The sequence below is a fragment of the Cervus canadensis genome, chromosome 27 (assembly GCF_019320065.1).
Source record: "Cervus canadensis isolate Bull #8, Minnesota chromosome 27, ASM1932006v1, whole genome shotgun sequence".
NCBI classification, from domain to species: domain Eukaryota; kingdom Metazoa; phylum Chordata; class Mammalia; order Artiodactyla; family Cervidae; genus Cervus; species Cervus canadensis.
The window spans coordinates 35,960,143-36,248,500 of record NC_057412.1 but is presented as its reverse complement, the minus strand read 5'-3'; the positions used below and the strand labels follow the sequence as shown (position 1 = coordinate 36,248,500).

The window sequence follows — 288,358 nt, the reverse complement described above, 5'->3', positions numbered from 1 at the left end:
CAACTTTTTTTTCCCAAGGAAATTAATAAAATAATTTCATGACAGACTTAAAATTACTTTCATACAAACACTCAGAAAAGTTTTAGAGTTGTAAATATGTATGTCAATAATTTATGATTTATTGAAAACTAGAGTAAGGGAAAAATAATATCCTTGACTAATATGTGGTTCTTCTATGGGTGGGAAGTTTTTGTATTTCTTTGAATTTTAAGTTTTTCTAATACTTATTAATACTATTGCTTAATAACTTTATGTAAACATACCTAAAATATATATATATATTTGTAATGTTAACAAAATATCGACATAAATTATTATTTCTAAAAACTAAAGATAAAACTTCAAAATTTAGAGAATACTCTAGCAGATACCATCATTGCTCTCCCATATCCTCTTCAGTCACCAACCCTTGTGTTTAGACTGGCACACTTTCCTCAGGGTACTGGGGCCTATTTTTCCTATGGACAGCAAAAGTGGAAATTCCTGGACAGTAACACCCTTTGCATCTTTACTTTAGCTCTTAAATAATGACTGGAGGGTGAGGAAGAATTCATGTATTGTTGCTTTTACCCCCTGCTGGAGACCACCCTAAGTATGATCTCTATGGTCCCCAGAGTCCCTAGCGTCTTGCTTCCCTGAAATACTGAGCACAAGTTAACTTCATGGTACTATGGCTTCCTTCCATTTCTGAGGCCTCACTTTCTACCATTTACAAACGTAATTCTTAAATAAATCATTTTCACATGAATCATATCAGTGTCGACTTCTGGAGACTCAATGTGATAGTGTGGCCATTTTTACTTTTTAGCCAATAAGCAGACCATGGACAGAGGAGCCTGTGGGCTAATGTCCACAGAGTGTTGGACATGATTTAGTGCTTGAACAAGACAAAGCAAAGACATATGTACCAACAATAGACTGATGTTTTCCATCAGGGAATATTTTGCTAAGCTCATTGCTGGAATGCTCCATTTTGTGAGTTTGTTAAAAATATTAACTGAAGGTAGTGCTAGAAAAAAAATGATGATCTATTAACATGTATTGATTAGCTAGCCAACTGATGCTCCAATTGTTAATATTATCACAAAAATATTATGTTATTTACAATTCTCAGAATGAACATAGAGGTAAAGATCTCTGTGTTTCCAAATTGCTCTTCAGTAATTTTAAGTTGTTGGTTTATAAAATTGTTTCTTTATATTTCACTATTAAATACTAGGAAACAGGCATAATGTTTCATTTATTTAGAACTCAGTACATATTTTTAAAAAAATTATTATCAAATTTTTTAATCAATGAAGATGTGAAGGATCAGCCAAGTCAGGATTTGTGACTTATGTAGCCTTGAGAGCCAACAGACAAAATTGAGTCTCAAAGTCATAAATCTAGAATCAAAACAATTCACAGCACTGGAGTGCTTGGTCAGCTCTATGCTTCTACTTCAAGTAGATACTACCAAAAACTACAATAAAACCAGAATAAATGAAACCTTTTTTTCTCTTATTTTAATAATAAGAGTAAACCTCATCTGGATGTATTTTGGCATTAGTGATTTATTTTCATACTTTGAGAGCTTAAAATTGAGATGTTGATTGATGACAAGAGGTTGACATTCCTTAGTTTTGACTAATGTCTATCTAGGAGGTAATAACAGTCAGTGTTCCCCTGGTGCATTTCTGGCTCCAGTGATATCTTCAAAGAATCCTGCTAACAGACTGACAGTAAGCTAATTTTAAGCCTTAAGATAATGTCATTTGAAAGCCAACAGAATGTCAAGCGTGTAGTATATCATGAAACTGAAGTGAGTCATGGGAAAAATTCTTTAAGTGAAAGAAATAGAAATAACTCTGAGAAGAGTATTTTAATTTGTACAAAATATTGGGATGTCTCAATAGTGGAATCAAATATTTCTGACTTTATCTTATAAAGGTTCATATATGTTCACATTATAAATTATATTTAAAGGTCAGTAAACCTCTTCTTTTACGCTGCAGTTACATAATATATTTTTCATACAGCACACCAAAATGCCCCATTATCCACCTCCCTATTTATATTGAAGTGTCACTTTTGTAATATGATTTTTTTCTTAATATGCTTCTTTACTACAGTATGAAATTTCCATAATTGTGTTACCAATTTAACTGTAATCTTTTTTTAATTGAAAGTATATGAACTATAAATAGCAAAATAGAATGTATCTTCAAGAAATTCTCTTTTATCTTTCTGCACATAAAAGAGCCCTCCAACAGTCTAATTAGTAATTGTGTTAACAGCTTTGGAAATGTATTAAAGCACTACAGTTTTTGGTAGGACTTACAAATAGTAGTAGTTATTTTATGAATATGTAGATTTACTGCTTGTTATTAGATTCTAGTGGGTAATTCTAGGTGAAGGAGTAGATAAATAGTACGTGTATATTAAAGAAGTTAAAATTACAGAATTATGCATACTCTCTAATATGTCCTTTAAACTGTTCTAGCTTTATACTTTTATATAAATAGAATACATATAGAAAAGAATAGTTCGCAAAATGTGGTCAACTCTGCAAGTTTTTACCTTCAAAATTTAAAACAATACGCTGCATGTAAGTTCAAATAGTTCAAAAAGCAATCAAATTTAGATATACATACAACCTTGTCCAAAGCAGTACTCAAAAGACCCAATCTTTAATGTACATAGCATGATCTAATTTTTCTCTCTGACTGCATGCCTCCCTTCTCTAGTTCTCTTGCTGGCTTCTGGCCTGCTTAACTGCCTTCCTTTTCTTTTCTAGAAGTTGTGGAACACTAATTTTACCTTAAGGACATTTTCACTAAACTTTCCCCCTGACTGGCAATCTATTTACTAAGTCAAAGCTACATCTCTGTCCTATCTAAATGAAAACTTTCTCAACCTTTATATTTAAAATTACAACCTGCTATTCCTCCTGACATTTCTAAATTATTTTGCCATTCTATTTTTCCATAGCATTTATCTTCCCTTTACATGATGAAAAATTTATGTACAAATTTTGTTCATTGCTTAGTCTGCCTCACTCACTAGAATATAGCTCCTTGAAATTAGGGTTCATTTTAAACAAATATTTCATGAAATGTGAATAAAGTACATAGAACATAGTAGACGCGCAAATAAATGTCAAATGAATAACTGGATTGAACAAATAACCAAATAAAAAGAGCAAAGCTTAAATCAAATAATATAAACATGATTATATCTTAGGTTTTCTTATGCTAGGGACTTGATATTATATGAACTGCCTACTTCCATCAGGCTATTCATAAACTAAAGGTAAATAAATTTTCAGACTGAGATTATTCACTTATTTTCCTGCACATTCATTTCCAGTAGCTTCATGATTAATCAAACACGTACTCTTAGAGAATACTTTGAGGAACAAGGCTCCCATTTCATTGTGGTTTGACCTTTAAGTTGAAGAGCTGGAGAAACTATACGAGAGGGTCTCAAATACTTTAATCATGGACTTGCAAGCATTAAATTCTTTCCTGTGAATGTGTTGGTGCTTTCACCTTTTTCTAACTGAAAATATTCCACAGTACATTAGAGATCCCCAATCCTGGTTCAGTTTTGTTTCTAGTTAATGAGTGTGTATGATTCACAAAGAGTGAGTTGCAAGGTGACACATAAGTAATTTTTGATATGGATGTGGAAAATAACTTTGAGATATGAGAAAATAGGTAGGCCAGTTGAAAGAAAGTTTTTGAAAAGGTCTGAAGAATTAAAAGAGCATGATGTGTTTAGGAAATGGTGAATACTCCAGAAGAATTCATTCTCAGGGTGTTTGCTAAGAGCAGTGGAAGATTAATCAGGAAGAGTAAAGTAAAAGGAGAATTTTATGCCAAGTTATACTTGTACTGGATTGATTTAAGTGCTCTTAAGCCCAAGAAGGTAAGGACTAATTGGGTAGAACTTGAAACAACTTATTTAATTTTTGACAAGCATGTTTTTATCACATCACATTTATTTTGTATGAGAGTTTTACTTGTACATCCTTGTTTCATGTTTATGTTGGATATAAAAGTATAAATTAGAAAAAAATTGTAAGGCACATTTAAAGACAAAGTTTGAAAATCCAAAAAATTTGAGATTCATAAATGCAGAAATAAATTAGTAAACTTATTGTTAAAACAGAGACAGATAGTGAGACCTGTCTTCTTTGAATAGTATCACTCTCAAGATACTTGAAAAATGCCATGAAAGAGGTCTTTAATAATTATTTATTCATTATAGTAACATTCATCAGGGAACACAGATTTGTTAATATTTTGCAGGTGCTTATAAAAATACTCAGTTAATTAAGAATAGAGAATATAATCAAATGTGGTACATGAATAGAGAGATGAAACATCTCTAAATGAAATATAGATAGATGCATAGATATATAACCAGGTAGGTAGGTAGATAGGAGATAGTAAAGAATAGGAGTTTGGAGTCAAACATCAAGTTCAGTACTTGGTTAAATCCTTCAAGAGCTATACATCCTTCTGTATTTCACAGTTTAAATCACTTAGTATCTGATGTGAGAATTCTTCACAGTTTCATTAAATCAGAGAATGTTGTAATAGTATAAATCACTACTATTTGATGACCAAATACTTAATTAAGTAGTCCTGCCAGGGAATTTTTAATAATTTTTACATAAGATGCATTATGTGATTTCAGCATTACTTCATATAAAGAAGGGATTTTTCTTCCTAGTGGGATCAGAATAAAATTATACCATCTAACCAAAATTACCAAAAAAGAACTAAACCAGAAAAGAGAATCAGAACTTTTTCAGTTTTGCTTGTGTTAGAGTGTCAAGGTATGTAAATAAACAAATAAATAAATAAACAAAACCACAGTAATCACAGAAAAAGATATTAATTTTGCAGAAAATATTACACATGTAAAATCATGCATAAGCATCAGCTAGTATAAATAGTATAAAAGAGATTACATTATTGATGAAAAAGACCAGGAAAATATAATATATATTAAATATCTTTAAAGAGAAGTCCTTACAGAGTTCAACATATAAGAGGAAAATATATAGCATCAAATATGATTTATTAAGCAAAATATAAAGCAAACAATATCTTGGGGGAAGTGATTTTAACATGGTCTGTTAGTCCTTCAATCATGTCCAACTCTTTGGGACCCCATGGACTGTAGCCCACCAGGCTCCTCTGTCCATGGAATTCTCCAGGCAAGAATACTGGAGTGGGTGGTCATCTCCTTTTCCAGGGGATCTTCCAAACCCAGGGATTGAACCTATATCTCTTATGTTTCCTGCACTGGCAGGAGGGTTATGTTTTTTCACTGCTAGAACCACCTGGGAGCCCATAGGTGTGATCGAATAATGTTACACACATGCACACAGATTTTCCAGTGTGCTGAAAGGTACAGAAACTTATACTCTTCTGTTTTTCACTAGGGTGGAGTAACACATTTATTTCTATAATAAACAACTAAAAAGTTAACCGACTATACAAATAATTGTTCTCAGACATTGGAAACAGTGATCATTGACAATGATCCCTAATAGAAAAAATTATATATACAAATTATAAGTGAGTCATACTATTTCCCCAGCTTACTGCCAAAAGTTGTCAGGTCAGAGTAAGTACATAGATACTCAAAGAGCCAAGCATTTTCTCTGAATTGAGGAGACAGAGTTGAGTACTCAGGAAGTCATAAATAGCTTGACTTTTTAGTCCAGGGTAGAGAGAATCCATCTGCCAATGCAGGAAACACAGGAGACACGGGTTCGATCCCTGAGTTGGGAAGGTCCCCTGGGGAGTAGGAAATAGCAACCCACTCCAGTATTCTTGCCTGAAAAATTCCATGGACAGAGGAGGAAAAGTCTGGAAGTCTAGAGTCCACCGTGTTGCAACGAATCAGACATGACGGAGCTACTGAGCATGTGAACACAGAGGTGTCTGCAATGCAGTAAGAAGGTTGCGAGAGGCAGAGCCCCAGATCTCTACAGTTTCTCTTCAAGTCTGTAACTGAATACTATAAATAAATGAAAAAAGCATAATCAATCTATGGGAAAAGTTCTGTGAATATAAAGGTAAATAGAGTTTATTTAGGAGGAGAGAGTGGAGATGATAGAAAATATTTCAAAAATAAAGACCGATTTTTTTTTAAATTTGATCAACCCACAGACTTAAGATTAACAAACATTAAACGCAATAAACATGAGGAAAGCTCCATGTCAGTATGTCATACACACGATGCATAGTGTGAGAAATAAAGAGATGCTCTCAACTGGAGAAAAGCAACTGGAGAAAAGCCACATTATATACAGAAGAAGAAAGACAACAAAGTCAGCAAATTTTTTATGAGAATTATTGCAAATAAGAAGACACTGGAGCAACAGCTTCAAATGTAAAAAGAAAAAGAAAACGTTAAATATAAAGGCATTTTTAAAAATATACATGAAAATAGCCCTTTCATACATAAAAAGAAGCTGAAGAAATTAAGCACCAAGGGATCTGTACTTTAAAAAATTAATAAATAAATGAAGATCTTTAGGTATAAAAAATGTACTAGATGCAATGCTACATCTACAAAAAGAAATCAAAAGCAAAAGAAATGTATGTGTTTATACAAGTGAATGATGATTTGGGAGCTATAGCTCAGAGGGCAAAGAGTCTTCCTGTAATACAGGAGGCCCAGGTTCAATCCTTGGGTGAGGAAGATCCCCTGGAGAAGGAAATGGCAACCCATTCCAGTATTCTTGCTTGGAAAATCCCATGGATTGAGGAGCCTGGTGGGTTACGGTCCATAGGGTGTCAAAGAGTCAGACATGACTGAGCGACTTCACATACAAGTATACAAAATGCCCTATTTTTCCTTAATTTTAAATCACTTCAAAGATGAGTAAAAGCAAATAAAAATGTATTTTGGAATTTATATTACATGTAAATATGTGTAAAATGGAAGTAGAATACAGACTTGGAAAGATGAGATAGAAGGAAGACTTAAATAGTAATTTTGATGAAATAATAGAGGTAATGTATGTATTAAGGTAGGAGTGAAAAACCTCTAGGGACTCCAATTTTAGAGGAGCTCCCCCACCCCAGTTATATCCAGGAATCCCACTAGGTCCTCACATTGAAGAGTCAGAGAAAATTCTTTAGTTTAGAGAGAAAACAACTACTTGGAATAAACCCAGAGTTCAGTTCAGTTCAGTCACCCATTCATGTCCGACTGTTTGTGACCCCATGGAATACAGCATGCCTGGCATCCCTGTCCATCACCAACTCCCAGAGTTTACTCAAAATCATGTCCACTGAGTCAGTGATGCCATCCAACCATCTCATCCTCTGTCATCCCCTTCTCCTCCTGCCTTCATTTTTCACAGCATCAGGGTCTCTTCAAATGAGTCAGCTCTACACGTCAGGTGGCCAAAGTATTGGAGTTTCAGCTTCAACATCAGTCCATCAAGTGAATATTCAGGACTGATTTCCCATAGGATGCACTGGTTGGACCTCCTGTAGTCCAAGGGACTCTCAAGAGTCTTCTCCAACACCACAGTGCAAAAGCACCAATTCTTTGGCGCTCAGCTTTCTTTATACTCCAACTCTCACATCCATACATGACTACTAGAAAACCATAGCCTTGACTAGATGGACCTTTGTTGGCAAAGTAATGTCTCTGCTTTTTAATATGTTATACGAATGCAAGGTAGGAAGTCAAGAAACACCTGAAGAAACAGGCAAATTTGGCCTTGAAATAGAATGAAGTAGGGCAAAGGCTAACAGAGTTCTGCCAAGAGAACGCACTGGTCATCATAAACGTCCTCTTCCAACAACATAAGAGAAGACTCTACACATGGACATCACCAGATGGTTGACAGCAAAATCAGATTTATTATATTCTTTGCAGCCAAAGATGGAGAAGCTCTATACAGTCAGCAAAAACAAGACCGGGAGCTGACTGTGGCTCAGATAATGAAATCCTTATTGCCAAATTCAGACTGAAATCGAAGAAAGTGGAGAAAACCACTAGATCATTCAGGTATGACCGAAATCAACTTCCTTATAACTATACAGTGGAAGTGAGAAATAGATTTAAGAGACTAGATCTGATAGACAGAGTGCCTGAAGAACTATGGATGGAGGATCACAACATTATACAGGAGACAGAAATCAAGACAGTCCTCAAGAAAAATAAATGCAAAAAAGCAAAATGGCTGTCTGAGGAGGCAGCTGAGAAAAGAAGGTAAGCAAAAAGCAAAGGACGAAAGGAAAGAATGCAGAGGTCCCAAGAATAGCAAGAGAGATAAGAAAGCCTTTCTCAGCAATCAAGGCAAAGAAAGAGAGGAACACAATAGAATGGGAAAGACTAGAGAGCTCTTCAAGAAAATTAGAGATACCAAGGGAACATTTCATGTAAAGATGGGCTCAATAAAGGACAGACATGGTAGGGACCTAAAAGAAGCAGAAGATATTAAGAAGAGGTAGCAAGAATACACAGAAGAACTGTTCAAAAAAGATCTTGACAACCCAGATAATCACGATGGTCTGATCTCTCACCTAGAGCCAGACATCCTGGGATGTGAAGTCAAGTGGGCCTTAAGCAGCATCCCTACGAACAAAGCTAGTGGAGGTGATAGAATTCCAGTTGAGCTATTTCAAATCCTGAAAGATGATGCTGTGAAAGTGCTGCACTCAATATGCCAGCAAATTTGGAAAACTCAGCAGTGGCCACAGGACTGGAAAAGGTCAGCTTTCATGCCAATCCCAAAGAAAGGCAATGCCAAAGAAGGCTCAAAGTACCACACAATTGCAGTCATCTAACACACGCTAGTAAAGTAATGCTTAAAATTCTCCAAGTCAGGCTTTGCAATATGTGAACCACGAACTTCCAGATGTTCAAGCTGGTTTTAGAAAAGGCAGAGGAACCAGATATCCAATTGCCAACATCCGCTGGATCATCCAAAAAGCATGAGAGTTCCAGAGAAACATCTATTTCTGCTTTATTGACTATGCCAAAGCCTTTGACTGTGTGGATCACAATAAACTGTGGGAAATTCTGGAAGAGATGGGGATACCAGACCACCTGACCTGCCTCTTGGGAAACCTGTATGATGGTCAGGAAGCAACAGTTAGAACTGGACATGGAACAACAGACTGGTTCCAAATAGGAAAAGGAGTATGTCAAGGCTGTATATTGTCACCCAGCTTATTTAACTTATATGCAGAGTACATGGTGAGAAACACTGGGCTGGAAGAAGCACAAGCTGGAATCAAGATTGCCAGGAGAAATATCAATAACTCAGATATGCAGATGACACCACCCTTCTGGCAGAAAGTGAAGAAGAACTAAAGAGACTTTTGATGAAAGTGAAAGAGGAGAGTGAAAAAGTTGGCTTAATGTTCAACATTCAGGATAAGAACGTGGTGGTACATATACACAATGGAATATTACTCAGCCTTAAAAAAATACATTTGAATCAGTTCTAATGAGATGGATAAAACTGGAGCCCATTATACAGAGTAAAGTAAGCCATAAAGATCAACAACAATACAGTATAGTAACACATATATATGGAATTTAGAAAGATGGTAATGATAACCCTATATGCAAGACAGAAAAAGAGACACAGATGTATAGAACAGACTTTTGGACTCTATGGGAGAATGCGAGGGTGGGATGATTTGAGAGAACAGCATTGAAGCATGTATACTATCAAGTGTGAAACAGATCGCCAGTCCAGGTTGGATGCATGAGACAAGAGCTCGGGGCTGGTGCGCTGGGATGACCCAGAGGGATGGGATGGGGAGGGAGGTGGGAGGGGGGGTTCAGGATGGGAAACACATGTAAATCCATGGCAGATTCATGTCAATGTATGGCAAAAACCACTACAATATTGTAAAGTAATTAGCCTCCAACAAATAAAAATAATTGGGAAAATAAAATAAAAATAAAGTTCAATATTCAGAAAACTAAGATCATGGCATCCACCCCATCACTTCATGGCAAATAGATGAGGAAACAGTGGAAACAGTGGCTGACTTTATTTTTCTGGGCTCCAAAGTCACTGCAGATGGTGATTGCAGCCATGAAATTAAAAGACGCTTACTCCTTGGAAGAAAAGTTATGACCAACCTAGACAGCATATTAAAAAGCAGAGACATTACTTTGCCAACAAAGGTGGGTCTAGTCAAAGCTATGGTTTTTCCAGTAGTCATGTATGGATGTGAGTTGGACTATAAAGAAAGTTGAGCTAGGAATAATTGATGCTTTTGAACTGTGGTGTTGGAGAAGACTCTTGAGAGTCCCTTGGACTGCAAGGAGAGCCAACCAGTCCATCCTAAAGGAGATCAGTTCTGGGTGTTCATTGGAAGGTCTGATGTTGAAGCTGAAACTCCAGTACTTTGGCTTCCTGATGAGAAGAGCTGACTCATTGGAAAAGACCCTGATGCTGGGAGGGATTGGGGGCAGGTTGAGAAGGGGATGACAGAGGATAAGATGGTTGGATGACATCATCGACTCAATGGACATGGTTTTGAGTGGACTCCGGGACTTGGTGATGGACAGGGAGGCCTGGCGTGCTGCAGTTCATGGGGTCGCAAAGAGTCGGACATGACTTAACGAATGAACTGAGTTGAACTAGGTTGGTCATAACTTTTCTTCCAAGGAGTAAGCATCTTTTACTTTTGTGGCTGCAATCACCATCTGCAGTGATTTTGGAGCCCAGAAAAATAAAGTCAGCCACTGTTTCCACTGTTTCCCCATCTATTTGCCATAACGTGATGGGACCAGATGCCATGATCTTAGTTTTCTGTATGTTGAGCTTTAAGCCAAGTTTTTCACTCTCCTCTTTCACTTTCATCAAAAGGCTCTTTAGTTCTTCTTTGTTTTCTGCCATAAGGGTGGTGTCATCTGCATATCTGAAGTTATTGATATTTCTCCCATCAATCTTGATTCCAGCTTGTGCTTCTTCCAGCCCAGTGTTTCTCACAATGTACTCTGCATATAAGTTAAATAAGCAGGGTGACAATAAAAAGCCTTGACATACTCCTTTTCCTATTTAGAAACAGTCTGTTGTTCCATGTCTAGTTCTAACTGTTGCTTCCTGACCATCGTACAGGTTTCCCAAGAGGCAGGTCAGGTTGTCCTGTATTCCCATCTCTTTCAGAGTTTTCTACAGTTTATTGTGATCCACACAGTCAAAGGCTTTGGCATAGTCAATAAAGCAGATAGATGTTTTTCTGGAACTCTCTTGCTTTTTGGATGATCCAGTGGATGTTGGCAATTTGTTCTCAGGTTCCTCTGCTTTTTCTAAAACCAGCTTGAACGTCTGGAAGTTCATGGTTCACGTATTGCTGAAGCCTGGCTTGGAGAATTTTAAGCATTACTTTACCAGCGTGTGAGATGAGCATCTGCAATTGTGCAGTAGCTTAAGCATTCTTTGGCCTTGTCTTTCTTTGAGAATGGAATGAAAACTGACCTTTTCCAGTGCTGTGGCCACTGTTGAGTTCCACAAATTTGCTGACATGTTGAGTGACATATTGACTTTCACAGCATCATCTTTTACTATTTGAAACAACTCAACTGGAATTCCATCACCTGTACTACCTTTGTTCGTAGGGATGCTGTCTAAGGCCCACTTGACTTCACATTCCAGGATGTCTGGCTCTAGATGAGTGATCACACCATCGTGATTATCTGGGTCATGAAGATCTTTTTTGTACAGTTCTTTTCTGTATTCTTGCCACTTCTTAATATCTTCTGCTTCTATTAGGTCCATACCGTTTCAGTCCTTTATTGAGCCCACCTTTGCATGAAATGTTCCCTTGGTATCTCTAATTTTTTGGAAGAGATCTCTAGTCTTTCCCACTCTATTGTTTTCCTCTATTTCTTTGCACTGATCACTGAGGAAGGCTTTCTTATCTCTTCTTTCTATTCTTTGGAACTCTGAATTCAAATGGGTATATCTTTCATTTTCTCCTTTTCTTTTCACTTCTCTTCATTTCTCAGCTATTTGTAAGGGCTCCTCAGACAGCCATTTTGCTTTTTTGCATCATTTTCTTGGGGATTGTCTTGATCCCTGTCTTGTGTAGAAAGTCAGGAACCTCCATCCATAGTTCATCAGGCACTCTGTCTATCAGATCTAGTCCCTTAAATTGAAGGCATAAGGAGCAGAAGATGTGCTTTGCTGGTGCAACCGTGAAGAGATACCCCACGTCCAATGTAAGAGAAACCCAAGGAAGATGGTAGACACTGAGAGAAGGCATCAGAGGACAGGCAGACTGAAACCATAATCACAGAAAACTAGCCAATCTGATCCCAGGACCACAGTCTTGTCTAACTCAATGAATCTAAGCCATGCCTTGTGGGGCCACCCAAGACAGATGGGTCATCATGGAGAGGTCTGACAGAATGTGGTCCACTGGAAAAGGGAATGTCAAACCACTTCAGTATTCTTGCCTTGAGAACCCCAGAAAAGGCAAAAATATAGGACACTGAAAGATGAACTACCAGGTCAGTAGATGCCCAATATGCTACTGGAGATCAGTGGAGAAATAACTCCAGAAAGAATGAAGGGATGAAGCCAAAGCAAAAACAACACTCAGTTGTGGGTGAGACTGGTGATAGAAGCAAGACCCAATGCTGTAAAGAGCAATATTGCATAGGAACCTGGAATGTTACGTCCATGAATCAAGGCAAATTGGAAGTGGTCAAACAGGAAATGGCAAGAGTGAATGTCAACATTCTAGGAATCAGCAAACTAAGATGGACTGGAATGGGTGAATTTAACTCAGATGACCATTATACCTACTACTGTGGGCAGGAATCCCTTAGAAGAAATGGAGTAGCCATCATAGTCGACAAAAGAGTCTGAAATGCAGTACTTGGATGCAATCTCAAAAACGACAGAATGATCTCTATTTGTTTCCAAGGCAAATCATTCAATATTATGGTAATCCAAGCCTATGCCCTGACCCGTAATGCTGAAGAAGCTGAAGTTGAATGGTTCTATGAAGACCGACAAGACCTTCTAAAACTAACATCCCAAAAAGATGTCCTTTTCATTATAGGGGACTGGAATGCAAAAGTAGGAAGTCAAGAAACACCTGTAGTAACAGGCAAATTTGGCCTTGGATTACAGAATGAAGTATAAAATGAAGCAGGGCAAAGGCTAATAGAGTTTTGCTAAGAGAACACACTGGTCATAGCAAATGCCCTTTTCCAAGACACAAGAGAAAACTATACACATGGACATCACCAGATGGTCAACACTTAAATCAGATTGATTATATTCTTTGCAGCCAAAGATGGAGAAGCTCTATACAGTCAGCAAATACAAGACTGATAGCTGACTGCGGCTCAAATCATGAGCTACTTATTGCCAAATTCAGACTTAAATTGAAGAAAGTGGGGAAAACCACTAGACCATTCAGGTATGACCTAATTCAAATCCCTTATGACCTGACTTATAAGAAATGTTAAAATAAGCTTTTCAAAAAGAAAATGATATGTCAGAAACTCAGACTGTATCTAAAAAAGCAAGACTATTGGAATAGGGATAAAGATATAATAAGATTTTTTTTCTTATTCTTTACTGATATAATAGATTTCGGTTCAAAATAGTAATGGCAACAATGTATTTTGTGATTACATAATATGTTAAGTGAAATGAGTATAATGTTAAAACATTATTTTATAACGTACATGGATTATGCATGACGTAGCATAGGACTATTTGAAAGAGAATTCCATTACTACTAAATGTATTGTGAATACTCTAGGGCAACCACTAAACAAACTTTTTAATAAACAATTATAATTGATACTCTAAGAGAAGAGATAAAACGGAATTATATAAAATGTTCAATTAAAATCTGAAAAGGCAGAAAGTAATGGGAGGATAAAATGGGAACAATGAACAAGCTCAGTTCAGTTCAGTCGTTCAGTCGTGTCTGACTCTTTGCGACCCCAAGGACTGCAGGGGTCCTTGCACGGGACAGCATGCCAGGCTTCCCTGTCCATCACCAACTCCCAGAGCTTACTCAAACTCATGTCCACTGAGTCAGTGATGCCTTCTAACCATCTCATCTTGTTTCATCCCCTTCTCCTCCCACTTTCAATCTTTCCCAATATCATGGTCTTTTCTGGTGAGTCAGGTCTTTACATCAGGTGGCCAAAGCATTAGAGTTTCAGCTTCAGCATCAGCCCTTCCAAAGAATATTCAGGTTTCATTTCTTTAGGATAGACTGGTTTGATCTCCTTGCAGCCCAAGGGACTCTCAAGAGTCTTCTTCAACACCACAGTTCAAAAGCATCAATGCTTCCGTGCTCAGCTATCATTACAGTCCAACTCTCACATCCATACATGACTACTGGAAAACCTATAGCTTTGATTAGGCCGATCTGTGTTGGCTAAGTAATGTCTCTGACTTTTATTATGCTCTCTCGGTTGGTCATAGCTTTTCTTCCAAGGAGCAAGTATGTTTGTTTGTTTGTTTGTTTTTAATTTCATGGCTACAGCCACATTCTGCAGTGATTTAGGAGCCCACAAAATTAAAGTCTGTCACTGTTTCCATCGTTTCCCCATCTATTTGCCATGAATGATTGGACCAGATGCCATGATCTTAGTTTTCTGAATGTTGAGTTTTAAGTCAACTTTTTCACTCTCCTATTTCACTTTTAAGAGGCTCTTTAGTTTTTAACTTTCTACCATAAGGGTGGTTGTATCTGCATATCTGAGGTTATTGATATTTCTCCCAGCAATCTTGATTCCAGCTTGTGCTTCATCCAGTCCAGCATTTCTCATGATGTACTCTGCATATAAGTTAAATAAGCACAGTGACAATTGTAGCCTTGACACACTCCTTTCCCGATTTGGAACCAGTCTGTTGTTCCATGTCCAGTTCTAACTGTTACTTCTTGACCTGCATACAGACTTCTTAGGAGGCAGGTCAGGTGGCCTGGTATTCTCATCTCTTTCAGAATTTTTCACAGTTTGTTGTGATCCCCACAGTCAAAGGCTTTGGCATAGTCAAAAAAGCAGAAGTAGATATATTTCTGAAACTTTCTTGTTTTTTTGATGATCCAATGGATGTTGGCCATTTGATCTCTGATTCCTCTGCCTTTCTAAATCCAGGTTGAATATCTGGAGTTCTTAGTTCATGTACTGTTGAAGCCTGGCTTGTAGAATTTGACCATTACTTTGTTAGCCCTTCAGATAAGTGCAGTTGTGTGGCAGTTTGAACATGGTTTGGCATTGCCTGTGTTTGGGATTGGAATGAAAACCGACCCTTTCCAGTCCTGTAGCCACTGCTGAGTTTTCCAAATTTGCTGGCATATTCAGTGCAGCACTTTAACAGCATCATGTTTTAGGATTTGAAATAGCTCAACTGGAATTTCATCACCTCCACTAGCTTTGTTCAGAATGATGCTTCCTATGACCCACTTGACTTCATCTTCCAGGATGGCTGGCTCTAGGTGAGTGATCATACCATTGTGGTTATCTGGGTCGTGAAGATCTTTTTTGTATAGTTCTTCTGTGTATTTTTGCCACCTCTTCTAATATTGTCTTCTTCCCTTAAGTCCATACCATTTCTGTCCTTTATTGTGCCCATCTTTGCTTGAAATATTCCCTTGGTATCTCTAGTTTTCTTGAAGAGATCTCTAGTCTTTCCCATTCTATTCTTTTCTTCTATTTCTTTGTACTGACCACTGAGGAAGGCTTTCTTATCTCTACTTGGTATTCTTTGGAACTCTGCATTCAAATGGATATGTCTTTCCCATGCTCCTTTGCCTTTTGCATCTCCTCTTTTCTCAGCTGTTTGTAGGGCCTCCTCAGACAACCATTTTGCCTTTTGCCCTTTTGTTTTTTGGGGGGGTAGGGGGGGGATAGTCTTGACCAGTTGTGAATAAGTAAAACATACTGAAAATAGAAGGTAGATATTAACCCAATTCTGTTAGTAATTACTATAAATGTGAATGTTTTAAACATACCTATTATAAACAGAGCCTTTCAGAGTGGAAAGAAATATATAATCCAGAAGTATCTTAGTTTATATATAAACTATTTAGTTTATATATAAAACACTCATAGATTAAATTTAAGAAAATAGGGAAAGACATTTTATGTAAACACTAAACAAAATAAATCTAGACTAGCTATATTAATTTCAACCAGCAGATCAGAACAAGGGGAACTTTCAGGAAAAAAAGAGCATATTATGTAATGATAGAAGTGTCAATTCTGTAGTAAGACATAACAATCACTAGGATATATACCCCAAAGACCAGCATACTAAAATATATGAGACAAAGAGATTCACAAGGAGAAATAAACAAATCCAATATTAGAGTTGCAAGCTTCAACACTTCTCATAATATAACAGATAGATCCTGCACACAGAAAACCAGTGAGACTATATTTGAACTGAACAACACCATTAATCACCTGGACCTAATTGACATTTATAGACTGCTTTATCCAACAACAGGAGGATGCACAATCTTTTCAAGCTCACATGGAACATTTACCAAGATAGACCACAATCTGGGCCATAAAACACACCTAAATCAATTTAAAAGGATAGAAATCTTACAAAGTATGTTCTCAGAGCACAGTAGAATTAAACTAGAAATCAATAACAGAGAAATAGATGAAAAAATCACAAAATACTTGGAGTTAAACAGGATACTTTTAAATAAGCCATGGGCCAAACAAGTCTTAAGAGAAATTAATAACAGACCAAAATGAGTATAGAGCATATGAAAATTGTAATTATTCAGTAAATATGTAACTTAAAAAAATAAGGATATTCTATTAATTAAAATGACTCTAAATAGGGGAAAACAAATAGATTAGACAAATGTAAACCAAATAGATACTAGATTTAAACACAACCATATGAATAATCATATTAAATGTAAATGTTCTAAAGACAAAAGTTTAAAGGCAAAAATTATCAAGTTAGATTATAAAAGAGCGAGATTCAAGTATTTGCTACCTATAGTATCTGAAAGTGGTCCACTGGAGAAGGGAAAGGCAAACCACTTCATTATTCTTGCCTTGAGAACCCCATGAACAGTATGAAAAAGCAAAAATATAGCACACTGAAAGATGAACTACCAGGTCAGTAGATGCCCAATATGCTACTGGAGATCAGTGGAGAAATAACTCCAGAAAGAATGAAGGGATGGAGCCAAAGCAAAAACAACACTCAGTTGTGGATGAGACTGGTGATAGAAGCAATATCCGATGCTGTAAAGAGCAATATTGCATAGGAACCTGGAATGTTACGTCCATGAATCAAGGCAAATTGGAAGTGGTCAAACAGGAAATGGCAAGAGTGAATGTCAACATTCTAGGAATCAGCAAACTAAGATGGACTGGAATGGGTGAATTTAACTCAGATGACCATTATACCTACTACTGTGGGCAGGAATCCCTTAGAAGAAATGGAGTAGCCATCATAGTCAACAAAAGAGTCTGAAATGCAGTACTTGGATGCAATCTCAAAAACGACAGAATGATCTCTGTTCATTTCCAAGGCAAATCATTCAATATTATGGTAATCCAAGTCTATGCCCTGACCAGTGATGCTGAAGAAGCTGAAATAGAACAGTTCTATGAAAACCTACACGACCTTCTAGAACTAACACCCCAAAAAGTTGTCCTTTTCATTATAGGGGACTGGAATGCAAAAGTAGGAAGTCAAGAAACACCTGTAGTAACAGGCAAATTTGGCCTTGGAGTACAGAATGAAGCAGGGCAATGGCTAATAGAGTTCTGCCAAGAGAAAGTACTGATCATAGCAATCACCCTCTTCCAGGAACACAAGAGAAGACTCTACACATGGACATCACCAGATGGTCAACGCTGAAATCAGATTAATATTATTTTTTGCAGCTAAAGATGGAGGAGTTCTATATAGTCAGCGAAAATAAGACTGTGGCTCAGATCATGAACTCCTTATTGCTGAATTTAGACGTAAATTGAAGAAAGTGGGGAAAACTACTAGACCAATTCATGTATCAGCTAAATCAAATCCCTTGTAGATTTAAGGTACTAGATCTGATAGACAGAGTGCCTGATGAACTATGGACAGAGGTTTGTCACATTGTACAGGAGACAGGAATCAAGACCATCACCAAGAAAAAGAAATGCAAAAAAGCAAAATGGCTGACTGAGGAGGCCTTACAAATAGCTGTGAAAAGAAGAGAAGTGAAAAGCAAAGGACGAAAGGAAAGATACACCCATTTGAATGCTGAGTTCCAAAGAATAGCGAGGAGAGATAAAGTCTTCCTCAGCGATCAGTGCAAAGAAATAGAGGAAAACAATAGAATGGGAAAGACTAGAGATCTCTTCAAGAAAATTAGAGATACCAAGGGAATATTTCATGCAAAGATGGGCTCAATAAAAGACCAAAATGGTATGGACCTAACAGAAGCAGAGGATATTAAGAAGAGATGGCAAGAATACACAGAAGAACTGTACAATAAAGATCTTGACAACCCAGATAATCATGATGGTCTGATCACTAATACTCACCTAGAACCAGACATCCTGGGATATGAAGTCAAGTGGGTCTTAGGAAGCATCCCTACGAACAAAGCTAGTGGAGGTGATGGAATTCCAGTTGAGCTATTTCAAATCCTGAGAGATGATGCTGTGAATGTGCTTCACTCAATGCCAGAAAACTTGGAAAACTCAGCAGTGGCCACAGGACTTGAAAAGGTCAATTTTCATTCCAGTCCCAAAGAAAGGCAATCCCAAAGAATGCTCAAACTACTGCACAATTGTACTTATCTCACACGCTAGTAAAGTGATCCTCAATGTTTTCCAAGCCAGGCTTCAACAACACATGAACCGTGAACTTCCTGATGTTCAAGCTAGTTTTAGAAAACATAGAGGAACCAAAGAACAAATTGCCAACATCCGCTGGATCATCAAAAAAGCAAGAGAGTTCCAGAAAAAAATTGACTTCTCCTTTATTGACAATGCCAAAGCCTTGGACTGTGGGGATCACAATAAACTGTGGAAAATTCTGAAGGAGACGGGAATATCAGACCACATGACCTGCCTCTTGAGAACCTGTAGACAGGTCAGGAAGTAACAATTAGAACTGAACATGAAACAACAGACTGGTTCCAAATAGGAAAAGGAGTATGTCAAGGCTGTATATTGTCACCCTGCTTATTTAACTTATATGCAGCGTACATCATAAGAAACGCTGGGCTGGAGGAAGCACAAGCTGGAATCAAGATTGCTGGGAGAAATATCAGTAACCTCAGATATGCAGATGACACCACCCTTATGGCAGAAAGTGAAGAAGAACTAAAAAGCCTCTTGATGAAAGTGAAAGATGAGAGTGAAAAAGTTGTCTTAAAGCTCAACATTCAGAAAACTAAGATCATGGCATCCGGTCCCATCACTTCATGGCTAATAGATGGGGAAACAGTGGAAATAGTGACAGACTCTATTTTGGGGAGCTCCAAAATCACTGCAGATAGTGACTGCAGCCATGAAATTAAAAGACACTTGCTCCTTGGAAGGAAAATTATGACCCACCTATACGGCATATTAAAAAGCAGAGACATTACTTTGTCAACAAAGGTCTGTCTAGTCAAGGCTATGGTTTTTCCAGTAGTCATGTAGGGATATGAGAGTTGGACTCTAAAGAAAACGGAGTGCCAAAGGATTGATGCTTTTGAACTGTGGTTTTGCAGAAGACTCTTGAGAGTCCCTTGGACTGCATGGAGATCCAGCCAGTCCATCTTAAAGCAGCTCAGCCCTGGGTGTTCATTGGAAGGACTGATGTTGAAGCTGAATCTGCAATACTTTGACCACCTGAAGAGTGAAGAGCTGACTCATTTGAAGAGACCCTGATGCTGGGAAAGATTGAAGGCAGAAGAAGAAGGGGACGACAGAGGATAAGATCATTGGATGGCGTCACTGACTCAATGGACCTGAGTTTGTGTAGACTCCTGGAGTTGGTGATGGACAGTTAGACCTCATGTGCTGTGGTTCATGGGGTATCAAAGAGTCAGACATGATGGAGTGACTGAACTGAACTGATAGTATCAGAAGGAAATTAAAGAAAGTGAAATTATTAAAGAAATTAAATTGAAACACAAGTACATCTGAGTGAGTGGGAAATTGGAATGGAAAAAGATATACAATGGGAGTGGGGAAAGATATACAATGTAAAAACTAATCAAAATAAATCAGTTGAAAATGAAATCATTGATGTTAAAAATTAATGGAGAAATATACCATGTTTGCAATGTGTGTCTTTTTCTTGTCATCTGTATTTACTCTTTTGATGCTTTGTCCATAATAGGCAATTCATCAAAAATGGACCTTCCCATTTTTCTCATAATCTATGCTCTGTCTTTTCTAGCCCATCCCCAATTTGAGAAATGAAACATTCTTGAAAAGAAGTATAGCAGTTGGTGGTGTTTTGAGAGATGAACTTGGCAAAATTGTTTCCATACCTTTATGTCATAAAATCTAAGAGAACCATACTTTTGCCACACTTCAGTTCAGTTCAGTTCAGTCACTCAGTCGTGTCTGACTCTTTGCAACCCCATGAATTGCAGCACGCCAGGCCTCACTGTCCATCACCAACTCCTGGAGTTTACTCAACTACTGAAGTTTTATGAATCTGTTTAAAATTGTACATGGTTGAAATTGATTCATCATATGCCAAAGTAGCATAGTGAAAACATCATGTCAGGATAAGGGTGTTCTCTACACTACACTGCATGTAGGACTAGATTCAAGTAGCATAGAGTCCAAATAAAGGAAGATGAACAAATATAGATATATCTGAAGTTTTTCGTGACCCATTTCCCAGTTTAGAGGACAAGTTTTCTATAGGAATGTTTTGATTCTTTTTATCTTTTTAACATCCCAAGCCCTCTGAGCTCTCAGTGACTAGTTTCTTTGTGGACTGACAGTGTGTTTGTGATCTCATCTTATGAAATATACAATTAGACTATGCTTAGTCATTTCAGTTGTATCTGACTCTTTGTGAGTCAGAGAGTATGGACTGTAGCCTGTCAGGCTCCTCTGTCCATGAGATTCTCCAGGCAAGAATACTGGAGTGGGTTGCCATGCCCTCCTCCAGGGGATCTTCTGGCCCTGGGATCAAACCCAGGCATCTTATGTCTCCTACATTGGCACGCAGGTTCTTTACCACTAGTGCCACCTGGGAAGTCCCTGGATTTATTCTGTTTCCTTTAGTTACACTTATTTTCCTGATGTAACCATAGGAAAATTTGTCTAACCATCTAGTTTCTCATTTTTAAAATTGAAACAATAAAAATAACTTATTCATTGTGTTATAGACTTGATTCTATAAGTAAAAACAAAACAGCATGATGCCTGGCATAGTAAATATGCAATAAATAATAACCATCTCCCTAGTAGATTCCCTCATATTGGGAACATCATAGCCAATAAAAAGTCATTTCTGGTAGTACATGCCTATATTCATGATTGGTCTATCTTTGGTAGTACTAAAGTTCTGCAGTAGTAACCTACCAGTGTTGTTTTACCATGAAAAGCCATACCATCTTCAGATAATAAGTGCCTAAAAGTTGTACTTACATCCTGAGACCAAAGAAGTATAAAATTTAGATCTCACTGCATCCTTGCATTAGAAAGGACTGGTTGAAGATAAATTGGCATATTAGCATATTGTGTGACTTGGAAAATTTAATTGTCAAACACAGTTTCTGTGATTATTATTTAGAAATTGAAGTAGCAGAGCAAAATTTGCCACCCCATAATGTTTCTCTTTGATGTGTGGAAAGGAAACCAAAATATAATTTGTATTGCTAAGAGAGCTCTCTAAAATAAATCCAGGATATCACTGAGGAATTGTGACTTGTGCGTGTCGCAGCCTGGATGGAATCTGACCTCTTAATCACTTAATGTTCTCACAAAGGCATCCAGAAACTCAAGGTAGTTATTGGACATGTACCCTAAGAAAACTCATGATTCCTTAGGGTCAAATGTTTCCTGACTTGCATCCTAGCCAATCACAGTCAGGCAACTTTAAGAACCCTTGTGACTTTTGTCTCAATACTCCTCTGACTCTTTTCTCTTCCCTGGAACACTCTTTCAGTTATACTAGAATCTGTGTCTTCCAAATTTTAATTCTTAAGATCCCAATAAACTATTTTCTTATAAATATACTTCTGCATTTTGTGGGGAGATCAAGAGGTATGAGTACTAATTTAGTTTGATTGTTTTTAAGAAACAGATGACTTGATAAGCCCTTTTTTTCACCTCCCTTGAGTTTCCTAAAGAATTGAGATAAAGGGCCTGTTCCCAGAATAGAGCTATCCCAGAGATATCTCCAAAGAATATGCTAGATGTGGTGAGGGAAACCCACCAGGGCTTGGAGATCAGAGTCCACTCTGTCTTGTTGCCTCTGGACAGCCCACCCTACATGTGTTTACCAAACATTTGCTTTTTCATCTCTATATGAATTGTCTTCCCCTCCTTTGACATTCCAAACCCCTGTCCCAGCATCCTCTCTTATCCTCCACTGAAGAATGTATGTAATGTGAGCATTTCTGCCATTTTGGCAAGTGACTCAAAATTCCTCAGTCTCTTCCATGTATACACACTGTGAAACTTTTGTATAATTTTTGCCTGTCAGTCTGTCTCATGTGTGCATGTGCGGTCAGTTATTTTTCATGTCTGACTTTGCAAACCCATTGACTGTAGCCCACCAGGCTCCTCTGTCCATGGGATTCTCCAGGCAATAATACTGGAGTGGGTTGCTGTGCCCTCCTCCAGGGCATCTTTCTGACCCAGGGATGGAACCTGAATCTCCTGGGCCTCCTGTATTGCAATTTACCCTTCAGCCACTAGGGAAGCTGCAACTTGTCTCATGTCAATTTAATTCTTAGATCAGTCAGAAGAATCTTGAAAAGTAGAGGGAAATCTCTTCCTCCCTGACATTGGGATATTATCAGGATGCAAGGGGCAATTATTTATAGTCAGGAGCACTGGTTATTGTTTCAAACTATTTGGCTTCAAACTTGTGATGAGATAGATTTTTTCCCCAATAATTTCTTTGTCTGCTGTTTTTATCCCTGGCTTAGAAACAATGCTTCTTTTTCTCAACTTGTTTTTTGTTGTTGTTGTTTTTTTTTTTAACCACAGTGGTATTGCCTACAGAAAGAAAAAAGCTTCTTTTCAGATACATTTTCTTCACTTGAGATCTTTAGTTATAGAATTTATAGAGTTATAGTTATAGAAAGGAATTTTGTTACCTTTTCATGCTCTCTGTCATATATAGATAGAGCAGTAAATATTTAACAACAAATTCCAGAAAGAAAGCCTTGATTTGTGGTGTTTGCTGATGTGTGTGGAGGAAATACTCCCACGAGACCAATTTCAAGTTACCGATGTAATGCTGTAGAGCTCAGAGTTAGGAAGAGATGTCTGCCAAATTGAATCTTGTGAACCACTGAAACTCAACTCTAACACAACACTGTGTGTGTATGTTAAGCTTTGATATGCCAGGATTTGTTTCAAATACTGGGGAGAGGGCAGAATATGACCAAAAAAAAAACCTCCTGTAATATGTTCAATCTATGCAGAGATACAGACATTAAACTCATACATGAATCAGTGCATCATATACTTTTCAAAGCACTAATAAAATAAAGGTAAATATAAACAATTTCAGTTCGTTCAGTTGATCAGTCTTGTCCAACTTTTTGCCACCCGAAGAACTGCAGCATGACAGGCCTCCCTGTCCATCACCAATTCCCAGAGTTTACTCAAACTCATGTCCATTGAGTCGGTGACGCCATTCAATCATCTCATCCTCTGTCGTCCCCTTCTCCTCATGCCTTCAGTCTTTCCCAGCATCAGGGTCTTTTCAAAGGAGTCAGTTCTTCAGATCAGGTAGCTAAAGTATTGGAGTTTCAGCTTCAGCATCAGTCCTTCCAAAGAATATTCAGGACTGATTTTCTTAGGATGAACTGGTTGGATCTCCTTGAAGTCCAAGGGACTCTCAAGAGTCTTCTCCAACACCACAGTTCAAAAGCATCAATTCTTCGGTACTCAGCTTTCTTTACAGTCCAACTCTCACATCCACACATGACTCCTGGAAAAACCACAGCTTTGACTAGATGGACCTTTGTTGACAAAGTAATGTCTCTGCTTTTTATTTTTTTAAATTTTTTATTTTTTTCATTTATTTTTATTAGTTGGAGGCTAATTACTTTACAATATTGTAGTGGTTTTTGCCATACATTGACATGAATCAGCCATGGATTTACATGTGTTCCCTATCCTGATCCCCCATCCCACCTCCTTCTCCATCCCATCCCTCTGGGTCTTCCCAGTATATGATGTCTAGGTGGGTCATAACTTTCCTTCCAAGGAGCAAGTGTCTTTTAATTTCATGGCTGCAGTCACTATCTGCAGTGATTTTGGAGCTCCCCAAAATAGAGTCTGTCACTATTTCCGCTGTTTCCCCATCTATTTGCCATGAAGTGATGGGACCAGATGCCGTGGTCTTAGTTTTCTGAATGTTGAGCTTTAAGACAACTTTTTCACTCTCCTCTTTCACTTTCATCAAGAGGCTCTTTAGTTCTTCTTTGCTTTCTTCCATAAGGGTGGTGTCATCTGCATATCTGAGGTTATTGATATTTCTCCCAGCAATCTTGATTCCAGCTTGTGCTGCCTCCAGCCCAGAGTTTCTCATGATGTACTCTGCGTATAAGTTAAATCACCAGGGTGACTTTATACAGCCTTGACGTACTCCTTTTCCTATTTGGAACCAGTCTGTTGTTTCATGTTCAGTTCTAACTATAGCTTCTTGACCTGCATACAGATTTCTCAGGAGGCAGGTAAGGTGGTATGATATTTCTATCTTTTGAATTTTTCACAGTTTTTTGTGATCTACACAGTCAAAGGTTTTGGCATAGTCAATAAAGGAGAAGTAGACTTTTTTCTGGAACTTTCTTGCTTTATTGATGATCCAGTGGATCATATCAAATGTTGGCAATTTGATATCTGGTTCCTCTGCCTTTTCTAAATCCAAATTTAAAATCTGAAAGTTCATGGTTCACATACTAGTGAAGCCTGGACTGGAGGATTTTGAGCATTAATTTTCTAGCATGTGAGATTTGAGCATTCTTTGGCATTGCCTTTGTTTAGGACTGGCCTTTTCCAGTCCTGTGGCCACTGCTGAGTTTTCCAAATTTGTTGGCATAATGAGTGCAGCACGTTAACAGCATCATCTTTTAGGATTTGAAATAGCTCAGCTGCAATTCCATCACCTCCACTAGCTTTGTTTGTACTGATGCTCCCTAAGGCCCACTTGACTTCACATTCCAGGATGTCTGGCTCTAGGTGAGAGATCACACCATCGTGATTATCTGGGTCATGAAGATCTTTTTTGTATAGTTCTTCTGTGTATTCTTGCCACCTATTCTTAATATCTTCTTCTGTCAGGTCCATACCATTTCTGTCCCTTATGACGCTCATCTTTGCATGAAAAATTCCCTTGGTATCTCTAATTTTCTTGAAGTGATCTCTAGTCTTTCCCATTCTATTGTTTTCCTCTATTTCTTTGCATTGATCAGTGAGGAAGGCTTTGTTATCTCTTGTTGCTGTTCTTTGGAACTCTGCATTCAAATGGATATATCTTTGCTTTTCTCCTTTGCCTTGTGCTTCTTTTCTTTTCTCAGCTATTTGGAAGGCCTCCTCAAACAACCATTTTGCCTTTTTCCATTTCTTTTTCTTGGGGATGGTCTTGATCCCTGCTTCCTGTACAATGTCACAAACCTACATCCATAGTTCTTCAGGCACTCTATCAGATATAATCCCTTGAATCTATTGGTCACTTTCACTGTATACATAAATGTAAATATAAATAGAGGAAAAAATAATATAAAAATGTGATAGACAGTGACTTGGGGGTTTTGATGGTCAAGAATTGTCTTCAGATAGTTACAGCAGTAAAGCCCTTTTTGTGAAAGTGACATGCAAACTCAAACTTACCTGAAATCAAGGAACAAACCACAAAGTGTTGAGAGCAGTATGCTCAAACTAGCCCTGAGGTGAGAACGTGACTCAAACATCAGTGTGTCTGAGGAGCGGAAATAAGCCTGGGGTGACAGTTGAGAAATGAGTGAGGAGAGATGTAAAAGATAAAGTCGAAGATATAGGGCAGAATACATAAGGCCCAGTTGAGTGTGATATGCAATGTGAATTTTAGTGCTGGAAGGCCACAGTATAATAGAGTGGAACATTTACCCCTAGAAGAACAGTTATAAGGACAGACATCAGAAATGTGTAAGGATATCTATATTTGGCATTGAAGGAGACATCAAGTTGACACAGAATTCCTGACTTTCATTAATAATTTCTTACACTATCTAACATTAAGGTAATGAGTTTGAAACACTGCTATGAATGTCTCCAGATTTTGATGAACAAGCCAAAGTTTTATTTCATACACAAGATAAAAAGTTAGGGCTCTTCCAACTGCTAAAGGCAAATTATGTTCCCATAGTCCTACATGAAAATGGAGCTCTGTATCTACACATGAACACAGAGACTTGTGTTTGGTCACATGTTGCATTCCCAATATTTTTTATCAAAATTTGTTTTCATTTATTAACATAAATGTCTCATGAGATAGTCAGAATAGCTTATTATTTTAACTTAATCTTTCAAAATCATAATGAAAAAAGTGAGGGTCAAGGAATTATATATAATACCTGGAACTTATAGGATATAATTTCAAATCTTATCTTTTCTACTTCTTACCCATGTTAATTATATAAAACACATGTTTTTATTTTGGACATCTTAATATTTTTTTCAGTGATATTGATCTCAGATATAAAATAATGGAACTTATGGATAAGAAAGATCTGTAACATATATACGATAGAGTATTACTCAGTTATTAAAAAGGAATAAAACTGTGCCATTTTTAGAGACATGGATACACCTAGAGACTTTCATGAGCTTCCCAGGTGGTGCTAGTGGTAAAGAACCCACCTGCCAATGCAGGAAACTTAAAGAGATGTGGGTTTGGTCCCTGGGTTGGGAAGATACCCTGGAGGAGGGCATGGTAACCCACTTTAGTATTCCTACCTGTATAATTCCATGGACAGAGGAGCCTAATGGGCTAGTCTATAGGGTAGCAGAGAATCAGACACAACTGAAGTGACTTAGCATGCGTGCACAGAGACTGTCATAAAAAGTAAAGTAAGTCAGAAAGAAAAAAAAAAAAACAAATATAAATTAAGGCATATATGTAGAATCTAGAAAGATGGTACAGATGATATTTGCAAAGCAGAAATTAAGAAACAGAAATAGAGAGCAAATGTATGGATACCAAGAAGGGAAGAGGGGATTGGAATTGACATGTGTACACTACTGTGTATAAAATGGATAACTAATAAGAACCTACTGAATAGCACAGGGAACTCTACTGAATGCTGTGTGGTGATCTAAGTGGGAAGGAAATCTAAAAAAGAGGGGATGACGGTATATGTATAGCTGATTCACTTAACTATACAGTGGGAATTAACACAACACTGCAAAGCAACTATACTCCAATAAGAATCAATTTAAAAAAATAAAATAGTGGAATTTAACAAACCAGTTAAAAATGTATTAATTGTTAGGTTTATAACCTGCTAAACCATGGTTGAGAAGTTCTCTTCACAGCACTCTTTATCTATACACTTCTTTTTGTGAATCTTGGCTTTGTGAATATTCATGAATTATTTGAATTAATAAGAACGTTTCAAATATTTAAATTACTCTATAGAGTATTGAGTCATACCCACAGAAGGAGGAATGATTTTCTACCTCAGTGCTCAGCTGTATGTAAAATATGCTAGAAACGTTTTATTTCGGTGCAGAAATAGCCTCACTTAGAAACTTATCAGTGCCATTTGACAGCTGTGCTCCATGCTGCAGTATTTCAATACCATATACTTAAATTGTCTTGATTGTCCTTCAAAAATATGAAGTGCTCAAAAGTTTTACTCATTAATGAGAATAATTGAAAGACATGACTAAGCAACTAAGACTTTCACAGGGGAAAAAAATAGATGTTGTGAATTATTTTGTTTCTTAATCTGTGATATTAGATGTTGTTGTTTAGACACTATCATGTTCGACTCTTTTGCAACTTATGGACTGTATCCTGCCAGGCTCCTCTCTCCATGTGACTTCCCAGGCAAGAATACAGGAGGGGGTTGCCATTTCCTCCTCCACAGGATCTTCCTGACCCAGGCATCAAATCTGCACCTCCTGCATTGTGGGCAGATTGTTTACCACTCAGCCAACAGGAAAGCCATGATATTAGGTAGCAATTGTAAAATAAGTGTTATCTATTTATAAATTACCTATCTCTAGTCTGCACTAAATATAGACACAATGCTTGATTCAATACCATACAAGCATTTTTGATACTAGGAGGAGAACTTTGCACTCTTCATGACTGCCTAGCCAGCTTAAATCCACTACTTCTTACTTCCTCTTAACTTTGAGAAAAAAGAATTTGTAATCTGAATGCTTAGAGTCTAGGTTATCTACCAATCAGGCTATATTTCACAAGCAGAAAAATGTCACTGTTAATTTTCAATGCTAGAAATTAAATGGTACTTTGATTTCCATTCAGAAATTTTCATTTATCTGTGGATTTTCCTTGAGGCCCTCTTGAAAGCTGCAGTATAACTGGCAGACTGCATTCAGGAATTCTGTGACTGACCCCTGACCCAAATGCTATTATAATAGCGTAAAAAGTACCTTAGAACTCTATTTGTGGATTTGTGATATCCTCAGGGGAACAGTTGTCAAAATGGAGGATATTTGGCATGCCCTCAAGATGTTCTTGTTTAATTTGGAAGGCATAGAGTTTCTCTGGTGACTCAGATGGTAAAGAATCTGCCTGCAATGTAGGAGACCCACATTCAATCCCTTGGTCAGGAAGATTCCCTGGAGAAGGGAATAGCTACCCACTCTAGTATTCTTGCATGGAGAATTCCATGAACAGAGGAGCCTGGTGGGCTACAGTCCATGGGGTCACAACGAGTTGGACATGACTCAGCGAATAACACACACATACCTAATATAATATTTCTCTATAGGTAACAAATTATAGAGAAGCATATTTCCTTCTGCTCAGGTATACAGAACAAGAGAAATATTTCAACTGTATATGAAATTTAACTTTGACCCTAAATGGAGAATGAAGTTTTTATGGATGTAGAATAAGAAAAAAAAGAAGAAGAAATAAAAATAGGATAAAGGAAGCAATTTTGAGCAAATGTTTGAATGTACACAGCTATTTAAAAAATCAGGGGAAGATGAAATAAGGATTGGGACATGAAGTAATGACTCAAGAAATATGCTGGCTATGTAAGAAACAAGTTTAGGTTAATAATAATGTACAGAAATTGAGAGAAAGGAGTAAAGAAAACTCAAGTTTTTCTCTGTGATAGAGATCATGTTGAATGCCAAATTGGAAATTAAAGAAGACAAGCATGTTCAGAAGATGATTTATAAAAAATTTATTTTTGAGTGTTGAAAGAACTTTTTATTCAAGTAGAGTCAATTTACAATATGATAATAGTTTCAGGAATTCAACATAAAGGTTAAATATGTTTATATGTTATACTTCATATAAATTATTACAAAATGATGGCTATATTTCCTTGTACTGTACAGTATATTATTGGTGCTTTTTTATTTTATGCATAAATTATTTCATATCTCTTGATCCAACCCCTCTCTTGCTCCTTCCCCTTTTCTCTCTACCCACTGGCAACCACTAGTTTGTTCTCTATATTTGTGATTCTGTATCTGTTTTGTTTAATAAAATAAAACATATTCATTTGTTTTATTATTTAGATGCCACATTTAAGAAATAGCATAAAGGATTTGCATTTCTCCATCTGACGTCGCATTAAGCATGATACTCCCTAGGTCCACCCATACTGTTACAAAAGGCAGAATTTCATTTGTTTTTATAGCTGAGTAATATTACATTGTACAAATACACCACATCTTGTTTATCCATTCATCTGTTGATGGACACCTAAGTTGCTTCCATATCTTGGCTATTATAAATAAAGCTGCTATGGACATTTATTTTCAGATTAGTTTTTGTTTTCTTGGGATATAAACCCAGGAATGGAATTACTAGATCATATAGTAGTTATATTTGAAGTTTTTTAAGGAACTTTCACTCTGTTTTCCACAGTGATTGTACCAATTTGCATGTCCACTAACAGCGTACAACAATTCCCTTTGTGCACAGCCTCAACAGCATTTGTTATTTGCGGACTTTTTTTGATGATGGCTCTTCTGACAGGTGTGAGGTGATATTTCATTGTGGTTTTGATTTGAATTTCTCTGATGATAGCAGTATTGAACACTTTTTCATGTGCCTGTGGGCTATCTGCTTATCTTCTTTGAAAAAATGTTTATTCAGATCTTCTCATTTTTATCCAGATAGATTTTTTTTTTTTTGGATATAGACTTGCATGAGTTATTTATATACTTTATATACTAATCTCTTATTCATCATATCCATTTGCAGGTATTTTCTCCAATTCAAAGGTTATCTTTTTATTTTGCTGACGGTTTCCTTTGCTGTGCAAAAGCTTTTAAGTTTAATTTGGTCTCATTTGTTTTTGTTTCTTTTTCCTTAGAAGACAGGTCCAAAAAAATACTATTATGATTTATATCAAAGAGTGTTCTGCCTATGTTTTCTTTTAGGAGTTCATGGTTTTTGGTCAGACATTTAGATGTTTAAACAATTTTAAGTTTTTGTTTTTTTTTTTTTTTTTGGTACATGGTATGAGAAATTGCTCTAATATCATTCTTTTAATGTAGCTGTCCAGTTTTCCTAGCACCATTTACTGAAGAGACTATCTTTTTTCCACTGTATATTCTTTGCTCCTTTGTTTTAGATTAATTGATCATAAGCATGTGGGCTTATTTCTGGGTTATCTATTCTGTTCCATTGATCTATGAGTCAGTTTTTATGCCAGTACTATACTGTTTCAATTATTGTAGCTTTGCAGTATAGTCTGAAGTCAAGGAGAATGATACTTACAGCTTTGTTCTTTTCAAGATTGCTTTGGTAATTTGAGGTCATTTGTGGTTCAATATAAATTTTAGGATTATTTGTTCTAGTATGGTAAAAAAAAAATGTCATGGGTCTTTTGATAGGGATTACATTAAATTTGTATTATCTTTGTGTACTATGGACATATTAATGATATTAATTCTCCTAATCCAAGATTAAGGGATATTTTCCATTTATTTATATCATCTTCAATTCCTCCATCAATGTTTATATTTTTCGGAATATAAGAATTTCACCTCCTTGGTTAAGTATATTCTTCAGTATTTTATTCATTTTGATGTGATTCTAAATACATTGGTTTACTTTGCTTTCTCTTTCTAATAGTTCATTTTAGTATATAGGAAATCAACAGACTTTAGTAGTTTAATCTTGTATTTTATGAGCTTACTAGATTCATTTATTAGTTCTAATAGGTTTTTTTGGTGGAGACTTTAGAGTTTACTATATGTGTTATCATGTCATCTGAAAATAGGGACAATTTTACTTATGCTGTCTCCAGTTAGTTTTTAGTGTGGATTGTTACACATGAATATGTATTTTGGATTTGGTCACAGCAGAAGGTGAGTATTGTATCCTCCAATGACACTACATTGATATCTTCTGGTTTATGAAAAACTTTAAAGATTTGTTTGAGGAATTGGTATGAAACTAAGTGAAGAAAGGTAGTAGACAGTTGAAAATGAGTACCTGTTCAATTGAAGATAGGTTTTAAGATATGAATTTAAAAGTCATCATGTTATAGCAAATATATAGTAAGCTGGGAAAGTATATTCTGAAAATGCAACATAAAGCAGATGTTTGGTGAATTATGGCTCAAAGTATTTGCTTTGTTTCTGCAAAACATACTATGAATATTTTGAATTGAAGAGGGAAAAGATGTAAATAAAGCTGTTGTAGACTTACTGGTTCTCCTTTCTAACATTCAAATAACCAGAGCAAGCCACATACACAGGGGTCGGAAATGAACATCAAACAAAATCATCATCTGATAAAAATAAACTGGAGCAGTTGATCTACCCCTCTAATTGATGGGACAATAACAAGATATTTCTGAATCCTTGAGGTGGCAAAATCAGAATCTCCCCATGTAAAATTGTCTCCCCATGTAAATACATCTGAGGAGCTTGAATGTTTTTTAGGAGTACAGACTAGCGTGAATATGGAATCATATCCTGAGCATAAGATTGGGTCATTTGTTACTGCAGAGACATTCTTTGGCCTAAGCATTTGCACATGGGAAAAGTGCAGAAATTTCTTTCCAATGCCCATTTCACACCTGTATCAGCATGGCTGCACATTTTAACCAATAAATAAGTGTACTGTATTGCTCCTAAACTCCAGGAGAGAGTATCTGAACACCATGTCAGAACATCATGCCATCCACTAGTAAACACCTGGATATATAATAGAGATGCTAAAAGAGAAACTAAATTACCCACTAATCAGAGCAGGTGGTATTTTTCTCATTGCACTGTGCAATATTATTGATTGTAGTAGAGTGTTTATTCCTTAAACTCTAAAGTTGGGTTACTCCCTTATTGCATATTGTTAACAGCTGCCAGTATAGGGAGTATTTCTTTGTCATGAAATTAATAGTCTATATGGAAGTTTTCCTAGAGTACTATGCATAAAATAAAAGTGGAATCCTGTTGACATAACTAACTATGGATGCCATAATGAAAAAGATAACAGGAAATAATAACATTAAATATATCCTTTCTTACAATTATTCATTTTACAACTTACAGTTTTTAACAGCAATGAATGAATATAGACTATATGTCATGATATTGCAGAAAACCTTATTGGTTGATTTCCCTCAAACACCAAATGTCATTTTTCAAAAATCTGGCTGGCCCTCAAAGCAGCATAAAGCATTCTCAAGTAGTTAAGCATGTGCTTTGCTAGTTCAGAACCAGAAGATGATAATGTCACAGAAGATCCCAGAATATACTTACTAAGCGATGAGTGATATATTTGTACCTTTATAAGAATTAACAGGATAAAAATGTCTTTGGAGAAATTAGATTATGGATAAAATAGTAAATTAAATATACCCATCCCTTGTTATTGTTGTTTAGTCACTAAGATATGTCCAACCCTTGCAACTCCATAGACTGTAGCCTGTCATGCTCCTCTGTCCATGGAATTTCCCAGGCAAGAATACTGGAGTGTGTTACCATTTCCTTCTTCAGGAGATCTTCCTAAACCAGGGATCTAACCCACATCTCCTGTGTCTCCTGCATTACAGGTGGAATTTTTACCACTGAGCCACCAGGGAAGCCTATCCATTGTTATAAATTAATTTTATTCCCTGGACACTGATATAAAAGTATCTATACCCCTGAAATAAAGGCCTTTCTAGACCAAATATGTTAGAAACAATCTCAATGAAAATACTGGGTATAATTTCTTGAGGAAAACAAAACCTAAATATTCTCAAGAACTATAGCCATTGAGCTATTACATATTGTCACAGGCCATCTGTAGCAAAATATACTGAGGTTTCTGATAAAATGTATGTTCCTTATCTCTAGCCTCGTCTATTCTCTCAGAATATTTATGCATACTCTCTCAGAATAAAATATGCATATTTTAACACATTGGTAATATGATTCTTATACATACTAACGCTTGAGAACTTCTGATATGAAAACAGATTGTTGCTATTTCTGGTTGGTCTTCCTTGCTGACTGATTTTTATGACTCAGTAAGCATTGAATATAATAATGTCTGTAAAATGAGAAACGCTATACAAGATCCCCAAGTAAGAGGCAAAGGTCATCATCAAAACAAGCAAGAGAAGTAGCTTAAAAAGAAGTCTAAGTAGAAGGATAGTTGAGGTAACTTTGAACCATGAGAAAGAGTAAGTAAGGCACAGTGAAAATCGGTTTGATTGTGGCTTGCAGGTAGGTTGGATTGGAGTGTTGACAGTAGGGAAAAAGAAATATAGGAGGGCTGATCAGCTATAAGACTTCTCAAGGAAAATGGGAAAAACAGAATATTTTATCAGTAAAGTTCAATGATATGGGAAAGAAATGTTGAAAAAAATAACTTCAAATGAGAAAATTAAGAATAAAATACCTAGAAAGTAGAAAAGAGTTGCTGAGAAATCTTCCTATAATATATAAGAAAGAACAAATAGGCAATGAAACCCATGCATCATTAAATTGTCATTTATTTGGGGAGCAAGTTCAGAAACCTGAAAAATAGCTCACTATAATGTTGGATGTGAAATGTTGTAAAAGTTATATCACTACAAGAAATATAGCAAGTTAGGCTGTTGAAATGCAGCCTCAATGTGTGAAATATAATAAATGAAATAAAGTTGTGTACCAGCAGTCAACAAATGCACATTACACAGAATAGTCTCCTTCTTATAGAATAGGTGAATACTATTCTGAGGGCTTGCTACCCACAGGAATGACTTATAGGAAACTGACTGATTTGCAATAAATTACTTTGATAGGGAAATGCCCTGGCATTTAGGGGCCAAGCAATTAATCCTCTACAACTGAGAAGGCTATATTTTAGAGAACAGTGAGTAGGAAAATGATAAAGGTTTTTGAACTAATTCCATAATTCCAGAGCCTATCTATTACTACTTAGATCTTGCTTAGGTCCACCCATAAATATTAAAAAATACTTTTCTTTTTCATTAAAATCCAGATCATGAAACTCTATTTAAGTTGAGCAACTAAATAAAGGAAAGTATGGCTGTAGTTCTTAGAGAAGAATTAGAGCTTCAGAGATATGGGCATTGGCTGCCTAGCTATTTGCCTGCTTTCAGTCATTATGCGGCTCCTGTTGTGTGTACCTGATACATAATATGATACATTAGTTCATGTCATTGTACTTATGAGAAGTGAACCTAATTTACAAAAATTGACATCACATATATGAAATTAGAAGTTGACTTTATTTTGAAAGGATAATGAAGAAATTGTCAAATCTGTCTATTCTGCCTTACTGTCCATGAAGGGGTTTGAACTGATGGGTATATGTAACTGACCATGGTAGGGAATCATTTATGTCATAAGAAGTTTTGAAGTTGTTGCATTATGGTCGCATCCTGTGCATCATCAAAAATCACCCTATTTAACCCATAGCTGTTAAATAATATAAAGAAGTAGAATTTTGAGTATTTTACTTGTTGGGGCTCAGTTGGACTCTCTTGAAAAAGTCATTTTAAAATCATAATGATTTAACTTAATCTTTCAGTTCTCCCCAACACAAACATCCTGGTCTTTACAGGAATAGGAAATTAACCTAATATATATCTTTCCTTATAATCAAGTTAAAACATTTTTTAAAAGGTATGTTCAGATGCAGTCAATAGGAATTTGCAATTAGGGTTATCTGATATTTGCTGTTATGTTTGATTTTTTCAAGGAAATTCCTATGTATCTTAAAATAATTCTCTAGAATTGGAGGCTGAAGAAAATATGTACATCTCTGAAATAAAATTATAAATTTGGGAGAAAAATAAGCCAGCATACCCATTCTTATTTACATAAAATTTTTGCATTTTAAAATCTAAGCATAACATAGGCAGCTTTTCAAATGTAAAATAAACTTTATTATTTAACTTCTATTAACATATAAACCCTTTTAATCATGAAACAAAATCATTTGTATTGTGCTATTATCAGAAAAAAAATTCTGCATGATATTCTTTGAAATTTGTTGAGATTCATCTTATGGATAAGATCATAATTTTCTTTTGTAAATAATCTATATATTCTATAGTTTTGGCTTATTGTATAATCAAAATTACATTTTTAAACTAGGAAGTCTATTGCTTAAGAAAGAAACTTTTCTTCTTAAAGTAAATCTCTTAGTACTTCATCATACCTATTATGGAGATATTTGAAAAATACCTATAAAAAAACACACTGTGTAATATTTACATTTATAATATTACTAAATTATGTATTTCAGTAAACCTATGTTACAAGATATTTTTCATTGTACTTTAGAAAAGAAATAGAAAATATTATTTTTGTTTATAACTATTTCAACAGGGATTATATGCATGCTCATTGCTGCTTATAGAACAATAATTCTTAGAGATACTACATGGAAAAAAAAAAAACAAACACACAACCAAAAATAAAAACTTTAAAGCACACTTTCTATAGAATATTATTTATCAAAAGAAGGCAAAATATTTTTCTCTTTTATTCCACAAGGCATAAACTCCCTAACCTAGATGGTAAAAATTAGATACTTTGTGTTTCTCCAAGGAAAGAGTGATTACAATAAAATCAGCCTAAATCAATCCAATGTCCTTTTAAGAATAATATATAAACAGTATATTCTGCAAATAATTAACCACTTAAAGGGTATTAAAATAAATATTGAAAGTATAAAAATAGAAAGGTGAAAGGGTTACAAGCTTGTTTTTACAACATCAGTTTAATATATTTGCTGTGAATGAGATATATTATGTCAAGAAGCTTAATCTTTGAAAAGATAAGTTGATATTTCTCTGTGCAAGACAAAGCAAAAATATCATCGCAAGTATAAATGATTATCATTATGTTTATTTTTGCATTTACATTATATTCAGCAGCACTAAGATTAAGAGATGCTAAATTTATGTAAGCATGCTAGCTCTATCAAGAAATATTTTGTCAAGATGCATTTGCAGGACAATAATTTATATGGAACACAAACTGAAACACATAGTATTTCACACACATTTATCTGGCTTATCTCTTTCCTTATATTTTCTGATATATATGAAAATTGTATATAGTACTGTTTAGTAGTATGAAAAATTGAATTAATTTCTTTCACTCCAATATCCCCTGTCTAGTTCAGTGTTCTTCCTAGTATACAAATATGATAAATCATCTCTCCCTAAAAGCCATTAGAGATGCTCCACTGATGCTTAAGATAAAAACTAGTATTTAGCCAGTCATAGAAGGTCTTTTATTTCTGACCCTTGCCTAAAACTGCTGAGCTAATTTATTGCCACACACATTTAAGTATGCATATATGAAAACATATACATGCTGATATTTACAGTCCACAAAGTACATTGTCCCACTTACTAATCTTTGCATAACCTTCTCTTGATTGTCCATCTAATGTAAGCTTAAAGAATCATCTCAAAGGGCAATTTGTTGGGGGGAAAGTTTAGCCATTCATGACAGTGTAACTGCACTATTTGTTCAGCTAATTCCCTATTCATAGCTTTGTTTAAATACTATCATACTGTCTTGTGATTATTTTGTTTTTCTCCTCATCCTGTGAAAAATAAGAGTGGAGTGTTATATGTCTTACTTAACATTCCAGTGGCAGAAACAGCAGAGATACTCTAAAACATGTGAACATTGTGAATACATATTTATTAAGCACCTCATTTACTCCTCCCAATACCTATATGTGTGGTTATTATCACTGTAATATTACAAATAAAAGAAATACTTAAAGTTACATTAATAATGGGAGGTGTGGCCCCAGTTTTGGATCATTTTGAAGTTCTTTTGATCTTATATCACATTGCTAAATTAAAGTAACTGAATAAAATTTAGCAGTTTATTTCACTCATTATACTGTTTCACTGGATGCTGTGGTAAGTAACTCTCCCATATTACTCTAAAATATATACTGTTTGCAAAATCATGGTACTTCTTAGGTAAGGCAAAACTGTAGTCCTGGTGAGAGGCAGTAAATCAAGGCTGATCCACTTATCTGTCTGTGATTTATGATGGATGAACTCTTTTTCCATGGATGTTTGAGCAAAGTTGTTTCACTCACCCACAGATGATTTATTTTGGGTGATCCACTTGTCCAATGAAGATTTATTACATAGGATCCACTATCCAGTGTGATTAAGTATGTGCAGTTGGCTTGTCCAGAGGTAAGCAAGGAAAACCTAGACACACATGCACATCCTATCTCAACTTGAAATCGCTGAATCTAAGTAAAACCAGCAAAGTAAGGCCTCAACTTGTGAGATTATAGGTGGCCCCTTTGCAATATGTATATTTTCCTTATATTACACCTTTAAAATGGAAATATTCAATTATTAAAAGAATTTTTCAGTATTAATGGGATAAATTACTATTTTAAGTAAAATATTGAATAAGTGATGTTCTGATATTAGTTCAGAAATTCATAAGTGGATTTTATAATGTCTGATTAAGCATTATGTGCATTATGTCTATTCAATATGTGAACAAATGGTTTCAATAAAGCATGAATTTTACCTTAGGAAAGCATTACATTTTAATTGTATCTATTTTTTAAGAGAATCAAGTGACCAATTCTTGTTACTTGTCAGCCTTTTTAAAAAAAATACTATTTTCCCCCCAAAATTCACAGCTGTATCTACGTTTCTATATATTTTTTCTGTGATATACATATCGTCCACATCTCTCTGTAGAGTTTTATCCAGTTGTTGAAGAGATTCTATCACCAAAATTTTAAGCTCATTTAGAATTTGTTTTTGTTCTTTTTAAAGATAATCCCATTCTGAATATTTCTGTCAGATATTTAGGCCCTTAGAGCTGAGGCTGATCCATTGATAGCTACTAGATGAGTTAAGGTAAAAGTCGATTATTATTTGGTCATTCACTATAATGGTGAATGCAATTGGACTTAGCTTGTCAACGATGATTTCATAAGGTGTAGGGTCAAAAATGTAAAGAAATCAATACAAATCATCCCTATCCTTTCCCTTGGCCTACTTGACCTCATTATCTATCAGAAGAGGATACTGACTGAGGTTAGTACCACTTTACTTGGGAACACCGCTGAGACTGATTGCTCCAGTTACTTATGTTTGCCTGTATGATGGCAATTTGATTCACATTGTATTCCAATTTCTTCTCAAGATTCCATGTGATAATAATCTATCTTCAATTTCTATGTCTATGTAAGTATCTATATCTTTATCCACATTTCTTTCTATTTATCTATCTATCTGTCTTTAAATTTTTCTTCTAAAACACAGTATAAATGCTTTCTTTTAGGTTTCAGGAGCTAATTGACTTTCATAGTTTCTCAAAATTGTTGATGATTACAATGATAAGTTGCTGACTCCTTAAAAATCTTAGTATTTGTTCAATTTGTTCTAGTTTTTCTAGAATTTCAATATTATAGTCTTTTAATCTGTGCTTCCTTTCAATATTTCTGTTACAGTTCACTGGAGGTCAGGCAATGTTATTTCCTAATCTTCATAACAACAGAGCCATAATAAGAAGGAAAAACATTAACCTCTGCCTTTACACTTTTCTGCATGGTGTATTTCCTGTTAATTATAGGAATTTGAAAGAACGGCTGCTAGAAAAAAAGAAAGCTTTGCTTCTCTTTGCATATACTAGTTTCAGTTCTTTTCAATTATGCCATTATTCCACTGAATCCATGCCCTCAAGAAATGAATATTCTACAAGCATTTTGTTTTGATCACAGCTTTCAGAAATGCTTTTTATTTACTTATGAGGGTTTCTTTTCTTCTTTTTTTAAAAAAATAACATTTTAATTTTTAGAATGGTTTAAGGTTTGCAGAAAAATCAGTGGCAACCACAGATAGTTCCCTTATACTTCCTGTCTCCACCCACTTACCACCTCCCCAGTATCAGTAGCCTGCATTAGGCTGGTACAGCTGATGAAACTGCTCTGAGACATTATTACCACCCAAAGTTTATAGTTTGCTGCGGCTTTGCTCTTTGTGCTATACATTCTATGAGTTTTGACAAATATGTAAGGACATGTATCCACCATTACAACCTCGCACAAAATAGTTTCCTTGCCTTAAAGATATCATCACTTTACCTATTATCTCCATCCTTGCCTCAAACCCTTGATAACCACCATCTTCTCACTGCCTCCATAGATTGCCTTTTCTAGAATGCCATATGTTGGAATCACACAACATGCAGACTTTTCAAATTAACTTTTTCCAGCTATCAATATTCATTTAATGTTTCTCCATAGCTTCCTAAGTGGTGCTAGTGGTAAAGAACCCGCCTGCTAGGGCAGGAGATATAAGAGACACGGATGGGTTTGATCCCTGGATCAGGAAGATCCCCTGGAGGAGGGCATGGCAACTCACTACAGTATTCTTGCCTGGAGAATCCCATGGACAGAGGAACCTGGGGGGTTACAGTCCATAGGGTCACAAAGAGTCTAATACAACTGAAGTGACTCAACACACATGTACTCATAGCTTTCCATGACTTGATAACTAATTTCTCTCTCTCTTTATCACCTGTGTGCTTTTTAAACACATTTTAGAGCAGTTTTATACACCAAAAAATTGAGGAGAATGTACAGAGACTTCTAGATACCCCTATCCTGATATTTTGTTACAACTGATGAACCAAATTTGACATATTATAATTATTCTAACTCAAATTCTATTCTCTTCTAGAGACACAGACACACCCCCAAAATAATGTTTTGCTAGCTCTCTGGACATCCCTTGGTTCAGTCAAGTTGACACATAAAATTAACCATTAAAATGTTCCAGAAAAATGGTACTTGATATGAACTTTGGTCCTATGTAAATAACTTCCTATTCTCTATGAGTGTGGCTATGTGAGGAAGTGTTGGCAGGCATAATTGCAATATTTTATGATCATGAGGGGAATTTCAAAATGATGAAGATGCCTAAGCATAGATATGGAAAGTAATCTGGGAATTTGATAAAGTAACAGTGTTTCTGATGAACCCATCTTTAAAAACACACAATCTCCATATGTCTTGTCATGAGAGATGATAATCCTGTTACTGTTTGTTTAAGCAGCATCTAAGAGAATCCAACTGATCTAAATATCCATCTATTAGGTAATGGGGAAAGAAAACATAGTTTATCTTCATGAAAGTTTTTGCTTTGCTAAAAGGATTGAATATAATGCCTGTGTACTAATAAAGATATGTCATTTAGTTGTATGAAGGAAAAATACAAAGTTTATGATATATTTACATAAACATACATACCATACACATCAATAAACACATATCCTAATGAGTACATGTATATAAATACATTTTATATGTATGCAGCCATATAATGTGCATTAGATGGCATAGGATATTATTTGGAGAAATGGAAACTAAATAGACAACAGTGATTGTCAGTAGAACGAGTGGTGGGGGTTGGGATGGGAGTTGTTCAAAGTTGTCACAACATTAACCTATCACTTAGAAAATAAAGTACAGAACATATTAAAGTAAAAGGAATAATTAAAATAATTATAGAAGAATAGACAATTTTGAAATATACTTAATATAAAATATTCAAAAGATGAAACCGCTACAACTATGTAGAAATTAGAAGATTTCACACCATAGAATGCTTAGGGCTAAGATTAAAGTAGGAAGAGGATCTTCTTTACGTGTCTGTGAAGCAAATGTTTCTAATCAGCTCCACAGAGATTTGACAATACATCTTGTCTGAGTTATTAGGAAATGCGAAGCCTGCCTAACTCTCAGGGACCCATCAACCTCTGCCCACCATTAACTTTTTATTTGATATTTCAACTTAAAATACCCTAGGCTATATTTGTCTTTAACAGTTGAAAAGTTCAGGGTTAAGATAAGAGACAAGATAGTACTGTAATTATTTAGGTGCCATTTAATATGGTAAAACATCAATTTACCAAATGGTATCCTAGAGGCCTAAAAAAATTAATACATTTTCTAGAAGTGTCTAAATTAATCCCAGGGTATACTTAATAAAGTCTAAGTCACTATTTCAATGATTCTATAAATTGTGGAAGGAATTAATTTTTGTTAACATATTTAGTGGAAAGAAGCTTTGTTATGGCTTTGTTAACTGTTAAATCTTTTAAAGCATTAATTGTTAACTTTGTATCAGGACTTTATTTGTTAGCACATTTTTTTTTTCAAGTTAATAGCTAATACTATTTAAGTTGTGGGCAAAAAATGAACTATTACTGGCCTCATGGTCATCACATTATTTTACAGGCTAGATTGAATCCCTGCAGCTCAATTTTGCTATTTGTTGTTGCTGCTCAGTTGCTCACTCATGTCCAACTCTGTGACCCCAGCTCAATTAACAAACCTGTTTTAAAATTTTCTAATGACATATGAATTCTGCTACAACTATCTGGAAACTGCAAGTATATTGATTGCATGTTGCAACTGGTTGGATCTGTGTTATACAAAGAAGCCAAGTAGTGTTGGAATGAAATAAATATAATTTTTAAAACACATGAAAGAGGTGGGTAAATTACTTTTATAAAATATTGACACAGTCCTAATATTTAATAACCTTTATATGTGTGTGTACTCAGTCATGTCTGACTCATTGTGACCCCATGAACTGTAGGCTTCTAGGCACCTCTCTCCATGGAATTTTCCAGGCAAAAATACTGGAGTGATCTTCCTACTCCAGGAGATCTTCCCGACCCAGGGATCAAACCCACATCTCCTGTGTCTCCTGCATTAGCAGGTGGGTTCTTTACTGTGCCACCTGGCAAGCCCAACCTTTTACATACTTGGTAGTATATAGATACTACTTTGATTATTTTGATTTTATAATTTTCTGTGCATCAAAATTATCCAAATTGAAATTTTTAAAAATGAATTATAGAGGCTCTGTAAAATATAAGTAGCTTGCAATGTAAATTTATATAGTAGCTTCTATTTATATGTTTGGTATTAGTAAACCAGTTACTGAGGTGGATTCAGTTCTCTTTCCACCACACATTCTCTACATCTCTATCATCTCTCCAGTGTAGCAGCCTACCTTGAAGATCTTGAACTTGCCAGGCTTCAGAATTGCATGTCAGCTCCCTGAAATAGAACTTTCCATTTTCCTCTCCCTTTCCCTTTCTCTTTTCCTTTCTTGGTTCCTCTCTCTCTAGATCTCTCTCAATATATATATATATATATATGCATATGAAAGATAGATTTTATACACACAGACACATATAAGTGTGTGTGTTTGTGTATATATATATATATATATGTATATATGTGTGTGTGTGTATACATATATATGTAAATACATACAACCTCTTATTTGTTCTGTCTCTTCCAAGATACAAAATCTCCTGTTGCAGATTCTTCCCAAGTTTGAGGATACGATTTTTCAAACTCCTTAGCATGAATATTTAACCTCTTATTTTCTTTCTGCTGTATCTACCTTTTGTGCTTATTCTCTCATCATACATGTTTAATAGTACCACGCCAATTAATTCACCATTTCTGGACATCCTATGATCTTGTGTTGCATTGTCAATTCGCTTTATTCACTTGTTACTTTTGTCATTCATTTTTACATACACAACATAGCTTTAAGGAATTGGAATTTGCTAAAAACTGAACTCATTTCAGCACTCAAGGAAGTTAAGCCTCACTTTTGCATGTGAGACAGAAGGAATAAATTCTATCTCCTTCTGGGCAAACCTGTGCGATAAAATGACCGTTAGCCTCGTGTGTCTAAGGAGCATTTGGGATGTGTCTAGTCTGGATTGAAATGTGCTGCAATTGTAAAATACATACTGGACTTCAAAACTTAGTAACAAATAGTAGCTAAATTCTATTAATTATTTCTCTAAATTCTTTTACTCTTTTTACTGTGGCCACTAGAAAATACAAAGTTACATATGTGACTTGTATCTTTGACTTTTACTGAGCAGTGCTGTCCTAGACCTTCCTTTCTTCCTCATCCACATTTCCTTTCCTTTCCATTCCCCATCCACATTATGTGAGACTTATTTCATCTATAAACCAATAGTTATTATGTTATATTATAAATTTGGGAAATATATTCTAAATTTCTCTTTGGGAAAAATTATCACTTATATATGCTTAGCAAGTACTATACACCCAGGAAATTTTTGCCAAATTAATCTTGTGAATGAATAAAACCATGCATAATTCACACGGAGTGATAAAGGGATTTTATAGAAATGTTGCAAATTACTTTACTTTTCCTGGTTAAAGAGGTATTTTCTGTATCTGAGTTCTCTTCTTTTGTAATTATCTGACAAGTCCTCATTCCATGTATTCCTCAAATAATAGTATGGGTGTTTGCTTTAATTCCTGGAGAACAACTCATATGAAATTATATTCAATTTCATTGAGTCTGCAATCATGAATTAGGCACCTACTATATGTACGGCTCTATTTTAAGCAGTGGAAGTAAGACAGAGAGAAAATATCCCTGCTCTCCTTGATGTAAATTCTAGATATAGTACACAGGTAAGAATAAGAAAACAAATAACACAAAGTGTTTCAAAGACAAAATAAGGAAGTAGTATTGGATTTTTTGATTAGGAAAAGCATTTCTGATGAATTGAGATTTGGGCTGTGGACCCTTGTGATAGAAAGAAATAGTCATATGATGATGAGGGTAAAGAGTATTATAGATGGATGAGAGATCAATTTATCGGGGCCCTGAATCATGAATAGGGTTGGGAGTGTGAGGAATAGCAAGGAAACCAATATGGCTGAATTAAAGTGGACGAGAGTGAGTACTCAGGGTGAAAAATGAGGTCAGAGAAGTGGGCAGTTCTAGTTCAAGTGCAGCCTTGTACACAAGGCAAGCAGTTCAGATTATTTTATAAGGACAATGGAAAGGTATTGGAGTGTATGGCGCATGCAGGCAACATGACTGATGTGACATTTAAATATATCATTCTATTGCACAAAACATGGATTTCATGCAGTGGGCATAGCTTGTCAGAATTGGGGAGACACTTTAGCAAGATGGTTTCAGCAAAAACAAGTGAAAAATCATCTGATGTCCTGGAAAATGAAGTTTGCAGAGGAGATGGAAAGCAGAGATTATGGTTTTATACATCATTTTATTGTTTGCTCAAAACATAGTATCTGGGACAAAGTAACCAAAGGTAGCTTCCTTTTGTTTAGTGTATACACAATGTTCCAAGTCCCATTTAAAGCACTTTAAATATATATAATTTATATTCATATTTAATAATTAATAGACAAAGTATTATATATATATATTTTTTTTAATTTCACAAAAGGAAACACTAAATCTAAGAAAGCTTACTGAGTTATTTTCTGACCATCAAGTTGTCAGGTTGTTCAGATGGAATTCCTCAGGAAATTTGAAACTATGTCCCACAACTGTCACCTGCCTTTTGCCAAATACCTTATTGGATGAACACATGTAAGTCTGAGGAGCAGATTTTAAATTTTTATGCTGTGATTCACACCTGCAGAAAGGTGCAACTTTACGTGTTTTGGAGGACAGGAGGTGCTACCCAGGCTTTCTCTCACCTGTACCGTGATGTGCGCTATTTCTGCTCTTTTTCCCTCCCTTGTGCTGCTGCAGGGTTCTTGGCGAGTCACTCAGTCCTTCTAGTTAAAGTGAGCCACTAGGCGCAGGCCCCCTCACCTTTCAGATTATTCCTCAAAACGTCTCAAGTTTCTATGTTTTCACAACAGATTTTTTTCTTTTCTTGAGCAAGATTCTACAGGGTGGGGTTCCTTGTTCCCTTCTCTGAATTTAACAATTTTTCATCGTATTCTAAAACTTCTAATTTTTTTCAGAATCGCTCATCCCTACACCAAGCAAAAAAATACCTTTCTCCAGACAACAGGAATTTCCTGTGTCACACCCCATGTGACTTCTCAATAAGAAAAGAAGCTTTCTGAATCTTCCATCATTTGGCATGCTGATATATATTACTCTTTTCCTTCACTACTTAAAGCAGTCCCTCCTAAAGGAAATCAGTCCTGAATATTCATTGGAAGGACTGATGCTGAAACTACAATACTTTGGCCACCTGATGCAAGGAACTGACTCATTTGGAAAGACCCTAATGCTGGGAAAGACTGAAGGCAGGAGAAGGCGATGACGGAGGATGAGATGGTTGGATGGCATCACTGACTCAATAGACATGAGTTTGAGTAAACTCCAGGAGTTGGCAATGGACAGGGAGGCCTGGTGTGCTGCAGTCCATGGGGTCACAAAGAGTCGGACAAGACTGAGCAACTGAACTGAACTAAAATCTAAGACAATTTAAAAATTTACTTGCTTTTAAAAAAAATTAATAATTAATTAATCTATTAATTTAAAAATTAAAAACTTCACAGTAACATTTTTTCTCAGCTGAAGTAATATATTTGTTATCTTAATGGCTTAATAGTTTGAGATGTGCAAGGCAAAATAATAACAATAATCAACCAGGTATAATAATAATAATAAATTTTTTATTTTAAAAATCAGTGGATAATTTTTTTAATACCCTCTACACTGTGGATGAGCATTATGCCTCTGTTTCACTGTTTTGCTTTTTCTTTAAATACTAGGGGATCAATGATTAGCTGTGTTCATTTGAATTTAAATTTTTCTCTCAGCTTTTATTTGTTGTAATTACCATTTGCTTGGGGCTTCCTGGTGACTCAGCTGGTAAAGAATCTACCTGCAATGCTGGAGATGCAGGTTAGATTCCTGGGTCAGGGATATCCCCTGGAGAAGGGCATGGCAACCCACTCCAGTATTCTTGCCTGGAGAATCCCATGGACAGAGAAACCTCATAGGCTACAGTCCACAGGGTCGCAAAGAGTTGGACATGACTGAAACGATTGAGCAGGCATGCAAACACCATTTGTTTAAAACAGTCTGCCCCACTACTTTGGAAAAAGTGGTGTGTCGAATGTTTGAAAACACTATTCATTCCCTGAGTCAGTACTTGAGTAGTGGAAATAGTCTGCCTGTCCATGATTTATACCCAATTCACAGCTGTAGGGTCTGAAAGAAGGTACTAATATTTATTGTCTGTTACTTTCAGCAACCAAGGAGTGAGGAGAGAACATTAAGTGGCGTTGATGCTCTTCCTAATGAATAATCCTTAAATGTGATCAAGGACTCTCTCCAGCTTGCCCTGTAGGTTGACCTAAGGTTGGAACATTCTCATCTAATGGTTACTTACAGTCACTTTGTTCTGTAGCTATTTCTAATTATACTTCCATATAAAACTATTCCCGTCAGCACTTTATCTTTCAGGACTATAGTTTCCTGGTGACATACTGTCATTTCCCTAGTGGCATAATAGACTCATTCATTTTGAAATACTTTTTTAATCCAACGAAGTTAGGGATTGAGCATGTGCATGTGTGACTGCTCAGTCATGTCCAATTCTTTGTGACCCATGGACTGTAACCTGCCAAGCTCCTCTGTCCATGGCATTTTCCAGGTAAGAATACCAAAGTAGGTTGCTATTACCTACTCCAGGGGATCTTCCTGACCCAGGGATCAAACCTGCATCTCTTGTGTTTCCTTTATTGGAGGCAGATACCTGACAACTGTGCCAGAATTTAGAAATAGGACAGAAAAAAAAAGCTATTTGTACCTATTTTTCAACCTTGATCTATTCTCCAGATGATTTTGTTTTTCTTTCCCATATCAAAAATGTGAACTTTTCTCTTAACTGTTTAAAATCTTTTATTATTCCATGGAAATAACCAAAGGCAGAAAACCAGAGATCAAATTGCCAACATTGTATCATAGAAAAAGCAAGAGAATTCCAGAAAAACATCTATTTCTGCTTTATTGACTACACCAAAGTCTTTGACTGTGTAGATCACAACAAACTGTGGAAAATACTTCAAGAAATGGGAATACCAGACCACCTCACCTGCCTCCTGAGAAATCTGTATGTGGATCAAGAAGCAAGAGTTAGAACCAGACATGGAACAACAGACTGGTTCCAAATAGGGAAAAGAGTACATCAAGGCTGTTTATTGTCACCCTGATTATTTAACTTATATGCAGAGTACATCATGAGAAATGCCAGGCTGGATTAAGCACAAGCTGGAATCAAGATTCCTGGGAGAAATATCAACAACCTCAGATATGGAGATAATGCTACTGTTACGGCAGAAGGTTAGGAGGAACTAAAGAGCCTTTTGATGAAAGTGAAACAAGAGTGAAAAAGGTGGCTTAAAACTCAACATTCAAAAAATGAAGATCATCCAGTCCCATCACTTTATGGCAAATAGATGGGGAAACAGTGGAAACAGTGACAGACTTTATTTTTTTTAGGGGGGGGCTCCAAAATCAGTGCAGATGATGACTGCAGCCATGAAATTAAAAGAAGCTTGCTCCTTGGAAGAAAAGCTATGACCAACCTAGATAGCATATTAAAAGGCAGAGACATTACTTTGTCAACAAAGGCCCATCTAGTCAAGGCTATGGTTTTTCCAGTGGTCATGTATGGATGTGAGAGTTGGACTATAAAGAAAGCTGAACGCCAAACAATTGATGCTATTGGACTGTCGTGTTTATAAGGCTCTTGAGAGTCCCTTGGACTGCAAGGAGATCAAACCAGTGAATCCCAAAGGAAATCAGTCCTGAATATTCATTGGAAGGACTGACACTGAAGCTGAAACTCCAATACTTTGGCCACCTGATGCCTGACTCCTTAGAAAAGATCCTGATGCTGGCAAAGATTGAAGGCAGGAGGAGAAAGGGACGACAGAGGATGAGATGGTTGGATGGCATCACAGACTTGATGGACATGAGTTTGAGCAAGCTCCAGGAGTTGTTAATGGACAGGGAAGCCTGGCATGCTGCAGCGCATGAGGTCACAAAAAGTCGGATGTTCCTGAGCAACTGAACTGAACTGAATAACCAAATTTATTAGTACATCATACAAAAGCTCTTCGTGATTTTTCCTACTGCTTTAGCTTAAACTCCTATCAGACTCAACTCTCCCTCTTATGTTAGTTGCAGTGGACTACAAAGTTTATAATATTTTAAATAAATTTTCTGTTTCTCATCTTTCACAGCAGTATTTTTTGCCTGCTATTTGCCTGGCTTAAATTTCCTCAAGTTTTATGACACAACTATAATGTCAATCTGACATTATAGGATGAATTCTTTGACTTTTCTCTCAACCTAATGAGATGCCTTCTCTGTGCAATTTTAACATCTTAGACATATATCTATTTCAAAGCTTGTTATTATATTATGTTGCAATTTTTCACATAAATGTCTCCTTGTTAGATTGTTAGCTCCTTAAACAAAGGCTGTACCTTAGATATCTTCAGAGTTTCAGTGCCTAGAGTCTTAAAATATGTTGGGTAAAACATTATTGAATAATTTAATGAGTCATGACATAGTCATGAAATATTGCATATATTTTAAGAGTATCAGCACAGGAGGATATAAAAACAATATCTCAGTAACAACTGATTTCAGAAATACTAATCATACCAAAATTAGTCATAGGAGCTTCACTTTAGGTCAGGCTCCACTTTGGGTTTTCTTTGTGGAGGCAAAGAATGATTTTTAATGAAAACTAAAAAGGCTAATTAAATAATTCTGAGGAGTTACCATCACTGATTAGACTAGCCTAGACATCCCTCATCTTTGTAAGGAAATTTTCCTAAAATTTAGTCATCTTACACCTTTTTTCTGGAATTTCTTTGAATTTTCTTCCTCTAGACCAATGCTTTATGTATGTCTTGTTAAAATAAAGGAGAGGGAGCGGGGATTGGGATGGGGAATACATGTAAATCCATGGCTGATTCATGTCAATGTATGACAAAAACCACTACAGTATTGTAAAGTAATTAGCCTAGTGGTGCTGGGAAAGCTGGTCAACCACTTGTAAAAGAATGAAACTAGAACACTTTCTAACACCATACACAAGAATAAACTCAAAATGGATTAAAGATCTAAATGTAAGACCAGAAACTATAAAACTCCTAGAGGAGAACATAGGCAAAACACTCTCCGACATGAATCACAGCAAGATCCTCTATGACCCACCTCCCAGAATATTGGAAATAAAAGCAAAAATAAACAAATGGGACCTAATGAAACTTAAAAGCTTTTGCACAACAAAGGAAACTATAAGTAAGGTGAAAAGACAGCCCTCAGATTGGGAGAAAATAATAGCAAATGAAGCAACAGACAAAGGATTAATCTCAAAAATATACAAGCAACTCCTGAAGCTCAATTCCAGAAAAATAAATGACCCAATCAAAAAATGGGCCAAAGAACTAAACAGACATTTCTCCAAAGAAGACATACAGATGGCTAACAAACACATGAAAAGATGCTCAACATCACTCATTATCAGAGAAATGCAAATCAAAACCACAATGAGGTACCATTACACGCCAGTCAGGATGGCTGCTATCCAAAAGTCTACAAGCAATAAATGCTGGAGAGGGTGTGGAGAAAAGGGAACCCTCTTATACTGTTGGTGGGAATGCAAACTAGTACAGCCGCTATGAGAACAGTGTGGAGATTTCTTAAAAAACTGGAAATAGAGCTGCCATATGACCCAGTAATCCCACTTCTGGGCATACACACTGAGGAAACCAGATCTGAAAGAGACACGTGCACCCCAATGTTCATCGCAGCACTGTTTATAATAGCCAGGACATGGAAGCAACCTAGATGCCCATCAGCAGATGAATGGATAAGGAAGCTGTGGTACATATACACCATGGAATATTACTCAGCCATTAAAAAGAATTCATTTGAACCAGTTCTAATGAGATGGATGAAACTGGAGCCCATTATACAGAGTGAAGTAAGCCAGAAAGATAAAGAACATTACAGCATACTAACACATATATATGGAATTTAGAAAGATGGTAACGATAACCCTATATGCAAAACAGAAAAAGAGACACAGAAATACAGAACAGACTTTTGAACTCTGTGGGAGAAGGTGAGGGTGGGATGTTTCAAAAGAACAGCATGTATATTATCTATGGTGAAACAGATCACCAGCCCAGGTTGGATGCATGAGACAAGTGCTCGGGCCTGGTGCACTGGGAAGACCCAGAGGAATCGGGTGGAGAGGGAGGTGGGAGGGGGGATCGGGATTGGGAATACGTGTAAATGTATGGCTGATTCATATCAATGTATGACAAAACCCACTGAAAAAATAAATAAATAAATAAAGGGGAAAAAAATGAAAAAAAATAAATAAAATAAAAGATATTTTCAGCTCAAAAAAACAAAAAGGAGAAACAACTGCATTTTATATGGTTTAAAATAGTGCCCAATAACATAAATCATTTTTCATTGATAAAGATCATATTTCTCATTCTCTAAATGGCTAAATTTGATTTCTCATAGTCAACTCCATTTATAACTAAGTTTATCAAAATGTGTCTTTCTACACTTACTAAAGTTATGAATTTCTCATTTGCCAGTAAACTTCTTATCTAAGAAAAAATATCTATATACTTATCTATTAATATAATATCAGTCTCTTATGAAAAGAAGAATTTTTATCAGTGATCACAAATGCTTCAAATGTTAAGAAGTTAAAAGATAAAGTATGCTTTGATATACAGTTTTTATAATACAGATTATTCAGGGATCATGTATTAACGATATATGGGCATTCTACTCCAGATCCATGAATAAAGTTTCAATCTTCAGTATACTAAAATTAATTAAGCAATTCGCATCCTCATGGTCAAAGTGAAACCTGTACATAGGTTTCACAGCATATGTATTTTAGAGTCCACTGTTATTTATCAACATGAATAAACATCTCAATTGTTTCTGTTAATCACTTCCATTACAAATTTGTGGTAGAAGATCAGCTTGTTCCTCTATCAAATTTAAAAAGTCACCTCAAAGAAGTTTCATAACTGGCAACTAGGAACATGATTATATCATCTATCAATGATAAATGATAACTGAGATTATTGGAAATTAGTTTGAGTAGAGAAACTTGTCAAGGTGTAAAAACATATCTAATACTGTATGGTTTTGTGCTGACATTTATTGTCAAGAGATATTTTTTTTTCTTTATATAGTTTTCCAATATTATAGCCTTTCAGCAATTATTATATGCCCATTCTTATCCACGGTTTGATATTGAGTTCACTACGTTGTAACAGAAATCCTGGAGAATAACAAGGAAAGGAAGATATAACACTGACAGTGGAGAAATTCAATGACATTTTGAAGGTCTACTTCACTCTGTTAATGCTGAACCTCTGGATTTGGCAAGTAGAATTTTATTCAGAGTGCATATGGCAAGATCTAACAGTTCCTCAATGCTCTTCTTGCCCCCAGTTATGGTCTAAGTGCTTTCAGATGCCAATTCATCATTAAAACTATATTTGCCTTTTAAATAGAAGTAACAATTTTTTCAGAGAAGTCAATTAATTCACACAAGGTTAGACGCATAGAGTGAATGGTTCAGTTCAGTTCAGTCACTCAGTCATGTCCAACTCTTTGCAACCCCATGGGTTGCAGCACGCCAGGTTTCCATGTCCATCATCAACTCCCAGAGCTTGCTCAAACTCATGTCCATCGAGTCGGTGATGCCCTCCAACCATCTCATCCTCTGTCATTAACTTATCCTGCCTTCAATCTTTCCCAGCACTGTTAGCTTTCAGTGAATGATGCTGGATTCATGATCTCCAAAGAAGAAGATTTAGCTTTGGGACCAGAGAGTAGACTTGATCACTCAAGAGGTTGTGTGTAGCAGAGTTATATTAAAGTAAGAAAAGGGACAGAGAAAGCTTCTGACATAGACATCAGAAGTGGGATGCAGAGTGCTCCCCTTTCTAGTGTTAGCAATGGAGGTATATACTTTTTAAATTAGTTATTACAATAAATCAAAAGAATATCTCAAGGTTGTAAAAATTTTACCAGACCCACTCCCACAATTTACATTTTAGGATAGCAGGATTAGAGTTTAACAATAGAAAGATCCTACCAGACTCACTCCCACAATGTACATTCTAAAATATCAGGACTAGTCAGAAGGTTTTCAGGAAGGAGAAACTGTCCTCAAGCAGGATACATTGTTGTCATATAATCCTTAGTACAGAGTTTAAACAGTTGTTTCTTGTGTAATCATCAGTTCTGTGCTTAAAGAAAAAAATGTTTTATGTGACTAAACCTAAGAAATGTAGAGGGAAAAAAAAAAAGTTGGTCCTTTCCTCCTCCTCAAGAACCCCAGATCCCTCTCTTCTCGGGGACCACCAGACTTCTTATCAACCTGCCTAGGAATTGACTCTTTGAGCATCAGGGCCTTTTCCAATGAGTCAGTTATTCACATCAGGTAGGCAACATATTGGAACTTCATCTTCAGCATGAGTCCTTCCAATGAGTATTCAGGACTGATTTCCTTCAGGATTGACTGGTTTGAATTAAGAATTTCATAGGGTGAATGGTAGAATTAAGGATTTGAAGAAGGTAGGGCATCCAGCTCCAGAAACTGTGATCCTATATCTGAAGCCACACTCTCCCTCCAATCTACAGATGATACAGCTTATGTCAGTAAAAGGAGAATAATATCTTCACACTATTGATAATTCCATTCAATAGTGTAATTTTTAATGCAAATTTTGAGTAATAAATAAAGGAAAATCAATTTATAACTAATGAAACAACAATAATGAATTATAGTTAACCTCCCTTTCTGAAGGAAATCACTGCTTTGAACTTTGTTAGCAAATTGCAACACATATTCTAAATAGTTCTTGAATATTACATTTAAATATCATTCTAGAGAGCATATTTTATAGATTACTAACATTCAGATAAGTTTCAAATGGAGAAAAATTGACATTGTTTTTAATTTCCTTTTAACTCATAATCTTTTGATTAAAACTCTGCTCTGACTATTAGCCCATTATAGTGCACAGCTGTTCAGTCCAATTCTTGGCAATGCCAAGGACTGTAGCCCACCAGACTACCCTGTCCACGGGATTTTCCAGGGAATAATACTGGAGTGGGTAGCCATTCCCTACTCCAGGGGATCTTCCTGCCCCAGGAATCGAACCAGTGACACTTGAATTTCCTTCTCTGGCAGGCAGATTAGCTCATTATACTTAAAAAATAAATGGAAATAAACAGTGTTTTGATGAGCACTCCTGTTTTGATAATGATGAGATTGCATCATTGATCATATTATTTTGATAATGTTTAATAAAGAATTCAAATCTACAGACAGGCTTACATATAAGGGACTTTCTCTCTTCTTTTACATCCCTCTGTCATTGCAGTTCAAATTCATACACACACACACACACACACACACACACAGTTTTTCCATAAATTTACCTAGTTTTCCATAGTATCTTATTTTCAAATTGTTAATGTATGTTTGAATAGTTTATTCACAATAATTTGAGAAATTATGTGGAGAATGCATAACGTTTTCCTGTCCTTTTTAAGAAATCTATTGTTATTAACTGAGTAGCATGTAACAATGACTACATATTAATCACTCTGCAAGAAAAACACTATAGGTTTAATAAAGTGCAGGGTAATGTTGTCTCTCTCATTGATCCGTCATCAGTACATTAACTAACACTGACATGTGAAAGTGACAACATTTTTATTCCCACTGAGTCATTGGTCCCAAGATTAACACTGACAATTTTATTGCTTTCATTATTGACCTAAGCCACTGATATTCTGAAAATTCAAGCTAATCAAAGCGTAATTAAAATCAGCAGATATTTGATTTATGTCAATTGATAATGTTAATATTCACATTTTTAATGCTTCATAAAATTTCTATTAACTTTATATGTTTCATAGATATATAGAATTATTTTCTAGTATATATAAAATCTATTGAAACGAAAAGTAAACAAACATAGAACAAAACTAGAAAAGACAAAGTAGAAAAAATAAAAGTCTATTTTTTATTTTGACTGGAAAAGACAGAAAATTAGATTTATATAAACATGCAGCAATTTTATAAACTTATCTGATTGTGTTGCATTGTGCTTTTAAGGAAGATCATGTCTTGTTTGACCTCTAGCAAATCTCAAAGCATCCAGTTTTTTCCAATGCCATTATGTTTTCTCTTCCTATGACTTCATGTCTTTTTTCATGTTCTCCATTGTTTATAAGATTTCTAAAATTATCATATAATTGTAAGATATCATTAAGATGATGAAGAATTGGAGTACATTCTCTCACTTCCCCTTAACAACCACAGACTTAAACTGCATTGTTATTTGGTTTATGTCTTCTCAATCTGTAGTTACTCTCACAGTGTAGATAGATAAATTTTCTCCCCTGAAAATGAGTGAAATTCCTTATGCAGGAAACAGGAATCAAAATGAATTGTTCATATCAAAACAGTGTAAGGAACTCTAAAATATGCTCTGCTATGAAAATACACATGGAAAATTTAATCACTTTGTTCCACATGACATCAGCATGAGGAGGAGGGGGGCAGAGGTGAGCACAGTTTATGTGACCTGTGGAACCAGAAGAGAGAGAAGATTGCATTGGTGAATCAAGAAAGAAATACTCTCTGATGAGTCCTCTGGTCTCTGAAGATATCTTGCCTACCTGATTACCAAGGATGTTTCTGACATATGGTGCTATGGTCTGTATGTCAGGACTCATGGTGGTGCTGCTGGTAAAGAATCCACCTGCCAATGCAGGAAACGCAAGAGATGTAGATTCGATCCCTGGTTAGAAATTGGCAACTACTCCAGCATTCTTGCCTAGACAATCCTATGGACAGAAGAGCCTGGTGGGCAATAGTCCATGGGGTCTCAAAGAGTCTGAAATGACTGAAGTGAGTAAGCACATTAACATATATATATATATGTATATATATATATACACACACACATATATATATATATGATAGAAACTTGATCACTAAACTCAATTTTCATCTTAATCCTTAGTGGCATAGTGTAATCTTTTGAGAAAAGAATTTCATATCATTTACTTTCTTCTTGTTTGCAAGGCTTTTTCATAAAAAGTAATCTTTATATTTACTGAGAAGCATGTTTTGGTAATCATATTTTTATTTTAAAAGGATCAATTGCATCTGAAACATGCCATGTGTATAAAATCTACAAACTATTTCAAATCATTGTCAATGGAGTTTACTGATATTTTGGAAGGTCAAAAATCACAAAACGAATTAACTGATATATTTAGTAGATTATGTTGTTTCTTAAACATATACCAGTGTTATTAACTAATGGAAGAGAGGGTCACAGTGGTTGAATTGTACAATAAAACCCTCTCAGCATAAAATACACACATGCGTACTACTGACATACATATGTATATATACATACGTATGTTTTAGAATATGGTATTTATTATAATTTGCTATTATTCAGGTATGGTGAGGCCAACATAAGATTATTGCTACTGAAAAGAGAGCTTGCTCCTCTGTTTCTTGGAGAAGGGGGTACACCACAGCGTGCAGGACCACATGAGGAAGCACCAGGATAGAAGAAGAGGCAGAAGGTGCAAGCAGGAAGCAGGGCAAGAGTCTTTGTCATGGCTTCCACAGGAAAAGCAAGGGAAGAGAGGGTAAGCAGATTTATGATAGGCTTCTTCTGAATAAATTTCAGTGTGTTCAGGGATGTAGAGACTGTTTTGAGTTGTCTGGTGTCTGGCCAGTGGGTGATATAAGGGCAAAAGATAAGTGGTTCAACCAGTGAGAGTTCCAGAAAGATGGTAACTGGCTAGTGTGTACCCTGAAGTGGTTGATTGGCAAAAGTCCTTGGCTTCTGTAAATATCTCTCTTAATCAAAATAAGCTTATTAGAATATACATTTTTTAAAATTTATTTCATCATCAATTGCCACAGGGAGGCATTCAAAATAATCAATATTGATTAATCAATAGCATCAGTAACGTAAGCATTTAATTACTGTAACGTGAGCAAAAATGTTGGTAGCCACCTATCTAATTATATCTTTCTCCTAAAGAATTATTACATGACCTCTGAGTATATTAAGGAAAAATGGACACTCATTTGGAAATGAGATTAAAGAAATAATGTGTTTGAAGAAGGAAAATATAAATGTAGGATGAAAATAATTTGTATGTATGTACAAGATTTAAACATATTTGTGTTTTAAAAGCAGGGGTTTATTTTTTAAATTTCTCTAGAAGAGTCATTTAAGAGTTTTAAAAGGTTTCTGAAACTTAAGAGAATTAGCACAAAAACTTCTTAAATCTCAGGAAGTCTGAAGGTCTTTTGATTTTAAACCATTAATAGAGTTTTGGTTGTAAGACTCAATCTTTGTTACCCTTTGGATGCTTCTTGGTTTCCATTCATTAAATTGGCAGAGAAGAGGAGCTTCTTCACTAACCAAAATTGAAACAGCTTTATAGTTCTATTTGAATGCTCAAATACATATCCAAATAAAACACTAAAGTGTCCTTTTGTTTTCTTAATATAGTAAAATATGCTTAAGTTCTAATCAAGAAAACAGTGCTTGAATTAGTGATTCAAAAACCTGATTGTGCTTTCTTTTCTATTTTTAAAAACTGTATTTTAAATTACCTTGAGTGTTTACAAGCTCCAATTTTAATAATATTTATTATGATGTAAATGCAGGGCAAGAAGTGAAAAGTATCATTAGAATAGCTATCACAAACTCATTATTTAAAAATAACAGTTTTCATTTCTCTACTGTAATTTAGACTTTCAAACATTTTTGCCACAAAAAATGACTTAAGTATCACAATAATGGATATTAAAATTTAAAGTGAAATTTGAACTAAAAATAAGCACAAAATTTAATTGAAAATAAGAAAGATAACTTGAATTTATATATTTTGAAATATGCTAAAATTGACTGAAATTATAAGAAACTTTTCAAATTAATTTTGCAAAGTCCAGGAAGTTTAAGTGAGATAGATAAGAGCAGTGCTGTCCTCAAATCTCAAGCCCATTACCTCTTCCCTAGACCAGAGATAACAAATAGATTTCAAATAGTACCAAGTCTAATTCACTGGTAGTTTCTTCCAAGTACACTGAATTTAAAGTATTTCCAGACCTCTGTGATTTGAGGGAAAGCATGCTGTGATAGACAAATGCTTTGCCATGGGTGTGGGCCAAGAATGGCTCTATACCCATCACACAGTCGTCACTCCCGCATTAACGAAAGCGTAATAGAAGAGCCAAGAGAGAAGAGAGACACAACAGCTATAATGCAGAAGCTGCTGAGAAGTGACATTTTTAGAGATTTCTCTTTCATGGGATGGTGATCATTGAAAAGTTAAAGATGAGTAAAATGTTTTCTAACAATCAGGAGTTTACAAGAGGTAGAGACTATCAGTCACTAAACAAATAATCAAAATGACACCAGTGGCTTAGAACAGTATCTGTGCATTTCTTACTCACATTGTTGCTTGAAATCTCCAGGATCTGCAGGGTTTTTTCACAGATCTGCTATGTAATGTCTATATCCTGGAATGAAATCAAAACGATCAACCCCAGGGAGCTGCTGAAACTGCCAAATGACTGTTAAAGTTTTTGCTCAGAATTGGCAGACTGTCATTTCTGCTTTCATTTCCTTGGCCAAAACAACAAATCACAGACCCATTCTGATGTTAAGGTAGCAAAGCAACAGACTCCTCCCAAAGAAGGAAATGAAGTCACAGCAAGGATCAGCAATAGATACATATAATGGCAGTACATCATTAGTGAGGCCAATCAGTTCAGTTCAGTCGCTCAGTCATCTCAGACTCTTTGCAACCCCATGGACTGCAGCAAGCCAGTCTTCCTTGTCCATCACCAACTCCCGGAGCTTACTCAAACTCATGTCCATCGAGTCGGTGATGCCATCCAGCCATCTCATCCTGTGCCATCCCCTTCTCCTGCCTTCAATCTTTCCCAGCATTAGGGTCTTTTCCAGTGAGTCAGTTCTTTGCATCAGGTAGCCAAAGTATCAGAGTTTTAGCTTCAGCATCAGTCCTTCCAATGAATATTCAGCACTGAGTTCCTTTAGGATTGATTGGTTGGATCTCGTTGCAGTCCAAGGGACTCTCAAAAGTCTTCTCTAACACCACAGTTCAAAAGCATCAATTCTTCAGTGTTCAGCTATCTTTATGATCCAACTCTCACATCCATACATGCCTACTGGAAAAACCATAGCTTTGACTAGACGGACCTGTTGGCAAAGTAATGTCTCTCCTTTTTAATATGCTGTCTATGTTGGTCATAGCTTTTCTTCCAAGGAGCAAGCCTCTTTTAATTTCATGGCTGCAGTCACCATCTGCAGCAATTTTGAAGCCCAAGAAAATAAAGTCTGTCCCTGTTGTCATTGTTTCCCCATCCATCTGCCATGAAGTGATGGAGCCGGATGCTATGATCTTCCTTTTTTGAATGTTGAGTTTTAAGCCAACTTTTTCACTCTCCTCTTTCACCAAGAAGCTCTTTAGTTCTTCTTCGCTTTCTGCCAGATGGGAAGGGTTGTAGGCCAGACTCGGCGGACCCTGACTGCCTGCAGCCCTCCCCCAGATCGGCACTTTCTAGGCGGCCACCTTCCTGGACTTCTGTGGCACAACATGAAGCTGCCCACCCTCCCTGCGGCCCCCAGGGCCCCCATGGCCCCCTGGAACACACGGAAACACGGACTCTGCCATCTCGGCTCCCTCTGTCTGTCTTGACTTCGTCTCACCTCCTGGTCCTGGGCCACAGCTGGCCAGCCTGAGGGTGGGCCCATCACCCAGCCCCATCCCCCTGCGCAGGATCCCCCAGAAGCTGCCCCTCAGCACAGACACTGGGCTTAGTCAGTCAGGAGACCTTTACCCAGAGCACATGGGAGGCCCCGCCGCCCAGGGAGTCCCACCTCAACTGCTCCTCCCATGGCCCTGAGGCTGAGGTGACTGCCAGCCATTGTCCCCGGGGTCTGGAGCCTCTGGCCTACCGCTCCCGCCGCGAGGTGCGCAGCGCAGGCCTCCACGATGGGGCCACACACTCTCAAGGGGCTCCCCACCGCCCGGGTCCTGGCGCAGTGCCTTATGGGTGATGGGCCAGCAGCTGCTCCGAATGGCTCTCAGAGGCAGAGACAATAGCAGAGTATACATATAATAGTGTAATTAATCTATCAGTGTAAGTGTTGATGCTTAATTTTCCCCTCCAAAAGCTAATGTTATAAAGAACATAGCCATATATGTCCTTCATGAGCCTGATTCCAAATTTTATTGGGCTCTATATCTGTAGACAGTCTGATTTTTATCGTCATCTTATTCCAAAATTTGAAAGATGGGGCAAAATATTCTGGTGCCCGACATCTCTTTTGTTTTGTTTTTTTTTCCCCAACTTTCCTGAATTTGATATTTTAATAATGTGAAGTGATGTGTCGCATATTTAAACTGCCTGTTCCTAACTTTGTTAGTGTTGCTATTGGTTTTCTTGTCATTTTTCAGTTAATTAGCAGAAGTTTCTGTATATTGTGGATGTTCAGTGCTGCCACTTTCAGACACTCTATCTTTTCCAAATGTCCCTTGTTACCTCTGTCATCCATAATCTCTTTTACCTCACCCTTACATCCAGTCAGCCACTGAGAATTGTTTATTCTATATGCCAAGCCTCTGAAATGTATCTTCTTCCATACATTCCCCTGTCCCTATGTTCTAATTTAGTGGACATGAATTTGAGCAAACTTTAGCAGATAGCAGAAGACTGGGGAGCCTGGCATGCTGCATTTGGTGGGATCACAAAGAGTCAGACATGATTTAGTGACTAAATAACAACAAATCATTTATTGCTGGACTGCTATAATAACTTCTTACATTTTTTTCCTGTCCATTCATACCATACATCTTTGATATATCTCCTACAGTGCAACCAAAGTAATGGTCTTGTACTAAATAATAATAATAATGGTAACAAAATAATCATTTATTTAGTGTTTACTATTTTCAAAACATATTTTAAGTTTTCTATATGTATTTACTAATGGAATCTTCAAAACAGTCCTATGAGGTATGTTACATTAAGACTTTCATTAAGATTTCAGCCAAGTAAACTGAAATTTTGCACTGTAGTGAGCATTAAGACTGTGGACTCCCGCACCATATTGCTAGATACTAGTTTTTGTTTGTACATTGCCTCTCAAACTAAAATTCTAATCATATCATCCTGCAAGTTAAAAATAACTCATATTGTGGCATTGCTTTGGCATTACAGGAGTTTCAAATCTCTCCTCTGCTTATATTCTAGCCTCAACTGTTGTGTTTCTTCTGTTTCTGAAGATCAATATTGAGGGTATTTTCTCTTGATACACGTTTTATGCTTGTTCTTTCTACCTGGAATTCTCCCTTCTCTTCCAACTCCATCTGGTTAAGGTTTCTTTAACATTCAGACAAAACAGAAATCACTTTCTCTGGGGAATCTCCCTTTGTACGCAGTGGGTGCTTGCCTTATGTGTCTTCATAGCACTTTGAATACTGCCTTACAAAGAAGATATTTCAGTATATTTTAATTATCTGACTGCCTTTTGTTCTGATTACTAGACTTTAAACTTTACAAAGATAAAGATCTTATTTTACTTTTCACCTGTGATCCCCAAACTAACACTATGCCCATTACGTAACAGGCACTCTAGAAAATGTCATCATGGAAAAAAACAAAAGAAAAGGAAGATTATATTTAAATATAAGCAGAGCCAACATCTAAAGTTATATAAGTGATTTGAAGAGTTACATGAAAGTGCTCCATCATGTGAAAGAGGGACTGTAAAACAGTAACATAATCAATAACAAATGCACAAATGAGGAAAATGGGTGGATATCAGGGTAAGGGTAAGAAGGAAGATGGTCTGCTGCTGAAACATGCTTTTTGCTTGAGAGCTCAGGCCAGGGTCTAGTAGAAGCATGGATTGTGTCTTTTATGTTTGTCTTTTATGTGTCTTTTCTGTTTGTCTGACCTGGTGAAAAGACATCTGTCATGTATGAGTTGGCCAAAGGACATCAGCATATGCCTTTTTCAAATTAGGGCGAACTGCCAGGATCAGTCCCATTTGCTTGTCCTTGCAAACATGACGCGAAACACATACATATTCCTCTTTAGACTCACGAGTCTTCAGCCCGCTCTGAGCCAGAGACTGAGCAGAGCCCACCTGGACCTCTGCACTGCCTTGCCGTCCATCATATGTCAGGTCTCCTTATTTTCTTTTAACATCTCTACCAACTGCAGCATGAAAACACAAATAACCCTGGGTATGCTGGTTGTCCTTTAATAATCTGCTTGCTACTTTAAAATAATTATATTCAAAACAGAAAGATTTATCTCCAAGTATGACATAAATCTGGTAATAATTTTAAAAAAGTATTTTTTGTTAACTAGTTAAATAAAGTCAAATTTTGTCTTCTGAGCTGTGGATCTCTCTTGAAAAAAATTTAATGAAAAATAAATCTGCTATAGTAAAGAAAAGAGAGTTGGCAGCTTCACTATTTCCTCCTGGATGACCAGTCCCATATCCAGCTATTACCCTAAATATGCTGCAAATGCCAATGAGAAAGAGAAAGGAAAGAAGTTAAGTCCACCTGGCCATGTGTTCAACAGTCATTGACACCCTAACTAGCCAAGAATCTCCTACTTGGTCAGTAGGAAGGTCAGATGGAAGATAAAATTAGCTGTTCACAAAAGGAAATTTTCATTCACTAAAACCTGTGATTCATACAATTTGACATAATATTACAGGCTATTTTTTTTGTTTTTTTTTTCAGTTTTATTTTATTATATAACTGACATAGAACATAGAATAAGTTTAAGAAATATAATATTATGATTTGGTATATGTATATGTTGCTAAATGATTACCACAATATGGTTAGTTGACACAGCCATCAACTTACATAGCTACAGTTTTGTGTGTGTTGTGTGTCTGTGTGTGTGTGTGAGATAAGAACCTTTAACATCTTTCCTCTTAGTAACTTTCAAATATACAATACAGTGTTACTGGCTCTTGTCACCATTCATTCCCGTGTACATTGCATTCCTAATATTTATTCATCTTATAATGGAGGTTTGTACCCTTAAAATATTTTTCTTTGCCATACTCATCTTTCTTTTGGGGGGATGGCAGTGATAATTTTTGGAGCATCATTAGCAGTCTTGCAAGTTTTGTATAGATATTATAGTCACTATAAAAATTAATTTCTAATCAATTTTGAGAAAGTTATGCTTATTCTTATTTTCATGACATATATCAAAACTATCTTCCACTAGAATGAAACCACCCTAAAGCAAATACATTCCAAATAAATAGTTCAATTTAAAGATGAAAAGAACAAGATCTTCTTGATAGATCATTAAAAAAAGATGCTGCCATGGCTGTTTTGGACAACAGCCATGTGGAGACCAGGTGACACATCATTTCAGCCCACATTCTTTTACTTTGAATGCAGTGACCCTCAGACTCATCTTGAGGTTTTTTTCCCTGAATACTTACCTCTCAATTCATTACTGTCTTTACTGTCTTTCAAGAGAATCAAGTCAATCAAGAGAATCAACATGCTGGAAAGTTGATTATATTTTACTCTTTCTTTCTTAATGGTGGGCTGAGTGAGAAAGAAGTGTGTTTATGAGTTAGTCACACATTCTGGTAATTGGTTTGCCTTGGTTGTTCACAATGCTTTTGCCAACCACTCTCTGAGGACATAAGATCTTAGGATCATGCATAACACAGCCTCAGACCAATGGAATCACTTTAAACTATGAATGTGTATTATCATGGGGTCAGTTGTTTCTGCCCTTAAAATGCTAACAGGTGAAAGCTAGACTCAACCTCTAATAAAATAAGAAAGATGATGAACAAAAGCTATTCTTATAGCTGTAGCTATTCCCAAGATCATATTTTATAGTCCTCATTTTCCTTCAATACTATCTATTTTAAAATCCTCTTTCTCCTGGCCAGCATTCCAATGACTTAGCTACCTTGATCTGTGAGGCGATTTATGCTTTAATGCCTGAGATATCTCATTTCCTGATTATCTTGTTTTTATTACTCTATGGTTACTTCAATTGTCCATCACCAGTCAGCTGCTGATCTGATGAATTTGAGTTGGTCTTTTAAAGGCTCAGCAAAAGCATTATCTAGATAAGTAAACAATGTGGAGATGGGATACCTCAGAATGTATGCTAAACCAACAACTATTCATATCATTGTTGTTTGTTTCCAGTAACTAGAATACATGAGCCTGGCAACCAAGAAGTAGAAAGAGAAATACCCCTTCCCTCATCATTTCCATTGATCCATTTGGGGAGTGTGGGGTTTTCATCTGGGCAACTTTAGAGTTTATAGGATTAGAGAATCTGGTTCCCAGAGGTAGAACACTTTCACCACAGAATAAAACAAGAACTCAGTACAAGCAACACTGTAACCCCTGCTTTTTTGCTGTGGATTCCTCATACTGATGGGTCAGAATCCAAAAAATAGAAGGATTTCCTATCCTAGAAGAGTTAATAGCACATTCTTAATTTGACATGCTCAGGTTACTGCCATGTAATCAGGATAGTGAAACTATTGTCTGGAATTCAAGATTATTGGGGGCATTTACTTGTGATTCCATTTCTTGTGATAACAGTGAATGAACAATTGAAGTAACCATAGAGTAATAAAAACAAGATAAACAGGAAATGAGATACGGATTAAAGCATAAATTGCGCTAAGTCATTGGAATGCTGGCCTGGAGAAAGAGGATTTTTAAATAGTATTGAAGGAAAATGAAGAATATAAAATATGATCTTGGGACTAGCTACTAGCTACAGCTATAAGAATAGCTTTTGTTCATCATCTTTCTTATTTTATTAGAGGTTGATTCTAGCTTTCACCTGTTAGCATGAGTATTAAGTATCTATATCAAGGACTCAATGTAGAATATATGTAGAACAGGAAAAAGAAAAAAAAAATGGATCCCAAGACATATACAAATAAATGATGCTCCACAGTCCACCCTAGTTTATGGGAAACTGTAATAGATTTTGGAGAACGAAATGGCAACTCACTCCAGTATTCTTGCCTGGAGAATCCCAGGGACGGAGGAGCCTGGTGAGCTGCAATCTGTGGGGTCACACAAAGTCGGACAGGACTGATGTGACTTAGCAGCAGCAGTAATAGATTTTCCCCAACACCTAAACAGATTGCCACCTTAAAAGCACATTTATTCTCCTGTTCTTGAGAGCTTTGTTAAACCGAGAGGTTGTTCAACAGCAACTGGGTAGAGGGCAAGGGAGAGTCAGCTTCTCAGGAGGCTTAGGGAATCCTCAGCCCATTTTCCCTCAATACCTGGGCCTTCTACCTCTTTCTTTCCTCACACTCTTCATTGGCTCATAAGTGTTTTCCGGGGTCACCTCTCAAATAAATTTTCTGCACCTCCCTCTATATCTCAGGTCTTTCTTTGGGAGAACTCAAAGAGGTGGATAACAATAATCAGCTCTGCTGTCGTGGATGCCTAGGGCCCCTTTAAGAGGCAGAGCGTCCGCTCTCCCACTGCCCTGCAGGTTCATTGCTAAGTATTCACGGCTGCGCTGTCTGGGGAGCCTGACCACTCTTCAACAGACGGAGCGGGAGCTGCCTTGTCCCACCCTGCGCCTCAGCAAATGGACTGGTGTTGAGGTAGGATAAATTCTGTTGTGTGCTTTTCTTCTAGAGCCTCTTTGTGGTGTCAGCCTGAAATCAGTCTCCAGAGGAGACACATGCTTAGGAGAGGCAAGTTTGCTTGTGTGTTAGCGCCATCCCCCCTTCTCCCACCCCATCGGTTTTATCCCTTACACTCTTTTCAGGGCACTCCCAAAAAAAGTCTCTTGAGTAGGTTAAGAAGAAGAAGGAAAAAAAAAAGAAAGAAACACTATCACAGACTTTGTGTCTAGAGAAGGTGACCTAAAACACAGGATATTTCAGCTGAGCCAGGATTTGACGTGTTTGGGCACCCCAGGCCCTAGACAGAGATTTTCTGTGTACAAAGAAGGAGAAGAGCTCAGAAAGAGGCAAGGGCAGGTAGAAAACCTTTGTTCTGTGAGGAGGCTTATGTTTGCTATGCCAGGGTGTTAAACGCTAAGGGGAAGCAGTGGTCTAACCTCCAAGAGCTTTGGAGAATTCAGAAGCAGGGAACTTGTGTGTGTGTTCAGAAAGGTGCAAGGTTCCAGTAAGAAATGGCTTGGGTGTGCTAATACAGGACCTTGGGTAGCCTGGTGGAGTTTCTGAAGTACATTTCCTTTAAAAGTAGAATTCTTTTGCATCCATGGGCAACAAGTAACTGGTGTTGGTTTTAATTAGCCTTGTAGAGTTCTGTGAATCACAGCCTGAATAGGAACTGCAGAACACTCCCTGTGTTTATAAGAGTAAACCAAATATAATATAGAAAGCCACTAGACAGAAAGAGACATGAAGAAAGAGAACAAAGAACATAAACATAGTAAAGTAACCTACATGAAATCAAAACTAAGGGCCAGAAATAGTAATCAAGGTCAGGTCAATAGATGACAGCTGGGAATCTTGCCCTGCTCGCCCCCTGCAAACATAGATTGGAGTATTGAAATACCCACCTCAATTCTGATGAAAACTGGAGAAAAATGGAAATTCCTTAATTTTAACCAAGCTATAAACAGACCTTTATTTTATTCAAACGTTTGTGATCATGAGATATATTCTTCTAATATCATAATTAGTTCATAATGTAAATAGACACCAAATCGAGATTTAAATGCAAATAAAATCAAACCAAGCTAAAGAAGGCAACATCTATTATTATTAGACTGGTGATGGCAAGGTATAGCAAACACAGAAAGTGAGAGCAAATGATAGTAAACTTTGGACAGTATAATAAATGTTTTCAGATATGTACGCTTTAATGATCAAATAGTTATATGTCTAAAAAGCAAACATTAGAATCTGAATGAACAACATTCAAGGAGAAAAATTTAATATTTTACATTTATGTTGTGATTTGCTATTTACAATTTATTTTTTCAGTATTAGTTGATTGAATCCTCACTATATTAATAGATGAAATTAGGGCAGTCATTTACTTTTTCAAGCTGAGAAACTGGGTCTTAGTTGAGAATAGGAGAATTATAATTTTTATTTGTCAAATTCATCTTTTTATAGTCAAACTCCATTGGTATTTCCAAAATATTATATCTCTTGCTTTTTTGCCATATTGCTTTGTGTTGATAGTAAATTGTTTGGACAAACTGTACAGTATAGAATGATTGTTCCTCAAATAAATTGTCAGAGTATACTAAAGGAGACTATAATATCTAACACAAATATAGTACATTTTGTTTTCCTTTGTGTTTTAAACTTTTGCTGTTTTGGACATAACTGTGGGAAACTTGGTTTTCAAAATAAAGGCTATTATTAAGTTCTTATAATTAGCTAAAATTATATAAAGACATACAAATCAGAAGCATTTTAAAAAACTTTTTATTGGAAAAAAGATTAAAAAATAAAACTTTTTATTGGAGTATAGTTGATTTACAATATTGTCTTAAGTTTCAGGTGTATAACAAAGTGAATCAGTTGTACATATACATGAATGCACTCTTTTTTATTTTCCCATAAAGGCCTTACAGAGTATTGAGCAGAGTTCCTTGTGCTTTACAGTAGGTCCTTATTAATTTTGTATTTTATGTATAGTAGCATGTATGTCAACCCCATATCTCCCAATTTATTTCTCCCCACCTTGTCACCTGGTAACCATGTTTGTTTTCTACATCTGTATCTTTGTTTCCGCTTTGTAGGTAACTTTATCTGTAACCGTCTCTTAGATACCATGCATGTGTAAGTGATATCCGCTGATATTTGTCTTTGTCTGAGCTACTTCACTCAGTATGACAATCTCTACCTCGATCCATTTTGCTGCCAATGGCATTACATTTTTTTTTATAACTGAGTAATATTTCATCATATATATGTAACCCATCTTCTTTATTCATTCCTCTGTTGATGGACATTTAGGTTGTGTCCCTGTCCTGGCTATTGTAAATAGTTCTACAATGAACACTGGAATTCCTGTATTTTTTTTTTTTAATTATGATTTTCTCCTGATATATGCCCAGGAGTGAGATTGCTGAATCATATGGTAGATTTATTTTTATATTTTTAAGGAATCTCCATAGTGTTCTCCAAAATGGCTATACCAGTATACATTCCCACCAACAGTGTAGGAGGGGTCCCTTTTAGCCACACTCTCTCCATCATTTACTTTTTGTAGATTTTTTTGATAATGACCATTCTAACTAGTGTGAAGTGGTATCTTCATTGTAGTTTTGATTTACATTTCTCTAATAATTATTGACATTGAGCATCTTTTCCTGTGCATTTAACCATCTGTATTTCCTTTTTGGAAAAATGTCTATTTAGGTCTTCTGTACATTTTTTTTTGATTGGGTTGTTTGTTTGTTTTTTATGTTGAACTACATAAGCAGTTTGTATATTTTAGAAATTAATCCCTTCTTGGTTGCTTCATTTGCAGATATTTTCTTTCATTCCAAAGGTTGTCCTTCCATTTTGTTTATGGTTTCCTTTGCAGTGCAAGAGCTTTTAAGTTTATTTAGGTCCCATTTGTTTACTTTAGTTTTTGTTTTCATTACTCTAGGAGGTGGATTGAAAACGGTCTTGCTGCAGTTGATATCAGAGAGTGTTCTGCCTACCTTTTCCTCTAAGAATTTTATAGTGTCTGGCCTTACCTTTAGGTCTTTAATCTATTTTGAGTTTATTTTTGTACATGGTATTAGGTGTTCTATTGTCATTCTTTTACATGTAGCTGTCCAGTTTTCCAGCACCACTTATTGAAGCAACTGTCTTTTTCCCATTGTATATTCTTGCCTCCTTTATTATACATTAGGTGACCATAGGCAGCAGGTTTTATCTCTGGGCTTTCTATCCTGTTCCACTGATCTATATTTCTGTTTTTGTGCCAATACCATATTGTTTTGAAGACTGTACCTTTGGAATACAATCTGAAGCCAGGGAGCCTGATTCCTCCAGCACTGTTTTTCTTTCTCAAAATTGCTTTGGCTGTTCATATTCTTTTATGTATCCATAAAAATTGCAAAATATTTTGTTCCAATTCTGTGAAAAATATCACTGGTAATTTGATAGGGATTACATTGACTCTGTAGATTGCTTTGGGTAGTACAGTCATTTTCACAATATTGTTCCTTCTAGTCTAAGAACATGGTGTATCTCCATCTGTTTGTGTCATCTTTGATTTCATTTATCAACATCTTGCCGTTTTCAGAGTACAGATTTTTGTCTCCTTAGGTAGGCTTATTGGTATGTATTTTATTCTTTTTGATGCTATGGTAAAAGGGATTATTTCCTAAGTTCATTATTGGCTGAGGGATTTTTGCAGAAAGATGATGTTCGTAGGATGCTTTTTGAATTACAGCTCATGTATATTTTACTTATCTAACAGTGTTTAAGGCAGTAATATCTTAATCTTCAAAAATTACCTTATTTATTGTATTTTACCTAATGCTAACATTTAGTTCAATAATAATAACAGAAATAATAGCATATATTATAATCATAGCTAAGTGGAACAAAAAAATAATTACATTTCTATGCTTCACCAAACCTTAGGAAAAGGAGTGTTAAAAGATCAAGGTGATTTTCTACATTGATTGGGAAGTTTTAATGGCTTGTAAATATTAAAGCTTCAGAACTGCAGTTCACGAATTTGCTGTGTAGCAGTTTCCTGTGTGACAGAAACGCAGTGTTTGATGGACTGCTTAAATCACTTCACTCACCACTGAACCGAAACTAAGAAGAAACATCTGTATGGTACAAAGTGACACCACTCAAACACTGCAGGAATAGAAATGAAGATGATTCATCATATCCTAACCAAAAAGTGAGTTTGTACAATGTAATTATCTTAATTGGTGTTAGTTAAAAATGAGGCCTAAATTTCCCAATTGTATTAAATTGCTACTAGCTAATTATGGAAAAGTGCAGAGAAATTTTAACCCCAACAAACATGACTGCACCTGCCACTCTTCTTCTATAAATTCACACATTTTAAATATCGACTTGATATTTAAAGGTCTATCCTATAGGACATGAGTTTGGGTAAACTCTGGGAGTTGGTGATGGACAGTGAGGCCTGGCGTGCTGCAGTTCCTGGGGTCGCAGAGTCGGACACGACTGAACTAAACTGAACTGGTAGGAAAGAAATGATATAGTAACATTATTATTTGACATGTGAATATGTTAGTGTTTTGAAGCAGATTTTCTTTCTGTATACCACAACTTATTTCTTATATGCTTGTTACATGCACTGGTATCAAAGTGCTTTATATACTTAAAAGTTCCCAAAAGCTATTAGGTTAAGACTATTATACAACTATAGTATTTTAGCCCCAAATCAATAAAACATCTATGTTTAAAGCAAGTTAAATTTGCCCTACTATGATTTCTTCTTTTTCTCATTTCTGTTGCCACTTTAAAACCCTTTGTTTTGAGATAGTTTCAGATTTAAAGGAGAATTTGCAAGAAATATATGAAGAATTTTTATAAAATCTTCATTAAGATTTCTTTAGCATTTTATAGTATTTGCTTTATCATCTTCTCTCAATACATTCATGAATATTATTGTTTGATCAGTTGTTTGAGAATAGGTTGATACCACCTTTTCCAAAATAAATGTTTGCATTTATTTACCAAAAACTAGGACACTTTCTTATATAACCATGATACAATTATCAAAGCCATAAAATTAGTATTGATAAAATACTATTATCTGGTTATTGAGACATTATTCAGATGTCACAAACTGTTCCAATAGTATTCTCCTTTGCAAAATTTTTTTTTTTTTTTTTCTCCCACTCCAGGATTGAATCCAGTGTAACACACTGCATTTAATTGTTATATTTCTTTAGTTTGCTCTAATCTGGCATGTTTTCTCAGATTTTGTCTTTTAAAAACTTGACACCTTTGAAAATTATAGACCCAATTATTTTAAAGAATTGTGGTGATGGTGGTAGTTTGGTCACCTCAAATTAAAGGATTATAGGCCAATTATTTTGTAAAATATCCCTCAATTTGGCCTTGTCTGATGTACACTTATGATTAGGTTCAGGTTATTCAGTTTGGCAGAACTATCACAAAAGTGATGATGCTCTCCTGTTCTTAGTGCAACTTAGCAGGTAATGATAATTTGGCATTTTTAAATAGACTGGCTTAAAGATGATTTTATTTTTGCTATAATTCCCATACCAGTATTATTCTTCACAGGATATAGAGGAGAATCCCATGACAGAGGAGCTTGGCAGGCTACAGTCCATGGGGTCGCAAGAGTCAGACATGACTTAGCGACTAAATCACCACCACTGTGTGATTACATTTGTTACTTATTGGGAATCCAGGACTTTTATGATAGACTTTTACTTCTTTGACAGAGTGGATGCTATATTTACATTTTTTCTTGTAGACACTTTTATCTTTTTTATTATTCCAGATGCTTATTTGAAATAATTATTTATTAGTTGTTATTGTCTCTCTCTCAGACTTTTTGATTTATGATTGAACTTGGCCTTACCAAGTGCTTCTGTTTTGTCTTCCATCACTAATATGTAGAACTACACTGAAAATAATAAAAAAAAGAAACAAACCTCCTACACAGCTTCACTTACTCTTGACTCCTCCCCCATATGTTTTCTAGATATGATTTCCCTTCTTAAAGATAACAAGACCTAAATCCCTTATTCAGTAGACCAGTTGCTGAGAAACACATAGTATTTATTTATAAAACTTGTGAAATATCAGAATAAATTTCAGATAATCTAAAATCTCAGAAAATGTTTCCCAAGAATCTTTATTTCTTTGGAATGTAGTTGCTTTACATTGCTATGTCAGTTTCTACTGTATAGCAAAGTGAATCAGCCATCTGTATACATATGTCCCCTCTTTTTTTTCTTTCTTTCCTATTTAGGTTGCTACAGAGCACTGAGTAAAGTTCCCTCTGTTATATAATAGTTCTCATTAGTTATCTATTTTATACATAGTAGGGTATATATGTCAATCCTAATCTCCCAGTTCATTCCACACCCTGCTTCCTCCATGGTATCTATACATTTGTTCTTTATGTCTATGTCTCTATTTCTGCTTACAAATAAGATCATCTTTACCATTTTTTTTTCTAGATTCCACATATATGTGTTAATAATATACAATATTTGTTTTTCACTTTCTGACTTACTTTACTCTCTCTGACAGACTCTAGGTCCATCCAGGTCTCTGCAAAAGACACAAATTCAGTGATTTTTTATGGCAGAGTAATGTTTCATTGTATATATGTACCACATCTTCTTTATTCACTCCTCTGTTGATGGACATTTAAGTTGCTTCCATATCCTAGTTACTGTAAATAGTGCTCCAGTGAACACTGGGGTGCATGTATCTTTCTGAATTATGGTTTTCTCTGGGTATATACCCAGAAGTGAAATTGCTGGGTAAATTGGTAGTTCTATAGTTGGTGTCTTAAGGAACTACCATACTGTTTTTCATAGTAGCTGTACCTAAAAATCTATCTTGAGTGTGTTTTCCCTGAAATCTATGTATGGTAAAATATTGCATCTAATTGAATGATTTATAGGTTGGTAGTAGATTGTGGCATTGAGTCATATACAGATTACTCATTTGATGCCTTAGGAAGCATCACTATGAACAAAGCTAGTAGAGGTGATGAAATTCCAGATGAGCTATTTCAAATCCTAAAAGATGATGATATGAAAGTGCTGCACTAAATACGCCAGCAAATTTGGAAAACTCAGCAGTGGCCACAGGACAGGAAAAGGTCAGTTTTCATTCCAATCCCAAAGAGAGGCAATGCAAAAGAATGCTCAAACTTTACTGCACAATTGCACTCACCTCACATACTAGTAAAGTCATGGTCAAAACTCTTGAAGTCAGGCTTCAATAGTAGGTGAACTAAGAACTTCCAAATATTCAAGCTAGATTTAGAAAAGGCAGAGGAACAACAGATCAAATTGCCAACATCCATTGGATCATCAAAACATCATGAGAGTTTCAGAAAAACATCTGCTTTATAGACTACATCAAAGCCTTTGATTGTGTGGATCACAACAAACTGGAAAATTCTTAAAGAAATGGCAATACCAGACTGTCTGACATGCCTTCTGAGAAATCTGTATGCAGGTCAGGAAGCAACAGTTAGAACAGGACATGGAACAACAGATTGGTTCCAAATTGGGAAAGGAGTATGTCAAGGCTGTATATTGTCACCCTGCTTATTTAACTTATATGCAGAGTACATCATGTGAAATGCTGGGCCAGATGAAGCACAAGCTGGAATCAAGATTGCTGTGAGAAATATCAATAAGTTCAGATATGCAGATGACATCACCCTTATGGCAGAAAGTGAAGAGGAACTAAAGGGCCTTTTGATGAAAGTGAAAGATGAGAGTGAAAAATTTGGCTTAAAACTCAACATTCAGAAAACTAAGGTCATGGCATCTGGTCCCATCACTTCATGGCAAATAGATGGAGAAATAATGGAAACTGTGACAGACTTAATTTATTGGGCTCCAAAATCACTGCAGATGGTAAATGCAGCCATGAAATTAAAAGATGCTTGCTCCTTGGAAGAAAAGCTGTGACCAACCTAGACAGCATATCAAAAACCAGAGACATTACTTTGACAACAAAGGTCTATCTAGTCAAAGCAATGGTTTTTCCAGTAGTCATGTATGGATGTGAGAGTTGGACTCTAAAGAAAGCTGAGCACTGAAGAATCGATGCTTTTGAACTGTGGTGTTGGAGAAGACTCTTGATAGTCCCTTTGACTGCAAGGAGATCCAACCAGTCCATACTGAGGAGATCAATCCTGAATATTCATTGGAAGGACTGATGCTGAAGCTGAAGCTCTAATACTTTGGCCACCTGATGCAAAGAAGCGACTCATTGAAAAAGACCCTGATGTTGGGAAAGATTGACGGCCAGAGAAGAAGGGGATGACAGAGAATGAGATGGTTGAATGTCATCACCGACTCGGTGGACATGAGTTTGAGTAAGCTCTGGGAGTTGGTGATGGACAGGGAAGCCTGGTGTGCTGCAGTCTATGGAGTTGCAAAGAATCGGACATGACTGAGTGACTGAATTGAACTGAAATGAGTTGATTAAAGTGAATTAAGTTCAAGAATGTCATTTCTCTTTCATCTACAACAAATCAAGTCACAGTCCTGCTGCAGTATAGTTGATGTTTGAGACTTCCACCCCCAGTGTTCTTTTAATTACTTCCTTCCTATTGGGTAGCTGCAGGCCATGTTCATTTAAGATGATGACAAATAGGTGACTTGTTCAACTTTAGACCTAAGTAACTGACCCAAGACGATCTCTGTGTTTAAGATAGTTCCTTCTGCTCTTTAATCTCATCATTTAAATTCCCTAAGGCAAATGGATATTAACAAATATTTTTCATTTTAATTGTTCTCCTTAAGAGTCATTTCAGTAACTACCCAATATAAAATAAGTAGTGTCAACTTAAGAGTAAGTATCTCATGACATACACTAATTTTCAGGGGGAACTTGGTAACTCACCAAACGGTCTTGAGAATAAAAATGTAGCTCCTATTATGTATAATTTCTAAAAGCCATCATACTCTTCTACTTTGTTAAAAATCAATTCAGCTTTATTGTACACTCCATGGTTTAGGAAATTCCCTTCTTTATTTTTCTTTCTCCTTGGAAATAATTGACCTGTTGTGTATAAGACACACTCTTGTTAATTGTATCAAGGGCTTGAAATAATTGAAAGAGTATCTTTCCTGTAAAAAATGAACTTACATTCTAGTGACTCAGTTGCTTACACTTGGTATTTGATGCCTAATGTGTCCCCCTCAGATCCTGTTAGCCAGCTAGAACACCTGTCTCCCAGATCTTGTGAGGCTTGTGCTTAGCAGACCTGCCCTCTTCTCCAGAAATTTGCTTTCAGACAAATAGCACCCACTTCAATAGGAGTTCTATGTCACCCTACCCTACCCTCATTTTGAGGGCACACGTTGGTCAGTGACTTATTGGAGTAAGGGTTCAATGCAACTGGTTGCAAGGTGACCATTGACTTTTTGATACAGTTTGTGTTCTATAACTTCCATATGGGATCAAACTAAAGGTAATCCATAGCTGAGATGACATTATTACTTAAACATTGTCTCCAGACCTTTTATTGTATAAATCCCCTGCCCCTCATCCTAATAAGCCACATGAAAAAAAAAAATCTCTATCTTAGACTTTTCTTCTAGGAAACTTGACCTAAGACAGTGCATACCAGGAGACATCCTAGGAAATAACCCCTGAGAATGTGACTCTGGATGGCAATGAGAATTTCATCACTGCTTGTACGTGAAGCATTCACAATCCTTGGATACTCTAGAAGTATAATTGCTAAAATCTCATCTGTGATGGACTAGAATAGGATAAAGTGAAAAGAGGATGCACTGACAATTCAGGGTCTCAGGTTTTGAGAGATATAACAATTATAAGAATAGTAGAACTGTATGACAATTGCTAAGTACCAATGATTAATCTGAGAGAGTGATGATGTCTCAGCTCCATTAATCAACAATTTAAAGTAATTAATGAATGTCAGAATTCCCCCTTGGCAGTTTTTAAAGAGACACTTATCTCCTGCAGCTAGAGGGTGAACATAGCTTGGTATCAGGAATATTGCATAAAATTATTAAAGTGGTAGAAATTCGGAGATGTCTGTATTCTCAGCCTGTATGCACCCCGTATGCCAGAGACAGCACCGTGAGAGGAAAGGAGGATGGTATGAGATTTGGGATGGAAATCCTTAAATGCTTAGGTGCCCATTGGAAGATAATTACAATGTTTTGCTTAAAGATTAGGAAGATGTCTTAACTGGTGTAATTTATTGGCAAAACAATTGTTCCTTTCTTCAGGATCTTCCCCACCTTATCTCCTTGGTAGAAGACCAATAACTATGGTAAATCTTAACATGACCAAAGTGGGGGTCAATATTTTAAGGGTGCTGAATTAGATCTGTGTGCATGTACTTTAAAACTGGATAATTTTTTTTAAATATCTGAGTACTTTCCTGAACTTGAGATGTAATGCTCTAGAAAGAATCTTTAGAGTCAGTTCTGATACACTGCTAGGATGGCCTCTGGAAGTTAAAAAAATAAAAATGGCCCACGTTAAACAAAAAGAGGCTTGCAGAAGAAGGTGCAGGCAGAAAATGGAGGAAGGGAAACAAAGACTTAGAGAAATAAATATACTAAAATGTGAGACACAAGAAACCATCTGCTACGGCTGTTCCTATGCACAACTGGTTAAAACTGCATTTGCAATGACTCAGCGAAGACCCAGTTAAGAGGACACCAATATCACAGAGAAGATTAGTAATGGATATTTCCTGTAAAATGATGCTGAAAGTAGGAGATACTGTTGTAGAATTGGGCTCCTATTTATAATTAGGCAGAGTATGGTCTCTGAATAGAAGACTGTTGGAAATACTTCACTTGTAAAGGAAAGTTGGGCATGATTTCTTTTATGAGTGACAAAGCTATAAGGACATGTCTCACCTATAGGACCCTGCATAATGTCACCTTAATCCCTTGGAGCTACTTAATCGCAGAAGTGAGGTGGAGAGCACAAGACGGTGGGATCCTCTAATTCTATCATAGACTATATTCTGCAGATGCTGCTTTCCTGGTAATAGCATAGTTAGTGGTGCGACTGGGACTCCAGCATGGAGATGATCCTTTGCAAAGATGGTGAACTGTCAGGGAATATATGTGGAAAAGGATGCACTGAACGCTTCAGTATTTTGGCATTTGAGGTATACAGAGGAAATTATAAAGACTGCAATTGGATGTTCATAGTTCAGTGCTTTTGATATATTGAAAGGAGAAAATAACCAGCTCAGGTCAGTCAATTACTGATCCCTTCTTATCATTTTAGACCCTGATTTCATGTCATTTCTCTAAAGAGAACTTCTTTGACCTACAAAATAGCCACGGAGATTCATCTCTCAGATCTGACCTCAAGAGCTCATAGGGAACACAGCTAAATGACATTCTCTAGCTATGGTATATTGTATTTATTGTGTGTTCCTGAGTACATTCTCCTTGTAGGTTACTTCCAACCAATGACTGAGTACAGTAAATGAATTATAGCTCAACTATTCTTGCTTGGGGTAAGAGTCTCTTAATGGCACACATTAAGCTACTTGACTCAAAACTACAAAAACAAGAATATTTATGCAAGGAATATTTTCTATGTATTTGTAACTTTAATTTCTCCATCAGAGAAAAGGAAAAAGATGTATTTTTTATATAAAATGTATTTTTTTTTGGAAATTCACTATTTCTCTTTAACATTATCTGATTCACACTGTATAGCCTATCAAGTAAATTTGTTTAGACAAGCCATTTGATCTCATGACATGTTCAACAATGACATGAGGATAGAAGAGGGGATGAGTTCTACATTTCATCAGTGTGATGTCCTGATGCAAATAGATGAGTGCTCTGTATAAATTGAAAATGACATGGCCAAATGGTTTGAGAGATTGAGAAAAAGAAGTATACTTGGCTATGTTAGATTCAAACTGAACAGGGAAAGACATCCTGATGATCATATTTGTCCAATCTATTTGGGACGTTAATCAAATTAGTGGAATGGAAAAGATTTGAAATAGACTTTCTAGCATATTGTGAGACGATCCCCTGGAGAAGTGAATGGCTACCCACTCCAGTATTCTTACCTGGAGAATTACCTGGACACCCTTGTGTCCAACTCTTTATGAGTCCATGGACTGTAGCCTGCCAGGTAACCATCTTGGAATTCTCCAGGTGAGAATACTGGAGTGGGTAGCCATTCACTTCTCCAGGGGATTGTCTCAACCCACGGATCAAACCCAGGTGTCCTGCATTGCAGGAAGATTCTTTACCATCTGAGCCACTGAAAGTTATAATAGTATTTATATATCTGCCCAAAAAGATACCAGAAGCATTAAGATTTTTTCACAAATGGCCAAAGTCATAATTTTGACAAAAATGTTTTTCTGAAATGTACTAAATGTATAAGGATAACCATATCTTGTATAATAAAAAAATCCTATGTCTGATTCATGTTGACGTTTGACAGAAAACAACAAAATTCTGTAAAGCAGTTATCCTTTAATTAAAAAGTAAATTATGAAATAAAAATTGTAAAATTTTTTAAAAGGGATTGCATATCAGAGTGTACTAGGATAAAAGGAGAAATAATAACTGAAAAGCAGATCCAAAGGACTTATCCAGAAGGTGCCTCAAGAAGTCAGAGAGACAAAATAGGAGGTAGGAGTTATGGCAGGTAGAATAGGTCTACAGCATGTTTAATCAAAATTTTACAAGGCAATAATGTAACAATTTAAATGTGAAAAAAAAATTCTACTCAATGAGGCTCAAAATTTATAGAACTGTTGAATTCCACATACCAACACCCAAGGACCCCTCACTTACAAGTAAAAAGAAAGTCATATTAGGAAGTATTACAGACAAAGTAAAGGGTAGTGTAAAGAGACAGCAGGGAAGACAAAGAACAGCTGTTGGAATAAAAGCTGATATATGAACCCAAACAAGGTATCTAGAAGACAGTGGAATATTATCTACAAATGTGCTATAAAAAAATTAACAATCCACCTGAGATTCTATATCTGGAATACCTAACCTTCAAGAATAAGAGGAAATTTCTATATCTGGAGTCTCCAATCATCAGGAATATTTGGAAAATAAAGCTATTCCCAGACAAATAAAAACTGAGTTTATCACCCATTTATCTTACCATAGAAAATTCCAGAGTTTATAATTCAGACATGAGGAAATACCATGATTCCAGGTAGAAGGTCTGAAGGCAAAATTTCAAGAGCAAAAAATACTGGGAAATAAGTGTTAGGGAAGATGAAACAGGATATATGGTCAAAGAATATTTATTTTTTGTGGATTATTTTTGTTTTTATTTAAGATAAGAGATACCAAATCATATATGAGTACTAATAAAAAAGATTGAGTGCTGAGGAAGACAACAAAACTGATGAAATATGAACTAAGAGTGTTAAGTGATTATGATCCAAAGACAAAGGAAGTATGTATGTTTTGGAAGTAGAAAGTGTGTCGTCTGATTTAAAAGTGGGAAGATGATCAGCTTTTATAAACTGATGAATTCTCTTTTCTTTTTCCGCCTTTCTTCTTCCTTTCTACCTTTTCTCCTTTCTTTCTTTTCCAGTGTGTGAGGTAAGGTCAGGAGTTCAAAATAAGAGAAAGGGAATCTGTGGTTTGAGTGGAGTGAAGAAAGTGGTATAAGAGGAGAAGTGAGGATTTTCTTGAGAAAAAAGTAAGGCTAGCAAACTGCTGATAATCCTCTTTCTTTCCTGTCCTCTCTGTCCATTACTCTCACAGATTTCTTGCAAACGCTCTTCCTTTAATTTACAGATGTTATATCTTCTTGGGGCTTCCCTCATAGCTCAGCTGGTAAAGAATCTGCCTGCAACGCAGGAGACCCCGGTTACATTCCTGGCTCGGGAAGATCCTCTGGAGCAGGGATAGGCTACCCACTCCAGTATTCTTGGGCTTCCCTTGTGGCTCAGCTGGTAAACAATCCGCCTGAAATGTGGAAGACCTGGGTTGGGAAGATCCCCTGGAGAAGGTAAAGGCTACCCACTCCAGTATTCTGGCCTGGAGAATTCCAAGGATGTGTATAGTCCTTGGGATCACAAAGAGAAATATCTTCTTGCACTGGTAGTCTTTCCATGTTTATCTCCAGGTCAGGGCTCTGTTGTTGTGACTTTTAGACTAACCTTCAAATTAATACCTTATTGCCTTCCTTGAAACCATTCTGCAGTAATACCACATTATCTAAGCCAAGCTCCTTCCCATAGTATGTCCCCAAATGCATCAGATGCTACTTTTCTTCTACTTCCCTTTGCTCAAGTTGTTACTTTTGCCTGGGATCTCTAATTCCTCACAACTCCCACTTTCCATTTCTCAGCAGTAACTACCTGGTCAAAGGCCTTAAGCTTTATAGATACATCTCCTGTGCTGTGCTGTTCTCAGTCATGTCTGACTCCTTGCGACCCCATGGACTGTAGCCCACCAGGCTCCTCTGTCCATGGAATTCTCCAGGCAAGAACACTGGAGTGGATTGCCACGCCCTTCTCCAGGGGATCTTCCCAACCCAGGGATTGAACCCAGGTCTCTGGCATTGCAGGCAGATTCTTTAATGTCTGAGCCACCAGGGAAGCCCCAGATACATATCTAGACTCAGAATTTTCCAACTGAAGCAAGTTATATGGCTATCAAGAGTAATGGCTCTGTATTGCTTAATATTGGATATAGGAGTATGCTTGGTCACTTAATAATTTGGCCTTGGGAAAAATTTTGAATTTCTTTACTAAATTTGTCACTAATGAAATGTTACTAGCAAGAGTGTTTGCTATGAATATAGTAAAGTTTGTAAAATATAAATTATGTGTCTGGCAGATGGTTCAAGAAATATTGGTTATTTTTATAAAAGTTTTAAATGCATTTATTACAGTTTATATTCTTCAGTATGAACACATTTACAAACATTCCTTCTTCCCTGTTTCTTCACATCCTACTGAATTACCTATTGAAATATACCCCATTAGTTCTGGGATGCAGCACCATAATCAATATTTTTAAAGTGTGAGCTGGCCCCTTTTCTACTCATTGTTGCCTAAAAAAAATTTTACAATGAATTAAATTTGGGAAACTTATTTGAATATTTAAATGATGAATGAGTTGTTGGAATTATTCTCAGACATATTAACCAAGAATGAGAATTGATGTCCTTCTTCTCTCTACTTTGTCTATAGAAATGGGATATAATATTTATTTATATAATATATAGACAATAAGTACAAATGATTTATAGTTTTAGTTTGTATTCATTTCTTGAAAAACATGAAGAATATGGTAGTATATTTGTACCTTTTGCTTAAATGATAATTTGTCTTTTTCAGTAGTAAATTATATCATCAATAAATTCCTCCTTCACATTTGATGTATAAAAATTGCTTTGTACTGCTTTATAGTTAAAATGTTTAAGTGTTCACTAAAACTTCTTACCATATATTATTGCTAAATTATGATTATGTTAAAAATCCTACTGAAGCTATTGTTTCTTTATGACTCCTATTGAAATGTTCCCCATTATAATGTACATTATATACTAAAATCAAAGACATTTTCTGGGAAAAATATTTTTCCCTCTAATAACTCCTGCTTATTATGCTACATATTCAGTGATTCCCTTTTCAAAAATACTAAAATTCTAATTTTCATTAAAATCACTAGAATATATTTTCCCAAATATTAAAATCATATTAAAGGATGCACTTAAAAATAAGCACCCAGTTCATTTCTGAAATTAGGTAATGTTATTTCTGTTATAATGTTTTTATATGCTTTTAATAAAAATGTATATATTTAAGATGTACAACATGATTTGATATATATATATATACCTAGTACAGTTATTATTCCAGTCAAGCTAATTTACATATCATCCCTTCACATAGGTTTCATTTATGTTTATGATGAATGCAATTAATCTACTCTTAGCATGTTTCCAGTGTTCAGTATTAATGTTTTTAATCTCTTTTTGTCTTATTTTTACTCAATGCTAACATTTAGTTTTCCATTTTTTTTCAAATTTTTATTTATAGTTGATTTACAACATTCTGTTAGTTTCAGATGTACAGCAAAGTGAATCATTCATACATATACGTGCATCCACCCTTTTCTTTTTATATTATTTTCCCATATAGGCTGTTACAGAGTATTGAGTAGAATTCCCTGTACTGTACAGTAGGTTCTTATTTGTTCTCATTTTTATATATATTAGTTTATATATGTCAATCCCAACTTATCAATTTATCCCTCCCCCTTATCCCATGGTAACCATAGTTATTTTTCTGTTTTGTAACTAAGTACATTTGTACCTCTATTTTAGGTTCCACATATAGGTGATATGATATGATATTTGGCTTTCTGTGCCTGACTTACTTCACTCAGTGTGACACTCTCTAGGTCTATCCATATTGCTGTAAATGGCATTATTTTGTGCTTTTTTATGGCTGAGTAATATTCTATTGTATACACATACTACATCTTCTTTATCCATTCCTCTGCTGGTGGCATCTAGGTTGCGTCCATGTCCTGCCTACCATAAAGATAGAAAGTCCAGAGATAAACCCATGCATCCGTGGTTACCTAATTTATGACAAAGAATATTTTCCTCTATACAAATAATAATTTTGAGCATATATTTTTAATATGACAAGCTAAGGGTATCTTTGGTACATGGACTACCACTCTAATAGGCAGCACCATTATCTGCACTACCTTCTGTTGCCTATAACACATCTCAGACGGTAAAGCGTCTGCCTGCAATGCGGGAGACCTGGGTTCGATCCCTGGGTTGGGAAGATCCCCTGGAGGAGGAAATGGCACCCCACTCCAGTGTTCTTGCCTGGAAAATCCCATGGACGGAGGAGCCTGGCAGGGTGCAGTCCATGGGGTCGCAAAGAGCTGGACACGACTGAGTGACTTCACTTTCAGCCTATAGCTCATTTAACCTTTATCTACTGTTTTAATTAAATGGACATTTGTATCTTGCAACCTCAAGTAAGGTCCATGGGTAACACAGAATCCTATCAACACAATTAAACTTTAAAATCCAAACAAGCTTATTAGACCTTATATTAGGCATACATTCCAGCCAATTAAACTCTATGGTAAGAGGAATGAGATAAATTAATATGCCCATGCTTATAATGAAAACATCATGTATTGTTAAATGTATGTGTGAATAAAATCAGTAGTAAGTAATATTAATTTAGTTCTAACAATTTCTAGTTATTTTGTTTTTTTGCTAAAGATCTCGTGGTAAATATTAATCATGTCACTGAGAACTTTTTGTTGAAAACTAGGATAATCATTATGTTGAACAAGTTCTCATCCTCATTGATTTCCTTAGTGATTTAGCTTGTTGTCAAATATCTCTTCTTTGCTCATATACCTATTCAAAATCTTTAAGTAACCCTGTTTAAAGCTCAATTTATGGGAAAGTTTCTATTTTCAACATGCTCTATGATTTCTGTCTGTTGTAGAGTTTTGTATGCCTTCCATAAACTCACTTTATATGGATTTATCTTTTTGTTTGTTTGTGTATTGTGTTGCCACTGTAAGATCTGGATACATCAGAAACCTTTAGGACAGAATATTCATTTAGAATTTTTAAGAAAGAAAAGTTAGTATCTGCTTTGAGTGGGGCTAGAAACTGTTCTCTCATTTTCTCCTCACTGGGGAGCTTCTCATAAAACAATATTCAATAGCCATTTTGCATAGTAGTCATGATTTTGATGTCTAATTACTTTCAAGTCTAATTTCATGTAATATTGTATATCACTGTTTATTCAGTTTCCATGCTGTTCAGAACACTTGGACAGCACTTTATACTGGAATTGTCCTTAAAATTAATGAAATGTTCTATTTTAGTTTAATAATTCAACATTGTCATTACAGACAAAAAGGCAAATTCAGAAGCTATTTTCTACTGTTACCTATTTTCACACCTGTTGTCTAAGTATTTTCTTTTTTTTCTAATCTCTGAATTTATGCATCAAGGCAAAAATTTCTATCAACACAACAGTTAATGCATAGTGTGGTGTCTGAGTAAAAAAGAATAATAAATAAATCTGTGTTGTAAAACGTTACTCTGACTTTACGCTTTGAAGCATACATTTTCAGTAATGACTACACTCTAAAAGAAAGACTGCACTGTGAAGAAGGAAGACAATCATAATTTCTCAAATGTCAGTTTTATTCTTGTTTAACGATTACTTTCACTGACAGAAAAACTACTTTATAGAACTCTGAAATATAGTCAAACTTTTTCTTTAGCTCTTGGTAGGAAAGGTCTAACAGATATACAGAGCACTTCACTTACAAACAGTACTATTTTAACCACTTTAAGTGCACATTTCAACAGTGTTATGTATATTCATATTCTGGTGTAACAAATATCACCATCCAAAATTCTCATCTTGCAAAGGTGAAATTATGTATCCACTAAACAGCAACTCCCCATCACCCAGCTTCCCTCCCCTCACCTACTGGTAACCACTATTTTTTATTTTTCTATAATTCTATCCTCCCTCCCCCCCACATCCTAGTCTCTGGATAATCATCATCTGGTTCTCTGTTACTATGAATGTGGTTCTATTCTTTTTTTCTGATTCCCCATATAAATGAGATCATACAATATTTGCCTATTCTTATCTGGCTTACTTCACTTAGCATAAAGTCTTGCAACTTTACCCATGTTGTCATTCTTGTTGTATTTCTTTGAGAAAGTGATTCCGTTTCCTTTAGATAAATAGGGAGATTGGTTACTCTTGGTTGAAAGATTTCACAAAGAGATAGTTTATTTAGTACTTGTTCTGAGTACTGATAATATTTTTGTATATATTCACATACATGCACACACATCAGTTTGTATATACATGTATACAAATATTTTGAAAGCATTTCGTTTATTGAAGTATGTAAGAATGCAGTGTGCTAATGTCTATGCAGTTAAATATTTAGATCTATTTTAATATAAAATGCAAAATGTTTCAATATATTGGAATCTTTCCCAAATTACTCATTTTACATTTTGTGGTTTTATATTGAAATCATCAAAATAGCATTTTAAACAATGATAGAATATTCTCATTTATTTAAAAGCAATAGCTATGGTTTAAAGTCTTTGCGATTTTTTCTTTTCGATATTTTTAAATATTTTGATCTTTGATACATATGATATATACAACCAAGGCAAAATTTTAATCAAACAGTAGCTAAAAAATGAAACAGTAGTAAAAAATGAAATATTTTATTTTATCTTTCATTTAAGACATTCTAGTCATGACCGACTAATAGGTTGCTACCTGTAGTTTCTTTTTTTTTTTTTTTAAGAAAACATAATTAACATTTGTTGGAAATCTAGATTTTCATGAGGCATTTTAAATATTTTTTAAATTCTAAAGAAAAAAAATGTTTTAGATAAATGTTGATATTTTTTAATTATTCAGTTCAGTCGTTCAGTCATGTCCGAGTCTTTGCGATCCCATGAACTGCAGCATGCCAGGCCTCCCTGTCCATCACCGGCTCCCAGAGTCCAGCCAAACCCATGTTCATTGAGTAGGTGATGTCATCCAACCATCTCATCCTCTGTCGTCCCCTTCTCCTGCCCTCAATCTTTCCCAGCATCAGGGTCTTTTCAACTGAGTCAGCTCTTTGCATCAGGTGGCCAAAGTATTGACGTTTCAGCTTCAACATCACAGTTCAAAAGCATCAATTCTTCAGTGCTCAGCTTTCTTTATAGTCCAACTCTCACATCCATACATGACCACTGGAAAAACCATAGCTTTGACTAGACGGACCCTTCTTGACAATGTAATGTCTCTGCTTTTTAGTATGCTGTCTAAGTTGGTCATAACTTCCCTTCCAAGGAGTAAGTGTCTTTTAATTTCATGGCTGCAATCACCATCTGCAGTGATTTTGGAGCCCAGAAAAATTTTATTTAAATTACAGGTGACTGTTAAACAATGTAGAGGTTTATTTAAACTCCCCCCAACAAAAAGTCCAAGTAAAGTATAACTCTCCCTCAGTATCCATAGGGTGATTGATTTCAGAACCTACTGTGGATATTAAAATCTATGAATGCTCAAGTCTTATAGTTGGCCCTGCGTTTCTGAGTTTCCACATCCCAGGCATTCAACCATCCATATATAATTTAGTACCGTGTTTATTTTTTAAAAATTCCTAAGCAGACCTGGGAAGTTTAAACCCTTTATACTCAAGGGTCAACTGCAGCTGAAAATAGTATTTTCTTTTTTATTATGTATTTTATTTTAATTATGTATTTTATTTTTAAGTAATTTGATAATTAATAATTAATGAATTTATTATAAATCAAGTAATTTATTAAGTAATATTATGTGGATCAAGTAATGTTATGATAAGTTAAAACACTAATCAAATGTTAACAATATCACTTGGATGTGCTATACTACCACAAGCCTATAGATTTGAATTTGATCCCAACACACTAACTTCAGTGTTTATCTTTAAACCATTTTGCTATATGGTTTGTTTTAATGTATATCATCAACTTATGCTCTCAACTGCAAAGAACTATTCATAATTAAGGCAATATTAGTTTGAGACTATTTGAAATAATATGATTTGATTGGATGAATTATCTATCAAACGAATTCTGAACAATCATGCCCTACATTCTTTTGGCAACTGCACCAATCAAGAATAGAAGTTGGGATAATGGTGAAAACAAAGCTGCCTTTTTTTCCCCTACATCTCTGGAAATGTAAGAGCCTAAAGTCTATGAGTGAAAGTAAGACATGTTGCAGAACATCAAAAAACAGTTTATAATTTGATCTAAAAATTTCTTAGACCAAACAAAGAGAGAAAATACTAAAAATGTTGATATTCTATGATGTTATAAAAATTGACCTCAAGGGAAATAAAGCATATTAATTTATGCAGAAAATTATGTGGTAAAATGGAAATAAAGATAAAAATTGTAACATGCTTTTAAAATACATCTATATTTCTCTATTATGATTGACTTGAAATGTGGTCAAAGGAGTTGATCCATTGATTTTGGCAATGTGAAGGGAAAACATCATTTGTGTGGTTCTTGTATTTTAAAGCACTTTTAGAAAATTTTTGTATTGGAGTATAGCTGATGATTAACAATGTTGTGATAATTTCAGGTGAACAGCCAAGGGACTCCACCACACAAATACATGTATCTGAAAGTGAAAATGTTAGTCATTCAGGCTGTCCAGCGCTTTGCTACCTCATGGACTGTAGCCTGCCAGGCTCCTCTGTCCATGGGATTCTCCAGGCAAGAATACTGGAGATGGTTGCCATTCCCTTCTCCAGGGGATCTTCCCCATCCAGAGATCAAACCTGGGTCTCCTGCAGACGAATTCCTTACCAATCTGAGCCATCAGGCCCAGATTCTTGTATCTATTCTCCCCCAAACTCCCCTCCCAACCAGGCTGCCACATAACATTGAGCAGAGCTCCATGTACTGTACAGTTATTGGGCATCCATTTTAATATAGCAGTGTGTAAAAAAGCAATTTTTATTTAATCAGATGTGCTAACTAATATTCAGAGAAATAATGAGAGTCAGGCCCATGACAAACATTTATTTGTTTGATTTTATTTTATGCTTACCTGGAACCCCATCCTTTCCTTTGGTGAGAATCTCTGCCAACCTTTGAATGACATGTACTCAAATTACTCTTTCTTTTGATCACAGTGACTGGTTCAGTGTGATTTAAGCTAATCAACTGGAGCTGTCTCTGGGGAGTGGACACATTTCAGAGAGGAGGGGCCTTATATTATGGAGCTATTTCAAGAAAATGTGAACTTTGGACTGCTGGTGGCTTTGATGCTTACTACACAGAGTAAGTTAATATGAGAGATGGAGAGAGGGACCCCAGGTAATATTGTTTCAATCCCTAAATCCAACTGTATTTAAAATTATTTTTGCACTTTTATGTTTAAATTATGTGAGAGAACAAATTTCAACTCTTGCTTAAGATATGTTAAAGTTCTCTCATTGCAACTGAAAGAAGTATCAATTCACGATTTATAGAATAAGCCTGACCTGAAACTTTATTTTGTGTCAAGGAGCATAATACCTCACAGAATAGGGCTTGTAATTTTGGGGTCTCCATATTCTCAGCAAGAATTATAAAGGTCTAAACAAAGTTAGGGTCTAACTAACTTACATTGGTTTTTCTTCTTTTCTTGACAAGATCCTGGCTAATTTTGCCATATTATTTAGTGCTAAAACGATGCTTTCCAAGTATTAGAATCACGGTGAGAATCTGATTTCTCATAGTAATTTCTCAGAATCAATTTCTTGGCAAAACTTTCTTACATGTTTGTATTTTTAATGTCTAATCCTCATAATACATGTTATTTTCATACATGCCCCCTACTGAATTCCTGCTTCCTGTTATTGGTTATACGAGGGATTGCATTTTTGTGGAATTGTTGCTTTCTCACTCACAAAGATTTTTTAATCTTCTTTCTCTATGTTTGGTTACAAATATTGTTTTGATGTGAGTAGTAACTTCAAGTTTTACAACAAAAGATATCCCCCATCAAACATAAAACTGTACCATATGCTGCTATTTTATACAAGATAATAAAACTTTGCTATGATTTTATAAGAATTTGATGTCATTAGAAAATTTTTCCATGATGTCATGGGGCTATAATGTTACAAAATTACCACAGTAAATTGACATTGTACATCATGTCCAAGAACAATTAGAGTATGCTTGTATACAGGTCTTAGGAGTTCCAATTTGGCTATAAATGGATAATGCTAAAAAGATTCTAGGAAGTAGCTGAATAGGAAAGTAGAGGATTATAAAGTCATCTATTATAAATACTTTCAAAAGAAGCAAAGAAAGTAAATAATAAAAAACAGAGAAAGAAGGCTGCAATAAAAATAAAAAAAGAACTGAAATCATTGAAGTTATGGAGACTGAAATATATGTGGAATTATTCAAGCCCACAGTGACTGTAAACAGGGTAAATTTGGGAGATTATGCAAAAGGAGTCATTTGAGGAACTTTAACTGGCTTATTAAAAAAATCCCCTTTGAACTTCAATGCTACAGAAAGGAGAGTGTGCCAATATGATTCTAGTCAATGAAAAAAATTTAAGCTAGTCATGAAAAATAGCTCAAAATAAGCACTGAATATTTTTGAGAAAGTTTGAATGAACAATACAATTGATATAAGGATATAGACATTTTCAAAATGAGATACTAAATACTGGGCTAGAAGAAAGAGAAGAAAGAATTGAAACTGACATGGAGAGAAAGATAGGTTATTGTTCAGTTGCTCAGTCAGGTCCGACTCTTTGTGAACCCATGGACTGCAGCACACCAGGCTTCCCTGTCCTTCACAGTCTTGCTGAGCTTGCTCAAAATTATATCCATTGAGTCAACGATGCCATCTAGACATCTCATCCTCTGTCTCCCCCTTCTCCTCCTGCCCTCAATTTTTCACAGCATCAGGATCTTTTCCATTGAATCGACTCTTCACATCAGATGGTCAAATTATTGGAGTTTCAGCTTCAGCATGAGTCCTTCCAATGAATATTCAGGATTGATTTCCTTTAGGATTGACTGGTTTGATCTTTTTGCTGTCCAAGGGACTCTCAATATCTTCTCCAGCTCCACATTTTGAAAGCATCAAATCTTTAGTGCTCAGCCTTCTTTATAGTTCAACTCTCACATCCATACATGACTACTGGAAAAATCATAGCTTTGACTATGTATACGGACCTTTGTCAGCAAAGTGATGTCTCTGCTTTTTAATATGCTGTCTAGGTTTTTCATACATCTTCTTTCAAGTAGCAAGTGTCTTTTAATTTTGTGGCTACAGTCACCAGCCATAGTAATTTTGGAACCCAAGGAAATAAAGTCTATCACTGTTTCCATTTTTTCCCATCTATTTTCCATGAGGTGATGGGACCAGATGTCATGATCTTAGTTTTTTGAATGTTGAGTTTTAAGCCAGTTTTTTCACTCTCATCTTTAACCTTCATCAACTGACTCTTTGTCATTCTGTTGTTTTCCTCTATTTCTTAGCATTGTTCACTCAAGAAAGCTTTCTTAGCTTTCCTTGCTATTCTCTGGAACTCTGCATTCAGATGGGTATATCTTTCCTTTTCTTCTTTGCCTTTTACTTATCATTTTGGGCTTCCCGAGTGACTCAGCTCGGAGAAGGCAGTGGCTCCCCACTCCAGTACTCTTTCCTGGAAAACCCCATGGATGGAGGAGCCTGGTGGGCTGCAGTCCATGGGGTCGCGAAGAGTCAAACACGACTGAGCGACTTCACTTTCACTTTTCCCTTTCCTGCATTGGAGAAGGAAATGGCAATCCACTCCGGTGTTCTTACCTGGAGAATCCCAGGGACGGGAGCCTGGTGGGCTGCCGTCTATGGGGTCGCACAGAGTTGGACATGACTGAAGCAACTTAGCAGCAGCAGCAGCAGCAGTGACTCAGCTGGTAAAGAATCCACCTGCAACATGGGAAACCTGGGCTTGATCACTGGGTTGGGAAGATCCCCTGGAGATGAGACCGGCTACCCGTTCCAGTATCCTGACCTGGAGAATTGCATGGACTATTCCGTGGGGTCACAAAGAGTCAGACATGCCTGAGTGTCTTTCACTTTTCACTTTCTTTCTCTTCTTCCCTCAGCTATTTGTAAGGCCTCCTTAGACAACCATTTTGCCTTTTTGTGTTTCTTTTTCCTGGGGATGGTTTTGGTTACTGCCTCCTGTACAATGTTATGAACTTCTGTCCATAGTTCTTCATGCACTGTATCAGATATAATTCCTTGAATCTATTTCTCACTTCCACTGTATAATCATACGGGGTTTGAGTTAGGTCATACCTGAATGGTCTAGTGGTTTTCTCTTCTTTCTTCAATTTAAGTCTGAATTTTGCAGTAAGGAGTTCATGATCTGAGCCACAGTCAGCTCCCGGCCTTGTTTTTGCTGACTGTATAGAGCTTATCCATCTTTAGCTGCAAAGAAAGAATATAATCAATCTAACATTGGTGTTGACCATCTGGTGATGTCCATGTGTAGCCATCTCTTGTGTTGTTAGAAGAGGGTGTTTGCTATGACTTGTGTGTTCTCTTGGCAAAACTCTGTTAGCCTTTGCCCTGCTTCATTTTTACTCCAAGGCCAAACTTGCCTGTTACTCCAAGTATCTCTTGACTTCCTAATTTTGCATTCCATTCCCCTATGATGAAAATGACATTTTTTTTTTCTTGGTCTGGAAGGTCTAGGTCTTGTAGATCTTCACAAAATTGTTCAACTTCATCTTCTTTGGCATTAGTGGTTGGGGCATAGGTTTGGATTACTGTGATATTGAATGGTTTGTCTTGGAAACAAACTGAGATCATTCTGTCATTTTTGAGATTGCATGCAAGTACTGCATTTCAAACTCTTTTGTTGACTATGAAGACTATTCATTTATCTGAAGGGATTCTTCCCCATAGTAGTAGACATAGTGGTCATCTGAATTAAATTCACCCATTCCAGTCCACTGATTCCTAAAATTTCAATGTTCACTCTTGCCACATCTATTTGACCACATCCAGTTTACCTTGATTCACGGACCTTGATTCATGGACCAAGTTTCTATGCAATACTGTTCTTTACAGAATTGAACTTTACTTTCACCACCAGATACATCAATAGCTGGGCATGTTTCTGCTTTGGCTTAGCCTTTTCATTCCTTCTGGAGCTATTTCTCTGCTTTTATCTAGTAGCATATTGGACACCTGTTGACCTGGGGGTTTCATCTTTCAGTGTCATATATCTTTGCCTTTTCATCCTGTTTATGGGATTCTCAAGCCAAGAATGCTGATATGGTTTGATATTCCCTTCTCCAGTGGATCACATTTTATCAGAACTCTCCACCGTGACCCGTCCATCTTGGGTGGCCCTGCATGGCATAGTTCATAGTTTCATTGAGTTACACAAGGCGGTGATCCACGTGATCATTTTGGTTAGTTTTCTGTGATTGTGGTTTTCATCCTGTCAGCCCTCTGGTGGATGAGAATGAGGAGTTTGTGCAAGCTTCCTGATGGGAAAGACTGGCTGTGGGGAAGCTGGGTCTTGCTCCAGTGGGCAGGGCCAGGCCAGTAAATCTTTAATCCAAATTTCTGCTGACGGGCCAGGCTGTGCTCCCTCCCTGTAGTTTGGCCTGAGGTCAAAGACCTCCAAGAGGTCTATGCCAGCCTGATATGCCTCCCAGGACACCTGCCCCTGCCCCTGCAGCAGGTCACTGTTGTCTTGTGACCCGTGCCTCCACCGGAGACTCCCAAACACTCAGGCAGGTCTGTTTCCACGTCTTATCTATGGTTAGTAGTGCTGCAATCAATATTGGGGTATGTCTAGTAGTGGGATTGCTGGGTCATATGGTAGTTCTATGTTTAGTTTTTTAAGGAATTTCCATACTATTCTCCACAGTGGCAGTACCAATTTACATTCCCATCAACATAAGAGTTTGTTTTTCTCCATACCCTCTCCAGTATTTCTTGTTTGTAGATTTTTTGTTGATGGCCATTCTGGCTGGTGTGAAGTGGTATCTCTTGCATTTCTGTAATAATTACTGATGTTGAGCCTTTTTATGTGTATATTGGCCGTCAGTATTTCGTCTTTGGAGAAATATCTATTATTTAGTGTTTATTCATTTTCATTCATGTGTATTCATTTATTTCACATTTTTAGATTATACATATAAGTGAGATCATACCCTGGCTGCAGGGTTCTAGGGATCCTGAATGGTGGAAGCCTACTGGTAGGCAGAACTATGGTCCAGGGGGCTCCAGGGCTAATGCCAGTCCACTGTAAATGAGGCTGGTTTCCAGGCCTCTGTCTGTAGGTGTCCTGGTTGTCTCAGAGTTGGTGTTGGCCAGTTGTTGGCATGGCCAGATCCCAGGGAGTCCTAGGATTGGTGCCCAGACACTGATGGGTGAGGCCAGGTCTCAGGACTAGTGCTGGCCCACTGGTGTGTAAAACTTGGTCCTGGGATCTCTGGCTATGAGTCCCAGGAATCCCAGAGCTGCTACCAGCCCACAAGCATATGGTGCTGGGTCCTAGATCCTTTAGTGGCTGGAGCTTCTTCCCAGGTAAGCTAGAGGCTCAGGGATCTTATGGCAGCTTCATGCTGGTGGGGACAAGCTCCCAGTGCTGACACACTAGAGGGAAAATTCCACAATGATCCCTGCCAGTTCCATTGTCCTTATGCTAAAATAAGTTATCCAAAATTGCTACTGTAGGTGACTGTGCCTCCATATTGAATTCCAGTTATCTCCTGCCTCTCCAAGATGTCATCTAGGATCAGCAAGTGATGCTGACCCAGGATCCTTTTAAACTACTGCTTCTGCCCTGGCTCTCAGAGTATGTAAGGTTTTTGTTGAGCCCTAAGAGTGGAGTCTCTCTTTCCTACAGTCCCCTGGCTCTCTTAAATGTAAGCCCCACAGGCCTTCAAAGCCAAAAGTTATGGAGGTTTGTTTTCCAGATATAGGACCCCAGGGTTGCAAAGCCTGAGAGGGAGCTTAGACCCCTTGCCCTTTGTGGAGAAACTCGGTAATTGTAGTTATCCTACTATTTGTGGGTTGCCTATCCCAGGGTTTGTGTCTTGACCCCTCTTGTCCCCATCTCGTTGTGGTTTCATCTTTATATCTTTAGTTATAGAAGATATATCTTACTAATCTTCAGGTCACTCTCATTGGCAGTTGTAATTTTGGTGTGTCTATTGAAAGAGATGAGCTCAGAGTCTTTCTACTCTGCCATCTTGGCCACTCTCCCAAAAGATATTTTCTTAATGAGTTCCAGATATGGGATGTGACTGGAGTAAATTATATGTGCCCTGTTATAATATTCACAATATTACAATCACTTCAACCATCAGCACTTCGTTTTTCTGAGCATTGGATGGAGAGGAGATCCTTTTCAGAACTGGTACCCTTGTAAGGACTTGCAGGCAAATATTAAATATTTTCAACTCTACTAATAATTATATTCTTTTCCATTTCCACTTTATTTGCTGCTTAAACATGTAAATATAAATAAATTGTCTATATTGGTTTTGTACTGCAGACTTGCTAAGCTTATGTTTTAGTTCTAGTAGCTTTTCTGTAGATTCTGTCAGATTTTCTATATGGATAATAGTGTCCCATGTGGATAATGATAATTTTACCTATTTCTCTTCAAAAGTGGAAAGTTTTTCTCCTTATTGTACCAGGTGGAACCTTTAGTACAGTGGAGATAGAGGAGGCAAAATCCTGATGTATTTTTTATCTCATGAAAAAAAAATCATTTAACATTTCATCAGTAAGAATGGTAGAGCTTATTTTTTTCACAGGTGATTTTTACTTGGCACAGCTATTCCTGTTTGTTGATTTAAAAAAAAACATCAGAATATCTTATTTTCAATTTTTTCTGCATGCATTTAGATAGTCATAATTGTGTTGTAGCTATTGTTAAGGTGGAATATATAGTTTCATTTTAGAATGTTTCCTGTGTCCTCTTTTTGTTTCACCATTTCTACTGAGAATTTTCTATGATTTAATTGAATTAATTTTCTTCACATATTAGGTATAATTCTTTGCTAGTTTAGGTAGTTATTCTATGAATTATAGCATGCATCTTTTTTTTTTTTATTTTTATTAGTTGGAGCCTAATTACTTCACAACATTGCAGTGGGTTTTGTCATACATTGACATGAATCAGCCATGGATTTACATGTATTCCCCATCCCAATCCCCCCTCCCACCTCCCTCTCCACCCGATTCCTCTGGGTCTTCCCAGTGCACCAGGCCGAGCACTTGTCTCATGCATCCCACCTGGGCTGGTGATCTGTTTCCCTATAGATAATATACATGCTGTTCTCTCGAAACATCCCACCCTCACCTTCTCCCACAGAGTCCAAAAGTCTGTTCTGTACTTCTGTGTCTCTTTTTCTGTTTTGCGTACAGGGTTATCATTACCATCTTTCTAAATTCCATATATATGTGTTAGTATGCTGTAATGTTTTTTATCTTTATGGCTTACTTCACTCTGTATAATGGGCTCCAGTTTCATCCATCTCATTAGAACTGATTCAAATGAATTCTTTTTAATGGCTGAGTAATATTCCATGGTCTATATGTACCACAGCTTTAATTTATCATGATCTACCTTTAAGTAATATTATAGAAACTTACACACAGATTGAATTTACAATAGATTAATTCCTTTTCTACCTTCCTTATCTTTTGTGCTATTGCCATACATTTTAACTTTACATTTTGGGAACTGCACACCACAGTATTTGTTTGTTTATTTGTTCAAAATTACCTTAATATATTTAACAAAATGCCTTATATATTTCCTGACCTAGTTTCCATTTCTAGTTGTCTTTATTCCTTTGTGAAGCTGCATATTTCCATCTGCTATTTGTTTTTCATTTGTCTGAAAGACATCCCATAAGTTTTCTTGTAGTGTGGTCAGCTGGTGACTAATCCTGAAAAATTATCCATTTTTCCTTTGTATTTGACAGATATTTTTGCTGGCATAGGATAGATAGGCAACAAATTCTTTTTTTCGGTTTCCTTTTGTTTTCTTTCATTCTTTTAAGGATTTTGCAACATTGTCTTCTCACTCGTATGCTTTCAATAAAAACTCACTGTCATCAGTATTTCTGTTCCTCTGTACATATTTTTTTTTTCTTCTGGCTGCATTAAAATATTTTATTTGCCAATATTTTGCTAAGTTTTATTAGGATTTATCTTGGTGTCGTTTTCTCCATGTATTTGTCTTTGACCTGATAACTCAATGGTAAAAAAAAAAAAAATCTGCCTGCAATGCAGGAGATCCAGGTTTGATCCCTGGGTCAGGAAGATCCCTTGGAGAAGGAAATGGCAACCCACTCCAATATTCTTACCTGGAAGATCCCACGGACAGAGGAGCCCAGTGGGCTGCAGTCCATGGGATTGCATAGAGTCAGACATGACTGAGCAACTGACACTTTTTCACCTGACCTTCTTAGAATGAGTTGTAATTTTCACCAAATTTGTAAAATGTCCATATTTCTCCAAATATATTTTTTTCTGTTTTGCTGTTCATTCATTATATAATTCACTGATTACACTTGTATTAAGGCACTTGATGTGATCCCACAATTCACTGATGCTATGTTAATGTTTTCAAATTTTCTCTTCTGTGTTGATTTTGGAAAATTTCTGCTGCTGAAACTTAAGTTCACTAATCTTATTTTTCTGAAAAGTCTAAACTATCCTTGGTCCTATCCGGTGTATTTTTCCACTCACACATTATATTTTCATACCCTGAAGTAAAGTTTGGTTAATAATATACTTTTGATGCTTTTTCTTATTAGACACATGGAAATAAGTTTTAATAATATTTTAATAACTTTGGTAATTCTAACAGCAATGCAAAGTCTAGTTGAGTTTCCATCAATTGGTTTATCTTCATATTATGAGTTGAATTGGCATTTCTTAGATAATTTTGGTGGATGGTAGATATCTTGTGTTTGTGTTTGTTGAGTGCTTTGTTTACTTCCATATATTCTTGAGCTTATTGTCTGTAATGCAGTAAAGTTGTATACAACACGTTTGGCATTTTGGGTCTTGCTTTTAAGATTTGATAGGTACTGATAGAGCAGTGCTCAGCCTAGGGTTTACTATTCCCCACTGCTGAGTCAATGCCCCCATGAATGTTGAGGTTTTCCAGTATCTTGTGGTAAAGAGTGCTAGTCCCAACCCTACTTTAGTAATAAAAAACAGTCACCATTAATTCTTTAGGGTAGTTCTATCTTCAGCCTAAGGTGTTGCCCTAAACACTGATCGGTAGTCAGCTGAATGCTTCGGGGGAACATCTGTAGATCTTCTTAGGACTCATTGTGTGTTGATGCCTCTGTACCTTTCAGATGTATTTCCTCAATTCAGGGAGCCTCTCAGCCTCTGCCTGCGCTTTGCTTTATAATGTTGTATCATGAAAACACTCTCAAAGGTAATAAAAAGATGTAATTGGGTCTTCCCAGTGCACCAGGCCCGAGCACTTGTCTCATGCATCCAACCTGGGCTGGTGATCTGTTTCACTATAAGTAATTAGCCTCCAACTAATAAAAATAAATAAATTAATTAAATAAATAAATAAACAGATGTAATTGTTGGGCTCAATTCATTTGTTTCTATATCTCTGGAATCACTTTTTCCTTATCTGGTGAGTATTTTAAAAGCTTTTTTTATGTTTATCCTTTTTGTTTTTGTTTTCTCAATCGTCATTTTAACTACATTAGTTGTCTTCACACACAGGTAGAGCACTAGAGCAAAATGAATCAACTAAAATTTATTAAATATAAATTATAAATGTAAATTCATAAGAAACCTATAAAGTATTCCTAAATTCTCAATATTTGCATATAATATGTATGTATATATTTGCATGGTTGTTGAAACTTCTAATCATAAAGTTATGATCACTTTTGTAGAATTAAAATATTTTATATTATTAATTAGTTGAGTTATACTTTTTTCCTATTTAGTCAAAGTGGTTGTAAGGGGATCTCTAAGCAAATGTTCAATATGAGGTTTATTTACATTTTAATAATGCAGACAGTCAAAGTCAGGAGTTCTTGAAAACTGTACAGTTTAATTTGTTTTTGCTCTTTGTGGATATTGCTTTTCATTTTATAAACATAATTTTAAGAACATTATAAATTTAAATTTATAAATTATAAATTTAAGAATATTTCTTTATATTCTTAACCATGTAACAATTCAAATATGTTTACCTTAGACAGAATTTTCTGATTGTGTATCTAAATCCGAACAAAAGAGGGACGGAAATCAATACAGAGGGACTCTGTATTGAGGTTTTTGATACCAGCATTAGAACAGTAGGTGGGCCGTTAGGGATTCTATAGCATATTCCAGTTAGCAAAATCATCCCATGGAGTCGATAAATGACTTTCAAGGAAAGCAGATCCACAAGTCTGATCACACAGCAGCAGCTGTTGAAGCACTTTGCATGTGTCTGGACAGCGGGTGTTCCTTCTCCCCACACTCGGGCGTTAATGCTATGAGGGAGGTGCTGGCAGTAGGACTGAGAGCTCTGTTCCATTTTCCTGCTTTACTTCCGACACGTCTCTGAGAACCATGATTTATTATGTGAGCTAGACAGAATTCTAAATACCTTGATGACTTTATCTTCCTTCCATCCCACAGATTTAGTAATATATTTATCACTCTGGCTTCTCACAAGGAATCTGACACTGTTCCTTTCTGATGTTGTTTCCTGTTAAGGTGCAGTGAGTCTTTGGTGTCAGCAAAATGTTTGAGGGGAGTTTTAGGCATATATCAGAGGCTTCCCTGACTGCCTAACTTTCTCCTTCCTGGGCTTTCCCCCCCTCAGTTTCTGGCTATGTTAAGATCCCTAACTACGTCCCTAGTCAGTAAAACTGTGAGTTTCTATGTGAGTTTAATGGCATTAAAAGGAAAAGGTGTAAATGTAAATCTCACTCAATGTGGTTCCCTTTTTCAGGGGTTAAATGACCTCCAAGTTTTGCTTGTTTTGACCCTCTACAATGACCTTAAATCATTTTTGTTTTAATATATCTATTTTTGAATTTGTAATTGCTGCTGGAGTTTTAGTCAATTAAGCTTCTCCACCATTATCTGAACTAGATTTCCAGGGATTATTCTTTATTTTATTCTTTTATATGTGATATTATATTCCTTTGGGTCTGAAATAACATATTGTCTGGAATTTTTGTGAGGTAATTTGTTTTGGAACCTAAAGGTAGGTTGCTAAGTGTTGCTTTGGACATCTATATGATTTGGAGCTGCTCTATGGGCTATTTTTTCATATCCAAAAAAATAGGCAAGCATATAGTGATTAGTTTCAGTCATTATTAAAATTATCTATTTCTTAATAAAAATCATTTAGTGCATTGTGATGAAAAAAGGGTGAATTTTAGGGTAAAATGTAAGGAGGTGTGGTATGTGAAAACTGCTTGAACCCCAAAATTAATACCCTTCTGAATAGCAAGACATATGTGCTCCAGCTTCCATTATTTATTAGATGTATGCATTCAATTAGTTCAATATCACATCTGAGTGAAGGTTCTCAATTATTTACTCCATAATGAATAGTCTTCATGCCCATGGTGGACAGCTGGGCAAAACAGACCTCAGATGTGTTAGTCAGGCAAAATAAAAGGTACATCCTAAAGAGTTGTTGTGAACCAGAAATGAGCTTACTACTAACTGCCATCCTTGGCTGCAGGAAAAGTCTTGCTTTAGAGACCAAAAAACTGAAAGTTGGGAAAGAAAACATTTCCTGAAGGTTTGTACCACAAGCTTGCTGTAAAATACTGCAGATATATTTTCATAAATAATATGATCCACAAGTCCAAAATGATATAATTTCAAGTGATCCCCAAATGATGCTCCTTGTGTCTAGAAAAGCATGAAAAGTCAGGGTTCCAGTAAAGTAAGGTAACTGGTGAGATACCAGGCAAAGGGAACAGCAGTTATATTCTCCACAATCAACTTCCAGAATGCAGAATGCAAGTATGTCACAGCTGGAGCTGAGCCATCACCTATTAAAAATACCAGTTGCCTCTATCCTCAGTCTTATAGCCTGAATTCCCAGATTGGCTTGGCAAGCAGTTTCCAGAATTACATACTAAGTCTGTACTACCAAGGGAAATATAATTAATTGTAATTAAGAATCATTGATACATTTCTACAATTCACATCTTTGTATTTCTTACAAAAACCAATTCAAGAAGCAGTTTTACACAAATGAAACTGAATTTAAGTACAGGTTAATATTGATAGTTCACCCCTGATGTAACTTAGCAAAAGTAAAGGCTATACGGTTTTATTGGGGGAGTATATAATTTCCTCGGTTCTGTCTCATCACGACAAAAATTTGAAGCGACAGACCAGGGTTATAGCCCTTGGACAGACCAGTGTTACAATTCTGTGTGACAGCTCAGTTTTATTCAGAAAGTAAAGGAAAATACATCCTCAAGGTGTGAGGGCATGCCAACCCAAAAGATGCTAGAAGAATAGAGGCCCCCAGCCCAATTTTGACTTCTCTTGTTATATGCCTTTCTCCTCCCTTTGGGCCAGCCCTATATAAATTGGGCTAGCCAGGAGAGCCGTTTGTTCTACTTGAGGTCCTCATTCCAGTCCTTGGACCTTCCTATGTTCTATTTTCGCAGGCTTTTCTCTTCCTTTTCTTTTAGCCACTGCCATTCTAGACTCCTTTTTCCTATTCTAACAAGCTAACAGTTTCTGTTTAGACTTTATGGATGTTAGAGATTCATAAATACTGTCCAGTTCAATTCAGTCACTCTGTCAGGTCTGACTCTTTTTGACCAATTGGACTGCAGCACACCAGGTCTCCCTGTCCATCACCAACTCCCAGAGTTTAGTCAAACTTATGTCCATCGAGTCGGTGATGCCATCTAACCATCTCATTCTCTGTTGGCCCCTTCTCCTCCTGCCCTCAATCTTTCCCAGCATCAGGGTCTTTTCAAATGAGTCAGCTCTTCGCATCAGGTGGCCAAAATATTGGAGTTTCAGCTTCAACATCAGTCCTTCCAATGAACACCCAGGACTCATCTCCTTTAGGAAGGACTGGTTGGATCTCCTTGCAGTCCAAGGGACTCTCAAGAGTCTTCTCCAACACCACAGTTCAAAAGCATCAATTCTTCAGCACTCAGCTTTCTTTATAGTCCAACTCTCACATTCATACATGACTACTGGGAAAACCATAGCTTTGACTAGATGGACCTTTGTTGGCAAAGTATTGTCTCCGCTTTTTAATATATTATTTAACATATATTATTTAATATATACTCTTTAATATATAATATTTAATAAAAATACTGTCCAGTGTGTCACAATACCACAGTAGTTAATTAAGGTGGGTTTCTAATTCTCCAGAAAATATACATTCTTAACTTATGAAGAATAACTGTCCACTTTTAAGCTTACCTTTTGTGTTTATACTGTAAATAAGTGTTATTTAGATAACTCATTATGGCTGGAGAAATAAAGCAATTTTATGGAAGGATTCCACCTTGCTGTTTACAGTGATACCACCTTGTGTACAGATATTAGAGTAGGATCTCCAAAATCTACTAGAACTGATAAGTGAGTTTAGCAGTTTGCAGGATACAAGGTAAATGTGCAGAATCAACTTTATAAATTCACAAAAAAGTGGTGAATGACTTTAGTAAACCACTCCCAAATACAATAGCATAAATACATTCTGTAATAAATCTAATAAAAGCTGTGCAAGTCTTTAAGACAGAACATTAGAGCGTGGCTGGGAGAAATTAAAGATGACTCAAGTAAATGTAGGATATTCTACAGTCATTAGTTATGTAGCATGGAGAAAGCCAATTCTGACTCCATGTTGGAACTGTTTCTTTGACTTGCTTTTCATTGCTTTTGTTATTATAATCATACTGAATGTTTTGCCTCAGAGAATCCTGCCGCTCTGCCTGTTAAGCTAAAGTGTCCGTCTAGTCAAAGCTATTGTTTTTCCAGTAGTCATGTATGGATGTGAGATTTGGACACAAAGACAAAGCTGAGTGCCAAAGAATTGATTCTTTTGAGCTATGGTTTTGGAGAAGACTCTTGAGAATCCCTTGGATGGCAAGGAGATCCAACCAGTCCATCCTAAAGGAAATCAGTCCTGAATATTCATTGGAAGGATTGATGCTGAAGATGAAGCTTCTATACTTTGGCCACAGGATGTGAAGAACTGACTCATTGGAAAAGACCCTGATGCTGGGAAAGATTGAAGGCAGGAGGAGAAGGGGACAACAGAGGATGAGATAGTTGGATGGCATCACAGACTCTGTAGACATGAATTTGAGCAAGTTCCGGGAGTTTTGATGGAGTAGAAAGTCTGGCATGTTGCATGCAGTCTGTGGGGTTGCAAAGAGTTGGACACCACTGAGTGAGTGAACTGAACTGATCAATGCATAAAATATATGTATGAGAATCTATACATATCTGCAAAATCAACATCATAGTTATACCCAGAAATAAATATACACAAATGCAGAAAGCAAGTCACGTTATCATGGGTTATTTTGCACAATAAATAGACTTGACCGTCTTGTAGTTTTTCCCTGTTGCTGAACTTCAGCTCAATTTTTTGTCTGATTTTCATGAAGAAGGCAATTTATTTGGTCCTTCTAATATTGCATGTAGCTCAAGCCCATCACTATATTTTGAATACATAATGAGACATTTGATTATACAATGTTTGACATGTTCTCTGATCCCTCTGGACTCTTCCCTATAGTGGAAAAGGTACTCACCCACTAACTGGACCACCTGCCATGAAGCAGGAAACTTGTTAGGCTCTAGGGGTGTAGTCATAAACAATAAATGTTTCCTTGTTTTTATATATTAAAAAAGAGCAACCAATGCAATATTTAGTATAAAATGAAAGTATTGAAGGTTATAAAAAAATAACATTGGAAGATTTAGAAAAGGCCATATTAAGGAAAATGTATAAGTGAATAGTGGTTATCTTAAAATACAAAAAAAAGTGAGGGATGCAGATAGAAACAAAAGCACACAGAAAGAGAGAAGAAACAATTTGGAATATTATAAAAATTAGAATTAATTCCATAGAGTTTTAGAGCATTACTCCTTCTGATTGACTGCTAATTTTGACACCAGCCATCCTCTGGGGTTTTGCTTTCAAGATTATTTTCTGGTGCCTGGGATGGGTTATACAGACACCAGGGTCAGCTGAGATTGAGCCCTGCTTTCTCTTGGTCCTCCTCATTCTCTGACAATTAACTTGTTCATGCTCAGATTCTCATATGATAATATAAAAGGGTTATTGTTAATTATTAAGCATTATGTAAGGGTAAGTATGGCACTTATGCATTTAATCCATTTATATAATTTGCATTGTTGAAAGATAATGTTAACCAAAAAATATTTCAGGAAATATAAACTTGTACTTTAGAGTTTCAGTATGCAAGCCAAAAAATTACAATAGTAGATAAGTAACATAACATGAAAATTTTAAAGGAGAACCTTGAATGCATTTTGCATTCAAAAATTAGACTATTTAGAAGACATTCTTACATATTTAATTTCTAACATTTCCCTTTCATGAATAGTTTTTCATATTATTAAAAGTTGGTGAGTATAATATGTTCTTTTTTAAGGTTATTTTATTGACTATTTCCATTACTGTGAAATAGAATGTGAGCCAAAGCTGGAAACAGCCTTTACATGATTTACTGTAAAACAGATATCCCACTATTGCTGACACTGTAATGCAAGCTTCTTTGCTCACACATTGACTGGGTAAGCTGAAAACTCACATAAAATAGAGATTTTAGGAGTTTCATGGGGATCAAAGCAAGTGTAAAACTCTTCTTTTAAATGAATGAATGAATACATTTGAAATGTGTTTCAATCTTCTTAAATATAATTTTTCTTGGTGGGTGAAGTCATAACAGCAAGAAAGGTTCATTGCTATTATTCATTAACATGCACTTATTGGGTACTTACCCTGCCAGAATATAAAGATATGACATAGGCTACAGAAAGAAACTGACTTCAAAATAGACAGTTCACTGTACAACATGTAACTGCAGTGATAGAAGTGCTGTGGAATAAGGAATGGGAGTGCTTAACTTAGATCTTCATGACCAGAAAAAGCATCACAGAAGGATAAGCAGATGGGCATACTCAACAAAAAAATATTTTCAAGATGTGAAAACACCTGTATAAAAATGAAAAGGAAAAAAAAAAACCTGCTATGTTTTGTTTACAGAGCAAGTACAATCTACATAAAACTGATAATTTAATTTTTGAAAAGTATTAATATCTACTATTGGCTCTTTAATTTTTTCTATTTCTTATTCTCCTTTAAAATCTGATAAAAAAAATATAAACCCTGATGAACTGAACCTGACTTTCTTTAACCAAAGCAACTCCACATGTTACCACACCTAGGAGACTCTACCTATGGCACAAGAGGATAATCAACAGTTCACAAACTGTTCCTACTGAGCAGAGAAACCTCAGGCACCCCACAATCTGACTTGTTAAGACTCTTTGTTAGTGGCTTCTATCTATTTTAATTTGTGTAAATATTACTTTTTCATCCTCAATATTTTACTTTGCTAATTTATATTTTTCCTTTAATATGTTATGCAATTTGTCCTTTAATTAACTTGTCTGTAATAGCAATATGCAATATATTATTGTATAATTATTACACACATGTTTGTGTACCTACATGTCAGGAACTCAGCTGAGCTGGGGAGAGTCACAGGGTCAGAAGAGTTTATTAAAGCAAACCAGAAGCCAAAATGAAATGAATGAGCCTGCAGTTACTTACTCTGATAGTAAAAGCAAGAGGTTAAAACTGCAGAAAGGACTATCCCCTTCCTCCCTTTCCCTTTGTGGAATAGGAGACATTGAGGCCAGGGGAAGGGTGAGGAGAGAGAGCTAGGGATGTAAACACACTGAAGAGAAGAGTTTTCAAGATCCTTCCTCCTCCTCCTTCGTAGAGAGGCCTTAGTAGAGAAGCCTGGACAGGGCATGGCCAGTGGCGTCAGAGGAGGAGACCCGGAAGTAAAGGAGCCTAGGCTCGGAATGCAAATATGTATAGGAGCATGACTGACTGAGTCTTTGATGGCGGCATCTCTATTCAAGACTGTAGTGCCCTGGCTGTTCACCACGTCTGCCTGAGAGGCGGCTCCCGCCTCCCCACTCCCTCACCTCCCCTGAAGGCCTGCCTGGAAAAGGCTCTGTTAGCGCCAGTGAGCGCGCCTGAAAAATGAGTGCCTAGACGTCCACCTGGAGGAGGACCCAACTCTATTCTTTGGGGTTTTAAGGCCTGGGCAAGAAATAGGCTGCCTCAGCATGGGCCCAAATGAGTTGGACTTTGAAGATCTTTCACAAAAACTCAGTAATTTGTCTGAGGTAACAGGGGATCATAATCAAATTATTGTGAGCAGAATAATTGGGCCTGCCTGAAGGACTGAATGTAACCCTGAATCCCCAACCTCTTCCAAGCAAGGAAACAAAAGTCACATATCCCCTCTGGATTAATTTTAGAGTGCAAACATCAAACAAGTGTTTAATTAAGTTCCTATATGAATCGTTTTATATCTGGCCCAGTGCATCAAGTTAGGCAGAGCACCACTCTGGCCAGTAAGTTGAAGCTGACCTGACCTGGATGTCTCTCAGGGATAAGACTGTCAGGACCATTAGGGGATGTACACAAGAAGCATAATCCCAGAGGAAACACTCGGTGCCCCTGGAAAGAGAGAGTTGCCAGTCCTAGGGCCCTTGAAATAGGACATTCATGAATCAGATAGTTAGGGTAGCAGGCCTTCAATGTGACCTCCTGTCATGGAGCCTCATGCTCTGGGTTCCCAGTCCATTTCCCATAATTCAATTCAGCTTGGCCCTTGATTTCTGAGGCCATTAGTTTTAAATAGTGTTGTTTGCCCATGATGTCAATGAAGATGCCTCACTAGTACGAATGGTATCTGCAGGTATTTTGTATGGAAAGTGCAGAATTATCTCATAATTAGTTAGCACTGTGAGGTGAGATCAGTAGGCTCAGCATTTAACTTGAATACAAAGTACTCACAGCAGCTTGGGTAGACAGCACTGGGAGGTCTTTTTCAAATGGAGGGAATTTTCAAGAACAAGCCTGAAAAACAAAGATAGTTATTATCCTCCCCTTTCCCCCACTCCTCCTGTTATAGGACTTCAGTTTATTCTGAGTTATTATAGGTGTATCTCATCGAAGAGTCTTTTGCCCTACTCACTTAGCTAGCTGTATGGTGCTGTGTCTTTCCTTTATTAAGCAACATTTTACAACAGAAAATGATCTGGCTTTTTTTCCAGACCTTTTGTCTGGAAGGGTTTTATGCAAGAAAAGGTTGTATGCAGTCACAACATATGACTGAGTTCTTGCCAGTGAAGCGTGGTTTGAAGCACTATGCATGCCTACCAGACCTTGTTCATTGAAAGAAAGGAAGGGAAGAAAGGAAGAGAGGAAGGAGAAAGAAGGGAGAGAAGAAGGAAGGAAGGACAGAGGAAAAGAAAGGAAAAAAAAAAAACCCTTGCAATATGCCTTCCTCATTTACTGCTAGAATGGCAAGGACTCTGAAGACCTAGAGGAAACAAAAAGGAAAGAACTGAGTTATGTTGATCTCTGCTATTAAGAGTTCCTCCTTAGTATCTAACTACAAACCTCCATATTAGATAGCCATTGAAATTTGGATGTCATTAATACAACTGTTAGCCTATCTTGAATAATTCCTCCATCCCACAAAATCTATAAATTAGGTAAGAGTATGAACAATTTAACAAAAAATTTGTATAAAACATGAAAAAAACCTTTACGTTAAAAATTTGCAATGTCATTTAGAAGTGCAATGGAGATGTCCCTAAAATGTTGAGAAATAACCACACACAGACAAAAAGTCCGGTGAGGTCACAATTGAGATGAATTTGGGAAACCTAGTAATAATAATACGTTGATATGAGTTAACTAATGTTGAGATCAGACACTTCTTAGGTGCCAGATATCGCTTTAAGGGCTTAACATCATTGACTCTTACTGTACTGTTTTGCTGAGGAGGAGAGTTGTAAATGGAGGGTTACATACATGGGTAGTAAACTGAGGTTATGAGGCAGATAATCTGACTCAACACTGGGCTTGTACTCACTATGTTGTAATCAGCTTGAGCAGTTAAAAAAGAAAAGGAAGAATATTACTTGTTAGAGGAAACCATATATGCAAATAGATTGTGCTCAATGGGTTAAAATATTCCAGGACAAGAAGCTGCAGTATATTTTAAACATTTTATTTTATATTGGAGTATAGCTGATTACCAATGTTGTGATAGTTTCAGGTGGACAGCCAAGGGACTTAGCCATACATACACATATATCCATTCTCCCCCAAATTCCTCTCCCTTCCGGGGTGCCTCATAACATTCAGCAGAGTTCCCTGTGCTATATAGTAGGACCTTACAGGTTATCCTTTTTAAATATAGCAATGTGTACATGTGAGTTCCAAACTAGCTAACTATCCTTTTCGCCACTCTGCCTCCTTGGCAACCATAAATCTGTTCTCTAAGTCTGTGAGTCTGTTTCTGTTTTAAATAAGTTCATTTGTATCATTTCTTTCTAGGTTCTGCATATAAAGGATGTTATATGATATTTCTCCTTCTCTGTCTTACTTTTACTTCACTCACTATGATGATATCTAGGTTCATCCATTGTTGCTGTAAATGTCATTACTTTATTCTTTTTAATGACTGAGTAATATCCCATTGTATATATGTACCATATCTTCTTTACCCATTCCTCTATCAATGAATATTTAGGTTGCTTCCATGTTTTGGCTATTGTAGACAGTGTTGCAATGAACACTGGGGTGCGTGTAAGGAAGCTTCAGTATTGCTGGAAAAAATAACATAGCAGGATTATCACTGATGTTTGGAGATAGACAAGTAATAAAAGTCTGAATAAAGAAATTGGAACTTTATTAAGAAGCTATACTTAGCAACCAAAATATTTTAACTGGTTGAGTAATTTAGAAATTCTTCTGATAAGCAACTCAGAGGGTGAATTGAAAGTTACCCAATTAAATGAATAAGGAGGAGTTAGGCAGAACACTCTGGCATAAATTACAGCAAGATCCTCTCTGACCTACCTCCTAGGGTAATGGAAAGAAAAATGAAAATAAACAAATGGGACCTAATTAAACTTTGCACAGCAAAGGAAACTATAAACAAGGTTAAAAGACAACCCTTAGAATGGGAAAAAATAACAGCAAATGAAACAACTGACAAGGATTAACCTCCAAAATATACAAGCAGCTCCTGCAACTCAATACTAGGAAAACAACCCAATCAAAACATGGGCAGAAGCCTTAAACAAATGTTTCTCTAAAGAAGGCATATAGGTGGCTAATAAACACATGAAAAGATGCTCAACATCACTCATTGTTACAGAAATGCAAATCAAAACTACACTGAGGTATCATTTCACACAGATTAGAACGGCCATCATCAAAATGTCTACAAATAATAAACACTAGAGAGGGCGTGGAGAAATGGGAACACTCTTGCGCTGATGGTGGGAATGCAAACTGATACAACCACTGTGGAGAACAGTAAAGAGATTGCTTAGAAAACCAGAAATAAAACTATCATGTGACCCAGCAATCCCATTACTGGGCATATACCCCGAGGAAATCATAATTGAAAAAATACCCCAGTGCTCATTGTAGCACTATTTACAATAGCAAGGACATGGAAGCAACCTAGATGTCCATCAACAGATGAATGGATTAAAAAAAAAATGTGGTAGGTATACACAATGGAGTACTACTTAGCTCTGAAAAGTAATGCATTTGAGTTGGTTCTAATGATGTAGATAAACCGAGAGCCCGTTACACAAAATGAAGTAAGTCAGAAAGAAAAAAGCAAACGCCATATTAATATACAATTAATATGCTATTAATATAGCATATATGTGGAATTTAGAAAGATAGTACTGATGAACCTATTGCAGAGCAACCGTGGATGTAGGGAACAGATTTGTGGACGTGAGGGAGAAGGGGAGGGTGGAACGAATGGAGAGAGTACCAAGAATGCGTATGCATTACCATATGTAAAACAGATAGCAAGTGGGAATTTGCTGTATTACTCAGGGAACTCAAACTGCTGCTCTGTTGACAACCTAGAGGGTGGGATGAGGTGGGAGGTTCAAGAGGAAGGAGACATATGTATACTTACGGCTGCTTCATGTTCAGTTCAGTTCAGTTCAGTCGCTCAGTCATGTCCGACTCTTTGCGACCCCATGAATCGCAGCACGCCAGGCCTCCCTGTCCATCACCAACTCCCAGAGTTTACTCAAACTCATGCCCATCGAGTCAGTGATGCCATCCAGCCATTTCATCCTCTGTCGTCCCCTTTTCCTCCTGCCCCCAACCCCTCCCAGCATCAGGGTCTTTTCCAATGAGTCAACTCTTCGCATGAGGTGGCCAGAGTATTGGAGTTTCAGCTTCAGTTTGATGTATGGCAAAAACCAACATGGTATTGTAAAGAAATAATCCTTCAATTAAAAATAAATAAGCTAAAAAATTAACTAAAAATTATTTACCAATTGTGATAGTGCTATGACAAAAGCAAGCAAGGGGTTAAGACAGCAGTAGAAAGTGGAAACCCTGAGACTGTGAAATTTCATCTCAAATAGATTGTTTAAAAATTTGCTGTATTCTGCAGGTCAAAACCTGTCACCACTAGCAACACAATAAAAAAGAATGCATTAATTCTAAATCTTAACGGGTACATGAGTGTCCAGATTGTTGTAAGAAGCTATTTTAGATCACAGCTTTCATTACTTTGTAGTTGTTTCCTGAAACGGGTGAGGATAATGGGACAAACCCAAATGACTTTATTTTTTAAAAGGTTTCTAAAAGTTTAACTTTTTTATAGAAGACCAGAGTTTTAGAAGAGAAATTCATACCTTGCACGACTTTAAGCCATTTTTCTCATCCGGTAATCTGGCAAAATGATTTAGGCAGCTGTAGGCTAGTCACATTCACATGATCTGAATATCATGGTACTTTAATAAGAGTTTTTTCTTTTTTTCAACCTAATTCACTGTCCTGAAATGAATGAATGAGATTGTGTTAATATATAACCCTCCTGCTAATGAACATTCAAATCCCTCAAGGCCTAGAACCATTTGACAATCATCTGAATGTTATATACTCTAAGACTTCATTAGCTGATATCATAACTTCTATAAATGTAAATGCTGTTACTAGCAATTTTTCTGCCAAAGTATCACTCATTGGTATTTTGAATTGGGAAGATTGCTTCCCTGGGGAAAATTTCTCAATAGATAGTTGGCCATATTATATGAAAATAATGACTCAAGGTCATTTTTAAATCATAATATAATACTGCTTAAGTCAGCTTTTCCAATGACAAGAGAAAATTCAGATGACTTTTAAATCTGGTAGATTGTGTTTTTCTCAATTACCATTTCTTTGTTCATCTCTAGCCTTAGGAATTTCTTTTATTAAATGTAAAATCCAAACTATTTACTATGTACAACTATCAGTTCAGTTCAGTTGCTCAGTTGTGTTCAACTCTTTGCAACCCCATGGACTCAGCATGCCAGGCCTCCCTGTCCATCACCAACTCTTGGAGTTTACTTAAACTCATGTCCATTGAGTTGGTGATGCCATCCAACCATCTCATCCTCTGTAGTCCCCTTCTCTTCCCACATTCAATTTTTCCCCAGCATCAGGGTCTTTTCAAATGAGTCAGTTCTTTGCATCATGTGGCCAAAGTATTGTAGTTTCAGCTTCAGCATCAGTCCTTCACACAGTCCTCTGAATATATAATAAGTAAAGATGTTGCACTATATTGTAGAAAGAATGAGAGATAAAATTCCCCCTATTGATAGATACAATTTAATTGTCCTTTTAAATCAATTCTTAATTTGACTCTTTTAGAATTTCTTAATGTTTTAGCGATCTTAATCATTCATTAATAACACTATATAATCCTTTAGTTCATTTCATCTGCATCATTTAATTCACTTGACATGACAATAAAATGAAACAAAGTTTAATATTCCTATATATTTCATGTTTATTAAGTATGACAAAAGATTCTTTGCTTGCCTAAACTTTAGTCAGGCTCTTGAATCTTCCCCTAGGCAGAACTCTTCACTTTCATGTAAAATCTAGTTTCAGCACAAACCCTGCTAAGTCAGTTTAATCAGAACCCTTACCCTCCATATCTGATTTTGATATCTGATCATATTACTCATCTATCAGGCAATGTCTAATCACATTAGTCTGTCCCAGACATGAATCCTGGTATTTCAGTTTAGCCAGAATCCCCCTTAGCTCTGCAATTTCTTCTTAATAGTTTTGTTATTTGCTGACCTCCACCTGCAACCTGTTCCTTGGCTGTAAGTTCCCACTAGCTTATGCTGTATTTGGAGTTGAGCCCAATCTCCCTCCCCCACTGTACAATCCCATTGCAATGCCCCTGTACGGTTGCAGTGGTACTGAAGCAACTCTGCCTTACCACGTTTAACAGGTGTCATTGAATATGTTTTCTTTAACAATTCTATGACATATATATACATATATACATAATTAATAGTTGATATAATATCTACGTAATAGATTTAACATCTATTATACATTATTTCAGCATCAGAGTCTTGTCTAGTGAGTCAGTTCTTCGCATCAGGTGGCCAAAGTATTGGAGTTTCAGCTTCAGCATCAGTCCTTCCAATGAACACCCAGGACTGATCTCCTTTAGGATAGACTGGTTGGATCTCCTTGCAGTCTAAGGGACTCTCAAGAGTCTTCTCCAACACCACAGTGCAAAACCATCAACTCTTCGGCACTCAGCTTTCTTCATAGTCCAACTATCGCATCCATACATGACTACTGGAAAAACCATAGCCTTGACTAGACTGACATATGTTGGCAAAGTAATGTCTCTGCTTTTTAATATGCAGTCTAGGTTGGTCATAACTTTTCTTCCAAGGAGTAAGTGTCTTTTAATTTCATGGTTGCATGTTCTGTGTACAACTATAGAAACTAACAAAACAAAAATTTTATATACTTACAGCTGAAGTTTAACAAAAGCATTCTACGAAAGCATTTTAAATTGCTCTATTTAAAATATATAGAGAAAAATAAAACAAAATATATTAATATAAATTTAGAATATGTTAGATATGTGTCTATGTGTGTCTATATATACATATTATATATGTGTGCATGTATATGTGTGTGCATATATTTATATATACATATATATATAATAGCTACAGTTTTGTCCAAAAACATATTACCCCTCCTTCATGAAATACACTGTCCTGAGCTTAGAAATCTTACCACCATGTGTGTTTTTATTTTCATTATATGTATAAATACATAGGTGTGTTTATGCACACATTTGCATTTTCATTTTTATGAAGCTTTCATGCATAATAAACACAAAAATAGAATATGTGCATCATGGGTGTGCCTGTGTGTGTGTGTTTAAAATGACGTAGATACTAGGTGTGACAAAATGATTTTGTGTAAAACTCCTCTACCAAAAGTTCATACAAGTCTTTATTGTTTTATATCCTAACCCTTATTTCACACTATATGATGAGTATTTCTGTTTTACTCGCAGTTTCTTTCAGTGATATTGAGATTGAGCATCTATTTTTCTCCAATGATATTCTTTCTGTGTTTTGCATGTTAGGATATCATGCTGAGTTTCCTTTGGAACTTTTACATTTTTACTTATCAGTATTTGTACCAATCAAATTGCTTAGCGTGCTTACATAGCTTGAATTTCACAACTCCGGTGACTCTTTTCTCTCTTGACCTTTCACACATGCTATTGCTATTCCTGCCGTCAGTTCTGTTACATAAAGTAAATAGAAAAGCAGAGGGATGAGAACTGGTGCATTCCTAACTTAGTACTATCACTGTTGGGAGGTTTCCTGTGAACTACACCCATTTTATTAGCCACTTTTCCTCACAGTTGTGCCAAAGAAAGTTCAGAGCAGAAGAGGTATAAGCATTGTGGGTCATGTAACACAGAAGGAACAGGTCTCTGTCATAACAGCATCATCATTGTCAACAATGAATATCTACATGTGCAGAGACATAATACACATACCCAAATAAGCAGTTAAATTATAATTCTCTCCAGTTCTTCTCCAGTATTGTTACAGTTTTGATTATAATAGATAATAGTAATCACGCCTAAGACATTATTTTGCTTACTGTTTGGAGTGGCTATGTGCTTTATGTAGCTAAACACGCAAATAATCGTATGTATGTAAACATAAATTTGGATGTTTACACAACAGTCTAAAATTTAAATAAACTTGGATGTTTAAATATAAAATATCATGCTCAAGTTTGCATTCTGCATCCCAATTTTATTTTGCTAAATAGCAGTTTGTCACAGACCATATTGGAGAAGTAGAAGAAAGAATATATACACATCAGTACAACTGACCATTTCTTTAAGTTCGCTACATGTTCCAGAACCGAGATCTCAAACTCCTCCACGTTCGTTGCAGGCATGATTTCTAAGTAAAAATACATAGGATTGCAATTTTCTGACTCTCTCCCCTTACTACTATTCTTACCCCACTAAATTCACCTTCTCAATGTGTATGCGCATGCACACACACACACACACACACACAGAGCCCACCCCACTGGAGGAATATGTTTGCAGAAACATGCCTCTTCAATATATTAGGGCTCTCAGTCAGCACAGTCACTCAGTCCTGTCTGACTCTTTGCGAGCCCTTGAACTGCAGCACACCAGGCCTCCCTGTCCATCACCAACACCCAGAGCTTGCTCAAACTCAAGTTCATCGAGTTGGTGATGCCATCCAACCATCTCATCCTCTAATGTCCCCTTCTCCTCCTGCCTTCAATCTTTCCCAGCAACAGAGTCTTTTCCAATGAGTCAGTTCTTTGCATCAGGTGGCCAAAGTATTGGAGTTTCAGCTTCAGCATCAGTCCTTCCAATGAATATTCAGGACTGATTTCCTTTAGGATGGACTGATTGGATCTCCTTGCAGTCCAAGAGACTCTCAAGAGTCTTCTCCAACACCACAGTTCAAAAGCATCAATTCTTTGGCACTCAGCCTTCTTTGTGGTCCAAATCTCACATCCATACATGACTACTGGAAAAAACATAGCTTTGATTAGACAGACCTTTGTTGGCAAAGTAATATCTGCTTTTTAATATGTTATCTAGGTTGGTCCTTTTCTTCCAAGTAGCAAGCATCTTTTAATTTCATGGCTACAGTCACCATCTGCAGTGATTTTGGAACCCAAGAAAATAAAGTCTGTCACTGTTTCCATTGTTTCCCCATCTATTTGTCATGAAGTGATGGGACCAGATGCCATGATCCTAGTTTTCTGAATGTTGAGTCTTAAGCCAGCTTTTTCACTCTCCTCTTTCACTTTCATCAAGAGGCTCTTTACTTCTTCTTCACTTTCTGCCATAAGGGTGGTGTCACCTGCATATCTGAGGTTATTTGTTATTGATTCTTTCTCCCGGCAATCTTGATTCCAGCTTGTGCTTCATCCAGCCTGGCATTTCTCATGATATACTCTGCATATAAGTTAAATAATCAGGGTGACAATATGCAGTCTTGATGTACTCCTTTCTCAATTTGGAACCACTCTGTTATTCCATATCTGGTTCTAACTGTTGCTTCTTGACCTGCACACAGATTTCTCTCTACTCAGCCTAAAGTTCATGTCAGGCCATTTTCCTTGGTATGTTGGGTTGGATAATCTTAGAGTGATTCATTGGTGAGGCTCAAAAAATCACAATAGAGAAGATTCTTGCCTCTATTCCTGGAGCACATATGAGTTTGATTTTCAGATTTAAAGTATAAAAGAATCTCTTGTGAAGAGGAGGAATCTAGATGACAGAGTAGGAGGATGTGCAGCTCACCTCCCTGCACAGACACATCAAAAATACATCTGCAAGCAGAACAGTTCTCACAGAATACTAACTAGAAATTGGCAGAAGAACTCCTCTACAGCCAAAGCTGCAAGTAGGATCACCACACAATCAGGTAGGACAGAAAATAAAAAGGCAGAGGTTCTTGCCCCTGAGAGGGATCTGAAAAGATGAGAAGGTCTACGTGAATGGACCTTTGCCTTGGGGAGTGAACCTGTTGAGCCACAGTCTGGGCGTCCCAGTCCTGGTGTCCTGTGCAGAGGAGAAAAGCTTCCTTGGGTACTGGGGGGAAGCATTGTGAAAGACAGAAAGACTGGAGAAGCCTAAACTGTACCCACAGGTAGAGTGCATGTGCTGACTTACCAGTTCACAGAGCAGAGAGAGTCTGGAACTGACAACTGTTGCCTTGACACATTCCTAGTCCCCAATTCAAACAGAGTGAATACTCAGGCTCCACGTGCTTCATGCAGCAGCTTGGCATGAAATCTGGGCCAATGCTAGGAAAAGAATCAGTCTAGTTAAGCAGGAATAGTCTGGGGGAGGGCATGGGAGCTCTATGCTTGATACACGGCAGCTTACCACTGGACCTGGGACAGACATGTCCTAGGAAAAAAATCCCAAAGAGGCAGCCTGGATCTCTGGAAGCAGAGAAGCCACTTCAGTTCCTACAGCCACATAACCCTGACCCCACACCCCAGCCTAATGAATGCTCTTGCCTTATGCTGTTCCCAAAATACCCCTTTACTATGTCTAGGTGGGACACAGCAGGGGAAAGGACATGACCTGCAAATAAAAGTACAGGCCTGGAGAGCTTCACTGCGAATTCTACCATATAAAGAAGAGCTTCACCTTTTGGATGGATGTAGAGAATGTTATCCTTAGTGAAGTAACTCAGACACAGAAATACAAATATTGTATGATATCATTTATATGAGGAATCTAAAAAAAAAAAAAGATGAATCTGCATAAAACAGAAACATTGAAGACAAACATAATTCCCAAAGGAGAAGGGTTGGGAAGGATAAATTAAGAAGAAGTGATTAACAGATTAAGAACTGTTATATACATAATAGATAAGTGGCAAGGATTTATTATACAGCACAGGGAATTTGGAATTCCATTTGAATGCAGAGTTCCAAAGAATAGCAAAGAGAGATAAGAAAGTCACATTTCTCCAAAGAAGACATACAGATGGCTAACAAACACATGAAATGGTGCTCAACATCACTCATTATTAGAGAAATGCAAATCAAAACCACAATGAGGTACCATTACACACCAGTCAGGATGGCTGCTATCCAAAAGTCTACAAGCAATAAATGCTGGAGAGGCTGTGGAGAAAAGGGAACCCTCTTACACTGTTGGTGGGAATGCAAACTAGTACAGCCACTATGGAAAACAGTGTGGAGATTCCTTAAAAAACTGGAAATAGAACTGCCATATGACCCAGCAATCCCACTTCTGGGCATACACACTGAGGAAACCAGATCTGAAAGAGACACGTGCACCCCAATGTTCATCGCAGCACTGTTTATAATAGCCAGGACATGGAAGCAACCTAGATGCCCATCAGCAGATGAATGGATAAGGAAGCTGTGGTACATATACACCATGGAATATTACTCAGCCATTAAAAAGAATTCATTTGAATCAGTTCTAATGAGATGGATGAAACTGGAGCCCATTATACAGAGTGAAGTAAGCCAGAAAGATAAAGACATTACAGCATACTAACACATATATATGGAATTTAGAAAGATGGTAACGATAACCCTATATGCAAAACAGAAAAAGAGACACAATATAGAACAGACTTTTGAACTCTTGTGGGAGAAGGTGAGGGTGGATGTTTCAAAAGAACAGCATGTATACTATCTATGGTGAAACAGATCACCAGCCCAGGTGGATGCATGAGACAAGTGCTCGGGCCTGGTGCACTGGGAAGACCCAGAGGAATCGGGTGGAGAGGGAGGTGGGAGGGGGGAATCGGGATGGGGAATACGTGTAACTCTATGGCTGATTCATATCAATGTATGACAAAACCCACTGAAATGTTGTGAAGTAATTAGCCTCCAACTAATAAAAAAAAAAAAAAAAAAAAAAAAAAGAAAGTCTTCCTCAGTGACTAGTGCAAAGAAATAGAGGAAAACAATAGAATGGGAAAGACTAGGGATCACCTCAAGAAAATTAGAGATACCAAGGGAACATTTCATGCAAAGATGAACACAATAAAGTAAAGAAATGGTATGGACCTAACAGAAGCAGAAGATATTAAGAAGAGATGGCAAGAATACACAGAAAAACTATACAAAAAAGATCTTCATGACCCAGATAATCACAATGGTGGGATCACTCACCTAGAGCCAGACATGCTGGAATGCAAAGTCAAGTGGGCCTTAGAAAGCATCACTATAAACAAAGCTAGTGAAGGTAATGGAATTCCAGTTGAGCTGTTTCAAATCCTAAAAGGTGATGCTGTGAAAGTGTTGCACTTAATATGCCAGCAAATTTGGAAAACTCAGCAGTGGCCACAGGACTGGAAAATGTCAGTTTTCATTCCAATCCCAAAGAAAGACAATGCCAAAGAATGCTCAAACTACCACACAATTGCAGTCATCTCACACACTAGCAAAGTAATGCTCAAAATTCTCCAAGTCAGACTTCAACAGTATGTGAACCCTGAAATTCCAACTGTTCAAGCTATATTTAGAAAAGGCAGAGGAATCAGAGATCAAATTGCCAACATCCGCTGGATCATCAAAAAAGCAGAGTTCCAGAAAAACATCTACTTCTTCTTTATTGACTATGTCAAAGCCTTTGACTGTATGGATCACAAGAAACTCTGGAAAATTCTGAGAGAGATGGGTATACCAGACCACCTCACCTGCCTCCTGAGAATTCTGTATGCAGGTAAGGAAGCAACAGCTAGAACTGGACAGGGAACAATAGACTGGTTCAACTTATATGCAGAGCACATGATCAGAAACACTGGTCCGGATGAAGCACAAGCTGGAATCAAGATTGCCGGGAGAAATAACAATAACCTCAGATTTGTAGATGACACCACCCTTATGGAAGAGAGTGAAGAAGTGCTAAGAGCCTCTTGATGAAAGTGAAAGAGGAGAGTGAAAAAGTTGGCTTAAAACTCAACATTCAGAAAACTAAGATCATGGCATCTGGTCCCATCACTTCTTGACAAATAGATGGGGAAACAATGAAAACAGTGACAGACTCTATTTTGGGGGGCTCTAAAATCAGTGCAGATTATTACTGCAGCCATGAAATTAAAAAAACACTTAGTTGGAAGAAAAATTATGACCAACCTAGACAGCATTTTGAAAAACAGAGACATTACTTCGACAACAAATGTCCATCTAGTCAAAGCTGTGGTTTTTCCAGTAGTCATGTATGGATGTGAGAGTTGGACTATAAAGAAAGCTGAGTGCTGAAGAATTGATGCTTTTGAACTGTGGTGTTGGAGAAGACTCTTGAGAGTCCCTTGGACTGCAAGGAGATCCAACCAGTCCATCCTATAGGAAATCAGTCCAGAATATTCATCGGAAGCATTGATGCTGAAGCTGAAACTCCAATACTTTGGCCACCTGATGCGAAGAACTGACTCCTCTGAAAAGACCCTGATGCTGGGAAAGATAGAAGGCGGGAGGAGAAGGGGACGACAGAGGATGAGATGGTTGGATGGCATCGCTGACTCAATGGACATTAGTTTGAATAAACTCTGGGATTTGATGATCGACAGGGAGGCTTGTTGTGCTGCGGTCCATGTGGCCACACAGAGTCAGACAAGACTGCCCAGTTGAAGAGACTGAGAGGAAATTTTACCCAATGTCTTTTCTACTATACACCTGACACTGACACAGCATCATAACTCAAATACACGTTGATTAAAATATATGAAAAATGATCTTTTGGAGTACTACATAAAATTGCACATTCTGGCATCTCAATACCATCTTTTCTATCCCAGAGATTTTGAATTAATTCTGTAAGAAAGCTAAAGGAAACCTTCCTTTAAAGAGTTTCTCCAGGTAAATATTAATACTAATTTTAGAGAACAATTGATTTAGTGACCCTAAATTGGGGAGGGGGGTCTCATCTTGTAGACAGGTTGCCCCATGCACTATACTCCTGAAAGACAAGAGAAAGTGAAAGTGAGCACATGTTCTAAAAGATAATTTCTAAAGATTCCAAATGAAGAATTTGCCTACAAATAATTTTTATGGTAACTGCCAATCCTCCTGCACACTCAAAATGCCACCACTGAAAACGTGCCGTTATATTTTCACGGGCTATTTTCTTTTACTTTCTCTCTGAAAGCAGTGAGTTCTAATGTTGTGTGGGGAAGGTTGGATGTAGACAGAGGATAGACCTGAACTTAAAATATATATATAATTTATGTGGTAATATCTAGTTCAAAAAATAATCAAATCCTACTGCTTTTACATAGCAGAAGTTTACCTACAGCTAGATTTATATGGAAATGTACTCCAACATATGAAATGTTTATTCTGTAGTAATAGTATTTAATATCAATGCTTACCCATGGAATATGATAAAATTATTTCACAAAAATTTGTAAAATTTCTATATAAATATATCAAAATCTCAAAAGATAGCACATTTATTATTTTTTTTAAATTTATTTTTATTTTTTTAACACAAAAAACATTTCATATTGGGGTATAGCCATTGGGGCTTCCCAGGCAGCCCTAATGGTAAAAGGCCTGCCTGCCAATACAGGAGACGTAATTCTTTACAGAACCAGTGAGAAACTTCAATTAGAATAATTAAGAAATATGTTTGTTCGAGACAAAAGCTGCACATGTACACACAAATACAATGAAGGTAATCGTACAATATATGCAGTTTTTACAAATCCTTGGAAAAGTTACTATAGAAATGAGACTAAGATTATATATGCAACCTACATGAGTTAATATGCATTGACGATGCACATCTGAAAAAGTCATCTTCTTTTGTTTTGCCCAGGAGTAGTCCCTGTGATAATTTCATCTTTCCTTAATCATAAAAATTGTCTTCTAGTTTATGGTAAATTATTAAAATTGTATAATTTTATGAAATTTTCCAAGAATTCCTCACAATTTTTCCAAAGATAAAATTTAACATTTATTCAAACCAAGTAAACAATGATAAATAATATTGGAAAGAAAAAAATTGGAAAGAGATTTTATATTACCAATTTATAAAACACATACTTGTCTTTTAGGCAAACCTTTAGAGATTAATGACAATATCTCTCTCTGGTAAATAGCAAATTTTTCTTCTTAATTATGTAACTATTACTTAAAAAGAACTCTAAAGGAAATATCCCAATAGGTTGGATGTAGATGTTCTTGTTTTTTCTTTCCTTTGGAAGTGTACAGACATTTCAAACAATTAAAATATACTTTATATATACAAGTATACCTTATATATACAAGTATATATATATGCTTTATATATACAAGAATACTTTATATATGCAAGTATATATATATGAAAGATAAATAATAGCCTACATTTTATATTTCTGCTAGATTATAAAAATGCAGGACTCAATATTATTTTCCAATTAAAGAAATACTCAAAATTAATCATAATCTTTTGTCTCATTTTCCACTCTTCATTCAATTGGTGTGAGTTTGTTCCAAACATTTTATTTAAAATTTCTTAGAACATACAGAAAAAGTGAAAATATTCAAATAAGAGTCACATATATATCCTCTTCCTTGATACCCAAGTTGTTCTTGTTGTCCACATTAACTTTATTTGTCTTTCTTTCTTTATAAACAAAGCTCTGGTAACAGTATAGATGTATACTTGGTTTTGGTTACATCATTTGAAATTAACTTATGAACATTGTGCTATGTCACTTCTAGTTACTTTAACTTTTATTTCTAAAGAAAAAAAGTGCATTTTCCTACTTAATCAAAATACACTCAAGAACTTAAAAGCAATTGTTGTTCAGTTGCTCAGTTGCACCCAACTCTTTGCGATCCATGGACTGCAGCACCCCAGGCTTCCCTGACCTTCACCATATCTCGGAGCTTGTTCAAACTCATGTCCACTGAGCGATGCCATCCAACCATCTCGTCCTCTGTCATCTCGTCCTCTGTCATCTGTCCTCTGTCTTCTTCTGCCCTCAATCTTTCCCAGCATCATGGTCTTTTCTAATGAGTCAGCTCTCCAGGTGGCCAAAGTATTGGAGCTTCAGCATCAGTCCTTCCAATGAATATTCAGGGTTGATTTCCTTTAGGATTGAATGGTTTGATCTACATGCATTGTCAGGGACTCTCAAGAGTCTCATCCAACACGACAGTTCAAAAGTATCAATTCTTCAGCGCTCAGCTTTCTTTATGGTACAACTCTCACATCCATACATAAATACTGGAAAAATCATAGCACTGACTCTACGGACCTTTGTTGGCAAATAATATCTCTGCCTTTTAATGTGCTGTCTACATTTGTCAGGGCTTCCCTGATGGCTCAGTTGGTAAACAATTCACGTGCAATGCAGGAGACCCTGGTTCAATTCCTGAGTCAGAAAGATCTGCTGGAGAAGGGATAGGCTATCCACTCCAGTATTCTGGTCTGGAGGATTCCATGGACTGCATAGTCCATGGGGGTCACAGAGAGTCAGACACCACTGAGCAACTTTCACATTCATTTTCTTTAGGTTTGTCATAGCTTTAAAGCAATAGAACTATCTAATAAGCAGATATATTAAGAGTTTCCAGTTGCCCCAATAATGTCTTTATGCATGGTTTATAATTGCTTATTTTTAAATCCAGAGTCCATCCAAGGATCATGCATTGCATTTAGTTAGTATTTTTATTTTCTCCTTTGATCTCTTTAATCTCTCCTTTTAGTTTCTATTAATCTCTTTTTTTCTTTGATCTCCTTTGAAATAGAACAGGTCCCTTGATTATTATTATTTTTTTTTTTCTGTCACTGATATCTTAGCTGAAGTTTTTGTGTGTATATGTCCCAATTTGAATTAATTATTTCCTTGTTTATACTAAACATCTTCTGCCAAGAGTTATGTAAAAATGGTGTGTCATTTTCAACTCATTATGTAAGACCATAAAGTCATTTTGCAATATTATTTTAGATATTAAGCTTGATTACTTGATTTAAGGTGGTATCCTCCAGATGCCTTCATTGTAAATGTTTATTTTTACAATATTAATTAGTAATTGCATTACTAAATATGTAGTTACTAAAATCATTGATGATGTCTAAATGAGACAACTGATGTCTTAAAGATGCTTTCTGTCATCTAATCTTCCGAATTATTAGCACCAATAAAGCCTCATCATTTACAGTGACATGGCATTTTAAAAAAAAAATTGTGGGAAACTAGACCTATACTCATGTTTTGGGGTGGCATTGTTTCTAGGTTTTGCAGTGGACTGGGCTAGTGAAAGTGAGCTATTGCTTTTAACTCTAATTTTAATCAATATCACCATGCTCTTTTCTTCCTTTTCTCTCCATTTTGTATTTTCCAAAGTAACAGTGAGAACTTCGTTATTCAATAACACCAGCATACTTACTCATTTATTGTAATTTGACCCCAGATATCTGTAAAGAGGCAGTGCCCACTTTTGCTGGGGCTGTGTTGGCCAAGCCCAACAGGAAACTCAACAAACACACTCATGCTAAACTTTGAAAGAGATTTCCTGTTTAAAGTTGTTTTAATGAATCCAAATTGCATTAGCAAGCAATTATTACAAATATCTTTAATAAAATGAAGAAAGAAAATATCAGCAAAGAAATATAAATTATAAAACTCAAAAATAGAGTGGCTGAAAAATAATCTCAATGGATGGACTCAATAGTAGAATGGAGATGGCAGATTTATTCTTTACTCATCATTGAACTTAAATCATTTACTCATTGAACTCATCAATAAAACTTACTCAGTATTGAACAATAAAGAGACTAGACAAAAAATTAACATGTTAGGAACCTGTGGAACTATGACAAAAGAACTAACATTGTCTCATTAGAGTCCAAGTGGAGCAGAAAAGAGAGTGGAGTTGAATAATATTCAAAGAAGTAGTGTCTAAACTTGTCTCAGATTTAGTAAAGGCATAAACAAACAAATTTAAGAGGCTAAGTAAAACTCAAAGGAAAATTAATCCAGAGAAAACCAAAACACATTATAATTAAACTTCTAAAGTTTACTTCTACAGCAAAGAAAAATACCTTGAAAGCAGCCAGAGAGAAATGATGCAAATCATCTACTTCATGAATAATTATAGACCTCTCTGGTAGTACAAATTTCTCTAAGTTTCTCTGTAAATGACTAGAAAAAGCTAGTGGAAGAGTCTTTAAGCCATACCATAAATATAGTACTCTTTCATAAGCTAAAGGAAAAAAGAACTTAGTCTTATCTAGTTGAGGAACACCAGAGAAAGGACAGATGGAAGGAAGGAAGGAGGGGAGGAAGGAAGGAAGTCAAAAAAGCAAATACAGAGCATAGATCAGTTACAGGAAACGATTTTTCAGACAAAGGAGCCAAAATGAGAAGGCAGAATAACTGTAGGGTTGGGAGTTGTAGAAAATAATGAAACAATACGTACATTTACTTTTCTAAGATTTTATACAAATCTATATGATAGTTGAAAAATTTTATCAAATGTACATACCTTCTTTACTAGAAGGATGAGAATATTGAAGCTGAGTGCCCTTTAAAAATTACCCCTTCATTTTCTAATTATTTCATAACTAGTTTTATTTACTTTAATTAAACTCCCACTAAAGGACATAGTTTACTTTCCATGGCCATGTAGAAAACATTTTATATCTTAAACCAGTATCATATTCTTTAGGAACAAAAGTGTTGTATATATTTGTTTCAGTTCAGTGTGAGTTCTGTCTGTCTATCTATCTAGTTGATTTATCAGTTCCCCTTGGCCACCATGCTCCTTGATGTAATCTTTTGGACTGCAATTTGTTCCATCAAAGGGGTGGATCTACTGGTTGCAGAATTCCTTACCTTTGCATGAGGCAAGGAATGTGTTGGGCTATAAACAGAAAACAAGCTTCATAGTACTTTAACAAATTTCTGGGGGATAGGGAAAATACTTCTTTAAATGATTAATATCAGTTGGCAAGGAAAGTGTGTGGATGACCCAAGAGTTCTGGGTACTCAGAGGCCTCATCTTGTTTTGGTCAACCTAAATAAGAAGGCTTGTTTTCACTTGCATTAAGATAGGGAAAATGTAAATTATATGGCATGGTGGTTTCTCTCCGCATACTGGGGAGGAAAAGACCTACTTGCCTCTTTCGGAGTGACTAATGCAGCTACTCTTCATCTTTTTGCCTTCATAGAGTGGCACAGGCTTTTACTAAGTTTTACTAATAATCAATTGCTCCTTGATCAAGTATCTTTGTCAAGTCTCATCTTTTCCTAAATCATGGTATAGGGATGATAAGGGACTCATGTAGGAGGAATCTGGGCCAAGCTGTGAAATGGACTCAGGGCTGGGACATGAAATATACAAAGCTCTGTCATCAAAATAGGTGATTCACTACCAGGGAAATAAATCTTGTCCCCCACAACTTTTTTTTTTTTTTTTTCAGGGAAATCCACTAATGAGGGGAAACTGTGTACAAAAGGCTATCACCTTCTTTCATGAGTCTACTTAAAGCAAGGAAGGATAAGGTGATCCAGATGCTATGGAGGGACAGTAGAGAAAAGAGAGCCTAAGAAATAGTGCATGTTTGCTCAGCCGTGCCTGACACTTTGCAACTGAATGGCCTATAGCCCACCAGGGTCTTCTGTCCACAGAATTTTCCAGGCAAGAATGCTAGAATGGGTTGCTGTTTTCTTCTCCAGGGGATTTTCCCAACCCACGGATTGAACCCACATCTCTTGCATTAGCAGGTGGATTCTTTACCACTGAACCACCTGAGAAGCCCCCTGAGAAAAAGTGCCTTTAATTTTTACATTTCCTCTTTCATTTTTTAGAGTATTTTATTCTGGCTTTCAAAATCAGTTTTACTTTTTTTCTTACAAAGATATCCCTTAAATATCAATAATTTTTTTCTGCTTGGGATGAGACTGAAGACTCCAGGAAATACATTAATTTATTCAAACCAAAAGAACTGTCCTTAAACCACTGAAAGACCAGATTCTCTTATACCCATTCAAAATATGATAGAAAGATAGTAGATATTTTTTTAAAAAAAAAGACCTATGGGTAACATTTCTGGTTTTTCACATTTTCCAACCATATGATGATTTGATGGCATTTTATTTATTTATTTATTTTTGATGGCATTTTAAAACCTGTATTGTCATACTTATTCAAGAGTAAAATCTTGATTTTGGAGAGTGGTTCATTCTGCTAGTATTCCAAAAAAGCAGAGAGGTAGAAGGAAATGCATTCATATAAACTATATATATATAGCTTATATATATATATATATATATACACACACACACATATGTATATATACATATATATTATATATAATACATTTGTAGAAACTACATATAGCATATATACATAAATAAAGCATATATATATGCTTTCCTTGTGGCTCAGATGGTAAAGAATCCTCCTGCAATACAAGAGACCTGTGTTCGATCCCCAGGTCAAGATCCTTTGTTGAAGAGAATGGCTACCCACTCCAGTATTCTTACCTGGAGAATTCCATGGACAGAGGAACCTGGAAGGCTACAGTCCATGGTGTTGCAAAGAATTGGACATGTCTGAATGACTGTCACTTTTTATTTTCATATGTGTTTGTGTGTGTTACATAACACACACACACACACACATATATATATATATATATATTTTAAAATTTAGGATCTCTTATCTGACTTGAGTGGCCACAGAGCTTCAGCTGATCTGTTAAGATCAGGGACTGCCAGATATCCATCTTTATCACTGTTATTGTTTGTGAAAGACAATAAAGGACAAAGTTTTCTCTCAACCCAGGATACTAACAAAAGGAAATAAAACAATTTCATTATTGCATAAACACCAAGCCGAAATGTGGTATGCATCACAGACAATTCTCTTAGAGGTTGCAAGGATAGATATCTCACCCAGAGTAGCCAGACAGACATAATCCATTACACACATGTTCTCAACATAAATAATACCTGGTCTTCAAGTAAGAGGGGTTGATAGAAACATTTATTACACATAGTTTATCCTAAATTATCCTAAATTCATCCTATAATTGGGATGACCATCTGTGTTAGCTGGTTTTATCAAAAGGAAAAACTATCTTCTTGTTTCCTTATCATAGGTAATAGTTTTGCAACTTGGAGCAAGTTCCCCACAAAAATTAGGGTCCCACCCTCCCAGAGAAACTGGGGGATAAGGGCCCTGTCTTCCTTAGTGAGTAAATTTCAAAGGGATGACTGCCAGGTCCTTGAGAGAGACACTCATGGGTCCTAAAGCTGAGGAGAGACTTATTTAACTTTAAAAATATTTGCATATATTTCAGAGACAGCTAAGAACTTACTACTATAAATTTTCTAAAGTAAATTCTCTAAGAAAATACAATCTCTTCCCTTATTTTCAACAGAGAGAATTAACTCTATTATTTTTAATTTTGTCTTTGCTCATACAAAGGCAGTAAACAAGACATCGTCTTTCTACTTGTTGGGGGAGGGGAGCATATCCTATTTTGTTTTATATATATATATATATATATATATATATATATATATATATATACACACACACACACACACACACACACACACACACACTTTTTATGCACAAATTTTTTTTACAATACTAGACTTTTTAAATCTCAGAAACATGTTGTGGAAAAGAAGCGATATCCAAAAGAGTGCTCACTTTATGGTTTTATTTGTAGAAGGTCCATAACCTGGTAAAAATAATTGATGTGACAGCAATAAAGAGTGATTGTCCATGGGGCATGAAACGGGTGAGAAGGAACTAACTTCAGTGGAGGAAATATTCCATATGTTGTTTTGAATGATGAGTGTACAGGTTATACAATTGTCAGAACTCAAATATCTAATGTTTTCAGATTTTAATACATGTACATTGTATCTTAGTTTTAAAACATTTTGCTTTAGAATGAAACTGATGCCAATTTCTCTAGCATTTCTATCATTGCCTTTTACATTTGGCTTTGTATTATTGTGTAGAAACCATGTGATCCTGTTAAAGTGATAAGGAATTTAAAGGCAGATACTATGTCTTCCTTACTCCTATTTTTTTTTTCTTTTTACACTTAATACATGTTATATGTATCAGGTATTCAATGAACATTTGCTCTGTTTAATTTACGATATTTTTCATTGATAGACATTAAAGTACAAGTTTTCACAAAGTAGGTGGACCTTTTCATTCGTTATTTATTCATCCATCATTCATGTTTTATTTTCTCCTTAAATATTTCCTGAGCATGTATGATATGCCAAAGTCTGTTAATCACAGTTATATGAAGGTGAATCAGACAAACATGTAGACTGTCATGATGAGATTAACTATAGTGACCTGAACACAATTTTTCCCTGGTGTCACATTATCTACCATTGTCCTCTATCAAGAAATTCCCATTTATGTTTGAAAGGTTTTAGCGGTTTTTAATAGATAAGCTCAACCTGCATAGATTATAGAAAATTTTATGCACTATCATGTTAAAACATATCTATCTATTTATTTTGAAAGAGATAACTGTTCATAAGAAGTATATATATATTTCCAATTATGCTTACCTGTACATGAAAAATTATAGTAAACAAATCACATGAAATGACAGCAGCTTGTGCAATTTGATATGTTTGCAGCTTTATCTGATTAAATTTAGAGCACAAAATTGTTCCCCATAGCAATTTGTGTAACTGCAATTCTAACAAATAATCTGTTGTTGGGAAGTAAAAAATACATGTGACTGCAATATCTCATGTATTTCATTCAGATTTGCAGTGGAAGTTACCCTAAACTGAACAAGCCAACAATATTGGACAGCTGTTATGTTTAGCATATCCTAAAGATATATTAATACAGGGTCTTATTGCAGAAACAAGCATGTGTTAATGATTTTCATTAATCACCCATTAGTTAAGCATTATGATCAATTTGAAGCATTGTGTTTCTGAAGGATAGATCAAGCAACAAAATTCTGGAAATAATAGAAAACTCATTTAACCCTCATTTCAATTCTTAAACAGAGATAGTGTCATCCACGTACTTTATCAATGATAGTTTGCAAATCTCAGATAGTGCCGTGGAGTGCAATGATAGAATACCAATTTAGATATATCTTGGCCCTAAGTGTGATTCTCTCAAACTGTGTCATGCTATTTATTCATGTCTTTATCAGCAGATATTTAAAAATTAGAAGTAATTTACAACATTGTGGAAGAAACTGGCATGCAAGAAAAATGTTGACATCATATTCAAAAATATTCTGTAAATATGTGAAATAGGAAAAAATGTCTGTTACACAGAATAGATTTAAAAGATGCAACTGAACCAGTATGTATGTATTTGTTATTACATCCAAAGCACTAGTTGACTTAGATGTTCTGTGTGATTTAATATGTTTTTGGAGTATTCAGTTCAGTTGCTGAGTCATGTCCAACTCTCTGCTACTCCATGGTCTTAGCACAACAGGCTTCCCATCACCAACTCCAGGAGCTTGCTCAAACTCAAGTCCATCAAGTCAGTGATGCGATCCAACCATCTTATCGTCTGTTGTTCCCTTCTCCTCCTGCCTTCAATCTTTCCCAGCATCAGGGTCTCTTCCAATGAGTCATTTCTTCACATCAGGAGTCCAAAGTATTGGAGTTTCAGCTTCAGCATCAGTCCTTCCAATGAATATTCAGGACTGATTTCCTTTAGGATTGACTGGTTGGATCTCCTTGCTGTTCAAGGGAGTCTGTCCAGAGTCTTCTCCAACACCACAATTCAAAAGCATACATTCTTCAGCGCTCAGCCTTAATTATGGTCCAAATCTCACATCTATAGATGATTACTGGAAAAACAATGGCTTAGACAATACTAACCTTTGTTGGTAAAGTAATGTCTCTGCTTTTCAGTATGCTGTCTATGTTGGTCATAACTTTTCTTCCAAGGAGCAAGTATCTTTTAATTTCATGGCTGCAGTCACCATCTGCAGTGATTTTGATCCCAAGAAAATAAAGTCTGTCACTGTTTGCATTGTTTCCCCATCTGTTTTCCATGAAGTGATGGGACCAGATGTCATGATCTTATTTTTCTGAATGTTGAGTTTCAAGCCAGCTTTTTGAATCTCCTCTTTGACTTTCATCAAGTGGTTCTTTAGTTATTCTTCTCTTTCTGCCATAAGGGTGGTGTCATCTGCATATCTTTGGTTACTGATATTTCTCCTTGCAGTCTTGATTCCAGCTTATGCTTCATCCAGTCCAGCATTTCACATGATGTACTCTACATATAAGATAAATAAGCAAGTTGACAATATCCAGCCTTGATGTATTCTTTTCTCAATTTGGAACCAGTTCATTGTTCCATGTCCCATTCTAACTGTTGCTTCTTTGTCTCCATACAGGTTTCTCAAGAGGCAGGTCTGGTATTCCCATCTCTTTCAGAATTTTCCACAGTTTATTGTGATCCACACAGTCAAAGGCTTTGGCACAGTCAATGAAGCAGAAGTAGTTCCCCGCCCACAGCCCGCCCCCCCGGAATTCTCTTACTTTTTCTATGATCCAACAGGTGTTGGCAACTTGTTCTCTGTGTCCTCTGCCTTTTCTAAATCCAGCTTGAACATCTGGGAATTTATGGTTCACATACTGTTGAAGCCTAGCTTGGAGAATTTTGAGCATTACTTTGCTAACATGTGAGATGAGTGCAATTGTGTGGTAGTTTGAATGTTCTTTGGCATTGCCTTTCTTTGGGATTGGAATGAAAACTGACCTTTTTTAGCCCTGTGGCCACTGCTGAATTTTCCAAATTTTCTGGCATATTGAGTGCAGCACTTTCATAGCATCATCTTTTAGGATTTAAAATAGCTCAGCTAGAATTTCATCACTTCCAAGAGCTTTGTTTGTAGTGATGCTTCCTAAGGCCCAGTTGACTTTGCATTCTAGGATATCTGGTTCTAGGCATTTGATCACACCATTGTGGTTATTTGGATCATTATCATCTTTTTTGTATAGTTCTTCTGTGTATTATCACCTCTTCTTAGTATCTTCTGCTTCTGTTATGTCCATATCGTTTCTGTCCTTAATTGTGCCCATCTTTGCATGATATGGTCCCTTGGTATCTCTATGTTCTTGAATGATCTCTCATCTTTCCCATTCTATTGTTTTCCTCTATTTCTTTTCTTGGAGTATTAAATACATTTAAATAGATTTCAGACAGTCATTTTCCCCACCCAGAAATAATCAACAGTCTTTCTGAATCCTAAGCATATTTCATATTTATAAAAGAAAACCACATGTTCTTGTTGAGATTTTATTCTTATGATGTGAACAAAAAGAACAGGTCTGACTAAATTTCATCCTCTCACAAAGCTCAAAATTATTTTCAGAATTATCAGGGCATTCATTCAGTTTCCTTATTACTTCACAGTTCTAGTACACAGGTATGCCAGATTGAAGAGAAAACTTCATATAAGCCAAAATAAACTCTAAATGAATAAATATTTAATGATGAATTTATGGGAAAAATTACCTTAATATGCATATTTGGCATTTCCTATGTGTCACATATATTTTATCTATCATATAAAACTGTGTAACTATATTTGAAACAAAAATTTATAGTTCAAATAGGAAACTGTATTTAAAATGCATTACATTTAAAAATTATTTGCCATATTTTGATTTTTAGAATTTATAATAATTTTGTACCCACAATTTGGTCCAGACATTTGAATAGTCAGAGTGGATCACTGTGTACAAAGTTACATTTTGAGGTGGACTTAAAAATTAAAATATACCTGGTGCCAACCCATGTCTTTCTTGGTCTACCTCCTATTCATCATCACCCTCCTTTAAGTTAAGCATCACAGTTGAAAAAGTAAGTGGCCACTCAATCACTATTTGTTCCAGCATTATTTTTCTTCTAGATGCAAATAAAACATTCAGAAGAGAGGATATGGGGCAAGAAACTGTGAATGAAAGGAAGAATAACATGAACAATTACCCAATAGACCTACTTGGAGATAAATTCAAAGTATCTCAGTGAAATTCTGTACTCATGAGTAGATGAGAGAGCATGATACTACATCTTAACAATAAATTTGTAGAATAGTCCATATAGAAAAATTGCATTTTAAATAATTAAGTCTCCAAAAAGAAGCAAATTAGTTGTCATTTCAGAAACCCCTATACATTGTTGTTTTTAATGGTCCTCCAAAATCTAAGCTTCTTCATGGTAAACATATTAAAATACATAATATTTAAAATAAATAATTTTTTTCATCAGAAATAAAGATCTGAAATGTGGTGCTCTAAATGCGGTGCCTATATACCCAATAAATAGTGTGATTTCCCCTTAGTTCTTCTTATATTTTCCTAGTTTTTATAACCAGATGTTTGCCTGAATTCTGGGCAATCCAGAGACCCATTAAATTTATCTGGTAAAACTCAGTTAATCTGGCATTTGATTTTCAGATCTTGCTGTAGCTATTCCCCATAAGACCTGTACTTTGTTACTTCAGAACCTGGCTCAAGGCTTATATCTATATTCAAACCTTCCTCCATAAAATAGATTTTTTGTAAATACCTCAAAAACTCAATTATACTTCCCAAATATCTTTTTGCCATGTTATCAACATCCTAGATCATACCTATTGGAAAGCAGCCGTTGTAGATCAGACCTAAGGTGCCAAACAACAGTGTATAGATAATCATATTGGTGAGCAGAACAATGTAGAATTCGTTCCATCTGTTCTTGTCTTTCCTAGACATATGCTTGCAATTATTATAACTACATTTTTCCTAATCCTAAATTTGCCTAAAGGCTAACACAAATACTGATTTATTCACTCTTTATTATATGCCAAAAAAACCTAAATTAAAAAAAAAATTACAGTATTGTGCAGAAAACTCATTTATTTCAAAAAGTATGCATAGGAAAAATAATCATATGAAAAGATGATCAATCATTTGGTAAATTCAAATTAAAATCACTATGAGTTAGTTCTGCATAACTAATGACAAAACAAAGGCAATATTAAGTGTTATTGAACAAGGAGAGTAACTGACATTGTCATGCATTTCTACTGTGATAAAATTGCTCTAGCTTTCTGGGAAAACAATTTGATGTGGACTAATTTCCCAGGCCTGCTGTAACCAAGTGCTGTAAACATGGTCATTTAAAATAATAGAATTTATTCTTATGGTTTGGAGGACCTCCAGGTAGAATTGTTTTTTACTGAGAACTCTGTCCCATGCCTCTCTCTTAGCTTCAGCTGATTGCCCACACTCCATGGCATTACTTGGATTAAATATCCATCACTTCTGTCTATGCCTCCATCTTCACATGGCTTTCTCCCATTGTATCTCTGTCCAGCTTTCCACTTTTTATAATGACATCAGTCTTTGGATTAGGGCCTATCCTAATAACCACACAACACAACAAAAAAGAAGACTCTACACATGGAAATCACCATATGGTTAATACCGAAATCAGATTGATTATATTCTTTGCAGCCATAGATGGAGAAGGTCTATACAGTCAGCAAAAACAAGACTGGGAGCTGACTGTGGCTCAGATCATGAACTCCTTATTGCCAAATTCAGACTTAAGTTGAAGAAAGTGGGGGAAACCACTAAACAATTCAGGTATGACCTAAACCAAATCCCTTACAATTATACAGTGGAAGTGACAAATAGATTCAAGGGATTAGATCTGATAAACAGAGTGCCTAAAGAACTATGGATGGGTGTCTGTGACATTGTACAGGAGGCATAGATCAAGACCATCCCCAAGAGAAAGAAATGCAAAAAGGCAAAATGGTTGTCTGAGGAGGTCTTACAAACAGCTGTGAATAGAAGAGAAGTGAAAGGCAAATGAGAAAAGGAAAGATATACCCATTTGAATGCAGAGTTCCAAAGAATAGCAATGAGAGATGAGAAAGCCTTCCTCAGTGATCAATGAAAAGAAATAGAGGAAAACAATTTAATGGGTTCAAGAAAATTAGATACCAAGGGAACATTTCATGCAAAGATGGGCTAAATAAAGGATAGAAATGACGTGGACCTAACAGAAGCAGAAAATTTTAACAAGAGGTGGCAAGAATACACAGAACAACTATACAAAAAAGATCTTCAGACCCAGATAATCATGATGGTGTGATCACCAACCTAGAGCCAGACATTCTGGAATGCAAAGTCAACTGGGCCTTAGAAAGCATCATAATGAACAAAGCTAGTGGAGGTGATGGAATTCCAGTTGAGCTATTTCAAATCCTAAAAGATGATGGTATAAGTGCTGTACTCAATATGCCAGCAAATTTGGAAAATTCAGCAGTGGCCACAGGACTGGAAAAGGTCAGTTTTAATTCCAATCCCAAAGAAAGGGAATGCCAAAGAATGCTCAAACTACCACACAATTGTACTCATCTCACACGCTAGTAAAGAAATGCTCAAAATTCTTAAAGCCGGGTTTCAACAGGAGGTGAACTAAGAACTTCCAGATAGTCAAGCTGGATTTAGAAAAGACAGAGAAACCAGAGATCAAACTGTCAACATCTGGTGGATCATCAAAAAAGCAAGAGAGTTCCAGAAAAATATCTATTTCTGCTTAATTGACTATGCCAAAATCTTTGATTGTGTGGACCACAACAAACTGTGGAAAATTCTGAAGGAGATGTGAATAGCAGACCACCTGATCTGCCTCTTGAGAAATCTGTATGCAGGTCAAGAAGCAGCAGTTAGAACTGGACATGGAACAATAGACTGGTTCCAAATTGGGAAAGGAATACATCAAGGCTGTATATTGTCACCCTGCTTATTTAAATTATATGCAGAGTACATCATGTGAAATGCCAGTGTGGATGAAGCTCAAGCTGGGATCAAGATTGCCAGAAGAAATATCAATAACCTCAGATATCCAGATGACACCAGCCTTATGGCAGAAAGTGATGAAAAACTAAAGAGCCTCTTGATGAAAGTGAAAGAGGAGAGTGAAAAGGTTGGCTTAAAACTCAACATTCAGAAAACAGTGTTGGTGGCATCTGGTCTCATCACTTCATGGCAAATAGATGGGAAAACAGTGGAAACAGTGAGAGACTTTATTGTCTTGGGCTCCAAAATCACTGCAGATGGTGACTGCAGCCATGAAATTAAAAGACACTTGCTCCTTGGAAGAAAAGTTATGACCAACCTAGACAGCCTATTAAAAAGCAGATACATTACTTTGCCAACAAAGGTCTATCTGGTCAAAGCTATGGCTTTTCCAAAAGTTATGTATGGATGTGAGAGTTGGACTATAAAGAAAGCTGAGTGCCAAAGAACTGATGCTTTTGAACTGTGGTGTTGGAGAAGACTCTTGAGATTCCTTTGGCCTGCGAGGAAATCCAAGCAGTCCATCCTAAAGGAAATCAGTCCTGATTATTCATGGAAACGACTGATGCTGAAGCTGAAACTCCAATATTTTGGCCACCTGATCCAAAAAACCAACTCATTGGAAAAGACTCCGGTTCTGGGGAAGATTGAAGGTGGGAGGAGAAGGGGACAACAGAGGATGAGATGTTTGGATGGCATCCCAGACTCAATGGACATGAGTTTGATTTAACACTGGGAATTGGTGATGGACAGGGAGGCCTGGTGTGCTGCAGTCTGTGGGGTTGCAAAGAGTCAGACACAATTGAGCAACTGAACTGGAAGAGTGACCATATTTTAACTTGATTACCTCTATAATGACCTTAATTCCAAAAAAATGTTATAACACGCACAGACAGACACACACATATGTGTATATGTGTAGGTATATATATGTGCATATATATGTATATATGTATGTATATGTGTATATGTGTGTATATATATGTATATGTATGCATGCATGCATGTATGTATGTATGTATATGTATACATATATATGTGTGTATATATATATATATATAGACACAATTCAACTACTAACAGGCAATTTTAATATTAAAAAATATAGATATCCTAAAACCTAGTAATTCCTCTCAAAGATATTTAACCAAGATAAATAAAAATCTCACATTCACAAAATATATTCACAAAATATACTCACAAAAATATTTGCATATACATTTATGGCAGAATTTATTGATAATCATTCAAACTGGAAGCAACTCAGCTCTCTATCAACTGGTAAACTCATAGAGCAAGACATGTACACACAATGGAATACTTCTCAGCAATACACTGAAATTTAGTACCCTTTCATAAAACAACCTAAAGGTGCATCTTAAATGCATTTTACTAAGTCAAATTAGCCAGATTCAAAAGTTTATATAATATTCCACTTATATGCCATAAGGAAAAGGTAAAGTTACAGGGATGGGATTATCTCTTTATTGCTTAAGGTTGCTGTTGGTCAAAGGGTTTTTCCTACTCATTCACAGCATGAGCATTTGGTGATGGTGGTCCAGTTTCCGTGATGACCATGGTGGTTGGATATGTGGCTTCACATCTTTGTCCAAACCCATAGAACTCCATGCTGCAATGAATGACCTTTAATAGGTACTAATTAAAAAATCAACCAAGTTTTGACAGGGGGAGGGGATGATCTTAATGAATGCTATGAAAAATTAAACATTATTACAGATCAACCCCACAACATTATATGATGAAGGTGAAAAGACTAAGTAATTTTGAAAAGGAATATTTTATACTGTAAGGCAAAAGACAGAAAAAGAGCTAATTATAAAACCAATTATTCTAGATTGTATATATATATATGCTTCTCACAGGGTTTTGAGTTAACAGTCTTAAAATGACGTATGTATATTCTTTTTTTTCCAGTTTCACTGAGAAATAATTGACACATCACTGTGTGAGTTAAGGCATGGAGCACAATGGTTTGATTTACGTATGTTGTGAAGTGATTACGGTAATAGCTAGCATTCATCTTCTCATATAGCTCAGTAAAAAGAAAAGAAAGAGAAAAGAAAAACTTTTTTCTGCTTGTGATGAGAACTCTTAAATTTTACTCTCTTAACAAATTTTCTATATATCCTACAGCAGTCCTAGCTATATGGATCATGTTGTACATTCTGTCCCTAGGACATATTTATCTTACAGCTGAATATTTGTACCTTTTGACTACTTTCCTTCAGTTCTCCCTACCCCCATTACTTGTTTCTGTTAACCATGGGTCCAATCTCTTTTCCTTTGGGTTTGTTTTAAGTTCCACGTGTGAGATGATACAGTATTTCTCTTTCTCTGTCTTATTTCACTTAGCATAATGTCAAGGTACATCCATGTAGTCACAACTGTACAGTTTCCTAATCTTGTATGGCTGAATGTTATTGCATCACACACACACACACACATATATATATATATCACAATTTCTGTATGCATCGATTCATTAACAGATATTTAGTTTGCTTCTATGCCTTTGCTGTTGTAAATAATGCAGATATGAACATGGAAGTAGAGATATCTTTTCACCTTATTTTTTATATTTCCTTTAGATATATTCCCAAAAATAGAATGGCTGAATCATGTGGTATATCTATGTTTTTAGTTTTCTTGACGATCTTCTATATTGTTTTTCCACAGTGGCTGTACCAATTTACATTCTTACCAACAGTGTACGCGAGTTCCCCTTTTTTCAAATCCGTGTGTATGTGTGTGTGTGTGTGTGTGTGTGTGTGTGTGTGTGTGCTGAGTTGCCTCAGTCATGTCTGACTCTTTGACCATTCCTCCCTATGGACTGGTAGCCCACCAGGCTTCTCTGTTCATGGAATTCTCCAGGCAAGAATACCGGAGTGGGTTGCCGCGCCCTCCTCCAGCAGATCTTCCTAACGCAGGGATGCAACCCGCATCTCTTACATCTCCTGAATTGGCAAGCAGGTTCTTTACTACTAGCACCACCTGGGAAACCCTTTCAAATTCACTCCCCTCATTTATTATCTCTTTTAGATGATAGCCATTCTGTCATTCTGACAGACTTGAGGTGATATCTCATTCTGGTTTTAATTTGCATTTTCCTAAATGGCTAGTGATGCCGTTTGGTATCAATATGCTTTGGCTTTTTATTATATTCTTTTGTGTAATTAGTACAGATTTTTTTCCTTTGTGGTTATTTTGAGACTTACATGAACTATCTTATAGCAACCTATTTTAAACTGATAACAGCTTCAATACAACTTGTAAATTTCCACTTTCATTGCTTCTCTCACTCACATTTTGGGTTATTGCTGTTGCCAATTTACATGTTTTTAATATTGTATAACTAATAACAGATTACTGTAACTATGTTTATCTTTAAGTGTTATTTTTAACCTTTTAACTAGAACTATAAGTGAATTATTCACTGCTATTACCAAACTGAAAAATTGAACAATGTCTGTGTATTTACCATTTCTAGTTGAATTTGCCCTACTTTTTTACATTTTTATAATGTTAATTGGCATTCTTTTACTTTCACGGAAAGAATTCCCTTTAGTGGTCTGTTGGTAATGAATTCCCTCAGCTTTTGTTTATGGAGGAAAGTCTTTATCTCTTCTTAGTTTCTGAAGGACAACCTTGATGAGTATAGAATTCTTAGTTAACAGTTATTTTCTTTCAATCTTTTGAATATATTATTCCATTCTCTCCAGGCCTGAAAAGTTTCTTTTGCGAAATTTGCTAATATTAATGTGGGAATCCACCCTGTTTATAACTTCTCTCCTAACTTTTACAGTTTTAAAAATTCTTTCTATTTGCCTTTTGGCAATTTAATTATAATATATCTCAAAGTAGCCCTATTTGAGTTCATCCTATTTTGAATCTTTCAGATCTCATAGATATGAGTCCATTTCTCTCCCAAGATTTGAGGTGTTTTCAGCCAATGTTGCTTTAACTAAGGATTCTGTCCCCTTTTCTTTATCCTATCCTTCTCAAATTCCCATAAGGAAAATATTTTTTCTTTGTGTCCCAGAATTCTCATAAACTTTTCACTCTTTCTGTTCCATTTTTATTTCTGTTCCTCTAACTGGATAATTTCCAGGGTCCCATCCAGGTTTCTGATCCTTTCATTTGTATGGTCAATTCTACTTTTGAAAATTTTGACTGAATTACGCACTTCAGTTAATATATTTTTCAAGTCTAGCATTTGGTTGGTTGTTGTTTTGATGTTTGTTATTTCCTTGCTGAACCTCTTGTTTTGTTTGTGCATTGTCTAATTTCCTAACTTAGTTGTCCACATGTTCTTCTAGTTCACTGAATTTTTTAAAGAGAATCATTCTAAATTCTTTATCTGACATATCTATTTCTTTAGAGTAAGTTATTAGAGCTTTATTAATATCCATTGATGATTCTTATTTATCTTATTTTCATGATCCTTGATTTCTTACTTTAATATCTACACATGTGATTAATCAGTGTTTCTTCCAGATTTTACTAGTTCTCTTTGGCAGAGACAGTTCTTTGACAGTCAATTCTGTTTGGTTTCCTGGGTGTATCTTTTTTTTTTTTTTTTTAAATTTTTTTATTAGTTGGAGGCTAATTACTTCACAACATTTCAGTGGGTTTTGTCATACATTGATATGAATCAGCCATAGATTTACACGTATTCCCCATCCCGATCCCCCCTCCCACCTCCCTCTCCACCCGATTCCTCTGGGTCTTCCCAGTGCACCAGGCCCGAGCACTTGTCTCATGCATCCCACCTGGGCTGGTGATCTGTTTCACCATAGATAGTATACATGCTGTTCTTTTGAAACATCCCACCCTCACCTTCTCCCACAGAGTTCAAAAGTCTGTTCTGTATTTCTGTGTCTCTTTTTCTGTTTTGCATATAGGGTTATCGTTACCATCTTTCTAAATTCCATATATATGTGTTAGTATGCTGTAATGTTCTTTATCTTTCTGGCTTACTTCACTCTGTATAATGGGCTCCAGTTTCATCCATCTCATTAGAACTGATTCAAATGAATTCTTTTTAATGGCTGAGTAATATTCCATGGTGTATATGTACCACAGCTTCCTTATCCATTCATCTGCTGATGGGCATCTAGGTTGCTTCCATGTCCTGGCTATTATAAACAGTGCTGCGATGAACATTGGGGTGCACGTGTCTCTTTCAGATCTGGTTTCCTCAGTGTGTATGCCCAGAAGTGGGATTGCTGGGTCATATGGCAGTTCTATTTCCAGTTTTTTAAGAAATCTCCACACTGTTTTCCATAGTGGCTGTACTAGTTTGCATTCCCACCAACAGTGTAAGAGGGTTCCCTTTTCTCCACACCCTCTCCAGCATTTATTGCTTGTAGACTTTTGGATAGCAGCCATCCTGACTGGCGTGTAATGGTACCTCATTGTGGTTTTGATTTGCATTTCTCTAATAATGAGTGATGTTGAGCACCTTTTCATGTGTTTGTTAGCCATCTGTATGTCTTCTTTGGAGAAATGTCTATTTAGTTCTCTGGCCCATTTTTTGATTGGGTCATTTATTTTTCTGGAATTGAGCTTCAGGAGTTGCTTGTATATTTTTGAGATTAATCCTTTGTCTGTTTCTTCATTTGCTATTATTTTCTCCCAATCTGAGGGCTGTCTTTCAACCACTTGTAAAAGAATGAAACTAGAACACTTTCTAACACCATACACAAAAATAAACTCAAAATGGATTAAAGATCTAAATGTCAGACCAGAAACTATAAAACTCCTAGAGGAGAACATAGGCAAAACACTCTCTGACATAAATTACAGCAAGATCCTCTATGACCCACCTCCCAGAATATTGGAAATAAAAGCAAAACTAAACAAATGGGATCTAATGAAACTTAAAAGCTTTTGCACTACAAAGGAAACTATAAGTAAGGTGAAAAGACAGTCCTGGGTGTATCTTATGGTAAGGTCTGTAGGCAGTTGGAGCTTGCTATGATGGTCTATTATAAGGCAAGTCAGCTGCTCAAGTTCTGAAATTGGAGATTGCAGAGTGTGCCACTAGCTGACAACAGTTGTATAAGGCTGCTGGCTTGGTTCCCTTCCACAGTAAGGCTAGGGGATGGGCTTTGTGGGTAGCCTGGGTTCTCTGGTCAGACTTACTAGGTGGTGAAAGCTGTGTGCTATATTCCCTGGGAGATGGGGCTGTAGATGAGCTTCCCTGCTCTGTGAGAGCAGCAGTGAAGGACCCAGGCCCTGGGCAGCCAGCTGATTATTTGGGGACTCAATCAGGCCACAGCGTGTGCAATGAATTTTCTGCTCAGGTGAGGTCACCAGTTTTTCTCTGCAGATGTAGAAAGCTACGAGATGTGCTTCCTGTTTATGTGTCACTGTACATAGGACCATGAAATCAGCCGTACAGACTCCCATGTGTTCTGGTTAGGTCCCCTGGTTGAACTGCAGAAGGCTGTATTCAGCGAAGAGGAGGCCTACAGATTAGATTGGCTGCCAAGGAAAAAGAAACTCTAGACCAGTAAAGCTCTTTGTTGTCTTACCTCAAGCTGACCCATGTCCCAAGTTTCCTGAGAGACTGGGGCACTGTCTTTGCTCTGTAAGCAATTTCCTGGCTCTGCATGCCCAACCCTTAGCTTGAGTTAAGAGCTGGCCACACAGATTCCGGGTTTTTCACTAGTTTTTTCTGGTTAGATGGGGCTGGAAATCACAGCAGGTGGGGCTATGTCTTAGCTATCTTACCTGGCCATGAAGGGGAGGGCCCACTCTAGGCCATTCTGTTTTCCAAAAGGCTCTCCTATTGGGAGAAGCTAGACAGGACCCTCAGCCTTGGCTGTGAACTAATCCCCCTGTGTGTGCATAGCAGAGGGACTCTTCATGCCTGGTGATGACTCTGCTCTAGGGGCAGTCCATCCTATCCACCTGCCACTAGATAGAACTGGAGTGTTGCTAGGCTACAGAGATTCCAGGTGTTGCTGCCAGCTTCTGGTCAGCTGTGGTCAGAAAATACCCTCCACAGTAGATGGGGTTGTGACTCAGTTACTTACCTGGATGTAGGTGAATCAGGCTCTAGGACTGGCCAAACTCTTCATTTGAGAATCTGAATCTCAGGATGCACTTCTGCATCCTGTTGAGTTCCCCGATCAGAGGGTACCACCAGCTTGGTTCTGCAGATTAGCAAGGCTGCAGGTATAAACTTGGTCTGTCAAGACACCTGTACTAGCTTTTGCAAGTCCTGAAGATTCTCCTGCACTCTCAGAAGACTCCCCTGCAATCCCTGTGGAGTGAGATCAGAGTAGGGCCTCCCACAATGACCAGCAAATCTAGGGAACTGGTTGTCTGCCCTAGGTTCTCTTTTCACCCTGGAGGCACCGTGTACTCAGGGGAGACCTCTTCCTGTGGTGCTGCACTGGCACGGAGAAGCATCAACACGGTTACCATGCATCCAGCTATTTTTCTTACATCCTAATGTAGTCTGTCCTGGTCTCTATGGTCGCTCAGTCAAGTCAGACTCTTTGCAACACCATGGACTGTAGCCCATCAGGCTCTTCTGCCCACGGGAACTCTCCAGGCAAGAATACTGGACTGGTTTGCAAGGCCCTCCTTCAAAAGATCCTCCCAACCCAGGGATCGAACCCAGGTCTCCTGCATTCCAAGTGGACTATTTACTGTCTGAGCCACCATGGAAGCCCAAGCAAACTGGAGTGGGAACCTAGCCCTTCTCCAGGGGATCTTCCCTCCCCAGGAATAGAATTCTACGGTGCAGGAGGACGCTTAAGCCTCACCTCTGTGTTCAGGTATTCTCTCAGTGGTGCCTTGTTTTAGAATATTTCTTAGTTATTGTTCTTCTGAAGAAGAAAATAAAAAACAACTTATGTCACATCCTTAGCGGTGTCATAATTCTATGTATATGCTAAGGTTAAACATTAAATAGATAATGAGTAATAAAATTATTAATAATATATTTCCTAATTTTAATTTATGTGATAAAAATACAAGTTAGATATATTAAATAATTCATTCCTAAATCATGACAAATGAAAATATGGAGCAAAAATTTGTACTCAAAATCCATTTACTTATATTATCCATAACTTTGTGAGAATTAATTGTTCTGGCAGTACTAGAATGCGTTGAGAAGTAGGTTATTTTAGTGATCAAACAAGCAGTCAAATGAGTATATATCTATAATGGATTATTAGATGTCTGCTTCTTCTATTGGTTAAAGTTGATGTACATTAAGTTGGGAGTCAGTAGAAATACTGGATTTAATTAGAAAGGTATTTTGTGACTGATTGCTTATTCCTTGGCTGAAACATTCTAAATTTTTACTCTGTTATTTTAACAAAGTAAACAAGGTTTGAAAGACTGAGAAAATTGTTGCCGGACTCTAAAATTAATTATTCTCAGACAATGCTTAGTAAAGGATAGAAAATAAAAGGAAAAGCCTGCTGCCAAGCATCAATAGACACAAAATAAAGTAGATTAATAATGTTCAATTTTCTTCTTAAATACCACACTAGTAAATAAATGAAGTATGAATGTGGTGTATGCTATTATTAGGACTTAAAATATGAATAGTAAAAGAAAAGGAGAGTTTTAAAGATTATAATATGGAAAGCAAGGAGTTCCTAACATTTTTCCCCCCTTTTTTTTAGCCTCCTTTTACTCAGTGTAAGTGTGAGATGAGGAAATATAATATAGCTGCCACTATGTGTGTTGAAATAACAGAATTTTGTTAGTCCTAAAAATTACAGGACAGGCATCTGGATCCACCTAAGATAAAGTAGGCACACTTCATCTAATCTTTCCCAATGATTACAACAATGACTGGGCAGAATATGTAAAGCAACTACCTATAGATCCCAAAAAGTAAATAGTTGCAGGCAAATTTGGGAAATCAAAATTCAAAGAACAACCAGTACAGTGGTCAATTCCTGAATAACCAGTACAGTGGTCAATCTCTTTTTCTAGTTTATTCTGTTTCTCTTATTTCTGTTTTTCAACTCATATCTCATGCCAGACAACCTGAATCCCAGAACTGCATAACTGCATAGCTGACAAAAACCAAACTTCTTCATAAAATAAAAAGAACAAACAAACAAAGTGTTGTCTTCCTATTCTGATAACTAGGAATGGGGGCCCTCTGCTATGAAGGAGTTCCAATCAGCAAGATAATCCCTCACAGAGACTTGTACTAATATCACCTTCAATACCCATAAAATTATACAAATGTGCTGAGTCATTTGCTATGGTGGGAAGCCAAGGAGACAGGAGCAGTTTTGATGGCTAGAGGGAATGTCCATTTGAAGGTGCTCACACAGTCCAGTTTTGGACATTAGAGGATAAAAATACACTAAATCTTTAGCCTCCCACTGAGAGCAAATGGCATGAGTGTTATTTGTTGCTTTTCCCTGATCACTCCTGGACCTGCTTCTCTCTCTCCCTTTTTGACTGGGTAGGATAACTTTGGCATCTACAGCCAAAAGAAATATCAAAGTTTACTTCCTTCCATTTCACAGAGATCCCCAGACTTTTTCTCTTAAAATGGCTGAGATAGGATTAGAGGACTGAGGAATCATGGACTGAGAAGTAAAAACTCTCCTAGGAAATGAGACACTGTATTTAATTCTGGTGCTGCCCACTGTCAGTTAAAAACAAACTATCCTTTATCAACCCATGTTCCTCAGTTCAGTTCAGTCAATCAGTCTTGTCCGACTCTTTGTGACCCCATGGACTGCAGCACACCAGGTTTGCCTGTCCTTTACCAGCTCCTGCAGCTTACTCAAACTCATTTCCATCGAGTCAGTGATACCATCCAACCATCTCATCCTCTATCACCCCCTTCTCTTCCAGCCTTCAATCTTTCCCAGCATCAAACTCTTTTCCAGTGAGTCAGTTCTTTGCATCAGGTAGCCCAAAGTATTGGAGTTTTATCTTCAGCATCAGCCCTTCCAATGAATATTCAGGACTGATTTCCTTTAGGGTTGACTGCTTGGATCTCCTTGCAGTCCAAGGGACTCTCAAGAGTCTTCTCCAACACCACAGTTCAAAAGCATCAATTCTTTGGCACTCAGCTTTCTTTATAGTCCAACTCTCACATCCATACATGACTACTGGAAAAACCATAGCTTTGACTAGACAGACCTTTGTTGGCAAAGTAATGTCTCTGCATTTTAGTATGCTGTCTAAGTTGGCCATAGCTTTTCTTCCAAGGAGCAAGCATCTTTTAATTTCATGGCTGTAGTCACCATCTGTAGTGATTTTGGAGCCCCCTAAAATAGAGTATCTCACTGTTTCCATTATTTCCCCATCTATTTGTCATGAAGTGATGGGACCAGTTGCCATGATCTTAGGTTTCTGAATGTTGAGTTTTAAGCCAACTTTTTCACTCTCCTCTTTCACTTTCATCAAGAGGCTCTTTAGTTCCTCTTTACTTTCTGCCATAAGGGTGGTGTCATCTGCATATCTGAGGTTATTGGTATTTCTCCCAGCAATCTTGATTCCAGCTTGTGCTTCATCCAACCTGGCATTTCATGTGATGTACTCTGCATATAAGTTAAATAAGCAGGGTAACAATATACAGCCTTGATGTACTCCTTTCCCATTTGAAACCAGTCTGTTGTTCCTTGTCCAGTTCTGGCTGTTGCTTCTTGACCCGCATACAGATTTCTCAGGAGGCAGGTCAGGTAGTCTGGTATTCCCATCTCTTTCAGAATTTTCCAGAGTTTGTTGCAATCCACACAGTCAAAGGCTTCTGGCGTAGCAGAAGTTGATGTTTTTCTGGAACTCTTTTGCTTTTTTGATGATCCAATGGATGTTCACAATTTGATCTCTGGTTCCTCTGCCTTTTCTAAATCCAGCATGAACATCTGAAAGTTCATGGTTTGCATACTGTTGAAGCCTGGCTTGGAGAATTTTGAGCATTACTTTGCTAGTATGTGAGATGAGTGCAATTGTGCAGTAGTTTGAATATTCTTTGACATTGCCTTTCTTTGGGATTGGAATGAAAACTGACCTTTTCCATATTCTTATTTATTTCAATTCTGGTGGTACTTCAGCAACCACAGCCATACTGCCCATTCTTTTGGAGCTGTTTGGCTTGCTGTTTTATAGTCATAATAGTATCCCCAATCCTCCATTCTGCAAGAGAGCAACAATTGAAACACAATTCAGGCAGCATATTTAGAACCTACCTCATACTCTCAGCCTCTTTGAAAGGTAGCCTCCACTTACACTAGGAGGCAGTCCCCACTGAGAGGCATCCCTTTAGATTTTGGATTCTGGCTTCTTTGATTGATGATGTGATTGAAAACCTTTTTAATAGTAACTATTAAGAAGGAGATAAGTCCTGGGTGTTCACTGGAAGGACTGATGCTGAAGCTGAAACTCCAATACTTTGACCACCTCATGAGAAGAGTTGACCCTGATGCTGGGAGGGATTGGGGGCAGGAGGAGAAGGGGACAACAGAGGATGAGATGGCTGGATGGCATCACCGACTCGATGGGCATGAGTTTGAGTAAACTCCGGGGGTTGGTGATGGACAGGGAGGCCTGGCGTGCTGCGATTCATGGGGTTGCAAAAAGTCAGACACGACTGAGCGACTAAACTGACTGACTGAACTGATTAAGCTGCTACTGAGCTCTTATCAATATTGAATGTGTGGTGCATGAAGGTTTTATGAGTCTCTGTCTTGGTATTACTTCTTTGGTGTAGGTCAGCTTGGATTAAGTGAATATCAAGATGGAAAAACCACAAAAAGTTTAGTTTATCAAATAAAAATTTTATATGTGGAAACAGATAGTCTCTCCTTAGAGGTAACTCAGCTTCATATTGTAATAAAAAAGTGGCAGCTTTATCTCTAGATACATTTTTTTTATATTGAAGCATAGTTTATTAACAATGTTGTGTTAGTTTTAGGTGCATGGTGAAGTGAATCATATGCATATACATGTAGATATCTTTTTTCAAATTCTTTTCCCATTAAGGTTATTACAGAATATTCGGCACTCCCTGTGCTATACAGTTGGTCTTTGTTGGTTATCTATTTTAAATATAGCAATGTGTACATGTCAATCCCAAACTCCCAATCTATCCCTCCCCCTCACTCTTCACCCCTGGTGACTTTAATTTCCTTCTCTAAATCTGTGAATCTGTTTCTGTTCTTTAAATAAGTTTGCTTCTTTTTTTTTTAGATTCCACATATGAGCGTTGTATGATATTTGTTTTGCTTTGACTTACTTCACAGAGTATGATAATCTCAAGGTCCATCCATGTTCCTACAAATGGCATTATCTCATTCTTTAATGGTGGATTAATAATCCATTGTATATCTATGAACTACTTCTTCTTTATCCATTCATTTGTCAAAGAACATTTAGATTGCTTCATGCCTTGGCTATTGTAAATAGCACTGCAAAGAATACTGAGGTAATTATATAATTTGTAACCATGTTTCTCTCCAGATAAATGCCCAGAAGTGGGATTTCTAAATCATATGTTAGCTCTATTTTTACTTTTTAAGGAGCCTCCATACTGTTCTGCATGTGGCTGTAACAATTTACATTCCTGCCAACAGTGTAGAAGGATTTTTAATCATGGCCATTCTGACTGGTGTGAGGTGATATCTTATAGTTTTGATTTGCATTTCTCTAATAATTAGAAATGTTAAGCATTTTTTCATGTGCCTCTTGGCCATCTGTAAGACTTCCTTGGAGAAATGTCTGTTTAGGTCTTCTGCCTATTTTTTATTGGGTGGTTTTTTTTTTTTTCGATATTGAGATTCATGAGTTTTTGTAAATTTTTGGAAACTAATCCCTTGTCAATCGCATCTGTTGCAAATATTTTTTTCTGTTCTATGGGTTGTCTTTTTTTCCTTAGCTATGCAAAAGTTTTGAGTTTAATTAGGTCCAGTTCATTTATTTTTGTTTTTATTTCCATTAATCTAAAAGTCAGCTCAGAAAAGATACTGCTACGATTTATGTCAAAGAGTGTTCTCCCTATGTTTTCCACTAAGTTTTGTAGTATCTGGTCTTACATCTAGGGGCTTCTTAAGTGGCTCAGTGGTAGAGAATTTGACTGCCAATGCAGAAGTGACAGGAGATACAGGTTTGATCCTGGGTCAGGAAGATCCCCTGGAGGAGGAAATGGCAACTCACTTCAGAATTTTTACTGGGATAATCCCAAGGACAGAGGAGCCTGGCAGGCTACAGTCCATGGCATCTCAAAGAGTCAGATATGACTGAGAGAGTGAGCACATATACACACTTACATTTAGGCCTTTAATCCATTTTGAGTTTATTCTGGGGTATGATGTAAAGAATGTACAGTTACCTGTAAAAGAATTTCATTTTTGTACATGTAACTGTACAGTTTTCTCAACACCATTTTTTGAAGTGATGGTCTTTCCTCCATTGTATAGTCTTATCTCTTTTGTCATAGATTAATTGACCATTGGTATGTGCATTTATTTATGGGCTTTCTGCCCTATTCCATTGATCTATATTTCTTTTTTTGTGCCAATACAATTCTATTTTGATGACTGTAGCTTTCTAGAATATTCTAAAGTCAGGGAGCTGATTCCTCCAGCTCCCTTTCTGTTTCACCAGATTGCTTGATTATTCGTGGTCTTTTCTATCTCCACATAAATTTTAAGATTTCTTGTCTTCTATTTCTTTGAAAAACACCATTGGTAATTTTCTAGGGATTGCCTAAAATCTCTAGATTGCCTTGGTTACTATAGTCATTTGGACAATATTGATTCTTTCAGTCCAAGAACATAGTATATCTTTCCATCTCTTTGTGTCATCTTCAGTTTCTTTCATCAGTATCTTATACTTTACAGTATATAGGTATTTTGTCTCCTTATGTTTATCCCTATGTATTTTATTCTTTAGATGTAATAGTAAATGAAATTATTTTGTAATTTCTCTTTCCAATCATCCATTGTTGATATATAGAAATGTAACAGATTTCTGTATATTAATTTGTATCCTGCAACTTTATCAAATTCCTTGATTAACACCAGTAATTTTCTGGTAGCCTCTTCAGGATTTTCTACATATAGTATCATGTCATCTGCAAACATTTTAGTTCTTTTTCTTTAATGTCTTCTCTGCTATGGCTAGGACTTCCAAACTGTAACTGAATAAAAATGGCAAGTTATATGCAGAGTACATCATGAGAAACGCTGGGCTGGAAGAAGCACAAGCTGGAATCAAGATTGCTGGGAGAAATAGCAATAACCTCAGATATGCAGATGACACCACCCTTATGGCAGAAAGTGAAGAGGAACTAAAAAACCTCTTGATGAAAATGAAAGAGGAGAGTGAAAAAGTTGGCTTAAAGCTCAACATTCAGAAAACTAAGATCATGGCATCTGGTCCCATCACTTCATGGAAAATAGATGGGGAAACAGTGTCAGACTTTATTTTTCTGGGGCTCCAAAATCACTGCAGATGGTGATGCAGCCATGAAATTAAAAGACGCTTACTCCTTGGAAGGAAAGTTATGGCCAACCTAGACAGCATACTAAAATGCAGAGACATTACTTTGCCAACAAAGGTCCATCTAGTCAAGGCTATGGTTTTTCCAGAGTCATGTATGGATGTGAGAGTTGGACTCTGAAGAAAGCTGAGAGCCAAAAAATTGATGCTTTTGAACTGTGGTGTTGGAGAAGATTCTTGAGAGCCCCTTGGACTGCAAGGAGATCCAACCAGTCCATCCTAAAGGAGATCAGTCCTGGGTGTTCATTGGAAGGACTGATGCTGAAGCTGAAACTCCAATACTTTGGCCATCTCATGCAAAGAGTTGACTCATTGGAAAAGACCCTGATGCTGGGAGGGATTGGGGGCAGGAGGAGAAGGGGACAACAGAGGATGAGATGGCTGGATGGCATCACCGACTCAATGGACATGAGTTTGAGTAAACTCCAGGAGTTGGTGATGGACAGGGAGGCCTGGCATGCTGCAATTCATGGGGTCGCAAAGAGTTGGACACGACTGAGCGACTGAACTGAACTGAACTGAAAAATGGCAAGAGTGGATATTCTTTTCATGTATGTTATCTTAGAGGAAATGCTTTTGTGTTTTCACTGCTGAATATGATGTTAACTGTAGGTTTGTCATATTTGGCCTTTATTGTGTTGAGGAATGTTCATTCTAAGTCCACTTTCTGGACAGTTTTATTGTAAATGGGTGTTGAATTTTTTCAAAAGCTTTTTCTGTGTCTATTAAGATGATCATATGGTTTTTATTCTTCAATTTGTTGATGTGGTGTATCACACAGATCGATTTGTGAATGTTGAAAAACTCTTGTATCCTGGGATAAAAACCACTAGATCATGTTGTATGATCACGATCCCTTTAACATATTATTGGATTCAGGTTGTTGGCAATTTCCTGAGGATTTTTGTGTCTATTTTTCATCAGTGATATTGGTCTATAACTATTTTTTTTTTTTTTTGTAGTATCTTTTGTCTGGTTTTGCTATCAGTGCCATGGTGGCCTTATAGAATGAGTTTGGGAGCATTCCTCCCTCTGCAATTTTTTGAGTAGTTTCAGAAAGTTATGTGTCAATTCTTGGAATTCTATTTTGGGGAGTTTTCAAATTACAGTTTCAATTTCAGTACTTGTGACTGGTCTCTTCATATTTTCTATTTGTTCTTGGTTCAGTCTTTGGAGATTTTACCTTTGTAAAGAATCTGTTGTTTTCTTCCAGGCAGTTCATTCCATTGGCATTGTAGTTGTTTGCAGTTGTCTCTTATGATCCTTTGTATTTCTGTGGTGTCCATTTTAACATTTCCTTTTTCATACCTATTCTTATTGATTTAAGTTCTTTTCCTTTTTTTTTTCCTTGATGAGTCTGGGTAAAGAGTTATTAATTTTATCTTTTCAAAGAACCAGCTTTTAGTTTCATTGATCTTTTCTATTGTTTTCTTAACTTCTATTTCATTCGTTCATGCTCTGTCATGATTTTTTTCCTTCTACTTATTTTGGGTTTTGTTTGTCCTTCTTTCTCTAGTTGCTTTAGCTGTAAAGCTATTTTGTTTTGTTTGTAAGCTCTTATTTCCTAAGATAAGATTATATTGCTATAAACTTCCTTCTGAGAAGTGTTTTTGCCCTATCCCATAGGTTTTGGATCATTATGCATTTGTTTCATTTGTCTCTAGGTTCTTTTTGATTTCCTCTTTGATTTCTTCACTGATCCACTGGGTGTCTAATACTGTTTTGCCTCAGTGTGTGTTTTTTTACAGCGTTTTTTCTTATAGTTGATTTCTAATCTCATAGTGCTGTGGTCAACAAAGATGCTTGATATGATTTCAATTTTTTTTTAAGTGTACTGAGGCTGATTTTGTGACATAGCATGTGATTAGTCCTGGAGAATGTTCTACATGCACTTGAGACAAATATGTATTTTGATGCTTTTGGATGGGATACTCAATAAGTATCAATTAATTCCATCTGGTCCAATGTGTAATTTAAAGCCTGTGTTTCCATATTGATCTTCTGTCTGAATGATATGTCCATAGATGAAAGTGGGTTGCTAAAGTCCCTCACCATTAGTGTGTCACTGTCAATTTCTCCTTTTATGGTTGTTAGTATTGGCCTTATATATTGAGTTTCTCTTATGTTTGTATTTATTTTTATTTTATTTGTCTTTAATTTTTGTCAGTTTGATTACTATATGTCTCAGTGTGTCTCTCCTTGGGTTTATCCTGGCTGGGACTCTTTGTACTTCCCAAACTTTTATTCTTCTGGCACCTCTATAATGCAAATGTTGGTGTTTTTACTGTTGTGTAGATTTGTGTATATAAGTTCTTAAGTTTCCATTTGCTTCTCCTTTATTTCTTCTGTTTCTATATTGAGATGTTGTGTTTCTTAAGATTTTTGTTTCATGTGTATTCATAATTGATCACTGGAGCATTTTCATGATGACTGATTTGAAATATATGTTGGATAATACTGACATCTCTGCAGTATTAGTGTTGGCATCCGTTTAGTGTCTTTGTTTTTTAGATTGATATTTTCCTGGCTCTCAGTATTAAGAGTAATTTTCCATGGGAACTTGAATATTTTTATATTGTGTTATGAGAGTCTAGGTCTTAAATCTTCATTTAAGTAATTTTTTATGACTTTTTTTCTGGCAGAGTAAGGGGACCATCCCATTTCTGCTAGGTAACCTCAGATGATACTATAGACAGTGTTCCTCATTACTGCTAAGCTGGAGTTGAAGTTTCAGCTTTTCACATGGTACTTACTGACACTGTGGTTGGAGTGGTCTTGTTTGTACTTGTTACCAGATGATTTTAAAAGTCCTATCTATTAAGCTTGTCTGACATCAACCCAGAATAGAGATGAAGGAAACACTTATTACTGTCAGTGGAGGTAGATGTCTAGGCTACTCATGTGTTCTCCAATTACACTGTGGCAATGGGGAGTGTCTTATGTTCCATGGGTGGTGATGGAAGACCTGGCTTTATGCGTCACCTTTTCTGACACCACCCAAACTGTGGCATTGTGAGCCTCAGTGTACCTCATTTAGCTCTTTTTGGTGTGTCTGGAACCAGGGACACTTTTTTCCTTTATTGTTTTGTTAAAGTCGTTATTGTTTAAATTTTTTATGTCCTATTAGGGTCTCCCTTTAATCATTATTTGACTAGAGAGAGTAGGCTTTTGTTTTTCCAATGTATGTGGGGATATTTCTGATGAAGTTCAAATATACTTCATATTGAAAGAAAAGAAGGGCAGTCTTTTAATGGAATGATAGTAAAACAACTACATATTTTTGCAAAACTGTATAAAAATACATACTTAAACATGAACTATAAAATTTTTATTGAAAGATGGAATAAAAGTATAAACTTGGGTTATGTAATAGATTATTTTTTTTAGTTTAATTTAGTTTTATATTGAAGTATGGGCTTTCCTTGTAGCTCAGCTGGTAAAGAGTCCACCTGCAATGTGGGAAACCTGGGTTTGATCCCTAGTTTGGGAAGGTCCCCAGGAGAGGGGAAAGACTACCCATTCCAGTATTCTGGCCTGGAGAATTGCATGGACTGTATAGTCCATGGGGTTGCAGAGTGGGACACGACTGAACCACTTTCACTTTTTATTGTTGATTTACAATGTTGTGTTAGTTTCAGGTACACAGCTAAGTGGTTCAGCTATATATCTGAAAAAGATTTTATATATATATATATAAAGATTTTATATATATATATAAATTTTATAAATTTATATATATAAATATTTTATATATTTATAAAATTTATAAATATAAAATTTATAAATTTATAAAATTCATAAAATATATATTATATATATAAATTATATATATATAAATTTATAAAATATAAATTTATATATATATAAAATCATATGTATATATATATACATATATATGTCTCTATGTACATAAAAACATATATATATATACACACACACACACACACACACATAAAATGGTTTTCAGATTTTTCCCATGTAGGTTATTACATAATATTGAGTAGAGTGTCTTGTGCTCTACAGTAATCCCACTGATTATCTATTTTATATTTAATAGTATGTATACATTAATCCCAAGTTACAAATGTATCCCTCCTCCCCATGTTTTCCTCACCCTCAGCAACCACAAGTCTACTTTTGAAGTCTGTGAGTATATTCAGTTCAGTCGCTCAGTCATGTCTGACTCTGAGACCCCATGAACCGCAGCATGCCAGGCCTCACTGTCCATCACCAGCTCCCAGAGTCCATCCAAACCCATGTCCATCAAGTCGGTGATGCCATCCAGTCATCCCATCCTCTGTCATCCCCTTCTCCTCCTGCCCTCAATCTTTCCCAGCATCAGGGTCTTTTCAAATGAGTCAGCTCTTCACATCAGGTGGCCAAAGCATTAGAGTTTCAGCTTCAACATCAGTCCTTCCAATGAACACTCAGAACTGCTCTTCTTTAGGATGGACTGGCTGGATCTCCTTGCAGTGCAAGGGACTCTCAAGAGTCTTCTCCAACACCACAGTTCAAAAGCATCAATTCTTCAGTGCTCAGCTTTCTTTATAGTCCAACTCTCACATCCATACATGACTATTTCAGTTTGGCAAATAAGTTCATTTGGATATTTTTTTTAAGATTCAACATATAAAAGATATCATGTATTTGTCTTTCTCTGACTTACCCCATTTAGTATGGCAATCTCAAGGTTTATCCATATTGCTGCAAATGACATTATTTCATTCATTTTTATGTCTAAACATTCCATAGTTTATATGTATCATGTCTTCTTTATCCATTCATCTATCAATGGACATTTAGGTTGCTTCCATGTCTTGATTGTTGTACACAGTGCTGCAGTGAACATTGGGGTACATGGATCTTTTCAAATTATGGTTTTTCTCTGAATGTATGCTTGGGAGTGGAATTGATAGACTGTGTAGTAGCTCTATTTTTAGTTTTTTATGGAACTTCCATACTGTTCTCCATTGTGATTGTACCAATTTATATTCCACCAACTGTGGAAGGTTTGTTTTTCTCCACACCCTCCCAGAATTTATTGTTTGTAAGATTGTTGATGATGGCCATTTTGACTTGTGATATCTCATTGTAGTTTGATTTGCGTTTCTCTAATAATTAGCAGTGTTGAGCTCTTCATGTGCCTGTTGGCTATTTGTATGTCTTCTTTGGAGAAATGTCTGTTTAAATCTTCTGCCCATTTTTTGATTGGGTTGCTTGCTTTTTTGATATTGAGCTACATGAGCTGATTTTATACTTTGGAGATTAATCCCGTAGGAGTTGCTTCTTTTGGAGCTATAAAGTACTCTATATATGCATCTTCAAGTTGCAAACATGCATTCACATGTCCAATCATGTAAGTTGCTCATGTGTCTGGTACTATACATTGTCACGTGTGTGCATGTTCTACAAGCAGTTCTACTTTTTGTATACTTTACTCTAAGTACTGTATAGAATACAGTAGTATAGTGTATATCAATCCCAAGATTTCCCAAATCAAGAGTGAAAGCAGTCGTGATGAATCTGGTACTACTGTAATTTTTAAGCTGCTGAACTATAAGGTTAAAAATGTTTATTTTTGTGTGTTTTCAGTGTATTATTTGTGTGAAAAGTATTATAAACCTAGTACAGTACTATTTAGCTGATTGTGTTAGTTGGGTACCTATGCTAATTTTGTTGGACTTACAAGCATGCTCTTAGAATTGAACTTGTTTGTATATAAGGAAGGTACTATATTCTCCTATTCTGTAGTTTGTCTTTTTGTCATTTTGTTTAGTTTCTTTTGCTGTGCTTCTGCACAGCAAACTTAAACTTTTAAGTTTAAATAGGTCCAATTGTTTTTGTTTATACTTTCACTACTGTAGGAGGTGAGTCTAGAAAAATATTGCTGTGATTTCTATCAGTGTTCTGCCTATGTATTCTTCTAAGAGTTTGGTAGTATCTGGATTTACATTTAGGTCTTTAACCCACTTCTAGTTTATTTTTGTGTATGGTGTTAAAGAAATGTTCTGCTTCTTTCACATGTAGCTATCTAGTTTTCCCAGCACTACTCATTGAAGAGATTGTCTTTTTGCCATTGTATATTTTGCATTCTTTGCCATAGATTAATTGAGCATAAGTCTATGGGTTTATTTCTGTGATTTCTGTCCTATTCCATTGATCTATATTTCTGGTTTTGTACCAATACCATACTGTTTTGATGACTATATTTTGTAATATAGTCTGAAGTCAGGGAGCCTGATTCCTCCAGCTCCATTTTTCTTAAGATTGCTTTGGCTATTTGGGATCTTTTGTGTATCCATACAAATTATAATATATTTTGTTCTAGTTTTGTGAAAAGTGACATTGATAATTTGAAGGGATTGTATTGAATCTGTAGATTGCTTTAGATAGTGTAGTATTTTGATAATACTGATTTTTCCAGTCAATGAACATTGTATATCTTTGCCTCTGTCATCTTTGATTGCTTTCATCAGCACCTTTTAGTATTTGAGATACAGGTCTTTTGTCTCCTTTAAATGAAAGTGTTAGCTTCTCAGTCACGTCCAACTCTGTGTGACCCCACGGACTGTAACATGCCAGGCTCCTCTGTCCAGGGAATTCTCCAGGCAAGAACACTGGAGTGGGTAGCCATTCCCTTCTACAGGAGATCTTCTTGACCCAGGGATGGAAACAGGTGTCTTGCATTTCAGGCAGATTCCTTACCATCTGGGCCACCAGGGAAGCCTGTTTTTATCTCTTTAGTTAGGTTTATTCCTAGGCATTTTATTCCTTTTGATGCAATGTGAAATGGAATTATTTCCTTAATCACACTTTCTGATCTTTTGTTGCTAATGTATAGAGAAATACAACAGATTTCTCTATTAACTTTGTATACCGCAACTCTACTAAACTCATCAATGAATTCTGATAGTTTTCTGGTCACATCTTCAGGCTCTTCTATGTACAGTATCAAGTCATCTGCAAACAGTGACAGTTTTACTTCTTTTTTACTTTGGATTTGTTTTCTTCTGGTTTTCATGGCTAGGACTTTCAAAACTATGTTGAATAAAAGTGGTGAGAGTGAACAAGAGAAGCTGGCAGATACAGAATTTGATTATATTGTGAAAGTCCTCCTCCTACTGTTGTGACTTCTTTTATTTGGATGTAAAATCTTTTTTTGGTAGGTTTCCATCTTTGGTGTCGACGGTTATTCAGTAGTTAATTGTGATTTTTGTGCCTTCATGAGAGGAGGTGAGGTCAATTCTTTATACTCTGCCATCTGACTAAGAATCAGAAAATAGATTCTTAGATACAAAAATAAATGCACAATCCATATGAGAAAAAATACAAAAGTTAAACTTCATGCAAACTTAAAACTTACTGTTTTCTAGCATTATTAAGGAAATGAAAAAACAAGCCACATATTAGAATATATTTGCAATCACTTGCACACAAATGACTTATATAAAGTATATTTAACATTTCAGAACTAAGCAATAATAATGGAGAAGGAAATGGCAACATATTTCCATATTCTTGCCTGAAGAATTCCATAGACAGAGAAGCCTGGTGGGCTATAGTCCATGGGGTCACAAAGAGTTGGACATGACTGAGCGGCTTTCACTTACTCACTCAAGCAACAATAAAGCAAAAAGGAAGCAACAAAAATGAGCCAATGATTTGAATAAATAGTTCATTAAAATTTTAAGCAGTTGATAGGATGCTCAAAATTATTAGTCATTCAGTTCGGTTCAGTCGCTCAGTCGTGTTTGATTCTTTGCGACCCCATGAATCGCAGCATGCCAGGCCTCCCTGTCCATCACAAACTCCCAGAGTTTACTCAAACTCATGCCCATCGAGTCGGTGATGCCATCCAGCCATCTCATCCTCTGTCATCCCCTTCTCCTCCTGCCCCCAATCCCTCCCAGCATCAGGGTCTTTTCCAATGAGTCAGCTCTTTGCATGAGATGGTCAAAGTATTGGAGTTTCAGCTTCAGCATCAGTCCTTCCAATGAACACCCAAACTTATCTCCTTTAGGATGGACTGGTTGGATCTCCTTGCAGTCCACGGGACTCTCAAGAGTCTTCTCCAACCCCACAGTTCAAAAGCATCAATTTTTCGATGCTCAGCTTTCTTCACAGTCCAACTCTCACATCCATACATGACCACTGTAAAACCATAGCCTTGACCAGACTGACGTTTGTTGGCAAAGTAATGTCTCTGCTTTTTAATATGCTATCTAGGTTGGTCATAACTTTCCTTCCAAGGAGTAAGTGTCTTTTAATTTCATGGCTACAGTCACCATCTTCAGTGATTTTGTCATTAGGAGCATGCAAATTAAAGCCCTGACAATACACCTATTAGATTGGCTGAGATGAAAAGTCGATAAAACTGACAAGTACTACCTAAAATGCAGAGTAACTTGAAACTTCACATATTGCTGATAACAATGAAAGATGGTAGAAAACAGTTTAGCAGTTTCAAAAAATGTTATACATTCACTTACATATGACTCAGCAATCCTACTTCCAAGTGTTGTTTAAAAAAATTGCCTACAAAAATTCTTGTTCATAAAAAAAATAACAAACCTGTGCATGAATGACTATAGCACCATTATTCTTTATTAAGAGCATGGAGACATCTAAATGCTCTTCTGTAAGTGAAGTGAGAAACCAGTAATGAAACATCCAGACAGTGGGATACTACTCAGCAATGTAACAAATGATGCAACACAATGTGGGTAAATTTCAAACATATGCTGTGTGAAAGAAGCAAGGCTCAAAAGGGTACACACTAGATTGTTCTAGTTGTATGACATTCACCAAAATTCAAGAATAAGGAGATTGTTTTCATATTTAGAGGGAGTGAACAAGGGAAAGGCTATTGCTTACATTGTAATGTATCTTCAATGCTGAGAGCAGCTGAAAGTCTCTGTGATATCCCTTATTGAGGAACACCTGCTTCAGAAATTTAATTCAACAAACCCATTTAGATTCAGTGTAGATGCAAAGCTGTTATTCCTCTCATAGATATCCTAGATTGATAATGTGATACTGAAATAAACATTTAAATAATGAATAGTGGTTGTTAATACGATTTGCAGTTTTAGGATTATTGATGGATGATAGGATTTGTGGGAAACTATATCACTGTAAGATAATTTTAAAGACAGGTGGCTCAGTGGTAAAGAATCTGCCTGCCAATGCAGGAGATGCAGGTTTGATCTTAGGTTGGGAAGACCCCCTGAAGAAGGAAAGGGCAGCCCACTCCAAAATCCTGGCCTGGAAAATCCCATGGACTTGGATCACATAGACTGTAGCCCACCAGAGGAGACTGGCTGGGTGTAGTCTATGGGGTTGCGGAAAGAGTTGGACATGATTTAGTGACTAAACAACCACAAAGATAGCCAAGTGCAATTTTGGTTTAAAAGCATAAGCATTTAAGAATTTCACAGATGTCCCACCTGATTTGCCTACTTCTTAAAGTACTTTAGATTTTTGTAAGAGAATAGAAGTTATTTACTGTGTTGTGTTATTCAAGATAAGATAAGCAGAGTCAGTGATTTACTGATTCACAAAGACTTAAGTATATATTGTATGTCTACAGACCTGCTGATTTAGTGTTATTATAACATAGTTATAGCATGCATGATCTGCCAAGTAAAAAAGGAATAATGCAATAGAATGTAAGAATTTAAATTACCAAATTGAAGTAAAAGGAGAACAAAGTAATTTATAGCTGAATATTTCTACTCATAAGCAGGTAGTCTTTCACAGTTTAGCAGGGTTTACAATGTAGAAAAGTGACTCATAAAGCAGAAATTGGTCTTTCTATGAAAATAGGCACTATTGCTGATAAAACACTATAGGAATAGTGAATTGAAAAGGAAGTTTAGCTATTTTTGTGAAAATTCATGGTGTGCTTTGCAAAAGTCAAATTGAGACTTACAAACTTGAAAACAACTCCCTTTTGACAACATCCTCACCTTGGATATTACAAAAACACTGAAATGAATGGAATGTGTCTTCATATGTGTTAATTAGATTTGTCACTGCACGCTGTTCATCTTTATAGGGGTCCAGTGGCTACTAGGAATATCAACTTTCAACATTTGACATAGTCATGTTGTTCTTTAATCTCTCACCTTACCTCTACTATTCTGTAGCATGATATTTTTCTCTTACTATATTTTTATTGTGAATTCTGAAATACAGATAGAAATGATCCTAGAAATTAAATATTGGGCAGATGTTTTTATCTTATTTTTTACCACTTCCTTCGAAAAGGAAATTAAAAGCAAAATAATTTATTAGAAAATTTCCTAGTCACCTGTTAGCATTGGATCGTATTGGAAATTCTCTTAGTGTTTTTATAAATCAAGTGCCTAAGAATTGATTATTGCCACAGTAAAGAAGTTAATGTGTTTGTATATATACACACCCATATATATTTTAAGTAGATGGATAGAAAGATGCAGGTAAAATACCTTTCACTCACCTTTATTAAGTATAAATAATTTTTTTCTGAGAGAAGAAGATTTAAAATAAGTGACCCAACACTGGAAAACTGCATGTAAACAACGAGATAACATTTTTTCATGCCATATACAAAAATAAACCCCAAATTGTTTAAAGACCTGGAACCATAAAACTCGCAGAAGATTAGACAGAAAACTCTTTGACATAAATAGTAATGATGGTTTTTTGGACCTATCTCCTAAGGCAAAAAGAAATAAAAACAAAAAATTAGATGTAATTAAACTTAAACACAACTTTTGCATAGCAAAGGACACCAACAGCAAAATGAAAATTTGTGGAATGGGAGAAAATATTTGCAAATGATGTGACTGATAGAGGTTACTATCCAAAACATATATAAATAGCTTATAAAACTCAATATCAAAAAAAGAGCCCAATCAAAACTCAACAGAAGACATCATAGGCATTTCTTTACAGAAGACATGTAGATGTCTAAGAGGCACATGAAAAGATGTTCAACATTTCTAGAGGTGTTCAACATTTATTAGAGAAATGCAAATCAAATCAATATTAAGGTGTCACCTCGGACCTGTCAGAATGGCTATCATCAAAAAGTGTACAAGTAACAAATGTTAGATATGATGGGATTTTATAGGAAATAATTCTATAGATGTTTACAAGACTATCCAAATGCCAGCTCTTATCCTTGTTGGCTGTTTTGTCTCAACCATTTTATTGTACTCCTCTAATTTTTGACTTCATTGTTTATAACAGAAAATATAATGTTGATTATTACATTTATATAATAACTCAAAGATATACTAAATTATAAATATATATATATATATATACACGCACACATATATCACTTAGCAAATAATCTGACCTATAGGAAATGGTCAATGTTAGAAGATATTTTTATAGTTGTCCTATCAGTTGTAGTTAAAGCACTCTGAACTTTTTTTATGTCAGTAATATCCAGAAAGTCCTAGAGTAACTTTATGTTAGCATTTAGATTAACATGACTATGTTTAACAAAGATTTTACTGAAAAATAAGCTGTAAAGATATTAAAAGTGTTCAACCTAAAAATAAAAAGATATTAAAAGGATATAAAGTATAACTAAATAAGATTAAGAGGTTTTTGATGGTAATAATAATCATGATATTTCTATTTCTAGGTTCATGTTTTTATATTTTATTTAAATAATATGCATTAATTAATATTATAATAATATATAGCAAAACATAAATAGAAATTACCTATAAAATCATACTATTGTTTTCTGTAATAATGGGCTTAGGAAAAATCCTTTTACTCCAGCACACAAATATGTTCTTAAAAAAACTATTACTTGTTAAAGGACATAATACTAATGTGCCATTTGTACATAATAATAACCTATAAAATCATTATACTTTGAAGGGGCAGCTAAAGCGTTCTTTAATGACATATCAAGGTTAACTGTTTGAGCCATCTAAAACCATCTCCTTCTTGCTGACTGCACAATATTTATCTTGACAGATGTCAGCTTCATAACGCTTGTGAGAAGTTTGTGGCTTTCATTACCTGGATTTACAATAGTGTGCAACAGAGGCTTAAATTGCATTATGAGCCATGACAGCTGGCAAAAACACGCCAGAGGACAACTTTTTCAGACCTAGAGAGCTCAGCAGAAGCTTAGTGGAGTCAATGAAAAATATAAAACTTGGAAAGCCTGGAGAAAAAAGAAACAATAAGCAGAAAGAAAAAGCAGAAGAGGAGGACTATACCTCCAGATTCCTGTATTGACATCATATGGGAAGACGGATAGAGAGGATTAGTGTTAGTAGAATACGAACAAAATTGATTCCAAATGTGTGCAGAGTATGTAAATATCAATTGAATGTTTCAATGGATTTATATTTTATTATCGCACAGGTTTATAAATTGATTGCTTATCTGCCAATAAATAAGAAACTGCATCCAAGTCTCAAAAAATTCGCATGAAAGCAGGTAAATGCAACTTTCCAGGTAGTCTTGGCATATTTAAACTTAAAGAAAGAGAATCATGATTTACATCATTATAGGAAACAGAGGTTCTAAGAAATAAAAGATATTCTACTAGGTAACAAGGTAGAAATAAATTATGAAGTAGAGTTTATTAATCCTATTTGAAAACAATCAGAATATGCTACTCTGGGTGTCAATGAAATATTCTCATTTCTTTTAAAAATGGCAGTAAAAGTAAACCTTTCTTTCTTCAATTTGGGGCTCATTATGAGCAACACCATACTTAAAATAGGTTTGACATTATCTATCTTTAAACTTCATTTAAAACATTCTGCAATATTATGATATGGTACTAATTATGATAATCAGAGCTATAATATATTTTTTAAGCACACTCATGCACAGCATCTCATTTAACCTTTGGTTCCTTTGAGAGTCATTAGAAACAACTACTATATTAGTACTACTTCTTTCCTCTTTCTCAACTCACACAGTAACACACTTTTTGAGGTTTACTGATGTATCAGATGCTTCATATTTATTTACAAAAGTCAGTAAAATACACAACAAAAGGATTTAAAGTTTTTAAAAGTGTATTTGCATCCTACCTATGTAGTTTAAAAATGGAGTAAATACAGATATAAAAGTGGTACTACATAATGTCCCTATTGTAGAGGATATTATACTTTAATTCATGCTGGAAACTATACAAATATACCAACTGAAGAGTATTATAAATAACATATAGCAGTTTCCTTGGTGGCTCAGCTGTAAAGAATCTTCCTGCAATTCAGGAGACCTGGGAGATGTGGATTCAATCCATGGGTCGGGAAGATCCCCTGAAAGAGGAAATGGCAACCCACTCCAGTATTCTTGTCTGGAGAATCCCATGGACAGAGGAGCCTGGTGGGCTACAGTCCATGGGGTTGCAGAGAGTCAGACATACCTGAGGTGACTGAATCACATGAGGACGTACATAGAATAAGGTAAGATTTACTAACAAAGGAGCTGAGGCATGCATGCGTGCACATGACTGAGGAAAATAAAGATGGCCCTTGAATTAGTCGGGGTTCTCCAGAGAAAAGGAACCATAGGATGAGTGTATATACAGAAGGAGAAGGAGCCGTCAAGGGAACTGGCTCGCAAAGCTGAAAACTGGTGGTGTTAGAGCCGCTCAGTCGTGCCCCACTCTGGGACCCCATGGACTGTAGCCCACCAGGCTCCTCTGTCCATGGAATTTCCCAGGCAAGAATACTGGAGTGGGTTGCCATTTCCTTCTCCAGGGGATCTTCCCAACCCAGGGATTGAACCCTGGAACTGAAAACTAGAAAGTGCCAAATCTGCCTGGAAGGTCCAGAGACTTAGAAAGATGAGACTGCAGCTTGAGTCTGAAAAGAATCTGAAAGCAGTATTAGTCACTCAGTCATGTCTGACTCTTTGTGACCCAATGGACTGTAGCCATCAGGCTCCTCTGTCTATTGAATTCTCCAGGCAAGAATACTGGAGCGGGTTGCCATTTCCTTCTCCAGGGGGTCTTCCTGACCCAGGGATTGAACTCAGGTCTCCTGCATTGCAGGCAGATTCTTTACCATCTGAGCCACTAGGGAAGCAGAATTTCCACCACCCTCCCCCCCCCGCCTCCCTTTCAGGGACTTTACTTCTGCTGCTAAATTGCTTCAGTCATGTCTGTCTCTGAGGGCCTATGGACTGTAGCTCGCCAAGCTCCTCTGTCCATGGAATTCTCCAGGCAAGAATACTGAAGGTGATTGCCATCGCCTTCTCCAGGGGATTTTCCTGACTCAGGGATTGAAACCCCAGGGATCAGGGGTGCCACCTACTGGGCAGTTGAATATATGACTATAACTTTAGAGTCAGACCTTCATACATGCAGTCCTGCACCCACGTTCAGCCAACTGCAGATCATGTAGTGCTACACTATATATTTATCGGAAAAAATCCACATATAGTGAACTCACACAGTTAAGTTCTGTTGTTCGAGGGAAAACTGTAGTCTTTTGTTGTTGTTGTTAGCGCCTTCAGTTGATGAATGAGGCCTGCCCATCCTATGGAGAATCACTTGCTTTACTCAAAATCTAGGAAATCAAATGTTTTAGTATTGTCTAGCAAATATCTTAACAGCAACATCTGACTGGTGTTTGACCAAATATCTGGGTCCCTGGACTCTCTCACCATTTAAACTAACCATCACAATCTTTCTATAGATAGCTTTTGCTTGGTTGGTTTTGTTTGTTTTTAATTAGTTCATGAAATGTGAGCATAGAAATTGGGTATACAGCTTTTGGATTTAGGCAGCTATTTACTATTTCTTACCTGTATATGAATATATTCAATAACTTATTTTGTAAAGTTTAGCTGTTTATACCTCCAAACATAACTAACCAGATAAAGGACAGGGCACTCATTTTCAGCAATATACATAGTTTGAAAACTCCAGTAATTATTGTGATTACTGGAATTCTACATTAATAAGAAATAACAAACAATATTCTGAACATTTTCTTTTCTTTTTTTTTTTCAGTAATGACATCATACCATAAACCCTAATTATATTGTTAGGATAAATCAATGGCAAGAAATACATTTTTTTCCCTATTGGATAGTGTCATTGATTATAAAGGGTATTTTTCAAGAATGCCCATATATTTTAAAAAAATACTGTTCAAAAACTAAGAAAACTTGTGTATTTTGTCATAATAATTAGTTGAAAAGCTCACTTTAAAAACAGGGACATCCATATCTGATTAAAATGGCAAAACCATTAGGAGTTAGCCCCTCCCAACAAACAACCATAATGACTATTTTGCACGATAGGCAACATAGCATTACTCTCATTGAGAGAAGGAAAAGCTGTCAAATAGCTCTGTAACTTCAGTTTTATGCCAAGGGATACTTTCTAGAGTATAGCTAGCCCAAATAAACCAGGAAATCACACTGAGTTGAAGCCGCAGAGATCAATGTTCAGTGATCTGAACACTGAGGCATCTGAACTTTATGAGGCAAAGAATTGTAGAAGAATTATAAAAAGAAGATGCTCTAAGGATTTGCATAGAATTCATCCTCTGTCTAGCTAAATGCTAAGATGAGAAGTTATAGGAGGAGCCTCTGTAAAGCCAACTACTTCAAAACCAAAGGGGGGGGGATAAATAAATGGAGGAGAAAAGGAAAGGTAAGAAAAGGAAAGAACAGGGGGGAAAAGAGGAAACTACTTTAGAAAGAAAGACTATCTGAGACCTGTTGAGCTACATAATTGCTTAGGTTTAGACAGACTTTTCCTGGAGGAGGGCATGGCAACCCGCTGCAGTATGCTTGCCTGCAGAGTCCCATGGACAGAGGAGCCTGGTGGGTTACAGCCCATAGGGTCGCAGAGAGTTAGCATGACTAAGGTGACTTAGCATAGAAGACAGAACTATTCAAATTTCCATGAGCTAAAGATCATATATGTTATTATCTCATCAAACACTCATTGCTGAGTATATCCTCCAGCCTACCTGACCAGGAAGTGTAACCAGAACACACAAGAAGTCGTGTGTCCTGACCAGCCGTCCTGCTTACAGGAGCATTTGCACAGAAAGCATGCCCCATGGCTTCCCCCATCTGCGGAGCAAAATCAGTGGAATGTATTGCATGCTCCTGCCTGATTTGAGTCCCTACACAAGGATCCATATAGACCCTCGGTCATATCCTGCTGCCCTACCAGTTCAGTAAAGCTAATTCACAGCCCTATCTACCAGTGAATATAGCACCTAGTTTCAACCATCAAACCTGACCGGAGGATACAGGCAACTCTGGAGCCCATCCTGCAACCCCGCTCGTGTAAGAAGCCAGGCCAGCAGGCCCATCCAGCTGTCCGCAGTGCGGCACATCCTTCCCGCCCCAACCTAAAGTTCAAACAGTTGCCTCACCCAAAAGAGATCATGATAGTAGGCTCTACCTGCCTAAGGCCATGACCTGCAGGCACCCCAAAATCCAAACTAAGCAGACTGGTACGGAGTTGTCTCTATAAAAGCAAACCTATAAAGACTGAAAGAGAAGCCTGATGACACAAATGCCCAAATAAAAATGTAAGGAATCAAGGATCATAAGAACCAAACAAAACTAATAAAAATCTAACAACCAATTTCAAGAAATAGAGACATATAAACTGTCAAAGAATTCAGAAAATCCTCTTAAAGAAGTTGAGTGAACTATAAGAACAAACAGAGAGAAAACTAAATGAAAATAGGAAAGCAATATATGAATGAAGTGAGATGTTTGACAAAGAGATTGTTGCTGTTGTTTACTTAGTAAGTCATGTCTGACTCTTTGTGTCTCTGTGGACTATAGCTCACCAGGCTCCTCTGTCCTTGGGATTTCCCAGGCAAGAATACTGGAGTGGATTGCCATTTATTTCATTCAAGGGATATTCCCCATCCAGGGATCAAACCCACATCTTCTGCATTGGCAGGCAGAGTCTTTACTGCTGAGCCACCATGGAAGCCCTGACAAAGTGATTGTTGTTGTTCAGTTGCCAAGTTGTGTCTGACCCTTTGTGACCCCATGAAGTGCAGCATGTGAGGTTACCCTGTCCTTTACTATCACTATCAACGTGATAGAAATCATCAAACAACAAAAAGAAATAAACCTAGAAATTCTAGGGTTGAAAAATACAATAACTGAACTAAAGAATTCAGTAGGTTTCCAAAGCAAATTTGACCAGGCATTAGAAAGTATCAGCAACCAGGAAGAACATATATTAGAAATTATCTATTCAGAAGAGCAAAAATAAAAAGAAATAATAATTTTAAAAGAGTAAAGAAAGCCTACAAGATTAACAGGACAAAATGAAAAGAAACAATAGTGAATTATGGACATTCCAGGAGAAGAGAGAGACTGAAAGTACATTTAAAACAATGATGGCTGAAATCTTTCTGAATCTTGGAAGAGAAATAGACATCCAGACTGATGGAAGCGCAAAGGACACTGAACAGTTAAATATAAATAGAGTTACACCAGGACAAAATAGAGCTGGCCCTCAATATCTTGCAGGGTCCACATCCAAGGATATGTAAGACTGTGTTTATGTCATTTTATATATGGGACTTGAGCATCAGAAAATGTTGGTATCTGCAAGGGGTCTTTGAACAAACTTCCTGCCAAGATACCAAGGGATTACTGCTTGATTAAAGTGTCAAAAGTCATAGATAGAATAGCCAATCCAATCTTGAGAATGAAGAAACAACCTTCCAAATGGACAAAACATATTTGCAATCAAAGCAACTGACAAGAGATTAATCTCCAAAATTATTTTAAACTTAAATTAATAAAATGCAGAAATATTCCATTTGGATTCAAAAGTAAGGGTAACTTATCTGCTTATAATAAATACATGCATCTTAAATAATAAAACCAGATAATGATCAAGTAAAAGAATAAGAAATCATAAACTAGCCAATAGTAATAGAAGGTTACTGGAATTGTATAATTAATTATATTATCAGACAAAAGAGACTGGGTAACATTATGGACAATTACAACAGGCAGATATATTTCTTAGGGCATGATAAAGTTATCAAGAAGACATAGCAATCCTTTAAAACCTAATAATAGAACTTTAAGATGAAGAAGTAAAAACTGATAAATCTAAGCTGGAAATAGCCAGTGTTAATGTTATTATTGAAGATTCTAACATATCATTTGTAGCATATCTGAAAACTTTTCACCAAACACCCCAAAACAGAATATATTTCAACATGAAATATTCTCCATAGGCAGTGTACAAAGTGGTAATTATAAATACCTATATAGATCAGTTGGAGAAGGAAATGGCAACCCACTCCAGTAATCTCGCCTGGAGAATTCCATGAACAGAGGAGCCTGGCAGGCTACAGTCCATGGGGTTGCAAAGAGTCAGGCATGACTGAGCAACTATCACATATAGATCAGTAATAGAGGATAGAGAGGGAAAAACACAAACTTACAGAGTGGATTTATTCTCTACAAAGTGTCAAGTTAGTTCAGTGAAGAAAAGATAGTCTTTTTAATAAATGATGCTGAATCAATTGAATATCACTATGGAAAAAATAAAAACACCTCCAAAAATAATGGGCAATTTTGAATAGACCATTCACAAAGGAAGTTTGATACATGCCAACCAACATATGAAAATGTGCTCAATGTTAGTCACTCAGAAAATGCAAATTATTGCTATTATGAGATAACACTACATAATTACTAGATTTGCTAAAAATCAAAATACTTGACAATAGCTCAGTATTGGCAAGGGTGTGGAGCAATTGGAACTCTCAGAGATTTCTGATTGAAATGCATAATGATACATTATTACCAACTCATTAATTAGTAAGCAAATTGTGATAATCCACTATCACAGAATACTACTCAGGTATGAAAGGAAACAGTATGTTTATACATCAAAAAACATGGAAGAATTTCAAAGGCATGTTATGTATAAAAAGCTAAACACAAACGTGGTGGGAGAGGGAAGCCAGAGGAGGCATGGACTGCAAAAAAGCCCAACAATACAATTCAGTTGGTTGGAAATGTTCTGTATCATGATCAATGGGCTAATAAACCTATAAACTTAAAAGGGCAAATTTTTTCTAGTTTAATCTGTTATAATTGACATTTGCTTTTCAGCTAATCAAGTCCATACAATTCAGAACTTGAGATAATTGAAGCTCAGTCTGGTTCAAGCGTATCTCTTCTGATTCCTTTACCATTCAATGCACATTAGCTATTGGCATGCTTCCACTCCTAACAAGACTGCATCTTCTTATCAAATATCCTGCCCTTAAGGCTGCCAGACTGTTCTACCAGGAACAAGTTTACTTGTTCTACCAGGAAAAGCCACCATCCCTAACCCTTTTGTGACCCAGTGGTTGACTGATGTTTGTGATAATGAATGTAAGTGCTCCATCTCCTCTCTCTCATTAGAGACACTCTGAATTGGTACATACTTAGACCATCTCCAGAGATCCCCTGCAAGGTAGAACTAAAGATGCTTACAAAGGACTTTACCTATTATTGTGTCTTGTCCCAATTTTCTTACTTGCCTTCTGAGTTTATTTATTTTTTTTTTTACCAGAAGTCTTCTTAATAAATTATTTATACATGAATGCTCATCTTGGGATCCCCACTGGTAGGATCTAATAAAGAAGACATTCTTTGGTGCTATTCATGAGCCTCCCAGTTAAAAGTAAGAAAATTCCAATTAGAACTAGACAAGGTTTGCAACAAAATGGAATTATATTGGCAGAAGAGCCTCTGGACTGTCAAGGCTGACATAATGCCTTATGTCTCTGCTTTGTATCAACCCAAATTATCTCTTGTCCAATAGAGTTAATGCCACACAGTGCTTGGGGGTGAGGTGGGAAAGGCAAGTGTCTACATCACCAGCAAAGAATATCTGAAGCCAACTGTTTATGAGATAGAAAATAACAGTGAAGTCCTTGATTATTAAACTGCTGAGGGAGGGGAAGTATTTTCTGTGTTTATTTAATACTCTTTTCTCTTCCCAATATACCTCTATAGAAAAATACATATTGAGATATACTTTAGATACTGGTTTATTGAAGGACTTAGAACAGACTTCATTGTGCATGACAGGCACTTACTAAATACTTGTTGATTCATTTTTCCTGTTGAATAGTAGTAAAATGTGCTTAAAAAGAAAAAGAAATGAGATGACTAAAAGCATCTGGTAGACATCTGTTAAGCAAGTAGATATTCATATAATTTGCTACTTGAAAGAAATTAATGTTTTACATGATATTTAGGTAACAGAATCAACAAAGCTCCTCTAGCCAAATTGTAGGAACTGATATTTAGAAAATGAGAAGGCAGTACTAAGAAAGCAATAGGTTGAGTTTTATGTGGTTGCTTGATTTTACTTTGGATTGAAAGCTTTTTTGATTGCTTTTACTTAAACCTATTATGAGGCAGACTATCAACATAAAGTATATGCAGAGATTTTGGGGAGTCAATAAACAAAATATCTGCATTTTACAGAATATATATTTTTGAAAATTTTATCTATCATAGTCATGTTTTTTTTTTACCAGTAAATATCCCACAAGGTGTTCAATTAATTATTTTCTATTAATACAAAAATCAACTGGACAAGAAAATAAAGAATACCGCTCCTAGAGGAAATTACAACCAGTATTGATCTTAAATCAATACTAAATATAAATTTGCCTTCTCTAGTCCTGGGACTATAACTAAGATATATACAACATCAATAACCACAAATATAATAAATAATATTGTGAAATGACCCCTGAGTGCCATAACATGTTGTTCAGTGTCTTGAAGGTAAACTATTATGAAGGTGACAGTGATGTTGATGATGACGGTAGGCACAGAGAGAGAAGGTGGGGAAGAAAGAGCATTGGAGAAGGGTGGAGGAGGAAGAGAAAACAGACGGGGACAAAGAGAAAATGTAAGAAACCTGGACAAAGGGGAGGTAGGGGAATAAGTAGGGGAGAAGCAAAGAGAAAAAGAAATATTTCATGTGATTTTAGTTGAACCCTTCAGAAATTACTTTACTGGTCATTAAGAGTTTAGAAACTTGTATTTAATTTCACTCAGCATACACATGATGGTTTTTTAAAGTGAGAAACAGAAAATATATAGTTAAGATAGCTTAATAATGTCAGAGTCAGAAGATAAACACCAACATATATCAATACAGATCCATATATCTATATGTATATATTCATATAGACATACCCTTACATTTTATTCATATGTATAAGTATATAGACACAGGATTATATGGATTCTTCTGTAATAAACCATGTTTTTCCTTCACTATCATTCAGAAGACTCACACAATTTTGCACCCAGATTTTGAAAGGATCACTTATTTCACCTGTCATGAAAACTAGATTCAGTAACTCTCTTCTCATTTTTTCTCGTATGTAAATGGAGTGTGACTTCACCCATAGCAGTTGCTGTGGAATGTTTTTAATGTTTTGGCATCAACAGTTGGTAGGGAAATTTCTTGGGAGTGTGGACAATATGTGACATAACACCCAAAGGGTAAATGTCTCCTGGGGTGGCCTTTTAGCTATAGTGCTGGTAAATTAAGCCAAACCTGGAATAAGTGGTATGAGAGCAAATGTAAACTGAAAAGTGATAAAAAAAAAAAAAAACACTAGTAAATGGCTATTTTTCAAGATAAATATACAAAGTTAGCAAGAGATAGAAATACGTAAAATTTCTCCTGAAATATGCAAAATCCTATTTTTTTTTTTAGGTTGGCTTCCACAAAGTTAATTTATCTTCAGAAAAAATAATTCTTTTTTCCTGCAAGGTTCAATAATATAAACTCTATTGAATACAAAGGTCAAGGAATGCTGGGTGTGGGAGACAATGATAAAAGAAGATATGCTATCAGTGTTTAATACTCTAAATTTCCAAGCTAGATACAAAGTTCAGAGATTCTCAGAACTTAAGCATTCTTCCTCAGCAAAAATCTGATTGGGCACCATTGAGATGTTGGTTAAGGTATCTGCTTGTCCAAAGATCTAGCTGCACTTGGCCTGACCCCGAGGATTCTTTTCATGTTTTACAAAGTAAGTTTATAGTGTCTTGTTGAGTGTCATGGTATCTGAATATGCAAGATGCACGTTCCTTTTTCTGAGGTTTGGGCCCTCTTTTAGTCTGCATCTTCCAAGTCCTTTCAAATTCAGGTTATATGTGAGCTTCCTTGGTGGCTCAGTGGTAAAGTATCCACCCGCCAACACAGGAGACAGGGGTTCGATCCCTGATCCAGGAAGATCCCACATGCCACGGGGCTTCACACCTACTGAGCCTGTGCCCTAGTGTCCAGAGTCACAACTGCTGAGCCCATGAGCCACAGCTACTGAATGCCCTGCACGCCCTAGAGCCTACGCTCTGAAGCAAGAGACGCCACCGCAGAGAGGCCCATGCGCCGCAACTAGACAGTAGCCCCGCTCGCTGAATCTAGAGAAGGGCCTGCACAGTCGCAACGAAGATTCAGCACAACCAAAGGCAAATAAATACATTTTTTAAAAGTTCAGGTTATAGTTTCATCAATCTGTTTAATCCCCAATCAGTTTATATGAAAGCTATTTCATTGAACAGATGTAGTACTATTAGAAATTAAAGCATGTATTAAATTAATTATTAAGTAAAATTTAACTTAATCACACCCTTTAAGACAATTCATTTTTGTTCTACAAATATTACATATTAATATAGGTTTCCTTTTTGCTAAGGATGATATTGGGACTTATATGCAACTCTTTTCCTTTTTACATATAAAACCAAAATATGTCCAGTGTCCAATTCTAAATTTTTATCATAATGAATTAAGAGCCTATCAATTATTTATTTTCTTCTAGAAGCTAAAAGTAGGTTCTAGAAAAAATTTGTGCCATTTTAAGTTCAAGTCCAAGAGTGAAAAAGAAGTACAGGGATTCTAAAAGAAGCAAGGTATCCTAAATTGAAATTTTAAACTATAAGAGTAATAGTCAAGATTTTTGAATGTCCTGCTTGTATAATTAAATCCAATTGCCCACGAGACTAAAGCAGAAAAAAATGAAAACCTTGAATATGACTTGTTTTAATAATAAAGCATTCTAGATGATTAAAATGTTTAATGTGGAAGAAGACACATAGCAACATTCATATAGCATTCACAAATACATACATAATATATGTGAAGCAGAAAAACGACTTCAGTAATTTTTCTGCACAGTAAATTGAATACTAGGTTGTTCAATAAAAGGAAAAAAGTATGCTGGGCTGGATGAAGCACAAGTTAGATTCAAGATTGCTGGGAGAAATATCAATACATTCAGACATGCAGGTGACACCCCGAATATGGCAAAAAGCAAAGAAGAACTAAAGAGCCTCTTGACGAAAGTGAAAAATGAGAGTGAGAAAATTGGCTTAAAGCTCAACATTCAGAAAACTAAGATCATGGCATCTGATCCCATCACTTCATAGATGGAGAAACAGTTGCAGATTTTATTTTTGGGGGCTCCAAAATCACTGCAGATGGTGAGTTCAGCCATGAAATTAAAAGACACTTACTTCTTGGAAGGAAAGTTATGACCAACCTAGACAGCATACTAAAAAGCAGAGACATTACTTTGCCAACAAAGGTCCGTCTAATCAAGGCTATGGTTTTTCCAGTAGCCATGTATGGATGTGAGAATTGGACTATAAAGAAACCTGAGCACCGAAGAATTGATGCTTTTGAACTGTGGTGTTGGAAAAGACTCTTGAGAGTCCCTTGGACTGCAGGGAGATCCAACCAGTCCATCCTAAAGGAGATCAGTCCTAAATATTCATTGGAAGGACTGATGCTGAAGCTGAAACTCCAATACTTTGGCCACCCGATGCGAACAGCTGATTCATTTGAAAAGACCCTGATGCTGGGAAAGATTGAAGGCAGGAGAAGAAGGGGATGACAGAATGAGATGGTTGGATGGCAACACGGACTCAATGGACATAAGTTTGAGTAAACTCTGGGAGCTGGTGATGGACAGGGAGGCCTGGCGTGCTGCAGTCCATAGGGTCACAAAGAATTGGACATGACTGAACTGTACTGAGAACATCTATATTTCTTTAAATCTACATTAATGAAAAAAAAATACTATCTTTCAAACTTACTCAACTTGATTACTTTCTCAATTCCATTTTATACTGTCTATTTTAAAAGTATGCACAATTCACCCTCAAAGATAAAATGCTCTTAGTTTATTATCAGTGTGTAATTTATTAATTTATTATTTTATAAGGCAGATAAATTGTGCTTATGATTTATATTTATACAGCTAGTGTTAAGTTGCCAGAGTTGTGTGATAGCAACAGGGCTATTAAATGTGTTGATACACAAAGTATTCATTAAATTTCCTAATATTTATGTAAATGAAATCCATATTATGAGTTACACAAAACACACAATACCATCTAAGTTACTTTACCAATCACATTTCTGGGAGTGGGATTGCAAAGTAATTTCTGTGCTAAGAAAATTGCATATAAATACTCTCCTTCAGAACTTTTTTAATCAAAATAACATAATAGCAAATAGGTGAAAGACTGAGTCTAAATATATTTTCTAGAAGTAATAAAAATAAGTGCAAGACTCACAATGATATGGACACTTATTCCATATGGTACATTTTTGTGCTTGTGTTGTTTATTACAAGTGCTATTTTTATGAAATATAAAACTTTTACCTGCTCTGGAATGTGTGGTCCCATTAAATCCTTTTAGGCAAAATATTCTATAAAATAATGATTGTTCCTACATTTTGCCAAACTTGTGGATACAAGAGAAAGAAATACAGTTAATCATGCAACTGTTATTAAGCAGGTGGCAATTTGGCATCATGCAGAGAAACCATCTGGTTGATTGACTGAAATTTCACTTTTCATAGATCTCCCCATAGCATATAAATGTCAAAGATTCCCAACATTTCTGAGACACTATCTGTGCTATCATTTTAAAATACAGTGATGTACCAAGTATATTTTATGACCCTAAATAAGATATTTTAAATATTTCCCAGGTCTAAATTGAGATTTTCTCTTTCTATTTTGCAGGTATGATACCTTGGAAAATAAATAGTTTTCTCTTTTCTTTAATTGTATTCTATCCATGTTTAATTCTTTACTTTTTGCCTTTAATCTGACCTGTAGGCATCAGTGACTACTTTATACTGATATTATTATATAGTTTCAATAACTGACTGCTACTCCCCCTCAACAGAGTGATTTAAACTTATTTAATATATCTTTACATGTCTGTCCTTCTACATTCAGGAAAATACCCTATATTTCTAATTGGAACACTTGAAAACTGATAAACAGTTGACCCTGGAACAGCACTAGGTTTTATAAGCATGCCAACATCTGTACCTATGGCAGATTGCTTCCAGAATCAGTTGTGAATACCAAAATCTCCATGCTCTCATGTCCCATAGTCAGCCCTCCTTCCACAACCAGATGTATCCAACAGTGAATTTCTAATACTAAATTTATTGAAAAAAAATTTGTGTATAGTGGACCCACACAGTTCAAATCAGTGATTTTCATGGTTAAACTATGTATTCCTTACACTTATTATATATGTATATATATATATATGTATATATATACATGTATACATATATATACATATTTATAATATATAATAAAATGTTATAAATGTCACATTTATATAAAATATATTTTACATTACATACATGTAAAATCACTACTAAAAGTCAGAGAATATAAGAGAGTATCAGAGAATATAAACCAACAGTAGCGCATTTGAAAAACAAACATAATTATGGAAAACACACTCAAATAAGGGCTTATTTCTACATGTGCACACACACACATTTTAGTTTTGAACAAAATAAGGCTCATATATTAGATACTGTTTCAGAATGTACTTTTTTCCCATAAAATATTTTGAGATAATTTTGCAATAGTAATTCCTTTGTGAATATTTTTCTCTACCCTTAAAGGGAAAAATACAAGTTACTGTGTTTTTTTTTTTTTTTTTTAAATACATTGCATATTCTGTTACAGGGAGATAGGAAGAAGAGTTTTTAATATTGAAGTAAAATGGACTTTCCATATAGCACATGCTTTAATTTAGAAAGTATCTTCTCCCTTTACTATTTATCTACGTACTTGAAGGATGTGCCATTCTCCTACAATAAAGTATATGTTCCTTTGCATGAGAAATGGTTCTATATCTCATTTATCTTTGCATTTCCTAGTAAGGCAGAGAGTAGCTGATGCAGTTTTTTATTAAAAACTACATTTTATTAAAAATACCACCCTGTTCTAGTTGTTGAATTCATATATTCATATGAAAATTAGATATTTTCTTTCACTATTCCAAGTGTAATCCAGGGTACCTGATTTTTGGCAACATACTTGTTTGTATTCATTGTGGAGCTAGCAAACTATTTACACTGCTTTGCTAATATGACTGTGTTTGTTTTTAAACAGTTAGATCATTGCTACTTTTAATTATTACTGTTTTTAAACAGTGGATATTTATTATTCTCAATAACTATTATTAAAAATCAAAGGACACTATGATACAAATGAAAACAATATAGATCTTAAGATGTCTATGAATAATTATAAGCAAACAAATTGGACAATCCAGAAGAAATAGAAAAATATCTAAAAACATACAAATTTCCAAGATTGAAACATGAAGAAATGGAAAATCTGGAGAGACTGGTTACTAGTAACAAGATTGAAAATAAGTCAAGCAGAGTAAAATAAGTCAAACAAATACAAATACCATGTGATTTCACTTATATGTGGAATTTTAAAAAATCGAACCCAAATGAATAAACCCTAAACCCTGCAAAACCATACTTATAGACAGAGCATATACTTGTTGCTGCCAGAGGAGAGGAGGTTGGGGGTAGGAAGAATGAATTGGGGGTGGTGTCAGGACATATAAACTTCCAATTATAAAGTACATACTTCATGGGTATATGATCTACACCATGGGGAATATAGTTAATAATATTTTCTTAACTTTGTATGATTACAGATAATAACTAGACTTATGGTGGTAATCCTTTCTTAATATATATAGGCATAGAATTGCTATGGTGTAAACATGAATGTAGTGAAATATTGTATGTCACATACTTGAATAAAAATTAAATATGGCATTTTTCACATGTTGCATACACTAAATACTTAATAATCCTTTCCCTATCTTTGAATGATGATAAACATTTGAAGTTAATTTTCATTTTAAATATATATATATATATAATATGCTATAAAATATTTTCTTCTTCAATGTGATTTAATCATATAATAATGGGTCACCTAAATGATTTCTCTTACAGGATTTATCTTTTAGAATTTTAAAAATGTATATTCTATGCCATGTTTCTCAGAATCAAATGAGTTGATATTGTACGATTAAATATATGAAGTAGGTAGATTGGAGTGGAATAAAAATATTTTGCAATCAGCAAAATGAACAAGTGGGTAAGAAGGCCAAACTATGTTCACATGAAAAATCAATTCAAAAGAGAGGCTATGTTCAATATCTTTAAACTTTGTACGTAGCTTGGAAATTTAAAATATTAAGCACTGATGGTGTCTCTTCTTTAGATAATCCTAATAGTGAAGTAGTGAAATCTTGCTATTTTAATTTGCTGTTCCCTGAAGACTTATTATGTGAAGCATCTTTTCATACATGTATTTGTCATTTCTACATCTTTATTGGTGAAGCACTTGTCAAGATTTTGGCTCATTTTCTTAATGGGGTTGTTTGTTTTCTTATTGTTGAATTTTAAGAGATTTCTGTATATTTTGGATAATAGTTCTTTATCAGATGTGTCTTCTACAAATATTTTTTCCTGGGTGTAGCCCATCTTCTAATTTTCTTGACATAGTATAGCTAGTACAGAAAGTTTTAATTTTAATGAAGTCCAATTCAAAAATTATTTTTTTCATGGATCACGCCTTTGTCATTGTTATCTAAATAGTTATCACCATACCCAAGGTCATCTACCCAAGGTTTTCCCCTATGTTATCTCCTAGGGGTTTTATAACTTTGAGTTTCAATAATACATTTGGGTTTGTGATCGACTTTAAATTAATTTTTATGAAGGGTATAAAATCTGTATCTAGATTTATTTTTTTTAATATGGATGTCCAGTTGTTTGTTGAAAAGACTCTCTTTACTCCATTGTAATGCTTTTGCTCCTTTGTCAAAGATCAGTTGACTACATTTCAAGACTCTGTTTCTGGACTCTCTTTTCTGTTCCATTGACCTATTTGTTCCTTCACCAATACCACACAGTTTTGTAACTGTAAGTCTTAAAGTCAAGTATTGTCAGTTCTTCAATTTTGTTCTTCTCTTTCAGTTATTGTGTTGGCTATTCTGTCTTTTATTTCTGTAATCAGCTTGTGCATTTGATAACTTGCCAGGAGTTTTACTCAGATTTCAAAGAATGTATGGATGATGTTAGTTATAGGTTTTATGTAAATATTATTTAACAAGTTGAAGGAGTTCCCTTTTATTCCTAGTTTGCTGAGTGTTTTTATCATGAATAGGTGTTGGATTTTGCCAAATGCTTTACTGCATATGTAATCATGTAATTTTTCTTTTAATACTGTTGATTTACTTTGAAATATTGAATAAACTTTGCATACCTATGATAAATCCTGGCATAATAAACTTTTGAATAAGTATTTACTATAAATTTTAGTAATAATTATTTGGAATATAAGTGGAATAAGAAATGGAGCCTTTATTTGTACATTTACAATGACCAAGAGTATACTGCAGAAGGGAATAGCCACCCACTCCAGCATTCTTGCATGGAGAATTCCATGGACAGAAGAGCCTGGTGGGCTACAGTCCATGCAGTCACAAAGAGTTGGACATGTTGAGCAACCAACACTTTTCTCAGGATATACTAAGAATGATTCACTCATTATTTAATTATTTCTTACTATTGGCCCATTATCAGTCTTCTCAATTTTATATAGGATAATAATGAAACTGAAAAAAGTTTGTTACTTGAAAAAGGTTAAGAAAATTAAAAGAATGTGATGATATTCAGAATCAAGATGCATCTTAGCAAAATACTTTTTATCCTGTTAGATTGAAAATATTAAGATAAAACTGATCTGATATTATATTTACACTTAAATAACTGGCATATCTTTTAATTTAAATATGTTAAATCACATAAACATGTGTGTGCATATATATAAGCATATTTATATATAAATGTATGTATATAAATTAGATTCCCTATGGAAAAGATATTAAATATGATTTGTATATACACTAAATTGAACATGTTTAAGCAAACATTTCCTGCTGCTGCTATTATTGCTATTGTTGTGTTAATATTATTGAACCCTATAGATGCAATGAAAAGAAATCCTGATTCCATTTGTGGTTTAAACTAATGGTCTTTAAAGTCTTTCCTCCCATTCTGATTTTCTCCTGTTCAATAAAAAGCATGTGAATAATGTTACACTGCAGAGGTGAACATCTCCTTGCTAAAAAAAGGTAATGTACAGTTTTGCCACCCCAAAATGATATGTACTGCAAGGTTCATCTATTTTACCTTTAGAAATTAGGATATTTATTTCAGTGAAAAGAAATTCTTTCTTCATACTCTATATAATATAATAGAATTGTTTCAATCAAAAAGCAATTTAAGTCAACAACATATTGAACTGTAATTAAAGATTTATGATTCCATTAAAAGGTAATATTATAGTTAATCCCTAATAATAAAGCACTTCATAAAAGTTCAGTGATATACTCAAGCAGGAATACAAACAAGTTTTTTCAAATATTTACTGGGCTAGTGATTTTATTGAAATATTAACACTTGAATTTCAGTAGTATATGAGACTGATTTTATTTTTTTTTCCTTTTTTTTTTCCATTTATTTTTATTAGTTGGAGGCTAATTACTTCACAACATTTGTGGAATTATTATTATCTTTCCCTGCATATATGTGCAGAATATATTTATTGGATACCTGGATATCCTTTGAAAAATATTGTGATGCTTTCTTTTCAATATATTTCAATCTACACATGGACATCACCAGATGGTCAACACCAAAATCAGACTGATTATATTTGCAGCCAAAGATGGAGAAGCTCTATACAGTCAGCAAAAACAAGACCAGGAGCTGACTGTGGCTCAAATTATGAACCCCTTATTGCCAAATTCAGACTTAAACTGAAGAAAGTGGGGAAAACCACTAGACCATTCAGGTATGACCTAAATCAAATCCCTTATGACTATCGAGTGGATGTCAGAAATAGACTGAAGGGATTAGATCTGATATACAGAGTGCCTGATGAACTATGGACAGAGTTTCATGACATTGTACAGGAGACAGGGATCAAGACCATCCCCAAGAAAAAGAAATGCAAAAATGCAAAACGGCTGTCTGAGGAGGCCTTACAAATAGCTGTGAAAAGAAGAGAAGGGAAAAACAAAGGAGAAAAGAAAAGATATACCCATTTGAATGCAGAGTTTCAAAGAATAGCAAGGAGAGATAAGAGAGCCTTCCTCAGCGATCAATGCAAAGAAATAGAGGAAAACAATAGATTTGGAAAGACTAGAGATTTCGTCAAGAAAATTAGAGCTACCAAGGGAACATTTCATGCAAAGATGGGCTCATAAAGAACAGAAATGGTATGGACCTAACCGAAGCAGAAGATATTAAGAGGTGGCAAGAATACACAGAAGAACTGTATAAAAAAGATCTTCACAACCCAGATAATCATGATGGTGTGATCACTCACACTCACCTAGGGCCAGACATCCTAGGATGTGAAGTCAAGTGGGCCTTAGGAAGCATCATTATGAACAAAGCTAGTGGAGGTGATGGAATTCTAGCTGAGCTATTTAAAATCATTAAAAACTAATGCTGTTAAAATGCTGCACTCAATATGTTGGCAAATTTGGAAAACTCCAAATTTGGAAAACAGAAGTGGCCACAGGACTGGAAAAGGTCAGTTTTCATTCCAATCCCAAAAAAGGGAAGTGCCAAAGAATGTTCAAAGTACTGCACAATTGCACTTATTTTGCATGCTAACAAGGTTATGGTCAAAATCTTTGAAGCTAGTACATGGAACAAAAACTTCCAGATGAACAAGCTGGATTTAGGAAAGGCAGAGGAACCAGAGATCAAGTTGCCAACATTCATCATATCATAGAGAAAGCAAGGGAATTCCAGAAAAACTGCTTCTTTGACCATGCCTAAGCCTTTGACTGTGTGGATCACAACAAACTGTGGAAAATTCTTAAAGAGATGGGAATACCAGACTGCCTTATATGCCTCTTGAGAAACCTGTATGCAGGTCAAGAAGCAACAGTTAGAACTGGACATGGAACAACAGAACAGGTTCAAAATTGGGAAAAGAGTATATCAAGGCTGTATACTGTCACTCTGCTTATTTAACTTATATGCAGAATACATCACGTGAAATGCCAGGCTGGATGAATCACAAGCTGGAATCAAGATTCTGGGAGAAATATCAACAACCTCAATTATGCACATGATACCACTCTAATGGAAGAAATGAAGAGAAACTAAAGAGCCTCTTAATGAGTGTATAAGAGGAGAGTAGATTCGCTTGCTTCAAATTCAACATTCAGAAACCTAAGATCATGGCATCTGGGCCCATCACTTCATGACCAGTGGGGGGGATGGAAACAGTGATAGCCTTTATTTTCTTGGGCTCAAAATTCACAGCAGATGGTGACTGCAGCCTTGTAATTAAAAGATGCTTGATCCTTGGAAGGAAAGCTATGACAAATGTAGATAGCGTATTTTAAAAAGCAGAGACATCACTGCACCAACAAAAGTCTGTATAGTCAAAAGTATGGCTTTTCCAGCAGTTATGTACAGATGTAAGAGGTGGACCATAAAGAAGGCTGCGCTTCAAAGATTTGATTCTTTCAAATTGTGGTGATGTAGAAGTCTCTTGAGAGTCCCTTGGACTGCAAGGAGATCAAATCAGTCAGCCCTAAAGAAAATCAACACTGAATATTCATTGGAAGGACTGATGCAGAAACTCCAATACTTTGGCCACCTGATGTGAAGAGCCAACTCATTGGGAAAGACTGATGCTGGGAAAAATTGAGTGCAGGAGAAGGGCCCAGCAAAGAATGGCTGGATAGTATCACTGACTCAACAGGCATGAGTCTGAGCAAACTCTGGAGATACTGAAGGACAGAGAAGACTGGCGTGCTGCAGTCATGAGGTTGCAAGGAGTTGGGGATAACTTAGCTGATAAACAGCAACAAATGGATTTTTTTTTTAACCAGTTGCAAAGAATATCTGAAGCAATGCTCAAAAAATAGCTTAAACCTTGGATAATAGCTAACTAAACTTTAACTCAAAACTGAGAAAAAAATCAAGATTTCATTTTGAGCTCTATAATGACTAAGCTATCTAACTATCAATAAATACAAAATAAGACTAGTAAAAAGGATCTTCTTTAGCAAGACTAGAGAACCTTAGGAGTACTGACTAGATTAAGACAATATCCTAGGTAGGCCTGGAATTCTAGAGTGGCTCATGCTTATGCTCAATCACTCTGTTCTGTCTGACTTTTTGCAACCCTATGAACTGTAGCCCACCAGGCTCCTTTGTTCATGGAATTTTTTAGGTGAGAATATTGGAGTAGGTTGCCATGCCCTCCTTCAGGGTATCTTCTCTACTCAGGGATCAAGCCCATGTCTCCTGTATCTCCTATATTGCAGGCAGATTCTTTACCACTGAACCACAGGGCCAGTCCCAAGTAGAGGTATAACGTTTAAAATTTCATGGGGTATGTGGCCTTTTCATTGTCTTTTCCTTCATTTCTTTCAGAAATCTCCTAAAATCAAGAAGGACAAAAATATGAAATGCAATGTATATTTGGAACAATAACAGGAAGAGTTGTATATTCTGACACTATTATATGGGGTAAGTCTGTTAAATGGAGGTCAATTTATTCATAGGTAATGGTTTGGAAAGATGTCAACAAAAGGTACCCATGGCTGAAAACTTCAGACTAGTATGATTGAGGCATTTCTCCGAATTAAGTGAGACAGTTTGAGATTCAAAACCAAAATTGCTTATTTGAAACAGGGGACATATATTATGGCTGTGACAGTGTTTCCTCTTTCCAACCTCATTTGGCATGAAAAAGCTTCAGGAAGTTGTCTATGTATGAGCAATTCCAAAGAGAAGTCATTAAAGAAAGTATGTTCTGCAGGGAGGCTGACTGGTGGGGAAGAACCATATTGCATTATAAGCAGTAGCCTATAAGCAGCTGACTATTGGCAGAAATTAAGATTAAGAGACTATACTTAAATAGTTGCTTTCATTTCACAAACAAATCTTTCCTTTACTATTATATCACCCTAGTTGTCCTGATCAATGTTGGTTAGGAACTAATTACATTATTTGAATACAAGTAAAATGAAAAATATCAACCATAGAATCAATAAGATGTATGGACAAAATAAAATAATGAACATCCAAATGGTTGTACTCACTGGAAAGAAAAAAAAAAAAAAAACTACTACAGAGAAATGTAAGCACTGTGACCAAAAATTTCATCATTACACTTTTAGAAAATATATAATAAGTCAATGTCATTTTACTTTTGTGAAAAATTTTAAGGGACAATATATCAAACTAGAGAAACTAATGGAACTCTGAGAAAAACCATAACAGAAAAATCTATCTTAGAGGAAAAAAATTACCTGAGGTAGCATAAAGGATGCAATATGGGGGATGAAAGAGACAAGTGAAAAAATTCACAAAATAAAAAAAAAAAATTAAAAGAGTCAAAACTACATGAAAATCAAGAACACTTTTGATGAGAAAGTATTGAAATCAGGAATTGAAAATACATACTTAATCTTCGGGAAAAAAATCAAGTAACCAACTTAAAGCTATCTAATAAAGCTATTTAATTTCAAAACTTATCAAGAATTAAAGGGAAAAGTGAGGAAGCTTCACAGATATAATTACATTCTGCAATCAGTTGACTTTAGGTTAATAAAAGGAAGTTTATCTTGTGTGAGCATGATCAAATCAGTTGATCCTCTGAAAGAAGGCTTAGTGGTAAAGGACAGACTCTCTTTCCTGAGGCAAGCTTTATCCAGCTGCAAGAAAACCAATCTTTCCAACAATGCATTAAGTTGAAGAGGATCCCAAATCCTTTGGTTAACACTGCAAAGATAATCTAATTGTGCGTGTTTGCTGTAAGTCAGAATTATTAAGCAAAAGTATGATGTGGTCATCATCAACTCAATGGACATGAGTTTGAGACAGTGAAGGAAGCCTGATGTTCTGCAGTTTCATGGGGTTGCAGAGAGTCAGACACAACTGAGCAAATGAACAAAATGATGTGGTCATAATGAATCCAACCAACACAGAGAACTGTACTGAATTGAGTAGAAAGCTGAAAACTGTTTTCTATCATATTTACCTTCTAGCATAAAGGAGTTTAGTGTTCATCAACTTATATTGCTCAATAGTTGTTATCTCTCTTTTCCTTCTGTTGTCTGAATTTTTATCAAGCTATTTAATCTATGAGTTATATTTTTGCAAAATTGAATTGATATGATATTTGTGGCATTGAATAGCCATATAAAATGTTAATGAGTTACAAAAAATTTTTTTCCATAAGCCTGAAATTCATCAAATTGCCAACATACTTTGGATTATAGAAAAAGCAAGAGAACTCCAGAGAAATATCTACTTCTGCTTCATGGACTATGCTAAAGCCTTTGACTGTGTGGATCACAACAAACTGAAAATTTCTTCAAGAGACGGGAATACCAGACCACCATACCTGCCTCCTGATAAATGTGTATGCAGGCCAAGAAGCAACAATTAGAACCGGACATGGAACAATGGATTGGTTCCAAATTGGAAAGGAGAACATCAAGGCTGTATACTGTCATCCTGCTTACTTATATGCAGAGAACATCATGCAAAATGCCGGACTGGATGAAGCACAAGCTGGAATCAAGATTGCCAGGAGAAATATCAATAACCTTAGATAGGCACATGACACCAAGTTTATGGCAGGAAGCAGAGGAACTAAAGAGCCTCTTGATGAGAGTGAAAGAGGAGAGTGAAAAAGCTGGCTTAAAACTCAACATTCAAAAAAAGAAAAGATTATTGCATCCGGTCCCATTACTTCATGGCAAATAGATGTGGAAGCAATGGAAACAGTGAGAGACTTTATTTTCTTGGTCTCCAAGATCACTGCAGATGATGACTGCAACCATGAAATTAAAAGATGCTTGCTCCTTGGAAGAAAAGCTATGACAATACTAGACAGCATGTTAAAAAGCAGACACGTTACTTTCCCGACAAAGGTCCAGCTAGTCAAAGCTATGGATTTTCCAGCAGTAATGTATGGATGTGAAAGTTGGACCATAAAGCTGAGCACTGAAGAGTTGATGCTTTTGAACTGTGGTGTTGGAGAAAACTCGAGAATTCCTTGGGCTGCAAGGAGATCAAACCAGTCAGTCCTAAAGGATCAGTCCTGAATATTCATTGGAAGGCCTGATGCTGAAGCTAAAGCTCCAATACTTTGCCAGCTGATGTGAAGAACTAACTCATTGGAAAAGACCCTGATGCTGGGAAAGATAGAATGCAGTAGGAGAAGGGGACTACAGAGGATGAGATAGAAGGATGGCATCATCAACTCAATGGACGAGTTTGAGCAAGCTCTGGGAGTTGGTGATGGGCAGAGAAGCCTGGCATACTCCTGTACATGGGGTCGCAAAGAGTCAGACACAACTGAGTAACTGAACTTAACTGAAGTCTGAAATTCATAATTTAGATTCTCATGTTTTCTATCATTTTATAACAGTGTTTTATGTCAGAAACACTGGTGCATGGAGAATTGAAATGATACATGGAAATGGAAAAACATGCTCTATATTTCTTAATATATGCTCAAAGTTCACATGTTTTTGAATGTATGTAGAGAACACATGATGTCTTTGATGTTCCCAAAAAGTTTAAAGACAATAATAAATGTGTGATGTACAGAAATGGGCACTCTTTGCTGATGCACTGATGTTATCATGTAAACGTCTTTATACAGTATCTCATTAAGATCTCCAATGTTTCAATAGTCATAGTCATTATTTGTTATCCTTTTGAGGAATATGGGATTTTAAATTGTTTCAGAGCAGCTGTTCAAAGAAGCCACTTGAGTAGTGAGGGTTATTACTGACAGTCTCAGCATGATGATTGCATTACCGTGTGCTGGAATATGATTTTGAAAAATGAGAAGTACTCTATCTAGGAAGAGAGGAATGACTTGCTGTTTGTTTCTGAATAACTCAGTCTGCCACATGTTAGGTTGGAATAGATACAAAAACCCAGTTTATTGAAACCCCAGTAAAAAGTGTCAATAAAGTAAACTACAGGAAATCTGAGGTTTGATATGCATTTGGCGAATAATTGACAGAATTTTTAAAAGTGAAAAAAAATCAATGGAATAAGATCCTCACATGTGATTGTTACCAAAGATATTTTGTTATTATTATCACAACTTATTTCCTTCATTTCTAGAATGAATACAGTTCAGGTTCTTCTTCCTGTCTCTTGGTTGTTTTTCAGAAGTTGTCTGATAATTTTTATTCTAACAGTTCAACTTTTATTTTAAATATCTTAGGAAGATACAGAACATACCCTACTGCTATAAATTATTGTGAAAGCCAATTTCTCCTTTTAATAAGTATTGCTTGATGTAATAATATTATGTGCATGCATGTATGCTAAGTCGCTTCAGTCATGTTCGACTCTTTGTGACCCCATGGACTGTAGTCTGCTAAGCTCTTCTGTCTATGAGATTCTCCAGGCAGGAATACTGGAGTGGGTTGCCCTCCTCCAGGGGATCTTCCTACCCAGGGATCGAACCTGGATCTCTTCTGTGTCCTGCATTAGTAGGCAGGTTCTTTACCACTACCACCACCTGGAGAGCCCAATCATATTATACATCTATAGTTATATTTATAATGGTATTATATATGTATACTTTTCTGCAAGAAAGCTCCATCAAAATGGTCAAGCAATTAAGTTTACTAAATGGTTTAACTTTATGATGTATATACTATTGTAGTCTAATTTTACAATCATTCAAACTAGTTTAGATATTCCTTCCAGATTCTATATTTTGGCATAGCCAAGAAAGATAAATGTTACCTATATCTTTTATATATATAAATGATTTACATATAAAGAAACCATATGTATTTTTTCCAAGATAAGAAATACATAATACCACCTCAGGGGGAAAATGTAGAATGACACTAAAGGATGAATACATTCCTCTCTTTTCCTCTCTCCAATCTTCCACCTTGCACACTGAGCCCAGAGCTCCCTGTAGGACCAGTTGAAGTAGTTTTTGCAACTACATTTCAGTTCAAAATTGTTTCTTTCTGCAATCTTAAGACATTCCCTGTTCAGTTTCTTACACAAATATCCTTTTCCTGGAGTCTGCACCAGCAAATCTGGTCAGTGACTCAAAAACATATAAACATGCTCACATATATGGACACACCCACTTCTTAAACACACAGACATAGAAATATGACACGTCTATGTTTTGTTGCTTATCTTCCCCCTACAGGTATTTTCATGTAATCTGAGTGTGTCTTGGGGAATGGGGAATAGTGCTGCTCACCCTACAGTCTTCCTCTGGCAAATACAATGTTTTCATGATTGAATACTCTCTAATTAGTGCAATTCTGGAAAATAATGAGTTTACCATAAAGGAGTTGGTTTTTTGAATCAGGTGGCCAAATTATTGGAGCTTTGTGCTACAGTCTAAGGTATCACAAAGAATTGGACATGACTTAGTGACTCAACAACAATACCATAAATAGTAATGTTGAATGGCAGGTCAGATAAAGGAATAAAGCATAAATAAAGCTGGCTTTTTTGTTCTCTGACTTGGAAAAAACTTTTTATTTAGTTTTAGAGTAGACTGTTTTTACCATATGGTTGCCACAAGCCATGTGCAGCTACACATATTTAAATTTACATTAGTTAAATTTGGGCTTTGGACCCCATGGACTGTAGCCCACCAGGTTCCTCTGTCTATGGAATTTTTCAGGCAAGAATACTGGAGTGGGTTGCCATTTCTTTCTCCAGGGATCTTCCCAACCCTGTGATTGAGCCCAGGTCTCCTGCATTGCACGCAGATTCTTTACCAACTGAGCTACCAGGGAATTCCCTTATATTTAAATTTGTATTAATTAAATTTAAGTGAAATTTAAAACAGTTTAATTTGAAATTTAAAATTTTAAACCTCCCTAGTCATATTTGAAATGCACAGAAAACACACAAACTACCACACTGAGTTTTCAGATTATAGAACACCTTACTATCAAAGAAAATCCTATTGAAAAGTATTAAGAGGTAAAATGCCAGGCAAATGCTGTCCTTTAGACATGTCAATCTTTATCGAATTTTGCCATATCTGAATGATTGTTCAGAAGTTGTAATCTCAAGGAAAGGTGCTCAGCAGAAGGATGGTTGGTGATGGTGTTTAAAACACATTGAGTACCTAAAATTATTTTGATTCTAAAAAGAAAGGCAACCATTGGAGCATCCTGAAAAAAGTCAAACTACATGAACAGATATTTGTAAAAAAAAATTTAAATTTTGTGGTAAATTGCCTTTGTTTAAAAATATATTAGTTGAAATTAATAAATAAGTACAAAGAACATCTGTAAATCATTCAACTGTTCCCAAGATACTTCTATTAAATCCCAATTACTAGGTAGAAAAGCACAGCTCTTACATGCTCAATAGTCCCCCTGCAGCTCTGTGCACACAAAAAGGATTACTGCTGAACTATGTATGTGTGTATGTAACTATATATATATATACATAAAACATATATATACACTACATATATAAATCTTGGGTAGCAAGAAAGTTAGGGCTATATATAGGCATGGACATGTTACATAAAAATATAGCAGATATGTATCAGTGCACATTTGCAATAGGACCTACACTTGTTAACCTCAGTTCTGACAAAACGTGGTCCACTGGAGAAGGGAATGGCAAACCACTTCATTATTCTTGCCTTGAGAACCCCATGAACAGTATGAAAAGGCAAAAATATATCACAATGAAAGCTGAACTCCCAAGGTTGGTAGGTACCCAGTATACTACTGCAGAAGAGTGGAGAAATAACTCCAGAGAATGAAGCGAAGGAGCCAAAGTGAAAACAATGCCCAGTTGTGGATGTGACTGGTGATGGAAGTAAAGTCCGACGCTGTAAAGAACAATATTGCATAGGAATCTGGAATGTTAGGTCCATGAATCAAGGTCAATTGAAAGTGGTCAAACAGGAGATGGTAAGAGTGGAAATCAACATTTTAGGAATCAGTGAACTAAAATGGACTGGAATGGGTGAGTTTTAATTCAGATGACCATTATATCTACTACTGTGGGCAAGAATCCCTTAGAAGAAATGGAGTTGCCCTCATAGTCAACAAGAGTTTGAAATGCAGTCCTTGGGAACTATCTCAAAAACTACAGAATGATCTCTGTTCATTTCCAAGCCAAATCATTCAATATCACTGTAATCCAAGTCTATCTTCCAACAACTAATGCCAAAGAAGCTGAAGTTGGAATGTAAAAGTTGGGAGTCAGGAGATCCCTGGTATAACAGGCCAGTTTGGCCTTGGAATACAAAAATGAAGCAGGGCAAAGTCTAAGAGTTTTGCCTAGAGAACATACTGGTCAGAGCAAATACCCTCTTCCAACAACACAAAAGATGATTCTACACATGGACATCACAAGATGGTCAATACAACTCAGATTGACTATATTATTTGCAGCCAAAGATGGAGAAGCTCTATATAGTCAGCATAAATGAAACCATCAACTGAATGTGGCTCAGATCACGATTTCCTTATTGCAAAATTCAGATTTAACTTGAAGAAAGTAGGGAAAACCACTAGATCATTCAGGTATGACCTAAATCAAATCCCTTATGATTATACAGTGGAAGTGGTAAATAGAGTCAAGAGATTAGATTTGATAGAGTGCCTGAAGAAATACTGAAAGAGGTTCATGACATTGCACAGGAGGCAGTGATCAAGACCATCCCCAAGAAAAAGAAATGAAAAAAGGCAAAATGGTTGTCTGAGGAAGCCTTACAATTAGCTGAGAAAAGAAGAGAAGCTAAAGGCAAAGGAGAAAAGGAAAGATATACCCATTTGAATACATAGTTCCAAAGAATAGCAAAGAGAGATAAGAAAGCCTTCCCCAGTGAGCAATGCAAAGAAATACAGGAAAATAGAATGGGAAAGACTAGAGAACTCTTCAAGAAAATTGGAGATACCAAGGGAACATTTCATGCAAAATTGGCACAATAAAGGACAGAAACAGTAGGGACCTAACAGAAACAGAAGATATTAAGAGGAGGTGGCATCAATACACAGAAGAACTATATAAGAAAGATCTTAGTGACCCAGATAACCATGAAGGTATGATCATTCACCTAGAGCCAGACAGCCTGGAATGCAAAGTGAAGTGGGCCTTAGGAAGCATCACTACAAACAAAGTTAGTGGAGGTGATGGAATTCCAGTTGAGCTATTTCAAATCCTAAAAAATGATGCTGTGAAAGTGCTGCGCTCAATATGTCAGCAAACTTGAAAACCTCAGCAGTGGCCACAGGACTGGAAAAGGTCAGTTTTCATTCTAATCCCATTCTAATCCCAAAGAAAAGCAATGTCAAAGAATGTTCAAAGTAATACTCAAAATTCTTGAAGCCAGGCTTCAACGGTATGAGAACCAAGAACTTCCAGATGTTCAAGCTGGATTTAGAAAAGGCAGAGGAAACAGAGATGAAATTGCCAACATCCGTTGGATCATAGAAAAAGTAAGAGAGTTCAAGAAAAATATCTACTTCTGCTTTATTGACTTTGCCAAAGACTTTGTGTGGATCACAGCAAATTACTGAAAATTCTTCAAGAGATGGGAATACCAGCCCACCTGACCCGCCTCTTGAGAAATCTGTATGTAGGTCAATATGCAGCAGTTAGAACCGAACATGGAACAATAGAATGGTTTCAAATTTGGAAAGGAATCAGTCAAGGCTGTATATTGTCACCCTGTTTATTTAACTTATATGCAGAATACATCATGCAAAATGCTAGGTTGGATGAAGCACAAGCTGGAATCAAGATTCCCAGGAGATATATCAATAACCTCAGATTTGCAGATGACACCCCCTTTATGACAGAAAGGGAAGAGGAACTAAAGAGCCTCTTGATGAAAGTGAAGAGGAGACTGAAAAAGTTGGCTTAAAACTCAACATTCAGAAAACTAAGATCATAATATCTGACCCTATCACTTCATGAAAAATAGATGGGGAAACAATGGGAACTGTGACAGACATTATTTTCTTGGGATCCAAAATCACTGCACATGGTGACAGCAGCCATGAAATTAAAATATGCTTGCTCTTTGGAAAAAAAGCTATTACCAGCCTAGACAGCACATTAAAAAGCAGAGACATTACATTGCAGACAAAGGTCCAACTAGTCAAAGCTATGGATTTTCCAGTAGTCATGTATGGATGTGAGAGTTGGCTCATAAAGAAAGCTGAGCGCCAGAATTGACACTTTTGAACTGTGGTGTTGGAGAAGACTCTTGAGAGTCCCTTGGACTGTAAGGAGATCCAACCAGTCAATCCTAAAGGAAATCAGTCCTGAATGTTCATTGGAAGTTCTGATGCTGAAGCTGAAGCTCCAATACTTTTGCCACCTGAAATGAAGAACTGACTGATTCGAAAATACCCTGAGGCTGGGAAAGATTGAAAGCGAAAGGAGAAGGTGACAACAGAGGATGAGATGTTTGGATGGCATCACCAGCTCAATGGACATGAGTTTGAGCAATCTCCAGAAGCTGGTGATGGATAGGGAAGCTAGTGTGCTGCAGTCCATGGGGTTTTAAAGAGTCAGACATGACTGAACAACTGAACTGAACTCTTCACCATTAAATTATGTCTTTGTTTTAAAGTATGCACTATAGTTTGTTTTTTTAATAACACTTATATCCAAAAGGTAAAGCGATTCTATATTATTGAAGTATTCTATATACATAAATATCACAATTTTTTTTTTTACTCTCATACTTAAACAAAATATGCATAATCTTACAAATTTTTTCATTCCTCTTCTTGACCTTAGACCTAGTGGGGCTTGATTTAAAACCGACCATACATTCATTCTTTTATGACTGTTCCTTCTAGATCTTAAAGATATTTCTACCCCATCATTTAAACTTCTCAGTTTTTGTTCCTTATTAGTCCTTATTTTGCAAAATAACCAGCAATTTTAATCTCTTGTCACCTGCTTTTTGGTTTTCTGTCTACCAATTTTCGTTTGCAAATTGCAAATTGATAAAGCTATGTAAGATTCATGAGTGATAAATAGCTGGATGCTACATGAATGATGTATATAACTGCTGGGTTCACATTATGATTCATATACATGCACATATATGCATGTGTGTATATTTATAAGCATATATATGTATGTATATGTTAAATATGTATAGAGAGAATATAAAAATGTGATCTTTCTTCCCTCTTTAACCTCAACTTGATGCCAGTTATCAGTAATCATTTTCCTTGAATCAAAATGTAGGTTTGAAAAAATTATACTAACCTATTTTCTACTGAGCATAGTTTAACATATTTTAACATAGCATAAGAGCACAAAATCAGGTGGTCAAATGGAAGAGGAAAGATTTTTAAAATGTAAGTTAAGATAATCCTTTTATTTCCCCTAACTCTTCGTGTTATTTTCATCTCCTACACTAATATTCTGGTCTTCTATCCTGATTTCATGAAGAATGGGGCTGACCCTGGATAGAGGAGTCTCAAGATAATGCCCTCAAGCTAGTGATGAGTTTGTTTCCTCCCATGCGTTTTACACTTCTCTTCTGGCTTAGGGGAAGACTACTCCTATAATTTCCTCACAATAAAGATATTCTTAATCTTTATCACACAACTGTGATGTTATCACATGATTCAAGAAGGATCAGAAGGAAAGTATAACATATTGATGATATTTTCAAAAAAAAACATGACACGTTGACATCAGGAGTGGAAGCAGGCAGGTTGGGAGAGCATATGTGAAAACCCTAATGGAGGAAGAAAATTAGAACCGAGGAAAAGCTAGAGAATAGCTGCAAATATGGTGATAACCATTTGGGCCTTGTTGCACTAAGAGCTAAGGGAAACTACTTGTATTAGCCAAGCTTTCCGAAGAAACTGAACCAATACAAGGTAGATAGGAACATAGGTAGGTAGGTAAATAGATAATTTATAATGAGGGATTGGCTCACACATTTATGAAACCTAAGCCCTATGATCTGCTGTTTGCACTCTGGAAGGCAATGAAAGACAATGGTAAAGCTCCGGTCCAAACTTAAAGTTCTGAGAACTTGGGGAGTCAATGATGTGAGTCCCAATCCATATCTGAGAGCCAGAGGACCAGGAGAACTGATATGCAAGGGCAGGAGAAGACAGATGTCTCAGCTCAAGCTGAGAACAAATTCACCCTTTGTCTGACTTTCTGTTCTATTTGGGCCCTCAGCAGTTTGGATGAAGCTCACCCCCAGTGAGGTTGATCTCCCCAAGTTAGTCTAATGATCAAACACTAATCTCTTCTGGAAATGCCCTCACAGACACACTTAGAAGCTACTGAGGCATCACTTAGTCAAACTGACACATAAAATTAATCAGACTACTGAATGCTTTTCTAAGTAAAGTAACAGGCTCAGATTTTTATTTGAACACTGTGGGATTAATTGGAAAATATCTTTAGTCTCTTATGTTTCCAAGTGGAGATAGTTTAACAAATTTAGTTGAGTAGAGTTTACTTTCTAATCTCTAGAATAGTGAGGGTATCAATGATTTAAATAATACATAGCTCTATCATAAAAATTCCTACTCAGATACTCATCATGATTTCACCAAGTTTTAATCAGAATCATAAGTTTGGCTTTAGCCAACCAATAATATGATAGCTGAAGGTACCAGAAATTGTGATTGGACTTCATAAATTCATATAAGTATGCATGCTTGCTTGCTCATTATTCTCTTAGTCATGTCCAACTCTGCGATCCCACCAGGCTCCTCTGTTGCTGGGATTTCCTAGGCTAGAATACTGGAGTGGATTGCCATTGCCTTCTCCATCATACATGCATATACAAGATTAAATGGTTTTCTCATCAATATATACTGTGTTGGTATGATAATTAGAGCATTATGTTTAAGTGCTGGGGGAAAAAATAAGGAAAGAGTGCATGTCTGTTAGAACATCACAGTCTACTGGCTAAGAAATTTCAGAATAAGGACTATTATAAAACAACAGAAAGGGATCAATGCAGAGGCTGCAGGACACTATGAAAAGTGAAAGTCAGTCATGTATGACTCTTTGCAACTCCACGGATGTAGTCTGCCAAGCTCCTCTGTCCATGGACTTCTCCAGGCTAGAATAATGGAGTGGGTACCCGTTCCCTTTTCCAGGGGATCTTCCCAACCCAGGGATCGAACCCAGGTCTCCCACATTGCAGGCAGATGCTCTAGACTGTCTGCACCACCAGGGAAGGACACTATGAGAAGGGAACAAACCCCACATTATTGGGATAGTAAAAGTTCTTTAGAGGAAGTAATTTTTGAATCAATTTATTTGGCTAGCAAAGAATATTGTAGGTGAAAGTAGAGGAGAAAATTGAGACACTAGGAACAATATGTTTAAAAGTAAAAACCATGGCATATTTTGAGAAAAGCAGATAATTTCACATCAATGGACTACAAGTGAAAAGAGGAACAATGTTATCTCTCTGTTGAGTAATTAGGAAGAGCAGTCTATCTTGACAAGTCAAGCAACATGATATACTATTTCATATAGATTGCAAGCCCTTATAAAACTGATTTGTCTGAAAACAAAGGCTATATTTATAAGAATGACCATAGAATACATAGTCAAACTGGTTATTTTTTTAATTTCATAAGAGCAGCCTGTTTTGCTTTATATCAAAATTATACAAATTTAGTTATCTATGAAAAATTGTATGAACTTACTATAATGATTTTTGAAATGATTTTAAAACTGCTTGCTCTATGAAAAGTTCAAAATCATAGGTAGTTAGAACATTAGCTGTGTTTTTCCATATTATATATAATTCATTTGTCTCATAATATGCATTTCAGCCTCCTGTGAGCTCTAGGAATGTAAAATGGCTCATTTAACATAGTTAAAGTTGAAATATATTTATAGAACTGTTATATTTATGGCCATTTTTAAATAAATTCAGTATTAAACACTTGTTAACAGAATCATGAGTAGAAATTTGGCTTGTCTTTTCTGTGAAAAGATGGAAAAGAAGCAACACATGGCAAACATTTTCTAATGTACACACAAACAGAAATTTTATCTATCTGGAGGGATTTCCCTTAGAAACCATGATAATTCTATTTAATGTTCTGGAAACAAATTTTGAATGAGATTCTCTGTGCTCTTGGATGCAAAAAACTATTTTCCCCACAATCTCAGTGCTTTTATGCTTTATCACCAATGCCCAAATCTCATTTTCTCCTCCACTATAGTAGTGAAATACTGACTTTCCAAGCCTTTCTGATTGATAGGATTGGGCCATGTGGCACAATTCTGGATAGTAAGGTATAAGCAAAAGCTTTCTGGGGAATGTCTTACGCAAGTTTTATTTATTTATTTGTTTTTCCTAACCAGGAAAAGAGACATGTATGGCTTGTCCTATTGATTTTCCCCTTGTTGCCTTCAACACCAATGTGATGCAACATCATGCTTACTGACAAAGGTATGGTAAATAGGTATTTAATGTTATTAGAAACTGCCCAACTATTTCCCAAAGGGACTGACTACACCATTTCATATCCCACTAATAATGTATGAGAATTACAGTTGCTGACCATTCTTAAAAACACTTGGCATTTTCAGTATTTTCAAAAATTCCTATTTTAGTTATTCTGTTGGGTATTTGAAAGTACCGCATAGTGGTTTTAATTTGTAATTTCCTAATGACTAATGGTTTAGAGCATCTTTACATGGGCTTATGGATAAAGTGTATGTTGTCTGAATCTTTTGCCCACTTTTTAATTGAGTTGCTTGAATTATTACTGAGTGGTATATGTTACTTACATATTTTGCTATTGACATTCTTGTGCAAGTCTTTTTGTTAATATATATTTATTTCTCCTTGATAAAATACTTGGATCTGGGGTTGCTGGTCATAGAGTACATGTACCTTTAGACTGAAGAAACTGCTATAATTATTTTTCAAAGTGGTGTTCCAGATAATTCGCCATGGGTTTCTCATATTTCTGCATTTTTTCCCAGCAAAGACAATTACAGCCTTTGTTAAGATTATCTTTATATCTTTATGTATATAAAGATATACGTATATATATATGTGTGTGTGTGTGTGTGCATGTGTCTGTGTGTATATAGACACACATACTCTCCCTCCAGATTTATTAATTATGTGAAGTGAAAGTCACTCAGTCGTGTCCAACTCTTTGCGATCCCATGGACTATGCAGTCCATGGAATTCTCCAGGCCAGAATACTGGTGTGGGTAGCCTTTCCCTTCTCCAGGAGATCTTCCAAACCCAGGGATCAAACCCAGGTCTCCCGCATTGCAGGAGGATTCTTTACCAGCTGAGTCACAAGGAAAGCCCTTCATTAATTATACAGTATGAAAATATGACTTCCTTAGGGTCAGGGGTCAGTCAGGTTTAGTGTTCATTATAAAATAAGTAAGTTCTCTAAATCTGTAAATTCCTTAGTTGTGAAACAACCCACTGGGCCCATCCATTTGGTTTTCTCTGCATTGCTTTAAAGGCACTCTGTAGTCAGAATAAACTTATGAAAACATAATTATTATGCTGCTTGCTGTACCATGAGTAATAGAGTAATTTATATATGACCCAAGTATCTCATATTTTCTGCTAGCATTCTAGAAACAGTAAAATTCTAAAATGTTAAATTGCAAGTTATGGTAAATCTCAGACTATTCATAGTTCTTTGTAACTGACTACACTGTTTTACACTCTTACACATAAATAATGGTACTGAATATATTCTTTCCCAAGTTTGATGTTTACTGTAATTTTAAATACTTATATTAGATAAAAATCCTAAGTTGATATATTTATTATTAAAGCCTTAAAATTTTCATTGTCATATTTCTGACATGAAGACCAGTCATTTCATCATTGTTTTCCTTATATGTAACATCCAAATACAGGAGGTAAGTTTCTTAACGTTGGTCTTGTCAATGATTATTTTAGATTTGACACCAAAAGCTAAGGCAAACAAGAAGTTGGAATAAATCAATCTAAAAAAATGCTTCTGCTTAGCATTTATTGATGGCTACATCAACAAAATGAAAAGGCAATCTATGGAATAAGGGACAGTATTTGTAACACATCTTATAAGTGGTTAGTATCCAAAATATGTAAGAAACTTATACAATTTGGTAGCAAAAAACCTCAATTAACTCCCCTGAAATGGGCTTAGGATGAATAGATACTTTTCTCAAAAAGACATGCAAATGGCCAGTGAGTATATAAAAAGATTCTCAACATCACCAATCAGCCAGGAAATGTAAATCAATACCATGATGAAATATTATCTCATATCATTAGGATGCTGTTATCAAAAAGACAACAGAGAAAAACAATGGTGAAGATGTAGAGAAAACGGCACCCTTGTGCGCTGCTATTGGGGATATAAATTGGTACAGGCCCTATGGAGAACAATATGAAGGCTTCTAAATAAATTAATAATAGAGCTACCATATGGTCTAGCAACTTTACTTTTGAGTATATTTTCAAAAGAAAAAAGTCATTACCTGGAAGAAATATCTGTACTCCATGTTCACTGCCTAATTGTCCATCAATAGATGAATGCATTAAGAATGTGAAACAGAACTTCCCTTGTGGTCCAGTGGTTAAGAATCAGCCTGTCAATGCAGGGGATAGAGGTCCCTGGTCCAGGAAGATTCCACATGCAATGGGGCAACTAACCCCATGAGCCACAACTACTGAGCCCACAGTCTAGAGACCGTGAACCGCAGCTGCTGAAGCCCATGCACCCAGAGCCCATGTTCTGCAACAAGTGAAGCTGCCACCTGGGTACTGCCGGGAAGAGCAGCTGCCACTCACTGCAACTAGAGGAAGCCTGCATGCAGCAGTGAAGACCCAGGGCAGCCAAAAATAAATAAACAATTTTTAAAAGAATGTGATATGTACACAGAGAGGAATATAATTCAGTCTTCGAAAAGAAGGAAATCATGTCATTTTCAATAACATGGATGATTGTGGGGAGCACTGTGCTGATTGAAATATGTCAGAAAGACAAAGTCAAATGCTGCATGGTATCACTTCTCCAAGGGATGAGAAAAAGAAAAGTTGATCTCATGGAAACAGAGGTAGTAAAGAGATCACCAGAGGCTAGGGAGAGGTGTAAACTTTTGCTTACAAGATAAATAAGGTCTGAATATCTAATATATACCCTGGTGATTATCATTGATAATGCTAGATTATATAATTATAATTTGCTAAGAAAGTAGATCTTAAATGTTCTCAAATTGTTTTAATTAAATATGTTTAATGATATATATGCTAATTAACCCAGTGGGGGAATTGAAAATAAAATGTATTTAGGTGGATATCTTTGAATGTATAAATTGTCTGTTTCTCTCCTGTATTATAAACTATAACCAAAGAATCAAACTCTTAAGAAATCTTTTAATATCTATCATCGGAATGTTCCCAAGAGTATATCCTAAGTGTTATTTTGAAAGCTAAAAGAAAATACAACTTCAATTTTCACTTTGTCAAAAATAATTATGATGAAGAGGATAAAGGAAGAGAAAATATTACACAAATTAAAAGTTGGAAATGAGGGTTTTAGGAGAACAAAATCTGTTTAACGTGTATAACATCAAAAATGATTGAGTAATAGAAAGTGAGAATGTAAAGAATTTCAGGGACAAAAATCATCAAACTGGTTATAATATTGTAAAATGAGTCTATGACAGAACAAAAAGTAAAATGCATCTCTAGTTTTTCTTAACTTTTTAAAATATTTGTTTTGAAATATCTCACTACCAGTTAATAACCTACATAAAAACATGAGCTGTATCTTAAGCTTTTTTTTCCCTCTGGTACCTAGCATAGTCCCAGAATTCAGCTTAATACTCACTTACTGTAAGAATAAATTAACAAATGAATAGATAAATGAATGAATATTATTTGGCTGGACTTCCTTGGTGGCACAGTGGTAAAGAATTCACCTGCTAATGCAGGAGACGTGGGTTTGATCCCTGAGTCAGGAAGATCCCCTGGAAAAGGAGATGACAACTCACTCCAGTATTCTTGCCTGAGAAAGATGATGGACAGAGGAGCCTGCTGGGCTACACTCCATGGGGTCGCAAGTGAGTTGGACACGAGTTAGTGACTAAACAACAGCAATTATTTGGTTAGAAGGATTTTGAAATATGACACTGGTTGTTATATACAACTTCAAGGTAAATATACCAATAAAAGTAATCTAGATAGAATACACATTGCCTTTCTTTAGGATTTTTACTTACTCTATTCCCATCATTCACTCCTCATCTCTAGATCTCAGGAAACAACTCTTGAATTGCTTAGGCTCTACTCTGAAAATGAAACAGAACCATTAAATTCTTCTAGCTACAACATTCTGAGTTCTGTACTTTTATTCCCAAGAAAAACAGCATTTCAAAACCAAATGCTGGGCTTCCTTGGTGGCTCAGTGGTAAAGAATCCACCTGCCAATCAAGACACACAGGTTTTAATCCCTGGTCCAGGAAGATTACACTTGCCGTGGCGCTGCTAAGGCCATGTGCCACAACTACTGAGCCTGTGATCTAGAGCCCGTGTGCCGCAACTACTGAAGTCTGAGTACCCTAGGTCCCAGTGCAGTGAGAAGCCCGTGCATAGCAATGAAGAACAACTCTGGCTCGCTGCAAGTAGAGAAAAGCCCATGCAGCAATAAAGACCCAACACATCCAAAAATAAGTAAATAATAAATACACAACAATCATTAAAAAACAAAACAAATGTTAATTAAAATAATTCAGAATGTGTTGCTTGAATCCTTCAAATCATTAGCCTGCTTGGACAGAGGGATAGGCCAAGCACTTGCACTAATTAAATCTGATTAGAGCCTCAAACTTTCTACATATAAAAGGAAATTTGAGTGCCTGAGAGCTGTGACATTTATGAGACTTGGGAAAACAAAATTAAGGACACAGGAGAATCTTCTCAAATATATGAACTTGCTCAGAAAGGATGAAGTATATTGTCCCATTTCCCATTAGTATTTGCCTGCTGAAATTTGACATTTAAAAAAAATTAACGAGTTTAAGATGTTCTGACTTACATTACCATTAGTTAATCTTCCATGGACCCTGGAAAAGAGTCACTTGAAAATGTCACATATCCAGACAAAAAATTACTCAAGCTGCATAGATGTTATACAGTATAAAGGGGAAAGTTGAAAGAGGTAAGCATGCAAATATCTGCCTTGAGGACAAAATGTTAATAATGAAAATTTTCTTTCCCTCTTAATATGCCCCCTTGAAAAGCCATAGAAATTGTGTTTGCAAGAAATACAGGTTTTCTAGCAGAACATTCACAACAAAAACAACAAGCAGCTATTTTGCAACCTAAGGCTTGCTTCCTTATTTTAAAATGGCATTTGACTTTCTTTTTCACCACTTTTCTTGGTTTTTAAAAAATTGCATTGTAAAAATATTCTGAAATGCACATTTTCATTTCCCAGAAACTTAGAGATATGATGCCTGTGATAGTTCTTTGCCTTTATGGAGATTTATGAGTACCTGGATACTTAGAATCGTTTTTCAATCAACTTTAGAATTCCTTTCACAGAAGAGGTACCTCAATGAGGTTTTCTCTCCTGAAGTATTCATCATGAATTTGTTGTGACCATCAGTTAAGCCAGCCTCTTCATAAAACTGTCTGCAAATGCAAGCCTACTTAGGGGTGATACAGCTTATGCTTCCAAAGACCCTAATCAAAAACTTTAATATAAGTAAAAATGAAATTAAATGATGCCCCAACCATACAGTATCACCTCATATATATCACACTAACTCCATAACTGTACTTTTTATATTTCTTTTATAAGGTAATCCTCATAGTGAACCAATTTTCAAGATACCTTGGTCTTGGCAGCTTTCTTTAATATAAAGGTCACTTTGAGTGCATCCTTACAACTAAATCTTGACATCATGGATGCCATTAAAAACTAGGAAACAAATCTGTATCCTGGGAGTCATAAAACTGAAAGGATATATCAAATACATATTTTTTTTACCCTTTCTCTTAAGTACTATATTCTCCCCATAATTAAGCCTTCAAAACTCAGAATTCTGTGGTATATTTAAACATTAGTCCAATATTGCTTTGGTTACTCACAATAGCAGATTATGTAACAATCCTACAGGGACATAAAGAAAGAATCAGAATGAAAACTCCTGGGAAGCTGAGGGCTATAGGGCATCTATCAAAGTCTTTTCTTTTCTGTTTTATTCCTTTCCTGAAACTCAGAGCTACAGGTACTTTTATGTCACAAATAACTTACACTTAACTTTTACATCTTTGTGTTTCAGGCAATTTCAGTCAGTACACAGCATTTTTTTCCCACTGGATTTTGTTTTTAAATTGAGATTTCTAAAATACCTCAGATTAGACGGACTTCCTTGACTTCGCTATGCTTCAAGTGAGACAAAAAAAATTGGTTCCTTGAATCCATTTATGGCTTCCTTTTTGACAAACACTAAACATCAGTCAAATCTATTCAGAAAACACCATTTAAAATAAAAATTTGGGAAAAAAAGCTGCCATTGGTTGACTGTGACAGTAAAAATGTCACATAAGCATTAATTTAAAAAATAAATTAAAAAAATAAAGCATTAATTACTATATCACATAAAATTATACAGTGCTTCTAACAAATGTATTTATTAACTTACTCATATTTAAGAAAATAATTATAATTATTTAAATTAATTTAACATTTCTAAATTCAGAGTATTCCTCATAATGATAGTTATTTTTCTCATGTAACTATTTTTAAACTTAAAAAAAATTAATTCTTCAACGTGTCTTTTCTAACCCTGGACACAAAAACTTTTATCTCATTACTTGAGCTTTCTATTCGCCAATTCACTCCTATTGCTCTTTCCTGAAAATGCTTGATACCTCTTCATCACCCCCAAATTAAAGATCAAACATGTTGCCGTGGTATAGAAAGCTTTTCACTATTTGCTCTCACATCCCGCCACGTGGTCAGTTTACCTGTGTTTCTATGCCATTAACTGCATGAAATCACTTACTCTTCCTTCAAAAAATATGTCAATTGTGCCATCCCACCCACCTCTATCAGGCAGTTAGGGCTGCCATTAACAAATATGACAGATTGGGTGACTGAAACACCAGAAATTTACTTTCTCACAGGTCTAACCCTAACCCTAACCCTAACCCTAACAAAGCCCAGTATAAAAGTGTCAATATGTCTGGTTTCTCCTGAGGATTCCTTCTTTGGCTTGCAGAAGCCATCTTCTCACTCTTTCATAACTTTTTCTCTGTTGTCTCTTTACTGTATCCTAATGTCCTCTTCTTATAAATGCAGCAGTCAGATTGGATTTAGGCTCATCCATATGATCTCTTGAACTTAACTACATCAGAACAGGTCACATTATGAGATACTAGGGGTTAAGGCTTCAACAAAATGGGTATTTTTATTTTTTTCCACATGGGTGTTTTTATTTTTTCCCCATGGCTTGGGGTGGGGGGCTTGGGGCACAGAAGTCAACCTATAACAAAATGCTTCTGTAACTATACATTTTTCTTTTTCCACATTAGAAAATGAGTTTTTTCATAAAACTATCAAGTTCCAAAGAGATAAGTCACAAAAAGACTAACTAAACCAAACAATTTCTTCCCGGTTTAACAATTGGAGGAAAAGAATTCTTTTCTAAATGATATTTCATTAGAGTTGGATGCATAAGAGTAAAACCTATTGGTGTATGTTAATAATAATCTAATAAAAATTGTATCAAGTTCATCTAAAAAGGTACTTAGGCTTTCTGAACTCTTTTGTAAGTGAGTGCTCAGCTGCAAAGTCATGTCCAACTCTTTGCCACCCCATGGACTGTAAGCGCTCTAGGCTTTTCTGTCCATGGGATTTCTCAGGCAAGACTACTGTTGCCGTTTCCTTTTCCAGGGGATTTCCCATCCCAGGGATCGAACCCACGTCTCCTCCATTGGCAGGCGTATCTTTCATCATTGAGCCACCAGGGAAGCCCTGATCTGTTAGCAAACTAGCTAAAATGAGCAAAGAAAATATTGCTCTCTGTACTAGATAAAAGTGTGACAATCCATAAGAATACAATATAGGTTATTTATAGCAGACCTTATAGCATATTCCTTGAGAATATTTACAATATGACAGCACATTCCTAGAACTCTGAGGGAAAAAAAATCAAAATTAACAGTAAAAATGCTGACAGTGATTTCAGTTGGCCAGGGTCTTAGCTTCAGTCTTTACTCATTCTTAATATTTTGATCACAGTCTACTTGCCCTATTAAATAATCTGTTATAGCACCCATTTATGAGTCTTAAGCAAATAAATGCTTAATTCAATATTTGATCAGTGTCTTTTTTGCTCACACTACTATATATGCAGTATTTTCCTTCCAAGACTAACAGTAATATCTAATTATGACTAATTTTTCATGATTGCTAGAATGCATACAGTTAAGACAAACAGGCAAATCTCTTTCACCAATACTCTCTAATTGTATATACCCTAGAAGACTATGGATCATATCAATTAATAGAATAACAATATAAGGGGGAAAATATAAGGGAAACAAACAAAAAAACCCCTTAATTACTTACATGCTAATTTTTGTTACTGTTATAGTCAGAGATCTCTGTGTGGCTAAGCTCTGCATTGGAGATTCACTGATTACAAAGAAAACAATTCTGCTAATAAGGAAAGTATTCCTTCTTCAGTAAAGAATTGACTGAAGCTTTCTTTAGGGGGAGAAAAAAAATAAAATCATTGAGTGTTATACAGAGGTGTGCTTATCAAATGGATTATCTAGTAATGCCAAATTTCTCACTGATATGTATATTGACCTAAAATTCAATAACCACCTGCACACCTCCTCATAGTCCAATACTACATCCAGGAGACAGAATGAAGATGGACATTCATGATTATCACACTCAAGCTTCAGGCTGGCTGAGAGGGATACAAAAAAGAATGGTTTTCCTCTAGTGAGCTTTTCTTTAAGCATTGTATAACAGGGCTTCCCAGGTGGCTCACTGGTAAAAATCCAGCTGCTAGTTCAGGAGATGTGGGTTTGATCCCTGGGTCAGGAAGATCCCCTGGAGAAGGAAATGGAAACCCACTCAGTATTCTTGCCTGGGAAATCCCATGGACAGAGGAGCTTGGTGGGCTGTAGCCCACGGGGTCACAAAAGAGACTAACAAGACTTAGTGAATAAAACAACAATAAGAAATAGGTGTAAAACCTATCATATTTCTATTGAGGCAATCTATCAAACTATAAAATATTACGATTAACTAATCAGCTAAGCTTTTCCTCCTTGTCCTAGGTACAGACTGAGAAAAAAAATCAAATTATATTTCTAAATGATATTTTATTAGAGTTGGAAGCAGCAGAGTATAACACATTGGTATATTTTAAAAATAATCTAATAAAAAGTGTATCAGTTCAGTTCAATTCAGTCGCTCAGTCATGTCTGACTCTTTGCAACCCCATAAACCACAGCATGCCAGGCCTCTCTGTCCATCACCAACTCCCGGTGTCCACCCAAACCCGTCGAGTCGGTGATACCATCCAACCATCTCATCCTCTTTCATCCCCTTCTCCTCCTGCCCTCAATCTTTCCCAGCATCAGGGTATTTTCCAATGAATCAGCTCTTTGCATGAGGTGGCCAAAGTACTGGAGTTTCAGCCTCAGCATCAGTACTTCCAAAGAACACCCAGGACTGATCTCCTTCAGGAAGGACTGGTTGGATCTCCTTGCAGTCCAAGGGACTCTCAAGAGTCTTCTCCAACTCCACAGTTCAAAAGCATCAATTCTTTGGCGCTCAGCTTTCTTCATAGTCCAACTCTCACATCCATACATGACTACTGGAAAAACCATAGCCTTGACTAGACAGACCTTTGTTGACAAAGTAATGTCCCTGCTTTTTAATATGCTGTCTAGGTTGGTCATAACTTTCTTTCCAAGGAGTAAGTGTCTTTTAATTTCATGGCTGCAGTCACCATCTGCAGTGATTTTGGAGCCCAGAAAAATAAAGTCAGCCACTGTTTCCACTGTTTCCCCTGTTTCCCCATCTGTTTGCCATGAAGTGATGGGACCGGATGCCATGATCTTCATTTTCTGAATGTTGAGCTTTAAGCCAACTTTTTCACTCTCCTCTTTCACTTTCATCAAGAGGCTCTTTAGTTCTTTTTCACTTTCTGCCATAAGGGTGATGTCATCTGCATATCTGAGGTTACTGATATTTCTCCCAGCAATGTTGATTCCAGCTTGTGCTTCCTCCAGCCCAGCGTTTTTCATGAAGTACTCTGCATATGAGTTAAATAAGCAGGGTGACAATATACAGCCTTGACGTACTCCTTTTCCTATTTAGAACCAGTCTGTTGTTCCATGTACAGTTCTAACTGTTGCTTCCTGACCTGCATATAGGTTTCTCAGGAGGCAGATCAGGTGGTGTGGTATTCCCATCTCTTTCAGAATTTTCCACAGTTTATTGTGATCCACATAGGCAAAGGCTTTGGCATAGTCAATAAAGCAGAAATAGATGTTTTTTTGGAACTCTCTTGCTTTTTCGATGATCCAGCGTATGTTGGCCATTTGACATCTGGTTCCTCTGCCTTTTCTAAAACCAGCTTGAACATCTGGAAATTCATGGTTCACATATTGCTGAAGCCTGGCTTGGAGAATTTTAAGCATCACTTTACTAGCATGTGAGATGAGTGCAATTGTGTGGTGGTTTGAGATTCTTTGGCATTGCCTTTCTTTGGGATTGGAATGAAAACTGACCTTTTCCAGTCCTGTGGCCACTGTTCAGTTTTCCAAATTTGCTGGCATATTGTGTGCAGCACTTTCACAGCATCATATTTCAGCATTTGAAATAGCTCAACTGGAATTCCATCACCTCCATTAGCTTTGTTCGTAGTGATGCTTCCTAAGGCCCACTTGACTTCACATTCCAGGATGTCTGGCTCTAGGTGAGTGGTAAAATCCATCTAAAAAGGTACTTTGGCTGTATTCTTCCTACATATCCCTTCCCATGTGCATTTCCTTAGTCATACCTGAAGATACAGATTTCCCTTGCTATCCGAAAGTGGAGTGTTCCTTTGAAATCTTTTTTAAGCTGAAATGGCCTAAAGTAAAGAAGCAAGTACCTTAGAACACATCTTGCTAATGAATGCACAAAATAAATCAAGATAAAGCACAGCTGCTCACAGACACAAATCAAAGCCGAGATGCTGAGGGTACTTTCTAGAGAAGCGCAGGGGAAGGGGTTCAGTGGTGGCCCTCACTGCTGGGAGTACATGCTGTTGCTTTAACAGCTCCTGACAAGATAAATGTTTAGCACTGTTTTCACTTTTTGGGTTTGTGTGTGTGTGTGTGCATGAAAGTGAAAATCCTCTTCCGATTTCTTTCCATTAGCAAAAAGTAGTACTAATCAGATGTTTCGTAAAGTAAAGTGGCATAAATCAAGCTTTCAAAGAGGGGGCTTGTATTCCCAGCCATTTTACTGACTTCTAGCTTTTTACTTTTCCCAGTCACCAAACCGAGGTTGCTTAGATCTCACAAAATGTCCCTTAAGTTATAGTGGTAAGCATATGCTAATGCTGCAACATTGCCAATTGAAAGTGACAGTGCAACTCTACCTGTGTTCTTTATTCAAAAATTTTCACATTCATTTCAGTATCTCCTCAACATGGGCATTGTCTTAAGTATCAGCATTTTACTGAGTGACATCTGTTATCTTGAACTGACATGGAACTTTCTGTATTCTACACCCACAGATTTTTACATAGCCATAATTATCAATTGTCTCTTTGAACATCTTTGATATTTTCATGTTTATTTATAAATTGTTCATCTCAAGAAAATTATATCTGTAAATAATATCCCTTTCTTATCATCACCAATAATCAGCTTGTGCTAATAATAATTCTATGTTCTACTTATCTCCTTTTCAACAAAGATATTTGGGTGAGATAGCTTGCAGTGGTGCAAGTAGACAATATGGTAAATATAAAAGTTATACTGCTACTAAAATTTTTTATTAACCTACCTTCTGTTTTCTCTCTAGACCAGTGAAATTATTATTTTTAACAAAAATATATTTTTGCAAAGTTATATGAAAATATTTTTCCTTAAGATATCTCCAAGATATCTGATGCAACTAATAGTAACCAAGAACTAATATGAAGAAATGAGAACATGATTTTGAATAATTACTTTCAATTAAAATTAATATCATATGACAGTGACCCCATGCAGTCCATGGAATTCTCCAGGCCAGAATACTGGAGTGGGTAAGCTTTCCCTTCTCCAGGGGATCTTACCAACCCAGGGATCAAACCCAGGTCTCTTGCATTGCAGGCACAGCTAAGCCACAAGGGAAACCCAATATCATATGAATATGACTTAAATACTGGAATTCAATAGAATCTTTGATTTGATTTTCTTTATTTAAAATTAAGGCAAATAAGCCATTTTAGTAAGTAATAGAAGCATAATATGCATAGTTGAACAAATTTAATTAAAATACTGAAATTCTTTAAGAATTAGAAATGCCATTTAAACTTTTATACTGGGGAAATTTTCACTCAAAAGAAAGAAATGAGTGTGACATTGGAGGAAGGGGCTAAAACTATAAGTTTATAATTCCATGTGCTTTATTGAAGCTTCTTTTAAAGAATATTGCTAGGATAGAGGTTTACTGAGATAATTTTAAACTTAAAAATAATTTTAAAATGGTAATTTTTACAGAAGAAATTAACAGCATTGTAAGTCAACTTTATTTCATTAATTTTATTTAAAAAAAGGGGGATAAAGGGCAATTTTTGCTCTCATGTCTTAACAGCTAGAAGTCCTTATTGGCATGTTCATTCCTACTACAGCCCATCACAGAAAACAAAAGCCATGTCACATTAACAATGAAGTCTAACAAAACATCACTGAATTCCCACTGCTGAAAATGTCAACCATGTAATAATAAAGTGAACAGGAAAAAAAAATTTTTTTTAAAACCACTATATTAAAAAAAAAATGAGGTACTTAGCAAACCCTTCACATTTCTTGCTTTTTTGTCAGCAAAGAATCATCACTGGTACCCATTTATGGAGTGTTTTATACAAAAAAATACTTCCGAAAAGATGTCTACTTGAAACACCTGTATTTTTCTCCTAAAAAATGTCAACATTATTCTAAATGTACGTTTTTAGACTGAACATATGCTGGAAAACAGGGCTAATTACTCTCTTAGTAAACAAATCTTCTATTGAAAATGCTGTCAAATATAAACATTATGATGAAAGTAGTTTTAAAATCCTTCAAATAAGATATTTTGCTTTTGTTAATACTTTAAAATAGGTATCCTTGTTTGATCATTATAATAATTGTTAGGAATGATTGGATAATTAATTAATTGCTGAAAACCATGTGCTGTGCTATGGCGCTTCACCGTCCAACTCTTTGCGAACTACGGACTGTAACCCATCAGGCTCCTCTGTCCATGGGATTCTCCAGATAAGAATACTGGAGTGGGTTGCCATTTCCTTCTCCAGGGGATCTTCCCCACCCAGGGATCAAACTTCTGTCTCTTATGTCTCATGCATTTGCAAGGGGATTCTTTACCACTAGCACTGCCTGGGAAACCCAAAACCATAGTCTAGCTTAAAATAGAAGGAAAATGTGATCTCTGTGTCAATTCTATGTTCATAGACTATATTTTTTCCCCTGAGAAAAGTGAAGCCAAGAAACTCTCTGAATAGATGAAAGTTAAGTCAGAATCACCAATTTACAACTAAAATCTGAGATATTTTGGAGCAAGGAGTGATGTAGGTGGAATCTTTCAGCCTACACCCTCACTCCTGAATAGTTCAAGGGTTCTTTCAAATATATGCATAGACAGAAATACAAATGCAAGCTATGAATATATGAGATGCGGTTAAATTAGCTATATGCTTTAGAAGAAAAAGGATTTTGAGTTTAGTGTTCTAGAAAGGAGAAAAACATAATGAACAGAGGTCTAATCTCTATTCAAATAGTTCCTGGAATGCTTTACATTTTAATAGAGCAATGATGCAAAGAGATATACAGAATTTGTTTTGTCATTCAAATTTTATAATTTTAGGTTATTGTAAGTGAAAAGATGAAGAAATAGGTCAAATTCTAGTACTTCATTCTGTTAGATATTCCTTCAGAGAGTGGTTATCAGAGTGATACATATGTATCTCAAAATACACTACTGATAATTGATCAAATGCACTCTGACTAGCCCATGATGCTGGTGTAGGGCAAATAGTCATTCCTTCTACCTGTAATGCCATTGCTTATCTTCCATCCTTTGTCCCACTACTGCTGAGCTATTGCCACAATAACCATTTTGAGTGTGCCTGAAACATCTGTCATGATGCCATTATTTTTTACTCCAACTTCCCTATCTGTTTTCTTTATTTTTGTATTAAGTTCTCAAAAATTGCTTGGGTAGAGAAAATGTTTCTTGAAATGAAAGCACCACAATTTTTTATCTCTTCATGTCATAATGTTATGTGTGTGTGTGTGTGCGTTTGCCGTTACAGCCCTCTTGGCAGTTTCCAGCACTGGTACTTGAACCATTTGTCCTTTCCTGGTCTTATTCTATTGCCACATTTGCAGGGAATGGAAAATGTTCTCCGTTCCAATGCTCTAGTCTAATATCTTCAGAGTAATTTTAAAGGAACACATCTGGAAAAGTGAATGCATGGCCCTTCCTTTGTAAAATCAAGTGTTTCAGCCATCCTCCTGCTACCTACTATAATGATCTGCCATCCATTTGCATGGATAAAATATGACCCTGGTTGGATTAAAGTCAACTTGATATTTATTAAGTTGTATTTCACATATAAAGACATAGTTCACTAATTAATATTTCAGGAAGGATTATGGTACACTGACCAGTCTTTCTGTTATTGTAAGTTATATTGTAATGGATTTCCCTGGTAGCTCAGATGGTAAAGAATCATCTGCAATGCAGGAAACCTGGGTTCAGTCCTTGGGTCTGGAAGATCCCCTGGAGAAGGGAATGGCCACCTATTCCAGAATTCTTGCCTGAAGAATGCCATGGACAGAGGAGCCTGGCGAGCTACAGTCCATGGGGTCCCAAAGAGAGGGACACAACAGAAGCAATGTAACATGCAAAACCAGCCTTCCTTATATTATAAGTAGTTATTATGTTGTAGCAATGTATTTATTAAAGGAGATCTTATAAGTGCAAAAATAAGCTGACAAAGAGCACAGAATAATTAGTTTGAAGACTGTGTGAAGCTTGGAACCAGGGAAGGTAAGTTGAGCATTAAACCCAGCTTTGCATTTGCCATATCATGTATATTTAAACTTTGGTGACTATCTCAGGACCTATAATACAAAACTTGGCATAGAAGAAGGAGGCTTTAGAAATACTACTGTTTTATATCTGAATCTGGGTATTAGTTACACTACTGTTTGTTATTTTTCTTCTTTATACCGTACCCACACGTTCTTTAGGGTTTGCTATTTCACAATTGACCATTTTAAATTCTTTAAACATAGTGTCTGCAATAAGCAACCTGAGGTATTCTGTCAGTATACAATACAACTTTAATACTATGCAAACCAAAATGCTATGCACCTTCCACCTATAACAATTTCATTAGCATACCAAAATAATTACATCTGTGACTCAACTGAAAGTCCATATTATCCCTGTTCCTTCCATCTGATTTGAAGCAAATATGTATACAGTGTAAACCCTTTCATCTTAAAAATTCTGCCTCTTTTTTCAATTTTATTCCTGTATCCCCTTTATCAACACTGTCTTATAGTTTCATCTTAGCTCTCTAGCTACATAGGCAAAAATGGTTCTTTATTTATGCCTTTGCCATCAGCTCAAAATAATATAAAAATTATAGTAGAAATTCTATAGGTCAGCTGTTGTAGTTTTCATTTTAGTATTTTTGCTGTAACAGAATAATAATAAATTACTTGAGATAAATACCCCCTTTAACACTGGATTTAAGATTATATAAGTCAAGGTATCTTAGCACAGCCCATTCTACTATGAATGCACAAAAGCCAGAAGATTCCCTATAAAATTCTTTGGAAATAGACATGAAGCCTGCAGCAATTTTCTTGAAAACTATTTCCCTCATGAAAAATAGCCAATAATGTGGGCATGCCATAGCTGATCTTACCCAAACATGCCTGCTACTGAAGTTATGATTTCAAAATCCTAAAGACCCATTTGCTTCTCCCTGGTAATTCTCACTCAGTAGATAAATGACTCCATTTCCCCTCTACAAACCCAGCTATGTTTGTTCTTCTGAAAGAAATCTTGTTAAATCTGAGTCTGATTTATCCTCTCATTTGCCTCAATTCCAGGGTTTTTTTGTTTCAGCAATAATAAATATTTTGCTGGCCTCCACTGTCCCGGACATATTCTTGTTAATAGTTCTTCTTCAGGTTTTACAAAGAAACATGTTTAATTAGGATTATGATCTACTTATAGACTCAGGATAATGTAATAACCTGGTGCATGTAGTAAAATTGCTTTATTCATAACGTTTTATTACACTTGACAATTAAAATACATTTTATTTTGAGGTGGGTGTTTGCTTACATTTCTTACTCATTGCTATAATTGGGGAAAGCAGGTACTGAAAAGAGCAAAAAGTAATATGTGTGTGGGGGCAGTGGTGAATAGAGCAGTAGCTATGTTCTTATAATAAGATAAATATCATTCAGTTCAGTTCAGCTCAGCGGCTCAGTCATGTCTGACTCTTTGCGACCCCATGAACCGCAGCATGCCAAGCCTCCCAGTCCATCACCAGCTCCCAGAGTTTATTCAAATCCATGTGCATCAAGTCGGTGATGCCATCCAGCCATCTCATCCTCTGTTGTCCCCTTCTCCTCCTGCCCTCAATCCCTCCCAGCATCAGGGTCTTTTCAAATGAGTTACCTCTTCGCATCAGGTGGCCAAAGTATTGGAGTTTCAGCTTCAGCATCAGTCCTTCCAATGAACACCCAGGACTGATCTGCTTTAGGATGGACTGGTTGGATCCAGTCCAAGGGACTCTCAAGAGTCTTCTACAACACCACAGTTCAAAAGCATCAATTCTTCGGCATCAGCTTTCTTCACAGTCCAACTCTTCAATCCATACATGACCACTGGAAAAACCATAGCCTTGACTAGATGGACCTTTGTTGACAAAGTAATGTCTCCGCTTTTTAATATGCTATCTAAGTTGGTCATAACTTTCCTTCCAAGGAGTAAGTGTCTTTTAATTTCATGGCTGCAATCACCATCTGCAGTGATTTTGGAGCCCAGAAAAATAAAGTCAGACACTGTTTCCACTGTTTCCCCATCTGTTTGCCATGAAGTGATGGGACCGGATGCCATGATCTTCATTTTCTGAATGTTGAGCTTTAAGTCAACTTTTTCACTCTCCTCTTTCACTTTCATCAAGAGGCCCTTTAGTTCTTCACTTTCTGTCATAAGGGTGGTGTCATCTGCATATCTGAGGTTATTGATATTCCTCCCGGCAATCTTGATCCCAGCTTGTGCTTTATCCAGCCCAGCGTTTCTCATGATGTACTCTGCATATAAGTTAAGTAAGCAGGGTGACACAAGATAAAAATTATGTGACCCAATCTTTAATTAAAAAAAAATTTGGGGACAGCTAGCTATATTTTCACTCTTCAGAATCCCTCAATATACCTAATGGTCAATAGATTTAATATAATACTCTGCATTAGATTTCTCAGGAAAGCCTTCCTCCATTCCTATGGCTAAATTCTATTCAGAGATAATCCAATATATTCTGTCCCAATCAGTGGTTTCCCATTTCAAGTGCATCTTAGAAATTTCTACAGAAGGGAACCTCTAAGTATGATCCCTAGACCAGCAGTTTTAGCATCAGCTAAGAATTTGTTAAACATGCAAGTTCTTCAGACCTGCCATGCAATTCATCTGCTTCATGGTAAATAGATGAGGAAAAAGTAGAAACAGTGACTGATTTTATTTTCTTTGTTTCAAAATCACTCTGGACACTTATTGCAGCCATGAAATTAAAAGACACTTGCTCTTTGGAAGGAAATCTATGACAAAAAGCGACACCATGTTAAAAAGCAGACATGACTTTGCTGACATAAGTCCATATGGTCAAAGCTATGGTTTTTCCAGTAGTCAAGTATGGCTGTGAGAGTTGGACCATAACCAAGGCTGAGTGCCAAAGAGTTGATGCTTTTGAATTGTGGTACTGGAGAAGACTCTTGAGAATCCCCTGGACTGCAAGGAGATCAAATTAGTCAATCCCAAAGGAAATGAGTCCTGAATATTTATTGGAAGGACTTATGCTGAGGCTGAAGCTTCAGTACTTTGGCCACCTGATGCAAGGAGCCAACTTATTGGAAAATACCCTAATACTGGGAAAGATTGAGGGCAAGAAGAGAAGCGGATAACAGAGGATGAGATGGTTGGATGGCATCACCAACTCAGTGGACATGAGTTTGAGCAAATTCTAAGAAATAGTGAAGGACAGACTCAGGAAAGGGTCCAGTAATTTGTGTTTTTAAAACTCTGCAGATGATTCTGATCCACGTTGATGTGTGAAATAATGGAAATAATTAGATTGTTCTAAATATGATCTGCCATGCCTACTCCAGGCTAAAACTTTTAGGGATAAGACCTTCCCTGTAAATCTCATCAACATCTATAGTCATATAGTGTAGTTATTAGCAGAATAGTCTTTGGATTCTATCTGCTATGTTCTAGAATTGTTCAAATGTTTTAATTTCTCTTACTGCATTTTCTGCATCAGTACAAAGAGGATATTAATATTTTTCTCCTAGAGTTATCTTAAAGAGCAAGAAATAAGGATTAAAGAGCTATTTCTAAACTCTTCAAAGAATGATCCACACAAAGAAAATCAAAATACTTATTGTATTACAGATAAATGTATTTTTATTGTTAACAATCATATTCACAATTATTCTTACTGAATAAGATATGAATATCTTATTCTTGCATTAGATATTCCTAGTTTATAAAGTAATATTCACTATTGAATTTTTCTTTGTGTCAGGGGAGGAATTGTTGTTGAATCGCTAAGTCATGTCTGATTCTTTTGTGACCCTATAGACTGTAGCCTGCCAGGCTCCACTGTCCATAGGATTTCCCAGGCAAGAATACTGGAGTGAGTTGCCATTTCTTTCTCCAGGGCATCTTCCTAACCCAGGGGTCAAACCCACATGTCCTGCATTGGCAGGCAGATTTTTACCACTGAGCCACTAGGGAAATCCATGAGGAAAGAATATTGACATCTAATTTACTATAGTTTTCTTTTCCCATTTTAGAAGTTGTTAGATATTCTAAAAAAAGTTTTTAAAGTTTTAAAATAATAATACTATAAAATATATTCACTCAACTAACTGAAATGTCACAAATAATACTATATATACTTTATTCTATTGTATATCCTATATACATAGTCTACATATTTTTTTCACATCTAGGTACAATACTCTGCTACAATCCCCTATATAATTAATATAGGGAGCATGAAGAAATCTCTTTAAGCCAAATATAATTCAGTAAGAACATTTAACAACTGCCAGTTTATACCACATTAGATATCATAAAGATATTGTCCAATATGATAATTGATTTTTCATTTCTCCACTGCTCTTTATAATTATGTTATCACATTACATTATAATTATATTTCTATTCTTCCCACTCTGACAAAAAATTGAGTTATTGTAGAACACAAACCATTTATACTCCCTAGCATAAAATACACATTGATTGCAAGCATGGTTAGATATAAGAAATAACTTTTTCTGTTTTTATATTACTGCTCAACTTATAACTACGTTGTTTCTGGTTTAAATGGTTACCAATTAGCACTATTAATATGAATGCATAATATATAAAAATGGGGTTTAATTTTTTATTGTTTTTATATTTAAAAGTGTTTTCTCCTATAGGCATATAGTTAAAATGTGTACTAAAAAGAGCAAATTTTCAACACAGTGAAGCAAAGGATTTTGAACTTTAAGTACTATATGTTAGCTTTTTTTGTTATGATTTATATATTCATATAATTGTCAAAGAGTTGTTGAGGTAATATTGATTCGATCAGACAGATCCTTTATTGTAATTAACACAAAACTATTGATTCCAAGCTTTTCTTTTGTGGTCCTACATATTTTTATTTCTCTTAATACATTCAAAAATGTGCCAAAAGATTTTCCAAGCATTTGTGTGTTAAAATATATGTCAGTTTCCATAAGTGCATCTTGAAATATCTATTTTTCTCTGTTAATCATTTGCAAGTACAGATTCACTTGCTTGTCAATGCCTGTTACATTTTGGCTTATCAACCTAATAAAAATATACTTAATAGAATATTAAGAGGCTATCTTCTTAGAGCAAACACAAACTTTTTAAAAATAATCATGATTCTCATATATATTTCCTTCATGATTACTGATAAAATGGGAAAAAATGACCTTTTCTGGCTGACTGCCCAGTGAATTCTGCACTCAGACATTGAAGGCAGCTTTGATTGTGTTTTGATGTTTTCACCAACCTATTACTGTATTGACTTGATGGCAGCCAAAACATACATTTGTGATCCCATTTTTCTCTAGCAGTTTTTTCCACTCAATCAGACATGTACACAAATATCCATAGGACAGAAGAATGCTTTTACCTGAAGCAAATCTCTTAGGAATAGTGTCATGCAAGAACCTCTTTTTGAAAGACTATAGTCTTCAGTTTGTGCCAAATATTTTTCTCTCCTCAGTGAATAACACTGAAATTAATGCCAGAAAGAAAATGTGCATTATGAATAAATGAGTCTACTATGCCAAATGTCCCCATAGTGCCAAAGCACTGAGTAGTCATTGTATCTCTTTTGATAAAGACCACAAGATTTTCACCATCTATTTACTTTATTAATATGTTTCAATTGTCCCTTAATTAGCATTAAGAAATATTTCTAGCTAATATCATGGAAGGGCAAAACTATGTCTCTTTCAGAGAAACAACACCCAAATCAGAGTTGTATTTCCTTGATTCTCCTCTATAGTCCACTATTATTTTAGAATCAGAAGCAAAGGAGTATCACAATTAAATATAGCAAAGATCTAGATGTTGTTATTACTAAAAATGGAAAGATTTTAAAATAGAACTGGAGCAGTCATTACAGAGGAAATGCTGTGCATGTCCTATTCTCTATACCTCTGAACAGGACTAATTTCCAACAGTCTGCAAAGTAATCAAAGGTACTAAAATATCCTGTTGAAAGGACTGATAAATGAACCACTTCACTGATCTACCAATGAAGTACAAATCTAGCTTTACCTCATCTTTCACCGTTTAACATTTCATCTGGCTGATTATCTTATTATGCACCAATGAACTCTTCTCAAAAAGCGAGTTACCTCATCTTTCTCTCTTTTTTTTCCCCATAAAAATCCTGAGTTTCTCTCTTGTAATTAGGATACCATGTGGACTTCTACCTAAATCTGTGTACCCAAATTGCAATTATTTATTCCAAATAAACATGTTGCCTCTAGAAGCGTACTTTTGTTCTTTAAGCTGACAAAACATTTTGGAAATCCTCTTTCTGATAACCACACAACACCCACAACATGCTGTTAAAAAAATTACTTATTAATGCTATTTTATTTTTATTGTTGATTTCATGAAAATTCAAATCCTTTAAAAGCATTAAAGTTTGATGTGCATTTATCAAAGGCTTATTCTTCATTATTACAAAAGACCTCACCTTTAATTTGTACAGTTGTTCAAATTATATCTTTCTGAAAGTGTTTCCTTTATTTCTAAACACATTTTACCAATGCTAATTTTAATTTTCTCTTATTATGCATTCATGGATAGGAGTCTTTCTTTAAATAATCATCATGAAATTTTTAAAACACGTTCAGTTTAATCACTTTCAGCATTTTCTTATATCAATACAATTATGCATGTCTTCTCTCCTCTGTACTGTGTCTATTCCACTCTATGTAAAGAAATATGAATAATATTGTTTTGAATTGAATATTAATGGATGTTTAATTAACAGAATGTTTCTGTTAAGTATCTTTTTGATTATGCCAAAAACTGTGAGAGTTATAAGCTTCAAAAAGATGCATTCTCACTTCTGTGGGGATAAAATAAACTTCTAGGATGTTATCATACATGGAAGAATGTGATCCTCCGTGTATCACATTCAACTGGAGAGCAGGGAAGAGGAAGACCCTTTAGTACAGAGGGATAGTCAGTGAGATACTTGTAGAGGCTAACTTTAAAGCATCATTGGAATTTTAATTTATCACTAGAGAAAAAAAATGAAGAAAGATATGGCATTGCAGTTTGATGGACTGATATAAAACTATGGATGTAGAAAGTTATAGAACAATATCACTCAAAGTAGTCCAGGTGGTTAGAATACATGATATTGAATTTTATGCTATCCTCTATGCATATCACCTTTTCCATATTAAAACCCTATTCAGTAATATTCAGCTATCATATACTGCTTTTCCCATGCCTCATTCCTGTGCTTACCTTTCATACACATGCTAACTTATGCATGTCCTCCTTAAGTGTGATTCTGAAACAGGACACAATATATAATGTGCTTAGATTAGATTTCACTGAAGTCAGGCTGTTCCCTTTCTTGCTCTGGATGCCATGATCAATTAGCCCTAATACATATTTTAACCATTTTATTAGCTGTATTATCTGAGTATATCAGTAAAAATTCCAGGATAATTTTTTTTTTCTTATCCCTTCCCCTGCCTGCTGTTAAACTCAGTCTCAACCACTTATAGAGTATTTTTTACATTTATTTGATTTTTTTTATTTGATTTCTTATTGCTCAATCTGACTTTGTATAATTTGGTCCTCTGTAGCAGCAGGCTTACCAACTTTTTTCTGATTTTCTTTTTAGGTATTCTTATGCAAGTTATTTTTAAAAAGTATTTGGCTCAACTATTAATAGTTATTTAAAGGAATAATCAAAGATCTCAGTAGGGAACATCCACAAAGTTGTCTCAATCTTTCAATAAAGCTAGAGTATATATAATTTTTAAATAATGACAAATCCACTGAGTTATAAGTGTTCCTTTAAACTTTAACATGATTTCTATATTAAAAATAGACTTTTTTTCCTATGGAATTAACCTGCGATATTAATCTTAAAATTTCATGTTTAAATGTCATCTCTATAAACTGAATTATAAATCACCATTTAATGATAGTTTCAATAAATATGAAATATACATTATCTTCTATAGATAAATACTGGTACCACGTGGAGATTAAATTTCAATGAAAGAGTTTTCAAATGTTTCTGTTCCTTGAAATGATTTTTTTTTTTTTCTCCTTTTCTTGTTTGGTATACAGGAAAACAATAAAGGAGAATACTACTACTTTCATTGTATGCTCTGTATATCACATTGCAAAGATTAGGCCTTTTTTTTCCAGATATTCTTCTTCTAATGGTATCACAAAAGTATTTCCTCCATAAGCCATTTATTTGTCAAAATGTGGTTCTGACTAGCAAACTGTTATTTTTAACACAGACTTTTTTTTTTTTTTTTTGCTCTTTTCAGAAAGCTATATCTAACTTTCTGTTAGAAAACTTCTCTTAACATATTTGAGGCCATACAGTCAAAATTTAGTGGATGACTGTCTTCCTCAATCTATTCTTCCTTCTAAAGGCAACATTCAGCATTCAACTATAATACCTTTTTTTTTCTGTTTCTGTTGTCAAATTGCTGAACAATAATCTTTAGAGCTCTGACAGAATAGCAAACTTCTCTCATTTCTTCCCACTACTGAAGAAATAGACATATCCTCACATTCTAAGTTAACCGCAAGGCATTTCCCAAAAATCATTAGCAGAAAATCTCATTTCCAGTTAGTGGGTTTGAGAAATTAAGTGAAAAGGTATATGTGGAGCTATGCTGCATCTTTAATGACTTACATGTATAAACTAATAGGATATAATCTGCTTGTATTATTTGGGTTTAAGAGTCACCCAGTCTTTGCTCCAAGAACATGATGCCATCAAGTTTTAAAGCCAAAGTTTCTTTGTTATGTCAGGTAAGGTCCTAACACTTTGCTTCTTTGAAAAACTATCACTTCCAGTTTTCTCTCAACATTTAGTCACAGCACCGTCTCTTCACAGAATAATTTAGAGCACCAATATGAGCCAATTTTTTTTTCCATGAAGCAGTTAAAACAACAGAAACATACAGAAGGATAAGTGAACTACTTCTTATCTTTACTGATATCATAAAAAGGCATGAAGAAACAAGGGGAAATCTATAGTTAAATTATTACAGCACTAAGGTCCTTAACTCTAATTCTCTTTATTTTTCGTACACAAAGGGGTTGCAACTATATCTAAATGAAATCAACACACTGTTCTCATGTAAAAACAAAACCAGTCAATTTATTCACTTAACAGCATATAATAAACAACCCAAAATACAACTGAATTGACTGAATTCTGAGTATGACATTTGGAAAACTCCAGAAATTTTTTGTTGAAAATATTTAGTATGCACTTCCATTTAATTAAATAATGCTGTTAAGAGTTTTCTAAAATTTTAACGGAATCTAGGTAGTTAAGATTTAAATGTAATACCATTGGCAAATTTTGCTCATTCCACCATGATTAGAAAACTGTGTAGTAAGCTCCTTCTGTCAACAAGTAGCTTTAGCACGTGAAGTCCTAGGAGTGACAATTCTAGCAACACCATATGCTTTTCCATCTGGATGATAGTGTGTGGCCCATGTAGTGGTACTCACTTTTACTTAATTTCTAAACAGAAACTCTCAGATTTTGTGAAGTAATTACCATTAATACAAACCAAAATTACTGACAAATTGGTGGGAAGAATTATACGATGTGATTTGATGCTTGCCTTTATAAAGTAACAACAACAACAAAAAAAGGTAACAAAGCAGTTTCATGTCCTAAATTTAGTATATAACATATTACAATGTGTACTTCACCATTCCATTTTCATGTAATTCATTTGGTAATTAAAATTTTTTTTAATATGTTTAAGGACTTCCTAGGTTTTGATGAAGCCATTAAAACAGTGTAAAACTATTATATATGGTAGAATATTGGGTACATTTTTTTTTTTTTTTTTTTGCTGCTCTGGGTGGCTTGCAGAATGTTAGTTCCCCAACCAGGGTTTGAACCAGGGCCCTGGGCAGTGAATTCACAGAATGCTAACCACTGGGCTGCCGGGGAACTCCCTTGAGCACAAAAGTTCATAATTAAATTGTTAATATTTTTCAAACATTTATCTTGAATGCTTCATTTTCACTTGCACATCCTCACTTATTTTTTGAAATGATAGTGTTTTTTATGGTTCTGAAGAATAATGCTACAAATTCAAAACATGTTTATAGGAGGAGGGAAAACATTCTAGTATGGAGTAAGCTACATGAATCCAAGCGCCAGTGCTGTAACATCTAAGGGAATTTCCAAGAAATGTTTAAAATGAATGTTTTATTTAAAACCATGGATCTTGTCACATAATAGAAACATTTCCAGTCAAATCGATTAATTAGGGTCTCTTACTCAATTAAAGTTCTGTCATCCCTGTAGTTCCTGTATGCCTTCTGGTACATATCTAATATGAATTTGATTGACTGAAAGATACTACCTGTCAAATGAATCTGGTGGAAACAGAATTAAGAAAAGGAAAATAAAGTCCTACGTTAACAAAGTGGCTCAGATCTTGACTAGGCTAAACTGGCAAGCATCCATTTGAAGCAACTAATTTAATTTCAACTCAAAGAGGAGAGAATTATATTTTATAAATGGCAAAGGTCTAAAACAAAAATGGTTTAAGATATAAAATAATATATAACTTTATATTATATATATATAAAGACATAAAATAGCAAACAGAATTCAGCAACACATTAAAAAGCTCATACATGATAAAAAGTTTGGTTTATTCCAGAAATGCAAGGATTCTTCAATATACAAAAGTCAATCAATGTGATATACCATATCAATAAATTGAAATATAAAAACCATATGATAATCTTTTCAAGATCTCTTCAAGAAAATCAGAAATACCAAGGGAACATTTCATTCAGATGGGCACAATAAAGGAAAGAAATGCTATGGACCTAACAGAAGCAGAAGATATTGAGAAGTGGGTGCAAGAATACAGAGAACTACTATACAAAAAAGACCTTCATGACCCAGATAACCAGGACAGTGTGATCACTCACCGAGAGCCAGACATCCTGGAATGTCAAGTCAAGTGGGCATCAGGAAGCATCACTAAGAACAAAGTTCTTGGAGGTGATGGAATTCCAGTTGAGCTATTTCAAATCCTGAGAGATGATGCTGTGAAAGTGCTGCACTATTATGCCAGCAGATCTGGAAACCTCAGCAGTGGCCACGGGACTAGAAAATGTCAGTTTTCATTCCAGTCTCAAAGAGAGGCATTGCCAAAAAATTTAAAACTACTGAACAGTTGCACTCATCTCAGGTTGGAAAAGTAATACTCAAAATCCTCCAAGCCAGGCTTCAACAGTACATGAACCATGGACTTCCATATGTTCAATTTGGATTTAGAAAAGGCAGAAGAACCAGTGATCAAATTGCCAACATTGTATCATTGAAAAAGCAAGAGAGTTCCAGAAAAACATCTACTTTTGCTTTCTTGACATGCCAAAGACTTTTACTGTGTATTACAACAAACTGTGAAAAATTTTGAAAGAGATGGGAATACCAGATCACCTCATCTGCTTCCTGAGAAATCTGTATGCAGGTAAAGAAGCAACAGTTAGAACTGGACATGGAACAACAGACTGATCCCAAATCAGGAAAGGAGTACTTCAAGGCTGTATATTGTCACCCTGCCAATTTAACTTATATGCAGAGTACATCATGCAAAATTCCAGGCTGGATGAAGCACAAGCTGGAATCAAGATTGCCAGGAGAAACATCAATAACCTCAGATATGCACATGACACCACCGTTATGGCAGAAAGTGAAAAAGAACTAAAGAGCCTCTTGATGAAAGTGAAAGACGAGAGTGAAAAAGTTGGCTTAAAACTCAACATTCAGAAAACTGAGATGATGGCATCTGGTCCAATCACTTCACAGCAAATAGATGGGGAAACAATGGAAACAGCAAGAGACTTTACTTTTTTGGGCTCCAAAATCATGCAGATGGTGACTGCAGCTATGAAATTTAAAAACAAACAAAAAAACTTCCTTCTTGGAAGAAAAGCTATGACCAACCTAGACAGCATATTAAAAAGCAGAGACATTACTTTGCTAACAAAGGTCCAACTAGTCAAAGCTATTGTTTTTTCCAGTAGTCATATATGGATGTGAGTTTGGACTATAAAGAAAGCTGAGTGACAAAGAATTGATGATTTTGAGCTGTGGTGTTGAGCTTATTGATACTTCTCCCAGCAGTCTTGATTCCAGCTTGTGCTTCATCCAACCTGGCAGTTTGCATGAAGTATTCTGCCTATAAGTTAAACAAGCAGGATGACAAAATACAGTCTTGATGTACTCCTTTCCCAATTTGGAACCAGTCCATTGTTCCATGTCTGTTTCTAACTGTTGCTTCTTGACCTGCATACAGATTTCTCAGGAAGCAGGTGAGATGGTCTGGTATTCCCATCTCTGTAAGAACTTTCTACAGTTGGTTGTGATCAACACAGTCCCTTGGACTGCAGGGTGATCAAACCAGTCAATCCTAATGTTAATCAATCCTAAATATTCCTTGGAAGGACTGATGCTGAAGCTGAAGCTCCAATACTTTGGCTACCTGATGTGAAGCACTGACTCATGGAAAAGACCCTGATGCTGGGAAAGATTGAAGGCAGGAGAAGGGGACGACAGAGGCTGAGTGATTGGATGGCATCACCAACTTAATGGACATGAGTCTGAGTAAGCTGCAGGAGTTGGTGATGAGTTGGGAAGCCTGGCGTACTGCAGTCCATGGGGCCACAAAGAGTCGGACACTACTGCATGACTAACCTTATTATTATTATTATTAATCTCAACAGATGTGGGAAAAGTCTTTGACAAAATTCAGCACCCTTTTATGATTAAAACTCTTCAAAAAATGGGCATAGAAGCAACCTTCCCCAACATAGTAAAGGCCATACATGATAAGCCTACAGCAAGCATTATTCTCAATGTTGAAAATATGAAAGCATCCCCCCTAAGATCAGGAACAAGACAAGGGTGTCCTCTTTACCATTTTTATTCAACATAATTCTAGAAGTCTTAGCTATAGCAATCAGAGAAGATAAAGAAATAAAAGGAATCCAGATTGGAAAAGAAGTACAGCTCTCACTGTTGACAGATGCCATGATACTGTACATTGAAGAAAAAAAAAAAAAACCTTAAAGGTAGTATCAGAAAATTACTAGAGCTAACCAGTAAATTTAGCAAAGTTTCAGGTTACAAAATCAATACACAGAAATCACTTGCATCTCTATATACCAACAATGAAAAATTAGAAAGAGAAATTAAGGAATCAACCCCATTCACCATTGCAGCCAAAAGAATTAAATATCTAGGAATAAACTTACCTAAGGAGAGAAAAGAACTATACTCAGAAAATTATAAGACACTGATGAAAGAAATCAAAGATGACATAAACAGATGGAGATATATTCCATGTTCCTGGGTAGGAAGAATCTATATTGTGAAAACGACTATACCACCAAATGCAATCTAAAGTTTCAATGCAATCCCTATCAAATTACCGATGGCATTTTTCACAGAACTAGAACAAAAAATTTCACAATTCATATGGAAACAAGAAAGACCCCTAGTATACAAAGCAGTCTTGAGAAAGAAGAATGGAGCTGGGGGAATCAACCTTCCTGACTTCAGATTATACTACAAATCTACAGTCATCAAGACAGTATGGTACTGGCACAAAAACAGCAATATAGACCAATGGAACAAGATAGAAAGTCCAGAAATAAACCCATGCACCTATGGGTACCTTATTTTTGACAAAGGAGGCAAGAATATACAATGGGGCAAAGACAGCCTCTTCAATAAATTGTGCTGGGAAAACTGGACAGCTGCATGTAAAAGAATGAAATTTGAACACTTCCTAACACCATACACAAAGATAAACTCCACATGGGTTAAAGACCTAAATGTTAAGAATAGAAACTATAAAACTCTTAGAGGAAAACCTAGGCAGAACACTTGATAACATAAATCAAAGCAAGATCCTCTATGTCCTATTTCCTAGAGTAACAGAAATAAAAACAAAAATAAACAAGTGGGTCCTGTTTAAACTTAAAAGCTTTTGCACAGCAAAGGAAATGATAAGCAAGGTGAAAAGACAACCCTCAGAATGGGAGAAAATAATAGCAAATGAAACAGCTGATAAAGGATTAATTTCCAAAATATACAAGCAGCTCATATGACTCAATGCCAGAAAAACAACTAACCCAATCAAAAAGTGGGGGAAAGACCCATACAGACATTTCTCCAGAGAAGATCTACAGATGGCTAACAAACACATGAAAAGATGCTCAACATTGCTCATTATTGGAGAAATGCAAATGAAAACTACAATGAGATATCACCTCACACCAGTCAGAATGGCCATCATGATGGCCATCATCAAAAAGTCTACAAACAATAAATGCTGAGAGGGTGTGGAGGAAAGGGAGCACTCTTGCACTGTTGGTGGGAATGTAAATTGATACAGCCACTATGGAAGACAGTATGGAGATTCCTTACAAAATCTAGGAATAAAACCACCAAATGACCCAGCAAACCCACTCCTAGGCATACACCCTGAGGAAACCAAAATTGAAAAAGACTCATGTATCTGATTGTTCATCACAGCACTATTCACAATAGCTAGAACTTGAAAGCAACCTAGATGTCCATTGGCAGATGAATGGATAAAGAAGATATGGCACATATACACAATGGAATATTACTCAGACATAAAAAGGAACACATTTGAGTCAGTTTTAATGAGGTGCATGAACCTAGAACCAATTACACAGAGTGAAGAGAGTCATAAAGAGAAAGATAAATATCATATTCTAACACATATATGTGGAATCTAGAAAAATGGTACTGAAGTATTTATTTACAGGGCAGCAATGAAGAAACAGACATAGAGAATAGACTTATGGAGATAGGGAGAGGGGAGGAGAGGGTGAGATGTATGGAAAGAGTAACAAGGAAACTTACATTACCATGTGTGTAAAATAGATAGCCAATGGGAATTTGCTGTATGGCTCAGGAAACACAAACAGGGCAGTGTATCAACCTAGAGGGGTGGCGTGGGGAGGGTGACGGGAGGGTGGTTCAAAAGGGAGGGGATATATGTATACCTATGGCTTACTCATGTTGCATTTTGACAGAAAACAATGAAATTCTATAAAGCAATTATCCTTTGATAAAAAAATTTTAAAAATTAATTAAAATTATTGTGTGTATATATATTAATTAAAAATATATAAAATAATTAACATAGAGAAAGGATTGGAGACATAAATAGTACATAATATAGGGGTTTAAAGTAATTTAATTGGACTGTGATCATCCTAACATATTAAACCACAGGTTGTGCAGTGACAAGTATCTGTAGAAAATGAGGAGAGAATTAACACACACATATGAGTACAATATTTGCAAAGGCAAAGCAAATCTTTACAGTTGTATTAGATAACTTAAGGGCATTCTTTAAAGCTGACCTCCGCCCCCCCCCCCAATATCTGATTCTTGATGTTGTGTTAATTTTACATTTTCTCTCTTTACAGACATTGCTAATTTGAACACAGGAATATCACTGCTCCTAGCATAGTCAAGCAGATCATTTCTATTGCACAGTGAAATGGTGATAGTAAGATAGCCTGACAGTATCTATGTGTGGCATAAATTAAAATAAGTGAAGCTGTTTCCACAGTGGAGGACATATTTTATATCATATGTATGTCAAAAATGCAATGTCAATATTGTAGTATGTCACCTATCTATCATCCTTCACATTTCTGTGCAGGGTGAGATAATTATGAATAATCTCATAGACGTGAATATTTTGGACAAGCTCCAACAGATCTGGTCTCAACCTAATTTTCATCTCAAGCTCTCCTTTCTCTTCAATCTTCTTAACTAGAAAAACTGCCTGGCTGCTGCTTTAGCAACCATAAATTCATACTAATGTCCATATCATATTACTGTCCTACATAGTTTAGAATGGTTGATGAAATTCAAGGCCAGCTAGTTAATTTGCAGGAACTAGTAAAAATAAAAATGTGAGATTCCTTGTTAGAAAAGCAGAGGGAGAGTGCTGTTAAAGGTAATAAATGTTTTTCTCATTCCTCCATGATGTGCATCTCAAATTGTTATTGCATTTTTTATTTACTATATAATGTCATTATATTTAAAAATGAAAAGTTAAATAATTAGCATGAGTTTTATCATTATCTTTATATTGTGTAATGTTGTTTAGTTGCTAATTCATGTCCACCTCTTTATGACCACATGGCCTGCCAGGCTCCTCTGTCCATGTGATTTCCCAGGCAAGAATACTCGAGTGGGTTGGGTTGCCATTTCCTTCTCCAGGGGAATCTTCCTGACCCAGGGATCAAACCCATATCTCCTGCATTGCAGGCAGATTCTGTACCACTGAGCCACTGTGGAAGCCCCATATTGTGTAATGTAAACTTTAAATCCCTGAAATCACACAATTTGTATATTACATCTCACAAAAGCATATGCATTTTGTATGAGCAGGGGAAACACTGCAGAAATCTAACTCCACTACTTTATTTTACCTCTCTATCTCCGGCTCACTGATGGGTAAGAAGGGACTGAAAGGTAAAGGACACTGTGGATTGTTTTTTCCTTTTTCTTCCATGTCATCATTTTCAGCATAAACGGTTAGCTAGTACAGGGAAGTGACATGAGTAAGAAAGAATATGTGTGCTGTGTGCACTTAGTCGCTCAGTTGTGTCCGACTCTTGCAACCCCATAGACTGTAGCTTGCCAGGCTCCTCTGTCCATGGGATTCTCAAGGCAAGACTACTGGAGTGGGTTGCCATTTCCTTCTCCAAAGAAAGAATATATTGACCCTTTAATTGTTTATGTGTCTTAGAACACCAAGAGCTTCAAGTCTTCAAAACTAGTTCTGGTCCAAGTGAAAAGTCTGACTCTCAAGGCTATCATTGCCCTTGCTTACTTGGCTATAGATGAGAGACAATTACATCAATTTATTTTGAGTCACACAGAATTTCTGTGCACCTTGGGTCCTCTGGAATTTTCTGCTCATGGGGCACTGTGAATTATGTAAGTGAATGGAATGAGCAGGAATGGTGGATACGCAAACTGCATGCATATCTTCTGCTCACATAGATGATGCTTTGTCCCAGCACTCTTCACTTACAGAGCACAAATTTAGAGATAAAATTATTAAGAATTTTAAATATGACGACTGCGGAGTATTAAAGCAAGTGCGGCACCCTTCTAAGTGCAAGGCTCCGTGTGATGATACAGGTCTCATACACATGAAGCTGGCCCTGGTTAAAAGCCAAACACTTTTTGGAAGTCCCAATAGGCATATTTGTCCCCAGACTTTTGTGTTTTTTACCATAATATATTCATGATTATCAATTAACTTTTGAAGTCAGAATAATTCAGTACATATAGACATTCCAAAAGTTGTTCATGGAGCTGTCTGATAGACAGCTCATACTTCTTTATGTGAGAAATCATAAATCATATTTCTTTATGTGAGAATTTCATAGGTACTTTTAAAAATATCTATATAATACATGTTATTTAAAATATCTATGTCATACATGTTATTTAGACTTCTTTTGTAGAACTGAAATACATTTGACTCTTGAACAAAGCAGGGGGGTGAGGGGTGCTGAACTCCCACATTGTCAAAAATCTGAATATAATTTTGGACCCCACCAAAACTTAACTTCTAATAGCCCACTGTAGACCAGAAGCCTTACCAATAGCATAAAGTCAGTTAAAACTTATTCTGTACATTATATGTATTATATATACTGTTATCTTATAATAAAATAAACAAAATAAAATGTTATGAAAATCATAAGAGAAAATACAATAACACTATTCTACTGAATCATTGATACTATAAACTTACATCATCTGTTTGTAAGATGAAATGTCAGCCATTACTTACATCAATATTGCCTTATATGACACAAAACAGGTATAGGTTATACACATTACTAACACTAGGTATCAAAAATGAAAAGGTGAGTAGCATCCGTTGCCATCCGGACCCTGGGTGTCCCAGGCAACTCGAGGGATGGCTGAGTGCAGCGAGCAAACCCGTGGGAGCCAAAGCGCGGGGTTCCAGGCAGTTGGCATCCAGCCGGAGCTCACCCACATCCCTTCTCCCCTTTTCTGTCCGCAGCCATGGCTCTGCGCTACCCCATGGCCGTGGGCCTCAACAAGGGTCACAAGGTGACCAAGAACGTGGGCAAGCCGAGGCACAGCCGCCGCCGCGGGCGTCTCACCAAACAGACCAAGTTCGTGCGGGACATGATCCGGGAGGTGTGTGGCTCCGCCCCTTACGAGCGTCGCGCCATGGAGCTGCTCAAGGTCTCCAAGGACAAGCGGGCCCTCAAGTTCATCAAGAAAAGGATGGGAACACACATCCGCGCGAAGAGGAAGAGAGAGGAGCTGAGCAACGTCTTGGCCGCCATGAGGAAAGCGGCAGCCAAGAAGGACTGAGCCCTTCCCCTCTGTTCACAATAAATCTTGCCAAAAAAAAAAATGAAAAGGAAATGTGAAAAAGAAATCCTCATTTACAGGTATAACAATTCATGCACTGATAAGGAAAAAGCAGAAAGAGGATTGTTTTATGTAGCCTAGTGTAATCAATGATTGCTTCACGGTAATCTAACCTATGCACCAATGAATGCATTATTATAAAATTTTATGGCATACAGTATTACAGTTATAAGTATTAGAAATATTTTTACCTTTTTTTGTAAACATATATTAGTGATAATACATTTTATTTTCCAGCTATGAGAGAAGCATATTGAACATGAATGTCAGTTTTTGAAAACAAAGTTATAAGACCAAGCAGGTATACGCACGTGTGTGTGCGTGTGTGTGTATAAACTAATACATTATTTACTTTATATTAAATACAACTCACCTTACACATACATAAGACTAGACTGCTATCTACATATATATTATACATTCATGATGTAACTTTAAAAAAAATGTTTTCAATATTTCTAGGCTACCTGATTCATCTATGAGGTTTTCAAATTGGCAAAAATCTCCAAAATGTTTTTAAAATATCTTTTTTGCTAAAGATCCACATACTAGTGGACCCACATAATTCAAACCCATGTTGTTGAAGGGTCAATAGTATTGTGTTTCTTCATATATACATTCACATATACAGATTTAAAATTATTTTTAAGGAAAATTATTTATAGTGAATATTATTGTTTAAAATTTTTAAAACTGTTTAACACTTAAAAAATGAAAATCACCAGAATTTAACTGAAAACAGTCCTTAATAAGTAAAAACAAATAAATGCAAGAGAATGTAACTTCATTTGAATAGAATAAGTAGAACAAACAATGCCAACATTAACTCATCATTTGTCCCATACAACACCAGGACATATGAGAGAGCTTTAAATCTTTAAGGTTAGTTAAAGAAGAATCCTAGCTGTTCTGCAAGGATCAACTGAATGAAGAATGTACAGATTTCTATTTGCAGCCACATCTCAAATGCTGATGTATGTCAACAAACAAGTAAAACAGATGTTATCCAAGTTGCCTATGGAGTCAAGAACAGATGGGCTGGATGTGTTGCATGAGAACAAAAAAATATACCTGAGCTGTGACCTCACAGAGTGGATTCCCATTGGCCAAATCTATTTTATAATAGGATAAAAATTATTGGGCATAAAAAAAGAATAATAGAAAGTTTGGAGCTGACAAAGCTGTTTAGCTGTGGTCAAAAAGAACTGATTTACTGTACAAAATCTACAGTGATGAAAGGGTAAAAACATACAAGGGACTGTATATGAAATCAATATTAAGAATGTATAAGCTATTGAATAAGTGACACTCTATTCATCATAAAAAATACTTTGCTAATAAACATGGGTACAATTAGGGTAATTATAATAACTAAAACTCCTGTCTATTCCAAATCTATCTCAAACTATGTAATGCCTACAAAGCATTAGCTTTGTACACTTTTATAAAAACCTATGACATGTCATATCTTCTCAGAAATCTGAAAGGTTTAAAAATCATGCATATGCCCACAGATACACAAATATTTCTCAGAAACAAAGCCAAAAGAATACAGTTAAAGCTCATGGTATTGGGCCTTCCCTGGTAGTTCAGGGGCTAGGACTTTGTACTTGCAATGCAGAGGCCCCAGATTGGCTCTCTAAACAGGGAACTAGATCCCATGTGCTGCAACTAAGAGATCACCTGCAGCAACTAGAAGATTCCACGGCACCGCAACAAAGAAGGAAGATCCTGTGTGCTGCACTAATCCGATGCAGACAAATAAATACTAAAAATCACATAGTATTATTCATTTAAAGCATTTCCATACATTAATACAAATAAATTAGGATCAAAGGAAGAAAATAATATTCTTCAATCTATGCTGCTTTTCTTCGACATCATCAATTGTTCTCGGACAGAGTCTCCCATTTCATCTACTATTTCAAGTGTCCCCCTTCCTTCAGTCTGCCACCATCTCTAAGCTCTCTATCAGATTGCCAGTAAGTCACACTCTAATACCCTCTACCTCAAGCTGGCACAAGTCAAGGAGTTCTCTTTAGAGTCCTCAGTAGGCCATCTCACAACACAGGTGCTTCTTATTTATCTGGAGCTGCAGGACTCCAGGGGCTTCCCTGGTGGCTCAGATAATAAAGAGTCTGCCTGCAACGCGGGAGACTTGGGTTCGACCCCTGGGTCAGGAACATCCCCTTGAGGAGGGAATGGCAACTCACTCCAATATTCTCCTCTCAAGAACCCCCATGGACAGAGGAGTCTGGTGGGCTACAGCCCATGGGATAGCAAAGAGTCGGACATGTCTAAGAGACTAAGCATAGCCCAAAGCACAGGACTAAAGAACTGTTCTCCAGCTAGATAATCTGGGCACTATCCACCTTGATTCTATAATGAGCCTAAAAAAGAACAGCCAACCATTTTTTACATATACTCCACCCCCCTGCTCCAAAGGCATCAAGCCTCCAATGTCGCCATCAGTTCAGTTCAGTTGCTTACTTGTGTCTGACACTTTGTGACCCCATGGACTGCAGCACGCCAGGCTTCCCTGTCCATCACCAACTCCCCAAAGCTTACTCAAACCCATGTCCATTGAGTCAGTGATGCCATCCAACGATCTCATCCTGTTTTCCCCCTCTCCTCCCACCTTCCATCTTTCCCAGCATCAGGGTCTTTTCATGTGAGTCAGTTCTTCACATCAGGTAGCCAAAGTATTGGAACTTCAGCATCAGTCCTTCCAATGAATATTCAGGACTGATTTTCTTTAGGATGGACTGGTTGGATCCCCTGTCTGTCCAAGGGACTCTCAAGAGTCTTCCCCAACACCACAGGTCATCATCAGCCATACCTATTTCCATAACGCCTTAAATTGCCCTGAAATAATATATCTGATACCGTTTCCTCTCCTCACAATCTCAAATACAGTTTTCTCTGGAGAATAAGACCTGGGGCCAACAAACTCTCTATCTCCTTCCTCTGCCTTCTTAGTATTATAGTCACTTTCTTGCTCTAGAGGAGACCTGAGGGCCTGCTTCTAGTCTGAACAAGTCAGATCCTACTCAACTTTCAACACCTGCCTTTCCAAAGATAAAAACTTAAAATTTCAGGCAAATACAAGAAAATCATTCATCTGAATGCACTAAAGACAACAAAAAACAAAGAGGAAAATTCTGGAAGAGAATGGAAATTGGAGAGAAAGGAATGATACAGAGTGAGTTACTCATTTTTAAGGCTTTGACCTGAAGATTAGATGAGATCAGAATCACTAGTGAACATAAATCTGATAGAAAAACTAAGGTCAAATGACGTAGCAGACTAACTTGGAAATAAACATAGCCCCTAAAATGTCAGGAGGGAATCGGAAGGAGAATTGCAAGAGTAGGGAGCCCCAGATTCTACCTGCAAACTCTTCCTGATTCTCTAGCTGATCTTGAAACCATGCATTCAAAAGCCAGACTGGGATTTGACGAATTAAAATGAACTGCTGAGTAAAAAGGATAAAATATATTCAGCTACAAATGATTTTGAGATTGAGAAATATATGACTAAATGACTCAAGTCCAGTTTTTTTTTGGTCACTGTACAGGCAATTTAGAATGTGCACATTATCTGTTCTTCATATATGAATCTAATGCTACTTATTGATAGATTTTGAGTTTTGTTTTTTGTGATTGATAAGTGTACATGGTACATTTGCAAATAACTTTTATAATTTAACCCCTAAATCATAGACCTAATATGTTCAAAATATAGTTCTATATATTTAGAGATCACAGAAAACACTAAATTTCCACAAGATGCAAACATCTATGGGGAAAAAAAAGTAATTAACAGCTAGATAAACAGCCCAAGAAGGAAAAAGATACAGAGATTTTAAATGTCATGTTCACATTTGTAAAAATAAATAGAATTGAAAACATCTCAAATTTAGAGGGATAAAGGAGAAACATATAAATGTATAATTGAGATCAGTACAGTTAATTTTATATCAATGATCTGTATTGTGCTTCTAAACTATCTTATATAATATTAGTCAAGCTAACACTGTAAAGCAAATTCAATACTTCCATAGGTAAATCCATAATTATATAACAGGGAGATATAGGATGCATATATCAGCTACATCCATGTATAAATTATGCATATGTGCTGCACTTAGTCACTCAGTTGTGTCCAACTCCTTGCAACCCATAGACTGTAGCCAACTAGGCTCATCTGTCCATTGGGGATTCTCCACATAAGAATACTAGAGTGGGTTGCCATGCCCTCCTCCAGGGGATCTTCCCAAACCAAGGATCAAACCCAGGTCTCCCACATTGCAGGCGAATTCATTACCAGCTGAGCTACCAGGGAAGCCCCAATTATGAATATATACACCTATATATTTTCATATTTCTGTTTCTTCAAAAAAAACATCAAAAACTAAGACAAGTATTAATTTATATTTCTTGTTTCTAAGTTTCTTGTTTCTTAGTCTATATTATAGGCTTTGTAAACAATATATTTTCTTAAGATAAAGTCATCTGGCACATGTTATGGAAGTTATTGCCTATTCAGTTCAGTTCAGTCATGTCTGACTCTTTGTGACCCCATGGACTGCAGCACGCCAGGCCACCCTGTCCATCACCAACTTCCAGAGACTACTGAAACTCATGTCCATTGAGTCAGTGATGCCATCTCATCCTCTGTTGTTCCCTTCTCCTCTCGCCTTCAATCTTTCCCAGCATCAGGGGCTTTTCCATTGAGTCAGTTCTTCACATCAGGTGGCCAAAGTATTGGAATTTCAGCTTCAGCATCAGTCCTTCCAATGAATATTCAGGACTGATTTCCTTTAGGATGGACTGGTTAGATCTCCTTGCAGTCCAAGGGACTCTCAAGAGTCTCCTCCAACACCACAGTTCAAAAGCATCAATTATTCCATGCTAAGCTTTCTTTATAGTTCAACTCTCACATCCATACATGACTACTGGAAAAACCATAGCTTTGACTAGATGGACCTTTGTTATCAAAGTAATGTCTCTGCTTTTTAATATGCTGTCTAGGTTGGTCATAAGTTTTCTTCCAAGGAGCAAGCATCTTTTAATTTCATGGCTGTAGTCACCATCTGCAGCCAAAATAAAATAAAGTCTCTCACTGTTTCCATTGTTTCCCCATCTATTTGTCATGAAGTGATGGGACCAGATGCCATTGTCTTAGATTTCTGAATGTTGAGCTTTAAGCTAACTTTTTCACTCTCCTCTTTCACTTTCATCACGAGGCTCTTTGGTTCTTCTTTGCTTTCTGCTATAAGGGTGTTGTCATCTGCATATCTGAGTTTATTGATATTTTCCCCAACAATCTTGATCCCAGCTTGTGCTTCATCCGGCCCCAGACTATACAGTTCATGGAATTCTCTGGGACAGAATACTGGAGTGGAGCCTTTCCCTTCTCCAGGAGGATCTTCCCAACCCAGGGATCAAACCCAGGTCTCCTGCATTGCAGGCGGATTCTTTAACAGCTGAGCCACAAGGGAAGCCCAATTGCCTATTAGAGAAGAAGAAATAAAAGAAGAAGAAAATAAGGAAGGATAAAAAGAAGAAAGGCAAGCAAAGAGAGAGGAAGGGAAGGAGGAAGAGGGAAGGAATAAGGCTGAACATTGGTACTTGTGTGTGTGTTCACATTATACTTTTTGAAATGGAACTATGCTTACACATAATTTATCTCTCTTTGATTTAAGTTAGGGATTCCCTGGTATCTCAGCTGGTTAAGAATCCGCCTGCAATGCAGGTGACCCTGGTTCAATTCCTGGGTCAGGAAGATACCCTGGAAAAGGGACAGGTTACCCGCTCTAGTATTCTTTCCCTGGTGGCCCGGATGGTAAAGAATCTGCCTGCAAAGTGGGAGATGTGGGTTTGATCCCTGGGTTGGGAAGATCCCCTGGAGATGGGAACAGCTACTAACTCTAGTATTCTTGCTTGGAGACTTCTGTGGACAGAGGAGCCTGGCAGCTACAGTCCATGAGGTTGCAAGGAGTTGGACATTTCTGGGTGACTTTCACTTTCACTTCTTCAAGTGAAAAGATTAGCCCTCACTTTCAAGGCTAATCTACTTGCCAAAAATAATATCCTATAAGTTAAAAAATCATTTTATCTTTTCAAATTTTAAACTAGAATTATATTAGATACAGACTAAAGCTAGGAATGTCACTCAAGTGGCAAGCCAATCAATCATTATTTGTTTCTTTTGGTTTCACAATTAATTTGAATGACTAAGAAAGCAATCAGTTGCTTTTGTCAGCCAGATTTGAGCTGGAAAGAGACTGACTGTACAGTTTCCCTATCTTCTGAAACAGCATTAAATTTGGTTTCCTAAGGTTTACAATGAGCTGAATATAAGTTACACTGAAGTTGAATACAATTTAAATGACAGTTGAAAGTGTGGGCTACACACAGCATGTTGTCTAAATAAATCAGTAACCTTATAATCAGGCACTACTTGCACTTTTCAAAGGCCAAATATCATTACTTCACAATTGGTATGATTTCCCTCTCCAGTAAAATTTACAATTTTTTTCAAGTGCAGATTTGTAAGAGCACTTAGAAAGACAATGTTCAAGGCAACTTTTTCCCATATAATCTTCTTGATTGAGGGTTACCTTTAGCTCTTTCAAACTCTTTATCTTGAGACATTTAGTCATCAGGAAGGTGTTGACAACTTTTAAAATTTAATTTGTCGAGACAACATACTGATGACATTTCATCTTACAATTCCCACCTTAATTTTAGGAATTTGACAGAAAATTGACCCTCAATATAGGCAATCTGAGTTTATCCTGGGCTTAGAAGCCTACTGGTTTAGACCATTCTGCTTCCACCTATAAAACAGAGCTATGCGCAAGGTGGGAGAAAATTGATAACTGAGCATGTACAATCTGTCAGCTATTTTGCTGAGAATTAGTCATATAGTATTTTATTTAATTTTTTTCATAACATGTCATTACCCACCCATCTTCATTGCCTTATTAGCAGAGATTAGGGTTTTTAAACTGACATCTACCCTATTTCAAAGTACAAATAATTTTTACCAAACCAAGCTACCTCCAAAGGAAGGATTGTTAGAATTTCTTTTGTTTTTCTGTTTATATTGGCATAAACTCCTTTTCTATATGTTGAAAATACTATATTTCAACACATGAATCATACAAACTTAATACCTCTTAAACGAGACACACAGAATCTATTAGGAAAAAATGTGAAAGAATAGTGATCAAGTCTTGTGGCTCAGACAGTAAAGAATCTGCCTGCAATATAGGGGACATGGGTTCGATCCCTGGATAAGGAAGATCCCCTGGTGGAGGAAATGACACCCCAATCCAGTATTCTTGCCTGGAGAATTCCATGGACAGAGAAGCCTGGCAGGCTACGGTCCATGGGGCTGCAAAGAGTCAAACATGACTGAGCAACTAACAGTGATCAACCATATGCCCTTGCATAGAATTTACTATCAATATATATTACAAAAGCAAAACTTTTATAACAGAAAATGAAGCAAGCCATTTAGATTTTAACATCACCTTAAAGATTTCAAAGCAGTAACTTATCTTCCTATTCTGTTATTTAATTTGGCATATTCCAGTCAAAATTCTTACCACTGTAAATTGTAGATAGGTAAAGGTTTTAAATAGTGTTAACAAAGAAGAATTTCTAATCATTAGAGGTCTAAATGCTAACTAAACTTATTAGAAGCATAAGAAAATCATTATTAAAAGTGATAGACAGCAGAGACTACCAAACACAGTAAAGAAGTTATCCTCCAATTAAAAAAACAATTGATGGACAGATTAAGGTATGACTTTACTTTTCTTATTTAAAGTATTTTGCTAGGTTAAATTAGATACTGTGCCATAAATGAGTCTGTCATAGATCAATACCACTATAAATTAAAGTTACTAAATGGCATTAATGTTTGCTATTTTATCATTCATTTTAAACATTATGGTAGTAGAACAAAAGTTCTAAATGTATTTCTCAGCTGTACTTAAACTTCCAGTTAAAGATTATTCCTTAATTCTTTCACTTATTCAGCCAATTCAGGGCAGACACTGTTGTAAGCACTGAATAGTCAATAGATTCAAGAGGTTATAGTAAGTGGGAAACAATGCAATTAATGAAGAAAAACAAATTAAGCACCATAAGTTGTGAAGATTTCAATGGGAAAAAAATAGCTTGGGTGTATTTCAGAATAAACTTGAGAGAAGTTTAAGTTTACATGTTAACTATCTTTTAAAATGCTCTCATTTATTTAGTTTGATATTTTGTAATATAATGTGTTTTGTTTTTTGTTTGATAGCACTTTTGACATCTTCTTTCAATGATTGTCAGAAAATCTACTAGATTGTGAAGTTAAGAATTAAAAGCAAACAGGGGATAATCAGGTTTTTATTTATCCACTATGGAAACACTTGATTATTTTTGTTGGGAATGTGCTATCCAATACTTCTAAGATAAATACTGAAAATATTTGGAATTAATAAGGGCAAAAAAAAAAAAACCCTCAAAAAACAAAACTACTGTATTTTAAGATTCAACAAGTCATTAAATATCTACAACAATAATGGTTGCCATTTATTGTATATATGACACGGTGCCTGTGTGTCAGGCACTTTGCTAGGATATTTATTACAAGCACATATACACACACACTAAGGTTATGTAAACACACACACATGAAAAATACCTATCATTGAAATACCAGAAGTTAGATGTTATTATCTCTATTTAAGTGATGACAATGTTAATCTTTAGAAAGATTAAGTTATCTGCCTAAGATAACATAACTCTAAAGTGGTTGAGCTAAATTTGAATTCAAGTTGTGAGGGGGAAAAATGCATATTTTTATAACCTACAATATGCCAATGTTCCTCTTTATTTTAACATTCTAAATTATGCCATAAACAGAATTTGAATTTAAATTTTGTCTCCTCATCTATATTTTCATCTCTAACCTATTCGTTTGTCTCTGATTTCATCTACTCCACAAAATGTCCATCTGTTAGCTAATACACAGTATGCCCAAATCCAATATCACTGTAAGTCTCTTCTGTCTCCACCCTACATTTACCCTTTGTCCCAGTCTTCACTATCTAAATGCCAGCTATATTCTTCTAGTTGCTCATGCCAAAATTCTTGAAAGCACCCTTGAACTCTTTCTCTTACACCTCATATCAATTCTAGAATCCCACACTTTCAGATTTCTCTTAAAAGTATGACTTGAAAAAAAAAAAAAAAGTATGACTTGAATCTGACAGCTACCTGTTATCTCTGTCCTTGAATTAAACTAAGCCACTATAATCTTCACCCAGGATATTGAAAAAGCCCTTGATTTATCTCTCTACTATGCTACCCTCAGTCAGGTCTCCACTTAATATCTTAGCTCTGGCCACATAGCACACCGTCTGCTGCTAATGTCCCTATCATTCATTCTGCTCCATCCTCACTGGTCAGCTGACTTCCAAGGTTAACACCAAGCATTCTCATACTTCATGACCCTTATATTTTATCTTCTTTGAGCACACTTCTCCCTAAATTATACATGACAGGCTTATTTATTTCTGAACTTTTTTGAAAAAAATCACTCTATTACAGAGGCCTCATTTATAAAGTGGTGACATTCTATATAAAACATATTTTGAATGCATGAATTATTTGAAACAAAGGATCATAATTATCATTTGACTTCCACTACTCTGGAAGATTGGGCCAGTTTTCCTTGCAAGATTTCATTTCACTTTATTTATTTATTTATTTTTTTATTAGTTGGAGGCTAATTACTTCACATTTCAGTGGGTTTTGTCATACATTGATATGAATCAGCCATAGAGTTACATGTATTCCCCATCCCGATCCCCCCTCCCACCTCCCTCTCCACCCGATTCCTCTGGGTCTTCCCAGTGCACCAGGCCCGAGCACTTGTCTCATGCATCCCACCTGGGCTGGTGATCTGTTTCACCATAGATAATATACATGCTGTTCTTTCGAAACATTCCACCCTCACCTTCTCCCACAGCAGGTTAACAAGTTCTTGTTTCTGTACTTCTGTGTCTCTTTTTCTGTTTTGCATATAGGGTTATCATTACCATCTTTCTAAATTCCATATATATGTGTTAGTATGCTGTAATGTTCTTTATCTTTCTGGCTTACTTCACTCTGTATAATGGGCTCCAGTTTCATCCATCTCATTAGAACTGATTCAAATGAATTCTTTTTAACGGCTGAGTAATATTCCATGGTGTATATGTACCACAGCTTCCTTATCCATTCGTCTGCTGATGGGCATCTAGGTTGCTTCCATGTCCTGGCTATTATAAACAGTGCTGCAATGAACATTGGGGTGCACGTGTCTCTTTCAGATCTGGTTTCCTCAGTGTGTATGCCCAGAAGTGGGATTGCTGGGTCATATGGCAGTTCTATTTCCAGTTTTTTAAGAAATCTCCACTTTTCACTTTAGAGACACTTCCTGTAACAAACACTGCTTTGACTGACGAAGTATATGAGATAGCTGGTAGACAGATCCCATGTCACTAGAGAAGTTGAAAGGATCTCAGAGTTTTCAATTTATTGGGATTATTCTTGAATAATAAGATGTAGCAGAGGTAGCCATTCCCCCAGCACTGCCCCACATTCCCACTCCCTCTGCATTGGCAGCGCCCACCACCCAAGCAAACCCAGATGAGGTAAAGACACCCATTATACTGGAGCTCCAGGCAGTGATGCGAGCAACAGCACAGGCGGTAGCAGTGACCCAGGAGGCATGCCAAGTCACTTCAGTCGTGTCCGACTCTGTGTGACCCCATCCCTGGGATTCTCCAGGCAAGAACACTGGAGTGGGTTGCCATTTCCTCCTCCAATGCATTAAAGTGAAAAGTAAAAGTGAAGTCGCTCAGTCATGTCCAACTCTTCGCGACCCCATGGACTGCAGCCTACCAGGCTCCTCCGTCCATGGGATTTTCCAGGCAAGAGTACTGGAGTGGGGTGCCATGAGGCATGAGCAGTAACAATTAGGGCAATAGGCAATACCTCTAGCAAAAATGGTGGGAGTAGAAACTGTCAAGTCTCAAATAAAGTCAGAGACAGCCTAGGCAAGAGAAATAAAGGAGAAAGAAAAGCTTATGCTATAAAATAATTTGCTCAAAAACAAAGACTTCTTATTACTAATCTTTAAATTATTAGAATCAAGTTAAAAATAAAAAGTCTTTACCAAAAGAAGATAGCTAATTACTATTTCAAAAGTGCCAGCAGAGGAACAACTTACCAAACACCATGAAAAACTGTAATGTGGTATCACCAAAAGGACAATTCTCCAGAAACCAAACTTAAAGTCATAGCATGTTGTAATCTAACTGATAGAAAATTCAAAAAGCTGTCAAAAAGAAAAACAATGAACTACATGAAAATTAACAGAGGTAGTTAAATGAACTCAGAAATAAAATTAACAGAAGAAATGCTTTAAAAAGAAAAAAAATAATTGAAACATTCAGGGAGAAAAGACACAAAAATAAATTCTGTAGCTGAAAAACTCAATGACTGACATGAAGAACACATTAGCATTGAAAAGAGAGCAGACCATCTGGAAGAGAGAATTAGTGATCCTGAAGATAGCAATCTGGAAATGAAACAGGTAAAAGAAAAACAAAATCTGAAACATATAAGGAAATTCTATAAGAAAATTCTTTAAGAACTATCTAAATTTATTAGGAAGGGCAACATAAGAATAATAGATCATTTCAAAGGAAGAAAAAAGTGGAAGGGATCAGTAAGTTTATTTTTAAGAAGATAGCTGAGAACTTCCAAACCTGGGGAAGGAGTTGGATTTGCAAATCCATAAAGCGAAGAAAACATCTAATTACCACAACATAAACAAAGTCCTTCTCCAAGACATATTACAACTATCAAAAGTCAGTTACTCTCAAAAATATACAAGCAACTCCTGCAGCTCAATTCCAGAAAAATAAATGACCCAATCAAAAAATGGGCTAAAGAACTAAACAGACATTTCTCCAAAGAAGACATACAGATGGCTAACAAACACATGAAAAGATGATCAACATCACTCATTATCAGAGAAATGCAAATCAAAACCACAATGAGGTACCATTACACGCCAGTCAGGATGGCTGCTATCCAAAAGTCTACAAGCAATAAATGCTGGAGAGGGTGTGGAGAAAAGGGAACCGTCTTACCACTGTTGCGTGGAATGCAAACTAGTACAGCCACTTATGCGAAAACAGTGTGGAGATTTCTTAAAAAACTGGAAATAGAACTGCCATATGACCCAGCAATCCCACTTCTGGGCATACACACCAAGGAAACCAGATCTGAAAGAGACACGTGCACCCCAATGTTCATCGCAGCACTGTTTATAATAGCCAGGACATGGAAGCAACCTAGATGGCCATCAGCAGATGAATGGATAAGGAAGCTGTGGTACATATGCACCATGGAATATTACTCAGCCGTTAAAAAGAATTCATTTGAACCAGTCCTAATGAGATGGATGAAACTGGAGCCCATTATACAGAGTGAAGTAAGCCAGAAAGATAAAGAACATTACAGCATACTAACACATATATATGGAATTTAGAAAGATGGTAACGATAACCCTATATGCAAAACAGAAAAAGAGACACAGAAGTACAGAACAGACTTTTGAACTCTGTGGGAGAAGGTGAGGGTGGGATGTTTCGAAAGAACAGCATGTATATTATCTATGGTGAAACAGGTCACCAGCCCAGGTGGGATGCATGAGACAAGTGCTCGGGCCTGGTGCACTGGGAAGACCCAGAGGAATCGGGTGGAGAGGGAGGTGGGAGGGGGGATCGGGATGGGGAATACGTGTAAATCTATGGCTGATTCATATCAATGTATGACAAAACCCACTGAAATGTTGTGAAGTAATTAGCCTCCAACTAAAAAAAAAAAAAAAGTCAGTTACAAATAAAGGGTTTTAAAGGCATGGGGGGATTACAGTAACCTACAAAGGAACTCCTACTAGGCTATCAGCATATTTCTCAGCAAAAACTCTACAGATCAGGAGACAGTAGAAAGACATACTCAAAATAGTGAAAGATAAACTCTGTCAGCCAAGAAAACTCTATACAGCAAAGTTATCTTTTAGATACGCAAAAAAAAAAAAAGATAACAATGAAGGCTTTCCCAGACAAACAAGATCTGAGGGAGTTCATCACCACTCTACCTGCCTTACAAGAAACGTTTGAATGAGCTCTTTTACCTGAAATGAAAAAGCAAAAGTACATAAAACTTTGAAAAATAAATTTGCTCTATGTAAGAAAATTGAAACTATAACAGAATAGGTTGCTAAACATAAATATAGGTTGTTAAACATAAACATAAAGGGTAAGGGGGGAAGCAACAAAAATAAAGTGCTGTACTCAATATGCCAGCAAATTTGGAAAACTCAGTAGTGGCACAGGGCTGGAAGAGATCAGTTTTTATTCCATTCCCAAAGAAGGGCAATGCCAAAGAATGTTCACGCTACTGCACAATTGCACTCATTTCAAATGCTATCGAAATAATGCTCAAAATTCTCCAAGTTTATCTTCAACAGTACATGAACTGAAGACATCCACATATTCAAGCTGGATTTAGAAAAGGCATAAGAACCAGAGATCAAATTGCCAACATCTGTTGGATCATAGAAAAAGCAAGGGAATTCCAGCAACACATCTACTTCTGCTTTATTGACTATGCTAAAGCCTTTGACTGTATGAATCACAACAAACTGTGGAAAATTCTTAAAGAGATGGAAATGCCACACCATGGACCTACCTCCTGAAAAACTTGAATGCAGGTCAAAAAGCAACAGTTAGAACTGGACATGGAATAATGGACTGGTTCCAAATTGGGAAAGGAGTACGTCAAGGCTGTATATTGTCACCCTGCTTACTTAACTTATATGCAGAGTACATCATGTGAAATGCTGGGCTGAATGAAGCACAAACTGGAATCAAGATTGCCAGGAGAAATATCAATAACCCCAGATATGCAGATGACACCACCCTTATGGCTGAAAGCGAAGAGGAACTATAGAGTCTCTTGATGGTGAAAGAGAAGGGTAAAAAATCTGGCTTAAAACTCAACATTAAGAAAACTAAGGTCGCGGCACTTGGTTCCATCACTTCATGGCAAATATAGGGAAACAATTGAAACAGTGACAGACTTTATTTTCCTTGGTCCCAGAATTAATGCAGATGGTGACTGTAGCCACGAAATTAAAAGACGCTTGTTCCTTGGAAGAAAAGCTATGACCATCCTAGATAGCATATTTAAAAGTAGAGACATTACCTTGCCAACGAAGGTCCATATAGTCAAAGCTATGGTTTTTCCAGTAGTCATGGATGAGTGTGAGATTTGGACCATAAAGAAGGCTGAATGCTGAATAACTAATGTTTTTGAACTATGGTGTTGGAGAAGACTCCTGAGAGTCTCTTGGACTGCAAGCAGATCCAACCAGTCAATCCTAAAGGAAATCAACTCTGAATATTCATTGGAAGGACTGATGCTGAAGGACATTAGCCACATGATGCAAAGAACTTACTCATTAAAAAAGACTCTGATGCTGGGAAAGATTGAAAGCAGGAGGAGAAGTGGACAACTTAGAGTGAGATATTTGGATGGCATCACTGACTCAGTGGACATGATTTTGAGCAAACTCAGGGAGATGGTGATGGACAGGGAAGCCTGGCATGCTGCAGTGCATGAGGTTACAAAGTGTTAGATGCTTCTTAGTGACTAAACAACACTACTTTAAATTGGTAATGAACTCACAACAATAATAGAAATAATTTGAGACGAGAAAAACATTAAAGAGGAACAGGACAGGACCTATATAGATTAAGATAAGATATAATCATTTTAAAAAAGGACAGTTTTTTCTATGAGATATTTTATACAAACATGATATTAATTAATGTGTGCTAAAATGCTGTAATCAGTCTGACTTTTTGTGACACTATGGACTGTAACCGACCAGGCTCCAGGCAAGAATACTGGAGTGAGTTGTCATTTCCTCCTCCAGAGGATCTGCCTGACACAGGGATTGAACCTATGGTTCCTATGTCTCCTGCATTGGGAAGCGGGCTCTTTGCCACTAGTACTACCTGGGAAGCTCTATTATTAGTAACTGCCAAACATAAATCTAAAGCAGAGACTCAGAGCATAAAAAAGCATTTTTTTTTTTTTTTTGGAGTGTGATCACGATGGCAGAGTAAGAGGAGGTAGAGTTCAACTAATTCCACAAATGCAACAAAAATATATCTACATGTGTAGCAACAGTCATAGAAAACTGAATGGAAACCCACAGGGGAGTTCTTATACAACTAAGGCTATGAGAAAGATATAAATGTGATTAGGTAGGATGAGAAGAAAAGTATTACATCAGGGTATCTGTTCCCCGTAGGAGACCACAACGAAAAGGGAGATAACAAGGGTGATCACTTGCCTTGGGGAGGGAGAAGGTCAAGCCAGAGACTGAGTGTCCCAGTCATGGAGCCCTCCCTATGGGAAACAGGCCTCCTTGGCTGTTTGGAGAAAGGCTGGGAGAGAATGAAAGTATGAAGAAAGCTAGACTCCACTTGCAAGGAGTGTGCAGGTACTAGCTGGCCTCCAGATAGGGTGAAGAAATGTGTGCCCTAGTGGCTGCCAGCTTGCTGGGTGCCACACTGCGCCAATCATATGTCCAGGCTTCATTCACTCCATGCCATGCCTTGGTATTGGATCTGGGGCAAGTCAGGGCCTAGGAAAATACTCAATCTAGGAACACAGAGGTGGCCCAGGGACCTGGAGTATAGCCTGGGTATGGTGGCCGTGACTGTTGTTAGCACTTATTCAAATAGCGCCCCAGGAGCAGCTCAGACTTCTGGTTGCAGCATGGCTGCTAAATTCCCACACCGCCATGTCGTCTTTCCCAGGTTGAGCCAATCATATGGTCCAGCCTTGCCCACCCCACCCCACAGCCTAACACTATATCCAGGGCCTCTATGACAGGGGAAAAGACAGGGCCATGGGCTGTGGGTGAGCACAGCTGACACAGGCATGCACACACACACGCACACACACACACACCCACACACACCTCCCTACACAGGCAGCACATCAGGCCCCTATAAGTGAATTAGCCCACTTACCTCTGAGCAAATAAGTACTATCCTCTGAGACAAAGTCCTCAGTACAAGGAAAAGGAAAAATGCATACTTAAGAGAACAGGGCCAGCCTGACTGGAAACTTTAGGACCTTCACTACAGAAACTTGGAAGCAAACCATGCCCTTGACAGAGTGATGATGACTACCTCACATTCTGCATAAGCTCTAGCTCCTCCATCACCAGCCACATCTGCTGACAAGGTGAAAGTAGGCAGCAGACCCTAAGCACAGCCATGACTGGCATCTAAATACCAAAGGCATTGTGAAAATACAGTCCACATAGAGACACTCTCACATAAGAATGCCCATTTAAGCTAACAATGGATAACTGTTTCCCTTAAATTTGTAGTGACAGTGAAAGACTACTGAAAGAGCAAGAGAAAGTCCTTGAAAAATTATGAAGATAATGAATGATGAAACAGAGATAAGCAGTCTACCAGAAAAAGTATTCAAAATGTTGATAATAAAAATGCTAACTGAATTAGGAAAAAGAATTAATCTCAGTACAGATTGTTTTAATAAGGAAATAGAAAATATAAAGAACTGATTGAAAAAGAGGATTAAATATCTGAGATAAAAAGCACTATAAAAGCAACAAATAGCAGATGAAATGACACAGAAGGACATATAAGTGATTTGGAAGATAAAAGAATGAAATTCACCCAATCAAAATGGCAGAAAAATAAAATTTAGAAAAAGCAACATATGAGATCACATTAAACATATCAACATTTGCAGTATAGAGGTTTAAGAAGGAGAAAGAGGAGGTTATAAAAATATATTTGAAGAAATTATGGCTAAAAATGTTCCGAGCTTAAGAAGGAAACAAATACCCAGGAAGCACAGAGGATCCCAAACAATATGAACTCGAAAGATTCACAAGACATATCATAATTAATGGCAAGCATTAAAAATAGAATTCTAAAGGCATCAAGAGAAAAACAAAGAGTCCTACAAGGGACCCTCCGTAAGCCAATCAGCTGATTTCTCTCCAAAAACTTTGCATGCCAGAAGGAAGTGGCATAATAAATTCAAAGTGCCAAAAAAGGAAAAATTTGCAACCTAGGAAATTTTACCTAGCAAGATTATCATTTAGAATAGAAAAATAAAACTGTTCTCAGATGAGCAAAAACTAAAAGAAATACTTAGTTCAGTTCAGTTCAGTCACTCAGTCATGTCCAACTCTTTGTGACCCCAATGAATAGCAGCACCCAGGCCTCCCTGTCCATCACCAACAAAAAGCCTCTTGATGAAAGTGAAAGAGGAGAGTGAAAAAGTTGGCTTAAAGCTCAACATTCAGAAAGAAATACTAAGCCTATATAAAAGAAAATGTTGAAGGGTCTTTGAATGGAAAAGATAGTCTATAGAAAAAGGGAAAATTCCTGTAGGAAAGCCAAATGCATATTAAGAATGCTGAAACAATGGCTGTAACAAATACAAAGAAGGGCACTACATAATGAAAAAGATAACAATGCAAGAAGAGGATATTACACTCATTAACTTATACAAATCCAATACAGGAACACCTAGATATATAAAGCAAGTAACACACAAAATGAGAGAAACTGATAATAATACAATAAAAGTAGGGGAATTTAATGCCCCACTGACATCATTAGAGAGTTCAGACAGAAAATCAATATGGTAACAGAGGTCCTAAATGACACAATAGACTTTCTGGATTTAATCAATATCTACAGGATACTACATTCAAAAAAATGCAGAATACACATTCTTTTCAAGTATGCATGGAATATTCTCCAATGTAGATTACATATGAAGTTACAAAACAAGCCTCAGCAAATTTAAGAGAATAGAAATTAGATCAAGCGTTTTTTTTTTTTGACCACAACAATTTGAAACTAGAAATCAACTACAGAAAGAAATGGGAAAAGCAAAAAAATACATGGAGACTAAACGGCATGCTACTAGAAAATGAATGAGTCAATGACAGAATCAAAAAGGGAACAAGAAAATACTTCTAGACAAATCAAATGGAAACAAAAATAGTCCAAAGGCTATAGGATGCAGCAAAAGCAGCTCTATGGAGAAAGTTCAAAGTAATACAGTCCTTCCTCAAGAGAAAAGAAAAATCTCAAACTAACCTATCACCTACAAAAATTAGAAAAAGAAGAACCAGCAAAGCCCAAAGTCAGCAGAAGTAAGGAAATAAAGATCAGATAGGAAATAAATAAAACAGAGATCTTAAAAAAATACAAAGTATTAAGGAAACCAAGAACAATTTTGGGGTTTTATTTTTAGAGATAATTAATAAATTTTTAGCGAGGTTCACTAAGCATAGAGGACCCAAATAAACAAAACAAGAAGTAAAAGAGGAGAAATAACCAACACAACCGAATTACAAAAATTTATGAAAACACTATGAATATGTCAACAGATTGACATATCTGTATGTCAATAGATTGTCACTGACAATCTATATGTCAACAGATTGCACAACACAAAAGAAATGAATAAACTTCCACAAATATTCACCTCCCAATACTAAGTGAACACAGAACAGACAATTTCAGTAGACAATTGTAAGTGAAATTAATTTTTTTTTATCGTCCATTTGCATTTATTTATTTTTTATTTTTTTTTATTATTTTTTTTTAATTTTTTTTTTTTGTCATGCATTGATATGAATCAGCCATAGATTTACACATATTCCCCATCCCGATCCCCCCTCCCACCTCCCTCTCCACCCGATTCCTCTGGGTCTTCCCAGTGCACCAGGCCCGAGCACTTGTCTCATGCATCCCCTGGCTGGTGATTGTTTCCACATAGATAGTATATGTTGTTCTTTGAAATATCACCCTCAATTCTCCCACAGAGTTAAAAGTCTTTCTGTACTTCTGTGTCTCTTTTTCTGTTTGCATATAGGGTTATCGTTACCATCTTTTTAAATTCCATATATATGCGTTAGTATACTGTAATTGGTCTTTATCTTTCTGGCTTACTTCACTCTGTATAATGGGCTCCAGTTTCATCCATCTCATTAGAACTGATTCAAATGAATTCTTTTTAATGGCTGAGTAATATTCCATGGTGTATATGTACCACAGCTTCCTTATCCATTCATCTGCTGATGGGCATCTAGGTTGCTTCCATGTCCTGGCTATTATAAACAGTGCTGCAATGAACATTGGGGTGCACGTGTCTCTTTCAGATCTGGTTTCCTCAGTGTGTATGCCCAGAAGTGGGATTGCTGGGTCATATGGCAGTTCTATTTCCAGTTTTTTAAGAATCTCCACACTGTTCTCCATAGTGGCTGTACTAGTTTGCATTCCCACCAACAGTGTAAGAGGTTTCCCTTTTCTCCACACCCTCTCCAGCATTTATTGCTTGTAGACTTTTGGATAGCAGCCATCCTGACTGGCGTGTAATGGTACCTCATTGTGGTTTTGATTTGCATTTCTCTAATAATGAGTGATGTTGAGCATCTTTTCATGTGTTTGTTAGCCATCTGTATGTCTTCTTTGGAGAAATGTCTGTTTAGTTCTTTGGCCCATTTTTTGATTGGGTCATTTATTTTTCTGGAATTGAGCTGCAGGAGTTGCTTGTATATTTTTGAGATTAATCCTTTGTCTGTTTCTTCATTTGCTATTATTTTCTCCCAATCTGAGGGCTGTCTTTTCACCTTACTTATAGTTTCCTTTGTAGTGCAAAAGCTTTTAAGTTTCATTAGGTCCCATTTGTTTAGTTTTGCTTTTATTTCCAATATTCTGGGAGGTGGGTCATAGAGGATCTTGCTGTGATTTATGTCGGAGAGTGTTTTGCCTATGTTCTCCTCTAGGAGTTTTATAGTTTCTGGTCTTACATTTAGATCTTTAATCCATTTTGAGTTTATTTTTGTGTACGGTGTTAGAAAGTGTTCTAGTTTCATTCTTTTACAAGTGGTTGACCAGTTATCCCAGCACCACTTGTTAAAGAGGTTGTCTTTTTTCCATTGTATATCCTTGCCTCCTTTATCAAAGATAAGGTGTCCATAGGTCCGTGGATTCATCTCTGGGCTTTCTATTCTGTTCCATTGATCTATATTTCTGTCTTTGTGCCAGTACCATACTGTCTTGATGACTGTGGCTTTGTAGTAGAGTCTGAAGTCAGGCAGGTTGACCGCCTGTGTCAGGGAGGAAATGAGGCTCTGAAGAGACCGGCAAACAGAAGCCAAATAAACAAAGGGAACCACCTCAGAAGGGACTGGTGCAACAGATTAAAATCCCTCTAGAAAACACTGACTACACCGGAAGGGGCCTGTAGATATCGAGAAGTGTAAGCTGGAACGAGGAGCTATCTGAAACTGAGCCGAACCCACACTGACCGCAACAGCTCCAGAGAAACTCCTAGATATAATTTTACTTTTTTCTCTTTTTATTTTTTCTTTTTTATTATTTTTTCTTTCTTTTTCTTTTTTATTTTTTCTCTTTTATTTTCCTTTAAATTTGTAATTTAAAAAGCACCCAGCAAAAAAATTTCAGGGCCAGATGGCTTCAAGGGGAATTCTATCAAAAATATAAAAAAGAATTAGTACCTATCCTTCTCACACTAGACCAAAAAACTGAAGAAGAGTTAACACTCCCAAATTCATTATATGAAGACACTGTTACCCTGATGCCAAAACCAGACAAAGACACTACAAATAAAGAAAAGCACAGGCCAATATTTTTGATGGATATATACACAAAAATCCTCAGCAAAATATCAGCACACTGATTTCTTTGATATATAAAAAGGATCATATGTTATGATCAAGGGAGGTATACTCCAGGAATGCAAGAATGGTTCAATATCCACAGTTAATAAACCACAGTAATGAAAGGATAGAAATTCCATGATCATCTCAATAGACACAGAAAAATCATTTGATAAAATTAAGCATCCATACAAGATTCAAAGTGCATAAAGGGGGAACATATCTTAATATAATAGAGGTCATTTACACTAATTCCACAGTCAATAATCAACAATGGAAAGCTGAGAGACTTCCTACTAAATTAAGTAAGATGGAGAAGTTTAACGTTTTTCCTATATCTATTAATGGAATACTGGAAGTCCTACCTAGACAAGGAAAATAAATGAAACATAAAAAAATTGGAAGGAAACTAGTATAAAACAGTCACCAGTTGTAGATTACACAATACTATACAGACAGTAATCACAAATCTCCACTCAAAAGCTATAAGCCTAAAAAATTATTTTAGCAAGGCTGAAGGATAAAAGATTAATACACAGAAATCTGTTTCACATCTATAACTGATAATTAAATGAGAAAGAGAATGCAAAAGAAAATATAATACCATTGATACTTTCATCAAAATAATAAATGCCTAGGAATAAACTTAACCAAGGAGATGAAAGACCTACACTGTGAAAACTATAAATCATTGATGAAGGAAATTAAGGATGATTCAAAAAAATGTAACTATACCCCCATGCTCTTGGTTGGAAGAATTAACATTTTTAAGATTGCCTTACTACCAAAAGAAATCTACAGGTTTGATATAATTCCTATAAAAATATCCATGACATTTTTCAAAGAATTAAAAAAAAAACCTTAAAATTTATACAGAACAATAAAAGGCCAAAATTGTCAAAGAAATTCTGAAGAAAAGAACAAAGCTGGAGGTATAATGCTCTTGGAATTCAGGCTATACTACAAAGCCACAGTAATCAAAACAGTATAGCACTGGCACAAAAACAGACATATATACCAATGAAACAGAATAGAGAGTCCAGAAATAAACCTATACACCTATGGTAAATTAGTGTATGACAAAGGCTGCAGGAATTATACAAAGGAGAAAATCCAGTCTTTTCAACAAGTGGTTTTGGGAAAAGGGACAGCTCAATGTAAATCAGTGAAGTTAAAACATTCCCTCACAACATATACAAACATAACCTTGAAGTGGTTTAAGAACCTAAATTTAAGACCTCAAACCAGGAAACTCCTAGAAGAGAACATAGGCAAAGCTCTCTTTGATATAACTTGTAGCAATACTTTCCTTGCATATGTGTCCCAAAGCAAAAGAAATGAAAAAAAAAAAAATTAACAGATGGTTCCCAATTAAATTTAAAAGCTTTTGCTCAGGGAAGGAAACCATTAACAAAACAAAAACCCTAAAGAATAGGAGAAAAATATTTCTAAATGATGTGACAGACAAGCTATTAATTAATATCCAAAATATACAATCAGCTTACATAATGACATCAACAGAATAAACAATGCAGTCCAAAAAATGGTCAGAAGACCAGAACAGGTATTTCTCCAAGGAATATATATGAGCATATATAATAATATGCTCAATTAGTAGAGAAATGAAAATCAAATCCACAATGAGAAACCAATTCACACCTGACATAATGGCTCTCATTAAAATGTCTAAAAACACTAATTTGAAAAGATACACATACTCCTGTATTCTTAGCAGCACTATTTATGACAACCAAGACATGGAAGAAGCCCAAGAGCTCTAACATGACTGTTTTTAGAATATGTGGCATATATTACAATGCAATATCATTCACCCCTTATATCACCCAGATGATAATTTAGCAGTATTTAATATTTATAAAACATCATCCCTCTTTCCTATCTTCAGTTAAGATCTGGTAGCTCAGATGGTAAAAATTCTGCCTGCAATGCAGGAGACCCAGGTTCAATCCCTGAGTTGGGAAGATCCCCTGGAGAAGGCAGTGGCAACCTACTTAAGTATTCTTGCCTGAAGAATCCCATAGACAGAAGAGCCTGGTGGGCTACGGTCCATGGGGTCGCAAAGAGTCAGACATGACTGAGTGTCTAACTATTTCACTTTCTTTATTTTCCTATCTTTGTGTTTGTCTTCTACACTCCAGTGAAATTCTTGAGTATAATTTCTGTTCTTTTTACCTTTGAATTCTGAGAATCTAGCTCAGTACCTCACAGAAGATAATCATTAGGCAATTTTTTCACCAAATACAAGAAGTTAGATAATATGTTGAAAGATTATTTTTATCTAATAAAGGAAGTCTAGTTTATAAAAAGAAAAGGGTAAAACTTTACTTTAAATTTGTTCCAGGAAGAACAGATAACATTTAGTAAATCATTTCTGGGTTTTCTGATTTCATATAAGTGGGAGTTTTTTGATAAATAGTGGAGAGAAGAGAAAAATAAATTTGAATACATAGCTAATATACTCAAGGAAACCACTGTGACAAAACAAATGTTAATAAAACAAAATGTGAGGTAGATGACATGAGTTATGCATTTGAATTAAATATTATTGCATTTTGAAATCCATGGCAACCATGTAGAAGCTAATTTGGATAACATGGGTTAAGTTCAATAATAACTGAGGAAAAGAACAAATTTTCTCTTATGTAAAAATGTTATACTCTCAAAAATAACCCAGAATATGCAAATATGAACATAGCAACATATAAATCTAAGGAGACACAGTAATATCATTTATCAACGTTCCAGTGGTTAAATAATAGTTACTGGGCACCACCAGCTCTTACAGCTCTGTATATTTGAATGTTGTTATCAAATCACTAGAGTGCATATTAATGTTTCAATGAAATTAAATTTCTATACTGGAGAAACAAATGTTTACAGAAAATGTAATATTGTGAAAAGAAAAGTAAGTTTTTCCACTCTTACAGATAATTCCAGGTGGTAAAATAATTGTATTAAGCATTCTGAAGAAAAGAAATTGCTATTAAATATAATGTACAACAATGTTATAGACTAAATTGAGTTTCCCCTAAATTCACATGTTGAAATCCAAATGCATCATGTGACTATATTTTGGGGAAGGGCTTCTAACTGTGTAGTAAAGCTTAAATGAGGTCATTAAGAGTGTGGCCTTAATCCAATATGACCCATATCCCTACACAAAGAGGAAGAGATATGAGGCACTTCTTTCTCCACAGAGTGCACAGAAGAAAGCTCATATAAAGACACAGGGAGCAGTAGCAAACTGCAAGCAGAGAAGAGAGGGCTTTCCAAAAGCCAGATCTTCTGGTACCTTAATCTGTGACTTTTAGAATTCAGAAATGTGAAGGAAAATATGTTTCTATTCTTTAATGAACCACCCAGTCTATGGCATTGTTACAGAAGCCTGTGCTGATGAAACCAAACAATCACTTCTTTTCTCTCTAGAGAAAAATCATCATATATTTATGAGGGCATCTCATTAGAGAATGCCATGACATAGGTGGAAAATAACATTTACGGACCTCATCACCCATCCCAAAATCAGAGAGGAGAGAACAGTTTCTCAAACAAGCAGTTATTTCAAGGAAAAGGTCAAGATGGCTGGGTTAAGACAGCAGGATTTCTTTTCTGAGGGTAACTACAAGCTAAAACAAGCAAAGGGCAACTGTGAAATGTTTACAAAAATAAAATGAGCAAAGGAGAAAGCTAAAAAATCCATGAAAATATAGTGGATGAAAGAAAATGCTTCTCTCTTTAAAAAAATACTATAAGAATCCTATGGTTGATTCATGTTGAGGTTTGAAAGAAAACAGCAAACTATAAAGCAAGTATCCTTCAATAAAAAATAAATTAATTTAAAAAATACTATAAGAATCCACAAATATTTAGACAATATTTAACTCAGGTTTTTAACAGTCAAGGAGATATTCTATCTATAAAACTAAGAGCAATTAAAACAAAGTGACTTGAGTTTTAGGTAAAACTACATAAGCTGGAATTAATATTGCCAGGAGACATACCAATAACCACAGATGGGCAGATGACCACCGCCCTTACGGCAGAAAGAGAAGAGGAACTAAAGAGCCTCTTGATTAAGGTGAAAGAAGAGAGTGAAAAAACTGACTTAAAACTCAACAGTCAAAAACTAAGATCATGGCAGCTGGTCCTAACACTTCATGTCAAATATATGGGAAAACAGTGGAAACTGGGACAGATGTTATTTTCTTGGGTTCCAAAATCACTACAGATGGTGACTTCAGCCATGAAATTGAAATTGCTCCTTGGTAGAAAAGCTTTGATAAACTAGACAGCATATTAGAAAGCAGAGACATTACTTTACCAGCAAAGGTCTGTAAAATCAAAGCTATGGTTTTATCAGTCATCATGTATGGATGTGAGAGTTGGACCATAAAGAAGTCTGAGCACCAAAGAATTGATGCTTTTGAACTGTGGTGTTGGAGAAGACTCCTGAGAGTCTCTTTGATTACAAGGAGATCAAACCTGTCAATCCTAAAGGAAATCAATACTGAATATTCATTGGAAGGACTGATGCTGAAGCTGAAGCTCCGATATTTTGGCCATCTATGCAAAAAGCCGACACATTGGAAAACACCATGATGCTGGGCAAGACTGAAGGCAGGAGGAGAAGAGGACGACTGAGGATGTGATGGTTGGATGGCGTCAACGACTCAGTGGACATGATTTTGAGTTAGCTCCAGGAGATGGTGAAGGACAGGGAAGCCTGGCATACTGCAGTCCATGGGTCACAAAGAGTCGGACATGACTGGGCGATTGAAAAACAACACTTGGAGATTAAAAAAAAAATTGTCTTTTATAAATTATAATGAAACCAAGGAAAAAACTGCATGTGCAGAAAAATGAATGTAAAATGATGAAGAATTTGAAACATTCTTCAGAACTAAAATAATATAAAGCAAAGACACTAATTAAATTTTTTAAATAAAGTTTAAGAAAACCTGGGAACATAATCAAAAATCACATTTATTTACTATAGAACTAGCTAGATTCAAGGAAGAAATAGTAAGTTTAATGGAAAGGAAATATTATGAGACTTGGATGCTAAGAAAAATCAACTTTTGAAAGGCAAAAATTAATATTCATGCTTTGATATCTAAACATATTATTTTTATTTAATTAAATTATGAAGTAAGTTTCTAAAAGCTTTCAGTCAGAAAAAAAGATAAAACTAAAAATGAAGCAAAAATCACCTCGACCTATATAATTATTTGCAATACAAAACACCACAATTAAAAAAAAGAATGTGGCCTATAGTAATATAATTATTCAGATAGTCATGAAAATCAGAGATACAGAAAATCATTTTTAAAATATTGGTAAACAGAGACAATTCTTTCTGAATAAAAGTTAAGTAATGTGGTATTATGTTAAACTGGATGTGAAACAAAACCAAAACACACACATACACACAAATAATTAGGGAATATTCAAATCATGGGATAAAAGAAAGGCAGTGTCTAATGTAGCCAGTTTAAATGATCAACTAACATCACCATCACCACCACCACTCAGATTATATCAACAAAATGCCAAGTGAAATATGGTCATGAAAATATGCTACAGTTTAATTCATGAAGTTAGATTGATGGTATCACATTTGTTTTACTTCAACTTTGACAGCAAATAGGAAAAAAAATTAAGTTTATTAAAGATAACCACTAGCAGGTTAGTAGGATGTATGCTTTCAAAAAATCTACAAATCTACATCATCAAAAGAAGAGATGGAAAATAAAGAGAAAAGAGTGAAAAGTGAGGAGGCAGATGGTATAACACAAACCTAAGAAAAAGAATACCAACTAATTTATAGTCTCTCATAGGATAAAATATTATATAATTATTAAGGTATTTGTGAGTTGTAATCCAAGATAAAAAGAGTCACATGTTTATAGATAATTAAAGCAAATAATAAATCTTTATATTCAATCTAATTGTTTTAAAAAGACATCATAGTTGATAACAATGACTATTATTGTTGACTATAGAATGAATGACTATAGAATGAAAGTAATCATGATTTATGGAATTATGTAATTAACTTTTCATTAATTTTCCCTGGTGGCTCAGTGGTAAAGAATCCAGGAGAGCGGTAAAGAATGCAAGAGACGTGACTACAATCCCTGACTTGAGAAGATCCCCCGTAGGAGGAAATGACAACCTGCTCCAGTATTCTTGCCAGAAAAATCTGATGGACAGAGGAGCCTGGCAGGCTACAGTCCAAGATGTCACAAAGAGCTGAACGTGACTGAGCAACTAAGTGCACACACATATAATTAATTTTCCAAATGCTACTAGGAGATAGGAACGATTAGATCTGTGATGAAGGTGTGATAAATCAACACAAGAGAGTTTCTGAAATTTGGCAATGTTCACACACCTAGAAAGTTTTAGAGTACAATTGTAAATTATGACTGTTTTTCTAAACAGTCTAGCAGTTTCAACTCTAGCAGTTAGGAAGACTGTTAGTAACTGCTAGGTTGCCTCTACTCAAAAGCAATTAGAGCAGAAAATGGAGCCAAGTTGAAAACATTCCCAGTAAACAAAGAGTGGCAGTCTCAATGGCACTAGGAGTTTAATCAAAACCTCTGTCAACCACAGGGTGAACAATAAGCTACTATGACCCAGAGCAACTCATAGGAAACAAGGAATAAAATAAAATATGGAAGTATGTATCTGCATCTAAGGTTGCACACTCTCAAGAGTGATCAATGTGATTCAAGAGGAAAAATCTAATCTGTTAGTTCTAGGGTGAAAGTGGGACAAAATAACAACTTACTCTGATATATATATATACATACACACATGCACACACACACATACAATTGCACAGGGTAAAATATAACTTGCTAAAGGCTTTGCTAGGATTAAGTACAACCTTAGACTTGTAAGGGACATACATTAATCTGGGGAACTTCTTAAAGAACCAGGCTGAAAGATTAAAATAAACAAACAAAAATTAGAGGTTATGTACTGCAGGGAAAGGGAGTTCACGTAGAAAGTTTAGCCAAGACATAATACAAACAAACAAAACGACCATGAAAAGATCACCTTCAGGGGTGAGGTCCAGGCTAGCCATATTATCAAAAATATCCAAATTTCAACAGTACATGGAAGACATATAATGTAATAGGAAGGTGTGGCTCTTATACAGGGAAAACATCAGGTAATAAAATTTATTTTTGAAGAAGCCCTGTTAAACTTGGCTAAAGACTTCAAATCAGCTATTATAAACATGTTCAAATAACTAAAGGAGACTTTGCTCAAAAAATATAAGATATGATGACAGTATGGCATTAAATAAGGCATGTCAAAAGAGTACAAATTTATAAAAAAGAATTTAATGAAAATCCTGAGGTTGAAAATGACAATTTAAATGAAAATTTAAAAATTCATTAGAGGACTTCACAGTAATTTAAGCTGTTAGAAAAGTAGCAACCTTGAGAAAATAAATATATAGAAATGATACAGTCTGAAGAACAAAGAAATTTAAAGAATAAAGAAAATCTAAAAGAACCTCAGAAAATTTTGAATGCCATATTTCATCAACATACATGTAATAAGAGTATCAGATGGAAAGGAGAGAGAGAAAGAACATAAAGATATTCAAAGAAATAATAGCTGAAAGCTTTCCAAATTTGATTAAAAAAATAGTAATGTATACATCCAAGATTTTCAATGAATTCCAGTAGGATCAACACAAAAGATCCATTCCCAGAAATATCATAATAAAATATATTGACAAAAAAAACCATAAAAGGAACTTTAGTAAGATTAAACCTGACTGTTAATCAAAATGGGGGAGGGGGAGGCGCTTTAACTATATATTGTAAGTAGTGAAAGTGAAAAAAAAAACTTAAAAATATTAGATTTCACTAAACTGTATTTTAGAAATATAGGTGTAATAAAGACATTCCAAGATTGGCAAAAGCTGAAAAACTTTGTCACTAATATTCTACTAGTCAAGAAATACTGTAAATCTATGGCTGATTCATATCAATGTATGACAAAAAAAATAAAAGAAAAAAAAAAGAAATACTAAAGAGAGTTCTTCATGCTAATATTGACTACAATACTGAGTGAAATAAGTCATAAACAGAAAGACAAACATCATATGATATCAATTATATGTGGAATCTAAAAAAAAAAAAAAAACAATGGTACAAATCAGCTTATTTACACAGCAGAAGTAGACTCACAGATGCAGAAAGCAAATGTGGTTACCAGGACAAAAGGAGGTAGAGAGATAAACAAGGAGACTGAGGATAAACAAGGATAAACAGGAGACTGATAAACAAGACACTACTATATATAAATTAGGTAACTAATAGAACCTACTTAAAATTGTTAAGATGACTATACTCTTCAAATTCGTCTACAAATTCAATAAAATCAGAACTACAAGGCTGACAAATCACAGCTATCATTTTTTGCATAAACTGGCACGCTGGAAGGGATATTAGTTTAAAACTGTTTCTGCCAAGTGGTGTAACAGTTGGTCACTAATGATAAAAAGCAAGCGAATAATTTAAGAATAAACACCTCTTCACTGACATTCTTCCTATCTCAGTTTTTTTCTTTTATTTGAGAAAGTAATCTTACAATTTCTGAGTTACTTTAATTTTGTTTTCTTGGTTTTATTTTATTTAGAACAACTCTACCTCCACCTTTTTTTTTTTTCACCATATCTTATTATTTAATTTTAGAAATAAGAAAGATAGAATGAACACAACCTGCTGGGCATGTTTACTGCAGATAAATAGAATTAAATTAAGTGTCACATCTCCACTGAACCATCTATGAGTGAGTAGGAGGTACATTTGCTGTAAGCCACAATAAGCACAGTTCAGAAATGAATATCAATGTGGTTATAATTTTAGTGAACATATTCATAACTAAGTCACACATAGCTACAAAAAAATGTTCAATTTGAGTCATATAACTGAAAAATTATTTTAAAAATTTGGTTACAGTTCATTAATCCTGAAGCAGTGTACTTTAAATTACCCTCAAGGAAATAACAGATTTATATTAACTTACATAGAAAGAATAAATAATGAAAGGAAAGTATACCTTGGATTACATTTTTACATACATGACCACATGAATTGTTAATTTGAAAATGAATAATCCATGAGCAAAACAGAAGACTAAGCCTTATAGAGAGTTTGAATGAATTTAGAGCTTTCAACTACTAATCAAAAAGTGAAACAGTCTTAAAATCTGTATGTACTATTAAAGCCACAAAAACGTTTACCTGATAAAGGCACATAATATCATAATATCAGGAAGTAATATCCTGAATTTTTTATTAGCGCTATAGGAATTGAGTGATTGACAGTTAATGACAACCAAGTTGACTTCAGCTTGCTCTTATACAGATTAAGGCCCTAATTATTCTCCCCTGTCAGTTCTGAGATTACTTCTCAATTTCCATTACAAAGTGGGTACATACAATCTGATCATATGTTGAGTTTCATATTCTCTATCAAGAAAATAACCAAATATATACTCTTACCTGACCTTTTTTTGCTGACCATCATGTGCATGTGTATCAGAAAACTTCTGACTTTCCAGTGCTTCTGATCTAAGGCCTCACAGGTTTTTACTGATATTGCACCTTGCCCCTGAAGGAGACACAGATATAATACATAAGAAGAAACATGGTAAAAATTCAGCAGTAGGATAAATTAAACCTATAAGTTAGATAACAGCAAGGGAATGTCAGTAATGATATATAATGACTGAATTTAAATGATGAAATAGATTTAAAAAAACTTAGAAAATATAATAAAATGTAACATAAGAAAATCGGTTTCAAAAAAAGGAAAATGAGACGTAGATTTATTCATCATCACAAAGTGGTAGGGTGATTGATATAAAAGGAATCTAATTCTAGGTCATTTGACATCACACAGTTTGTTATTTTCCAAAATACATTTGAAAGAAAAAAAATCTTTGTAAGGGTCAATTTTCATAATGGTCTTTTCTTCTCCTGGGCACATTATATCTTTGCTTTCATTTCTGAGAAGTAATCTTTTCTCCCATGTATTTTCTTGATTTTAATCAATTCTTATTTTATTTATTACGATCATTTACAGGGTTAATTCTCATATAAAGAATTAAACTGATACTTGTTATAGTTGCTTTGTAACATTAACTAATACTTTTGTCTACTTACATTGTAGGTAAGTTTCAAGAACATCCTCTTTCATTAATCTAACAGTGTTACAGTTTTACAGTGTTAAAAGACAGTATTACAGTTTAATTGGCTTTTTGTGCTTTTGTTTTCTTGGTAAGATAGTGATTCCTAAATCTTTGTTCTCTTTCATCTTAAAAGTCCCTCAATATCCCCTGTTCATTATTTTTCCTCTTAGTATCTGTTCTCCAAAGTATCTTTTTCCCTTCTATTTCCTGATAGTGATGCTTTTTAAAGATTGCCTCAAGTTCACCTCATTTAAAAATCTTTCCCCTATAATATTCGTATTGATCCACCAGAACTTCTTTGCTATATTTTTCACAGATAAGTATTGTCATAAACTGGTATTCTAGAAGTGCAGACATATTTAGTTGCTTCAGCTTTTTTCCTCATGTGTTTTAGTATTTATCTTTTGAGAAATATTGTTTATCATTGTCGTTAATGTTTATTTTAGACCTAATATTTTACATAGGCTATTCAGTCTAGCATTTCTATAGTGTTAATCTCATTATAATGTTACTACGGACCATATGTAAAATAATTTATTGTGCAAGGGGAATATTTTCAAAATGATTAACTCAGATGTATATATTCAGGGGATTTCAAGGTACACAGATTGAAATAAGAATACAGTTTTCACAAGAATAACTAATAAGAATGAATACAAACTATACTTTATGCTGTAAACAGATTACTAGATAGCTCAGCAATGCATTCTTGATCTTACTTGTTATTCTAGAAAGTTGCTAATCTTTTATAAAATGAAAGATAAGTTCCATAGCTTTAGGAAATAAATCATAAAATATAAATGTAGCAATATGAACATCATTTGAGGGATAAAAAAGAATTTAAAAATTCTATTTACTACTGATTTGCAAAAAATATTTGCATAGGTAAGAATTTTTTTTCTAATTTATAAATAATTAGGAATCCATCTTAATTGGTAAAACTACAACTGGCATGAAAATTAGTGAAACATTTTTCTCATTAAAAAATTCCATTTAAAAAAATTTTTATTTTTAAATGGAGTATAGCCTGTCAACAATGTTGAGATAGTTTCAGGTGGGTAGCAAAAGGACTCATCCATACACACATATACACATATATACACACATATACACACACATACACATTCTTTTCAAACTCCTCTCCCATCTAGGCTTCCACATAACATTGAGCAGAGTTCCCTGTGCAATACAGTAGGACCTTGTTATCCATTTTAAGACTGTCATACAGAGTGAAGTAAGTCAAACAGAGAAGGAGAAATATCATATGACATCCCTTATGTGTGGAATCTAAGAAAGAAATGATGCAAATGAACTTACTTACAAAATAGAAACAGACTTACAGTGTTGGAGAAAGAACTTATGGTTACCAGGGGCAAGAATGGGAGAAAGGGACAGTTAGGGAGTTTGGGATCAACATATACACACTGCTATATTTAAAATTCCATGTTTTGATATCTTGCTAAAGTATCTGATTAAAGATAGGCTGAAAACTTGTAAGGAGATGGAAGACAAATTTATATATCAGTGAAATATCTTTAAATTTATGCAACCATTATCAACACACTGCAGGATATTCAACACAGAGTGAAAAATTTGGCATTAGTAAAGACTCAAGGACGTGAGTTGGAGCAAGCTCTGGGAGCTGGTGATGGACAGGGAAGCCTGGTGTGCTGCAGTCTATGGGGTCGCAAATAGTCAGACACGGCTGAGCGACTGAACTGAAAGATTTACGGTAAGCAAGGACTATAATTTATTTATTTATGACACTTTGCTTCAAAAAAGGCATAATCATTTTATGAATTCATGTAAGCCTGGTGATTACTTCTGACTATGTCTTATTAAAAACAAAAGGCCATGCCTTTAGAAAGAGATCAAGATGGCAGAGTAGGACACTGGACTCACCTACCCTCATGAACATATCAAAACTATAAATACATATATAGAACAACTTTCCCTGAAATTGACTTGGGAACTAGCAGAATAGCCTTTCTACAACAAAAGCTGTAAAGAAAAGAACAACACAGACTTTGCACAAGAAGCAATCTGGTCAGGAAATGCACCTCTAGCAGGGGACAAGGACTTATCACAACCTTGGGGATCTTATCTGAGGGTCTACATATTAGGGACTCCATCTCTGGAGTTCAATACCAGGAAGACAAGCCCATTAGCTGGTTTGAAAACCAGTGAGACTTACTGGAGGGATATAAGAAACCAAGATTCATTCTTAAGAGCACACACTTAGACTTGTTTACTTCCAGTCACAGTGCAGAGGAAGCAAACCAAAACTTGTCTGGGGCTAGCTCAGATGGTAAAGAATCCGCCTGCAATGCAGGAGACATGGGTTCAATCCATGGGCTGGGAGGACCCTCTGGAGAAGGTAATAACAACCCACTCCAGTATTCTTGCCTGAAGAATCCCATGGACAGAGCCTGGTGGGCCCCTTCCATGGGGTTGCAAAGGGTCAGACACGACTGAGCAACGGACACCGGCCAACCTACCAGGACCACCCCAGTAGGTCCCACAGCCCACACATGCCTTTTGTTCCAGCACCACTTTCTCCAGCACCGCTCCCCCTAAGACAGACGCTACCTCTGTCAATGAGACTGCATACACTAGAAGGAAAAATAGCCAGGCCGACCCAGGCCCTTTCTCTGCCTAGAACGTGTCTTGGTGTCCACACTCTGAAGGGAGTGAAGCTAGCTCCAGGGCAGAGACCAGCACACACAGGGCAAAGTCTCATGTGCACGTGGGTAGGAGTGGGGACAGCTCAGTGGTGGGTCCCAATGCCTCCAGCCCCGATCCAGCTACCAACTAAAGTGTGCGAACCAGGGGAAAAAGTACAACCAGAACTTAGGACAGTTGCAAGCCCTCGGGCCCCTGCCATGTCCCAGACCAAGGTAGAGCCTGCCATAACACAGGGGAGAAACTCACTCAGGGCTCCTGCTCCAGCCGCTTGAGCCCTGATCATGCCCCAGATAGAGCGGAGATGGCCACGAAACTTAAGAGGAGCCCCTGCTTGGAGCTGGCTCAGCTCTAGCATCTCCAACTCCAACCCTACTTCCCACCAGTGTGGAGGTTACCAGGACACACTGGGGGAAGACAGAGACCTTGCCCACTAAGGTTAAGCTCTTCCCCTGAAGTCACTGGACACATGAAGACTATACAGGTGTGTTTCACACAAGGACATCACTTCAAGACTTGGATAGATAAATGTTTCACCTAATTTCACAGAGACAAAGTTGAACAAAATGAGAAGTGAAGATATCTGTATAAAATGAAAGAATGAGAGAAAACCCTGAAAAAACCCTAATGAAATAGATAAATAATTTACCTTAAGCTGGGGAAAATAAAAGATAAAGACAAGAATACAACAACTGTAATGAAAAAATGTAGGTGATGTAGCTGAACACACAAGTAATGTGAAAGACAAAATCATGGAAATAAACTAATCAGAACAGCATAAAGGATAAAAGAATTAAAATGAGTACAGTTTAAGGATGGAGGATGAGATGGTTGGATGGCATTCTGATGCAATGGACATGAACTTGGGCAAACTCCAGGAGATGGTGAGGAACAGGGAGGCCTGGCATGCTGCATTCCACGGGGTCACGAAGAGTGGGACATGACTGGGTGACTGAACAACAAAAACATAGTTTAAGGAGTTTCCAAGACAACATTAAGCATGGCAGCATTTGCATTATTGGAGTCCCAGAAGAGAAAAATGAAGACGATATATTTCATGAGACAATGGCTGAAAATTTCCAGAACCTGAAGAAAGAAACAGATACCCTGGAAAAGGAATCATAGAGTCTCAAGCAAGAAAAACCCCAAAGCACCACAATTATCCTAATTAAAATGATAGAAGTTAAATATAAAGCACTTCTAAAGCCAGCAAGAGAAAACAAGAAACCACATACTGGGGAACCTCCATATATCTATCAGCTAATTTTTAAGCAGAAATTTGCAGGCCAATATACAGGAAAAATATAGATGCTAAAATCCTCAAGAAAATGTTAGCAAGCCAAATTGAATAATATATACAAAGCATTATACATAAGACTAAAAATGGATATATTCCAGGGATGCAAGGATGGTTCAGTATCCACAAATCAATGTGATAAGCCACGTTAACAAAACGAGAAATAAAAATCAGATGATCAGTTGTACAAAAAAGGTCTTAATGACCCGGAAAACCACGATGGTGTGATTACTCACCTAGTGCCAGACACCCTGGAGTGTGAAGTCAAGTGGGCCTTAGGAAGTATCACTATGAACAAAGCTAGTGGATGTGACAGAATTCTGGCTGAGCTATTTCAAATCCTAAAAGATGATGCTGTTAAAGTGCTGCATACAACATGCTAGCAAATTGGGAAACTGAGCAGTGATTACAAGACTGGAAAATGTGAGTTTTCATTTGAATTTCAAAGAAGGGCAATGCAAAAGAATGTTCAAACTACCACACAACTGCACTCATTTCACATGCTAGCAAGGTAATGCTCGAAATCCTTCAAGGTAGCTTTCAACTGTACGTGAACCAAGAACTTCCAGATGTACTTGCTGGATTTAGAAAGGGTAGAGGAATCAGAGATCAAATTACCAACATCCATTGGATCATAGAAAAAGCAAGCAAATTCCAGAAAAAACATCCAAGTCTGCTTCACTGACTAGGCTAAAGCCTTTGACTGTGGGAATCACAGCAAACTATGGAAAATTCTTAAAGAGATGGGAATACCAGACCACCTTGTCTGCCTCCTGAGAAACCTATGTGTAGATCAAGAAGCAACACTTAGAACTGGACATGGAACAACAGACTGGTTCAAAATTAGGAAAGGATTATGTTAAGGCTGTATACTATCACCCCGTCATTTAACTTCTATAGAGTACAGTATATCATGTGAAATGCTGGGCTGGATGATGCACAAGCTGTAATCAAGATTGTTGGGAAAAATATCAATAGCCTCAGATATGCAGATGACACCACCCTTATGGCAGAAAGCAAAGAAGAACTATAGAGCCTCTTGATGAAAGTGAAAGATAAGAGTGAAAAAGCTGGCTTAAAACTCAACATTTGAAAAATGAAGATTATGGCATCCAGTCCCATCATTTCGTAGAAAATAGATGGGGAGAAAAATGAAATCAGTGACAAACTTAATTTTCTTGGGCTCTAAAATCACTGCAGATGGTGAGTGCAGCCATGAAATTAAGAGACACTTGCTCCTTGGAAGAAAAATTATGATAAACCTAGTCGGCATATTAAAAAGCAGAGATATCACTGTGCTGACAAAGGTCTGTATAGTCAAAGCTATGGTTTTTCCAGTAGTCGTGTACAGATATGAGTGTTGAACCATAAAGAAGGTTGAGTGCTGACGAACTGATGCTTTTGAACTGTGGTGTTGGAGAAGACTCTTGAGATTCCCTTGGATAGCAAGGAGATCAAACCAGCCAATCCTAAAGGGCATCAATCCTGAATATTCACTGGAAGGACTGATGCTGAAGCGGAAACTCTGATACTTTGGCCACCTGATCCAAAGAGCCAACTCATTGGAAAAGACTTTGATGATAGGACAGATTGAGGGCAGGTTGAGAAGGGGGTGACAGAGAATGATATGGTTGGCTGGCATCATTGACTCAAGGGACATGAGTTTCAGCAAACTCTGGGAGGTGGTGAGGAACAGGGAAGCCTGTCATGCTGCAGTCCATGGGGTCACAAAGTCAGACATGACTGAGCAATGGAACAATACCAACATCTCAATAGATGCAAAAAAATCTTTAGACATAATTCAACATCCATGTATGACCAAAACTCTAAACAAAGTGAGTACAGTAAATCCACTGCATAAAATCCTTCAGGTTGCAAACTTTCAAAGATGCAAATGTGTGTTGGCATGTCCAGTCACGTAAGATAGTTCATGTGTTTGCATACACCCACTACAAGTGGTTGAGCTTTGTGTACTTTACATTACTATATGGAGTACAGTAGCACAGCGTCTTTATTTCAAGGCCAGGCTGTCCGGAAGCGAATGTAAAGCAGTGATGATGTAGCTGGCACTACTATACTTTTTTAGATACCGTACTGTAACATTTAAAATGTTTTATTTTTGTGTTTGCTTTTTATGTATTATTTGTGTGGAAAGTATTATAAACCTATTACAGTACAGTATTATATAGTCAATTGTGTTAGTTGAGTACCTAGGCTAGCTTTGTTGGACTTAGGAACAAATTGGACTTAACAAATGTGCTCTTTGAACAGAACTGGTTCATATGTATGGGAATTACTGTATAGAAGAAACATGCATGCACGCAAGCTTCAGTCATGTCTGACTCTTTGGGACGCCATAGACTATAGTCTACCAGGCTTCTCTGCCCATGGAATTTTTCCAACAAGAATACTGGAGTGGGTTGCCATTTCCTCTTCCATGGGATCTTCCCAACCCAGGTATCGAACCTGTGTCTCTTGCATTGCAGGTGGGTTCTTTACCACTGAGACACCAGGGAAGCCCTTGATAAAATATAACATTTTGCAGCCATTTTGACTCAAGGATCCTTTCCAGAATGTAAAAGTTTATACATATTTCAAATATGAAGTTTAGATTTGTTATCAAATCATAAAATCAACACTGGTGGAGGGAAATAAATAATAGTCTCCTTGGGATACCTTTAAGAAAATGATCATTTTAGTTATTTTATTCAGAGATTATCTTAAGTTCTATAAAATCCCAGAACTGATTTTACTATTATTTACAGCTTCTAGAGGTCTTTTCTGTTCCTGATTTCCAACCGGCCCATTTTGTGAAAAGTGAACATTAGAAATGTGGAGTCTATATTCTTTCAGTATGATAGGAGACATTAAAATAGGGGAAAAATTCATGATGTTGGTCTCAGTTATTATTGGGTATGATACCAAAAGCACAGATAACCAAAGGAAGTAGACAAGTGAGGCTACAAATTAAAAGGTTTTTGCACAGCAAAGAAAATAACAGTATGAGAACAGAACCTATGAGATAGGAGAAAATATTTCCAAACCCTGTATTTGATGAAGGGTTACCATTCAAAATGTATATAGAATTCCTTTAACTCCATAGCCAAAAAAAAAAAAAAAAAGACACTTCTCCAACAAGATATTCAAATACCCAACATGCATATATAAAATGTTCAACATAACTAATACAAATAAAGGGAAATGCAAATGAAAACCACAATGAGTCATCATCCCATACCTGTTAGAAGGGCCATTATTTTTAAAAAAGAAAAAAAAAAAGAAAAGAAAACAAGTTTTGGTGAGTATGTGGATAAATTGGACCCCTCTTATACTATTGGTAGAAATGTAAAATTGTGCAGTTGCCCTGGAGAACAATAAGGAGGTTCCTCAAAATTAAAAATAGAACTATCATATGATCTAGCAATCCTACTCTGTATATATATCCAAAAGAACTGTAATCATGATCTTGAAATGATATGTGTGCTTCTCTGTTCACTACTATCCAACCATCTCATCCTCTGTCGATGGCATCACTGACTCGATGGATATGAGTTTGAGCAAGCTTCAGGAGTAGGTGATGGACAGGGAAGCCTGGCATGCTGCAATCCATGAGGTCGCAAAGAGTCAGACACGACTGAGCGACTGAACTGATGTTCACTACAGCAATATTCATGAATACCAAGAAATGTAAACAAATCTCCATCAATAGATAAATAAATATAATGTCTTAGCCATTTAAGAAGTAAATCCTGTCTCTATTTTCTATATTCTTTCTGTCTTGCCCAGGCATGCTTTGAAAGCATATGAATATAGCTATTTTACTGATTGATTATAATATTCCTTGATAGATTGACTCTTGATGGCTTATAAATAATCCCTATTCAATCCCCCTGATTTTCAAGTGTAGGATAACTGATAAAGACCCAAATTATTTCAGATCAGAGAAAGCTGGATAATTCCTACTGCTGGAGCTTCAAGATCTACTGATTTCTATCTTTAATTAGATTCTGATCTTATACAGTAATACAGACTTGATTCCATTCTTTGGACATGTTTTTAAAATCAGTTTTCCTTTGAGGCCCTCTTTGCAGTTCATCCTGTAATTTCAAATATGCAGCAAATTTTCTTGCTTCCTAGACACAACCTCTTGTATACACTTTGCTAATAGTTGTCCCCATTAGCTTCTTCCTCCTGAATCATGCCTCTTGTTTCGATCTCCACTAATCTGTCTTAAAGTCACCATGTCTGAAACTGGCAGAGGACAATCAAAGGACTTATCTCTAAGCACTGTTTTTAGAGGCAGCGACTTGAGATTCTAGGAGCTGGGACAGTGGCAGTAACTCAGGTAATAATAAACTGCAGAGAAAAGGTAAGAATAATACCAAGAGCAGAACTGACAAGTCTAACTGGCTAAGTACTGAACTAGGAGTTCTTATAGTTACAGTGTGTGTGAGCTCAGTCGTTTCTGACTCTTTGTGACCCATGGACTGTAGCCCACCAGGCTTCTCTGTCCATGGAATTTTCCAGGCAAGAATACTGGAGCAGGTTGCCATTTCCTTTTCCATCTCATAGCTAGAGGGGTTGGAATAAGGTACAGGCTGGATCTTAACAGAGTTTTGAACAAAAATATACTATTTTACTAAGTTTGATTTAATGTCATCCTGCCAGAGCATACTTGACAAAGGTGTGAGGACATCTCTGTAAAGAGATGTGCCGGTAAAGAGAACAGGCAGAGGTGTGACTATCCCCATTTGACTCATGAGGAGGCAGAGAACAAGACTGTCTGGTCTGAGTCAAGGCTGATGTTTTTAAGAGCAGCTATTTATATTCTCTAGATCATAGTTTTATATCTAAATGTTTTCTTTAAAATAACAGGAACATTGAGTTTGCTTCTAAACTTGCAGACTTTTTAAATATTCATTAAAAAGGATAACTTGTTAGCAGTGTTTATTTCAGGTAATCCCTAAAGACAATCCGACACTTCCCTCCACATCTAAGATCAATACATCAGATGCTACAAAATGTCTTTGGGGAAATGTGATTGATTCATTGATTTTTCAATATTTGAACATTCCTTTAAAGCTATAAAGTTCCCACTGAATTTGGTCTATTACATTTTATTGAAGCTACATAAATTGATTTTAACTACTGAGAATCCTCTTTTCCCACAAAGCAGTTAGAAGAAAAAAAAATTTGAGAATTCAATGAAAATTACAATAATTACCTACTTCATGCTACTATAAAAATACATTCTGCCCCTGACTTAATGTGTCACTTAGTCATATCTTAAGTCTTGACATATTTCCTGTGGGTGGAAAATTAATTCTGACTACTTAATTTAATACTATACTATTTTAGAATGATGCTTTTAAGTACATATGCTACTGTTTTTCTTTTGAAAACCTTATTCCTTTAGTTTTATTAGTGTGGACATACCTGCTATTATTATGAAGTTTACATAAAATGATCTTTCTACATTATGGTTTGTCTTAGGATTTAAATAGTAGCTTTTTTTAAATAATATAATAATATTGAGTCTTAACTTGAAACTTTCTATGTGTCAACATAATTTTTAGTTATGAGAAAGTGACAATACACTGAAATATTTGATAATGTGTATTTCTTTTGGATACTTCTGAAATGATTTAAATCTAATTTATAGCAATAAGCTTCCATGTTAATTCTAATTTTTAATATTAGTGCTCAGATATTTCAATGAATATGTTTAATTCTTGAAATTTGATTCACTGAAAAATTTTGAAACTTATCTCAATCCTAGATCAGAAACATAAACTTTAGAATACCTGACTTTCTTATGCCCTTTATCTTATTTTTCACAAGATACTATTTTTTCAAAAGAGGTAAATCAAAATTAAGCACATATGTTATTTGGTTACCTTCATCCATAAAGACAATGGATATGTTTTATTATAACAAAACTTAGATAAGTATAAACATATTCTCTTTTTCTCATATTTAACTAGTGTTAGTTTATAAAGACAGCTGTACCTGCAAATTTCAGAGAAGTAAATTTCTACTCCTAAGAAAGCTGCTTTGTTTTCTACTGACTTTTAATATCTTTCTTCAGGTTAATATTTAAGACCATAACACCTGCTGACACCTTGTAAAACACTTCAAAATAGCCACACAAAAATACCATGTTATAGTCAGTATGATGCTATCGAGTCTAAATGGTAAAACATTCTGTTAGTAAGTTCTAAAATAGTATAAATCTCCTACTTAGAATGGGAGTGTATTTCTACATACACTTCTGGATAGCATACAATCTGGATAGCAACTATTCAAAGACTTTCATAATATCATATAATTAACATACTAAAGAGACAGATTTCATTTATATTACATTTAATTTATGTACAGGGTTTCTCAGGTGACAGTAAGGTAAAGAACCTGCTTGTCAATGCAGGAGACGCAAGAGACACAGGTTAGATCCCTGGGTGGGGACTATCACCTGGAGGAGGAAATGGCAACCCACTCCAGCATTCTTGCCTGGGAAACCCCATGGACAGAAAAGCCTGGCTGACTACAGTCCATGGATTTGTAAAGAGTCTGACATGACTGAGCAACTGAGCACACACATATCCATGTAGTTTGAGTTTTTATATCTTAAGAAACGTATGCTTTATGAAGATCAAAGCAATTGTGATCAATTGATTATCACAGGTATACATCCCCATAATAACCTTTACTGGTATTAATGATAATTTTAAAGGAAAGCTTTTACTTTAAGTTACAAGTTTGAAGACTGTGGCACAAATTATTCATTTAGTTATCTAAAATATTGCTAAGTACACAAAAATGCATATGAAAGAACTATATTTAACATTTTATTAGCATATTAAAAATATAAACTATGATTGTTAAAGAGCATACTTCTGCTTGCAAAGGTTTCATAAACAAAAGCTCTATCTCTCTTATTTCAGTTTTACTTATTAATATAGTAAATTTTTACCTTAAATTATACTTACACAAATTTAAAAAAAATACATCTATCATAATACTGAGGTCTGGCATTAAAAACTGGATAATCAATTAAACTTGATCAAATCTACAAATCTTCAATAACCCATTATACTTTCTTTTTACTAGAAGTAAACCTGGCATCACACAGTGAAATGTAATATAAGCAGGCTGGATCCAGATGTTCAATCATCAAGATGCAAAATGGTTGATCTGCAGAAAAGGTATGTGATTTATGTGCTTTGACTCAAAGCTTTAGAATGGTTAGAATTAGATCAAGGGAGGCAGGAAATTTGTCAATATGAATGCTGGGTTATATTTTTCCCAGCCAATACTTGGAGCATTCTGTGGGCAGTACAGCAATCAAATGAACCAATAGAACTGTCGTTAGTGGCTTTGCATTCATGCCCTACTAATGAAAATTGACAAAAAGACAGATAGTATGCAAAGGGGGTATAAAGGTTTGAAATCTAAATTGAACAAATTAGCAGAGAAAGTTAATAATCTGCAAACACCAATCGATGGCCCAAAGGAATAAACTGCTAGCATTGACTGAGTCATTACATGAAACTCAAAGGAAATGACACAGTCTAAAAATTTTGCAGCAGTGGAAGAGAAAGGAAGGTAAAGTTTTGTGACTTTAATTAGAAACCAGTGAGAGCTACACATGCTCCATAAGCATCACATGTACCTCAAGTGTTAGGGAAAGTGACCAGGTAGACTACCTTAAAACTGGTGATTCCAAAGTCTTTAAATTGATTGTAAGATGCAGTTAGTTAATTCCTCAGAAAAGAGGGCAAGAGACCATCTACACTCTGGGGTATTTTATTTGTTTGCTTTTTGTTTTTTTTGCCTGGTTTTCAGGAAAAGTATGTTTCAAAGCTGCCAATGGTTTAATAAATGAAAAGTGCTTTCTGATTTACTTTTCAGAAATGTTAATCCAAGTCATTTTCTCTCCTGTATAATTTTTACAGTATAACAAAACTCTAGGAGAATTAATGAATTGCAGTAACAAATGAGCAATTAAAAATATATCTGCCCTTGCAAACAGACTATTATTTTTACCTACTTTTTCCAGTGTTATTATTTTAATTCATTCTTCATTCTAGACTTAAGTAATGCCCAAAGAGTGCTCAAATTTTATAGGTATCCTGCACAGGTATAAAAACTAATTAAAACTCATTGAGAAGTTAACATTTGAAAAATATACTCTATCAACACACCAACTTTTTGGATCATACTTTAAATACACAAATACAAACACATTCTGTCACACACACAGTAGCAAACAGTGGCCTTATGAAAGAGATAGGATGCTTGTGATTCAAAGAAATGATCTTTCTGTAAGCACAGGAAACAATTTCCCTGGGAATGTATGATCATTCAGATTCACGCAAGGAGAAGCTTGGTTTCAAGTGCTGGTAATTTCTTCCTACATAAAAATTTTAAGGGTTGAATTGAATGTGTAAACATGATTCTAAAAGCCCGAGAAATCATTGACTTGAAACAACACCAATCAAAAATATGTCATAACTTTCTTTAGAAACATGTTTATATATACTTGGAATAAATGATTTAATGAGATTATAGTGATTAACTGAAAATTTCTACTTACCAAGACCTTATTAAATTTGTATTTTTATGGCACATTCTTAAAGGAAAGATGCATTTATTTGATTCTTTTATCAACAATTTGTTTCACTTCATTATTATTATTCTACCACTATCCATTAACATTAATTTCTTAGCTGCTTTTGGAAGTAAAACAATATTTGAAGTTATGTGCATGAGATGAAGCGTGAAAAAGGAAACACATAGCAAAAGCATTTGTAAATACACTCAACTGCTATTCTGCTTGTTCTTCTGCCCCAAAAGAAGGAAATTTTACATAAAACTAGTAAGACAAAGATTGACAAGGAAGTTAAACCGTGAGGTTGTAAAACTAACATATGATAGCACCTAGATCACCAGTCCCCAAACCATGACTAATTTCAATATGAGATTCAAATAAACTTTTAGATGATATGGCTGAACCACCTTGAGTTTGTTTTAAAAAATGTATGTTAAATAAATTATCATCAATATGCTACTAAGTTTACCAAAATTGCTTGTAAGAGCTATATTTTAATTAATTACAAATGGTTATTCTGTTCATTATTACAAAATAAACATACATTTCAGATTTGAAAAAACAGACTATAGGCCAAAAATCACAGGAATTTTCTTAACTTTCCTGCAATGTGCAACAACACAGCATTTTTATGAAGGATGAGCATAAGAGTTGCTGTCATATCTGACTCTTTGTGAATCCATGGCTCCTCTGTCCATGGAATTTTCCAGGCAATAATACTGGAGTGAGTATTTGCCTCTCCAAGGGATCTTCCCAACCCAGGGATACCCAGGTCTTCCGCATTGCAGGTGGATTCTTTACCATCTGAGCCACCAGGGAAGCCCAATAATACTGGAGTGGGCAGCCTATGCCTTCTCCAGGGGATCTTCCTGATCCAGGAATCAAACCAGGGTCCTCTGCATCACAGGCGGATTCTTTACCATCTGATCTACCTGAAGCATAAACAGTTTCTTACTTACAGTTACTCTATATTTAGTTGATCACAGCACTACAAATTGGCTTGTCATTTTAAAAAAATCCATTTTATTTAGCATGTAATGGGCTTTTATAATACTCAGTGTAATTTTTATGACTGAGAAAATTATATCAAGAGGGTAATTTTATGAAGCACTTAGACACAATGTGAAACTACAATAACTTTATCTCTTACTTGTGTGTAGCCACCATTTCATTTTTGTAAAGTAGAAGGGTAATTACTTCTGCCTATTAACAAAGGAAAAATCTCCAAAAGGAAAGACAAATAATTGATAAGCTATTTCCCTATGAAAGAGTGATGAGAAAAATGCCATATGGCTTGATGATGGGATGTGAGTCAGAAAGCTTCAAATTCTTTTGGAGGTAAACAAATTTCTTCTAATAAATGTATATAACATTAGCTGCTTATGTTGCAAATAAATTTTAAAGATCTAATATTTTAGAGTCTGTTAACTTAGTAACCACTTGACATAATTGAACATAAATATTTTTATATTTTCTTTGTCTTCTGAAGTATTTTTAATATAAACATGTTGAAAAATAAGCATGAAATAATTTTTAATTTCTTTTTTACTCTACAACAAGCTGATAGCATCATTGTTTAATTTTACTTTTTTGAAGGAAACATCTTTGCATGGGTCATGTGTACATATGTATAAATAGGAATTGTTTTATGAGAGTGTAAAGATGGAATTTGCAATCTTGTTTTTCCAAATGCCTTATATTCTAAGTTACTTATCTGGAATCTAATTGGAAAATCATTAAAAATTAGGGCCACTAATCATTCAAATATTCATTTTATCAGTTGTCCAAGAACCATAGTGTTTCTGTCCTTCATAATTAATGTAATGAATACTAATTTCTATTTAGTATATTAACTACATTTATGTGTGTGTGTGTGTATGGATGTATGTGTATCTATGTGTGAATTTTGGTATCAATAGAACACAAAATTATTTCCCTCTGATTTGTGAACTTGCCTAATTATTTGAAAGTATAGACTTTACCTTAGAAACCAAGTCCAAATTTAGTGTCCAAATATAAGACAAATAATGTTTGCATTATAAACGCAAAGGATCAACTGCCATAAACTCTGTAAGATTTAAAGATAAGAATTTTTAAGTTGAATCTCTAAATTCTGATGACACGGGCCAGAAGAAAAGCCCAAGTATGTGTGAAGCTATAATACAAAGTTATTAATTAGGATACAGAGTACAATGGTTGTTATATATACACACTTAAAACTTTGGAATAAAAGCTGAGAAATAAAAGATTATTAAATGACACTAATGTACATATTTCACAACTGTTCAACATCATCAATAGACAATCACTTTGAGTAAAGAGGAACAATGAATACATATTGTCCCCAAAAAGTAATAGGGCAGGCCTCAGTTTTTTAAAAGAGAGATAAATTATGTATTAAGTAACTCTGGAGGGGAAAAGTGACTATTCACAAGAAAGGCAAAATGCAACTATAAAGTTTAGTTTCTTATTTCTTATCCAAAGAGAGAATGAAATACCAATAGCCATTACTATTTCGATTCTCAAGAAAATAAAATTATAAAAATATACATGTCAATTTTCATGTATTTATTTGATAGATTTAATAGAACTATTTTAGAGTAACAGAAAAATAAACAGAGAAGATAAACATGTACACAATTTACTCTTGGCAATATAGCCAATCATCTGAACTCTCCCACCAGATCACTTAAACCAGAATTATCAGGGCAAAAATTTAGGCATGGAAACTCTTAAAAACATCTCAGGGCTATCCCTATACATAAATTTCTAGTTAATGAAGACAAATTTAATATACAATCTTAATGCTATTTCCTTCTGAGACATCAATAAACACCACAAAGTCAAATGGAAAAAGTAAGAAAATGGCAGCAAAAATATTAGAAACTTTAATGCAGATAGACAAATAGCAACTTTTTTTTTTTACTTTTTTTTTTCATTTATTTTTATTAGTTGGAGGCTAATTACTTTACAATATTGTAGTGGTTTTTGTCATACATTGACATGAATCAGCCATGGCTGGTGCACTGGGAAGACCCAGAGGAATCGGGTGGAGAGGGAGGTGGGAGAGGGGATCGGGATGGGGAATACATGTAAATAGCAACTTCTTTAACAGAAATTTAAGGCAGCACTGGAGGGATGCAGTAAGCTAAACCTTTCTTGAACTTGAGGAAGCCCAGGAGTAGAAGAGTCCTGGGAACGCAAGCAAGGCTTCAAATGGAGCTGAACGAAAGTAAAAGGATTGATTGAAAGTCCATCGGAACATGGGTTTCATTTTTTATGAAAACCTTTTAAAAATACTAAAATTTAAATATTCTTAAAGCCTGTAAGGAGTCATAGTTGTATAAAGTCATAGAAAAATTACAAAACCATTTACCTTAGGGTAAAGTACAGTTAATGATTGTAAACTATAAAGAAGACACTCTACTTTTACCCTTACACTTCCACCACACTGGAATATTTTATAGGAACATATTTTATGTGTAATGTAATTAATATTCTAAAGAGACTAAATCTTGCCAGTGTTCATTGTTTTGAAACTAGGGTTCTATATTTTCTATTGAAATTTCAAGGAATGAACTTCAAAAGTTTATATCTGTTTTACTGGATTGTAATATAATGACATGTAAGTCATTATTTATGAGTATAGTGAATACTGTTTGCTTGCTTATGATTAAAAAATTTAGGAGACTGTGTTGTGATATTCTATCCAAAATCCTTTTGTTATGGACCAAATGTTTGTGCACCCCTTCAGATCCGTACGTTCAAATGCTAACCCCCAATATGATGGCATTTGGAGGTAGGAACTTTGTGAGGTAATTAAGGTTAAATTAGGTCATGAGGGTGGAGTCCCCATTATGGGATTAGCACTCCTCTGTAATGGGAAAGTGTCTTTCTCTGCATGCACTAACTTTTTTCTGTCAACCCCTCCAGGGATGACCTTGACTGCAGAGAGTAATTTTAATCCAGGCCATAAGCCTTTCTGGGGCAGGCTATACACTATGATTAACTGACAAAAGCCTAGACATCAACCTCCCTTATGACAACCATGAAAAGTCATTCTAAGCTTAAGCTGTTTGTGGAGTTTTGGGTTTCTGTCAGAGCTTGACTCCATGTGTCCAATCCTACTTCCTTTCCATAGCTTTGATCCCAAGGATACTTATGTACCTTAACTCCAACTCATAGTCTGTATCCTGGAACCTCATATGGAGAGGTTCACCTTTAAGAGGTGAAGGATGTTTTTCGTGTATTTAAGATAATTTTGCTGCTACTTTGTTTCTCCTGTATTTAGACTGTGTTATGGTAAAACACACCATTCATCACAAGTTAACATTTTATGGATCATCAGAACCCAATCAAAGAGATGTTCTCATTCATTAAATGTGTCTCTCAAAGTAAGTTTAATTTTTAAAGCAATAATAGTTTGGTATACTCTATACACCTTAGATCTTAATAAAATATAAACTAATGGGTAATAAATCTTGATTGAGATGAAGTAGAGAGACACTATGAAACTTAAGATTCCTGAATATAGATCGAGGAAGATGCCAATGACATAATACTCCCAAACTCTTCTAATTTTTCACAAACCAGTAAAGAGGGAATCCATGTAACTCAAAAAATACCCCGGGAAAAACCTTTTACATTTTCAAGATCATATATTTTCAAAAGTATATCAAACTTTTGAAAATTTTTTTCCTGGAACATGAGGTAAGTTATCAAAGCTACATAATTAGTGTCATTTAATCTTATGTTTTTATACACTCAGTAAGTGGGTGTTTACCCATCTTTAGTATACAATGTTAAAATGTTGTTAAATGCAATTTTTCTGTACTAGTGGTTAAAATGGCTTTGATGCCCCCCTCAGTATGACTAAATGTTAGAAAGGATTCTTCCAACTCTGGGCCTCTGACTTGACTTTTTAGTATTTATTTCATATAATACATAACTGTACATTCTTTCTCTAGTTCTTTCAAAAGCTCTCTTGTTAGTTTTACAACCCCAAGGTGAAAGACACTTAGAGCAAGGATCTTAGATCCATCCCATCCCTTTCAAATAGAACTATCCAGTAATACTGGCCTCTATCCCTCTATCTCTGTGTGAAGATAGGAGTTTAATTCAATGACCATAAATTAGAAAACACAGTTGGCAGAATCACAGAGAAAAGCATTTCTAGGGTCAAGAATAACTCACTATTCTCAGTACATCTTATTGACTAACCTCAGATGCAGAAGTAAATAATAAAAACTCTCAGGCAGCAAGCATGTTTTAGGCCCAAAGAAAGGAAGATAAGATTGTATAAGGAGAATATCATACCTTACCACTCTTTTGAGAAAGTCTTAGAAGGCTAATGGGTAGTCCTCAACCCAAAGTTACCTATAGGAATATCTACTATACTTAAACATTGCAGGGAGCAGTCCAAGGAAAATATGGTCTTGGGACACACATATGGTAGATCCAAAAATCCTAGATTTATATTTTCAAATGTTGATGTCTAGACATTTTAGGAATCTAGAGTTATCTGTCACATCATGTATTCTAGTGGGTTATTGCTGAAGGAAATACATGCCATAGCTTTTTGAAAGTTGATTTTCTCTTTGCCAAGTTTGTTGAATTCTCATTTTAGTCATAATGATTTGTTGATCTATTAGATTTTCACGTAGATAGTAACATCATTAGTAAATAATTGTAAACATTACCTCCCCTTTAAATCTATAGTCATTTCTTTTTAAGAAAAGAACAGAGTTTTTAATCCATTTTGAATTTATTGTTGGGTATGGTGTGAGTGGCCTAGTTTCCTTCTTTCCTTTTTTTTATTTATTTTCATTTATTTTTATTAGTTGGAGGCTAATTACTTTACAATATTGTAGTGGTTTTTGATGTGAATCAGCCATGGATTTACATGTATTCCCCATCCCGGTCCTCCCTCCCACCTCCCTCTCCACCCGATTCCTCTGGGTCTCCCCAGTGCACCAGGCCCGAGCACTTGTCTCATGCATCCAGCCTGAGCTGGTGATCTGTTTCACCCTAGATAAGAATGTCCATATATCCCTGGGCTTGTTTCTAGGCTCTCAGTTCTGTTCCATTTATGTATCTGCCAGAACTATGCTGATTTGATTACTATAGATTTTTAATATAGTTTGATTCCTAAAACCATAAAAATCCTAGAAGAAAAAATGGGCAGTATACTCTTCAACAATCTTATCTTTCTAGATATTTCTCTTCAGGCAAGGAAAACAAAAGCAAAAATAAACCAATAGGATTACATCAAAATATAAAGCTACTACACAGCAAAGGAAATCATCAATAAAAAAAAAAGATATCTATTAAATGGGAGAAAATATTTACAAATCATATATAATAAGGGGTTAATATCCATAATATCCACAAGCTTCCCTGGTGGCTCAGATGGTAAAGTGTCTGCCTGCAATGCAGGAGACCCAGGTTTGATCCCTTGGTCGGGAAGATCCTCTACAGAAGGAAATGGCAACCCACTCCAGTACTCTTGCCTGGAAAATTCCATGGACGGAGGAACCTGGTAGGTTACAGTCTATGGGGTCACAAACAATTAGACATGACTGAGTGACTTCACAAGCAAGCCAATCCATAATATATAAAGAACACAGATGATTCAACAACAGCAACAAAAAAACTGATTTTTAAAATGGGCAGAAGAAATGAATAGATAATTTCCCAAAGAAGACATGCAGACAACCAACAGGCAAATGAAAAGATATTCAGCATCACTAATCATTTCATTTGCATCGCTAATGTGAATCAAAACCACAGTGAGATTTCACCTCACACCTATCAGAATGATCAAAAAACAATAAGTTTTGGCAAGGATGTGAAGAAAAGAATCCTCATACACTGTTTATTGGACTATAAACGGAGGCAAGCATACAGTATAAGATAGTATGGAGATTATTCAAAAAATTAAGAATAGAATTACCATATGATCCAGCTATTCCTCTTCTTGGTATTTATCCAAAGAATTTAAAAGCACTAATTCAAAAGGCTATATGCATCTATCTATCCACATTACTATAGTATACCAGTATGGTTGGGCTTTTCAGGTGATGCAGTGATAAAGAATCGGCCTGCCAGTTCATGAGGCACAAGAGACTCAGGTTCAATCCCTGGGTCAGGAAGATCCCCTGGAGTAGGAAATGGCAACCTGATCCTGCATTCCTGCCTGGAAAATTCCATGGAAGAGGAGTATTCTGGGGATACAAAAATAAAAGTACTTACAGGGAAATTTATGGTATTATATGCATGTATTAGGAAAGAATAAAGTTATAAAATCAAGAGCCTACCTTACATTTTGGTAAAGTAGACAAATAAAATTAAATTTAAAGGAAATAGCAGATGGGTATAAGAAAAAGAAGAGCAGAAATCTATTAAATTAAGGGAAATGGTAGAGAAAACAAATGAAACCAAATACTATTTTATTCAATAGGCTAATGAAATTGATAATCCTCTAACTAGGTTAAATACTAGGGGGAAAAAAGGGAGGCACAGGTTATCAATATCAAAAAATGAATAGGGGTCATCCTTACTAATCCAGTGGACATTATGAGAAAAATCAGTGAATATTTCAAGCAACTCTATATCCCAAGAATTCATAACATGGATGAAACTGACCAAGTTATTGAAAATAGAAACTATTAAAACTTACATTAGGATAATTAATTTGAATAGCTGTTTATCTATTAAATTAGTCAAAATAATTTAAACCCCCCCCCCCAACAATACAAAGTACTGGACTAAAGATTTTGTAGGTGAAATCTACCAAAGTTAACAAAGAAATAATAGCAAGTTCCTAGATGGTAAAAGAGAGAATTTCTTCTAACTAAATTTTAAGAGGCTAGTGTTATAATATTAAAGTCATATAAAAACATAATAAGAAAACTATAGTCCAATCTCTCTCTTGATTATTGAGAGGAAAACAGTGAACAAAATATGAGCAAATCAAATTCAGAAATACAAAACAGGATAGTATATCAAAACCAAGTTTTTATTCCACAATCCAAGGTTCAATCAACATTTGTGACACAATCATTGTAATGTACCATTTTATCAAACTAAATATTGGGTTGGCCAAAAAGTTCCTTTGAGTTTTCTTTTGAGATGGTATCAATTCAGTTCAGTTGCTCAGTCATGTCCGACTCTTTGTGACCCCATGAATCACAGCACGCCAGACCTCCCTGTCCATCACCAACTCCTGGAATTTACCCAAACTCATGTCCATTGAGTCGGTGATGCCATCCGGCATCCTCTGTCGTCCCCTTTTCCTCCTGCCCCCAATCCCTCCCAGCATCAGGGTCTTTTCCAATGAGTCAACTCTTCCCATGAGGTGGCCAAAGTATTGGAGTTTCAGCTTCAGCATCAGTCCTTCCAATGAACACCCAGGACTGATCTCCTGTAGGATGGACTGGTTGGATCTCCGTGCAGTCCAAGGGACTCTCAAGAGTCTTCTCCAACACCACAGTTCAAAAGCATCAATTCTTTGGTGCTCAGCTTTCTTCACAGTCCAACTCTCACATCCATACATGACCACTGGAAAAACCATAACCTTGACTAGATGGACCTTTGTTGACAAAGTAATGTCTCTGATTTCTAATATGCTATCTAGGTTGATCATAACTTTCCTTCAAAGGAGTAAGCGTCTTTTAATTTCATGACTGCAATCATGGTATGGAAAAACCCAAATGAACTTTTTGGCCAAACCAATGACAAAAACCCTATAGTATAAAAAGCATTTGACAAACTCCAATACCCCTTCATGAAAAAAAAAAAAAAAACAGAAAAATCATTGCAGAAACTAAAAGGTAAACTTCTTTAAGTTAATAATACACACACACACACGCACACAAACCAGTCTATGTTAGAGTTAAGATGGGAAATTAAACTCTTCTCCCCTAAGAACTAGGAACAAGGCAGGGAAGTCTTCTCTAAACACTGTTTTCCTACATAATATTAAAAGAGCTAATACAATAAGACAAGAGGAAATGGAATATATATATAGTTAGGAAAGAAGAATGCCTGTCTTATTCGTATAGGGCAAGGCTGTCTATGTAGAAAACCAAAAAATCAATAAATAAATAAATAAATAAAAAGTTCTGGAACTAAAGCAGTGAGTTGGCAAGGTCAATTCATACATGGACCATATACAAAAGTCAATTGCATTTTGAACTGTCAGCAACAAACAAAAAGAATTGAAAATGTTAAAAAGTATCATTGCCAATAACAGTGAAAATGAAATTATTACTTAGAAATCTAACAAAATATTAGGTTATTCAAGCAGAAAACTACAGAACACTGAAGAAAGGAGTTTTTTAAAAATCTAAATAAATGGAGCATTGTTTTTTCTATGGATTGAAAGATACAAATGTTGAAATGTTGTTTCTTTTCAACTTGAACTGTAGATTCAATGCAACCACAATCAAAATCCTAGTGAGCTATTTTGGCGATATTGAAAAGTTGATTCTAAAATTGATGTAGATATGCAAAAAACAACAAGAATAGTCAACATAATATTGAAGAATAAAGTTGGAGGGACCTAGTACTTGTTTTCAAGACTTGTTAAAGAGCTGCAGTAATCATGACAATATGATATTGGTGAAAGAATATACACTTAGATCAATGGAATAGAATAGAAAACCCAGGAACACTCATAAACATATAATCCTCTGATCTTTGTCAAAGAGTAAAGAAAAAATAAGAGATAATTAAAAAAAAAAAAAAAAAACACACAACATAGAAACAGACCTTACACTCTACTAAAAAAAAATCTCCATTATATCAAAGATATAAGTGTAAAAGCCAAAATATAAAACATTTAGAATAGAACCTAAGAGAAAACTTAAATGATCTTGATTTGGTGATGTTTTTAGATATAACAGCAAAAGCATGATCCAAGAGGAATAAAAAATGATAAATGGCAACACACTCTAGTATTCTTGCCTGAAAAATCCCATGGACAGCAGAGTCTGTCAGGCTGCAGTCCATTGGGTTGCAAAGAGTCAAATACAACTGAGCACACACTTGAAATTCAACAAGAGGAAATAAAAACCCCAATATAGACAGATGATCTGAACATACACCACACCAAAGATACATAGATGGTAACTAAGTCTGAAAATATTCCCATTACTATGTCATTCAGTGGAAGCATATTGACTTTAGATACATTTGCCATTAAACATCAATGAGTCCATAAAATTATGAAGGTGTGATGAAGAAAATTATGCTGACAAGTCTCAAAGTATTTTCTAACAAAGAGTACATCTTATATGGTTTCATAGAAATATCTAGGAAGGCAAACTTTAGGGGAAAAAGAGTAGATCAGTGGTTGCCTCGAGCTAGAAATGAAACAAAAATTGACTACAAGTATGCATAAGGGTCAGTGACAGAAATACTTTAAAAGTGGGCTATGGTAATAGTTTCACAGCTCTGAGAATGTATTAAAAATCATTGAATTGTACTTTTAAAGGGGTAAATCTGTGTTATTTAATGGTAAATTATCTATGTCAATAAAGGTGGTAAAAGACTTTTCCCCACAAAGGGAAAAAGTAACTTTACTATAAAGATTGTTAGTCACTACCTAAATCAGGGGAATGAATTTAATATCAACAATAAAGGAACAAATCAAAATCATGTAACACTTGACTAAAAGCAATGAGAAGAAAACAATATCATACCTGTCATATTCCTGGCAAAAATGCATGAGCTGAATCTAACAAAATATAAATGAACTGCCAATCAATGAACATTTTTAAAATCAACTGTCCCATAATCGTCGAAAATGTCATAGTCAGGAATCTCAAAAAGAACAACTGATGAATTACTACAGATTAAAAGAGAATAAGGAGACGTGATAACTAAATAGAATGTTTAATCTGAATTGCCTCCTGTTGGTATAAAGAGCATTGGCAACAACTGAAACTTGAAAGGGCACTGAAGACCACACAATAGTCATGAATCACTGATAATTTCCTGATTTCAGTGATTATATAGAGACATAGGATAATATGCTCATCTGCAAGAAATCTGTACTAACGTATTCATGAGAAATGAGACATTTATGTCAGAAACAGCCTCAGATTGTTCAAGAAAAAATGTGGTTCTATCTTTGCTACATTATTATAAGGTTAAAATCATTTCAAAATAAGGAAAATAAACTGTTGAATTTTAACTGAATAAGTATCAGGAATAAACACACTGCTGTATTAGCATATTTAAGATGCTAATAGTAGAGGTAAGATTGTCTTTCAGGTGTCTGTTTGTTAGGGTGAACAGCAAGGACTAAGTAATGAATGCTTAAGCATTCACTGAGCACTTTGGGTATGTATTTTACCAGGAAATTCAGGCTGCTGTTCCCACCAGAAGCCACAAAACAGCAGTTCTCACTTTCACATTTATCTCAGAAGCCCTGAGTCCCCAGCAAGTCCAGCTGCCAGGGAGCCTCCACTGGCTTCTTCCTGCCTTATACGTTCACACTGGCATTCTCAGTTTGCAAGAAAACACTGGTTCTTAAAAGCAGCTCTGTTTCCAAAACGTGGGCTGTTACACAAAGCCTGCTGATTCCGAAGGGGGCTGCTGCCTTTTCCCTGTTCGTATGCTTTTCTTGTTATCTGATCAAAGTTAAAATCAGAAACAAATGGAGACCAGCCTCAAAAATTGGTTGCCCAGACAAACTCAGTTTAGTCTTATAAATGTTAGCCAGGAGCAAAGAGAGTCAGCCTCATCAGCTGGATATCCAATAGCTACCTAATCCTGCCAAACTATTACCAACCCCACCCAAACACGTCCCCATCAGAACCTCAAAATGGTTAGGGGAAGGGAAAAAACACCACTGACCAACTGGAGGAATTTTCCCCACTCTGGTACACGCACACACCTTACACAATTATGTACTTACAACCTTTGGAGGCCATTGGACTCAATTGAGCATGTGCATGCTAAGTCACTTCAGTCATGTCCCACTCTTGCAACCTCATGGACTGTATCCCTCCAGGTTCCTTTGTCCATGTCATTTTGCAGGCAAGAAGACTGCAGTGGGTTGTCATGCTCTCCTCCAGAGGATCTTCCCAACGCAGGGATTGAACCCACAGCCTCTTATTTCTCCTGCATTGGCAGGTGGGTTCTTTATAACTGGCTCCACCTAGGAAGCCTGTTGGGACTCATTGTCTGTTTGTACTTAGTAGCTCACTAGTGTCTGACTCTTCGTGATCCCATGGACTGTAGCCTGACAGGCTCCTCTGTCCATGGAATTCTCTAGGCAAGAATACTGGAGTGAGTTGCCATGACCTTCTCCTGGGGATCTTCCCCACCCAGGGATCCCACCTGGGTATCCCTTATTGCAGTCAGTTTGTTACCGACTGAGCCACCAGGGAAGTCATTCTATGAATACATACATCTAATTATAACAGACTGAATTATGGGAATTATAATTACTGAATTACTAAATTATACACAATAGAGCCTCTTGTTATATAACCTTAGCTGTCAATCAAGACTGTCAATCAAAGACCTCCTGAATTATGCCAAAAACCTTGCCTTAAAAACTCTACATCCCAGCTTTCTGGGACCATTGTATTCCTCAGTCTGACCCACCTCTCTCTTAAGGTGGTTTCTCTTTCTCTTTCCTAATATTCAATAAACTCTCTTGCAATAGGTAAGACCTCAGATTCTTCTTTATGTCCTTACAAGAACCTAGACCCACGGAAGGAAAGGTCTCCAAACTCTCTTCTGCTAACATAAATAAAGCTTAATTTAGCTTATTTCACAAGGCTACTTGATCTATGTCATTCCTTGTTTCTGCCTCTGGAAACCATGAGCAAAGTTTTAAATGCTTCCTAAGGTTGATATTGAGATAATCACTAACTAATTCTCTATCATTTAAGAAAATTTTAAATAACCTGTTACTTACAGTGACCATCTCTTCACTATGTAAACTGCTTTGTGATAATATACCCCTTAACCTCATTCCACATTTCAGTTTGAATGCTCCTAGTTCAAGAACTATCTCTTTTGTGTGTGCATTTTCATAACTTTATTCCTTCAAAAACTCTATTGTGCATGCTGTATTTTTGTTCTTGAAGTTTGTAAAGTCATATTCTATTCAAAAGGCTATGGGGCAGTGGTGGGAGATGGGGAACATACATAGGGGAGATGGGGAACAAAACATAGGATTCCCTATGTTTTGAAACAGCTGTTAAAAAACAGGGCACTCATAGTTAAGACATCTTAGGGAATCTAAAGGCAAAGATAGGCTCCACCTGGTCTATGGACTAGGATCTTGTGCCTTTTTGGAAAACAGGTGATCTTTTGCAAAATTTGGAATTGTAGTGGCTACTTTGGAGAAGCCTTAACTTAGATGAGTCCACCTTATTGGGCACCCTTAAAAGAAAGGATTCCAAAGCCCTCAGAAACAATATAATGACTTCTTTGATATGCAGAAGCTTCTAGAAGACAAAAGGACTGAAAAAATAACTCAACTGTCATTCTTTTAGTATGCAGATAAAAATCTTTAGTATAAAACATTGACCATCTGAGCAGACAACTTTCACTTAATCTATATACTAGAAACACAAAATAGATCAAACTATTCTTTTGAATTTTGTACCTGAGACATGAGTAAAATTTTTAAAACAAAAACTATAATATCTCTGTTTGTAATTGCTATATGTTTTTGTATGTCTATGTGTATATATTATGCATGTGTGATATTTTCTAAAGAGCTCTATTTAATTGGTTAAAGCTTGGCTCCTGTAAATTTCTGCTCTGGGAAATTTTTCAATTCTTGGCTATTAGTCTCCTTAAGTCATTGTATTACTTTCTAATGCTTTGTATCCTCTCAAAGGTTATTACACCTGTCAAAAGCCTCTCATGTGCTAAACTGTATCCATCAGGATCAGACAACTGGATGAAATGAACAATAACCTCACAAATGATGAAGACGGTGACTTCATGGCCCTCTGGCTTGATTCCCCAGCCAACTGAAAGAGCAATATGTGATTTTTTGGCCCAACTATATCACTGCTGGTAACTGAGAATAAGGTTCTACTGGTTGGTCACACTCTCAGACTGCTATCAATAAAAGAATGACCAATAGGGAAGAATTTTTTAAATACCAAGCAAGCAGAAACCAATCTTGAAAATTACCTGAGTAGACAAAATCAGTTTAGTCATACAAAAAAAAAAATATTTTGCAAGACTAACTTGACCTGGGTTATTCCTAATTTACACCTCTGGAAATCATAAGCAAAACTTTGTTTCTCAAAGTTGACATGGACCAACCATTGACCGATTCCCTGTCACTTAAGAATAAACAATTATCACAGCATTGAAACATGTATATTATCTAGGGTGAAACAGATCACCAGCCCAGGTTGGATGCATGAGACAAGTGCTTAGGCCTGGTGCACTGGGAAGACCCAGAGGGATTGGGTGGACAGGGAGGTGGGAGGGGGGATCGGGATGGGGAATACATGTAAATCCATGGCTGATTCATGTCAATGTATGACAAAAACCACTACAATACTGTAAAGTAATTAGCCTCCAACTAATAAAAATAAATGAAAAAAAAAAAAAGAATAAACAATCATCGTCTCCTGTCTACACACTGCTTTCTAACAGTACAGTCCTGTGACTCATTCCATGTTTTGGTTTGAGTATTTTTGGATCAGCAACTGTCTTTTTGATGTGTGTACAATAAACTTTTACTCATTAATACATCAATAATTCACTGGCTTTACTTCAGCTATTTCTGAACTTTTGACATAAAGAATAAACACTAGCCTAGGACACCTATTCCACTTGGGCAGTGATTTTACTTCATAGATTGTAAGAGATTTCAGATCTTTTTTTTTTCATTTATTTTTATTAGTTGGAGGCTAATTGCTTTACAATATTGTAGTGGTTTTTGCCATACATTGACATGAATCAGCCATGGATTTACATGTGTTCCCCATCCCAATCCCCGCTCCCGCCTCTATCCCCATCCCATCCCTCTGTGTCTTCCCAATGCACCAGCCCCAAGCACTTGTCTCATGCATCCAACCTGGGCTGGTGATCAGTTTCACCCTTGATAGTATACTTGTTTCAATGCTATTCTCTCAGAACATCCCACCCTCACCTTCTCCCACAGAGTCCAAAATTCTGTTCTGTATGTCTGTATCTCTTTTTCTGTTTTGCATATAGGGTTATCGTTACCATCTTTTTAAATTCCATATATATGCTTTAGTGTACTCTATTGGTGTTTACCTTTCTGGCTTACTTCACTCTTTATAATGGGCTCCAGTTTCATCCATCTCATTAGAACTGATTCAAATGAATTCTTTTTAATGGCTGAGTAAATATTCCATAGTGTATAAAATCTTTGACCCATTTTGAGTTGAATTTTGAGTATATACAATGTAGGTTTTATTCTTTGCATATGGCTGTCCAGTTTTTCCAACATCATTTATTAAAGATACTGTCCTTTTCTCATTGTATAGCCCTAGCTTCTTTGTTATAAGTTAATTGACCATATAGGCATAGGTTTATTCCTAGGCTCTTTATTCTGTTTCATTGATCTATGTGTCTGTTTTTATGCCATTTCCATACTATTATTATGATAGCTTTGTAATATAGATTGAAATCAGGGAGTGTGATGTCTCTGGATTTGTTCTTCTTCTCAGCATTGCTTTGGCTATTCAGGGTATTTTGTGATTCTATGAAGGTTTTATGATCATCTGTTCTATTTCTACAAAAATTGCCTTTGAAATTTTGAGTGGAATTGCATTCAATCTGTAGATTGCTTTGTGTTGTATGAACATTTTAATGACATTAATTCCTCCAGTCCATGAACATGAAACATCTTTCCAGTCATTTGTGTATTCTTCAGTTTCTTCCATCAGTGCCATGGTTTTCAGGGAATAGGTCTTTTACCTTCTTTGTTAAATTTATTCCTAGGTATTTTATTATTTTTAATGCAACTGTGAGTGGGATTATAGTCTTAATTTCTATTTTAAATATTTTGTTATTAGTGTACAGAAATGAAACAGATCTCTGTTTATTGATTTTGTATCCTGCAACTTCAGTAAATTCATTTTTTGTTTATTTTTTGTTTTTGGCCTAACTCCTCTGGCTAAGACTTTCAATACTATGTTGGATGAAAGTGGCAAGAGTGGGCATTCTTGTCCTATTCCTGATCTTAGAGGAGAAACTTACAGCTTTTCACTATTGAATATGATTTCTGATACAAGAGGAGAAATTTACAGTTGTTGAATATGATGTTAGCTGTGGGCTTGTCACATATGACCCTTCATCAACATTTTCTAGCCTTTTCCTCAGTATGATGTGCGCAAAATATGTATTTAATTGTCCAACTCAACATCATTTTCACATAGTCTCTGACAAGGTTTTATTTAACAGGTTTTTTTTTTTTTGGTTTAGATTTGTTATGTTCCATTAGAATTTAATTTAACCAAATCTCCCCAGATATTCACTTTGACTGAAAGTCATTTGTATTAGATTTAAAAATCCTTCTTGTCAAAGAATTAATTGCATGCAACAGAATTGATGAATTGTAAAACATATAAACATATGAAGAAATAACTAAAAATATGTTCAATAACACATGGTATATAATATTTAATCTTTTATTTTACTTGGAATTATTAAAATTTATTTCAAAAATATTAGCTTATTATAAATATTTTGTTGAAATTATTTGCATTAATACTGAATAATATTTTGATGTTGACCTACAAAATAGAAAATTGTTTTATAATGTCATAGACAAATTTAGAAATGATACTGAAATCCCAAAGGTACACTGTGCATGACTCAAGTAGCATAGAAAATGGGCTCAGGATAGATGGATTTACTTCTAATGATGTTACTGTGTGCATGACTTTAGGGAAGCTACATCATATCATTTGGTGTTAGTTACCACATCCCTTATGTAAAAGTTTTGATGTGATGTCTATAATTCCTTACAGATATAGTAATCTCATGCACATAACTTTTGTGGTGATTTCTAAAATTAAGGTGCTATACCTCATTTCAAATACAGTTCTCAGGGAAGAAATATTTAAATTTTGGTCCTTAAGTTAGTTTTATAATGTGGAATTTATTTTAAAGCATAGTAGTGGCTCTCATGTGATATGTAGTTGCAATATGCCACCAAGATATCATCAAAAGAATTATGGCCAAATATTATCGTTCATCATATAAGACGTTGACAGGTAAAGATGCTCAAAGGTGATTCTTTCAAATCACGTTATCAATTATTTTCATAAGATCCAAATTTTCTCTAGTATTGGAAGGAAGTTAATACCTGAACACAAAGGTGCTCTGAAGGTTGAACTAACATTTTATGTATGAAATAATTATTATTTAACCTAGATACAGTTCATCTATTCCATTTATAGGAAAGATTTCTGTTAACTGCTCATTTCTACAGAGACTAGATTCTGTGCTCAGATTGAGGAGGGGATCACTTAATGTTCCAATAATAAAAGCATTGTGTGGATAAAGTTGATGGTGTTTAATGTACCTTGAAATGTGCCCTGAAGTAGATTTCTCTTAGAGTCAGACACTTGAAAGAAAATAGGTATTCGTTTTAAGTAAATTAGAAATCCCATACCACTTCAGTTCATTAGCGAAAAAAAACATATGTTGACTTTTAAGATGAACAATACATAGATTTCCAATGTGAAGCAAAATGCATCTTAATGATCTCAGGTTATGAGTAGT

The 288,358-nt window shown here is 35.9% G+C and overlaps 1 protein-coding gene and 1 long non-coding RNA gene across 2 annotated transcripts; both read left to right on the top strand.

Annotated features, from left to right (window-relative positions):
- The first annotated feature begins 65,359 nt into the window (after positions 1-65,359).
- LOC122428820 lies at positions 65,360-193,479 on the top strand. The gene is made up of 3 exons (XR_006265825.1): positions 65,360-65,440; positions 180,462-180,557; positions 193,401-193,479. It is a non-coding gene; the product is annotated as an uncharacterized LOC122428820 (long non-coding RNA).
- Positions 193,480-226,360: 32,881 nt separating this feature from the next.
- Positions 226,361-226,878, top strand: LOC122428764 (60S ribosomal protein L36-like). Its single transcript, XM_043448865.1, has one exon. The coding sequence runs from the start codon at positions 226,518-226,520 to the stop codon at positions 226,833-226,835; it is 318 nt and encodes a 105-aa protein (XP_043304800.1). The 5' UTR covers positions 226,361-226,517; the 3' UTR covers positions 226,836-226,878.
- The last annotated feature ends 61,480 nt before the right edge of the window (positions 226,879-288,358 follow it).

What these genes read in the sequence shown, in the direction of transcription:
- LOC122428764 (XM_043448865.1), top strand. Translation starts at nt 226,518, where the DNA reads ATGGCTCTGCGCTACCCCATGGCCGTGGGCCTCAACAAGGGTCACAAG.